Below are 251,914 nucleotides of genomic sequence, written 5' to 3'. Positions count from 1 at the left end.
TATATTTATTCATTAGATACTAATTATATTACTTGTACTTATTTATTAGAGACTACTTATTCATTAGATACTAGTACTTAAGTACTTATTTCTTATATGGAATAATATTCATTCATTATATCGGCGTGATTACTTCGACTTACAAACAGATGAAAATGGACAAATTCTCAAATGGACAAATTGTTTCGATCCAATTTGTTTTGTCACTGTTCCTTCGTTGGCCAGAGGAGAACTGGCCCCCGACTGAGCCTGGGTTCTTCCAAGCTTTTTTTCTCCATTCAATCATGGAGTTTTGGTTCCTTGCCACTGTTGCCTTGCTTTTGGCTTGCTTAGTTGGGGACATTTAATATTTAACAATATTATTGATCTGTGTTGTAGCCTGTGTTGTAAAAAGTGCTATATATGTGACTTGACTTGTCTTATATGGCCTACCTATTAGATAGGCTATCTATTCATCAGATATTATTTTGATAATTCATATTTCAAACTATTCAGAATCAGCTTTGACTAGTATGTATTCCAATTGTGACTTGTACATGTTATACATAGTTGTTCATTAGGCCTACTTATTTTTTTAGAGACTGCATGTGTATTATTAGATAAAGTACTTTATAGCCTACATTAGATACTACTTTTTATTAGATAGGCCTACTTGTACCTATTTAAAATATATTTATTTATTACATACTAGTTTTTATTCATAAGATACTAGTATTTATTCATTGGATACTAGTTCAGTTCTTATTTATTAAATATTATACTTATTCAGTGTACTCTCGCCTGTAGATACTAGTGAAAAAATACTAGTATCGATTGAATAAGTAGCTAATTAATAAGAACTAGTAGTACTTATTCAATCGATACAAGTATTTTTTCCAAATATTGCTAGTAAGAATTCTTATTTTACTAGTAAGATTTTTAATGAAACTCTACCTTGGCCGATCTAGTCCTCCTAACATAAGACGAGTAAAATAGCAGTTGTGACAATGGCAAGCCATGTTAACATTTAATCATTTAAACTGACTAGTATCTATTTTCATGCTACTATAGTACTTATTTTTTAGATACTTGTATCTATTCCATTAATGACTAATAATAATAATAATTCATTCAGTCCCTCCAGAAAAACGCGATTATGCGATCGCTGAATTCAATGCAAAATCAGCCAAAGTCCGCATATTTATGCGGGGGCCGCATTTTTTCAAATACGCCGCAGTTTCGCCACATAAATTGCCGATTTCCATGCAAAATATGCGGGGTTTGCATAATTTCATAATCCTCGCATTTTCGTTGCAAAAACGTCACATGTATCTTAGCAGAAAGTTGAAAAATGTTGCGTTTGCTTTACACAAGAGCAGCCATTTCCCCTTGTTTCCATGGGAACGTTATGAAGTGACGCAATTACGCGACGCCAGACAGACTCACGGAGGCGATTGACATCTCACAAATCGAACTCGTATTCTGTCTGTCGCACGTTCTACTGTCACATCGTTACTTAATAAACAACATAAGATAAAAGAAGTAGCTTCAAACAGAAATAACCCGCACACATGGGGTGTTCGAGGCACACATATAACACTGCAGAGAGTTCAACAGGGAGCACGCAGCTCTTAGGCCTAATTCACATATAGCGCCTAAAAACGCGTAGAAAACGCTGGGCGCGCCGCATTCTCTATTTTGCAAAGCGCCAGAGCGGTTGCGCTTCAGTTGGTTCTTGTCACATGACCTATTGTGTGCGTATGGTGCGCTAGCGGTATTCTGAAAAGTTGAGATGTTTTTATCTCGACGCGGCGCGGACGCGCATGGAAAAAACGAGCGCGTCGCACCGTGACCGAACCGCTTCCATTATGAGCGCGCATACCGCGCGCCTACATTTGAAATAACGAACTTGAGGGCGCAAAAGACGCGATATATGAACCGGCCCTTAAAGGGGCCACACCTTATTTACACTCTTACAGTCTGAAATAAAACAAGATGAGAAATTAAATATTCCCAGCGCTTTCTATGCTTGCTTATCAAAGGAAGTAATAAGAAATGACTCTTACATTAACAGGATGTTGAGGGAATCACTTTTTTTCTCTTTTTCATCAAACCGCAATTTTTGCAAGTTCCCTCAATTTTTGCAAATTCCTGCAATTTCATCGCATAAAATTGCATAAATATCCTGCATATTCCAGCGCATTTTTAAAGAAAACGGGCCGCATAATCAATCAATTAACAATCACAAAAAAAACTCCACGTTTTTCTGGAAGGACTGAATACTAGTATGGTAAATGTTAAATATAAATCGCAAATTTTTTCACAAATTTTTGGAAATTACCACCACAAAATCAGTCAATTTGATCGCAAAAATCACAAAAAAAAAATCGTGAAATCCTGGAGGGTCTGATTCATTACATCAGTGGCCATTATGACCCATACAGCCCACAGGGTGAGCACCCCCTACTGGCCTCACTAACTCTTCCAGCAGGAACCTGGTTTTCCCAGAAGGTCTCCCATCCAGGCACTACCAGGATCAGCCCTGCTTAGTTTCAGTGGGCAACCAGTCTTGGGCAACAGGGTGATATGGCCGCTGGCATAGTACTTATTAGTGCTTGTGCTTATTCTTTAGGTACTAGTACCTTTTTGAAGATTCTAGTACTTATTTATTAGATATGACTTCTTATTCATTAGATACTTATTAAAAAGACACTAGTACTTATTCATTAGAAACTAGTACTTTTTTCGATAGTGACTATAACTATTATTTTGTTACTAATAGCAAATTACATTTTTTGCAATTGACTTCTATGGGGATCTGTCATTCTGGTAACTATTCAGTTCTGGTTAATGTATATTCCAATTAGCAAGCACTATAATAGATACTAGTAGTTATCCATAGGTACTTATTTTTTATATACTAGTACCTATTATAATTTTACAACCGCAAGCTTCTAGCCATGAATTTGTCATGAGGAGTGCTTCTCCAAAACTTTAGTGTGAAGTGTGTCATCGTAGTGCGTCATCATAGCGGAACGCTGGCTTCAGCCAACCAGAAGCATTTCACATGTGTTTCAGAAATGCAGTCTTAGCATCAACCAGATTGAATATGGTCTGAGATTGACTCTGAGGATGTCTTCTCTTTTGGGACCCACATAACTGACACTTCACCTGGAATTGACAACCATCATCACCCTTTGCTTTCTCTTCCTGTCACCAGCTTCTGGCAATGAGGTACCTTAAATTGTAGATTATATGTTTACCAGTAAATACATGGAATAAGATGTGCAAAATAGTACTGTTTCAAGGGTATTAGAGAGTACAGCTGTTTATAAAATATACAATTTCAGAAATATTTTTATATGCACATAATATAATGAAAACATAATTTAAATAAACTAAGTCATTAAGACAAATATTAAGAATAAAATATGCAAAACAACCCTATTTCAAGTTTTTTCTTAATACAAATGTAAGTATGTGAGAAAGAAGGACAGAGGAATTAGTTTGTAAGTTTAGCCCTAGGAAAAGCACTGTGTATTTTCTATTTAAAACAGTTTTCTATTTTGTTTTAAGTTTGTTAAATAGCATATGTATAGTACTGTACTTTATGTGTTAATTGAAATCATATGATGTATTTGTTTATACACATCCGCCATGTTTGTAGTCTTTTAGCAGTCTCTATGTTGTGCTGCACTGGTTACACCGCCCTGATGACGGCCCTGCCTCCACCCATCAGATCTAGGTGGAGCTGGACTAGAGATTGAAATACTTTTATATAAACATATCAGAAACTCCAGAACATCAGTCAAAAGGTCTACTTTTGTGTTCCACGTATATAGTCAATACAGGGTATGTGGAGTAAATGATGACATTTTCTTTTTTGTGTTGAACTACTACTGCCCTCAAACCGTATTCACTTTATAGCCCTTAATCCTGTAATTGTGGACAAATGTGGGCACAGCGGATTTTTATTTATTATAAATGTTATATCACTGTCTTTGATAAAGTTTTGTCTATCCATTTATGGTGTTTTTTTTATTTAGTGGGTATTTTGAATTTATTTACTTCAAAAAGTACCATATTTTCTATGTAAATTATGCTTATTTTTATGTTTTATTTTTTTAACTGCATTAAAATATCATTCCAATAAGTTCTTAGAGCTAAAACCTAAAGATGAAGTGACTTTGCGGTCACCCGGTGTCTTATTTTGGCTTATTTTAGAATGGTCTAAATTACAGTTTTTCCCATTCATTTCTATGGGTGCCCATTTTTGACCCAAATACAAGATTAAGGAGGGGTTTAAGGAGGGGTTTTTTCACCCACTTAACATTGTAGAATTGAGTAAAAAAAAAATGTGTGTGTTCAGGAGGCAAACTTAGGAAAAATAGCAAAGTCTTGTACCGCTCAGATCAAGGGAAGTATTTTAAAAAAAATAAATAAATCAAAACTATTTTGCCCACATTTATCCAGAATACGGGTTTAGGGTTAAGGTATTCAAAACTCAACATTGGCCTCAGCCAAAACAACTTTCACTCAGACCACATAAGTAAAAAATTAGGCATCATTTTCAAAAAGCACTGACGATTCTGACAGATAAACGGCACTGACTTGCCACTAAACGGCAGAGCATTATTAAAAAACATGGATTGACCCTGAAATGTTTTTTTATAACGCTCTATTTTTGGTGGAGATTTAAACTTTTGTTTCCTTACTATGGCAATGTTTCTTTACTGGAAAACAATACTGCCAAGTTATGAAACATGCTGTCTGTTACTGAAACAGAAAAGTTCATACACTCATGGCTTCAAGACTAGATTACTGATATCCAATATACGTCTGACCTGTAATGCTGCCTGAATCCTAATCATACACTGTTGGTTCGTTGAGTGACAAGGTTGTTTCTCCATTCTGTCGATGGAAATTGAATTGAGTATGAACTCCTCTAGCAGAATCAGTTTCTTTTTCAAAATGATAAAAACCATTTAAAGGTTTGTCAATATGAAACTGGATGATATTACACTTCTTCTGATGAACAGAATCTGCGATATAGTATGCAAGTGATGCTTTCTATTTTTCATGGATAACTGTGATAGAATCTCCATCTGATCACACTAAAGACACAGAAATGCAATTCAGCAAAACAGTAAGCAGATGATATCTGGATATGAAAGGCATGTTTATGGCAGGTGTACGGGACCACAGTGCATGTATTATATTAGTGTACAGCTTCAAAACTAAAAACCTCAATCAAACAAAATAGACTTTTATTGTGCCAAGTATTGAAACCTACTATATGAAGCCAAAAATTCAAAATGTAGTGTGTGAAGATATCTTTAGATACAGATTTTAAAACAACTTAGTCACTTTATAAAGGGTAAATAAAGGAAAAAACAAACTCAAACATGATCAGTAATACTGATTTGTACCGCATGGAATGGACCTGTGGAATGTTGTCCAACCTTGTTATTAACATAATAAAACAAAATAAACAGGCACTGAAAAACGAGTGTAAGAAAAGTAGTAGTATATTACCATAGGAATAAAATGAAGGTATATGGGGAGCTCCTCTGTTACTTTTCTCAAGCCAACATGAGACAGAGGGACACTCTCTCAACTACATGAAATCCCTACAAGTGTTACAAACAATACAACATTTGTGATATTAAGTCCACCTGCCTTTGGAATAAATCGGGAAAGTTTTAGAAACAAACAGGAGTGTCTTCCAGCGGTCGCAGGGACAGGTCACATGGGCAGATCAACACTGTTGTGGCGCGTTTTCCTGGAGGTCCCGTCGTAACGGGGCAGTGCTTTCTGCAGGCTCGACATGGCCGCCGTGCGCTCCACGTCGATGACCGCGTACAGCTCTGTCCTGCGGGTGGGCGTCTGGGGCAGGGGGGACGTGGGCGTTTTCGGGGTCTGAGGGTTGCTCGAGTTCTCCGTCTCGGTCTCCACCTCGATGTAGTTCAGTCTGTGGGACTCTGAACAGGGGCGGCGGAAGTCGAAGCTAAAGAAGGTCGGGGTAGAGCGGTCCCGCCAGCGGGCCGACTCCAGCTTGTGAGCGCTGAGGGGGGCGGTCACGTTCTCCGTGTTAATGTAGTAGTGGGTGGGGTCAGGGCTGTACTGCCGGTGGGTGTGGAAACCGTTGACGGTTGATGAGCACACCTCTTCCCCGTCCTCATCTTCCGAGCCGCCCTTCGGGTGTTCTCGTAAAGGTGGCAAGGCTGGGAGGTTCTCGTAGTCCAGTAAAGCGGTTCTCCGCTGGGCTGAGTTGTTGACGTTGGCCTCAGGAGTGAGAGGAGGGGGCGGCCGAGTCCGGCGGCGAGAGAGAGCGATGGCAGATCCGTTAAAGTTCTCAGGAATGATCGAGACTTCAGGAGAGATTTCCTCGGCGGATCTACCGTTGTCGATCACATCTGTGCTGCTTGTGTTTTTAGGGTGTGAAATAACATTCCCATTTGAGTTCTGGCTTGAGTTCCTCGCCACTGCCTCTGCCCCAGCACACTCATGTCCTGACAAATGTGCCTCTTTCTGCCTCTGTCTCTGCACAGGAGTCGGGCCCAGCACGAAGCGAGCGCCTTCAGGCTCCAGTTGCACTCGAGGGCCAGGATCAGGAGCCTCTTGAGCGAAGGGCTCCTCTCCGTCAGGGAACGGAACATTCAGCACCGCAGGAACGTCGGACACACTTGGGCTGTGCTGCTCCAAAAGACCAGTGGTGTTCACATAGGTGTGTCCCTGAGGAGACAGAACAAAGACACATTTTAGTGACGATTGCATCTTTAACATCGATAACCAACAGCTTGTTGTGCTCGTTAACCAATCATTTTACTACTTTCATTTTAAAGGGATACTTCAGGATTTTGCATTAAGCTTTGTATCAGTAGAAAACTAATAGTTTTTTCCAATTACTGTGCTTCCTCCCCTCATATCCCCCTGATATGAGAGAAAAATGAATTTTTATTCTGGACTAGTGTTGTCACGGTACCAAAATTTCAGTATTCGGTACCAATACCAGTAAAAATTCACGGTTCTCGGTACCAATTTCGGTACCAAAGCTTAGTTTAAATTTACATATATTTAAGTGTTTATCACGGTTACAAGTATGGAAACTGTAGCCTACATTTGCATTATAAACACTTTAGAAAAAGATTAGATAAAATGACCTAAAATAAACAATAGTATACACTAACACATTTTTAAAGTTGTTTGTAAAGTTTTAATCCGTTAACATTTATTTATGCACAATGAATGAAGTGAACAAACATGAACAACCAAGTGTTTGTATTAAATAACATTTACAAACATTAATTAATGTTGTAAAAATACATTGTTCACTCAATGTGTTGATGTGAACTAAGTAATGTTGATGAATGGTATCTTATTGTAGCATTGCCAAACTATAGAGGAGATAAAACATGTTTTATTTGACTTGACTGTACTTTTATTTAATCTAAAACTGCATTCATATTTAATTTTAAAAAGGCTTTTTAAACCTGCTGACTCTGAGTTATAAAGGGAAGAATACGCCTAGAACTAGCACTGACATTAAATGACATAGGGATGCGTCGATACTAACACCAGTACTCTGGTGTCGGGTGGATACTACTGTGCTCGTGTACTCGTAAAACTCCCCCGAAAGCACTTTAGAGGCCGTTCACATATCGCGCGTGTTTTTTATTATATTTTTGCGCGCGCTTATTCTTTCCAAAGCGCTTGCTCTCACGCGGCGTCTGTCGTTGCTATGCAACGAGTTTTTATTATGAGCGCGCTTGCCTCGCGCCTATATTTGAAGTTGCGAATTTGCATGTAATCGGCCTCTTATGGCGACGTGACATTAGCCTAATCCAAAATATTTCCATGTGGCTCTTTCCTCCTTTCGAGTCAACAAGTGGATTCAGAGAGAGAGAGAGCCATATCAGCGTTATGAAGAGGACGCAACTGTGCACCTTTCAGACAGCGCGTCTAGAACTGGATTAACCTGGTACTCGGTACCTAGAAAAGCTGGTACCGTAACATTTTTTTTTTTTAGTACCGACTTGGTAAGGAGGTACCGAGTTTTTTGACAACACTATTCTGGACAAAATCGTCATTTTGCGTCATCAGAGGATTTTTGGGCCGGAGGCTAAAGACTACAGCCAGTGTTCAGCATGTTTTCACCACGCCCATATGGGGCGGCATCTCACTCACAGAATGTAAACATCGTGTCGGCCATCTTACTGTAGAAGCTAAGCTAACGGGCTCTTGCCTCTTGGTCTGTGTAGAAAGTTTCAATAGTAGGCATATCACGATGGTGGAAGGTAGTTTTGAAGTTGAAATGGCAGAAGGGTATTTCGAAGATATGTTGCGAGAATCTGATGCTCGCGGCTACCTGTACGAGTCGCAATACAGCGATAAACAGTTGCAGGAGATGGAGGAACAAGAGGCGGCCGGAGCAAAACAGACTCGAGCTGGGACGGGCGAGAATCTGATGCTCACGGGCGGCTACCTGTACGATTTGCAATACAGCGATAAACAGATGCGGGATATAGAGGAACAAGAGGCGGCCGGAGCGAGACCTGAGCCCAGCCAGACTTCAAGCTGGGGCGGACTGGCAGTGTGAGTGCTTTCGCTGTGCACCTATGGAAACAGATATAGAGGCCTATTGCTGTCACAAATCTCAGCAAAGCCATTTTCTTCTGGTGAGATCGCTGAATAGTACGGCTGATCGCCGTAGAGCTTTGAGTGTAAAAGTGTTAATGTTAATTATTTTTTTAATTAAAAGTTATAACTCAAATTGGTTGTGGTTCTTTTTATAAACCTTTAGTGTTAGCAAAGTATGGATTAGCGTAGATAATGTATTAGCTTAGAGAAATAGTGATTTCAATTGGGGAGGGGGGTTGTTTAAACCAACCCAGTGTGTAACAGACTTCTGCCAGTGACACACCACACTACAGCCTGTAAAACTAAAGAAAGTTGTAGAATGAAATATTTTTATAAAAGTATTTCTCGTCAAAGATGCGTCATACAGCCTACCGCTCTGTGCTTTGAGAGGGATGTGGGACACGAGCCGGAAAGAGACAGTCATTCTCTTTTCTAATATTTTCATATTTTCTCCTGATGTTCCAAGCAACTGACACTTGTTGTAAAAGGTCTGAAGAGCTAATTTTATCTTGCGCAGTGCCAAGACATTTAGGCTGTTTGATTTTTTGCTGTCAGAGAAAGCGTGTATGAAATGTGCTAAACATTTACCTTAGCCTACTATAAAAATACACTTGACGCACTTTATCATAATAACATTACCTGAGGTAATTTTTCAGGTAAAATTCTATTTATCCCATACGAATGCTAATGTTGTATTATCCTAACACTTCCTCTCGTGTGTGCATGCTTTCATTTAATTTAAAAATAAAAATAAATAAATAAAATGCATAAAAAAAAGAGCCAAATCACAAAATAAAATAAAAAATAAAAAAACTGCAAATACTTTCATTTTAATAACAGTGTCAGGTAAGAAAAAGATGCTTGTCTAGATTTCGGAGCTCACTTATGTGGGTTTATTGTAAACCGCCACTTCTATAAACTCATGAAATTTACTCAAATAAGGTTTATATAATACTTTTTTTTTTAATAATAATAAATGAAAAGATGCGTCATACGTAATGCAGGTAAGCACTGCACATGACCTTCAGTAACGGCCACGCCTAGAAAACACACTCCCATCTCTTTAATAAAAACAGATGTTATTCCCATCCAAATCAGTACATAAAATCAGACGCCAAGTGATATATATATATATATATATATATATATATATTTTTTTTTTTTTACTAAAACGTCATTTAATAATAATTATAATAATTTGCTACATTTATAGTGCTTTTCTGGGTACTCAAAGCACTTTACATAGAAGGGGGAACCTCCTCAACCACCACTAATGTGCAGCATCCACCTATGATAATGCGACGGTATCCATATTGCGCCAGAACGCTCACCACACACCAGCTTACTGGTGGAGAGGAGACAGCGATGAAGCCAAACTAGTTTAGGAAATCTAGTCCTGCCCGAATAGGGTTGAAGTTAGTCAGAATCCGCACGACACCGTTCTGCACACTCGCGAATCCTTTCATTATAACCAACAAAGATTAAATGTCAAAAAGAGATTCATTGTGCAAGTTAATCGATAACTTCAGAGATTATAACGGCAGAGATCTTTGCTCGCTTTCTGTATATAATATATTTTTTTTTATACTGCTAACTACACATGGCATAGTTTCTGCATTAACCGTATCTAAATGCGCGATTGAATCTGATTGACAATAATAACCTTAGCAATGGACGGAACAAAACAATCTGATACTGAATGTCAAATGATCTGAGACTTTTTTTACAAAATATGTACAGGTAATGTGCTACTTTGTTGTAGGCGTGACCACGAATAGTCAAAGATTCAATGCTTTGATAGGAGGAGCCAGATTTGACTACTATTCGCACAGTCAAATTTTCGCAGATATCTTTATAATCTCTCTGCTTTATAATCTTAGTTTAAAATAGTTTATAATCTTTCTTTTATTCGTCTATATTGTAAAATATTACTGACTCAGGCAATATTAGAAAATATCTAATATATGTTGATATCACATTAATCTGACATTTCTAGTTTATCTATATCATTATCGCTAGCACAACACACTAATATCTCGCTAGCATGTTAACCTGACACCCATGCTTGCCATATCGTGCTCGCTTACGCCTTTTACGAGTCCATCAAACAACTATGGTGAGCAGGATCAGTCACCAAACACGGTGAGTAATGTCTTCTCCTGCTATTGTCACTTGCACTTCGTGTCACATGTATAGTATGGCCTTCTCAGTCAGCGGTGAGGTCTACACAAGTGATAAATTTAGGGAGATGTGATTTCAGAACTAGAGACGCATCCGAACTTTAATCGAGGATAGTAAGAATGCAACAGCTTTAGATACTGCTTTGGATGCGACTAGAGTGAGTTTTACCAAAGAATGCCTTTTTACAACAAATATTCATTTCTGTTTATAATGTTACGCAAATCATGAAGAGACAAAGTGAAAGAGATTATAAAGAGACTCTAACACAAGACAGAGAGTATTTTCATCATGTGTACCATTATCTGGTGAACCTCCCTACATCCACCCAGTCGCCTTTTCCCTTCAAAATTCCACACGGTAATTTTAAGTGTTTTAACTGTTCAGCATGTAAAATCCAAAAGCAGGTAGAATATACAAAGTAAAAGGTAAAAATCACATGCCTATCCAATTTTATTGCATCTACTGATGTGCCCTTGTGGGCTGCTTTATGTAGGCAAAACTAAGCGACAACTAAAAACCTGAATCTCGGAGCACAAATGTGCTAGCAGAAAAAAATGATGACAAATGATCTGTCGCAAGGCTTTTCAATTCTGCGAATCATGATGCCAATATGATCAAATTCATGGGCCTAGAGGTTGTTAATCGGTCTCCAAGAGGGGAAGACGGTGAGAAGTGAGGCTTGGTATATTTTTAGTCTAAACACATGTATCCCGAATGGGATGAATGAAGACCCGTCACTAAGTTGCTTTTTGTAAATGACACACTAGCATGTACATGGTATGTTTATTCTGTATGTGTATAATAATTCTTTCATTAATATACTGATTGAATGATTGGTGACATTATTGGACTGTTTCATATTAAAATGATTGGTTGATGTTAATATGGGTGTGGGCATATAAGATTGGCTAAAACATTTTTTATCTTGTAGCACACTGAGGAAGGCACGTCTGTGCAAATAAAATCATTTATGCATAGTGCGGCCTCTTTCCTGTTTTATATACCATTATCTGGTATTGGCTAGGAGTTTTTACACATGTGAGCAATTCCGAGCCTGGAAATCACTGGAGGCGTACAATCAGATTGATGAGGGTTTGGGTTGGTGACGTTTGCTCAAATGCAATCAATGGAAAAGTAACTTCGTCATCATAGTGAAGGTATAGCATGATGCTAGACTGTAGCTGTGTCTGAAATGGCTCCCTATCCACCATAGACATATACACTAGACCTCACCTGGGGGTTCTAAGCATGCGTCAAAACCGCCGCCATCTTGGAACAGGGGTCTTGTCATAGGAAGTAGCTAGGTAACGCTGCTATCTCTGCCTTTACTTCAAATTCATTGATGGTGGCGGACTTGTGTGCAGCGTATGAAGTTCACGGATAAAATCTGAACTAGGAAGAATGTTTAAAAAAAAAAAAAAAAAAAAATTAAAATTGTTTTTTTCTTTCTGGAATCAATGATAAATACATGTCTGACCGTTGGAACAAACCAAAAAACAAGAAAAATCGCATTCATGATGATTTATGGTGATTTTATTTGCGTTAGACCTGTGTCTACTACATTGACGCTGATGCATTAAAGTGGAGGGGCTCCCCTGTTTCAAGATGGCGGCTCTATTGACGCATTCCTTCTAATGAACTGCCGTATCCAAGGTGAGGTCTAGTGTATATGTCTATGCCTATCCACTATATAGTGCACTATATCGGGTGTCGGCCATTTTGTAGTGGTGTCCGAATTCTGAGTGAACGACATCATTCCCTACATTCATTCACTATTTTTACCCACAATCCTCTCTGAATTCGAGTGTACATTCGATGTACACTTGCTGAAGCCCTATTTCCCACAATCCAATGCGGAGAGAACTGAGCGCGCATGAAAGTGCGGCGCGAGCAAGTTTAAACCAGAGATTACATTACATCCAGTGGAGGATTTGAAAAATATCCGTTAATCGTCGTATTCATTTGAATATAATAACGGTCGTCGGAGGACGCTCGACGACACGTCATCTGTGAACGTGAGAGTTACAATTTCAGTCCATGAAACTACAAAGCTGCCATGGAGGTATATAATTACAAAATAAAGTCATTATGATTGTTATTGTTGTTAATATTATTTTACAAAGTAGGTTATGTAAAATAAAAGGAGTTTTATCAGTACGCGTGACGAAGCCTTTACTGCGACAGCTCCAACTCTCCGACGCACAGTGTAAAACGTCAGCGTCCGAATTCACTCACTTCATCTCGTTCACTCCTTGCAGATATAGTGCACTCAAATGTCATACACTATATAGGGATTAGTGAATGAGTGAGCGGTTTCAGACACAGCTTATCTGTCTATTAAAAAGGCATAGCCTGCACAACTTAATTCCATTGTTCCCCTTAAAACAGTCACCAGTGCTTTCTGTAATATGCATGTACTTATTTGTACACTGATGAATAGGGGTGGAACGGTACATGTAATCGTATTGAACCGAACCGGTGCGGGCGTCATGGTGCATGAATATAAAAATAAATAACTCATGTGCAAATTAATTAATGTAATGCAGAACTACTTTATACACGGGTTCTTTAGGGACATCTGAGATTGCAATGCTGGAATGTGTGTGTGTGTGTGTGTGTGAGAGAGGCGCGGGCGCGATCACGATCGGACAGTGGAAACAATGTTGTTTTGTCTGTTTTTAAAACCTTGTCATTTGTTCATACAGGATATTATTCAAACTGCAAAGTGTTAACTTATATTTGTGTATACTCGCAATAAACAACATTGTGCTTTTGTCAAACAAATTCTTGCGTGTTTTGAGTGAGTTTCTTTCCTGTTTATCCTCGCCAGCCATAACTTCCTTCGCTGTTCTGACAAAAACGTATTCATGGAGTCCAATGACGGGTATAATGTAAAATCCTAATTTAAAGCTGCAATACCTAAGATTTAGATGCCGCTAGAGGGCGCTACATTCAAAACAACAACAATGGCTTTGCTTGATGACGACGTGGAGGAACGCGGAATGATGGGAACTGTTGTTTTCAACTCCACCGTGGATAAATCAGTCAGACGGGAATCGAAAATTAGTTGTCATGGATGAGGTGAAGTTCGATTTCTATAAACGTTGCTTTTAATGACATGCTTGTTTTTCATTAAACTGAAATAACCGCGCAAGAAAAGTCAGGTTTAAAAGTAAATAAGTTATCACAGATGTTACTGTACGAGTCACTGGACGAAGCTATGGTGGAGAGGGTTTGAAGGGGCAGGTCTCTTGCAAGGAGTTGACGTGGCTGGTCCTCCTTGGTAACTTTATAAAAATAAAAAATCAATTTAATGTACATTTGACACATCTTTTCATGTCGTGGAAGTATTCAACCACAGCTACAGTTTCACAAAATTAACGTTAAGGGCGTCGCAAACCGGACGAGAAGCTGCAGCGCCGCGTCGCACCACACAATTATTCGAACACATTATTATCTATAAGTGTAGGCCTATACATACCGGCGGCGCCATTCGGCGTCTGTCCGCGGCGCCCAGCAACGTTTCAGGACCGTGTTCAAAATCCTGCTGCGCCACAGAGCGCCATTTACATAGTTTTATATAAAATTTTAATTATTTTTGTCTCAAACCGTTGCTAATGGATCCTGACTTCGCCCTATGCTCCAATATGCATTTAGTTTTGCAGTGATTCACAGAAATTAGCTGCTTGAATGACAATTGCTGTTGTTATTATTAGATTTTTCAGGTGAGATTCTCAATTCATTCAGTGAACGGATGCTCTGAGGTAACGTTTTCAGAATGCAGACTCAGCAACGATTGTATTTAATTGTACAGTACAATCATAACATAGAACAGACATTATCTTCATTTCATGTCATTAAACATAACAATATTGCTGGCCATGCAGTGCTGAGAAAGTGCGCGTCCGGTGTTCGATAACGTTACTGTGGAGTTGTCCTAAACGTGGCGCGGCGCTTCTCGTCCGGTGTGCGACCCCCTTTACAGCCAACAGTTCACATTCCGAGAATAAATGAAAAGAATAATTGTGCTCCATTCCATAACAAATGCGCGAAACAAGCTGTCGTTTGATAGACGCTAACGCACAACTACAACCACCGTATTTGTCCAGGACTACACGTAGTACGAGCGGAAACTGAGGTAAGCGGATATGACGCGATTGACTGGCGACTCCCAGCTCACCCCTGCTCACACGTCCCGTTTCCTTGGTTAAAATCTCAATTTTCTCGCGATTTAAACATTGTTTGAAACATTTGGAATATTGTGAGTTATCATCATAACTAAATATATAACACTGGCCTTGTGATTTTGGGATATTTTAATGCAAAAATCTTAGGTATTCCACCTTTAACTGAACCTCTGGGATGATTTGAACATCCATTGACCCAGCAGAACATGACCATTTTTCACTTTTTAGCATAAAACTCATTTCACTTCGTTTAACTCGTATTGCTTCTTCTAATGTCCTGCCCATAGCAATGCAGCCAGGTCGGCAAATGCCCATATGTTGTGACGTCATGTGGGAACTATGTATTATTAGTGGAGCTCCTCAGGGCTCTATTTTGGGTCTGCATCTTTTTAACTTATATATGCATCCACTGGGGTATATTATTAAGAAGCCCAATGTTTCGTTTAATTTTTATGCTGATGATTCACAGCTGTACCTGCCATTGAAAGCTGGCATTCATTTCAACCTTTATTGGAAAGTTCTCCAATTTAATGAGGACAAAACAGAAACAATTGTTTTTGGTTCTCCAAAACTGAATAGAAATTGAGTAGTATTATTATGGAGCTGAGCAATCATTTGCTCATGCTTTTATTACCTCAGACTTATATTACTGCAACTCATTGTATCTGGGTCTTCCTCAGTAATCACTTGGACGCCTACAGTTGGTACAAAATGCAGCTGGAAGGCTGCTGACCGGGACAAAGGAATATGATCAGGGTGGATCATTTAGCATCGCTTCATTGGCTCCTGATCCATTTTAGAATTCAGTTTAAAAACGTCTTGTTTGTTTTTAAAGCTCTTAATGATCAAGCTCCATTTTATGTTAAAGATCTTCTTACTCTGTCATCCAGATTAAGATCTTCAGACAAGGCTCTATTATCTCTCTATTACCTCTCTATTAGTGTTAATTGACCTTAGTGGTGCATTTGATACCATTGACTAGTGTTGTCAAAAAACTCGGTACTTCGGTACCAAGTCGGTACTAAAAAAAAAAAAATGTTACGGTACCAGCTTTTCTAGGTACCGAATACCAGGTTAATCCAGTTCTAGACGCGCTGTCTGAAAGGTGCACAGTTGCGTCCTCTTCATAACGCTGATATGGCTCTCTCTCTCTCTGAATCCACTTGTTGACACGAAAGGAGGAAAGAGCCACATATGGAAATATTTTGGATTAGGCTAATGTCACGTTGCCATAAGAGGCCGATTACATGTTATGTTGATGACATTATGTTTTTTTTAGTGCTCCGTAAACAACTGTCTTATCACGTGCTTCCATGAGCCTCCAGTGCGCGCGAGAGACCGAGTGTGTCTGCGCGCGCACGAGCGACACGAAAGAGACGAAGAGCGCGCTCGAAAGTGCGCTAGAGATACCGAGTGTGTCTGCGCGCAAGGCGATACCGAGTGTGTCTGCTCTGCGTGCGAGAGAGACTGATTGAAAGTGCGCGCGAGAGATACCGATTGTGTCTGCGCGCGAGAGAGACCGAGTGTGAGCATTAGTAAACTGCATTAATGAATTGGTACATAATACATAGTAATATATAAGAGGCATGAAAGTTCAATTAATGGACTCCAACACTCAGTAGGCCTAGGCCTACTACAAAAGTCTTGTTTTGAAATATTGTTTAATAAATAGAAATAATTCAATCACATAAACTTTCATATAGAGGATTAAATATATTAAATTTATGCAGTAAGATTTCACAACTAATCACTGACACTGTACCACAACATTGTGACTCTGAATTTCATCCATTAATCGAACTTCCATGCATAGTTCTGCCTTGACATGTTCTCATTTGGTTTAGGGATGCACCGAATATTCGGCCACCGAAAATTTTCGGCCGAAAATGGCCCAAAAAAGTGCATTTTCGGTTTTCGGCCGAAAGACTTTTATCACCGAAACAATACGGCCGAAATGTTGTGATGACGCAAACAGAAACCGCGACCTGCACGTGCTTGTCTGAAGCAACATGTTTGCGGTGCGGACGCATTTCAGTGAATCTGAACCCGCGAGGAGACGGAAGCCTTGTTTATCCACCTATATCTGCTCTAAACAATGCGCGCCGCCATGACAACGACTCCGGATGCGAGCGGGTCAAGTATAAACTGTGGAGACTCGCGCTGCGGAGGCAGGCGAAAGTATGCGCAAGTCTCCTCAGACAGCGCGCGCACCGCTCCAAACGGTCGAGGCGTTTATACTGGACCCGCTCTCCGTTGTACTATTCCTTGAAACGACAGGGGACGACTCAAGTAACTGTCCTCTAACCATTAGGAATCGGTGAGAAGAAGAAAGATAAACACATGACAATGTTTATTTTTTAGTATTCCACCACCAATACAAAAATAATCATGTAAAACCCAGTAAACCCTGAGATTATTACTTGTGTGACATTACAAAAAAATATATATGGGAACATGTATGTATAGAACTAAATGCTCTCTTAAATATTTTCTACATTCACTAAACATGTTTCGTTAAGTTTCATGTACATTTGTATTAATCATGGACCTTTGTTCATTTAAAAAGGCTTTTTATGCTATTGTATGCTTAATTTTTAAAATGTAAGAAACTAATTTAGACGTGCAAAGGGTGCTGGTGTGATGAGAAGAAGTTTGCACTCGGCTTTGTTTTTGAGAGAACATTTAATTTTAAAACCTTTCTGCAGGCCATTAGATTATTATTTAATGTACACAATGTGTGGGGTCAAAAACATTTTAGTTTGAATTTTATTTTATACTGTGCATTGTGCTAAATAAATATTTGCATAATTTGTAATTTATTTATTTATATTAATTTATGCAATTGCAATTTGCAATGCCTTGATTTTAGTAACGTTTGTACACAGTCATAGCCATAAATGCAATGATACTGATAATTGGCATAATTTCTTTCGGTGTTTCGGTTTTCGGCCTTGGTTTCCTCTTTTTCGGTTTTCGGTTTCGGCCAAGAATTTTCATTTCGGTGCATCCCTAATTTGGTTACATTCTGTTATGGAATATTTGTTTTTTATTGATTGTAGCTATATTTTGCATGTTTTATTCACATCCATTATGCAGGTACAATGCAAGTTTATATTTTGCTTCCTAAAATATATTTACACAATATAAAATGTAAAATAGTGCCCTGTTGAAGTTTTGCTACATTTTATTTATTGTTTTCTTTATATGTATTTACTCTTTAAGGAGAAGCACTGAATTTTGGTGAATAAGAGGACCTATTTTATTTTTATGCACATAGTTGTACATTAGCAGGAATGTAGCACAATATGGATGTGAAAGCAGTTATAATTAGCCTATGTGACAATAAAACTAGTTTTGGTTAAAATCAAATATTCGTGATCTCAATATTGATCAAAATAAACGTGATTATCATTTTGGCCCAAATCGTGCAGCCCTAATACATCCCGATTATTCAAATCAGTTAAATGATTATTAGGCTTTATCAATTAGGTCAGCCGGAACCGGGAACACTTCCTATAACACCCAATATACCCGTTACATCTTAAGAAGAATGGCATCTACGCTAATGTTAGTCTTTCTGCTTATTCCAGGTTTACTGTAATCATCTGGATCTGGGCCATTTCCAGATCAGATGGTGGACCTCTCGTCGCTTTATAAAATTAAGGTTGAACCACTGTAGTCACATGGACTATTTTAACAATGTCTTTCCTAACTTTCTGGGCCTTCAAAGTGTTTAAATTAAATAGCCATCAAAAAAAAAATCTTAATTTGTGTTCTGAAGATGAACAAAAGTCTTACTGGTTTGGAACAACATGAGGGTGAGTAATTACTGACTGAGGGTGAGTAAAAACTATCCCTTTAAATCACTGTCATTGTGAATAGGGTCTGAGACAGGTTAGGTCTTAAAGGGAAAATAACACATTATTAATTGAAACACATCCACTATATTTTGATAATAATTAGTTATTAATGAAAAATAATCTGCTACTTCTAGATATTCCATTTCCACCTACCCTTACAGCCTCTTCCGCAGCTAAGAGAGGGTGTGTGGACTCCTCGCCCAGTGAGGGAAGGCATGTGCTCCCCACGGATGGATGCCGAGTAGAGGGGTGAGAAGACGCATCGCCCAGTGAGGGATACCGTAAGCTGCCATTTGGTAAGGTGGGGAGAATGATGCCAGGAGCTAAATCAAACAATAAAACATGCAAGCAAAAAATAAATAAGGCATTATCTATATATATTTATTTACATTTTTGTATATGAATTTATTACAAAAAAACACTGCATTTGACATACAAGTAACCAGATCTTACAAGTAACCAGACGGAAAAGAAAATTAAATAAAAATAACTAACTAAAATAAAGGTTTATTAGACATGATATAACTAACACTATAGATGCTTCAGATAAAAAATTAATAAAATTAAACATCACTGAACTTAATTAAACTGAACTGTGATGCTATTTTCTTCTGGAAACAAACTTTTTGGCATTATTTTTTTCTGTTATCTCTGCAAAGCTGCTTTGAAACAATCTGTATTGTAAAATCTGTTTTCTTTAGACAATTTCTTTAGAACTTGGGTGGAAAATATGCTTATTTTTCATTATCATAATGCCATAGTTTTCAGACTGTTCCTGGAGGCTTCCAGCACTATACATTTTGGATGTTTTCCTTATTGGACACACCCAGCTCAGATCACAGGCCCTGTATTTACACCTGGTACTAAGATGGGTTTTGGTCGAAAAACACAAGTAGTAGACGAGGGAGACACATTCCTGTTTACACCGGGAGTCTCTTTTGTCCATTTTCAACCAATTCTGTCCTGATTTCTTCAAGGGGAAGGTCTATGGGCGGGTAAATGGATGTTTTTTTCCCCAGGTCTTTCAATTTAATGGATTTTTTTAAATGTATATGAACGCGCACAGAGACATAAAAGATACGGCGAGCAGCAGCTTTCGTTCCGCTCTGACAGCAGCAAAATCACGCCCAACTCTGTTAGTTTGTGTCATAATTCAGGAATGCTGAGAAAACATTGTGCTTGGTGCGTCTTCAAACCAAACTTGGAACTCCAGCCGACAAGATTTAAATCCACTCTGGCTAGCCGCTTTCCATAATGTTTACATATTACGTATTTCCATAATGTTTACATATTAGGTATTACATATTACAGTTTTCGAACACTTGAAGAAATCCGCTTGAAAGTGAACAAGCTCAAAATGTTGTAAAGCCCATTTACACCTGTATTTAGTGTCGTCCATTTAATCCGATCAATCAAAATACATAAATCTTAATACTAGCTGAGAACGGCCATGGAGTACTCTGCTAATCAGCTGATCATCTCTCATTCCTGCATTACAATATTTTTGTATCTATGTAAATCAGCATACATTAAACAACAAATAAAAATAACATGATATACAGTACTTTACAATTCAAATATTTTTTGCATGTTGCTGTAATGAAATTTATTTTTACATTACAATAATGAGAACTGGAATGTCACAATACAGAAAAATACTTCTAGGTCAAATATACTTATTTTCGTTTTTTATATTTTTAGAGTGTGAGATATGACACTATGACAAAAGTTTGATGAGATTCACCCAGTAAGTTATAGAAAAGACTAGCTCCTAAAATAATAATTGCTACTCTTCAAGATCTTGACAATATTTTGAAAAGATTTTTTCTGTATTTAATAGAGCTGTAGATTAATCCTTTAAAGATTGAGATCTTGACTCAAACGCCCATGCGATCCTGATTCTATATGAGGATTCAGCTAGATATTTATTAAACCTTCTTTCTTAAACAGTCTTTTCAACCACAGAATATTACTATTTCTGTCTTACAATAATTCTAATTATTAAGTACGGGTATAAAGTTTGAATATAAACACTGATGTCTCCAGTAGATATCAAAATACTGTCAATCAACCTTTTGAAAGTAACATAACACTTCAAACAAAGATTGTCTCATCAATTACATCCTTACGCCAGAAGGTGACTTGTATTTGAAAAATGTATTTGTCATTGAATCATTATTCATTCAGTAATGAGTCTTCTTTATGAGTGAGTCGTTGAATCAAACCAATTTTTAAAAAAAATAAAAATGAATTCGAATTAAATATTTTTTAAACAGACTGCAGCAATTAACATTTTGTCAGAACCTCTAAAAATGACATGTTATTTTGTTTAATAATCTATTCAAAATCATGATCTCTATTCAGTCCCTCCAGAAAAACGCGATTATGCGATCGCTGAATTCAATGCAAAATCAGCCAAAGTCCGCATATTTATGCGGGGGCCGCATTTTTTCAAATACGCCGCACTTTCGCCGCATAAATTGCCGATTTCTGTGCAAAATATGCGGGGTTTGCATAATTTCATAATCCTCGCATTTTCGTTGCAAAAAAAGTCACATGTATCTTAGCAGAAAGTTGAAAAATGTTGCGTTTGCTTCACACAAGAGCAGCCATTTCCCCCTGTTTCCATGGGAACGTTATGAAGTGACGCAATTACGCGACGCCAGACAGACTCACGGAGGCAATTGACATCTCACAAATCGAACTCGTATAACTGTCTGTCACACGTTCTACCGTCACATCGTTACTTAATAAACAACATAAGATATAAGAAGTAGCATCAAACAGAAATTACCCGCACACATGGGGTGTTCGAGGCGCACATATAACACTGCAGAGAGTTCAACAGGGAGCGCGCAGCTCTTAAAGGGGCCACACCTTATTTACACGCGTTACAGTCTGAAATAAAACCAGATGAGAAATTAAATATTCCCAGCACTTTCTATGATGTAGTATGCTTGCTTATCAAAGGAAGTAATAAGAAATGACTCTTACATTAGCCTAGTGAGAACAGGGTGTTGGGGGAATCACTTTTTTTTCTCTTTTTCATCAAACTGCAATTTTTGCAAGTTCCCTCAATTTTTGCAAATTCCTGCAATTTCATCGCATAAAATTGCATAAATTTACGGTATGATGCTGGCAACCACAGCTGCCAGTAGTTTACCGCGTAATCCATCAATTTTTGCCCGCAACAATCACAAAAAAACTCCCCGTTTTTCTGGAAGGACTGAATACTATTATGGTAAATGTTATATATAAATCGCAAATTTTTTCACAAATTTTTGGAAATTACCACCACAAAATCAGTCATTTTGATCGCAAAAATCACAAAAAAAAATCGTGAAATCCTGGAGGGACTGTCTATTTTAAACGAAAGAATCATGACTGTTAATTTATCCAGAATTGTGCAGGTCTAGTATTTAGTTTAACATTCAAAACCAAGTCTGGAGAACCAAACATGTTTGAGTGTTTTATAGAACTTTGGTTAGATGGTGGAGCTGTACAAAGTCACATGTTTCTGTTCATATTCAGAGCTCTTATTAAATGTAGATGAATAAATGACGAGTAGACATACTGGTTGGTGTGTGTGGTGTCAGAGGCAGGTCTGGTTCAGCTGGTGTGAGGGTGGGCTCAAACACCGGCTCCTCTACCACGCTGATGCTGTTATTATGCATGATGTCCTGCAGCATGTTGAAAATCTCTTCAGCACGTGAACACTTGAAGGCAAATATCCCTGCAGATTGTGAACACAAACAGTTAAAAACGTCTGCTGTGCTGCTATAACAGAGTACCAAAAAAAGACCAAAAATGGACGCTAACTGTTTCATATATGGTGGCATATAACAATAAAACAATATTCTAATACACAGGCCTTAGAGCTGCACGATAAATCGCTAAAAGGTCGGAAAATTGATTCAAACACCCAAACAATCTCATTTATAAATAACAACAATTAACCTGTGTCTAATAAACTTTTGACAAAATCACACCGGAACATTTAAATTTGCATTGGCGCTGCTGCTGACAAGAGAGAGCAGTAACTTGTCACGTATAGGTATGACATATATATATATACTGTACACACACACACACATTTATATATATATATATATATATATATATATATATATATATATATATATATATATACAGTCGAGCCCAGAATTAATCATACCCCTGGTAAATATGATCAAAAATGGCTGTGAAATATAAATCTGCATTGTTTATCCGGTTTATCTCCAAAACACGTTGGCTACAATTATTCCTACCCTTTTACTAAATACCTTTTTGCAATCTCCTTTTGCCAAGATAACTGCTCTGCGGAGTTTTCTGCTATAATGCCTGATGAGTTTGGAAAACACCTGACAAGAGATCAGAGACCATTCCTTCATACAGAATCTCTCCAGATCCTTCAGATTCCCAGATCCATGTTTCATTTTGTGCTCCCTAACACATTTTTGTGTTGATTTTGATTTTTGTTTTGGATCGTTGTCCTGATGGAAGATCCAACCACGGCCCATTATAAGATTTCTATCAGAAGCCGTCAGGTTTTGATTTTTTATCTGTTGATATTTGATAGAATCCACAATGTCATGTATCTGAATAAGAAGTCCAGGACCTCCTGCAGAAAAATAGGCCCCCAACATTAAAGATCCAATGGTATTTTAAATTGTACACATGGGGTACTTTTTATCCTCATGTCCACAAAACCCATTTAGTGTGTTTGCTGCCAAAAAGCTCTTTTTTTTAGTTTCATCTGACCACAGAACCCTATGCCATTTGAAGATCCAGTTGTGTTGGACCACTGAATATGCTGATGTTTGTTTTTGGAGGAGCGAGGAGGATTTTTCTTGAAACCCTCTCAAACAACATGTGGGGATGTAGGGGTTGTTTGATAATTTTTTTTTAGGCTTTCTGACCCCCAAGACTCAACTAATCTCTGCAATTCTCAATCTGGGATCCTTGAAGAGTCTTTGGCCACTCAAACTTTCATCCTCACCATCCATTAAGAAAATATAAACACACATCCTCTTCCTGGCAGAATCGTAACATCTTTAGTTGATTATAACTTCTTTTGGACAGATTTTTCCAGTCCTCAACTGTTAAATTTTGGTGAGTTCTAGCAAATTTTAGTCTCTTTTTCCTATTTGTAGAGATGAGTGGTACCCGTGGGGTCTTCTGCTGTTGTAGCCTATCCGCCTCAAGGTTGTGTGTGTTGCGGCTTCACAAATGCTTTGCTGCATACCTCGGTTGTAACGAGTGGTTATTTCAGTCAAAGTTACTCTTTTATCAGCTTGAATCAGTCGGCCCATTCTCCTCTGGCCTCTAGCATCAACAAGGCATTTTCGCCCACAGGACTGCCGCACACTGGATGTTTTCCCCTTTTCACACCATTCTTTGTAAACCCTAGAAATGGTTGTGTGCAAAAATCCCAGTAACTGAGCAGATTGTAAAATACTCAGACCGGCCCGCCTGGCACCAACAACCATGCCACGCTGAAAATTGCTTAAATCACATTTCTTTCCCATTCTGACATTCAGCTTGGAGTTCAGGAGATTGTCTTGACCAGGACCACAACCATAAATGCATTTAAGCAACTGCCATGTGATTGGTTGATTAGATACATTATTTTTTTTCTCATTTTAATGCTCTTATCAATATGGAAAAGTGGAAAAATTATTATTGAAAATAACATTGGAATATTGTTCAATTTCACACTAACATATAGCCTATAAATAATCTCTCACGCAATGTAACACTGTCTATCAATAAAAGGGTGAAAGAAATACTGACGAGGCCCTAATATTGGCGAGGGGGCGGAGAATTCGCCACAATATTATTACAATTTAAAACAGTGGTTTTCTATGTGAATATGTGAAGTGTAATTTATTCCTATGATCAAAGCTGAATTTACAGCATCATTACTCCAGTCTCCAGTGTCACATGATCCTACAGAAATTATTATAATATGATGCTCAAGAAACATTTATGATTATTATCCATGTTGAAAACAGTTTTTTACATTTTTATTTCAGGATTCTTTGATGAATAGAAAGTTCAAAAGAACAGAATTGATCTGAAATGGAAAGCTTTTGTAACATTAATCACTACAATTCAAAAGTTTGGGGTCAGTAAGAATTTATTTTTTATTTTTGGGGGAAAGAAATTAGAAAATACTTTTATTCATCAAGGATGAGTTAAATTGATCAAAAGTTACAGTAAAGCCATTTATAATGTTAGAAAAGATTATATTTTAAATAAATGCTGTTCTTTTGAACTTTCCATTCATCATAGATTTTTTTTGGGGAAAAAATGGTACACGACTGTTTTCAACATTGAAAATAATAATTTATGTTTTTTTGAGCATAAAATCAGCATATTAGAATGATTTCTGAAGGATCATGTGACACTGAAAACTGATGTGTAATCAGCAACAGTAAAGATGTTGAAAATTCAGCTTTCAAATTACATTTTAAAATATATTAAAATAGAAAACCGTCATTTTAAATTGAAATAATATTTCACAATATTACTGTTTGTCATTTTTTCCATCAAATAAAGCAGCCTTGATGAGCAGAAGAGACTTCATTTAAAAACTTTTGACTGGTAGTCAGTGTACAGTACATATATATTAAATTTTTCACTCTTTGTTATTTTGCAGCCATTTGCTAAAAAGTTAATTTTTTACCCTCATTATTGTACACACAGCATCCCATATTTACAGAAAAACACATAATTGTTGACATTTTTGCACATTCATTAAAAAAGAAAAACATTTTTTTAAGACCCACCGTGATTCTACATTAGGAAGAGGCTACATAAAAATATTTGTGTTTAGGGAAACTGCACATCATATTCTGGCTACACAGATAAAACAACCTAAGAACAATTTATGAGTTATATTAATGCTTTTTACACATTAGAAAATGAAGACTACACAATCTTATCAGCATGATGAATAAAATATATTAACTGGAATAAACTGTACAGAAATGGAGCAGAGATTGTGACTGATCGAGCCCAATCTCCTGGTACTGCATATTTATAGCTCGAGTTCATGGTTTGCGTGCTTCCAATACGCACTTTTTAGCGTACATTTGATATGAAATATACACTACTAGCCAATTCTACCAACGGGTACATTTTGCATACCAGATCCATGTGAAAGATTAAAAAGCATGAACTCGTGTAATAGATACGCAGAGCCAGGAGCGATTGCGGTCCATAAATTATAAATCAAGCACGAGTTCACAAAACTCCCATAAAAAACGCAGAAACTGACAACACTGCCACATGAACCTCTTTAGATTGAACGTCTACACTTTGTTGTTTATGATTGGGAGAATTTGCAAGTTTCAGTCAGAGAGAGCACGCACTGAACAAAACTTTTCGCTTCAGCGATGACTAACTCAACGGAAAAGCGTTGATTGGTTACAAAGCAAAGAAATTTGATGGAAATGCTGAAGTCGGATGGATCGAATGAACGTTAAGTATTGCAGTTTGTTTAACCAATATTATCACTTAAAGGGAAATTAATTTTTGATATGTTTTGGCTTACCTCAAGTGCATCCAAGATGTAGGTGTCTTTGTTTCCACAGTAGTTTCAATTTTGATATTTTTAGGTCAAACCGTTTGAGTCTATCAGTCATATAATGAAGGTCTATGGGGTCCACCTCAAAGAGCATGGACAGAGAAGTCCAAATTAAACATGATTAAATGACTCGTAAATGTAAGTACACATTGATGGCCTAAGACACGAAACGAGCGGTTTGTGTGAGAAAACTAACAGTATTTATATCGTTTTACCTCTTGTAACCACAGCCATGTCCAAGTGATCTGAGGGCGCAGGCGCTTTGTGGCTGTGGTAACAAGAGGTAAAAACAATATAAATATTTTAAATACCGCTCGTTTTGTGTCATTTACGAGTCATTGAATCATGTTTAAATTGGACTTCTCTGTGCATGCTCTTTGAGCTGGACCCCATAGACCTCCATTATATGACTGATAGACACAAACGCTTTGACCTAAAAATATAGAAAATTGAAACTACAGTGGAAATAAAAACACCTACATCTTGGATGCACTTGAGGTAATCTAAAACATATTAAAAATTAATTTCAAAGTGAACTATCCCTTTAAATATATTCTATTATATACATTTAAAAAAACAAAATTTCCATGACTTTTCCAAAACCTTCTGGGTTTATTTATTTTTCCAAAACCTTTCCAGGTTTTTAATGACCGTGTAATCCCTGGACCATAATTTTACTCACCGGTCAGTCACAGTATCGATGCGTCTGATCACCAGTGCCCACTTAGCTTTCTACTGTGTTGCGGGCAGTGAACTCCGAAACACAGCAGTGAGACATTTTTTATTACTGATCTGCATGATTCACGTGGGTCATGATTTTAGCCTGATATAACCGGAATTCCGGATTAATCTGAAAGAATCACATCCCTGGTTATTTTATTTAGTTGTTTGAGAGATTAATGATCTATGTTTGAAACAAAAAATAATAATTTATCCAGAATCGTGCAGCTCTAATACACCTTATGATGGACAAACAAACACACAACACAAAACATGTAGCGTTATTCTGATACTTATCAGGAAAGCCAACATTTGCTAATCCTGCAAGAGGCTGCAGTGTTGAATCTAAATGTTGGGAGCACATCAAGTCGGACTTACCTGATCAAGCATGCAAACGCTCTCAAGCTCATCCTTTTGAAAGCATGGGTTCAAATGTTAACAGTCGTATATTAATAAACTGTGCAAAGAGCTGGTGATCAGACCTCAATTTGGATGCCTTCAAATGGCTGAAACGTCTGTACCAATTATTTCCAAGTCTCACAATATACATTTCTTAAAAGCTGGTAATTATATTTAAGTATGACGTGCCAGAGTGGGAGATTTTAGCTTTACCTTGACCTGTCTGGCAACGACGACCACTCTCAAATGAGAAGAGATTTGAATCGTAGCCATAGCGACGCAGGCACAGGTAAGGCCACTTGACAGCATCACACTTCCGTGTGCGTAGGACCAGCTCATCCTCCGTCAGCTCCATGATTCCTGCTCCCAGCTCATTCCCGTCATCATCCACATTCACCACCTGAACACATCCACCAAACCAAACCAAACTCAACACAAGCACGTGGACTCAGCAAACATAGCCAACCAACCACAAACAAGATCATTAGAATGTAATGCAAGTATGTTGAAAGACACGGACCTTAAATTTACTCTGGTGATTGTCAGGGATTGATTCTTTATCTGGACAGCTAAAACAGCTTCCCATGGCTTCTTCAGACCATTTGATACCTAAAACACAACACACAATTCAGCAGTGTACAACTGGCCTGAAGAACAAATCAAATTTTGACAATAAAAGGGAAAACAGGAAATGTGGATTGCTATTCAAGTCCTGTGAATTGGCTAGATGGGCACAATTTTCATCTATGTGTTTATGAAACATGAAGTTGGGATGGGACATATCAAAGAACTATAGTAGGAGGAGAGGAACTGTAGTACTACCAATAGTAGGAGTGTGTGCGATAAGAATGTACATCTGTTAAACATTTTTAAATGATCTCGCTCAGTTTTATGTGATATTTATGTGTTAATTTATATATATATATTGTTAGGAAGTTAAAAAAAAAAAGGTAAAAGCACACAACTCTAAATTATGGCATGGAGTAATTTTGTTGCAATAGCTTACACACAGTAGCCTGGCTGCGCCCTCCTACGCACTTCCGCTCAATTTCATTTTACTTCAGTAACTACGTCTGGGATCGCTCCATATCCTTAGGTTTCCAGAAATCAATTTTTTGTAGGACCAATCAGCGAATAGAGGGAGTGGCTGAGAACGATGACGTTGATGTAAGCGCGTCAGTTTGAGTTCAGTAATGGCAGCGGAGAAAGACGTGAGAAAAGCTATTCGGTCCGTTGTTGGAAAAGAAACTGCCGAATATACAGAATTTAAAGCCGGATTGTTATCATCTCACCTCTTGTTGCACAACTGAGGACCAAGTGAAGGAGGCAGAAAGTTTGGAAGTTTGTGATGGGCAGTTCGTGCACGATGACCGTGACATTTTGGACGGACGGTTTAGCCTGGTGTTCGCGGTGTTCGGAAGCCCCGAGTCCTGGCTGCTAAACTATGGTTGAAGATCCGCTCAGGAGTCGTGTCAGTCGCTCATATTCCCAACTGTAAATTTACTGATTCTTGTGATAAATAGAACATTTTGAGCCCCTTTGTGCACTCGTTCAGGAGGTTGGTGTGTCAGTTTTACATGTTGTAAATCATACAAATTGGTTGTGATTTTTTAAAAATAATTGTCATAAATAAAAATGTGAAAAACCATACTTTGAAGATATTTGATTTTCAGTTTTAGATGGCGATGGTTGATTTGTTTTACTAAAAAAAACTAAATGCCATTTAAAAATGTACAAACACATACTTTGAAGACCATAATTAAGGTAATTAAGAAACAATAAGACGAAATATGAAAAATTGTTGTTTATAACACATCTGCAGATAGAGACAGACTGATCATTCACTGTAGCTGCTACAGCATTTGCGGCAGATCAGAAACGACCACAGCGGCGTATTTGTAATGACACAGCTTCCACCGTTGAATGAATATATCACTGTCCTTCGTGTCAAATATACATTTCGAATTAATAATTGTTCCTAGATTAACAAAACCTGCGGCGCTCGTTGACTGAAATCCTATTGTAAACATAATCCTCTGATCATTCGGACTTGTTGTTTCCAGCCATTTCGGCGCGTGACATACGTCACTCACGACACCCCGTTAGCGATTGGCTATGGCAGATCGTGAGTGACTTTGGGCAGATCCAATAGATTTGAACTTTAATAGTGAACCCGCCTACAAGGAAGGAAACGTTTCTCAATGGAGCGGTTCCAGACTCTATGTGGAAATGAAATGAACTAGTAGAGTCTGGTTGAACCAGGCTATACACACAGTACAAGAAAGCATGATTTCAAACGTTGAATTGAATTTATGAAAAATTAAAAAGTAAACTGTGAGCAATAAAATATGAACTACAAGCAATAGCACATATACATACAAGAGTAGGGATGGGACGATTACAACGATAAAATATACTGACGTTCAAAATTGTATTATCATTAAAACCGTGTTTGATTATCGCGATTTTAAACTCACTGTAAATCCTGTCGGCCAACAACAGTCTTGACGCAGGAGCGCAGCACGCGTGATCGGGAGATTTTTCAGCCTTTTAATAGGACCAAATCTGAGGTGTGGTCATATTTTGGCTTTTACAAAAGTCCTGAGGGAAACTTGATCGAGGATAGTCACCCTGTCTGCCGAACAAAAAGTCACTGCAATAGAAACGCTTCAAATCTGCAGAGTCGTCTAGTGTGACTATCACCCACTGTTGTAACATTATAGTGAACGCAAGGCAGGTTAACTTTGACCTCAATACCAAAATTACGTCTGGGAAACAATTGTGCACGAAATGTTGTTTTGAATTGAAACATTTTGTGTCACTCACTTGAAATAGACATGAAGCTTCCACGAAGAAAAGTTTGCAGCAAATGGCTTTGAGCCAAAGACAAACAATTTCAAATGAGACTATCATTAAGAGTGACACTGTAAGAGATGGTAATGTATAGATACTGTACATCAGTGATGCACGGGTTGATCCGAAATGAGCGGGTGCCTGCGGTCACCCGCGGTTACCCGCAGTTACGGGTCATCCAAAAATGTTTTTAATGATATTCGGGACGCGGTCGGTGAGGTCGTTTGAAAAAAGATGCCAATTAAACGTTTGTTTTAATATGGTACTAGACACAATGTTTGATGAAATATACAGCCCTACACATTATTGGCTGAATAACTGGCACGAAGATAACACACAAGCTCAATCTAAACAGTTCTCGGTTCTATACTGGTGATTCGAGAACCGCTGTCCCTGTGCGTTCGGTATACACAGTATCAGCTGCTCGTGCTCATCACTTCTCTCAACAGTGGCACTAACATGTCTCGGTTCAGTGAACTGTTGGTGTTACTGGAGTAAAATATAATCCAGGATATTGATTTATTTCGATTCGGAGGGACTGTCGGGCATGTCTGAAAGTGAGTAACTTTAGTAACTTGTGGATCAGCACTGACGCAAGACGCGAACACTAAAAGGAACCGGTTCAAAAGAACGATTCGTTGATGACCAAAGTGCTGGCTTTGTTATGTGTAGGCCTACGTCTTCTTGCGATGCTGTGTTGTTACACGTCTATGGCCCAATGACGCTCCGATGAGCATTTACTACTTTTAAAAAATGCGGTCAGGAAGCGGGTCGGGTACAATATTTTTTTACTTTTTTTTTGCGGTCCGAGTTGCGGGCGGGTAGTTGAAAACGTCGGTCGGTTGCGGGTTGTTTATACATTGACCCGCGCATCACTGCTGTATAGGGCTGTGCCATATCATACCGTCCACGATAATACCGGTATAAAATTTTACATGATAAAAAATTGTCATATCGCGATATTGATGATATGATGACGTATGGCGTATTTACGTTACTTAGCGCGTGCACAACAACACAGCAGCATGTCAGCCTCCGGATCAGATCAAGATTTAGTTCCTAAAAAGGGCGCTACTTCAATAGTATGGAAGTTGTTTGAGTACAAGAGGTCAGATCTCCAACAACACAATTTTTTTATTTTATTTTTTTTGTCAAATATGCATGAAAACTCGTTTCACCACTTCCCTACTAGCGTACATTTTGCATTCGCCTAATCTTCCTTCAGAGTTTCCGCAGTTTGGGTACAACAGTCAACACGATTAAACTCTTTAAGATGATTCAAATGTTACTATTATTATATTTGTAAATAAAAGGTCTATGGTTTCGCATAACACAACTTTATCTTGCTGGACTTTATTGCTGTAACGTTAACTAAATCATCATGTATACTTTCTACCGGCCGGGTGTCTGTTAGAGCAAAACACTAGAGTCAGAGCACTATTGTTCATCACGCGCACAGTAACTGAAATGTAAAACTGTTAAAAGAAAGGACTCAATAAACGATTGCATAGCTAGATGCTGTATATTATACACGACGCTACGCATCAATATTTATTTCCTTTGTGCTTTGAACTGTTCAGTGCGGAGTATTCGACGCGCTGCGCGTGCGCGCTGTGACTCCGTGTTGCTTCAAGCGCATCATTCAGCGCTCGGGATGCGCATAAGCGCTGTGCGATATATTGGAGCCTTTCATATCATAATACTTTTGCGCAATGAAAGATTATTAATAGCCTTTCTTCTGTCCTATCGATCATATGTTGCTGCCTCATTAAACAGCTGTGCTATACATTTTAAACATGCCTCAATTTTATAGTAGACTAGGCTATATAATAATTAATCCTTTTGATTTGTTACCTTGTTTTTTTTTCATGAATGTACAATACAAAGAGCAATGTGTAAAGTTTTACCAGATTTAATGTTACAATTGTCTCTTATTTATTCCCCACTAAATGTTTTTTCCCTAAATGTTCCGATTTTATACAATTATTGTATAAATTAGGTATTGTATACCTCATTTGATGCTAATCCAAAAACTATGCAAGGCAACTTCCATTTTGAAGGTTTGTTTGGATTGCCGCTGTTTGTTTAAATTTTTTTGTACTTCAAAGTTTAGGTAAATTTTATTAGGTGACAATATTGTGCAGGCTTCTGAAGTTATTGTTAATATTGTTAATGTATTACTGTAGTTATTGTTAAAATAAAATGATAAGGAGTTATGTTATACTTTTTTTTTTTGCACTAATGCTGCTGCCAGCCAGCTGCAATCACCAATAAAACATTGTTTCATATATATTTTTTCTATATCGTGATAAATATCATTATCGCAAATATTCTTGAAATATCGTGATATAATTTTTAGGCTATATCGCCCACCCCTACTGCTGTACATCACTTATTACACCGATTTTATTTTTACCACATAATTACGGGTAGGGCTGCAGCTATCGATTCTTTTTGTAATCGATTAATCTAGCACTTAATCGATCGATTAATCAAGTAATCGGATAATTTGTTTATGTGTGTTTTTAAGCAACCAAAACAAATAATGTATTACGAAAATGATAAGGTGTTTGGCTTTTATTTCTTTAAAAAAATAGAGGTATTTATTCCAACTGCAACATTTGGCTGCACAACTAATTATTGCAATTTTTACCCATTTAGTGTTTATAAGTGCCAGTGCCAACAATTATATAACAATACAGTTAAAACAATTTACTGTAAAACCTGTTACATGTAGCCCATAACATGTAAAACTTTGAATACAAACTTAAATAGTAAAGCCCATTTGGCCTTAGTTTTGTCTTCTTAATACAACATTACAAAAAAAGGATTGCACCTTCTGCAAATTACCCACCTGGAAACAAAAATAAATTAATATAAAATATCAACCCAAACAGGCACACAAATGTGTACAATTTATAAAATAAATAAATAAATGGAAATAAAACAATTATAAATAAGAATCAGACTTTTTCAACTGTAATCTCAAGACATCAGTGTGTGTGTGTGTGTGTCTCACAATATTTGTTCCTCCATCACGTCCCAGTGAATGTATGCTGAAATTTTTGTTGGGTGGCTACATAAAAGTTTAAGCATATGATGAATTGCCGCAATTGGTCTGACTGGCGCGTGAGAGAGAGACATAGGTGCACGCGCTCGCTTACCTCTCTGCCGTCGTGCGCGAGCCGTGGTTAGGAGCTCAACATCTCGCATGCGCGCTCACACTAGATTACAGGATATTTTAACTTGTGAATTAATATGCGGCGGTAAAACTAGTCTAAATCACGGCGGTAAAACTAAATCACGAGTGGCTCAACAGGTAGATCTATAGACGAACTCATCTTTCAGGCATTTGACCGAAGGGATTGACACTTCAGCGTGAGAAATCGAATTGCGCGAGTCTCACACTGAATGCGTGAGAGTTGGCAGCCCTGCCAGGTATACTTTGCAGACACATTGCATCTTGTTCTCTCCCTTTATAAACATATAATGATCCCAAACTTTAGACATTCTCTGCCATTTATGAAGCCAAATGTATCATGCGCTATGGTGTGCTTCCTGAATAACGGTCCGTGTGAAACAATCAGATCCCTGCGTGCGCGTAAAGTGCGCGTCATAGGAATTTAACGAGGCTTCGAGGCAGATTTTTTGCCTCGAGGAATTTTTGTAATCGAGTAACTCGAGGAATCGTTTCAGCCCAAATTACGGGAACATATTGAATTGAGAATGAGATTAGCTAATGTTTTAAATCTTACCCATTAATAAATTCATTGTATAAAACAATCGTCCAGACGAGATACATCACACCAATATTATCAAACTCTGTAAACAATAAATCAACTCTGATTTCATTTTCAATACAATCAAAAACCAGAGACGCAAGACGGCAAGTTGTATTTGAATGAAACGAGAGGGCACTGTTATATGGATGTGCGCTGTCGCTGTGTAATAATGCGTTGCTATTAGGGATGGGACGGTATGAAAATTTCATATCACGATTATAGTGTCCAAAATAATCGTGATTATCAATATTATCACGGTTTTTGTTAAAAATTTATGAAAGTGCTCAAAAAGAACTGATGCTCACACTGAAAACATTTCATTTTATAATTGAAAATCAACAAACAACAAATAAAAAAAGTCTCTCTATGCAGTTTTTTAAGCAAGATTCTATTCTATAGCATTTGCTTCTTTATAATGCCCGGCGTCAATAGCAACGCATTATTACCCAGCGCACATCCATAACATTCACAACGGACGCGCGCTCTTGTTTCATTCAAATACAACTTGCCGTCTTGCGTCTCCGGTTTTTGATTGTATTGCACAAATGAAATCAGAGTTGATTTATCGCTTACAGAGTTTGATAATATTGGTGTGATATATCTTGTCTGGACGATTGTTTTACAAAATAAATTCATAAACAGGTAAGATTTAAAACATTAGCTAATCTCATTATCAATTCAATATGTCCCCATAATTATGTGGTAAAAATAAAATCGGTTTAATACGTGATGTATCTATACTTTACTATCCCTTAAAATATCACTCTTAATAATAGTCTTGTTTGAAGTTGTTCGTTCGTCTTTGGCTCAAAGCCACTTGCTACGAACTTTTCTTCGCGGAAGCTTGACGTCTATTTCAAGTGAGTGACATAAAATGTTTCAACTCAAAACAACATTTCGTGCCCAATTGTTTCCCAGATGTAGTTTTGGTATTGAGGTCAAAGTTAACTTGCCTTGCATTCGGGTGATGATCACACAAGACGACTCGGCAGATTTGAAGTGTTTCTATTGCAGTGACTTTTTGTTCGGCAGACAAGGTGACCATTCTCGATCAAGTTTCCCTCAGGACTTTTGTAAAACCCAAAATATGACCACAGCTCAGATTTGGTCCTCTTAAAAGGCTGAAAAATCTCCTGAGCACGGTCACTGCCTTCCGCCATTCCTTCTCGAATAGTAATTTAAAAAAATATTGTGTGCTGCGCGCCTGCGTCAGACTGGCCGACAGGATTCAGTGAGTTATTAAAATCGCGATAATCAAACACGGTTTTAATGATAATTACATTTTAAACGATAATACTAACCGTTAGTACATTTTATCACGGTTTATAGTGAAACCGGTTATCGTCCCATCCCTAGTTGCTATTGACGACGGGCATTATAAAGAAGGAAATGCCAAAGAAATTAGAATCTTGCTTAAAAAACTGCATAGAGCTGCTTGTTTTATTTGTTGTTTGTTGATTTTCCATTATAAAACTTGTTGAAATGTTTTCAGTGTGATCATAAGTTCTTTTTGAACACTTTCATCTCATTTGAACAAAACCGTGGTAATATTGATAATCACGATAATTTTAGACACTATAATTTTCATACCGTCCCATCCCTATACAAGAGAATAAAGAAACAAATGCAATAAACAGTGCTGTAAAATTTTCTGGTACAGAAATACTACAGAAAATAAATAAAGTAATCTAATATAAAATAACTCAGTCCAGTCCAGAGAGAGATTTTCACTGTGTTCTAAATTCACTGTAAACCATGGCTTCACTGGCTTATTGCTTTTATAAAACGGTTATTTCACATACCTGGCAAGCTTTCATAAAATAAACTATAGTCTAATGCTATTGATAAAAAATATAATTCTTCCGCCAAGCAGTAAGTTATAGTTCTTCCGAAGCGGATAGGTTGTCAACCAACACACCGATACTGCAACACACAGGTGCAGTGGCAGAGTAACACTAATGTAATGAGGTCATGTGTATGCTTGTGATTCATTTACAACTGCTTAGAATGCGGCTCAAACAATTATAATTAACCAAAACTGTATGCAGTATAGTGAATATTGTGGTATAAAACTATATAGTGGTATAAAAGCCCTTCTGTTTTCATTAATTTAAGTGTTATTGTGAATGGTAATAATACTTACTGTGTAATGCTGTGAAACTGTGATATTTTCTGAGACTGTGATTAATCACATACAGTTGCAATAATAGTATATTGGACCCAACAGTAATGTCACACCACAGAAGGATGACTACCATTATAATTCATTTGCTTGATCTATTAAAGCTAATTGAATATTTCCAATGCTGTTTCGCAAGCATAGCAGTGGGCATTTAAAGGAAACATGACCCTAAAACTAAGTGTTTAAAACAGAAGGGCAAAGACAATGACCAATTTCTTTAAATTACGGATTATAAATTATGAAACATGGCCCCTTTAAAGAGTGGAATGAAAGTTCTTACCCAGATGCAGCCACCAGGGTTCCTGGTTCATTCCCCAGCCCGCAGCAAACAGTCATTCTCTAAATGCAGAAAGGGTTTTCAGATGTGACAGCAATTGTCTGAAGCAAAAAAAAAAAATTAAATAAGAAACATTTCATGTACAGCGCTCTTTACTGTATTAGGGCCAATTAACACAGCCACAAACTCCCTCAAACAGTTTGTTTTTTGGGGTCAGTGTGCTCACTCTGCTTGTGTTTGTTGGGTCAGTGTGTGTTCACTCTACTTATTCATGTCTTATATTAAAGTGGTCATGAACTGGCTTTTTAACTTTCATTATATTGTTGTCTGAGGTCAACTTATGACGTTCGCTTGGTTTTTGCATTCAAAAACATCAAAATGAATAAGTAATAGGCTATTTTGTACTCAAGTTTTTAGCCTACCTGAAAAACGCTCTGTTTTTATGAGCGTGTCGCACTGAAGACTTGGAAGTAAACGCCCACTGCTATGAGTGGATAACAGTTTTGCATATTATAATGAGCTTCAACTCACCCGTCGATTGTACTTGGGGGAAATTGTTTTGAAAACGTCCAATGTTGTAAAATGGCAACCGGAATGATTCGACCCATAGTCTGTGTGTTGCACAATTCCTGTCAGATCCAATATAGACGGCACAACACCGTTTTTTATTCTTAAAGGTGGAATACCTGAGATTTTTGCATTCAAATATCCCAAAATCACAAGGCTAGTGTTATATATTTAGTTATGATAATAACTCACAATATTCCAAATGTTTCAAACAATGTTTAAATCGCGAGAAAATTGAGATTTTAACCAAGGAAACGGGGCGTGTGAGCAGGGGTGAGCTGGGAGTCGCCAGTCAATCGCGTCATATCCGCTTACCTCAGTTTCCACTCGTACTACGTGTAGTCCTGGACAAATTCGGTAGTTGTAGTTGTGCGTTAGCGTCTACCAAGCAACAAACGTCAGCTTGTTTCGCGCATTTACTATATAATACACTATATAAATAAAAATGTGAAATTTGTTATGGAATGGAGCACAATTATTCTTTTCATTTATTCTCGGAATGCGAACTGTTGGCTGTAGAGGGGGTAACACACCGGACGAGAAGCGTCGCGCCACGTTTAGGACAACTCCACAGTAACGTTATCGAACACCGGACGCGCACTTTCTCACCAGTGTATGGCCAGCAATATTGTTATGTTTAATGACATGAAATGAAGATAATGTCTGTTCTATGTTATGATTGTACTGTACAATTAAATACAATCGTTGCTGAGTTTGCATTCTGAAAACTTTACCTCAGAGCATCCGTTCACTGAATGAATTGAGAATCTCACCTGAAAAATCTAATAATAACATCAGCAATGGGCTTTATGCCCAGCTGCACTACTTCCTGAACTTCAGCCAGCTCCTTGTTTCCTGTCTGCCATTATTGGCCAAATTGATTAATTCAGGTGTGTCTGATGGACACACCTGAATTAATCAATTTGGCCAATTCAGGAAGTAGTGCAGCTGGGCATAAAGTCAATTGTCATTCAAGCAGCTGATTTCTGTAAATGACTGCAAAACTAAATGTATATTGCAGCATAGGGCGAAGTCAGGATCCATTAGCAACGATTTGAGACAAAAATAATTAAAATTTTATATAAAACTATGTAAATGGCGCTCTGTGGCGCAGCAGGATTTTGAACACGGTCCTGAGGCGTTGTTGCTGGGCGCCGCGGACAGACGGCGAATGGCGCTGCCGGTATGTGTTACGTTACACTTATAGATAATAATGTTTTCGAATTTTAAAGATGTGGCGCGACGCGGCGCTGCAGCTTCTCGTCCGGTGTGCGACCCCCTTAACGTTAATTTTGTGAAACTGTAGCTGTGGTTGAATACTTACACGTAGTGTTGTCACGGTACCAAAATTTCAGTATTCGGTACCGATACCAGTTAAAATTCACGGTTCTCGATACCAATTTCGGTACCAAAGCTTAGTTTAAATTTACATATATTTAAGTGTTTATCACGGTTACAAGTATGGAAACTGTACATTTGTATTATAAACACTTTAGAAAAAGATTAGATAAAATGACCTAAAATAAACAATATTATACACTAACACATTTTTAAAGTTGTTTGTAAAGTTTTAATCCATTATTTATTTAATGCACAATGAATTAAGTGAACAAACATTAACAATCAGGTGTTTGTAATAAATAACATTTTCAAACATTAATTAATGTTGTAAAAATATATTGTTCACTCAATGTGTGTTGATAACTAAGTAATGTTTATGAATGGTATCTTTGTAGCATTACCATAAAACATGTTTTATTTGACTTGACTGTCCTTTTATTAATCTAAAACTGCATTCATATTTAATTTTAAAAAGGCTTTTTAAACCTGCTGAGTTATAAAGGCAAGAATACGCCTAGAACTGGCACTGACATTAAATGACAATACTAATACCATAGTACTCTGGTGTCGGGTAGATACTACTGTGCTCATGTACTCGTAAAACTACCCCGAAAGCACTTTAGAGGCCGTTCACATGTCGCGCGTGTTTTTTAATTATATTTTTGCGCGTGCTTATTCTTTCCAAAGCGCTTGCTCTCACGCGGCGTCTGTCGTTGCTATGCAACGCCAACGAGTTTTTATTAGGAGCGCGCTTGAATCACGCCTATATTTGAAATTGCGAATTTGCATGTAATCGGCCTCTTATGGCAACGTGACATTAGCCTAATCCAAAATATTTCCATATATGGCTCTTTCCTCCTTTCGTTTCAACAAGTGGATTCAGAGAGAGAGAGCCATATCAGCGTTATGAAGAGGACGCAACTGTGCACGTTTCAGACATCGCGTCTAGAACAGAACTGGACGAACCTGGTATTCGGTACCTAGAAAAGCTGGTACCGTAACATTTTTTTTTTTAGTACCGACTTGGTACCGAAGTACCGAGTTTTTTGACAACACTACTTACACGACATGAAAAGATGTGTGAAATGTACATTAAATTTATTTTTTATTTTTATAAAGTTACCAAGGAGGACCAGCCACGTCAACTCCTTGCAAGAGACCTGCCCCTTCAAACCCTCTCCACCATAGCTTCGTCCAGTGACTCGTACAGTAACTCATTTACTTTTAAACCTGACTTTTCTTGCGCGGTTATTTCAGTTTAATGAAAAACAAGCATGTCATTAAAAGCAACGTTTATAGAAATCGAACTTTACCTCATCCATGACAACTAATTTTCGATTCCCGTCTGACTGATTTATCCACGGTGGAGTTGAAAACAACAGTTCCCATCATTCCGCGTTCCTCCACGTCGTCATCAAGCAAAGCCGTTGTTGTTGTTTTGAATGTAGCGCCCTCTAGCGGCATCTAAATCTTAGGTATTGCAGCTTTAATTGGTCTGCAAATCCAGTCTTGTTTACAAAACAATCCTCAGTGAAATGAAGCAACAGACGACGATGTTTTACCTCAACAGCTGGAGTGGAACGTCATTAAAAATAAAGTTTATCCATGCAGTCCTATTGTAATCCAGAGGAAGCTTATGCAGCAACTGTCGTCCACAACCAGGCACTGCACAATATTTTGTATTGCTCGGAATCTCAATCCGGATTGTCATCACGACTCACAACGATTCACTCAACTCACGATGCGATACACGATATTGGTTTCACGATACGATTTTCTCACGATTTTTTTAACAAATGAGATTTAAGACAAATATGAATGAAAAAGTGTCTCTTTTATTATTTCTCAGACAAAATGCTGCACATTTCTCAAATAACATAACTACATTAGCCGCGTTTCCACTGCCGGGCCAGGGCCGAGCTGTGCTAGTGCGTGCCAGGGCCGGTCGCGTTTCCACTGTCACTTCCGGGGCTTGATCGGGGCTTACTCGGGGCCAACGGCCAGGATTTCTGGCCCGTCGAATACCTTGGGCCAGAGGGGGCTAGCGGCGTGCTCAAGGTAAAAGGCGGAGTTTATTGGTGTTATTTCACTTTTTTATATCGCACAAAAAAAAAAAAAAAAAAAAAAACGCTGCTCGAAATGAAGAATCGCCTGCACTGGTCTGTCGAGGATACAGCAGCTCTTCTGAGCATTTGGGCAGAAGAAAGGGTACGACGTCAATTTGACGCCGTGTGAAGAAACGAGGATGTTACAAAATACAGTACATTGTTGCTGAACTTTCTAAGCTAAACATTCAGCAAGCAACTATTCAAGTTCAGGAAAAAATAAAAAAAAAGTTGCGGGCGCAGTATTGTACAAGGCGATTAAAATGCACAGTGGACAAAGCGGAGTTCAGAGAACGATTCCATGGTTCGACTTGATGGACGGTGTGCTGGATTACCATCCCTCTGTTAGTGGCGACTCGCGAGACAATCGGGACACTATTGCAGCCACGGCCGGTGAGTTAATATACATGCTTTCTTCCTAACTTAAAATAATAAATGAATTCATAATACCCAATTAGAATGCAACTGTCGCTGACTCAGCGCGTTTGGGCAAGACCAGTCATAAGTGCTTTCATGCCGTTCCAGTGCGAGCGCTTCAGATGATCAAATGCAATGAATCACAAAAAAGCATGTCAAAATTACTATTCCCAAACTGTAAATGGGTAGTTCATCCAAAGATTTGAATTCTGCATTTACTCACTCTCATGCTCTTTTCGTGGGTCAAGAAAGCAATTTAATGTCTGTTTAAGAGCACATTGTTGTAAATTTGTTCATCAAATAAAGCCATCATGCACGGCTCTACAATGCAATTTACATTTCCCCTAAAAATCGATATGTGAGAACGGGCAAAATTATTTACGAGCACAATGTGCGAGTAACTACAACCTACCATAATTGAAAACGAGACGATAACTGAATAAAAACTAGTTTTGAATGACAAAAGCTTTGACGAAAATCTATTGACATTTTCATCAACCAATTTGGGAATCGATCCAGTCAGAACATGTGTCCTCCATTTGTGGTAGATGCGCACATTTGTACTGTAACATGATCTACCCAGCGGCACACGAGTTGACGTGCTGTTGTATCTCATAAAAGGTTAAAAAATTTAAACGTCTGGGAGAATTAGTAGAGCAGACATATAGACATGAATAAGTGTGATAACGCAAAATAAATTCTGTGCGCACACACCCGACGCGTGCAGCCATGCACATACACACACAGCGCGCGAGGACTGAACTGAACTCTCTTTCGTGTCTGAAAGGAAAAATACTTTACAATACATATAACATTGTCAAAATGTCCCTTTTGGAGAGTATTCAGTTAAACTATGTTGGTTATATCTTAGTTTTGAGTGTATTGGATGTGCATCAGTGCAATTGGATCCGCACGTCATTGAACATAACCCGATTTCTTAAAGTGAAATTTTAGAGAAATTCTAAATTTATTACAATTTAACTAAACCCATTATATTTTAGTAATCTGAATTGTTTTAGTTTTAGTCTATTTTTAGTCGACAAAATGCAATAAGACATTAGTCTCCTAAATCTACAGTAGATACTAATACTAATAAACTCATTTATACTAGTTTCTGTTGTGTTGTGGAAAGAGCCTCTGCAGTGGAAAGATGCAGATTTCAACGTCACAGGTGTGCCAATGTGCTCCTAGCCACCTCCTGAGAGCAACACGTTCCCCTTGTTCTGTTTTATAAAGAGATTGTAAAGTGTGATTTATACTTCTGCATCAAATCGACGTGTTTCAGTTGAACACAAAGAGAAGGAGCACACACGTAGTGTATATATATAGTTTGTTAAACTGTTACTTGAAAAATTATCACTGCGCTTTTCCTTTGGGAAAACCCTTAGCGTAGAACCCTGTCATGTCTCTTCCGAAGACTTGGATTTAGATTAGACCACTAGATTGATTAGTTTTGGATCTTTAAGTTTTAGAGGACTAAACTTTAAATGGACAGAAATCTCTCAGGTATGAGGTTTCATAAAAAAAATATCTTCATTTGTCTTTGGAAGTTGAACAAAAATCGTACAGATTTGAAACAACATGAGGGCGAGTACATGATGACAGAATTTACATTTTTGGGTGAATTATATCTTATAATTACAGTAAGCTGAGCCTTGGGCAACGATTAAGTGGACATGTAATTGGCTTCCAGTATGAATGAAACAGACGTGTGTAAATCGCTCAGTAATGCTCACTCCATCCTATTTTGGGGGAAAAAGGGAAAAGTAATCCTTCTCTCCAAAGAAATTGACATGATAATCCATATGTTTTTCTCCAGTGTGCAGGTTTTTCCCCCACATTGGATGCATAAGAGGCTCATATTTCATATTTAAGATAGTCATTCTTGATTTTGCATACCTCCCAAAAAAAAAATTAAAAAAGTCTCAGATTTTTATAATTATTTAGATAATATTTTATAATAAATCCTTAGACCTTTCTAATGATTTATAGTCATAGGCTGCCTGAATGTTAACAGTAACCATGCAGTTCTTTGTCAAATACATTTCTGTGAAATATAAATATTATTCAAATAAATGTTATATTCATAGATTACCATAGATGACTAAACTCTTGTGTGTACAGAACAGGATTAAGCACTAACGGTGAACTGACAACTGAATTTAGCCGAGTGTGTGTGTACTGTATGTAGCCTTTAAGTTGTGAGAACAAGCCTCTGACAGGAGGTAGAGGTGAGCTTTCTTAATTGAAAAAAAAAATGGTTTGGAAAATGAAACATTCCTGAAATATTTTCATAAAGCAATTCACTTCTCACACTCAATCATTTGATTCCATGATATTAAAACTGACCACCTTTGATCTTTATGACCTTAAAGGGAAAACACAGCATTCTAATTTGAATGATTTTACAGATATTTGTTTAACCTTCACAATTACGAACTAAAATAATAGTTCCTCTAATAGTTAAAGGAGTAGTTCACTTTTAAAAAAAACTTTTGCTGATAATTTACTAACACCCATGTCATCCAAGATATCCATTATCATTCTTTCTTCAGTCGAAAAGAAATTAAGGTTTTTGATGAAAACATTACAGGATTCTCTATATAATGCACTTCACTGGGAACCAAACGTTTTTTTATAAGCTCAAATGGTCGCCTTGCTCTGTTCTGTGATGCGTGTGCATCACAGAACAGAGCAAGTTCTGTCATGACCCTCCTGTTCAAACTCGTTTATCAAAATGAACAAATCTTTTTCGTGTCATTTGGTTCATTCAACGAACGAGTTGACTCTGGAAAAGAATAGGAGAGTCAAGAAACTTGCATCACAGAACAGAGCAAGGCGAGCATTTGAGCTTATAAAACTTAAAACTTTGATTTTTATTTATTAAATGAGCGATCGTTTCGCTAGATAAGACCCTTATTCATCGTCTGGTGTCGTTTAAAGCCCTTTGAACAGTTTGCACTGAAACTTTCTTTTGGACCTTGAACCGTTTGGTTCCCATTGAAGTGCATTATATGGTGAAAAATGCTTGAATGTTTTCATCAAAGACCTTAATTTCTTTTTGACTGAAGAAAAAATGACATGGACATCTTGGATGACATGGGGATGAGTATTATCAGCAAAAGTTTTTTTTTAAAGTGAACTACTCCTTTAATTCATTTTAACAATGCAACACACTACACTGTACCGGGAAAATAAAATGACCAACTGTTTAATCAGTTTGGAGTTTAACTTTTTTTTTTTTTGTAAATCATGCATTTAAAACCAATGAGCCAAGATCTGAGATTGTTGTGTTTTACACGACACCATTTTCAACTGAAAGCTGAAAACTTTTTTCTACATGTTTGGCCATTTATTAACATGACAACGGTGACAAACGAGCTTTTGAAAACAGGTTTAAAGTGCAAACTTTTGAAAACAATGCCTTTACCTTCTCCATGTAAATAACAAAAACGTGAATAGGTGAAAACGGTGAAGTCATGCGCATGCGTATTGTGTGCTCGCGGGGAGTTTCTTGAAAAAGTGACATTGCCCACTACTGGCCTGGCATGCATAATGCAGCCTTTTTAATCATTTTTGCAGATCCGTGTTGGGTATCATTTTGACAAAAGTTGTCTTCTGTTTTTAGTACATCCTTGTCATGTAAACATGTCATCTCCATTTTGTCCTTCCGTCCACACTGAAATCTGCTATTTTCAAGAACGAAAACAAAGCTTTTTGAAAACGCTCTACAAAGTGGATCTTTAGTCATGAGACGCATATTGCACTGATAGAAAATCATGTTTATACCGGTATTGTGCCTGTTATGTGCAATTCACTTTCAAACAGTTGCTAAAATATGTTAATTTGTACATCTTTGTATAACAGTCCTGCAAAGATGACAGAAAATATACTCACATTTGCTGTCCTGCGGCAAAACACGAGCAGTTGTGTTTTAGACCAAACATATAATTGGTGACTGAGTGAGACCTGGACACATCAGTGAATGGTGAGAAATTTAGCTAAATAAAATGATCGTACCAGAAAAATAGTGTGGGAACTTTATGACGTTTGTTCTGCCCCAGTGAACACAGTGAGTGTATACACATGTGCAGAAAGGTTAATTTAGTGTTTTCCGAGTGTTTCGTGTGAGTGTGGACGAGAACGCTTTTAAATATGAGTGGACTGGACAGAGAGCATTTTTGAAACGAAAACGCCATTTTCAGATGTATCCGGATTATTGTAGACGTAGCCCTAATTATAACAAAGTAAAAAATAAGACATTTTCCTAAAACCTTACAGTCCATAAATGCACATATCTTGACCATTTTTTTCTGAACTAAATGTTTTTAATATTTTTTTAAGTTAAAGGGTATTTTAAAAATCTATATATATATAGTCACACCACGTGACGTTGCATCCTGAACTAACCTTGCCTGAGGTTAGTTCATTATCTGATATTTTATTGACCCTGACACATAGACATAAGCGTCCACAGAGGCTCTCTATCATGACATATTTTCCAGTTTTTTCTTTTTTCTTTTGCATGACTCGCACCACATATATTTTAATAGGCGGACTGGGGTTTGAATTTACATGAATTTTATGTAAAATATTTAATAATACACTATAAAAAACGTAAACAGTACATACACATACTCCTTATAATAATAAGCAGCACAGAGTTTACATTAGCAGAGATAGTTTCAATGCAGGGTTCAATTCAAATGTGTAACTTACATTTAAACACATTCAATTAAAATCACGAAACATCTAAAACTGAACATTCATCAACTTACAAGACTCAAAATAAAAGTAGAATAAAATCCAAATTATTGTTACTCGATCAAATCACAATAAACCAAATAAAGTTTCCATGGCTCATTTTTGTTGTGTATTTCTTTCACATATTAATTTAATGCATGAATTCCACTGGATTAACGTAGCCCAGCTAATATACATCTGATAAGATTAGCTAAATTAGATAAACATATGCTATTAAATAGATGTGGAAAATACTTACGATAAGCTTGTGATCAATCAGGATGGGTACTTTTCATCGATTAATATTCCACATATTATCACAGGTTCAAAAGTTAACTTTATGATGAGTAAGAATCATTAGCCAAACTAAGTTAGCACAAATCCGCCCGAGCGCCAAAATAATCTCCCCTCTTCACTCAATAACCACACGTTAACTATATAAAGCACGTTTAACGGCCCATCGTATCGTAGGATGATGTAAAGTTAAATTTCGCATTAAAGAGTACAATCGGAGTTAGGGTTATTTGTTGGTTAATTTTGTTGCTATCTGGGGCCGCTGCAAAATAGTGTGTGCTAGCATTAGCATTTAGCTAGGGGGCACTGCGCATGCGCGAGTGTAAGTCATTTTACGTGGGCTACGTTTGGCGAGTGTTGGAGGCTCCGCGCAGAATGGGTGGTCTGAAGTGCCCTAAAAACAACAGTTTACAGTAGCCTAATCAGGTATCATACACAGTGCTTCTTCACCTAGCATTATTTGATGTTTCTTGAACGATGGACAGTTCTTGAACATGGCCTTGTGGACTCAATAAACTCAATTAAAATGTATTAATCTCCACTTGTTTAATTTAAATAGACTAATGTCCGACAGTGGATTAACTGTAATCACAGGGAGGGACATTTTTTGTCATTTTCTTGAAACCATTAAAGTTCTATGTATCTCGATAACATCCTGTGGTAAACAACAACAACAACAACAACAAAAAAATCACGTGGCAAACTAATTTTTGTTGGCCTATCCTAAATGCACACAATTAAGGTAATCACTGATTCTTGAGACAAAACATGTCCTACACACGAAAGCCCTCTTTATGTTGAAAATAAAGAGATTAGTACAAAAAAATAAAAAATGTAATAAAATAAAATACTTAAAAAGTTACATCTAAAGGAAATCTGGATACTTAGGACATTCATTGCTTTTATTTTAAAATAATTTAATTTTTTTTTAAAAAATTTATGCTTTATTATTTTAAATACATTCTCTATACTTGTGAATGCTGCCAAACAAAGTGTTAAAAATGCAACAAATTCAAAAATATACATTTAAATTGAAAGGCAGACATCTGTAATGTGTCTGCCTTTTTTATCTTTTTATTATTGATCTGTGTTGTACTACTTTCTTGTTATCACTGTGAAGCTGCTTTGATACAATCTGTATTGTGAAAAGCGCTATATAAATAAATGTGACTTGACTTGACTTGACTTGTAATGTATCAAACAAAAGCCTACAAAAAGTAAATCTTGAATTATATTTTTTTATTAAATAAATGCCTATCAAAGTTGTGTCCACACTTTGCGTCAACTCCGTTAGGATCTTTTATAATTCTAGATAAATCAGGCAATGTCACGGTCATCTTTAACTCTGAGGACTTCATAATCTCACAGTAGGACCAAAGGTATAGGACTCATTCTGAAAGTTTTATCTTTTTTTATTTTATGCACACAATGTTGTCTCTTACAAAGTCTCTGCACTCACAGCTTTAACATGTCAACCATCAGTCTCCATCAGCGTACAACTCTGTCAGACATAAAAAAAAATTATGATTGTAAATTATTAGTAATAATTATAGTAAATTAATTAATTGTAATATTAATATTACTTTAATAGTAAATTAATTATGCATTGTAACTAAACCAAACCCCTATCCTAACCCTAACGTAACTAGTACATATAACTTAAAACTTACTAGTACATAAATATTACGTACAATGTAAGTACAATGTAATATGTTCAATATAATATGTTACCTTTAGAAACCAAATGGGGAATTGTTCTAATGTTGTTTAATGATTTTATATTTGGCCTGATTTGTCTTATGTCTCATCTTTACTAATTTATCTGTAGCATCTGTACTAATACTGTCACCATGAATTCTAAATTGATGATTCTTTTTTTATGGAATAGTTCCTATTATAATTATTACAATAATGAATAACATTTTTTACAAAATGTCACTGACATGAGATCACAGCAATATCAATATCCAATGTCATTTCGCTCTGCTTAAGTCATGCAGGTCGACACAAATAAAATGAACGTAATTGATGTGGATTAAATACAGGCTAACGATCTTTTGGATTCACATTGGGAACATTTCTGTTGCTACAGGGTTGCACATAATTATGCTTATACACTTAACCTGCAGATAAGCTTCTTGTATTCTGTGACCTGGAGAGAATGAGACGTGCTGTACAGCTAAAATGAGAAAAACAAAACACTGGAAAGATTGTTGCATTAAATTAAATATTAGCTTAAAAAAAATAGTAAGCTGTCTTTATATGTGGTATTATCAATAAGTTGTTGTAACCTCAGGTGGATCTTTGTCAACTCCGACAGTTTTTGAAAGAAATATTTTAGTCTTCTTTCCATTTATTGTCAAGTCACCTTTATTTATATAGCGCTTTTTACAAAATAGATTGTATCAAAGCAGCTTCACAGTGATAACATGAAAATAATACAACACAGATTGTTTCTAGAAGAAAATTGTGTCGACGTCCACCTTAAGTAAGGCAGATAAATAATATTGTTGAATATTAAATGTCCCCAACAAACCAAGCCAAAAGCCAAGTCAACAGTGGCAAGGAACCAAAACTCAGGTGACAGAATGGAGAAAACTCAGTCGGGGGCCAGTTCTCCTCGGGCCAACGAAGTATGGTTCGGGCAGCATTACAAGTCAGATTTGAATCAGAACATTCAGAGTGTTGAGAATTCCTATGGATCACATGACATAGCCAATCATGGGAGGAGCTAAGTCTCCTCAGGTGCACTTAATGAATGATAAGGTACTATTGTTTGGTGTGATGGTGTGTGGCACATGCAATGGAAACAGATTGTCCTTTCTTTCTCTCCTAATGAGAGCCTTTGAAGAGTTTATGTGTTCCTGACAATAAACCATACAACTCTATCTGATTCCAATTCACCCTGTGGCCTTTCAATAAATGATAATGGACTGAGTATTGGACCCCTGTGTTTTAATGGACACACCATCCTGGTAGCACATTTCCTGAACTAAAGTTTTTATCAGAAAATTACATGGTCCTTCGAGTCGGAGAGGCTGCTAGGATGGAACAAAATGATTCTACGAGACCTAAACGGATATCAAACCCCCCCAGATGGCATCGAGATTATTTGATTCAGTCAAGGAAACCATCTTGTCCACAAGGACAAACTACGTCTGATTCTGTGCTTCTAGAAGTATCACAGGGAGCTGCCATAGCTGAGACTCGGGCTGAGGTGAGGGATCTTGCTTGTGACGTACAGCAAATAAAAGGAATGTTGTCAGAACTGAGCCAGAGTATGAGAACAATGCAGATAAGAAGTCAAAATTCTTCCTTTTCGATCAGTTCCAACCAGAGTTCTAAGGCAACATCTCCTGTTGTTGAACATAATCAAGAGGATGATAATTCTAGAGTATCTCTTGTTCAGGAATTGCGTGAATGCCTAAGACAACATGAGGCAAACCGACATTATGTTGATCCATCTACATCACCTCCTCAACTCAGCAGACAAAGTACTCTCCCTCCTCCACCAAGATCTATGCTGCCTACACCATTGCCACAAGGAGGAGGTGGATCATTAGAACCCAGTTCTTTACAGCTGCCTGAGGCCCGAATGTTAACAGCACCAGTTGCTACACAGTATGCTCACTCTCAGTTTCAGCCTTCAGAGAATCTTCCTGGAATGAGTATGAATCCAACTCAGTTTGGCAATGTTCCACCTTGGTCCTTAATCCAACAGCCATTGTATCCCATCTATCCAGCCAATGATTCACGTTTCATAAGAAGCGGTGGGCCTGTCCCTAACCAAGGGCAAGGCAATGAATTTTCCTCCATGGATGTTTCCAAATTATCCTGTACCTGTTCCTCCTCCTGCATTATATCCCCCTTATGGACCTATTGTGTATCCAAGTCATGTCTTTCCGATGGCCATGCCATCATCGATTCAAGTTCCTTCGATACCTCCTGCACAGTTCGGACCATCCATGGGTCCTTTAGATGTGACTGCTACTAGTAATGTTCCTGTGTTTAGAACTCACACACCGCTGGGATCTTCAGGTGTGATCCAGTCCAGAGATTCAGTGGTGAATCAACCAGTAGTGACAGCTTGTGTTCACCCTTCCTCTGGGAATTCAAGACTGGCTGGAATTGAGAGGCCTTCATTTCCATGTTTCAAAAGAAACGATCCTCAAGAATTTGCAATGCTAAATATGGCATTAAAAAATCTATTGCCTTCAGAGGAATCAGAACAATACAAATACCATATTCTTTTGGATCATCTGAAGCTTGATGATGCGCGACATTTAGCCCTGGCATATGCTCATGATCCCCAGCCTTATACTACAGCATTACATGCCCTGCAACGGAAGTATGGCCAACCTCATCACTTAGTGTTGCGGGAGTTGGCTTCCATTCAAAACCTTCCAGCTATACGTTCTGGGGATTCCCTTGGGTTTGGTCAGTTTGCGCTACGAGTTCAGGCTCTAGTAGGCATGCTCCAATCATGGGGTCAAGATCAAGGGGCGAAGGAGTTGGCCTGTCCGTCTCATGTTCACCAGCTATTAAGTAAACTTTCAGCCCATCATGTTTCCAGTTTTGCAAGACATATTCGAACTGTTAATCAGAATGTTCCTTATAATTTGGTGGATTTTGCAAAATGGCTAGAGGAGGAAGCAGAATGCCAAAGTTTAGTTGTTCAAGTATCTGACCAATCAAAGGGGGCAACAAAGTATCAAGTGAGAGAAGAGAGACCTCCCAAATCTTGGTATACAACAGCAACCTTTTTGCAGGGTGCAAATCAAGAGGAACATTACAACCCGAAAGGTAAAATGTTTCAGCCTACTAATTCGTATAGCAAACAATTAGACCCAGGACCTTTCTGTGCCTTTTGTGGTCATCAAGCTCATCACTTGAGTCAGTGTATGAAGTTCCAACAGTTTGATGCGGAGGGTAAAGAGAAGTGGATCCTGGATAATGGTCGGTGTTGGAGATGTGGTCGGACCCATCGTTCAGCTAATTGTGACTTGAAGAAGCCTTGTCCATACTGCAAAGAGCGCCATCTGGGAGTTTTGCACGAAGTCAATGTTCGTAAACCTGACTCTGGTATATTCTATTTGAGTAGACCAAGTGGCCTTAATTCTGTGCTTTTGAAGGTGGTGAAAGTCATTCTGAGTTATGAAGGGAGGACTGTGGAGACCTACGCCATTCTTGATGACGGTTCAGAAAGAACTATGCTCCTTTCTCCAGCTGCAGAGATGTTGGCCGGCTGAGTCTCTAAGGTTGAGAACAATTCGACAGGGTTCTGAAGAGATTAAGGGCACTAACGTTACATTTTCCATCGCTCCGGCATCTTTCAGCCAAAGGAAATATGAGATCAGTGCTGCATTTACATCCAAGATGTTGGACTTACCTGAACAGACTTACCCTGTCCGTACTCTTCAAAGATGCTATCAGCATCTTAGACGTATTCCTCTTGAAGAATTCCATCAGGTTAAGCCCCTGTTGTTAGTGGGAGCAGATCATCCTCATTTGTTATGCTCTACAGAAAGAGTAACATTTGGTCCTCCTGGAAGTCCTATTGCATTACATACTCGTCTGGGATGGGTACTGCAGGGTCCCACTTCCTTGATTCCCGAGACTGATTCTATCTCTCAGTGCCACTTCTTGGCTACTTCCACCGAAGATCAGTTACAGAGGGATGTAGAAAGATTGTGGCAAGTCGATGTTCTTCCGTATCATCAGACATCTAAGGCAGTTTTTCGGTCAAAGCAAGACCAATACGCTCTTGAGTGTCTGGAGCAGAGAACCGAATGCCTGGAAATGAATGGTGTTGTAAGATATGCCACTCCTTTACTTCGAGCCAAACATGCACCCAGATTGAATGTTCTGCAGCAATCAGTAATGCCAGCATTGCGTCGTACCGAACGCCAGATTGCAAAGAATCCAGTGCGTGCAGCAATATATGAGGAGGAGATTCAAAAGCTAGTGGAATCTGGCTATGTGAAGAAACTGAACCCAAAGGCAATGACTTCCACTGATGAATCTTGGTATGTACCCCATCATCTAGTTGAACATAATGGGAAACACCGTTTAGTATTTGATTGTTCCTATCAATATAACGGTGAAAGCCTGAATTCATATTTGTTATCTGGCCCGACCTTGGGTTCTTCTCTTCTCGGAGTCCTTCTCCGTTTTAGAGAACATCAAGTGGCAATCAGTGGCGATATCCGCGCCATGTTTCATCAAGTTCGATTACTACCTTCAGATAGGCCATTGTTACGGTTTCTGTGGAGAAATATGTCCAGAAATGCCCCAGTGGATGTTTATGAATGGCAAGTTTTACCATTTGGTACTACATCAAGTCCCTGCTGTGCCATTTATGCTCTTCAAAGACATGCAAAAAGAATCTCAACTACCTATCCAGAAGTTCAAGATTCAGTCCTTCATTCATTCTATGTCCATAACTGCTTGCAAAGTTTGCCTACCATTGACGACGCAAAGGAAATGATCTTGAAACTACGTTCTGCACTGAGTGAAGGAGGCTTTGAGATCAGACAATGGAGTAGTAATTATGCCTCCGTGGTTGACCACTTACCAGATGAAGCACGTTCCCTGCAAACCGACTTATGGCTGAGTCATGATTGTAATGATCCATGTGAGGGCACACTCGGGATGAGCTGGCACTGTTTACAGGATACTTTGGGGTATAAGCACCGACCTGTGGAATACCAGACCCTGACTTTGCGGATCCTGTATCGCATCCTTGCTCGACAATATGACCCGTTGGGGTTTATTATTCCCTTCACTACACGTGCTAAGATCATGCTCCAGCAGTTGTGGATCAAACCTGGGCGTGGATGGGATGATCCAGATATTTCTGAAGGCATTAAGAGAAGTTGGATGGCTTGGGAAGAGGAGCTATCTGGCTTGAGCAAGATCCAAGTTCCTTGGTGGTATGGATCAGTAGGATCAGGTGAAGAGAGGAGAGAACTGCATGTATTTTGTGATGCATCAGAGCGGGCTTACGGAGCCGTATCTTACCTTCATCTTTCAAATGGGAATGAAGTTGTCACCTCATTTATTATGGCTCGATCTAGAGTATCCCCAAAGAAGACCATTTCCATCCCACGTCTAGAACTATGTGCGGCTCTAGTTGGATCTCAACTGGCAAATCTTTTAGTGAAGGAACTTTCTGTGCCCATCCATAAAGTGACGCTTTGGACTGATTCAACCACAGTTTTGACATGGATCTGTTCTGAATCTTGTTTGTACAAGATATTTGTAGCTAATCGGATAACTGAGATTCTAGATTATAATACACCAGACCAGTGGAGATATGTGGATACTGGAAACAATCCGGCCGATGAAATTACTAGAGGAAAGAAGTTGACAGAGCTATCTCCTACTAGTCGTTGGTTTCGAGGACCTCCTTTCCTTGCCTTACCCTCTCATCAATGGCCAAAGTATCCAATAACTACTCCTGAAGTATCACTGGAATTGAAAAAAACTGTGTTTTGTAGCCAGACACAAGTTTTACCAAGTCTTTCTAAAGTGGACCCTGTCCAATTTAACACTTGGTCAGAGTTGATTTCTGATACCATTGAGAAGTTTTCTCTTGATCAAGCACCAGAGAACAAGCTCAATCAGAATCAAGCAGAGCTGTTACTACTTCGTCAGGCACAAGAGGAGGATTTTCCTGAGGAGAGCAAGTTACTCCAACTAAATCAAGGTGTTTCAGCACACAGTAGACTTGTTGAATTGGCACCTGAGTGGGATCCTGTGACTGGTCTCATAAGAGTGAGAGGTCGCCTTCGGCAGAGCAAGAACTTGGAGTTAGAAACGATCCATCCCATAATTTTGGACCCTAAGAATCCTATAACTAAGCTTCTGATTGCAGATCTCGATTCAACTCTGTGTCACCCAGGACCGCAAAGAGTCTTTGCCCAACTTCGTAGAAAGTATTGGGTTCTACGTGGACGACAAGCTGTAAAATCAGTTCAGCGTTTGTGTCGTGAGTGTAGAAGATGGAAAGGGTCTCCTTCAGTCCCGAGGATGGCTGATCTTCCTCCCTCTCGACTCCGCCTTTACAAGCCCCCATTTTGGTCAACTGGAATGGACTGCTTTGGCCTCTTTAATATCAGTGTCGGCCGCAGACATGAGAAACGATGGGGTCTCCTTTTCAAATGTCAGACAACACGATGTGTTCATCTTGAGCTGTTATCTGGTTTAGATACAGACAGTTTCCTATTGGCCCTCCGGCGTTTCATAGCTCGCAGAGGTCGACCCTATGAACTTATCTCAGACCAAGGAACTAATTTTCGAGGAGGAGAGCGAGAGCTCAGAGAAGCGTTCCATCAACTCAGCCCTGCCCTTCAAGAATTGCTTTCTAAGCACCAGATTCTATTCAACTTTAACCCTCCATATTCTCCGCATTTTGGAGGATGCTGGGAGAGAGAGGTCTGATCCATTAAGGCCGCTTTACGGGTGACATTGGGCACCCAGGTGCTGTCTCCAGAAGTCTTGTATACAGTGCTGGTAGAAGTGGAAGAGATGTTGAACTCTAAACCTCTTGGATATGCGACATCTAATCTATCAGATCCTGATCCCATAACTCCTAACATACTGTTGATGGGGCGGCAAGATGCTTCTTTGCCTCAAGTAATGTATGCTGATTCTGAACTACTTTCACGTAGAAAGTGGAGGCATAGTCAAGTTCTATCTGATAGATTCTGGTCAAGTTTTATCAGAGATTACCTACCTTCCCTTCAAAGTCGTCAGAAGTGGATGCAGGACGGAAAGTCGATCTCATGTGATGCTGTCGTAATGGTCGTCGACCCGCAGCTTCCACGGGGACTCTGGCCTATAGGAACTGTTACAAAGGTCTCGCCAAGTCCTGATGGCAGGATAAGGGTTGTGGAGGTTCTCATTAAAGGGAAACACTACATGCGCCCAGTTAGTCGTCTGGTGGTCCTTACTAAGTTTTCAGATGACTTGAATTAAAAAATTGGACAGAATTCTCTTGGGTCAAATGTTTACACATTTGGGGGCGGCTGTTGAGAATTCCTATGGATCACATGACATAGCCAATCATGGGAGGAGCTAAGTCTCCTCAGGTGCACTTAATGAATGATAAGGTACTATTGTTTGGTGTGATGGTGTGTGGCACATGCAATGGAAACAGATTGTCCTTTCTTTCTCTCCTAATGAGAGCCTTTGAAGAGTTTATGTGTTCCTGACAATAAACCATACAACTCTATCTGATTCCAATTCACCCTGTGGCCTTTCAATAAATGATAATGGACTGAGTATTGGACCCCTGTGTTTTAATGGACACACCATCCTGGTAGCACATTTCCTGAACTAAAGTTTTTATCAGAAATTTACACAGAGTATTTATCCATTTCCATCTGTTTGGAAATCGAATGTAATGATGTTCAAGTTCAAAATAATAAGGATGGAAGAAGACAAGGGTCGGTGTGACTGGGTCCCGTACACTTTTATTAAAAATGTAGAAAACAGAAAGCAAGAGATGCGCACGATCGCCTTCACCATAGAAAACTATGGCAACACAAGCCCCCTGCTGTATAGCCGACTTTGTCCTGGGCCTGTAACAAATTTTCCAAAGAGAGCTGCCACAAAGTGTGAAGTTTTGTTCTCAGATTTATGACATATTGAATTTAATTTTTGCTACTCGAAGGTCCGTCCTCCCAAGTCTCCCTTAGTTCGTCTGAGACCCCGCGAGGCTGACGTCCATAGAGGAGCTCGAAGGGGGAAAACCCTGTGGAGGCTTGGGGGACCTCGCATACAGCAAACAAGAGGGGTTATGGCCATTTATCCCAATTTCTGGCATCAAATTTTGAATCATGGATTTTAACGTGTGATTAAAACGTTCCACCAGCCTGTCTGTTTGTTGGTGATAGACACTGGTACGGATCGATTTAATGCCCAATAATTCGTAAAGTTCGCAAATCATTTGTGACATAAACGCTGTGCCTTGATCTGTGAGAATCTCTTTCGGGATTCCCACCCGAAAGATTAATTAAAAATCTTTGCAGAAATAGTACGAAGGGGTACTGCTTCTGGATATTGCTTTGCATAATCCACTAAGACTAAAGCAAAGCGATGTCGCCATGCAGATCACTCTAATGGCCCGATGAGGTCCATATCAATTCTCTAGAAGGGGACCTCTATCAAAGGAAGAGGGCACAAAGGTGCTTTTGGGTTGGCCGGTGGCCTTAGGTCTTGGACAGGTCACAACCGCTGCCGTCTTATCAATTTGGGGACGCACCTGCCCATGCCCAAAAATGGTTCCATCCCCCGCTTCATATATGGAACTCCAAAATGGTTCTATAAAGAACCATTTTTTTTTTGGTAAAAGGTTCTATTGGCCAAGTATGGAACCCCAGGGTTCTATATAAACCCATGAACCCAGAGGAACCCTTTTTTAAGAGTGTATAGAACCTTTTAGGGGTTCCAAATACGTAGCGCTGATAGAACCTTTTAAGGTTATATAGAACCTTTTCTTCTAAGAGTGCTGCATACTCCGAACGAGCTTTCTATGGAGCTTACAACAAACCTGTGACAGAGGAGGAAACCAGCTTCAAGAAACTTCTCTTCCAAAACCAGTTAGTCACCATATTTTTGCCTGTCCCCACACAATGCCCACTCAACGATGTGTGACCTGATGCAGAAGGCCTTTAACACAGAAGGCCTCCTCATAAAGGGTTCCTAAGACCCCATTGACTCTGAACTGCAAAACCAGAAGGCACACAGCATGACCAGAATGCAAGACTCTGCTAAAAGATCCTGGGTCAGCATAGGACATAAAACTTTTAAAATATAGGAAAATGTGTGCTCAAAGAGAAGTAAGACTCTGCATTTGTAAAATTAGAATTTTACTGATTTAAAGAAAATCTTGAACGGACATGTAAGCCTCACCTGCCAACAGACTATGCGTGACTGTTTTGAAACATACATTTGCTACATGCTGGTTGAATTAGCACTGCTACACATTAGTTTCCATGACAATGAATTGTTACAGAAAACGCTAGCTCCAAATAGGGCATACGTCACCTTGACACCAGAGTGTAGGCAAACCACCTGAGCTGAGTTAGCTACCACGACCCAGCGCCCCTTCGTTTAAAGTACTGTTAACCTACAGATGTTGATCATTGTGATCCAAATGGAACACAACATGCGATACGCATTTTGATCACTAGTTGCTGGCTTGTCTAAATGCAGCTAAAACGATAGCTGGAATTGACATCTCTACTGTAAGTGAAAGAGTCTTAGATTTCCAAATGGTATCAGTAAGTTCAGCATTAAAGCGTAAGTCTGTTTGACAAAGGAATCTCATCTCAACAGCAAACTGTACCAGTATCTAAAATTTAGGTGAATGTAATTTTTTAATCTTTGACTTACAGCAAATCTATTTCATTACTCTGTAAACAAATAGAATAAATTGTGTAAAGTAAAGAGAAGAGTTCCATGAGTAAAATTTGCAAATGCCAAACCACATTTGCATTTTACTGAATGTAACATCAAGTTCTTGAAAGATTATAGATTAAACATGCATAACTCATTTAAAATGTGCAGACATTCTTCATGGACTGTTGAAATGTTCTGACATACACTGGTTCCCATGACAACGACTTGTCAACGACGACAACGACGTCACTGGAAGCTAACTTGTGATGTCATTTTGTAAACAAACCAGCCTAGGTGGCTTAGCCAGCAGACACCGAATCTGGAACAGACACTGGCACTGGCTCCGGCTCTGGAACAGACACTGGCACTGGCTCCAGCTCTGGAACAGACACTGGCACTGGCTTGGGAACAGCAGACACCAGCTCGGGAACAGCAGACACTGGCTCGGGAACAGCAGACACCGGCTCGAGAACAGCAGGCACCAGCTCAGGAACAGCAGACACTGGCTCAGGAACAGCAGACACCGGCTCAGGAACAGCAGACACCGGCTCAGGAACAGCAGACACCGGCTCAGGAACAGCAGACACCGGCTCAGGAACAGCAGACACCTCCTCGGGAACAGCAGACACCAGCTCAGGAACAGCAGACACCGGCTCAGGAACAGCAGACACCGGCTCAGGAACAGCAGACACCGGCTCAGGAACAGCAGACACCGGCTCAGGAACAGCAGACACCGGCTCAGGAACAGCAGACACCTCCTCGGGAACAGCAGACACCAGCTCAGGAACAGCAGACACCGGCTCAGGAACAGCAGACACCGGCTCAGGAACAGCAGACACCGGCTCGGGAACAGCAGACACCGGCTCGGGAACAGCAGACACCGGCTCAGGAACAGCAGACACCGGCTCGGGAACAGCAGACACCGGCTCAGGAACAGCAGACACCTCCTCGGGAACAGCAGACACCAGCTCAGGAACAGCAGACACCGGCTCAGGAACAGCAGACACCGGCTCAGGAACAGCAGACACCGGCTCGGGAACAGCAGACACCGGCTCAGGAACAGCAGACACCGGCTCAGGAACAGCAGACACCGGCTCAGGAACAGCAGACACCGGCTCGGGAACAGCAGACACCGGCTCAGGAACAGCAGACACCTCCTTGGGAACAGCAGACACCAGCTCAGGAACAGCAGACATCGGCTCAGGAACAGCAGACACCGGCTCAGGAACAGCAGACACCGGCTCAGGAACAGCAGACACCGGCTCAGGAACAGCAGACACCGGCTCGGGAACAGCAGACACCGGCTCGGGAACAGCAGACACCGGCTCAGGAACAGCAGACACCGGCTCGGGAACAGCAGACACCGGCTCGGGAACAGCAGACACCGGCTCGGGAACAGCAGACACCTCCTCGGGAACAGCAGACACCAGCTCAGGAGCAGCAGACAATGGGAGACAGTTTGTGAGTAATGAGTTTAAAGATTTTTTTGTTCACAAAACAAAGATTTCGAAGGGCTGATTAGTGAAGCCAACCAGAAACATATATATTGTGTGCGTGAACACAATGGCCAACCAGAGGAGAACGTCCAACAGCCCTCAAAATGCTGGTCTCGATGCATTTATAAAATTTCAGTACTGACTTGGTACCAAAGTCACTTTTGACAGCACTAGTCTAAACATATCTCTAAATGAAAAACTTCTGGAATGGAATTCTTCTCTGGGCACACACTCCAGGTCACAAACAGGTTAATTGACCCACACGGTGACATGATTTTATTGACGTGATGAGCAACTGAGCGATAAAACCATGATTGCGCATTTCTTTTTGTGTGTGTGCAGTCTGGACATCCTTCTTGTCTCTGGATGATAAGTCTTTGTAGTTCCAGGGTGACCCAGGGAGGCCCTACTGCAACATAGAGTGCACAGAATTACAGAAGAACAAATAGATGTCCTGGAAGGCTAAATTACCTATATTGGGTTGTCGCTGCTTAATTTTAATCATTTAAGTTCCCCAATGGCCTGGTACCATTATCCTGGATCTCAGCAGAATGGTCTCAGGATTTTTCTCTGACTCTGGTCTGGTCTGCTCTTTCCCTGTTTGGCCTTTCCTTGGACTTTGGCCCTTCCAATCAATGTCTCTACACCTTAAGAGCCAGTTTCATTTTCAGTAGTTCACACTGTCCCTATATTTCTTAATTAATTTCTGAAGGGTATTGTCTGTGTGAGAAGAGAGAAAAAATATCCTACCTTGTGGTGGACAAGTACCTGGCAGCAAGTCAAAGGCACAGTCATACGGCCTATGGGGAAGAAGAATTGTTGCTTTAGTCTTGCTGAAAACCAGAGTTAGGAAAGCATACTCTAGAAATAATTGGGTCAGCTCAGTCCTGATAGTTGTTCCTTCTACCTGTATGACTGGTAACTCGAAATAGAGGGTTTGCAGCTCCCTGACATCAAGTAGTGACTTGGGAGTGGCAGGTCGAGAGAGGTATGGGAAGACAAACAAGAATTCCAAAAATTAGGATTGGCTCAGAAGTGGCCTGTTTCTCTAATAAGCAGAGTCTGGTTCTCCACAGCTGCATAGGTTCCTCTGGGCTTACCACCAGGGGGGCTGTAAAAGGATAGGGAGGTCTGAAAACTCCCAAGTAACTAGCGCTTGAGGGAGGCAGGGTTGTAGCCATGTCCCCACCTTCAATCAATTTGGACCGTCATCAATATTGGTAACTGGCTCTGTGGTGGCCTGCTCATCCTCAGTCGACATAGCCCGATTTTCATGATAAGCAGGTCACTGCTGGTTACATAGTTTGTGTAAAGTGTTATGTTATAATGATAAGTGTAAATGATGATGATTATTATTATTATGGTAAGTGAAGCATCCTTTGCTTTGACAGAGGATGTGGATGTAAAGTTTGTTTTTTTATTGATTCCTAAATGCCAGGAAGAATAAAATCAATGGTCATCAAATAAAACAAACTAAAGTTAGTGGAGTGATAGTAATTTTTAAAATGCATAGACTTGGTTCTGATTCTTGCAGACTTGACTCATGCAGTGTAACAACAGTGTTTATAAGAACATTTATAAGAGGCATGTCTGGCTTAAGAGATCTTCATTCTACACCTGAACTGAGAGTGACAATGTTTCAATGTTTAGGAGTCAAATGTGAAAAGGCATCCTTTTTGGATTTATATATACCTATAGGTACTATCAATAGGACAGTAATACTTCACAATAAGGTTCATTAGTTAACATTGTTGTAACTTAACAATGCACTGACAATGAGCATTACACATTTACAGTATTTATTAATCTTTGTTAATGTTAATACAAAATACAGCTGTTCATTGTTTGTTCACAGTGCTTAACTAATATTAACAAATACAACCTTTGCTTTAAATATAGTATTAGTAAATATTGAAATTAGTATTAACTAAGATTAAAAAATGCTATAAAGTAGTGTTCATTCTTAGTTCATGTTAACTGAGGTAGTTAACTAGTTAACCAATGAACCTTATTGTAAAGTGTTACCAATAGGACGGAGTTTTGAGTGATGAGCATGATGGGTAATAATGTCATAGAACACCTTGACCATTTAGAGTCTAATTTGTCTCTTTATGATTTCCAGATCATGCTCACCATATCAGGGTGAAACTCTCCACTTGAATCCTGAGGGATTTAGTAGACTACAACAAGGTCAAAGGCGAGTCAAAATCCAGGAAACTGGCTTTATCCCCAGAGTTTACTAGAATCAAACAGTGATGAACTGAAGTAATGAATTTTGCAGTGCAGTTCACTGCGATCAAAAGCCGAGCTCAGACTCCAGAAGTTTTATGGCGATTTATAGCAAAAATTTCCCCCCTCTTAACAATCTGAGGAAAAATTTTGTCCAATCTCTTTTTGGTTTCTGATGTTTGACACGTAATCTGGTAATATGAGGCACCTATACAATCTTAAAACTCCCAATCTGCTCACAGACGGATAAGGGCCACACCGATAATGTCAGCCCGATCTCATGAAAGTTCGTATCTATGGCACGAATGTCATTTCTCGTGGCATTTATACGCCAAAAACAGTTTTTGCGTGTTGTGGCATGCGATTTTCGCGTACATATGATACGCACTTTTTTGCGTATAATACGCACGAACTCCCCACCCCCCTCCCCCCTAAACCTAACCCAGGGTTTTTTAGTGCGTACCATATACACGAAAAAAAAACTTTTGGCTTATAAATGCCACAAGAAATGACACTAGTGGGATAGATACGCATCTTCTTGAGACTGTGTTGGATAATATATACAGGTTTAATATTTAGGATGATTATGATATGATTACGTCGACTTTTACAATATGAGTGTCTACAAGGAGACAGAAGTGAATAAGAGAGCTTTTGAAACTCTGGCCCCGAAACAAGTTGTTGTTGTTTGATTGTGGATGTCACAAAGATGAAGATGAAGAGGAAAGTCCATTTCCAATATGAGATGTCTTTAATAATAAAGTAAACTCAGGTAAATACATAAAGGAGTGTTTTCCCTGGACAGGGATTTAAGCCTAGTCCTGGACTAAAATGGCCTTTAAAACCGTATCAACTGAAATCCTCTTTTTCTGTCATGGTTTTAAATAGTCTTAGACTTAGTTTAGTACATAGTTTAATAAGCTGATTTCCTGGAGGAAGACTAGAGATATTCCAGAACTAAATTGTGGTTTAAATTAAACCTACCAGATTAAGGTTGTTTGTTAAAGAAGACACATGGATTACTTGAACTTGTTCTTGCAGACAGAAGTGACCCATTGCAATTATAATGAAATAAGTTTTCAAGATCGTTTTCCATGCATAAAGTATATTCAATGGAGATTTCTTCACTTCTAGAACCCAGGCTTTCATCTCTGACTCAAAGAGGACAGCCTGTTCCAGTTTGTCTGTTGGTGCTTATAACTTTGGTTTATGGCATATGGCACCTTTCACCAAACTGGGGATTTATGTGGTGTCAGTGAATCAACAATATGTAAAGTCATTCACAGAGTATGCAGGGCCATTTGTGAATTAAGAACACATTACATAAACTTCCCCGAAGCTTCAACCCAGGCTAACCACAAGGTACAATTCTATGAATATGGGAACTTCACAGGAGTCAGGTTGCATAGATGAATCCCATATTCCCATAAAAGGTCCCTCAACTCCAGTTGCTAAGGAATTCGGGAACCGAATAAATTGTTTTTTCATAAATGTCCAAGGTGTGTGAACTTCCCAATTCCAGTTGTTGCACGTTGGAAAGGTCGGATTTTCCTCAACTCATCTCTGTACACTCTGTTTGAAAGAGGAGATCATCATGGAACATTGCTTGGTGACAGTGGGCATGCTCAGAAGAATCTTTAGTTTACAGCAAAATTGCACCCAACAACAGCTGAACAATGGCGCAACAACTAGGCTCATAAGCGCACAAGCGGTCTAATAGATTCACTTTCAGTTCCTTAGGTAAACACTTCGGTTCAAACCAGATGAACCGAAGTGGCACTAGCGGTGCCATTTCCACCAGACCACAGAGAAGGACGTGCAAACAGAGATGCTTACGTTGTGCCACTTTAAATAGATATATTTACATTGTTTACCTGTTCATCCTCTCAGATCTGATACGTTCTCACGTGTAATGAGCAAATAAAATATAAAAGTGAAATGGATATTTTGTCTGGTATGTTACAGAAACAGCCATAACATCCAACGTGACCTATATTAAACAATATTTATTCAACAGATTTATGTACTGATGTGACATTTGAGACTGCTGCACCTCTCTCTTCTTCATCTTCCAGTACTTCTTTATTTCTTCTTTAATCTAATCTTTATTTTCCTTTCATGCTCCTCCTTTAGATCAAAGTTCATGGAGTTTAATAGCCAGCCTTTCATGGACAGTGAGCCTTTTCTTAGGGTGTCCAGTTCTGGCTATGACTTTGTCCTAAAAACAAGACACGTTTATATATATATATATATATATATATATATATATATATATATATATATATATATTATATGGTCAAATAAATACAGATTAATGGGAAGATTTTTGCAGCAAATTCAAGTTTGAGAGAGAAAGAAAAGGGAAAGTGAAATGTATTTATATACTTAATGTAGGTGTGCGATCCATCATCTGAACTATCTAGATGGTCATCATCTGGTATGTTCTCCAAAGGTTCTCCAAAGGTACTCCTGTCTGTAACTCATCCAACTGGTGAGCTTCTTTAATTTTAGGTCCTCCGTCAGGCCTAAATCTCTCTCTTCGGGCTTAAAACAGCAACAGTTTTTTTACATTCTTCCACTGGATATATAAAATAACTACTGCAATGACAGTGATTTAAAATACTCAACAACAATGTTGTCTTCATGACACAAGTCTGTGCAAAAGTAAAATAAATTAATTTGAAAATTATGTTAAAGAGAGATTTTATTACATTTTAATGAATGTCGCAACCTCTGTTATGGGGTCAGTTGCAACATTTGACTTTGTCTATTTGTACACATGTTGCATCAGTGTGGGTGGGAAGCTGACAGATGTTGGTTTATTGTATTCAATTTTTGTTTTTCCAGTACAGTCTCTGAGAAACTCAAGGAAATGCAAAAAGTGTTGCAACCAGCCTTTTTGACTTTATTAATTTGTGTAAATCTACTTAGGGTTTAGAGACTTTTTTCCCCCACATTAATTTCCCACATGTCTAGTACAATTATGTGGTTTTGTTTTATTAATACAGTGTATACTTTTTTCTTGATTTAGCCTGAAAGAATGGAAGTGAAATGTGACAACATGCCCCATAGGTGGGATACATTGTAACATGTGAGGGGCACATTGTAACATCACCATATAACAGCTTAAAATGCTATCTGATCTAATCAATAAAACATACAAGTCATACCAAAATATTTTCTTAATAAAATACAATTATTAACTTTTTCACATAAAATAATGGCATTTTTTAATAATTAAAAATATACTAATTTTTGAGTTTGACAACAAACCGGAAAACACAGCAATACAGCATAGTTCAAAACAAAATAATAATTAATCATTTCTGAACATTGACTCTCAGTCTTTATTTACATGTTTCTCTTGTTTTTTCCAATAGAATTCATAAAAGTATAGAATATAATAACATATTTCTATTAGGGGCACATTGTAACGCAGTGTGGCAACATGCCCCAACTGCACAACTATGTGGTTTAAACGCTGCTATCTTCTGCCAGTTAGTGAAGCATTAAAGAACGATGTCAACTGTTAAACAATGATTGGAGATTAAAATAATATCAGAATTGTCTAATTTTAAATAAACACAAAAAATAGAGATGAAAAATTAACTTAAAAAATGTACTGTTCTTTTGCAATGGTTAAATAAATGTTCTAAATGTATCTTACAAAGATTTCGGAATTTTGGCGCAATTTTTTCTCTATATAGTGTTGAAATGGCAACTAGTAAATACACCAAGTTTCATCATGCTAGCATGTGTTTAAGTATTTAAAACAATCCAGGTGAAAAAGAAGTGTAATTGAGTGCACTAAAAACACTTAAATACAAGAATAAATGTATTCACAAACGTGCTATTTAAGTACTCTATATAAATATACTAAATAGTGATTTTGTAAAGTTTAAATAAATTAATTTTGTTTAAAATATATTAACAATGCAATAGTTTAAATCAACTGTAAGTGTTACAACTAGCCCTGCGTTACATTGTGCCCAGCCCGCGCTCCCCTACACTATTGTATTTAATACCAGTTTTTCCTGGAAACAAAAAATATATGTGAAAAAGTGGAAACAATAATAATCTTTGTATTTTAGTTCTTTAAAATGTACTGCATGTTTCTTGGATCAACATGTTGGTCGGTTTGGGGTTCTAAAAAAAGACCTTGCCTAGATCTGCATTTGGGTCTGGTATTAGTCTCTTGGAGAATAATGGGGCCAGTTAAACACAGTCACTATGTTAAGCCTAAGAACTAGGTCTAGGCAGACCAACTTGCAGTCAGCCAAAGGATAGGATTAGACTTACTGTTCGGATTCAAATTAGACCAACCTGTTTAAGTAGCCTAACTCAAAAGTTAATCAGACTAACTTGTGAGACTAGGAGTTTATGGGTCTTGACCACATCTGTGCCTAGTTGGTCAGGGGTTCATTCTAATCTAAAGTAAGAAAATGATCCAACACAACACATTAGCCGCGTTTCCACTGCCGGGCCAGGGCCGGGCCGTGCTAGTGCGTGCCAGGGCCAGTCGCGTTTCCACTGTCACTTCCGGGGCTTGATCGGGGCTTCCTCAGGGCCAACGGCCAGGATTTCTGGCCCGTCGAATACCTTGGGCCAGAGGGGGCCAGCTCGGGCTAGAGGCGTGCTCAAGGTAAAAGGCGGAGTTTATCGGTGTTATGGAACGTTATGATCTGAAGCAAGATGCACATGGTGTCCATGTTTAACCGATAACCGTTTAAAATTGCATAACATTTTAATTTGAACTGTAGGCCTATGCCAAATGCTGCGCAACAATATATAGGCTATATATAGCTACATATCGACGAATTTTCAGATATTTGTTTGATTTTTTTGCCCCTTAAACATTTAAAATATTTGACAAATTAATATGAAAAAAATATATATTTTACTGGTTTTCTGAGGCCAAATTAGAACCTGGAAATGATATTTTCCCCGCAGTGCTGAATGAGAAGAGCCGTACAGAAAGGGGATTTATGGGTGATTTATAGGCTATAATAAATGTGTCTGATAATAATATAAAATAACGAGGCATTAATTGTTTATTAATAAAGTATTGTTTTCTAAATGATTTTCGGCTAAAAACATATCTCCATCTCCGGATGCACATTTAGAGAGAAATTAAGCTACATAAACATAGAAGATATTGGCTTTCGATTCGAATTTGTTCTTTTTAAATTGGACATTTAAAGCTTTAATCTACAAAGGATATAACCCCTGTAGACTAAAGCTTTAAATGTCCAATTTAAAACGAACAAATTCGAATGCGGTGGCTGTTTCAGGTCTCGCGCTTCAGTTCACGGAGATCATGAAGCGCGTCTTGATTAATTGTTAAAGCACAACGTTTTCTTGTTATAAATAAATTTATTTGCGAATAATGTATTATTATTTTCTGTATGACCAGAAATTAAAGAGTATTTTAAGTTGTTTCCACTGAAAGAAATGCAATGAAACTGTTCACATGGGCGTCTCGCAGCCATCAGTGCGTGCTCCACACACACTGGATATGCGCTGATATTTGTCAAAAATATTGTGTTTATTTGTGCTCTGTTCCTTTTTTGGATAAAGGCGTCTTCTACATATGCAGCCTAATAAAATGTTACAATAATGATGATGATGGTTATTATTATTATTATTATTATTATTTGCAGACACGGAGTTTTTGTGAAATGGACGTTTTGCTTATTTTCAATTGGCAATTTCAGTTTGAAGGGTGATGGAAATGCGGCTTTAACTGCTCCGTACTTGCTGCGTTTTATTTCTATAAATTAATTTCGTTTCAAATGGGGTCCAATCAGTTAGGCCTATTAAAGGTGTTAAAAAATCTGTATCTCGAGGTTGCGGCGCGCACACTATGCACCGAGTATTAACCGATGGGCCTCGGTTAACGTACGATTAATGAATAACTTGAAAACGTGCCCGCAGCCCTACTTGTTATATCGCGCAAAAAATCGCTGCTTGAAATGGAGAATCGCCTGTACTGGTCTCGGGACACTATTGCAGCCACTACGGCAGTTGAGTTAATATACATGCTATCTTCCTAATTTAAAAAATAAATTAATTCATAATACCCGCTGAAATGGGTTGGGTTTTATGACGTTTGATCCTGAAAGGCGTGTTAGGGGTGGGGTCTGGGGCAGCGCTGTGGGGCTACTGGCCCGGCAGTGGAAACGCAAGCCCGGTGCTTGAGGCCCGAGGCCACTAGCTCGGCCCGGCTCGCTGTTAGCTCTGGCCCAGCCCTAGCCCGGCAGTGGAAACGCGGCTAGTGCCTACCTCCTAGAAAAAATGCTATGCTGTTGTGTTTTCATTCAGGTACATTAAACTGTGAACAAGTAACATTTATAGGCTATTAGGTGTTCTAAATCAAATGATCAGCAGTGTATGCCACACATGGAATTTGTGAAAATTAATAAAGCTGTTTTTTTTTTACAGAAATGTTTCACTTTCGTGAGCAGAAAACGCACCCCTACCACATTGATGGTATGGAGCATCCGGACCCACAATTCACCGCGGCGCTCCTCCGAGAGTCACATGACCATGACATTAAAGCGGAAATGACAGTTAGCGATCCACTGTCCACAGTCTCACGGCACATAAAAGGTAGGGATCAAAACATTTATTGTATGTTATTATTGACAGAAAACGTTTAAATTACACATGAACTTGCCCGCTTTTATAGTGGTTCTTGACGATTTCAAGTAACGTTATATTGTGACTTTTCTCTATAAATGATGTGCTGCTAGTCAAACATCGTCACTGTCTTACACACAGGCTAACTTACATTAAACTTAAGATTATAAATGATCATAAATCCTTATTTGCTGCAGAAATTATATTCAGTTGACTCTTTCTGATGTTTAATTCGGATGCAAAAATAAATGTGTTTATAGTCACCCGACCCTGCTGTATACCTAACCTTTTAATAACGTTAGATGATTAACGTCACTGTCTGTTTGTTTGTGTCTGATCATCACAATCGGTTTCTGACCTATGAAGCTGTCAGACTCGGATATTCACAGAATGTATCATGGCATCGGTCTATAAACCACATATTCCGGTTTTACTGTTGACCCGCCTAACATTTTGCAATGCTTTCACAGTTTATGAAAAATCGGCCCGTATTAAACTGTAATGTTTCTGTGTGTGTGACTGTGACTTTGAGGTGCTTAGATGATCACTGTGATGAAGCCCAATAAACGCACACGTCTATGGTTTATTATCATTTGATTACATTTCACAGTAGATGAGTTAATATGAGTGATGATGAAGGTTTGTGTGTGTGTTTCAGGGCTGTGATCTGTGATGTGATGTGATGTGATGATGGCAGCTGCCAGTGTGTCTCAGTCTGCCAACGTTCAGGCCACAGAGAAATCACAGTTGACCTTGAAAGGTAAGAAAATCAGCATTTTTTTATATACAGCTTGTGTTAACATCAGCACTGTGCACTGTAAAGGACTGAACTGAAACTGATCGTTTTGATGGGATTTATCAGCTCATATGACGCATCAGCTTGCAGCATCAGAGCTTCATGTGTTTTTGCACTATGGAGTGTCTCCTCTAGAGGGTGATGTGTGCTGAATAATTTACTTCATAACTGCTACTCCAACTATGAGTCTTCATGTCAGGACACGTTTACTCACATTTTCTGGTACAGAATTAAATAATCAAAATTATAAATGTTTTTACCACCTTGGAGTCATGGTTTCACTTTATTTTGATGGTCCCTTTAACACATTCTATTGACAGTAAGGAACGTTGCAGCTACATGTCTACTAGCTCTCAGGGTGTTAGTAGATTATTCGAGACTGTTAGGGTTAGAATAAGTTAAGACATGACGTTACTTGTAGTCAGCTGAATGTCTGTTGAGGCAACTTAACAATAAAGGTTAGTAGATATTTAGCAGGCAGTCTACTAGTCAGTGTTTTAGTACTCGAGGCTCGGACTCGTCTCGGACTCGGTCTCGAGACCATATTTTAATGGTCTTGGTCTTGTCATGGACTCGTGTGCATTTGGACTCGGAATTGACTCGTACTCGAACATTTTTTTTTTAGGACTCGGAATTATTCCCGAGTCCACTCAAATTCAATTAAAAATATTTTTCATGATTATTAATGTATGTTAATAAAATATTTCTTTAAATTGATTGACACGCCCAGTAATTGGTGATTTTCTAGTGCGCAACTGCGCATGACAAATTGTAATAAAATTACTTTTAACACCACCTACTATGTGGCCTTTTTACCCTAAACTGATCATATTTTTTAAACTCTAAGTAAATTCAGTAAAAAAAAAAAAAAAAGGATTTCTCTAAGTAAATAAAAGTAAATTAGGTAATCAACCCTCACTGGTCTCGGTCTCGACTCGGACTCGACCGTCTCTGGTCTCGGACTCGGTCTTGACTCGGACTCGACTCTCTCTGGTCTCGGTGTCGACTCGGACTCGAGTGAGGTGGTCTCGACTACAACACTGCTACTAGTACTCTAATGAGACATGTAGTACTTAGTTGACATGTAGTTGCAAAGTTACTTATAGTCAACAGAAAAAGGGACCATCAAAAGGGACCATCAAAAGAAAGTGTTACCGGTGTTCTGTCGATTTTTGCTGCCTTGTCGAAAAATGCTACCGTAGCGCGAATTGATCACAGAATGCCGATTAAAGTCGTATGAAATACAATTATAATACAATTCTAAGTTATGAGTAGCTACTGTATGCTGTAGACTACTGTTTTTATTTTTAAAACGGTGTAAAAATTATCATAAAATATTCATCTTTGACTTGTCAAAGTACACCTTTCCTCATAGTAACTGAAACTTTCAGTTATTATTTTCAGCTGGCTGACCGTACAAATATTCATATGGTAGTAAGCATTTTTAAAGATAAATTATACATTATAACAGGAAAATGTACCTTTTGTAAAAAAACAAACAAAAAAAACTGTGAGTCTGCACATGCGCATAACCGGTAAGTAGCAAATCTCGATGGGTAGCATGAATCGTCTGAACACCGGAGTCATAGTCATTGCCACTTAGTAATTTTTGATATAAATCTGAGGTCCATTAAACGCCTCTAAGCAGTAATATGACTTGTACGCTGAAACCTTTTTGTCTGCTCTTGAGAAGAGTCATATAATAAAGGATGCAGTTTGTTATGAATGTATTATTGTGATATTATCAGAGGGCCTACAGGGCCACAGTTTGCTTGGTATAAATAACTTTGATAGTTTGCTCGTATCACCCTGCCTGTGCATTAATGTTTGAAAATGAAGAGGCATCACTATCAATCTGGTGCAAAAATGAGGAAAAAAAACAAGCAAGATAAGGGTTGTCTAAGTATTGAATTCTGACAAGGGTGCATTTGTTGAAATGGTGGTTGCTGCTTTGTGTCTTACCGGTTCAGTTTAGCATTTCGGGAATGCTGTTACATGAAGACGCTGTACTTTTTTATCAATGTGTATTGTTTTTATTGTATTTGGTAATTCACACTACAAAAATGGTTTTATTACTGCAGTTTTTTTTTATTTTTCTAGTATGTTTAAAGATAAATATTCTCAGTACACTTTAGAGTGAGGTGTCAGTGTAGGACGTATGTTGTGTACATTGGGGCATGGGAGTGGTTTGCTGAAACCGTATGGGACCCCAAAAAACCCTGGATATGTTACCTGGTCTGTTATTTCTGGTATGTTGTAAGTTTAATAATAATGAATATGATATAAGTTAATGGCTCTAATGATTTGGATCATTTCTCATTGACATTTTGCAAACCTTCCTCTATTCAAGAATGTTTAGCTTTTTTTCTGTTGTACTCATTTGACTTGACAGTGCTGTCTGCTAAGCCTCAGTCGCCTAAGCTCCCCAGTCGTCCCTCTCGTCTGAGTTCATTTGTGGAAGTGACCGCTGACGGTCTGACCAGTGAAACGAAGAAAACAGGCAAACGCACTGGACACCTTGAGCTGCAGTGGAATGAAGACCTCACCCTGTAAGGCATCACATGACTAAGACTATATATATATATATATATATATATTTATTTATATGTCACTTTTTTCATTTCTCATTTAAAGCTGCAGTCTGTACCTTTTTTTTTTGGATTAAAAATTATCCAAAATTACGGAGGCGTATTGCATTCACTTGAAGAAAAAAAAAATCTACTCTGTTTTTCTGAATTAACGAGTTAATTTTTCATGAGAAAAAAAATTTGCTCTGTTTTTCTGAATTAATGAGTTAATTTTTCATGAGAAAAAAAAATTTCTCTGTTTTTCTGAACTAATGAGTTAATTTTTCATGAGAGATTTTTTTTTGCTCTGTTTTTCTGAATTAACGAGTTAATTTTTCATGAGAATTTTTTTGCTCTGTTTTTCTGAATTAATGAGTTAATTTTTCATGAGAAAAAAAGTTTTTCTCTGTTTTTCTGAATTAATGAGTTAATTTTTCATGGAATTTTTTTTTTGCTCTGTTTTTCTGAATTAACGAGTTAATTAAAAAAAAACAGAGCAAAAACTTTTTTTCTCACGAAAAATTAACTCATTAATTCAGAAAAACAGAGAAAAAAATATTTTCTCATGAAAAATTAACTCATTAATTCAGAAAAACAGAGAAAAAATTTTTTCTCATGAAAAATTAACTCATTAATTGAGAAAAACAGAGCAAAAAAAAAATTTCTCATGAAAAATTAACTCGTTAATTCAGAAAAACAGAGCAAAAAAAAATTTCTCATGAAAAATTAACTCATTAATTCAGAAAAACAGAGAAAAAAATGTTTTTCTCATGAAAAATTAACTCATTAATTCAGAAAAACAGAGCAATTTTTTTTCTCATGAAAAATTAACTCATTAATTCAGAAAAACAGAGTAGATTTTTTTTCTACAAGTGAATGCAATACGCCTACGTACAAAATACATATTTTAGAAAATGCATAACCAGCCAGTGTTCAAAACTATCTGCTTGCCTTACCTCGATTCAAAGAGGTAAGCTTGTAATAATGTTTTTAATTCCAGTGATACTGGTGGATTTCTGCGGGAGATTCGAGCATGTCTTTGCGTCATTACGTCACATCTGTACACATAAAGAAGAGTCTCGGGTAGGAGGCTATATTGCGTGAGGATGCCTGAGGTGGAGATTTATAGCCTTTTCTCACAGTACTTGATGTAATTAAACTTATCGATTTGACGGCGGATCCAGAAAGGTTCAAACGATAATCACCTGTGACAACTGGAGACTCACCCGTTGTAAAATGCAAAAGACTTCGTTCAGAGTTGCTACTGAAAAAAAAAAGAGACTGCAATCGGGCCATGTGAAAGCTAGGATACATATCGGAAGGACATTACATTTAGTCACGGAATGCTGATGTTGTTAACAACAATTTGAGAACAAAAGTATAGTTTGACGGTTTTGCGTGATATAATAAGCAATTTTTAGATTTAATCAGTGCGATTCACTGCAATGTCAGAACCAGAACAAAAGTGGGTATTACTTAACCCTTTCACACGTAAGTTTAAAATATTCGAACTGACCCCCCAGTGTGAGTTTTTCAAGGCGACCGTTATTTACAACTTGCCACTTTAATGTTTCCATGGTGACGCGTCATTGCTTGTCTTGGACACAGCACAACCACAACACAGCGCTGAATGAATGAGGATCTATGTAACTTTTTCTTTTTTATTAAAAATATTCACAAATGTATTAGCTATCGCATGAAACACTGATATTCCCATTGTCAAATATGTGCAAGTGGATGGGTTTTGTTGTTTAAACATCTTTATAACGATCACGTTAGTTGAGCTGTATGCACAATGGGCGGTGCCATTTTAGTTTGTTTAACAGTTCAGAGAATCGAATCTGTTGGATTTACAACATCAATACAATTCTCACAAAATACATGAAAGTGGCTGGTGAAGAAAAGAAGGGAGGAGAAAAGGGTCAAATGTAACTACTTACACAACGTGTATCTGATATGAATAAAATGTGTCGTCTCATTGTTGAAAGGATTATTATTGCCGCTTCCATGACATCAGTAGGTATTTTACAAACTCAAAATCATTGTTTTGATAGTATTTATGTGTATTTAAATGTCTGAAACTTAAAATTAACATTATGTGGTTGAAAACACTCAATAGTTTGTATAGTGATATATGACAGCACTGAGAGCGTCCGTCTCTGGCTCTGGCGCAAGAGCAAGTTTGAATTTAGCAGTTGACGACGTGATGCACTGACCGTTCTAATCACACCGGTGTGATCGTACGCTCTAGGGACCAGCCAAGACTGATCACACCGGTGTGATTGTACGCGTGAAAGGGTTAAAAGTGGATGAAAATTATTATGTTTGTCATACTTCCAAAAAGAATAATCTGTGATTCTGAAAGACAGAATCCACACTGGCGCGGTGACTGACAGCCTCACAGTCTCCTCAAACATTGTGTTCATCCACGCTGTGCCGTGTCATAGTGCAACTTGTGTAAAGTTGATAATTCCGCGAACAGAGATGGCGACAAAGAGGTAAAACCACGGACTGCAGCTTTAAGTATACAATTTGTAAAAATAACTAATAAGACCTAAGACTATTGAATTCCTCTCTGTAATCAGTAAAGTGAAGAAATCTGCTTTTTTGTGTTGGTTGTGTTCTACCTTTTTGTTTGTTTTTATTTACATCTCTTACAATCTTTTATAAAAAGCCCTTCCAGTTTTAGTAATAACCATGGTCCATTTGAGAACTTATATGTATTTATTTTACAGGAACGTGACTCCTCAGAGTCATTTGGATCTGAAGTTGTGGAGCTGTCACACTTTAAGAAAGGAACTTTTGGGTAGTGCCACCATTGACTTACTGGACACTCTCCGAACACATGATGGCAAGAGTAAGTTGTCATCATAATATAAAACCACAATAAATATTGTGATTATTTTTTACATTGATTCTCTTAATGTTTATTTTTGAAACGACAAAGACAACAAAGGTTCATTGATAAGGGAAGAAGGTGGCGGGAACCGGTGAACATTTCACAACTTTAAACTCAAAATAAACGATCACGGACGACTGCCTCACACACATAAACAAAACGTAACATAAATAGTCCAGGCCTGGTCCTCTCTCATCCTTCACTGTCGTCACTCCTCATTTTATACTTCCGATGCTCCTCTGTGAGAAACTATTTTATACTATTTTTTGAGTATTTTAAAGGGGACCTATTATGCAAAATTCACTTTTGCATGGTGTTTGGACATACAGTAAATGTGTGTTGGCAGTGTGTGTACAAAACCACCCTACAGTGATAAAAATCCACCCACTCTTTTTTTTTAAATCCTCATAAATCATAAGCATTGTTTCCCAACGACCTGTTTCAGAATTCAGTTTTAGTGACGTCACTAAAGTCACAGGTCCCGCCCACAAGTGTTGACAGACACTGCCGTTTTAACATAGAACCGCCCTGATCGAGTTCACATCGAGTTGAGAGTTGTACACATCCGCCATTGCTGCACTGACAAGGATGTCTTTCAAGCACTGTTGGTGTTGTGTAGCTGGTCGTATTAATCCACATAGCTCTATCTATTTACTCCTGAAATCTGAGCCACTGAAGATGAGGTGGATTCATTTTGTTTTTGAAGAAAATGCTCCCTCAACTCTACCAAAATTCGTTTATGTTTGCTCGAATCATTTTACACCCGACAGCTTTTTGAATGAGGCTCAGTATAAAGCAGGTTTGCAAAAAAGTTGCTCCTGAAGGATTTAGCTGTGCCAACTGTTCGGAATCCAGCTACACATCTAGAAGTAAAGTATTATGCGTTTGTTTTCCAAATTGCCTTTGAATTTGTCAAGCTAATAATAACATGCTAGACTTGTAAAGCACCGTGAGTCTAGCTATGTTGTTAGTTTTTTATTGTGCTGATAGTGGAATCTTTTTTTGTAAAGAACAGCACATCAGAACAGAGCAGCCAAACAAGAGATATTTCTTGTCAGACAGATGCAAAAAAGTCTGAAAAGTGGGGCGGGTGCAGCACCTCATTAGCATTTAAAGGGAAACACACTAAAATGGTGCGTTTTTGCTCAAGCCCAAATTTGGCAAATTTAAAGGAGAACTCCGGCGCAAAATGAACCTTTGGTCTAATAAAACATTCAACCGTTCTCTTAGATTTGTTTTCATGATAATCGAATGCAAAGAGTTTTATCTAGTTAAGCTAGTAATGGGGGCATTTACTAAGTAAAAAGAAATTGCTAGTTTATACCACTGACAAGGCTCAAAATAGCCCCACACTAACACAGCAACATTTTGAGGGTCCATATATGCAAACTGAAGCATTGAGAACTTTGTAAGTGTACAGACCGTTTAATAAGAAGATACTTAATAAAGACAGTTCACTTCGCGTATACAGACAGGAGCCATGTTTGGAAAACAGACTCGATAAGTCGAACCACGAACGCCGTTCATACAGTTCAGAAGTTCGCTGAACTTCACACAGTTCAGCTCACTTGGCACGTCGTTCGTGGTTCGACTTATCGAGACTGTTTTTCAAGATGGCTCCTGTCTGTATACACAAAGTGAACTGTCTTTATAAAATATCTTCTTATTATACGGTCTGTACACTTACAAAGTTCTCAATGCATCGTTTTGCATGTATGGACCCTTATTATGTTACTGTGCTAGTGTGGGGATATTTTGAGCCTTGTTAGTGGTATAAACTAGCGATTTCTTTTTACTTAGTAAATGATCCCATTACTAACGTTATACACTAAACAGTTTTTAGAGATAAAACTCTTTACATTCGATTGTCATGAAAACAAATCTCAGAGAACAGTTGACTAGGTAGGTACCCATGTTTTATTAGACCAAAGGTTCATTTTGCACCGGAGTTCTCCTTTAAAATGCTATAAAAATTATCTGTGGGGTATTTTGAGCTAAGACTTCACATACACACTCTGATGAAGGGGACTAGATGTAAGCTCGCTCAGGGCGGGTCTGTGTTGAAACGCTGCTGTCAATCAACAATCGTTGGAGGGGCGTCTGACCATGTGACGTCACACGGTCAGACGGCTCAATTTGAGACGGGAAAACATGTAAGGAGATTAAAACAAAAACACTGGATAGATTTTTATCATTATATGATGGTTGTGTACAGGCACTGCCAACATGCATTTCAGTACAATCAACTTGTAAAAGTGTACCATTAAATGACCCCTTTTAGGTTAAAATCACCTCAGATCTTTATAACTCCTTGTAACTGACATTAAAGCGAAACAGGTCTCATTTTTACATTTTAAATATACAGAGTTAATGTCTCTGATTTAAAAAAATCTGTCAAGTCACATTTATTTATTATTGATTTATGCAATACAGATTGTTTCAAAGCAGCTTTACAGTGATATTAAGTGTCCCCAACTAATACTTTTGAATTTTTGGTTCTTTTGACACTACTGGACACAATATTTTGAATAGGTCTGCATGAATTCCTTTCAGCTCAGTGCAGTGTTTTTCCTGAACATTTGAGGTTTGACTTTCAGCAGAGTCACTCTGCAATTTTAGTCCTGTGTTTTTTTTTTTTGTTTTTTTTTGGTAAAGTTGTTTCTGATTCAGCTTTGTGCTTCACATTGTTTGAGAAATTCTTGAACTTTTGTCTTTCTGGCAAGAAGACAACGGCGTTTGCATCAAAAAATGATTATATGTCAAATCACAGTTCCTGTCAAACAAGACACACACAAGTAATTTTTATGTTCTTTATTGTTGCACAGAAGAACTTCGTACAAGACGTGTGTAATTGATGACAGAATTTAAAGTTTTACCTTTCTCTGACTTTCTTAAAAAAAAAAGACTGTTTTTATATTTACTGTTATATAAGGTTATGACAGCAGTTATGTCAGCGCGTGTTCACAGTGTCAGAAATAAATTATTTCTATGATTTAAAGATATGTAAAGGCTAATGTAGAATTGAATGAAATCTCAATGATCAGCTGATCACTCTCCTTTTAAACCAGCTTCTCTTCTTCCCTGCTATTTTAAAACAAAATATGAACCAGTGAGTGTTTTGCCAAAACAATGAGTTTGTCAAATGAAATGTCAGTTGAATATTTAGGTTTTTAATAAAAAAAACGAAAACACAGATGAATCTACTAGCACTAGAGCCCTCTCTCTCTTTTTTTTTGACTGGCAGTGGAGAATGTTCAGCTCAGTCTGGTTCTACAGACCGAGAACAAAGGCTCGGTTGTAGCAGGAGGTGAGCTCAACGTCTGTCTGGACGGCCTGGTTGTTGATCTAGGATCTCTGCCCAATGGCAATGCTGCCTCAGACAGTAAGTCCTGTTCACAGACACACATGCACACTTCATAGAAAGCACTTGTAGAACACACAGCACACATGAACAAATGCACATTCATGAGTTTGCAAAGCCTTGGCTCTGACTCCACCTAAACTAAATGCAGGAATAGAGGAGGTTGTGGTGAGAGATGTTGGTATGGAAAGAGTTGAGTTTGACCAAGCGGATGCTCACAAGAGAGCTTTTCTCCTCCGTCTACTCAAAACTGACAAACAGAGCCCAGGAGGTCAGTGGGTCTATTGACCACTCACAAACCTAATCTGTTCAGACTCGCACACACTCATTTTTCAGTGGTTTTCACTCATGTGAGCACTCATGTGTCAGAGCACAAATTACAGAGTGAGTTAGACAGTGCACAGGTACTAAATTGAGTCTATTAGTGTAAAAAGACTGATATAGTGAGTTTATATTTACATTTATGCATTTGCCAGAACGTTTTATCCAAAGCAACTTAAGCTGCATTCAAGGTATACATTTACATTTGATCAGTTCTTTCTTTCCCTGGAATCGAACCCTTGACATTGGCGTAGCTAGCTGCTTGAGCTTCAGGAAAGCGAGTCTAGTTACTGATAACCATCTCTAGCTAGTAAAAAGATTCATGTGACTTACTCTTAACTACTCTGTGAAGAATAATGTGTGTGCTGCAATATATACAGCACAGGCACAGTCAGTCAACATACGTATAACAATTTAATGTTTATTTGAAGCCACAAGTAGAGAAGTACAGAGAATGTGCATTAAATGTTTCTAGAGTCGTCATTAAACAGTGAGATTCAAACTAGATTCATTTTCCTGGAGAGGTTGGTTGCGATTTCACCTTCAAAACATTCCCATTGCTAAACCCTCAGCCTTCCAATCATTTTTTTATGTCTAACTCTATATAACTACTGTTGGTTATTCAATAGCCTATTATTGCTTTTTAGCCAAATTTAAATAATAAAACATTTCTAAAGCAAAACATTTAGTTAAACAGCAGAATATATAAGCATTATTTTGAGCAGAAAATGTAATTAGGACATAACAGTTACAGCAAATGTGACAACCCCAACCTGAAAAGTGCTATACGGCAGCTGCTGTGAGAACTAACCCGCTCTGCCCTCTAATGCAGCCTTAACTAGTCTTACGTAGCAAGACCTTTGACTCACGACAGAAGGTCTGGACCTCTACATCATGTCTTTTCTTAGTGAGAAAATATAACAGGAACAGTATAGATCCCCAGCAGGGTGATATTACAGGTTTATCCAAATATATTATGAATAGTGTAACTGGCTGACTGAACATTATCTCTCTTATTACACAGCTAATCATCAAATAAGTAAATATGCCAGCATAAAATACTGATTTGAGTTATAAAATGATGTACTTGTGTATTATCTTTAAGCTTCCGTAAAAAGGAAACATAAAATGTGTACAACAATTGGCCTAGCAACAAACAATGTTACAGTAATATGAAAATTGGCATGAAATCAAAATGGTCCCAATTTATTTTGTCAATGTTATTGGTCGTTTATGCATTAATAATTCATGATACTTATTCAATGCTTCAATTCCAGAATTCAATAATCGATTATGATAACAAAAATGGGTAACACTTTACGGTAAGGGTACATGAATTATCATGAATTCATGTATAAGTTAATGCATGAATTATGCATTCATTCATGCATTAATATCTCATGAATCATCAGGAACTAACACAAGTTCAACGTTTTTCATTCATGACTTCATGAATGAACAACACCTTATTTAAAACATTAACTAAGACGAGCACATCATCATGAATTATGATTTATTACGCATGATCATGATGTTTTCTTTGTTCACAGTTATGCCACCTTTCAATAGCACATTGTTCATCAGTGTTTCAAAGGACCTAGTCACCACTTTAGTTAAGGGGCCACACACATGATGAAGTCATTGATGGATAATGCTTAGTTAATGATGACTTCTGTATTTGATTTACAGAATGTGTGTGCTATGAGCTGTGATTGGTCTATTACGGTGTCTGTCCAATAGTCAACATTAACTAAGCATTAATTTATTAATGACTTCATCATGTGTGTGGCCCCTTAACTAAAGTGGTGACTAGGTCACTGACCTAGACAAAGAACAAAGAAAACATCATGATCATGCGTAATAAATCATAATTCATGGTGATGTGCATATCTTAGTTAATGTTTTAATTGTTCATTCATGAAGTCATGAATGAAAAACGTTGAACTTGTGTTAGTTCCTGATGATTCATGAGAAATAATGCATGAAGGAATGCATAATTCATGCATTCATTTATACATGAATTCATGATAATTCATGTACCCTTACCGTAAAGTGTTACCCAAAAATGTCAATCTCAGATTACACTGGTATTCTTACAAAAGATATAGAGCATGCACAATTGTGGAGACTAAGTGTGCGTTCACATTTGGCAATGGTCGGTTTGAATAAAACAAACTCTGTTAGTGTGGTTCGTGTGAATAAGTGTGAACGCTACCATCTGTACCCTGGTCCATCAAATATGTTTCCTAAAAAGGAGAGATTGCACAAGCATAGCGTTTTTCTTCTGGCCATAGTCGTTCATTCGGTCCAGGCGTCAAAACTGCGTCTCCTCACAGCAGCCGTTTGTGTGTGTGACGGAGGGATTCCTGACACTGTTTTGACATTTTATAAGCTCTTCCCAAGTTCTCAGCTGGTCAAAATACCATATTTACCAATACCAATACCATATGTAGGCTACGAACATACAAGCACGTTTATCCCAGCACACAGCATTGTTCTGGATGTTCGGTAAGTTTCGTCTCAAAATAGGCATTAAAGTTATAAAAGCCGAGCAATCAGGTTGTAAGCGAATCCCTATGGCTTTAGATTTGGTATCTTTAGGTTCGTTGTTAAAAATGCCAATTTGAACACTTAGCGGACCAGGATTAAATGTTTTTTGTTTTTTTGGGCCAGACTAAATAAACAAAGCTAACAGAACTAAAAGTGTGAACACCCTAATGCACTTTAAATGACGACACTAAAAGCTGTGTTTGGTCTGACGATCCTTATCTCTCCAGTCGAGAGCCTGAGGACACAGATATCCCAGTGTTGTTCTGTCACGCAACGTTCTTTTGCAATTGTGTTTAACCCCTTAACTGTCACTGTCACCGTCCCGGTACCGGGACGCCTAACTTTACTTCACTATATTTCTATTAAATCCTAATCTAATTATGACAAATTATATATTGTTGGAAAGGTCTAAGACTTCTAAATAGATATTCTACCCCTGTTTTGTGTTAAAAATTATGTAGGAAGAGTAATTGATGAATTTATGACAAGAGTGCACCTCAAAAAAATCTGCATCATAACAGGAGTTTTGACCTTTGTCACAAAAAGTTGATGAACCCACTTTTAATCATTGAAACTTCTGTTTTTATGCTAAAAGTTCATAATAAACATATAATCTAGTATTTTTCAATAAAAAAAAAAATTATAGTACAATATTATCCTCTAAAAATGATAATATTTATATTTATTATCCTCTAAAATATAATATTATTTTTTATCGCCTTTTTTATTATATCACATATTTTAGTAGTTATCATAAATTAGGTATCATTTGAACGTTTATAAACTCAGAATTCTTCGTGTGAAAACTGTTTTATAATTGAAAGTTGCTTTACCATAGAAATGGTACTTATTTTATCAAGCTCCTCCCCTTTTGGGCATCATTATATTTCATAATTTATGATCAAAACCTTTTCTAATCTTGACAAAACTGATATTGTCAGAAAGGTCAGAGTCTCAAGGTTCCAAATTTTGTGACAGAATTGATATTTGGACAGAAATGTATCAGAATGTATACAACTAAATTCAATGGAATTTAAAGGCACCTGGTGGCTATTTTTGGTACTACGCCTAAACAAAATCTCATGGGAACTTCAATTTTTGTGATATCAACTTCAAATTTGGAACATAACTTGATAAGATGTATGGCTTTGATTTTATAGAAATTTTAGAGTAAAAAATATTTTATAAAATATATATTTTATATAAAATAAAAAATATATAGTACAGTATATTTAATTTACTGTAAATTTAAACTTCCATAACTTTTTCATACTTTCATTTTTTGAAGTGTTTTCACTTCAGCAATATTCTGCTGAGTGTTTTCTTTAAAACAAGACCAAACTTGGGTATATATTCCAAAGCATTCTTAAATTACAACCATTTAAGTTTGAATAGTGCATTTTAACCCCCATTCTCAAAAAGGGGGGTGACTAAAATAACATTTGAATAATTTTATATCTTTTATATCTTTAATTAATTTTAATTTATTTATTTAGTTAAAAGGGACAATGCATATTGATAAACATTTCAGTAATGTAAATATGCCAGAATTAGCCCCAGGGCTACTTTCCATCTGCAAAGTATTTCTATTATGTGGTAATCATTCTATAAAACCATTGCTGCACTCCTCTGCCTTAAAGCATTCTTCTGCCATGACTATATTCAGAATATAGCATAGCCTTTTGTGTCACATTGCTTAATTATACCATGGTCTGACTGTATACTCAAATTCTGATTGGCTGGAAGGCATTCATTTAAACGATTTAATGCACATGTAGTTCAAGTCAATTTATTCACCATTCTATATTAATACACTGCTTTCATACACAGAAACCTTCAGGACGTTTGTTGCATCGTTTGTTATTAAAATAGCTTTATCCCTACATTATGTTTCTCAGCAATGAGGGAGTAACATCAATTAAACTTGCAGCTCATTGTTAGAAAGAGACTCTCTGCTCTGACACTGGTAATTCGCACACACCTCTCATCTTTGTCTCACTCTCTTTCTCTCTTGTTACTTCATTAAAATAAAATCTATAATTCATACATTACTACCTTATCTCTGTTTAAAGTGGGCAGATTACTTGGCCTAAAGAAGCTTTACCTGCTAATTTTTTTACCCTTCCAGTCAAACATCAATATCAGCTTTAACTTGTCAATGCTGGAAAATGACTTGTATAAGCGTGATAATCCATGGCTAGCCGTACATAAACGATTTTAATGTCAAGTGGTTGCCTCCACGTCATTCAATTGTTACACATCTATTCGTGGATTGTCCCTTACTTAAAACATATTTTACAATGTGCGATTCTGATTGGCTTACAGATGTTTCATTTTTCAAGTAGTTCCAACCATTACAGTTCCATATCACCAAATTATGTTTGTTAAAAAACTACCACAGCAAAAGTCACAAACAATTGGATAATATTCTGTCAAAGCACGTTGTCTCTCCCACACTTGCACACACACATTCACAGAAAGATTTTTCTCAGCGCTGCCTCATGATTTCATCAGTAAAATGTTTTTGCTACTGAAAAGCAAAGGACATTTCTTAGTAGTGACTTGAGTTGGTAGTGTTGATATTTTTAAAGTAGGCATTAGTATAGGCATAGCAGTGCATGATTTTTCAGTAATTTAACAGCCTTTTGTTATATTCCATGCATAAACACACAGTGACCTCCATTAATATCAGCGCCCTTTGTAAATATGAGTCAATTCTTGGCTATTCATCCTCTTGGTTTCTCATTTAAAAATATTCACAAGAATCCAGCCTTAAATTAAGAACATTTGTTTTCTTTCGATTATTTTACTTTGTCATAAAATATTTTTTTTTTCTCAAACAAGCCCGTTTACATCATAAGTTAAATATGCACAATATACGGATTTCTGTCATGAGAATTATATGATGTGATCAAATGGTGTCCTGAACATATCAGTGAATGTGAGTCCTCCTGTGTCAGTGAAGTTGATTCAGTAACTTTGACTTTGCAACACTACAGCAGTGCTTGAGTCAAAAACATTCAGCAGATGAAAAACCAGAAGCAGGATATGAGTGGATCTGTTGTCTGCAGTCACTAACAGTAAAGTTCAGTGCATATTTATTTCACAGAGCAGCAAAGGCTGTGTAGATCCAACTTTTTTGAAAAATCCTGTAGTACTGGGGACCTAGATAACACAAAACCAGATCAATTACTATTAATACCATTTGTGTTTCATAAATACAGCAGGTTTATGGTGAAAAAAGTTCAATCATCGACTCAAACAAGAAACCATTTTGGTTAGATTAAGACTTAAAGATTTAATTCATCCAAAAAATGTAATTCTGTAATTCTGTCATTAATTATTCACCCTCATGTTTTGCTCATCTTCGGAACACTTAAAGGAATAGTTCACCCAAAAATGAAAATTGTTGAATTGAAAATTCCACCCAGGTCAGACTTTCCTTCATCTTCGGGAGACAAATGAAGATATTGTTGATTAAATCTGAGAGCTGGATCACTACTCCATAGCCTTTTAAGGGATTGAAACTTGGCGGCCAAGAAAAGTTATTAAAGACATTGTTAAAATAGTCAGAGTGACTACAGTGGCTCAACCTTAAGTTTATCAAGTGACGAGAATACTAACAAACTACATATTAACAATATTAAAATCATCAATTCATTTTCTACAATGTGGGCCTGAGCAAGTTAACAGTGTAACCGTGGAACTGATCGTGGAAATGGGAATTTTCAAAAATTGTGTCATGTTCTTATAGCCCTTGTTTCATTTCTGCACATTGTTACTGTATTCTTTGGTCTTTTCTATTGTGATTTTTATACACCAGTTAAAAAACAGGAAGTCATGGCTGACCACTAAAGTATTCCTAATCACTCAAGTAACCTCAGTGTACAAAATGAATGGCAAAGTGACCAGTTCGATTTTTTTTTATTTTTTTTTTTATTCATGACGCAAATTTTTTTTGGCATGTTAACCAATGAGTGCATTCACACCGGGAGCAGGAGCGGCACATGAGCAGCAGTGAAGCGTGGGTCTATTTTTAATGCGCTGCTCATGCTTAATTAAGGTAAAAGCACACTTTGGAAGAAAAAAATAAATAAACATGATTTCACACAAAAAGTGCCAAAATGCACAGAACAAGCATGTCTAGTGTGTTTCAAGAACCGGAGTATTTCAGAAAAGAACCTCCCCATCTTAACAAACTTTCAAGACCATCAAGTTTATAAATGAACAACTTCTAAAAACAAATTTAGAGTTTGTTAAGAAATGCTCCCTTATATGTGTCCTTGGAGCCGCTGCTGTGACGCTGCAAAAACGCTTCCAGTGTGAATACACCTGTGCACATTCAGCTGCAGTGACGGTGTAGTTACGTTGACGGTGTAGTTGCGCTGACGAAGGAGTTAAGTTGATGGTGTGGATACACTGACTGTGTAGTTACGCTGACGGCCCTTGAACAGCGGCGTCAGCATATCTACATCGACTACCACTGAAATTTCACACTGGAAGCGTTTGTACAGTGTCACAATTTTAAATAGCACTTTGGCACAGATAAGTGTATGATAGCTGTACAGGTAAAAGATGGAAAGCCTCACACTTGTGTGTGAACTGTGTATGTCCATAGTACATTTACTGTAAAAGGTTTTACTGCAGGTTTTAAGACATTTAATGGATCTCATGTTTGAAAGTGGCTATTGTTATTAATGGAGAGAAAACAATGAGCTGCAAAACTATATGACCAATATTGATTAACTTAAAGGACAACTCCGGCGCAAAATGAACCTTTGGTCTAATTACACATTGTTACCTATTCAACCGTTATCTGAGATTTGTTTTCATGATTGCGAATGTAAATAGTTTTATCTCTAAAAACAGTTTAGCCTATAACGCTAGTATAACGGTAGTATATAGGGCATAGAGTAATGACAAATAAAAATCACTTGTTATTACCACTAACAAGGCTCAAAATAGCCCCACACAAACACGGTAGCATAATAAGGGTCCCTAAATTCAAACCGAAGCATTGAGAACTTTGTCAGTGTCCAAATAGTTTAATAAGAAGATATTTTATACACACCGTCAACTTCGCGACTACAGGAAGAAGCCATCTTTGAAAAATAGTCTCTACCAGTCGATCTACGAACGCCGATCCATGTGCGCTGGTGAGATGTGAATAAGGTGATAAGGTGAGCGCGAACAGTAGGCTACATGTACATATTGAAGAGAAGAAAACAATTCGTGTTTGTGTTTCTTCCGGAAACAATGGACTATATGAGATTCTGCACAGTTCAGCGCACTTGGATCGGCGTTCGTAGGTCGACTGGTAGAGACTATTTTTCAAAGATGGCTTCTTCCTGTATTCACGAAGTTGACTGTGTGTATAAAATATCTTCTTATTAAACTGTATGGACACTGACAAAGTTCTCAATGCTTCGGTTTGAATGTAGGGACCCTTATTATCCTATCGTGTTAGTGTGGGGCTATTTTGAGCCTTGTTAGTGGTAATAACAAGTGATTTTTATTTGTCATTACTCTATGCTCTATGTTTTTAGAGATAAAACTATATACATTCAGCAATCATGAAAACAAATCTCAGATAACGGTTGAATAGGTAACAATGTGTAATTAGACCAAAGGTTCATTTTGCGCCGGAGTTGTCCTTTAAGATTTAATCAGAATAATTGATGAGCAAACAATTGTCAATCCTATCTTTTGGCAATATGACATCATGACTTTTGTGTAAACACACACGCCACTGAAGTTATCTATAATACGTATTTTGAGCTATCCGCGTGTATGTCTACGCCGTTAAATGTCCGAGTGATTCTGCGTGTATGTACAAAGCAAAATAAACATCTGGGGAGCGATATTTTTTTTTCCTAGGATGGTAGGGGAAGACTCATAAATGGTATAAACCCCAGTGACGGGTAGGTTTAGGGACGGGGTTGAGGTTAGTCATATATTTATATATACATTAATGTAACGTTAAGTCAACGGCGTTCATAAACACACTGAAAAGCGATTATGTGTGTCGATAGCACGCCAAAAATGGAAATACGAATTTGCGTGTCATACACGCGCCATTTAATGAGATCAGTCTGCTTTTGGGCAGGTTTACTAAACAGCAATCCCATAAAAACTCAGATGGGAGTGTGAAGTTCTGCAGGTAATCTACTGACAGAAAGTGGGTTGAAAAAAAAAAAAATGTGTTGAATTATGGCACAAATACCAGTTAATAGACTATCATGATTTATTTAAAGGTGCCATCTGGCATATAAAATCAAATCATATTCCATATTCCATAACAGATGGGGGCAGTATACCTCCAGAAAATGAGTTGTGCCGTGGCCGCGCGCACTCTCACGTCTTCAAACAACACAAGCGAGCGCTGTTTTGCTCTCTTTCTCGCGCATATTATTCAAATCATTTGACACGATAGTGAATGGTTGGAAGACCGCAGTTTCACGTGGAGCATTTGGAGATTTTTAGAGATCAGAGACTCAATGAACTAGCCTGGCTGCGCCCTCCTACGCACTTCCGCTCAATTTCATTTTACTTCTGTACTACGTCTGGGATCGCTCCATATCCTTAGGTTTTCAGAAATCAATTTTTTTGTAGGACCAATCAGCGAATAGAGGGAGTGGCTGAGAAAGATGACGCTGATGTAAGCGCGTCAGTTTCAATTCAGTAATGGCAGCGGAGAAAGACGTGAGAAAAGCCATTCGGTCCGTTGTTGGAAAAGAAACTGCCGAATTTACAGAATTTAAAGCCGGATTGTTATCGTCTCACCTCTTGTTGCACAACTGAGGACCAAGTGAAGGAGGCAGAAAGTTTGGAAGTTTGTGCTGGGCAGTTCGTGCACGATGACCGTGACATTTTGGACGGACGGTTTAGCCTGGTGTTCGCGGTGTTCGGAAGCCCCGAGTCCTGGCTGCTAAACTATGGTTGAAGATCCGCTCAGGAGTCGTGTCAGTCGCTCATATTCCCAACTGTAAATTTACTGAATTCTTGTGATGAATAGAACATTTTGAGCCCCTTTGTGCACTCGTTCAGGAGGTTGGTGTGTCAGTTTTACATGTTGTAAATCATACAAATTGGTTGTGATTTAAAAAAAATAATAATTGTCATAAATAAAAATGTGAAAAACCATACTTTGAAGATATTTGATTTTCAGTTTTAGATGGCGATGGTTGATTTGTTTTACTAAAAAAAATAAATGCCACATAAAAATGTACAAACACATACTTTGAAGACCATAATTAAGGTAATTAAGAAACAATAAGACGTAATATGAAAAATTGTTGTTTATTACACATCTGCAGATAGAGACAGACTGATCATTCACTGTAGCTGCTACAGCATTTGCGGCAGATCAGAAACGACCACAGCGGCGTATTTGTAATGATTAGACACAGCTTCCACCGTTGAATGAATATATCACTGTCCTTCGTGTCAAATATACATTTCGAATTAATAATTGTTCCTAGATTAACTAAGCCTGCGGCGCTCGTTGACTGAAATCCTATTGTAAACATAATCCTCTGATCATTCGGACTTGTTGTTTCCAGCCATTTCGCCGCGTGACATACGTCACTCACGACACCCCGTTAGCGATTGGCTATGGCAGATCGTGAGTGACTTTGGGCAGATCCAATAGATTTGAACTTTAATAGTGAACCCGCCTACAAGGAAGGAAACGTTTTTCAATGGAGCGGTTCCAGACTCTATGTGGAAATGAAATGAACTAGAGTCTGGTTGAACCAGGCTTTCAATGAACAACATCTCAACACTAAATGATGAAGACCGTCTCATAGACGCCTGTCTCAAAAACAAGCTGGTGCATTTCGACGATATGGGAAAATAAAAGCCTGGGGTATTATTTTAAGTTTACGGTATTCGTTTTGTTCATATTACACTTTTATTGTTAGTTTGAATTAATTTGACAGACAGCATTCGCAGATGTTGATCAACCTAGCGCCATTCAGAGCTGCCAACTCTCACGAATTCACCGTTAGACCCACGCAATTGACACTTAGCAGGCAGGTTAGTTAAGCTCTCAGATTCTGTCAATTTTATTACTCAATTCAAACAATAAACACCGTTTTGGCGCTTGTACATGTTACACCACAGATCTCTAGCGCACGTGAACCGATCATCTCTACTAGCTAATGGAAAAAGAACATGAACACTGTTGAAATATACAGTGTGCTACAACTTACCAAAATGTATTCCTCATGCATAATGTCGACCAATCATTTTTTGAACTCTTCCCTGAACTGAAATGTAGTAGTGGGCTGTATTTTCCACACGACTGACATCAGGTTCAAGTACACACAAGCCGTGCGAGTTACTCGTCTTTTGCAGTTTGGCTGGTGGTTATGTTGCCTGCCCGCATACCGCCTCCCATGGCCGAAACTGGTATTACGACACCTGCCTGGCCGGGGCTAGTAATTTAGCATGTTAAATTAGGTTTATATCTCAGCAGCACTATAACTTGTCAGTTTTTTAATGACATTATTGCACTTATTACTTCTCATTCTTTTGATGCATGTAGCTCATTTTTTGGATATTTTTACCTTAATTATTACATATGGCACCTTTAAAAAAAAATTTGCGTCTGAAAGGGTACTAAGGTCAACTGCAAAAATAACTTTGTCCTTGCCTTTTCAGCGCTAATTGTTCACTTAGTAGTCCTTGGTAAATCCTGTCAGACAAGGTGAATTTCCAAGACCCTTCTGATGGTACATCGACTTACAGTAGGTTAAATGACACTTGCCATAGCCTGACGTGGTCTGTATAGCTTTTACTCGCACTATGTAACTTCGGGTTTCAAGATAGTTACCGTAGCACAGAAAGAACTACAAAATTCGACTGCTTTACAGCATATGTCATACTCTATGTCAAGACATTCTCTTTCAGTTACTTGTTGTGCATGTACACACACACACAGACAGACACACACACTCACGCTTGGTTCACTTTATTACTGAGGACATTGCATAGACTTCCATTGATTTTTATATCAAGTCAAGTCCTCTTTATTTATATAGCGCTTTATTCAATACAGATCGTTTCAAAGCAGTGATAGCAGGAAAATGTTGCAAACAGAGTTAATGTTGGTTCTAAAAGTAGAGTGTCGTTGTTCATCAGTCAGTTCAGTGTTAATTCAGTTCTGTCATCAATTATTAAATTAGTTCATTTCATCTATAAAGCAGTTCTGCAGAGAACAATGATCTCGTCATCCAGCTCAGTTCAGTTCTCATCTAAGGGGCCTGGGGCCGTTTACACCTGGCCACTTCATGCGTTTTCTGTGATCGGATAGCTATCCGATCGCGAAAAGACCAGGTGTAAATGCCCCCCGAAACGCATTTGAGACTGATTTGAATCCGATCGCTCAAACCACATTGGGAGGTGGTCTGGGCCGCATTCCAGACAAAACTGGACATGTGCAAATGCATCTGGTTGTTGAAACCACATATTTAAATTTTACTACTCCCAAAAATGATAATCAATAAACGTGTGAGAGCGTGTTATAAATAGGCTATGTTACTTTAGTCAGATATGACAATGCTACTGCGACACGCATCACCTCAGATGAGCAGCTGAGTGCCTATTCATCAAGCCAACGCGCCGCAATCTATCGCAAATCAAAGTGAAAGTAAGTCGCAGACGCTTAACACTACAATCTTCATTCAAAGTAAAGAAATGAAATGATCTTACCAGTTGTTGCCGCTCTCTCTTATTGCTGTCTTTGCTGATTTTGAAATTAGCCGATGATCAATAAAATTCGGCTTATATCTGTTCCTTTCGGTGACGTGCACTTTACTAAATCTGCATATAGCGCGGGAATTGAAGATCGGATTTATGTCCGTTTAGCAAAAACACATTTATGTGACCAGGTGTAAATGGAATCGTTTTGATAAATCAGATAGCTATCCGATCTGAGAAAACGCATGAAGTGGCCAGGGGCCTCATGTATAAAAGTTTGCGTAGATTTCTTCCTTAAAGTGTGCGTACGCACATAAGGCAGAATTTGCGTACGCACCAAAGTTTTCAGATTTATAAAACCGTACGTACGCCAGAACCTGCGCAAAATTCACTTTATAAATCCCAGTCAGCGGAAGAATGCGTGCACGTGCGTCTTCTCACCGAAATAACCATATATGGAGATTACAACGCCTAGTTTTACTATGCATATCCTCATCCGCATATCATTTGCATATGATTATTCATCCACGTGATACCATGAAACGTGATACCATGAAACATGTGCCGTCACATTATTACAAACATATATATTTTTAGTAGCCTATCCTTGCCTTGTTTTTGAATAAATACATCAAATAGTGTTAAATACATTTCAGAGAAAGATTTTCTCAATCTTTTCCACTGGCCAAATATAGTATTTTTAATTGATTTATATTTGGAAACAGATAGATCTTGTTGTGCATTATTTGCACGAAACCTTTTTTCAGACAATCTGCTATTAGCTATCAGTTAAAACATTTAAACACAGCATGCCAGAGGAAAAATGTTCAAAAGCATTGCATCTACAACAAATAGATCTGTTTCTATTTATTTGTGACGCTGTGCGGAGAAACAGAGCTGAGGCTGGGTCCAAACGCAGTGTAGCTTTATTATCAAACTTGAAACAAGACACAAGACTAGAAGCAGGACTCGAGAATCATGAAAGCACCAACGTAACACACATAAATTCAAACAACCAACAAAGACAGGGCAGAAACACAGGGCTTAAATAATCAAGGACAAACGAGCTAGACAAGATAACAAGGGGGCGTGAGAAATGAGAAACACCTGGGATAAATAATAGACGGGCAATAACTAATAACGAAAACACACAAAACCACTTCGTGACATTATTGAATAAAGCCTACATTTTTTGCAACTTCTCAGTAATGATTTCATGTAGGCTAGTTTAAGTGTTTAACTCCATTAATGAGAATGGCATTGTCACGGTGCGGGTTCAGGCAGAAGAACGGGCAGAGTTCAGAATCACGAATAACATTGATTTATTACATAAATCCAGACAGGAAGACGGGAATACTCCGTAACATTAAACATCGACCGACAAAGACTGACTAAAACAGAGGGAACTAAATACACTGAAGAATCAAACATAATGAGGTGAAGACAGGTGAAACAGATGAACAGGATGCTGAACGGGAGGCTGATGAGGGAGTGAGTTCAGGTGTGGAGACAAGAGGATCCTGGGAAGTGTAGTGCTGGAGACGCAGACAGGATGGTGCAGACGAAGACTGTGACAGAACTCCCCCCTCCCGGGAGGCGTGACCTCACGCCGCATAACAGAGGAAGGAGGGGGGACGAACTGGGGGCTGGGCGGGGCGTGGCCAGGGCGGAGCAGGCTGAGGGCGTGGCCAGGGCGGAGCAGGCTGAGGGCGTGGCCAGGGCGGAGCAGGCTGAGGGCGTCCCCAGGGCGGAGCAGGCTGAGGGCGTCCCCAGGGCAAAGCAGGCTGAGGGCGTGGCCAGGGCGGAGCAGGCTGAGGGCGTGGCCAGGGTGGAGCAGGCTGAGGGCGAGACCAGGGCGGAGCAGGCTGAGGGTGAGACCAGGGCGGAGCAGGCTGAGGGCGAGACCAGGGCGGAGCATGATGAGGGCGAGACCAGGGCGGAGCATGATGAGGGCGAGACCAGGGCGGAGCAGCTGGAGGGAGGACCCCTGGTGGAGCCGATGGTAGTGGGGCTGGCAACACCAGGGGGCCGACTGACAGGGGCGGAGCGGATGGGAGAGGAGACCAGGGTGTAGCTGAGGGACCGACGATGATGGGTGCTGAGGAGGGACCGAGGGAGCAAGGGGACACCGCAGGCTCTGGTGACCGAAGTGCTGACAGGGGCACAGAGGGACACGGTGAGGTCAGAGTGCGTGAGGGCTGACGGGTGACTGGAGGGAGTGAGGAGTCCAACTGAACCGGGGGGGTGACATGACGGGGCGGAGCCAAGGGAAGGAAGTCCAAAGGTGAAGGGAGGATGACGAGGGAGTGCAGGGAGTTCGGAGGGACGAGGGAGCCTGGCCGAGCTGGTGGACTGTGGGACCATGGAGGAGCTGAGGGAGGTAGCAGCCACGGGGGATCCGATGGGACCGGGGGCCGAGGAAGTGTCCAGATAGAGGAGGTGTGAAGCGAAGGCCGGGGATCCAACGACCCAGCTGGGTCAGGGGAGCTGGCAGACGGAGGGGCTGACGGATGCATGACGGGAGGAGGTGGGAGAGGGAGGCTGGGTGGGATCCTGGTCTCGGGCTCTGGCTCTGGTTGGACGGTCTCGGGCTCTGGCTCTGGCTGGACGGTCTCGGGCTCTGGCTCTGGCTGGACGGTCTCGGGCTCTGGCTCTGGCTGGACGGTCTCGGGCTCGGGCTCTGGCTGGACGGTCTCGGGCTCTGGCTCTGGCTGGACGGTCTCGGGCTCTGGCTCTGGCTCTGGCTGGACGGTCTCGGGCTCTGGCTCTGGCTGGACGGTCTCGGGCTCTGGCTCTGGCTGGACGGTCTCGGGCTCTGGCTGGACGGTCTCGGGCTGGACGGTCCCTGGCGTTGGAGTGGGGCTGGTGCCGTCGTCCACGGTGAAAGAAGATCCACATGACACCAGCACCCACTCCACATAGGCCGCGAAGTTCCCTCGAGGCCCCTCTCCGGGCAGGCGTGCCTGGGTTTCAGCGTTTAGGCCTGCCCGGAAGAACACACAGAGGCTGGTATCATCATAGTGAACGTGAGGTATCAAGTCCAAATACCTTTGTGTGTGGGCCTCGAGGGATTGATCCTCCTGCTCCAGGAGGAGAAGTTGCACTGCTGCAAAATCCATTATTTGGCGGTCGGTCGATCTGTCACGGTGCGGGTTCAGGCAGAAGAACGGGCAGAGTTCAGAATCACGAATAACATTGATTTATTACATAAATCCAGACAGGAAGACGGGAATACTCCGTAACATTAAACATCGACCGACCAAGACTGACTAAAACAGAGGGAACTAAATACACTGAAGAATCAAACATAATGAGGTGAAGACAGGTGAAACAGATGAACAGGACGCTGAACGGGAGGCTGATGAGGGAGTGAGTTCAGGTGTGGAGACAAGAGGATCCTGGGAAGTGTAGTGCTGGAGACGCAGACAGGATGATGCAGACGAAGACTGTGACAGGCATATTTCATCTAAATGTTTATATCAGAAGTAAAACATAGTTTAAATCGTTCTTTTATTTATTTAAACTGTTATTGTGAACATGCACTGTATTTATGATTAGGAATCATAATGAAGATTTACGGTTTTACTTCATCTGCCGTTAGATTATAGGCTATAGCCGTGCGTCAGATTCACTAAACGGCCCAACGCGCTCATGGCGCGGGATGGATGTTTGCTTCAAGTGATGATAGGTTTGTGAAATTATATTTCTGTAGATGTATAATATTCTTTAGATTCTCTGTCTAATAGGGACCAAAAATACATTTAACTCCAGCTCACCATCGGTGTCGCCAAAACACATAGCCCACTCTTCTAAAAGAGTGCGTACGCACGGTCAAGAGCATCCTTACGGTGCGCACTTATTTACGCCAGGTTTATTTTTTATAAATCCCGACATGTGCGTGGAAAAATGCGTACGCATATTTCTATGCTCATTTTGTGCGTACGCAACGTTTATACATCAGGCCCCAGGTGTAAACAGCCCCTAAATGTCAGTGCAGTCAAATCAATAATATTGTTGAATATTTACAAACTATCACTGCGTGATTATGATTCTGGCTGCATCACTAGTCCGAAATCATATTGTGGATCAGTAGATTGTCTACCGTCCTATCCTGGACCCAGAAGCTCTATTGCAGGTGGGGCATATGTACAGTATGTGATGGTGGTGGTAACAGTGGCAGCTATAGCTGCATTTCTGCTGGTTTGGTTCTGCTGTCTTCTGGTTGTCCTCAGCGTATGAGCCCTATCTCTACACAGCTGTCTCCAGATGGTACGGTCAGCTGCATGATGTAACTGGCCATGTGGCATGTTGAAATGGGGCATCCTTATCACATGCCCCCATACCGCTGTTGTTGGTGCTGGCTAATCATGGCCTCAATACTTCTGCAGTTGGTATCCAGAACGCGCTGAAGGCAGCTTATGTTGAAGTGCTCTAAGGACTTGACGTGACGGCTGTAGTTTACCCACGCTTCACAGCTATAGAGGAGGCACAGACCGCTTGGTATACGGCGACCTTTGTGAAGGGATGAAGGTTCATATTATGAAAGACTCTACACCGAAGTCTCCAAAAGGCAGCTGATGCCTGTTTAATTCGGCTCTCGATTTCATTGTCGATGCTGCTGTCCTCAGAGAGAAAACTCCCCAGAAATTTGAAAGATGGCACTACTGACAACTGTTCATCTCCAACAGTGAAGGCAGGTAATGTGGGTGGGACATTGATACTCCATTGGCAGACCACTTCTATCTCATCCCCATCCTTCTTTATGCCCTCACTGCCACAGCAAGGACAGTTTGAAGATCCTCCGGAGTATGGGCCACAAAAGCACAGTCGCCTGCATACTGCACCTCCAGGACCTGCTCTCTACAGATTTTTGTGGTTGCGTGTAGCCTCCTAATATTACAGACGTTGCCATCTAATCTGAAGTCCACTGACACACCACTGCTGTTTTCAGTCTCATTGTGGAGAAGCTTGGTGACACACTGGAGGGAGATGTTAAAGAGCACTGATACTAGCACAGACCCCTGCCTCACCCCTGTGCGTACAAGGTAGGGCTCGGACTCTTGTCCGCCTATAATCACCCGAGCAGTTTCCCATCATGGAATTGGTGGAGGATGTTAACAAACTTATTGGGACACCCAAACCTCAGGAGGACATCCCATAAGAGTTCTCTTTGCCCAGTGTCGAATACTTTCGAGGGATCGACAAAGGCCATACACGTCCTGATGTTGCTCCCGGCATTTTTCCTGGCACAGCTGGGCTGTGAAGATCTTGTCAATCTACTGTTCTTTCTATGCCCACACTGTGATTCTGGCAGCATTAACATCACTGGTGTGATGTTGCACACAAGTGATGTTGTTAATAAGTCTCTGAAGCAGCACCTTGGCCAAGACCTTACCACCAACAGAAAGGAGTGATATGCACCTACTTTTTCTACAGACGGTCTTGTCACCCTTGTTCTTACAGATGACTAAAATGTTTGCATCTCTCCATTGCTGTGGGATGTTCTCATCAGTCCAGGCCTTGGTATTGTACTGGTATAGGGTACCCTCCCTCCTTCAGTAGCTCAGTAGGGATGTTATCAGCTCCAGGTGACTTGTTCTTAAAGGGTTAGTTCACCCAAAAATGAAAATTAAGTCATTAATTACTCACCCCCATGCTGTTCCAACCCCGTAAGACCTTCGTTCATCTTCGGGACACAAATAAAGATATTTTTGATTGAATCTGAGAGCTGGATCACTCTTCCATAGGCTTCCTAAGGGACTGGCTCTTGACGGTCCATAAAGTCATTAAAGAAAAGGTTTAAATATTCCATGTGCCTACAGCGGCTCAATTATAAGTTTATCAAGCGACGAGACTACTTTTTGTGCGAAAAAAACATAAATAACGACTTTATTCCACTATTCCATTACTTCCTTATGGGCGCATGCGCGAGAACTGAGACGAGGACGTTCTCATTCGTCTACTTCTTGTTACCGGATGCTCACCGCTTAGGAGTTTTACCGCCACCTACCGTATAAAATGATGATCCATATATAAGGCGCTCCGGATTATAAGGAACACTGTCGTTTTTTGAGAAGATTAAAGGCTTTTAAGTGCACCTTATAGTGCGGAAAATACGCTAATTGAAAAGCGTATGTACAGCGCGCATCTTCCTCTGCTTGTAAACAGAAAGTTTTGCGCTTCCAGCTATATCAGCACATCATCTTATACGGTAGGGGGCGGTAAAACTCCTAAGCGGTGAGCAGCCGGTAACAAGAAGTAGACGAATGAGGACGTCCTCGTCTCAGTTCTCGCGCATGCGCCCATAAGGAAGCAATGGAATAGTGGAATAAAGTCGTTATTTATGTTTTTTTCGCACAAAAAGTAGTCTCGTCGCTTGATAAACTTATAATTGAGCCGCTGTAGGCACATGGAATATTTAAACCTTTTCTTTAACGACTTTATGGGCCGTCAAGAGCCAGTCCCTTAGGCAGTCTATGGAAGAGTGATCCAGCCCTCAGATTCAATCAAAAATATCTTTATTTGTGTTCCGAAGATGAACGAAGGTCTTACGGGGTTGGTACAGCATGGGGGTGAGTAATTAATGACTTAATTTTCATTTTTGGGTGAACTAACCCTTTAAGGAAACGGACATGATAGAACCTCCTAGAAGGTTGATGGTAGACTTACGTGTTGATGGTAGACTCGTGTCCTAACTACACGCGACGCGGCGCCGCGACACACGATAAAAGGTATCTTTTCCATGTTAATCAGAGTTTTTGTCCTAACCAGACGCGACGGCGACACGCGAAGTTTCTAATTTAGAAACGGTTCCTATTTCTGCGACGTCGCGGCTGACAGAATGAAGAAATTACACTGGTTATGAGGGTACACATTATTTATTTTTATTTAAAAATAGCTCACTGTGCCACAAGTGATAACGGATAATTTACCTCAGATTTTGAAAGCATATAATATAGCGTTCAAAATGAATTCTATGCAAATATACAACTGTACTTCATAACAAAATTAGTCAATGAGTATATTTTATTAATGTTTTGGGTTTTATAATGTTATTTCTTGATTTGATTATGTCCTTACCCATTTCCAATGCGAGTGCGGGCCAACAGTGCGCTTTCACAGAGAGACTCTCACGCTGTTCTGAATGTGTGGCGTCTCACAGTCGCGTCGCGTCTAGTGTGGACAGACACACTTGCTGTCGCTAGAATTTTATCGCGTTGCGTGTAGTTAGGACACGGTGTTAGATCGTGGATGGGATGAAGTTCAGGCAATTCGTCCAGGATGGTGGGGTCTGCATCAGAGTCTTGATTAAGCAGGGTTGTCTAAATGGTCAGGCCACCTCAATAGGATACTATTCTGGTCCTTCAGAAGGGTTTGACCATCAGCCACACACACACTTAATAAAATGACAGTTTGACTTATATTATTATAGTATTAGTCTTTTCACAACCAAAACAACAACTGGCTTTGTGATCTGATCTCAAATCCTTGTTTAAGCCAAGCACAGTGTAACGATCTGGAGTGTGTTCTTTCAGTGTGCAAATTTCTATTTGACCTTCAACAGTGGATAAAGGTTGGAGTGTGTGTAGGTCTGTTAGGGTCCTCTGTTCACTCTGAAGTCGCTCTTGTTGGTTTAAAGTTTTCCCTCATTTCCCCGGGCTTTTTTTTCTGAAACACATGTACAACATAAACAGGCCTTTGTGTACAGGCCCAGGGAAAGCCAGAAAGTCTCTCTCTCTCTCTCTCACACACACATTCAGTAAACAGAAACTTGTGCGTAAACCTTTGATTTTTGTTGTACTAAAAGCTTTAATGTCGCTCCATTTAAGTTTTACATTTGCAACTGAAAAGCTTCATTAACAGACTTTCATGTAAAACTACTAAAAACAGAAGGATAAAACACAACAACATAAGCAGTGTCATTAATACAGATTTGTATTTATTTAATTTCAGATGCATGTCATTGTTAAATGAATAGGTATTCTCAAAATGAATTTTATTCTCTTATAGGGTTCCAAGAAAATGAGAAATTTATTGCAATGTTCACTCTGTTCTTTTCCATACAGTGATTGAAAACATTGTGTAAGGATCAGAACAATTCATTATTTACTGTTGAGATTCTCTCTTTAATCACATTCAAGTTTGTGTATATAAATGTGGCTAATCCAGATTGACAGTCAAACAGACTAAAGACAGCAGAATAGCAGAAAGGATATAGCAGAAAAGTCATATGGATTGCTTGAATCCGTTTTTGGTCTGTTTTGGGGGTAATTTTTGGAAGAAATTAAGTTTAACATTTGGAACAAATTGCACACATGAAGGTGAACTGTCTTAAATGTTTCTTGGAGATGTTAAAGGTCTCCACGAAACAGTCAATAGACTGTAATGCATGTTAAAACGATTAAAAAACAGATTTGACGATTAATAAACAGATTTGAGACAATGTCATATGACAGACTTCAGACTTTTTCACAGTCCATGGGATGCAGAACACTGGATATAAAGTAAAGTCCCCTTTATTTATATTGCACTTTATACAATACAAATTGTTTTTAAAGCAACTTTACAGTGATAACAGGAAATTAATGCAACAAAGATCGTTTTGCCTGTACAGCAGCTCTAGAAGAAAGTCATTGTCCAATTTAAGTAAGTTGGTTTATTTCCATTGTGAAAATCATTAGTTATATATAGAAAACAGTGATGTCATCATCCAGCTCCGTTCAGTTCTCATACAATGTTGTCAAAGCAGGCAGATAAAAATATTAAGAATAAGTATCCCCAACTAAGCAAGCCAGAGGCAACAGTGGCAGGAACCCAAACTCTATCAGGTGACAGAATGGAAAAAAAAATAAAAATTCAAGCTCAGTTGTGGGGCCAGTTCTCCTCTGTCCAACAAACGAACAGTGTATGATTATGATTCATGCAGCATTATAGGTCAGAAGTCAGATTAGGAATTGGAAAATTCTAAATATTTAATCTAGTTCCATCTGATTGAATATTGGATTCATCACATCGGTATGAAGATAAGGTTTATGGTACGTTTTTTTGATACAATCTCTGTTGACAGTTCAGGGCTGTATTGAGGTTGTTTCTACATGCAGATCTTCCATTTGATTTTGATACGGCCTGGATCTGGTTGACCACGGTAAACCTCGGGATAAACTTTGAGACTAATATTAGCGTAGATGCCATTCTTCTTATGATGTAACGAGTACATCAGGTGTTATAGGAAGTGTTTCCGGTTCCGGCTGACTTAATTTATACTTGCTTTGAGGTCATGAACACATGAACTAACTTTTCTGCATTTGTCAGAGCATATGTTGTAGTTTAGATATATTTTTAAGATGGAAGAATGTGGTTTTACAGATACTAGAAATGTGGCTTTCAAATGACAGATTGGTATCAAAGAGCACACCCAGGTTCCAAACCTATGAAGAAGACTTGACAGAGCAGCCATCATGTGTTAGACGGTATTCTAGGTTATTACGTGTGGAAGTTTTTTGGTCCAATGATTGGAATTTCCGTTTTTTCAGAAATAAGTAGTAGGAAATTATTAGTCATCCAATATTTTTACATCAGCCATGCATTCCGTTAATTTTGTGAGTTGATAAGTTTCATCGGGCCATGAAGAAATATAAAGCCGAGTATCATCAGCATAACAGTGAAAACTAACTCCATGCTTCCTAATGGTATCTCCCAAGGGTAGCATGTACAGGGTGAAAAGCAACGGTCCTAGTACTGAGCCTTGTGGTACACCATACTGAACTTGTGATCGAAAAGAAACCTCTTCATTTACTGCGGCAAACTGATAACGGTCAGATAAGTATGATTTGAACCATGGCTAGTGCAATTCCACTAATGCCAACAACGTGTCTATCCAAAACAATGTTGTGGTCGATAGTATCAAATGTAGCACTAAGATCTAGTAACACTAATGAAGAGATACAACCACGGTCGAATGATAAGAGCAAATCATTTGAAACTATAATGAGAGCTGTCTCAGTACTATGATACAGTCTAAATCCTGATTGGAAATCCTTGCAGATACCTTTTCTTTCTAAAAAGGAAAATAGTTGTGAGGATACTGCCTTTTCTATAGCATTTTTGACCGAAAACGTAGATTTGAGATCTGCCTGTAATTGACTAAATCTGTAGGATCAAGTTGCATTTTTTTATAGATGTTTAATAATAGCAGATGTTGTGTAATAGTAGATATCCAAAAACACAGTGTTTAACAGTAAGCACCCCAGAAGGTTAAGGTCATGAAATGTTTAAAACAAAACTGTAAGAAATAAGTAGATCTTAAACAGTAACTTTTATCATCTTAAAGGTTCTCTAAGCGATGTGGGGCCAAAACATTTTGTGTCACATACATCAAACGTCTCCTCACTATCGGCTAGCTGCCTGTCCCCTAAACACACTGTAAAAAAACGCGGTCTCTGTAGACACCACAGGCTCCACAAACGGCAACAAAAACAATCATGTCTCACCCGGACCACGAAACCTAACAAACAGTGTTCCAGCCAATCACTGGCAAGAAGTATTTGAGGGTGGGTCTGGGGGGTTAGTGCGCGTGCACATGAAGGGGGTGTGTGTGTGAAGGAGATAGAAGCATCAGAGGGAAGTTTGGAAAATGGCCGACACACGACCAACGAGACGTCGTTCTGAAGAACAAATTAAAAATAAGAAGGAGTCGGATAATGAACGTGCGAAGTTCCGAATTTACATCGGTAGCAAAGCTTTTGAACGATGGCGAGAACTCCGGCGGCAGAAGGGCTTCCAGTCCGACATTCAGGTTGCTCTGTTTTTGCTGGACAGGTGGGTAACGTTAAATTGTTTTTTTTTCTTCTAAATTGACGCTTTATGTTCGCCAAACCCACACAAGGATATAATTAGCTAGAACTATGCACGTTCACAATTATTTCAGGAAGCACGGAAGGGAGGGGGAGGAGATGAGATGCGGCGGAGGGAGGGCCTAGCTAGCCTCCGATTTGTTTGAAAATATTCCGAACGTCAACAACACCCAGGATCGCTCAGAGAACCTTTAAAAGTTTTCGGTATGTATCCTGATGACAAAAAAGTGGCTTTTGCACCAGAGGAACCTTTTCATAGTTCCTAGAACTATTGGTGGAAGTACCCAGATTTTGACCTGGAATGATTTTAGTTTGGAGGAACTAATTTATATCCTACTTCAGTGTAGGGTCTAAACCAGTACTATAGGAACTACCAGGGATGTTAGTGTATTTTGACTGGCTGAACGGACGTGAAACACCAGCACCCAACGTTTTTTAAAAAGCTGTGAAACACACAGATTATAGCCTATATATGTACATGGAAAATGGTAGATTGACCTCTTCACCTAAAGAGAAAGTCCAACATGACTTTGAGGGGACCAAGCCAAACAAACATGATTATGTATGTATTTCTGCTCAGCTAGCAACCCTGGACATCAACCACATACGCAAATACTTTTTAAAGGGATACTCCACTTTTTTTTGGAAATAGGCTCATTTTATCACTCCCCCAGAGTTAAACAGATGAGTTAAACAGAATATCAGTAACCAGACAGTTTCTGTTCTCACTGACTTCCATAGTAGGAAAAAAAATATACTATGGAAGTCAATGAGACCAGAAACTGTCGGTTACCGATATTCTTCTAAATATCAAAAAAAATCGGCTGAATACATTCGAAAACGGTAAAACCCAACTGTTTAACTCTGGGGGAGAGGTAAAATGAGCCTATTTCCAAAAAAGTGGAGTATCCCTTTAATATAGTGTCTACTTTCTATGTAAAACAATTCTATCCACAAGTTTCCTACACCCCATGAGGCCTTGCGTCAAAAGTGGGCGCGACTTCCGGTTGGAAGTAAACAAAGCGCGATTTGACATGCTTGACACTCGTTCATTCAACAGTTGACAGTCATTCAAGTTATAGCGATGCAAACTAGCTAACGATGTGGGAACACAACCTCAACGAAATTCAAAAGGGTGAAATAACAGTACCTTTACCCTCCGCAGTAGTTGATTGGGAGTATTATAATAACATTATTAATAATCAATACTCATCAAGGCATGGTGACAGACAGTTGTGCGAGCTGACAAACAATTAAAATAAAAAATACACACTTAGTCATTGTGCTTTGGAGTTTATTCAAAATTATAAATAAATGTGTAACTTGAATACATTAACTGGCACATTTGGTATTCTGTCAACTCACGCTTTGATCCTGAGTTTAGGTGTGACATCAGTAGAGAACAGCCAAACACATGCTGATAGAGTTTATAGAATATTAAGAATTTAAACAAATGTACACAGGAAGATTCGTCGTCTTTTGGGAGGTGATGGAAACTACAGTCGTTGGCAGGATCACTCTGATTTCGTTTTCAGCTTATGTTCAAAACAATCCCGTTTAAGCCACTGAATTAGTTTAGTCCGGTTATACATACAACCGCGAACAGCACATGTTGTCCCTGAGCTCCGTAACGACATCTCTCATGAAGATTTGCGTCTTTAAATAGTAAAATAATTCTCCGAAAAACAGCTAGCCTCTTCGCTAACTAACACACAAAATACCATTGGAATGCTACTTCCGCCGCCTCACCGGAAGTTTCACCCACTTTATTTTTTACAGGAGCGCCCCTCGGAAACTTGTGGATTCAATGTCAAATCTATTTCAGTTGCTTAGTCGGTATAGGGTCTAACATGTTGTTGATTTAGATGAGTTACAAGTGAAAGGAATTTAGATGAATTAGCTCATAAGGGAAAAATGAATAATTAATCTTAACTCACTATAATTAATTATAAATATTTGGATCAGTCAATCGAATTAACTTTAGGTAACTGAATTAATAGTACAATCAAGTATCGTCTATCAATTCTTCAAAAAGGATATTTTCAGTGGCCACTTTTTTAGCATGTACCTGTGATCATAACCTTTAAATCAACATTGTTTTATAAGCAGACCAGAATCAACTCGTATGAACTGATTCTTTGGAGGACTTTGGGTCCTACTCCCTTTGTGTCTGTATTCAGGACTCGGGGAGTTTGCGCTGCTGATGTGAATTTTAGCAGGGTACCTCTTTCTTGTGGCTGCACACAGATTGCCTTAGCTCTCTCTTTAATTTTTACATTGACTGTTTTTTGTGTCTTTGTGTGAAATGGTTATCCAGCTGCTCTCGGTGCCCAACGGCTTTTCAGAGCCTCCTGAACACCAGTGATTTTCTCCGGTTGCTCCATTCTCTCAGCGTTCTTGTGCATGGCCTTCTCTCGCTGAGAAGATGATGCTGGTCAGCTCTTTGTGGTCAGGCTGGATGTCGGATGTCTACATGTGTTGCAGTCTCGCTGTTTCTTTCTCTGCCATTACAGGTCGTTAGCTGCTTCAGGCTTAAGTATGTCCATCACACTGCTCTGCCTGGTCTCCAGGGGGTCCTGGTGGGGGGCAGGGCTGGATGTCTGAGGCATACTGGCATACTTGTGGGAACACAGGAAAGAGATGGGAAAGGCAAATACAAGTTCATACAGAGGTGGTAAACTATCTCTGTGAGGGAACGGCTGCTATGTGGGCTTTGTGGGTGTGAATTAGCTGATGTGGGGTAGCTAGCAAGCCAAGGTGCTTTTGTTGACAGTCAGGCTGTATGTATAGTCAAACTATTACTCAAAACTGATGGTTCTTCTCGAGTTTAGACAATTTTTTCTCTTCTATAGCAAAGAATTAATGGAATTTTCTTCAGGGACGCTACAATGGACTGTCTGCATGATAATGTAATAGATGGTTGCATGTTTATAATTTTCTCTATAATATTATCAATCTTGCAAGTAAAGAAGTTTGAAAAGTCATTACTGCTGTGATGTTAGGAAACTTCTGAAGTTTAAGCATTATTTCTTTTTAATTTAGCTGCTGTATCAAATAAATCCAGAGGGTCGTGTTTTGTTTTGTTTTCTTCTAAGAGGGTCTAAAAATGAGCAGATCTAGCAGTTGGTAAGTCCTTTCATTATGTAATAGTGCTGTCTTTCCACAAAATGCAAAAAACCTCTAGTTTTTTGTTTTCAAAACCATCAACATCAATTTCATGTGACAATATTAGATCTAAAGTATGAATATGACAATGAGTGGGTCTTGACAAGGCTCCTAACTCCAATATAGTTTAGATTGTCTATAAATGCCAATCCCAATTCATCTTTTTCATTATCTACAGTATATACATATTAAAATCACCAACATTAAAGACTTTATCTACAACCAGTACTAACTCTGATAGAAAATCAGCGAATTCTTTAACCCCCTGAGGTCGAGTAACGTGTCGCCGCGTTATTTTTTTTTCACATAGCTGCAAAATTGACTTAAAATATTCTGTCATTAATGGTCATATAAATAAAATCAATACATGATTATAAACTATAGAGGGTCTTCTGTTTTTTTTGTGTACACTCTTATTAACATCAAACCCTTGTGTTTTTGTCAAATAAATAAAATAACTCACTGTGTCTCCGCAAAAATCTTTCTGAAACGCGTCCGAATAATGTAACTCAGTAAATACTTGTCACAGAGACGCGAAAATTTTCTCTTTATGAAGCTGAAATTCACTTCTTTTAAATGAAGTCATTTATATAAAAAAGCAACTATTCTCAGTTGATGTAATCCGTATGAAAAGAGAGAGATGTCAGTCTTTTTCCTTTCACCTAATTATTGCGGATGACGTGTTAATGTGACCTTGCCCACTGAGAGCACACGCTATTCAAGCGCTAATGTTGAGGCAAGCCAGCCAGCTCGATAAAACATCCAGTTTATCACAAATCTAACCTTTACCTCATTTATGGACAAGACTGCTGCACACTTCTTATACTGTGTTTATTCAACTCTTACAGTGATTTTCTGCAGTTTAACTGATGCTTCATCTTTAGTGGGATGTACAATAAACTTCATAAAACTAATTAGTACATTTTTGGCCATCATTCGGACGTTGTCTGCTACAGCAGGCTTGTATTAATAGTGTATGAGCAAGATGAAAAATAAGTTATAAGCTTAATTGAACTAAACTATACCTGTTCTATATCCATAAAGCATATATTCTGTAGCTCTATGGGCATTATTGTCCGACTCCAGGTTGAAATGAACACCGGTACTGAGACTTTCTGTTTTGATATTAGGCCTATCATTCTGCTAGGCTCATCCCTCTGTGCCGGCAGCACCAGCTCATTTGCATTTAAATGGATACACACTAAAACGGCACGTTTTTAAACGTGACACCAAAAGTGGCAATTTTAACATGTTGTAAAAAATTATCTGTTGGGTATTTTGAGCTAAAACTTCACTCACACGCTCTGGGGACATCAGAGACTTATGGTGCGTTCTATTATACCCAACGAACCGACTCGGACCTCGGATTTGACGTCACGTCCACGTTTCTATTATGTTTTGCTTGTCCGAGTCGGAGAAAGCTCTTGTAATGGTAGCACTGGCCGAGTACCAGGCACTTACATTAAAATAAACATATTATGACTACACCTCATCAAAACGCAGCCATTTGAACTTGAAAATGTTCACTTTATTTAAAGTTTTTCATGTTAATCTTCTGTTAGCAACGCTAGTAATTGCACTCACAACAACCGATTCCCATACCTACAGGGGACGCAGTAATACGAGTGATTATAATGGTCATTTAAAATACCAAATCGGTTCAAAAACAATGAATACAATTCATTCTTACAAGTCACAGGGCGCAGCTCGGTGTCCTCACGGTTGTCCGACGTCCGAGAGGAGAAATCCGAGGAAAGGGGGCGTGTTGCTAGGCAACGTCTGTCATCCGTTTCGGATCTCCGAGACGGATGAATACTAGAACGCACCATTATTTTACATCGTGTGAAAAGGGGCATAATTGGTGCCCTTTAATGTCAGTCGCTACAGCTCCCGGAAAACATCTGATGGTGGTTGTTTACTTTATTGTCACTTTCCGTGTAATAGAATCGCCAATAACTACGGCACTTTCAACAGGATTCTCGGTAGGTGTAGTCACTGAGTGGAGAGAGCCTTTTTGATATTCTAATCGGAACAGAACAGCTGCGTTTTGTGATTTATTGCGATTTTTATTATCACAATAAGCCAAATTGGTTTAAGCAACCCTAATTCTTATCATCCTCGATTAAAGTTTGGATATGTATCTCTAGTTCTGGAAACTTCTCTGTCCGCCTTTCTATTTCACTGCATTTATGACATGTGAAACCCTCGTCGTTGACAGAGAAGGCTATATGCTAAACATACGGCATGCAGTGCAAGTGTACATATATGGAGGAAAGAGGCCGCACTTTGCATAGACAGTTTATTTTACACAAACGCATTTCGGCGCGTGCCTTCTTCAGTGTGCAAAGAATCATACTTTGCCCAATCTTATATACCCACACCAGTTGACACACCCATAATCACATCAACCAATCATTTTAAAATGATGCACATGTTACCAATGTTTCAATGAGTCCATCAATGAAAGATAAGGACACATATTTAGATACAACATATAATACAATACTAGTAATATGTTTACAGGAAACAGCTTAGAGACGGGTCCTCATTCATTTCATTGGGGATACATGTGTTTAAATTAAAAATGTACCAAGCATCCCTTTGAAGGAGGCGGTTCTCACGGTTTCCTCCTCTTGAAGACCGACCGACACACTCCAGACCCATAAATTTGAGCTTATTGGCATTATGTCCCTCAGAGTTAAAATGTCTTGCGACTGATGATTTCTCATCATTCTTTCTAATAGGACACTTACAACAACTGGATGTTTTTAGCAATACTGTGACTTGCACTTTGCAAGTTGTGTTTTTGTGTCTTTTTTACCTTTTTTAACCCTCAGGTGCTCTTTGGTCATTTCTGACCGAAAAATGTTCTGTTTTGAAATTTAAAAAATCACAGCTTCATCGGAATATTACGAAACTTGGTGACTTTTATGGCATTGGGTATGTGAACACACAAAAAAAATTGAGGTCATGATCCGAGCAGGCTAAGTGGTCGTAAAAAAAATAGTCACACTTGTGCTCTTCGGTCAAAAATGACCGACCATAGGAAATGAATGGGAAATTGACAAAAACACAAAAACTTTGAGATTTTTTGTGTGTACAATCTACAAATCGGCCACGATGCAGAAAAAAGTGCTCAGCATTGAAGGGGTGACACTGTAAAACATCAAGAGTGCAAAACAGACATACCCACCCCTACGCACACACATACACACACACTTTTATACACAAAAACACCAATAAATTGTGATTAAAGAAATCTGTTTTGAATATTTAAAAATCACAGCTTCTTCAGAAAATTACGAAACTTGGTGACTTTTATGGCATTATGGTATGTGAACACACAATAAAATTGAGGTCATGATTCGAGCAATTTAAGTGGTCATAAAAAAATGAGTCACACTTTTGCTCTTCTGTCAAAAATGACAACCCATAGGAAATGAATGGGAAATTGATAAAAAAAAAAAATTCTCTGAATTTTTGTATGTACAATCTACAAATCGGCCACAATTCTAAAAAAAAAAGTACACCGCAAGAAAGGGGTGACACTCTACAACATCTAGAGTGCAAAACAGACACACCCACCAACACACACACACACACATACAAAAACACTTTTATACACATACACACCAATAAATTTTGATTACAAAAAGTATGTTTTGAATTTTTAAAAATCACAGCTTCATCGCAATGTTACGAAACTTGGTGACTTTCATGGCATTATGTATGTGAACACAAAAAAATTGAGGTCATGATCTGAGCATGCTAAGTGGTCTTAAAAAAGATAGTCACACTTGTGGTCTTTGGTCAAAAATGACCCCATAGGAAATGAATGGGAAATTGTAAAAAAAAAGAAAAAAAAATTGTGAATATTTGTTTTTTGTCATTTTTTTTTATAAGAAATAGTTTTTTAGATTGTTTCAACTATATATACAAATCCACCACCAACAACAACAAAAATGTGTTCATAAACAGCTGGGTAATTCACATGCCTCTCAATAGAGAGCTGTACATGCCATCAAGTGGTTACACCATGATTCTACGCTTTTTCTCTATACTGTAACCAGATGGTGCTAATTTTCTTCAAAAAATATTTTTTTTTTTCTGAAGGCCTAGACTCTATATTAAACTAAAATACTGCATTAATATTTTTTTGAAGAAAATAATATATATATAGAAAATAATATATATTTTTCTATGGCAAAAATAAACCATAAATATTGCATAAATATTCATAAATTAATTTAAATTGTCTCAAAATACTAAATTAAAAAGAATAAATATTATAGAACAAAAATAAATTGCATTGGTTTTACTGGGATGGAGAAAGTTTCATTTTTAGGTGTCCGGTCACTTTTGACCGGGAAGATAACAAGTGTGACTCCGAAACGAAGAGCACCTGAGGGTTAAAGATGAATTTCCTAAGTAATGGAAAGTAGGTAGTTTTAAACACATAAAATGTATGTGTTTTTAGTGATTTTTACCGTGCAACGCCTGGCCTCTCATGGATTATTACTTTAAGGAGATAAACACTAAGTAGAAATGACAAACCTTTCCCCCTTGATGTTTGTTAATCAGTTGTCCTAATGCACGGATTTATGATGGTTGTGTGTGTTTTTCTTCTGTGCAGAGGGAGTTCACTCGAGCAGGTCTCATCTGCACAGAGCTCATAGTGAGGAGACCCCCAGTTCCAACAGCCCCCGTGGACGGTCAGCAAAATCTCTTTTTTTATTTTACCATTGTTTATGTCTGGCTTTGTTTTTTTGTGTTTTATTCTTTTGTTTCATGTCTTCTGCTGTTTTTTTCTCTCTCATGTACTAGTCAACACACCCTTGCGTTTTTATGCATACCATTCTAAATGGACTGAATATTTACAAGTGTGTGTTAGTGGTTGGTGGTATGACCAAATTTTTTATCATGGCAATGATCTGTATATAAAAATAAAGTTTTGCTGGAAATTCTTCTGTGGTTTACATGTTAAATAACTATAGTTATATGTACATATTTAAGTGATCCAGTGAATTAAACTTTATTTTCTTTATTATTTGGAATTTGAGAAATGAAATCCAAAAAGTAAGATTATTAATAACTAATTACCTTTATTCAACTTTATTCGGTTCAAAATAGTTTAACATACATTATAATAATATGGTTTGGTAACCCTTTTCATTAGTTAACATTAGCTAACTACATTGGTTGACATGAACTATTAATGAACTGCACTTCTACAGCATTTATCAATCTTTGTTAATGTTCATTTCAATTTATAATTCAACTTAAAATTTCATTTACTTATAGATTATTAAAATCAAAAGTTGTATTTGTTAACATTAGTTAATGCACTGTGAACTAACATGAACAAACAATAAACAGCTGTATTTTTATGGTAACACTTTACAATAAGGTCCTTTAGTTAACATCAGTAAACTACATTAGTTAACATGAAGTAATAATGAACTGCACTTCTACAGCATTTATTAATCTTTGTAAAAGGATTAGTTCACTTTAAAAAAAAAAAACTTTTGCTGATAATTTACTCACCCCCATGTCATCCAAGATATCCATGTCATTCTTTCTTCAGTCGAAAAAAAATTAAGGTTATTGATGAAAACATTCCAGCATTTTTCTCCATATAATGCACTTCACTGGGAACCAAATGGTTGGAGGTCCAAAAGACTCTTTCAGTACAAACTGAAAACTGTTCAAAGGGCTTTAAACGATTCCAGATGATGAATAAGGGTCTTATCAAGCGAAACGATTGCTCATTTAATAAATAAATAACAAAGTTTAAGTTTTATAAGCTCAAATGCTCGCCTTGCTCTGTTCTGTAATGCGTGTTTGTGACTCTCCTGTTTGAACTCGTTCATCAAAATGAACGAATCTTTTTCCGACTCAATTTGTTCGTTTCGTTCGTTGAATGAACCAAAAATGTGTTCATTTTGATGAACGAGTTCGAACAGGAGAGTCACGAACGCGCATCACAGAACAGAGCAAGGCGAGCATTGGAGCTTATAAAACTTAAACTTTGTAATTAATTTTTTAAATGAGCGATCGTTTCCCTTTTGCAGGAAACAGTTTGCACTGAAAGTGTCTTTTGGACCTTGAACCGTTTGGTTCCCAGTGAAGTCCATTATATGGAGAAAAATGATGGAATGTTTTCATCAAAGACCTTAATTTCTTTTCAACTGAAGAAAGAATGACATGGACATCTTGGATGACATGGGGGTGAGTAAATTATCAGCAAAAGTTTTTTAAAAGTGAACTACTCCTTTAATGTTAATTTCAGCATTTAATAATACATTTTTAACTAATATTAACAAAGATTGACAAATACAGTAACAAATGTATTTTTCATGGTTAGTTCATGTTAGTTAATACATTAATTAATTTTATTACTCAAATTATGAAAATGTTAGTTCTATCAAACCAGGAGCTTAGTTGCCTTACCCACCACCAGTATGTTCCAAACAATTTAAAGGGTTAGTTCACCCAAAAATGAAAATTCTGTCAGTATTTACTCACCCTCATGTTGTTCCAACCCCGTAAGACCTTCGTTCATCTTCGGAACACAAATTAAGATATTTAGGATATTAAAATCGCTCCTGCATACAGTCCATAGGCTTCTTGAGGGACTGGCTCTTGCTGTCCTCGAAAAGTAATTGAAGACATCGTTAAAATAGTTCAAGTGACTACAGGGGCTCAATCTTAAGTTTATCAAATGACGAGAACACTTTTGTGCGCAAAAAAACAACAAAAATAACGACTTTATTTCAACTATTCACTTCCTTCTCCATAAGCCTATAGTCCGTTAACGTAGTGTGATTGCGTAGAGCTACGTCACACGTAGGCTCACTATTGGTCGACGCTGGTCATGTGTGTGTGATGCGTGTGACGTACAATAACAGAAGCTTACGCTATTAAACTAGTAACCTGACTCGCGCAGAGGGAGAAATAAACGAATAGTTGAAATAAAGTCGTTATTTTTGTTGTTTTTTTGCGCACAAAAGTGTTCTCGTCGTTTGATAAACTTAAGATTGAGCCCCTGTAGTCAGTTGGACTATTTTAACGATGTCTTTTATGACTTTTCGGGGACGGCAAGAGCCAGTCCCTCAAGAAGCCTATGGACTGTATGCAGGAGCGATTTTAATATCTTAAATATCTTAATTCGTTTTTCCGAAGATGAACGAAGGTCTTACGGGGTTGGAACAACATGAGGGTGAGTAAATACTGACAGAATTTTCATTTTTGGGTGAACTAACCCTTTAATGCAGGGTCTAATAATCTAACCAAATCCAAATTTTGATATCCAATATATTTTTATGAACCCTTGAAATTTCTATGGGGCAATACATTATCATTCTATTGCTCATTCAGCCCATTTCACTGTGCTGTTTCTTAACCACGTGTGTTAAAATTAACATGTAGGATTTTTACCTACCAATGTTTTGTATGGACCCTTGAACTTTGCACATATTACTGTTTAATTCATTTCACATAGCTGTTTCTCGCGGCCATGTAAATGATGCTTTAAAGCTAGAATTTGGGCTTCGTACTAGAGGAAATGGTCTAACGATATTACTCATTTTAAACAGCCTTTACTTTACCAGGCTTTTTAAACGACACTTTAAATTCCCATAGATTTATAAAGATGACTTGGCTAATGAATTTCTTTAGACCATTATCTCTGGTATAAAGTCCCTTTTATAAGTGGCCAAGAAAGGGAGCATTTCAGTTGTGTTGTGGCTTGTTTCCATTGTGTTGTTTAAATTTTCTTGTGTTTTCACTACTGGGTCACCGTACTGGCAAGCAAATGTGTTCCTGGACATTTTAATGATAAACATTATCTAGTTTTAGGCCCGATTTACTAAGATCCTAAATAAAGAAATTTCCTTGGATAGTCGAAAATAATTTCATGCACTTTATGTGGGCACGCAGCTGATTTACTAAAAATACTTGACACATGTACAAAACGGTTGTACAGACCTATAATTAAAATGATTCACTTTGCATGTGGGATTGCAGAAGCATAACAACAAGAAATACACATCACTAGAATAACCAGCATATACGTGCATACAATCACTCCACTGTGTGTCATATGAATCTCTCATATATTTTCAGAAGTTTAGGTAGTTCATCTGGGGGTTCTTGTGGAGATTCTCCAGCTGACATGAGCATGAGAGGAGCTGTTCTCACTAATGGTGAACTGAATGGAGAACCCGCAGAAACCACATCCCGTCGCAACTCAAAGACGACTATCAACAGCCTGAGCAATGCTGGTTAGATACACACACACACACACACGTTCAAATTTACAAACATACAAACTCACCCAGGCTGCTATGAAATATGATCATAGCACACTGATACAATGTGATGAAGGCTCATCTCGATCTAATACTACAATCAATGAAAGGTGCTTTATTTTGACAAAGTATTATTGAATTGTTACATGTTTTATGAGAATTATTGTGCTTCTAATAATAAGCACATCCTGCTCTTTATTTTCTTTATAAGCTCTGATGTGTTAGTAGCTTTAGGAATTCCTGGCTGGATATGTTTACAAACCGTGATATAAATATATAGCAAAAACTCTTTCAATTGAGACTTAACATCGTCACCATGATAAATGTTCCCCAACCCGTCTTAGGCCCTAGTAAACACTCTTTGAGGGCTCTGATTTGGTAAGATGTTAATTCTGACTTTTTTTTTGTTGGTCTTTTTGCTTGGTGTTAAGGTAAAGGTGAGACACCTACTAATGGGATCGAGGGAGGTCACCTGTCACGTCCAGCTCTGTCTTCACCATCACTGAGCTCAGACCCCCCTGGTGGGACGGACAGTCCTGCCCCGCCGCCAGCCACAGATGCCCCACCCACCACTGACCAGACCAGTATAACCACAGAGACACAAGCCACTGATGCACTGCCCACTGGGTTCGTCAGAGACATGGGGTTTAATTTAAACATGAACAAATTCCATATCAGTTTTCTCAATGATTTTCATCTCTTGCAGTTGGGAACAGCGAATTCTTCCTCATGGACGAGTCTATTATGTGGATCATAACACAAAGACCACCACATGGGAGAGACCCCTCCCACCAGGGTGTGTATTTGTCTTTTTCACATGCTTTTACTGACAGCCTTCAATCTCTAACAATTTGCACATTAACATTTAAAATTACTTCACCACCCTAATAGACCCCTTTTCAGTTGGTAAACATGGTGACGTTTTTATGTGGGCGGAGCTTAGGTGGAGGCAGAACAATCCCTCTGGCCGCTTCACTTATGCTAGTTAGCAAGTTTTATTAGCTTGTTTTTTTTACAATGACTGGAGAAAATCAGATTTTATCTTAATGTGTAAGGTCACTCAGTGTCCAGGACCGCGATTGTTATTTCCAAAAGTTATTTTTAACGGGCAGAACCAGATTGGCCGACCCGTAGCCGCCTACACGCTCACTCAATGCATCGATCTGACAGGATTAACGTAACGTTACCTCGGTTGAGTGGCCTGACTTCTACACCTACCTTATAGAGAAACCGATCGTAAAGAGAAAATGAGGGCATATAAAGCTTTAGATGCCTATAACTATGTGCTGAACGGTCCTGTACAAGACTTGTGTGTATGATCCGCAGTTCTGCCGAGCCAGGGCAGAGAAGACGACAATGTAAAGAGTGTCATGACGGTCCGATTTTAATCATGTGAATATTTTCTAGAAATAAAAAATCCAGATACAGCATATTCATTTTTCATCAATTCTTGCACCAAACAACACAATAAGATGACATTTAAAAATAATCAAAGTAGTTTAAAGGAGAACTCCGGCAAACAATGAACCTTTGGTCTAATAAAACATCGGTACATAGTCAACCGTTCTCTGAGATTTGTTTTTAATGATAATCGAATGTAAAGAGTTTTAGCTCTAAAAACTGTTTAGCGTATAATGCTAGTAATGGGGGCATTGACTAAGTAAAAAGAAATCGCTAGTTTATACCACTAACAAGGCTCAAAATAGCCCCACACTAACGCAGTAACATAATGAGGCTCCATACATACAAAGCGAAGCATTGAGAACTTTGTAAGTGTACAGACCGTTTAATAAGAAAATACTTTATGAAGACAGTTCACTTCGCGTATACAGACAGGAGCCATCTTAAAAAATAGTCTCGATAAGTCAAACCACGAACGTCGTGCTGAGTGATCTGAACTCTATGAAGTTCAACGAACTTCTGAACTGTATGAACGGCGTTCGGGGATCGACTTATCGAGACTATTTTTTAAGATGGCTCCTGTCTGTATACGCGAAGTGAACTTTCTTCATAAAGTATCTTCTTATTAAACGGTCTGTACACTTACAAAGTTCTCAATGCTTCGTTTTGCATGCATGGAGCCTCATTATGTTACTGTGTGAGTGTGGGGCTATTTTGAGCCTTGTTAGTGGTATAAACTAGCGATTTCTTTTTACTTACTCAACGCCCCCCCCCATTACTAGCATTATACGCTAAACAGTTTTTAGAGATAAAACTCTTTACATTCGATTATCATGAAAACAAAACTCAGAGAACGGTTGACTATGTACCGATGTTTTATTAGACCAAAGGTTCATTGTTCGCCGGAGTTCTCCTTTAAGCTCCTTATTATGTATCCGAATCTGTGCTGGTTTGCATTGGCCGCCTCCAGTTTTCACTTTGTTTTGCCTCCAGCTAGCGCCGTGACGTAACTGTGATGTCGGCGCAAAAGGGGTCTATAGATGAAGTAATCGAAGATTAGGTGTGTGCGATATTGTATTGTCTATGATGACAGTGTTTTTCAACTGGTGGATCGCCAATGTGTGTAGTCAATGAAACAACCACAATGAACTTAATTCATCAGCACCCAATTATGTACAACATGGCCTTTGTCAGGGCGGGAGAAAAACCTCAGGTGCTGCCCAGGGCCTCAACTAGCCACAGCTCGGGATTGGCAGCTGAAGGTTTACCTAGGGAAGCAGCTGAAGTTTCCGGATAACATTGCAACATTCAGGCCAGATTTGGTCTTAACATCTGACTGTTCCAAGCAAGTGGTCATGTTGGAGCTTACTGTCGCTTTGAAAGACCCGATTGTGGCTGCAGGGGCTTTGCAGGACAGTCTGTACATCGGACACTCAGTCTCCTTGGTGTTAGAGGGTTTTAAGTAAGAAGAGCCACAAGAACATCATAGAAGCTGCAGAAAAGCTTCAAGGTGGCTGTGGATCAAGATGGGTGGTCCATGGCGAGGGTGTCTGATGATCTAATATCTCAAACACCCTATGACTGTGTTTATCACTGATGAAGTCTCCAAGTTGCCAAGTTGGGTGTTTCAGAAACCAATCTTGCCATAGGTTTGACATATCATGTCATTTGTATTGCTCTTCTTAGCTTTTAGTCTTTTTAGCTTTTTAGTCTTAGTCCTTCGGATGATTCGAGAAATCGAGGTCCTGACTCCCAATAAAAATGGTCAAAAAAAATCCCAGGATGTCCTTCGGAAAAAGACTAGGGGTTTTACCTCATTGTCCTCTATCCATCTAATCATTCCCATACATGCTGATTGGCTTCAATCAGCATGTATCCTTTGCGTTCTGGCACAATATGGCTGCCATCGCATCATCATCCAGGTGGTGCTGCACAATGATGGTGGTTGAGGAGATTCTCACCTTCCATATGTAAAGCACTTTGAGTACCCAGAAAAGCGCCTTATAAATGTAACAAATGAATTAGCTTGAAAGAGTATGTCTGCCTTTGACTTCAGTGTGGTGAGTCTGGATTGAGCAACAATATCATCACCACCAAACTTTTCCGGTAAATGTGGGTTAGTTCTGCACGTCAGATTGAGGAAGTTTAGCCTATTTCTCTTTACAACACTGTTTCAGCTCTGTGACGTGGGTCAGATTCATTGCATACACAGCTTTCTTTAATTCCATTGAATTATGGTCAAAACTTTTCTGCTGTTTCAAAAACATTTACATTTCTTCTGCTTTAAACATTCAGCATGTTTAGGGTTCAGTCAGACTGACACCTTGAAATGTTGATTTCTCTGATATAGCTCAGAATCTATCAATGATGGGAAGTTGGCCTAGTCCAGAGGCGGCAAAATAGCCCAACACTACTATACCACAACTGTGCTTCAGAAGATCTGATGTAGATCAAATGTGTACAGAAATGTGGAGGGTTTGCAAAATTTCTACCATAACTGTACTGTAACGTGCTGTTCACACAGGAGTATACAGTGGAAAGGAGGCTTTTGAGAAACATTTAAAGGGATACTTCACCTCTGGAAAGATGAATGTGTATTTAAAATGGGTCTTTTATGTAGAAGAAATGTAAAATTAGTTTTGAATTTGGAGCTTTCTAGACTGAGAAAAGCCAGAAAATGTATTTTTGGCTTAAGTGGATGAAAGACAACTCCCAGAATGCACTAGGGTTGTGCCGATAGACGATAGTATCGTGTATCGACGATAGTCTGACATATCGCCGATGGCAGATGCCTTTGATGATATCAATACGATAATTGTCTCGTTTTACCATAATGTATTAAATTATTAGGGCCCAAGCCCTGAAAGGGCGAAGGCCCTATTGTTTTCCTTGCGATTATTTTTCTTCTCTATTATTATTATTATTATAATAATTATTATTTTACTACCTTTTGGGCACTTTTGGGGCCCTTAACGTGCTCGAAAACTCTTGAAACTTTGCACACGGGTCAGAACCCGCGGCCATCAGAGCCGGGCTGAAGATGGTACCCGGGCGTGGCAGGGCAGCTCGTCAGCGCCCCCTGGAACGGGGTCCGAACACTTGGTCCATAACTCAAACACGCTTGTATGTAATAATATGAAACTCGGTACACACGTTGATCTCATCGTTTCATCTATACCTCGCGCTCTTACTTTTTACCCCAGCCCAACAGGAATTTGGCTATTGAGGTTTGTTTGTAAAACGCTCGCAATGGAATGTCAAATACTCCTCCTAGAGCTTTGATCCACATTCGACGAAACTCGGTCAGCGTGAAGTCAAGACATTGAGGATGAAAGTTTGCGAGGGGATTTTTTATATCTCGAACGGTTTGTCCGTGGCGAGGAAACGAAATCATGGCGAGAAACGTGAAACAGGAAGTGTGTTATAACTTCAGCATACATTAACTGATCTTGATGAAACTTCAGCAGTGTGTTCGCTGTAAGAGGACGATCACATGGATGTGACTATTGTGAGTCAAAGTTATAGCGCCACCAACTGGCAGCAGGAAGTGTGTCACTTTCAAAATGCTTAGATATCACCCTTTTATTTTTACCCGATTTGCTTCAAACTTCATATGTATAATGTAAACATACGGCAGATGTAGACCTGTGAATGGATTCTTGATATCTTTGAAACTGTTGCCGTGGCGACGCATCAAACTTTACCCTTCTTTTAGGATGCTTTTAGGATGCTTTTGAGACCCTTAGCATGCTTCAAATTGCATGAAACTCGACAGACACATCACATTTATTAGCCAGTAGACATGTGCAAAGTTGCAGAAACGGGCGTGGTGAGGGCTCAGTAGCGCCACCTTTTGACAAAAGTGGGGTGGTTAGTTTTAACTAGAGTTACAAAAATTGGTATGTATATTGTACTCCTCGAGCCGGACAACTTTTTAATTGACACTTATTAGCTAGGACCCACAGAAACTCAGATATTTTTGTTTGAATATGGCCACTCTGAGCCTTTGGCTGGCTGGCTGGCTGGCTGTCTGTGTGTGTGTGTGTGTGTGCAGGGGGAGGGGGCTTAACCATTTCACTGCTGTGTGTATGACCTGCATAAAGAAAATACATTTCTCAAGCCTGGTATTTTTTAAATAAGTTTTTATTTTTATTTTTTATAAGTAAAGGCATATAACTAGTTTAATTGTAGTGAATTGACAATAGTTTTATATAATTAGTTTATTAATCAGATTAACTTGGTCAATAAACTTGGTCTGAAAATTTGGTCCATAAATTAAACACACTTGCATGTAATAATATGAAACTTGGTACACATATAGATCTCATCGTTTCATATATACTTCACACTCTTACTTTTTACCCCAGCCCAACAGGAAGTTGGCTATTTAGGGTTGTGTTTAAAACACATGCAATGTAATTTAAATTATTGCTCCTAGAGCACTGAACCAAATTCGACGAAACTCGATCAGCGTGAAGTCAAGACATTAAGGATGAAAAAGTGCCACGGGATTTTTGATATCTCGAACGGTTTGGCCGTGGCGAGGAAACGAAATTATGGCGAGAAACATGGAACAGGATGTGTGTTATAACTTCAGCATACATTAACTGATCTTGATGAAACTTCAGCAGTGTTTTCGCTGTAAGAGACCGATCACATGGATGTGACTATTGTGAGTCAAAGTTATAGCGCCACCAACTGGCAGCAGGAAGTGTGTCACTTTCAAAATGCCGTGGCAACGAAACAAACTTTAACATTATTTTTTGATGCTTTTGGGACTCTTAGCTTGCTTGAAATTGCTTGAAACTCAACAGATACATCACATTTATTAGCCAATAGACATGTGCAACTATGGCAAAAGATTAAAGTAATGTCAAAAAAGTAAACACTAAAAGCCTCATATCTTCTAAAAATGTAATTATACATCATTTGTTTCTAAATTAAATTATACAAATATTATAACTTGGTCTTGCTCAATCTGAGCCTGCTGTCTTTGCCTGTCTGTGTATGTGTGTGTGTTTGTAGGGGGAGGGGTATTAACCATTTCACTCCTGTGTGTATGGCCTGCATAAAAAATAAATGCCTTAAGCCTGGTATTTTTTTAAATAAGTTTTTTATTTTTTTATAAGTAAAGGCATATAACCAGTTTAATTGTAGTGCATTAATAGTTTTATATAATTAGTTTATTAATTAAATTAACTTGGTCCATAAACTTGATCTGAAAATTTGGTCCATAAATCAAACACACTTGCATGTAATAATATGACTTGAGTGTTAATCACATCATGTTTTCAGTTTGAATATAAAATATATAAATTATGTAAAAAAAAATAAAGTTGATCCAGCTGGAGCGCAGGCTGAGAATAGCGCTGTCATGACTGGATCAGAGATCATCAGTCATGCCTTCTCATACCTTACGCGCACACCACGCCCACTTACATCAGATCACATCAACATGTCAGCCGGAGGGATAACGAGGGTCGTCGTCGCTTTTGGATTCAAGAATTTCTTACAACAAGATGGCAAAAGAACAGCGCTTTGCAAGACATGCAACGTTAAGATCGACAGTCAGATGACAACCTCCAATTTCGTCCGTCATTTGAAGAGCCATATTCTGCCCAGTAAGTGCTTGTCAATTTGTTAATGTTATCTGGTTAGCTCGTTCGTAGTTAGCTAGCTAATGTAAGTTAAAGGAGAACTCCGGCGCAAAATTACACATTGTTACCTAGTCAACCGTTATCTGAGATTTGTTTTCATGACTGCCGAATGTAAATAGTTTTATCTATAAAAACAGTTTAGCCTATAAGTGACGTCCGACATTCTGCATATTGTGTTATTTTGTTAAGCCCCACTAAAGGCATAAAAAACTGTAAAGCACAATCAAGTTTTCACACTATATTCCAAGACTTCTAAAGTCATTCAATAGCTTAATGTGTGGTAAAATTAATATTTTAGTCTCTAAGTTAAAGTTAACGGAAAGTCATCTCGCCTCAGTCATTCTCCATGCATCAGCATTAGCGCGTCGCGTTCGGTTGCGACAGTAACACGACGACACTCTCTTCAAGATCAATGTTCCCAATATTATACTTTCTTTGTAGATAAGGCATAAAGGTCTATGATTTGCATAAAATGACTATCTTGCTGGAGTGGAGTTTATTGCCCTTTAGAATACACTAAGCATTAGTGCTGCACGATTAATTATATCGCAGTCGTAATAGCGATCTCAAACCTATGCAATTATATAACGCAAAATGCCGCGATTTTAAATGAAATAAACAAAGTAGGGCTATTAGCGCAGCATCTCTTCTTTTTTGTCATCCTTTGACTAGTGTTACAAGATCCCCCTCTTATTGGTTCAAATGCCTTTTCGCATTTTGCACGACAAGAAGTGAAAAGCTGCCTGTGAGTGCCCTAGATTAGAATAGATGAGACTCGCATAATGCGCATGCACTGACCGTGTGCCAGCCCAGAATAAACAGTTCTCTTTCGAGCTTGAACGAACAATAGCACACACAATTATGCCAAAATGTGAGAGTTGTGAGTTGTGCTATGAGGCGCGTGTGAGATCCGCGTCTCGGCAACGGGTGCTCTTAAAGGGCCAGCAGCGAATAAAGCGTTCTTTCAGTAAAGTTAAAAGAACAAAGGGAAATTAGAAAATTACTCACTGATCTTGAGTAAAGAACTTTTGTAGCTTTAATAAGGATTATTATATATATAATTTATGATTCAGGCAGCGCAGACTGTTTGATAACTTTATTCAATTTCTGTACCTGTTAAGACAGGAAGGGCACAGGTAAATATGTTTTTTATTATGGGTTTATGTGGGGATTGTTTGAAGTTCACTTAATTTAAAAGCTGTTATATATTTTTTTTAAGCCTAATAATTTTTTAAAAAGTTGATGGCTTTCAATTGATGGAATCACTGTAATGTTGGTTTGGTTGATGGTTTATTGATCATTATAGGTGTTATCAATCATTTATTGTTGTTGTTGTTTTTAGTTTGAGTTGAGAAATAAACATTAATCTGTGTGTGCATTTTACTTTAGAACCAAGCAAGTTGGACTCATGAAACCATTTTATTATATCGGAGTCGCAAATCGCAATTGCAATATTGGCTCAATAATGGCAATATGACATTTTCCCAAATCGTGCAGCCCTACTAAGCATAGATTATAGATACCATCCCTTCGCTATGTTCTTTTCAATGTGAAGCGTTGCGTGCTGTGACTTGGTGTTGCTTCAAGTGCATCGTTCTGCACACGGGATGCGCATGATTGCTTATAATACTTTGGGGAGACAAGGGGGCGTGGCCTAAGGGAATATCACTCGTGATGTTAAGTGATGTTACCCCGCCATCGCTGATACAACCTTTAGCAGTCATGTTTTTGCTTCTTGAGAGAGAGAGAAAGTGTGTGTGTGTGAGCAGTGGCGGTTCTAGGCGGGGGCCTGGGGGGGCCAGTGCCCCTGCGACAACAAGCTTGGACCCCCTTGTGGCCCCCCTAAATGTGGAGTCAGTGTGAAATATTTTTTTTATAGTGTGTCACGCATTGAGCATGACAGTCACTCGTTTCAGTCTTTTGTCTCACACTCCCGTCACACATTGTATTTCTCATGCGGAAAAACTTAATAATATATTTAATATACGCAATTTCTCTGGCCGCGCCGCTCTCACGTGAGAATCAAGCGCGTCTCGCCTGGAGTTCAGCAGTCGACCCTGCTACGCATCAGCCAATCAAAAAAAGAGAAGTGCTACTTAATAGCCAATCAGAAAAGGGCACTATTGTATCTGGGTAAAATTTAACGCAACAACCAATGAAAAAAAGCATATCCTGGAATTGTTCATATGATTCTGTTACAACATCTTCCGAAAGTTTCTTCACCCGTCCCACAGATGAAACTAATCACTGGAGCTCCGAACATCACTTGGAGCACGGAGTAAGTCATGATCTCCTGTTTTAATGTTACAACAAATTCACAACTTGTTTGACAAAAACTATGACAACTTGACTGATGTAAGATGAATCTTTCCCGTAGCGTAAGCTAGCTTACGCAATGCTCGTTCCCTCATCTAGAGAGAACCGAGGTTACGTTAGGTAATCGATTCGTTTCCCATTTAATTAGTATCAGTCTGTAACTTAGACAACAGTTTTACAGCCTGTTCACTGACAACACCTGCTCAGAACAAGTAGTCTAGGCCTAGTCATCTTATTACACGAATCACGATGACTGACATATTGTCACATTATAAACATCTCTCTCTCCAAATAGGCTTAATAATTTTATTAGCACTAGATAAATTAAAGTGTATTGCATAGTCGATATTATAGGTCACTTTTAAAATCATGTCATATTTTATAATTATATCCTGGCCAAGGATGCATTAATTATTGCTTCTGTCTTTCAAAGATGTCAGGAAAAAAACAATTATAAAAAAGCTCATTCACCCTGAGAGGAAAGCCCCCTAAAAAGGCCAGTTTAGAGGATAATTTGCTGATCTTTTTGCAAAAAAAAAAAAAAAAAAACCCACAAAAATCGTAGATTAATTTGTAAAAATTATATATATATATATATATATATATATATATATACATACTGTATATTCAATGTAAAAAAATAAAATGGAAATTCAAATACAGACTGATATATGTAATGCAAATGTAAAAATATAATGCAAATGCAAATTGTTGGATAATTATAAACATGGTATTTTGCTTATTTATGCATTCAGTGCAGTGCAGAAAATGATAAGGTCTAAATGTAACTGGCCCCTCTAACAGTACAACTGGCCCCAGCTTGGCCCCCCCAGTTGAAATGGTCTAGAACCGCCACTGTGTGTGTGTGTGAGAGAGAGAGAGAGAGAGAGAGAGAGAGAGAGAGAGAGAGGAGAAATGTAACAAAGTTTAATATTGTTTGTAAACTGTGTTTGAGAGAGAGGAAGGTGTTCAGAGAGTCTGTAGGATGTTAAGCTGTTATTTGTTTTATGGACTCAATGTTGAAAATTTAAAACATTTCAAACACACTGTTGGCAGAAGTGAAAAATAAATAATTTTATGAAGTTACAATTTAGTTTGATTCCATGGTGTATTTTACTGAACATGAGTATTTACAATGCAAATTATTGTAATTTACTGGCAAATACTTATCTTGTCTTTTCATTTTATTAAGATCAGATTCTGCATGTAAAATTAAAATAATAAGGTGACTTGACTTGCACTTGACTTAACCTACTACAAGACTTGACTTGACTTGACATAGCCTGTGACTTGACTTGACTTGCCCCCCCCAAAAAAAATACTTGGGACTTACTTGAGACTTGACGGTTAAGACTTGAGACTTACTTGAGACTTGCGTGACCTGCGCCCATCTCTGCTCTAAGTTTTAAGACAGTTCAAATGGAAGTTGGGAATTATGTGTTGTTTGAATAAATCTCCTAGGAGAAATACATCAAATTACAACGCATGTGTTTACCAATCACCACCATACTCGGTGTGCATGAAGTCAAGACATTGAGGATGCTCAATTCCGGATGGATTTTTGATATCTCGAACGGTTTGGCCGTGGCGAGGAAAATAATTTTATGACTAAAAAAGGACACATAAAATGTGTTAACTTTGCTCGTTTTACCTACAGTTACAAAACATGCCACGTATATTGTTCTTGTCAAGCCGATCAACTTTCTAATTAACAGTAAGAAGCTCAGACCAAAAGAAAGTCAGATATTGCAGTTTGGATGTGTATCTTGTCTCTATCAGTGTCTGTATGGGGAAGAGGGAGGGGGGGGGGGGGGGGTTGCTGGTGTCTGCGTTTATGTGTGTGTGTGTGTGGCTGACTGTAGATTTTTTCTGCAAGTCCTTATCTTTTTGCATAACAATTTTGTATTTTTTTAAATGACAAAATATGCATATAACCCTAATCTTTTAAATGTATAGTTTGCTTTAAATAAAAGTAAGATAAATTGGTAAACTACAAATTGGTAATTGAAGCTGAATGAATTTAAAATTAATGTGCTATATTTCAATACATTTGCTTTCCTTAATATTGTAAAACACTAACCTCATTTATATGTGTGTGTGTGTGTGTGTTTGTATGTATATATATTTTGCAAAGCCCTCACTGATGCAAGCTCTTCTGCACACTTCTCTTCGACAGTCAATGCGGAGGTTAAGTTTTTGCACGTCGTGCAGAATAACCCTCTTTATATATATATATATATATATATATATATATACTTAAAAAAGCGGGGGTTAAGTTTTTGCACGTCGTGCAGAATAACACTAAAGGCACCATATATATACTTAAAAGTGGGGTTGTTAGTTTTATCTACAGTTACAAAAATCGGTATATACATTGTACTCCTCAAGCCGTACAACTTTCTAATACATAGTCATTAGCTCAGACCAAGAGGAAGTCAGATATTTTGGTCTGAATATGGTGAGCCTCTCTCTGAGCCTACGTCCCTGTATGGCAAGCCCTTTTAACATTTAAAAGCTAAGTTTGCCTGTCCGGAATTAACATTGTAGATATCAACAAAGTCTTTCTGTCTAGTCGTTACACTTTGGATAGTTTGTATTATCATTTAAGATATCTGTAACATAATTGTGACTAGTCGAAATGACAGAGTATGGCAAGCCGTTTTAACATTTAATCATGAAAGGGCCAAAGCCTTCGGCACCGCCACCCGGGTGCCTTTAGGTAACTAAAGGAACCGGGGTTGCGGTGCCTCCGGCTTGGGCCCGCCATCGCTGCTCGCAGCTATATTTTATTATTAGGGCCCAAGCCCTGAAAGGGCGAAGGCCCTATTGTTTTCCTTGGGATTATTTTTCTTTACTATTATTATTATTATAATAATTATTATTTTACTACCTTTTGGGCACTTTTGGGGCCCTTAACATGCTCGAAAACTCTTGAAACTTTGCACACGGGTCAGAACCCGCGGCCATCAGAGCCGGGCTGAAGCTGGTACCCGGGCGTGGTAGGGCGGCTCGTCAGCGCCCCCTGGAACGGGGTCCGAACACTTGGTCCATAACTCAAACACGCTTGTATGTAATAATATGAAACTCGGTACACATGTTGATCTCATCGTTTCATCTATACCTCACACTCTTACTTTTTACCCCAGCCCAACAGGAAGTCGGCTATTGAGGTTTGTTTGTAAAACGCTCGCAATGGAATGTCATATACTCCTCCTAGAGCTTTGATCGAAATTCGACGAAACTCGGTCAGCGTGAAGTCAAGACATTGAGGATGAAAGTTTGCGAGGGGATTTTTTATATCTCGAACGGTTTGTCCGTGGCGAGGAAACGAAATCATGGCGAGAAACGTGAAACAGGAAGTGTGTTATAACTTCAGCATACATTAACTGATCTTGATGAAACTTCAGCAGTTTGTTCGCTGTAAGAGGACGATCACATGGATGTGACTATTGTGAGTCAAAGTTATAGCGCCACCAACTGGCAGCAGGAAGTGTGTCACTTTCAAAATGCTTTGATATCACCCTTTTATTTTTACCCGATTTGCTTCAAACTTCATATGTATAATGTAAACATACGGCAGATGTAGACCTGTGAATGGATTCTTGATATCTTTGAAACTGTTGCCGTGGCGACGCATCAAACTTTACCCTTCTTTTAGGATGCTTTTTGGATGCTTTTGAGACCCTTAGCATGCTTCAAATTGCATGAAACTCGACAGACACATCACATTTATTAGCCAGTAGACATGTGCAAAGTTTCAGAAACGGGCGTGGTGAGGGCTCAGTAGCGCCACCTTTTGACAAAAGTGGGGTTGTTAGTTTTAACTAGAGTTACAAAAATTGGTATGTATATTGTACTCCTCGAGCCGGACAACTTTCTAATTGACACTTATTAGCTAGGACCCACAGAAAGTCAGATATTTTTGTTTGAATATGGCCACTCTGAGCCTACATGTGTCTGTGTCTCTGTGTCTTTGGCTGGCTGGCTGACTGACTGGCTGGCTGTCTGTGTGTGTGTGTGTGTGTGTGCAGGGGGAGGGGGCTTAACCATTTCACTGCTGTGTGTATGACCTGCATAAAGAAAATACATTTCTCAAGCCTGGTATTTTTTAAATAAGTTTTTATTTTTATTTTTTATAAGTAAAGGCATATAACTAGTTTAATTGTAGTGAATTGACAATAGTTTTATATAATTAGTTTATTAATCAGATTAACTTGGTCAATAAACTTGGTCTGAAAATTTGGTCCATAAATCAAACACACTTGCATGTAATAATATGAAACTTGGTACACATATAGATCTCATCGTTTCATATATACTTCACACTCTTACTTTTTACCCCGGCCCAACAGGAAGTCGGCTATTTAGGGTTGTGTTTAAAACACATGCAATGGAATTTAAATTATTGCTCCTAGAGCACTGAACCAAATTCGACGAAACTCGATCAGCGTGAAGTCAAGACATTAAGGATGAAAAAGTGCCACAGGATTTTTGATACCTCGAACGGTTTGGCCGTGGCGAGGAAACGAAATCATGGCGAGAAACATAAAACAGGATGTGTGTTATAACTTCAGCATACATTAACTGATCTTGATGAAACTTCAGCAGTGTTTTCGCTGTAAGAGACCGATCACATGGATGTGACTATTGTGAGTCAAAGTTATAGCGCCACCAACTGGCAGCAGGAAGTGTGTCACTTTCAAAATGCTTTGAAATCACTCTCTTATTTTTAACCGATTTGCTTCAAACTTCATCTGTATAATGTAAATACACGGCAGATGTAGACCTGTGAATGAATTTTTGATATCTTTGATACTGTTGCCGTGGCAACGAAACAAACTTTAACATTCTTTTTTGATGCTTTTGGGACTCTTAGCATGCTTGAAATTGCTTGAAACTCAACAGATACATCACATTTATTAGCCAGTAGATATGTGCAACTATGGCAAAAGATTAAAGTAATGTGAAAAAAGTAAACACTAAAAGCCTCATATCTTCTAAAAATGTAATTATACATCATTTGTTTCTAAATTAAATTATACAAATATTATAACTTCCCCAATTTTTCCCTTTTTTCATTTAAGAATTATGTTTACGTTCAAAAACAGCCAGAATTGTTGTAAAATTCAGAAAAAAATAATAATCTGAGTCATACGTAGTGCTATACTGCCCTCTTGTGTTCAATATCAGGTAGGCCTATTGTGTATATTCCCACCGGTTAATCAACGTGTGACTCTGCTGGGACTTGGGAGCTTTTAAATCGCTTACTTAAAACCGAAAGTCAAAATACGGATGTCCGCACAAGACATTAATGGTGTGGAGTAGAGCGAGCATTTTAAATAAATTCCTATTAAGTAGGATTGAACTAAACAGAAAGAATGTTCACTCTGTTCTGCTGGTTCCTCGCTGGTGGATCATATGATTACTTTGTCATAATCTATGACAAAAATGCTATTATAAACTATATTAATAATAGATAATACACATTGCTCTTATTTTTAAAAAATACATTCATGAAAAACAAGATAACAAAAATCATAAAAAGATATAGCCATGGCTGCTATAAATGTTTGAAATGCATAGGACAGATGTTTAATGACGCAGCAACATATAATTGAAAGGCAATTAATAATCTGTCATTACGTCACTGCATTATGATATTACGGCTCTAATACGGTGCAGCACAAAGCACTTATGTGCATCCCGAGCGGAGAATGATGTGCTTGAAGCCACATGAAATTACAGCGCATTGAGTCCGTATTGAAAAGTTCAAAGCACAAAGGAAATACATATTTATGAACAGTGTATTATACATTATCTATCTATGCAATAGTTTATTGAGCCTTTTCTTTTAAAGGTTTTAAATTTTAGTTACTGTGTGCGTGAAGAACAATTATAGTGCTCTGACTCTAGTGTTGTGATCTAACCGACAGCGTCTGACACCCGGTAGAAAGTAACACGATTAAGTTACAGCAATAAAGTCCAGCAAGAAAAAGTTTCTTCATTCGAAAATATAGACCTTTAGACCTTTATCTTAAAGACCCAGTATAATAGGATTAACATTGAATCATCTTGAAGATCGTTTCATCATTGACTGTAACCGAATGCGACGTGATGTTTGAATGCTGAATGGAGAATGACTGACAGGCGCAGAGAGGGAAAAGTTTACGTGTTCTTGAATTTAATGACTTAAATATTAATTTCTATATCACATAATAGCTTCAGAACACTTATAATACAGTACACAAAAACTTAATGGTACTTTAGAAAGTTTTTGTGCCTTTGTGCCTTACATAGAATAGTATATGCACAATATAGAATTTGAATCAGCCTCGTCAAAGATGGCAGTGTCAGAGCCGATACCGATCCTGAGTATCTAATCGGCGCACTTCTTTTCAACAGTCAAATTGAAATTGAAATTGCTTGAAACTCAACAGATACATCACATTTATTAGCCAGTAGACGTGCAAAGTTTCAGAAACGGGCATGGTGCAAGGACTAAATAGCGCCACCTTTTGACAAAAGTGGGGTTGTTAGTTTTATCTACAGTTACAAAAATCGGTATATACATTTTACTCCTCAAGCCGGACAACTTTCTATTACATAGTCATTAGCTCGGACCAAGAGGAAGTCAGATATTTTGGTTTGAATATGGTGAGCCTCTCTCTGAGCCTACGTCCCTGTATGGCAAGCCCTTTTAACATTTAAAAGCTAAGTTTGCCTATCCGGAATTAACATTGTAGATATCAACAACGTCTTTCTGTCTATTCGTAATTACATTTTGGATAGTTTGTATTATCATTTAAGATATCTGTAACATAATTTTGACTAGTCGAAATGACAGAGTATGGCAAGCCGTTTTAACATTTAATCATGAAAGGGCCAAAGCCTTCGGCACCGCCACCCGGGTGCCTTTAGGTAACTAAAGGAACCGGGGTTGCGGTGCCACCGGCTTGGGCCCGCCATCGCTGCTCGCAGCTATATTTATTATTTTGTAACCTTTTGGGCATTTTTGGGGCCCTTAACGTGCTCGAAAACTCTTGAAACTTTGCACATGGGTCAGAACCCGCGGCCATCAGAGCCGGGCTGAAGCTGGTACCCGGGCGTGGCAGGGCGGCTCGTCAGCGCCCCCTGGAACGGGGTCCGAACACTTGGTCCATAACTCAAACACGTTTGTATATAATAATATGAAACTCGGTGCACATGTTGATCTCATAGTTTCATCTATACCTCGCGCTTTTACTTTTTACCCCAGCCCAACAGGAAGTCGGCTATTGAGGTTTGTTTGTAAAACGCTCGCAATGGAATGTTAAATACTCCTCCTAGAGCTTTGATCCAAATTCGACAAAACTCGGTCAGCATGAAGTCAAGACATTGAGGATGAAAGTTTGCGAGGGGATTTTTGATATCTCGAACGGTTTGGCCGTGGCGAGGAAACGAAATCATGGCGAGAAACGTGAACCAGAAAGTGTGTTATAACTTCAGCATACATTAACTGATCTTGATGAAACTTCAGCAGTGTGTTCGCTGTAAGAGGCCGATCACATGGATGTGACTATTGTGAGTCAAAGTTATAGCGCCACCAACTGGCAGCAGGAAGTGTGTCACTTTCAAAATGCTTTGATATCACCCTTTTATTTTTACCCGATTTGCTTCAAACGTTATCTGTATAATGTAAACATACGGCAGATGTAGACCTGTGAATGGATTCTTGATATCTTTGAAACTGTTGCCGTGGCGACGCATCAAACGTTACCATTCTTTTAGGATGCTTTTGAGACCCTTAGCATGCTTGAAATTGCATGAAACTCGACAGACACATCACATTTATTAGCCAGTAGACACGTGCAAAGTTTCAGAAACGGGCGTGGTGAGGGCTCAGTAGCGCCACCTTTTGACAAAAGTGGGGTTGTTAGTTTTATCTACAGTTACAAAAATCGGTATGTATATTGTACTCCTCGAGCCGGACAACTTTCTAATTGACACTCATTAGCTAGGACCCACAGAAAGTCAGATATGTTTGTTTGAATGTGGTCTTGCTCAATCTGAGCCTGCTGTCTTTGCCTGTCTGTGTATGTGTGTGTGTTTGTAGGGGGAGGGGTATTAACCATTTCACTCCTGTGTGTATGGCCTGCATAAAAAATAAATGCCTTAAGCCTGGTATTTTTTTAAATAAGTTTTTTATTTTTTTATAAGTAAAGGCATATAACCAGTTTAATTGTAGTGCATTAATAGTTTTATATAATTAGTTTATTAATTAAATTAACTTGGTCCATAAACTTGATCTGAAAATTTGGTCCATAAATCAAACACACTTGCATGTAATAATATGACTTGAGTGTTAATCACATCATGTTTTCAGTTTGAATATAAAATATATAAATTATGTTAAAAAAAATAAAGTTGATCCAGCTGGAGCGCAGGCTGAGAATAGCGCTGTCATGACTGGATCAGAGATCATCAGTCATGCCTTCTCATACCTTACGCGCACACCACGCCCACTTACATCAGATCACATCAACATGTCAGCCGGAGGGATAACGAGGGTCGTCGTCGCTTTTGGATTCAAGAATTTCTTACAACAAGATGGCAAAAGAACAGCGCTTTGCAAGACATGCAACGTTAAGATCGCGGACAGTCAGATGACAACCTCCAATTTCGTCCGTCATTTGAAGAGCCATATTCTGCCCAGTAAGTGCTTGTCAATTTGTTAATGTTATCTGGTTAGCTCGTTCGTAGTTAGCTAGCTAATGTAAGTTAAAGGAGAACTCCGGCGCAAAATTACACATTGTTACCTAGTCAACCGTTATCTGAGATTTGTTTTCATGACTGCCGAATGTAAATAGTTTTATCTATAAAAACAGTTTAGCCTATAAGTGACGTCCGACATTCTGCATATTGTGTTATTTTGTTAAGCCCCACTAAAGGCATAAAAAACTGTAAAGCACAATCAAGTGTTCACACTATATTCCAAGACTTCTAAAGTCATTCAATAGCTTAATGTGTGGTAAAATTAATATTTTAGTCTCTAAGTTAAAGTTAACGGAAAGTCATCTCGCCTCAGTCATTCTCCATGCATCAGCATTAGCGCGTCGCGTTCGGTTGCGACAGTAACACGACGACACTCTCTTCAAGATCAATGTTCCCAATATTATACTTTATTTGTAGATAAGGCATAAAGGTCTATGATTTGCATAAAATGACTATCTTGCTGGAGTGGAGTTTATTGCCCTTTAGAATACACTAAGCATTAGTGCTGCATGATTAATTATATCGCAGTCGTAATAGCGATCTCAAACCTATGCAATTATATAACGCAAAATGCCGCGATTTTAAATGAAATAAACAAAGTAGGGCTATTAGCGCAGCATCTCTTCTTTTTTGTCATCCTTTGACTAGTGTTACAAGATCCCCCTCTTATTGGTTCAAATGCCTTTTCGCATTTTGCACGACAAGAAGTGAAAAGCTGCCTGTGAGTGCCCTAGATTAGAATAGATGAGACTCGCATAATGCGCATGCACTGACCGTGTGCCAGCCCAGAATAAACAGTTCTCTTTCGAGCTTGAACGAACAATAGCACACACAATTATGCCAAAATGTGGTTTTGTCTAGTATCTTCATAACATAAGAAAAGTCTATGTATGGATGAAAAGAGTTGTGCTATGAGGCGCGTGTGAGATCCGCGTCTCGGCAACGGGTGCTCTTAAAGGGCCAGCAGCGAATAAAGCGTTCTTTCAGTAAAGTTAAAAGAACAAAGGGAAATTAGAAAATTACTCACTGATCTTGAGTAAAGAACTTTTGTAGCTTTAATAAGGATTATTATATATATAATTTATGATTCAGGCAGCGCAGACTGTTTGATAACTTTATTCAATTTCTGTACCTGTTAAGACAGGAAGGGCACAGGTAAATATGTTTTTTATTATGGGTTTATGTGGGGATTGTTTGAAGTTCACTTAATTTAAAAGCTGTTATATATATTTTTTTAAGCCTAATAATTTTTTAAAAAGTTGATGGCTTTCAATTGATGGAATCACTGTAATGTTGGTTTGGTTGATGGTTTATTGATCATTATAGGTGTTATCAATCATTTATTGTTGTTGTTGTTGTTTTTAGTTTGAGTTGAGAAATAAACATTAATCTGTGTGTGCATTTTACTTTAGAACCAAGCAAGTTGGACTCATGAAACCATTTTATTATATCGGAGTCGCAAATCGCAATTGCAATATTGGCTCAATAATGGCAATATGACATTTTCCCAAATCGTGCAGCCCTACTAAGCATAGATTATAGATACCATCCCTTCGCTATGTTCTTTTCAATGTGAAGCGTTGCGTGCTGTGACTTGGTGTTGCTTCAAGTGCATCATTCTGCACACGGGATGCGCATGATTGCTTATAATACTTTGGGGAGACAAGGGGGCGTGGCCTAAGGGAATATCACTCGTGATGTTAAGTGATGTTACCCCGCCATCGCTGATACAACCTTTAGCAGTCATGTTTTTGCTTCTTGAGAGAGAGAGAAAGTGTGTGTGTGTGTGTGTGTGTGAGCAGTGGCGGTTCTAGGCGGGGGCCTGGGGGGGCCAGTGCCCCCTGCGACAACAAGCTTGGACCCCCTTGTGGCCCCCCTAAATGTGGAGTCAGTGTGAAATATTTTTTTTATAGTGTGTCACGCATTGAGCATGACAGTCACTCGTTTCAGTCTTTTGTCTCACACTCCCGTCACACATTGTATTTCTCATGCGGAAAAACTATTAATAATATATTTAATATACGCAATTTCTCTGGCCGCGCCGCTCTCACGTGAGAATCAAGCGCGTCTCGCCTGGAGTTCAGCAGTCGACCCTGCTACGCATCAGCCAATCAAAAAAAGAGAAGTGCTACTTAATAGCCAATCAGAAAAGGGCACTATTGTATCTGGGTAAAATTTAACGCAACAACCAATGAAAAAAAGCATATCCTGGAATTGTTCATATGATTCTGTTACAACATCTTCCGAAAGTTTCTTCACCCGTCCCACAGATGAAACTAATCACTGGAGCTCCGAACATCACTTGGAGCACGGAGTAAGTCATGATCTCCTGTTTTAATGTTACAACAAATTCACAACTTGTTTGACAAAAACTATGACAACTTGACTGATGTAAGATGAATCTTTCCCGTAGCGTAAGCTAGCTTACGCAATGCTCGTTCCCTCATCTAGAGAGAACCGAGGTTACGTTAGGTAATCGATTCGTTTCCCATTTAATTAGTATCAGTCTGTAACTTAGACAACAGTTTTACAGCCTGTTCACTGACAACACCTGCTCAGAACAAGTAGTCTAGGCCTAGTCATCTTATTACACGAATCACGATGACTGACATATTGTCACATTATAAACATCTCTCTCTCCAAATAGGCTTAATAATTTTATTAGCACTAGATAAATTAAAGTGTATTGCATAGTCGATATTATAGGTCACTTTTAAAATCATGTCATATTTTATAATTATATCCTGGCCAAGGATGCATTAATTATTGCTTCTGTCTTTCAAAGATGTCAGGAAAAAAAACAATTATAAAAAAGCTCATTCACCCTGAGAGGAAAGCCCCCTAAAAAGGCCAGTTTAGAGGATAATTTGCTGATCTTTTTGCAAAAAAAAAAAAAAAAAAACCCACAAAAATCGTAGATTAATTTGTAAAAATTATATATATATATATATATATATACATATATATATATATATATATATACATACTGTATATTCAATGTAAAAAAATAAAATGGAAATTCAAATACAGACTGATATGTGTAATGCAAATGTAAAAATATAATGCAAATGCAAATTGTTGGATAATTATAAACATGGTATTTTGCTTATTTATGCATTCAGTGCAGTGCAGAAAATGATAAGGTCTAAATGTAACTGGCCCCTCTAACAGTACAACTGGCCCCAGCTTGGCCCCCCCAGTTGAAATGGTCTAGAACCGCCACTGTGTGTGTGTGTGTGTGTGAGAGAGAGAGAGAGAGAGAGAGAGAGAGAGAGAGAGAGAGAGAGAGAGAGAGAGAGAGAGAGGAGAAATGTAACAAAGTTTAATATTGTTTGTAAACTGTGTTTGAGAGAGAGGAAGGTGTTCAGAGAGTCTGTAGGATGTTAAGCTGTTATTTGTTTTATGGACTCAATGTTGAAAATTTAAAACATTTCAAACACACTGTTGGCAGAAGTGAAAAATAAATAATTTTATGAAGTTACAATTTTGTTTGATTCCATGGTGTATTTTACTGAACATGAGTATTTACAATGCAAATTATTGTAATTTACTGGCAAATACTTATCTTGTCTTTTCATTTTATTAAGATCAGATTCTGCATGTAAAATTAAAATAATAAGGTGACTTGACTTGCACTTGACTTAACCTACTACAAGACTTGACTTGACTTGACATAGCCTGTGACTTGACTTGACATAGCCTGTGACTTGACTTGACTTGCCCCCCCCCAAAAAAAATACTTGGGACTTACTTGAGACTTGACGGTTAAGACTTGAGACTTACTTGAGACTTGCGTGACCTGCGCCCATCTCTGCTCTAAGTTTTAAGACAGTTCAAATGGAAGTTGGGAATTATGTGTTGTTTGAATAAATCTCCTAGGAGAAATACATCAAATTACAACGCATGTGTTTACCAATCACCACCATACTCGGTGTGCATGAAGTCAAGACATTGAGGATGCTCAATTCCGGACGGATTTTTGATATCTCGAACGGTTTGGCCGTGGCGAGGAAAATAATTTTATGACTAAAAAAGGACACATAAAATGTGTTAACTTTGCTCGTTTTACCTACAGTTACAAAACATGCCACGTATATTGTTCTTGTCAAGCCGATCAACTTTCTAATTAACAGTAAGAAGTTTAGACCAAAAGAAAGTCAGATATTGCAGTTTGGATGTGTATCTTGTCTCTATCAGTGTCTGTATGGGGAAGAGGGAGGGGGGGGGGGTTGCTGGTGTCTGCGTTTATGTGTGTGTGTGTGTGTGTGTGTGTGTGTGTGTGGCTGACTGTAGATTTTTTCTGCAAGTCCTTATCTTTTTGCATAACAATTTTGTATTTTTTTAAATGACAAAATATGCATATAACCCTAATCTTTTAAATGTATAGTTTGCTTTAAATAAAAGTAAGATAAATTGGTAAACTACAAATTGGTAATTGAAGCTGAATGAATTTAAAATTAATGTGCTATATTTCAATACATTTGCTTTCCTTAATATTGTAAAACACTAACCTCATTTATATGTGTGTGTGTGTGTGTTTGTATGTATATATATTTTGCAAAGCCCTCACTGATGCAAGCTCTTCTGCACACTTCTCTTCGACAGTCAATGCGGAGGTTAAGTTTTTGCACGTCGTGCAAAATAACCCTCTTTATATATATATATATATATATATATATATATATATACTGTATATATATACTTAAAAAAGCGGGGGTTAAGTTTTTGCACGTCGTGCAGAATAACACTAAAGGCACCATATATATACTTAAAAGTGGGGTTGTTAGTTTTATCTACAGTTACAAAAATCGGTATATACATTGTACTCCTCAAGCCGTACAACTTTCTAATACATAGTCATTAGCTCGGACCAAGAGGAAGTCAGATATTTTGGTCTGAATATGGTGAGCCTCTCTCTGAGCCTACGTCCCTGTATGGCAAGCCCTTTTAACATTTAAAAGCTAAGTTTGCCTGTCCGGAATTAACATTGTAGATATCAACAAAGTCTTTCTGTCTAGTCGTTACACTTTGGATAGTTTGTATTATCATTTAAGATATCTGTAACATAATTGTGACTAGTCGAAATGACAGAGTATGGCAAGCCGTTTTAACATTTAATCATGAAAGGGCCAAAGCCTTCGGCACCGCCACCCGGGTGCCTTTAGGTAACTAAAGGAACCGGGGTTGCGGTGCCTCCGGCTTGGGCCCGCCATCGCTGCTCGCAGCTATATTTATTATTAGGCCTATTATTATTATAAAGCTAGTATTGTTATTAAATGAATATTAGGAACTACAATTAATTTGCCTTGCCTAAATTTACAACGACATCACCTCATAACAATTGCAACAACACACGCACTAATCCTCTAAGAGAATGTTTTTAAAACAGACTAAAAAAACATCCCACATCAAAATTTAATTGCAAGGTGATCCATTCACAAATTATCAAGTGTGCTCGTTTTAACAGACGCAAAATTCAATTTCCTACAGATCCAAGATGAAAACGGCATCGTTGTTCGTCAGTATTTGTTTCCGTAACACATTAACAAAACGTTTAATGACACCAAAAACAATACAATTACTAAATAGTATTAATAATAATATCACTAAAATAGTATTATAGTTACCGTTATCATCGTCGTCTCTGAGGGAACGCGGCGTTAATGCAGATGGCGAAAGCAGTCCGTTTTTACTTTCACTTTCAGAGATTGAGCGCGTTTGCATGCGACGACGTTCTTAACCTGATTATGTTGAATAAACTTGACAATGCATGTGGTCATGTAAACGTTTCCTTTATCAGAGTCAAGTCATAAGTATAAGTATAAACCGATCGACTCAGCTAGACGTTTGGCCCTTGCTCTTGTTTCTATCGGCATTTAAAACCCATTAACCCGTACTTCGTGCTTACTGAAGTGCGCAGAGAGCGCACTGGTAGGGGGACACATATCGCAAACTCCGACTTTTTCTGTCCCAAGAAATTATTAAAACGTGTTTTCATCTCGTGCAGAAATAGGCCCTAGTCAAAATGCTGCATGTAATAGCATGAGGATAGGCTAATGTGTCCGTAAATTTCCCGTTGACAAACAAAAGGATTAGGATCTTTTTTTTTTTTTTTTACCTCACAATACCAGGAAATAACCTGATCCTATTAATAAACACTCCACCTTTGCTAGCAAAATAGAAAAAAAAGATTCTCGTATATAAAACGAAGTAGGCTAATAAAACAAGCAAATTAATGAGTAGGCTAAATAATCAAGTTAATAATCAAATAAGTTAGCCCCGCCCCCTCACGATAATATCGTGTATCGCCGATCTCACAGGCTGACGATAGGACGATATGAAAATGGAGCATATCGCCCAACACTAGAATGCACTTCCTTCAATGCCCTAGTAAGAGGCCACGCCTACCGGTAACGGAGCGCGTTAAACAACAAGTCTCGGCTACTAGTGAGTCTCCGTGATGAGTCTGCCCAGGATTTCGAGATTGCCCAAAATGTCCGTGATTCAGCTTTTGCGTTCTACAGTCGTCATTCATTATGTTTACTGTGGCGAGCAGGACGAGGACGAGGGCGTGATTACTGATGAGAGACACCTGTGAGATGCACCGGTCTCGTATCTCTCACGGAGGAGCGGGAATTTTCTTGGCAATGTTAAAACGCACATCTACCGATCACTTGTTTAGCGTTCACGTAAACACTACGTTCAGATTCACCAATCGGAATGAATTCAATTAGATTGAAACAAAAGCTGTGCATGTAAACAATGAATGGCGACTGCAGAAAGCAAAAGCTGAATCCCGGACATTTTGTACGATTTCGACGGCCGGATAATTTCTGGGAAAAAGAGGATGAATGGTAACCTCTACTATTCAGCTGCTATTCAGAGGGTGGAAAGCATGGTAATTTGAAAATACTACAGGTTCTCTCCTAATACAAAGCTTAATCCTTTAATAGTTAATCCTGAAAAAAAACATGTCTGGTACATGTTTGCATTGGAAAAGAACATCCCCTGAAAGTACAAGACAAGTAACAAAACTATAACAGTGGTATCTGGGGATCACAGCAAAGAAAACAGAAAACATAAGTTTGGCTTCAGCTTGAACTCCGTTTGCGTACATATATTTACAATTCATTTTTTTGCATGGCCACTTATACAGCTATCTGGAGCTGGTCTTAACCTTTGATCCGTGTCTGTATTGCAGTTGGGAGAAACGTGTGGACCAGCGTGGACGGTTTTACTATGTGGATCACAACACCAGAACCACAACATGGCAGCGGCCCACAGCCGAGTCCGTGCGCAACTATGAGCAGTGGCAGTCTCAGCGCAGTCAGCTCCAGGGAGCCATGCAGCAGTTTAACCAGAGATACCTATATCAGGTAAACAACATGACCTCTGACCTCATGAGCAAGTGTTTTTATTGATAACCCATTGCCTACCGTGTGCACAATCTATACAGTAGTGGGTAGTTTTACATTATAGAGTAACTTACCCAAGGCTCCAGACTGCGACCAAAATGGTCGACATATTCAACCATTTTTTGAGAATGTGCGAGTTAAAATTTGACGTGGTCACATTTGTGCTCTCACAGTTGGTCACGCTCTCACTCAATCGGTGTATTCCTGCCTGCACTTGCTTTACGGACTTATCTAATCTGTCACGTATTATCAACTAGGCCAAATCGGCTATTCTCCCGTAGTAGTTGTCGGTGACAATAGAACGTCAAGAAGTAGCAGTTTCACACCACAAGATGTATTTTTCCAGCATGTATGTTAACCATTGATTGCATTATCAGGAGTGTGACGCTCAAATCAAAGCGTTCAAATCAAGTGAAAGCACACCTTTGATCGACAAAGTAAATATGATTTCCCACAAAAAGTGCTCAAAATGCACAGAATAAGCATGTCTGGAGTCAGAAAAGAAAATGAAGAATCAAAATATTTATAGAAGATTTACCCAAACAAATTTTTAATTAGTCAGTTTGGCTGAAAGTATGGTGTATTATAATAAACAAAAAATATGATATATAAAGTGTCTTTTAACTCTCTCCAGGGACCCCAGACAATAACATTTCATTTTGTAACAGAATAATAATAATATATATATACAGTATATATATATATATATATATATATATATATATTATTTTTTCCTAGTGAAATTTTAGTCTGTTTATTAATGTTTTTACTCAACATTTGTGCAGTTTTTGGAGGATTTTTGATATCTTTTGAAATTTCTATAAATAAATAAGTATTTATTTAAATAGGCATTTTTTTATACAAAAAACAGCATTTTATGTCAAATTTACTTTATAAAAGACCCAGATTTCTAACTTTCATTTATGGGGATAACATGGATAATTTTAAATGATTTAATGTAAGATCTTAGCAATTTTCTCTAAAAAAAACTCTAGATGGCCATAGACCTCCACCATAAGCTATTTTGTTATGTGATTAACCAAACTACATATCTTTTCACAAGTTTTTTCCAGTTGGATTTATATCTAAATATTATAAAATACCAATTATAATACACAAAACAAAAACTTTTTGCCAAAGTTTAGCATTTTTTGTACTGACAAGTTTTTCAATTATGTTACTTTATGCTTGGAACCAAACCTGACCAAGACTCCAAATTTTGGAGTCTTTAGTTTTTATAATTTATTTCAATCATCTGTTATTAATATAATTCTACAATTTTAATTCTGCAATTTTACTAACTGTAACACAACAAAAAAGTTACAGAGATAAACAGTTGTATTACATATTGAGTAAAAATACATGACATGAGCAAATGCAATGAACTGAACAGCAATAACAAATGGGCAAATAAAGCAATAAAAAAATAAAAATTAGTTAAAAAACAGTGAATGGGGAAAAAAATCAAACAACTAGGAGCAACAATTGGTGGTCATCACATACAGTCTTTTTTACAGTGCACTGCAGGTGTTTATGCGTCAGTGCACTGCAGGCAGTATGTATAGTATAGTTTTACAAATGTATTATTGTGTGTGTGTGTGTGTGTGTGAGGGTGCATTGTGGATTTATTTTTTTGCATTGTTGGAAGTGTGTCTGTCTATGTGATCTGCGTTGTTTCTTCGTTGTTTCTGATTTTGATGATGAATTTTGTGTATTCACTATGCGGGGTCTCCAGGGACCCCGAAGATAACAAGTGTCAGCATTTTTTTACGCTAACATAAAAACAGATATCATTCCAATATATATATATATATATATATATATTGGTAGATCTAGACAGTGTTAAGAGGCGTAGACGTTTTCATACCATTTGGACAAAAATATATATATATTTTTTTTTAATTCACCAAAAGTCATTTATGGGTCAAATAGATCCCGAAGATAACCAGAAGGTTAATGTAATACACAGACAGGTAGCCTATAGGCTCTAGCACTGCCCAAATTAAACCTAAGTGTGCTTCTTTTTTTTTTCTTCTCATCCGCAGAGTTTGCTCTCTTGTAAACATGACTAAAACGACATGATCTGAGCTGTTTTCTTGATTGTGTTTGTTGTTCACCATTTACATGCATACACCTCTCCATGTTAACAAACTTTCAAGACTATCAAGTTTATAAAAACAAATATAGTTGTCTTTGTAAAAAAATGCTCACTCATATATAGACCATTTCACAAGATACAACTGATACAGCGTCACAGCACCGGCTCCAAAGCTATAGACCATTTCACAAGATGTAAACAACACTGGTCCAGAAACACTTCCTGTTTCAGTTTGTAACTGTTTTCTTTATTTCACATGTAAAGAAAACATCTTAATGATGTTTGTTTAACTTTTTGATTCAGTTTTAAATGTTCTGTTGGTTGTATTTTATCCCAGCTTTTATGTAGTGTTAAAAAACTGAAACAGGAAGTGCTTCTGGACCAGTGTTGTTTACATCTTGTGAAATGGTCTATAGCTTTGGAGCCGGTGCTGTGACGCTGTCCAAGCGCTTTCGGTGTGAATACGTGCGTCTGCAGCTTCAGTGGCGATGAAACGCAACAGAACGCCATTGCAGTTGTATCAGTAGCTGCTGGTTAAAGTCCCTATTATCAGTCACTTACACGCTCATGACGAACTGATTATGAAACGCGCAAATTAGGATTTTTTAAAATCTTTTTTTTTTGGTTTACATTTGATAGTTAAAGATTAAAACATTTGGCCAACATGAGGTCTTGTCACTGTTTTTTTTACATCAGTGCAAAACAAATCAGTTACCTGACCTATAGGTTACCTCGGTTCTCTCTAGATGAGGGAACGTGTATTGCAATTATGCTTAATTTTCTATTCATTGTCAACACAGTGCAGCAGCTGGCAGACCTAGAGCAGGCTGTCTAGCGTGCTCATAGGCTGCCCTCCGGGAACAGCAGCATTTTAGTTTTTGTCCGTTTTAGTCCCGTTCATACTCTTTTTAGTCTTGTCTATTTTTGTCGACGAAAACCGATGACATTTTAGTCTAGTTTTAGTCGAGGAAAGACAGTCTAGTTTTAGTCATTGAAAATTGTATTTTAGTCTCTTTTTAATGCAATTATTTAACCCAGTCAATAGAGTATAAATGTACCTTGTAGTATAACCAACATTTTCTTTTAGTCAAACCCATTTCAAACAATCTTGTCTTCTTATAGTTATCTTTATATTATTGATACCTTACAGACTTAAGAATACATCCATTCCAGACACGGAAGACGCTCTGTTTTGAATTTACAACATATTTATTTTACCAACCAAACAAACATGTTAGAAGTTGCCTACACAGATGATGAAATGAAAGTTTTTCCAAATGTTGTTTCTTCTTTTTTTCCCAAAGACGAATCCCTTTCTCTCCATGTAAATAGGTAAGCCTATGGTTGCCGGCAATGCGCTCCAGGAGCGGTGCGTGCATAACAGCCGAGCAGAGATCTACACAGTAGGCTACCTCAAAAACGCGACATAATGGATGTAGGCTCAAATTATTGATTTGAATTTAAAAATAGAGAATAAATGTTGTGATTGTGTGGTACAGCCTTAGATCAGTTGCGCACTGCAAACGCGGCACATGAAATAAATACAAAATACGAAATAACGTTAAATAACATTTCGTCTCATTTTGGTCAACGGAAATGAAGAGACTTTTTAGCATAGTTTTTATTTTGTAAACCACATTTAGTCTTGTGTTTATTTGTCAACAATATTGCAAAATGCATTTAATTATAGTCATTGTCACATGACCAGCATTTACGTTGCGTCTTGTCTCATTTTCGTCACGTGATAAAGGTTTGTTGACCACGATATTTAGTCATAATTTTTGTCGACGAAAGCAACACTAGCCTGACGTGACGTCACGTCCAATCAAGGGCGCTCGTGCCCTCACTAGGGTTGGGTCTCGTTTGAATTTGAACGATTCCGATTCCGATTGCTTGTTTCGATTCCGGTTCCTAACGATTCTCGATTCTGATTCTTTTAAGAGGCAGGGTCAAAAAAGTTTAGCTAACCTTGCTAACCAACGGTCTTTCTGAAGGAAATACTCCTGTCACAAATACTCCTTTTGTCACAAATTTTGCATTTTGCCGAGATTTCGTTATTTTTAGAAAAAGGAAGCGACACTTTGGACTGCCGACGTAAGCTACTCATTTTCGATTTGCGCGGTTATGCCATCACTTCTGGTAGACGCTTCTCCGTTGGTGTTGTTCAGCGGTTTCTTCTTCCGCTCGGCGGACTGTGAATATCGAAACTAGCAATCGAAATTTTAACTTTTGAACGATTCCGGGAAAAACGAAAAGTTAGTCCCGGTTCCAAATCGATACTCGATTTTCGATACCCAACCCTAGCCCTCACTGCGTCATGGCCCACCAGAATGGGCGTGGCTTAGCGTATATAAGCAGGGCTCGGAGGCTGTTTTCTGGTTTTCATCGACTGAATCGAAAGTAGCGCTTGTGGCGCGAGCACGGCAGGTTACGCAATACTCATTCCCTCATCTAGAGAGAGAACTGAGGTTACGTTAGGTAACCGATTCAGTCTTTTACGGGAGGTTCTCTCTTATTGTGTAAGTTTAGCTTACGCTACAGGAACCCTTTGACAACACCGTGTGCGCCAGCATCCACTTCATGAATCCCAAGAAATCCAGGGATCCCGGATAAGCGGGAATAAGCACATGTAGTAAACGCGTGTATATAAGCGCATATTTATAAGCGCTCACAGGGAATACAGAGCGGACACGGCGGTCAATGTATAAGCATATAGCACATGACCTGATACAGTGCAGCTCAACCAGAAGAGCTAAATCAAATGAGAGTGGCCTGCGCACGATAATACGCCTTATTCACGGCAGCGCCATCTTTGATTTTTAATGAGAATGACAGCGAGGCTGTGAGGGATAGGCATGCATCTGTTCAATGGGCTGTACTATTATTTAATGTATTTTCGTTTTGTTCTGCTCACGAAACACTGGAAAAATATCTTTCCAAGAAAGTTTAGTTGACAAAAAACTCCCGACAATATAAGCTGTGGAAAATTGTAAGTAATCTAGCCACTTTATTCAGCTTTTTACAGCGGATGGATGCCATTGGAAACATGGTAAGTCTATCCCTCACAGCCTCACTTTCATACCTGTCATGGCGCTGCTCTGAATAAGGTCTATACCAGGGCAGAACTGACCTCTCACTTAGACTGACAGCAGTTTCACCTGCAGGGCTGGAACTTCCTACCCTGGCTGCGCCCTCCTACGCACTTCCGCCCAATTTCATTTTACTTCAGTAACTACGTCTGGGATCGCTCCATATCCTTAGGTTTCCAGAAATCTATTTTTTGTAGGACCAATCAGCGAATAGAGGGAGTGGCTGAGAAAGATGACGTTGATGTAAGCGCGTCAGTTTGAGTTCAGTAATGGCAGCGGAGAAAGACGTGAGAAAAGCTATTCGGTCCGTTGTTGGTAAAGAAACTGCCGAATATACAGAATTTAAAGCCGGATTGTTGTCGTCTCACCTCTTGTTGCACAACGGAGGACCAAGTGAAGGAGGCAGAAAGTTTGGAAGTTTGTGCTGGGCAGTTCGTGCACGATGACCGTGACATTTTGGACGGACGGTTTAGCCTGGTGTTCGCGGTGTTCGGAAGCCCCGAGTCCTGGCTGCTAAACTATTGTTGAAGATCCGCTCAGGAGTCATGTCAGTCGCTCATATTCCCAACTGTATATTTACTGATTCTTGTGATGAATAGAACATTTTGGGCCCCTTTGTGCACTCGTTCAGGAGGTTGGTGTGTCAGTTTTACATGTTGTAAATCATACAAATTGGTTGTGATTTTTTAAAAATAATTGTCATAAATAAAAATGTGAAAAACCATACTTTGAAGATATTTGATTTTCAGTTTTAGATGGCAATGGTTGATTTGTTTAATAAAAAAAACTAAATGCCACATAAAAATGTACAAACACATACTTTGAAGACCATAATTAAGGTAATTAAGAAACAATAAGACGTAATATGAAAAATTGTTGTTTATTACACATCTGCAGATAGAGACAGACTGATCATTCACTGTAGCTGCTACAGCATTTGCGGCAGATCAGAAACGACCACAGCGGCGTATTTGTAATGATTAGACACAGCTAACACCGTTGACTGAATAATCACTGTCCTTCATGTCAAATATACATTTCGAATTAATAATTGTTCCTAGATTAACAAAACCTGCGGCGCTCGTTGACTGAAATCCTATTGTAAACATAATCCTCTGATCATTCGGACTTGTTGTTTCCAGCCATTTCGGCGCGTGACATACGTCACTCACGACACCCCGTTAGCGATTGGCTATGGCAGATCGTGAGTGACTTTGGGCAGATCCAATAGATTTGAACTTTAATAGTGAACCCGCCTACAAGGAAGGAAACGTTTTTCAATGGAGCGGTTCCAGACTCTATGTGGAAATGAAATGAACTAGAGTCTGGTTGAACCAGGCTAGGAACTTCCAGGTTATAAAGCCTGTCATTCATGTGTTCTGAATGGAGTGCCAATCACTTTGGGAACATAGCCATGTATAGGTTTGAGGATGACTTTCGAGTCATTCGGGCCAAACTCAAGACACGTAGCGCTGACAGGCAGCGCGTGTAAATCCCCCACGTATTTGACTGATGACGGGGCGATCAGAGTTTTGACTGGGGTTAGGGAGGGCGAGGCTTGAAGGGATTCTATTAATTGCATCGCAACAGCCACAGGTTCCGGCAGCATTTGAGAGCGGCGCTTCTTTCTGCACGGCCCTGCAAAGGGCGGAGCGACAGCTTCGGTGCTGACAGCTTTGTGTCAATAGCCTGGCTGCGCCCGCCTACGCACTTCCGCTCAATTTCATTTTCCTTCAGTACTGCGTCTGGGACCGCTCCATATCCTTAGGTTTCCAGAAATCAATTTTTTGTAGGACCAATCAGCGAATAGAGGGAGTGGCTGAGAACGATGACGTTGATGTAGTGCGTCAGTTTGAGTGCAGTAATGGCAGCAGAGAAAGACGTGAGAAAAGCTATTCGGTCCGTTGTTGGAAAAGAAACTGACGAATATACAGAATTTAAAGCCGGATTGTTGTCGTCTCACCTCTTGTTGCACAACGGAGGACCAAGTGAAGGAGGCAGAAAGGTTGGAAGTTTGTGCTGGGCAGCTCGTGCACAATGACCGTGACATTTTGGACTTAAGCCTGGTGTTCGCGGTGTTCGGAAGCCCCGAGTCCTGGCTGCTAAACTATTGTTGAAGATCCGCTCAGGAGTCATGTCAGTCGCTCATATTCCCAACAGTAAATTTACTGATTCTTGTGATGAACATTTGAGCCCCTTTGTGTACTCGTGCAGGAGGTTGGTGTGTCAGTTTTACATGTTGTAAATCATACAAATTGGTTGTGATTAAAAAAAATAATAATAATTGTCATAAATAAAAATTTGAAAACCCATACTTTGGAGACTATATTTGATTTTCAGTTTTAGATGTCAATGGTTAAGTTGTTTGAATAAAAAAAAACAACTAAATGCCATATAAAAATGTACAAACACATACTTTGAAGACCATAATTAAGGTAATTAAGAAACAAAAATACGTAATATGAAAAATTGTTGTTTATTACACATCTGCAGATAGAGACAGACTGATCATTCACTGTAGCTGCTACAGCATTTGAGGCAGATCAGAAACGACCACAGCGGCGTATTTGTAATGATTAGACACAGCTTCGACCATTGACTGAATAATCACTGTCCTTCATGTCAAATATACATTTCGAATTAATAATTGTTCCTAGATTAACAAAACCTGCAGCTCTCGTTGACTGAAATCCTATTGTAAACATAATCCTCTGATCATTCGGAGTTCGGACTTGTTGTTTCTTTTACTGTCTATGGTTGTTTCGGCGCATGACATACGTCACTCACGACCACACATTAGCGATTGGCTATGGCAGATCGTGAGTGACTCTGGGCAGATCCAATAGATTTGAACTTTAATAGTGAACCTGCCTACAAGGAAGGAAACGTTTCTCAATTGAGGGAGGCCAGACTCTCTGTACAAATGAAATGTATGTACGAGAGTCTGGTAGAACCAGGCTATTGTGTCAAGCCCATGATGCTGGAAATTCAGCTTTGATCACACGAATTAATTACATTTTAAAATATATTCAAATGGAAAACAGTTATTTTAAATTTTCTTAATATTTGGTAACACTTTATTTCGATAGTCCACTTTAGACATTCTACTAACTATAAGTAACTTTTCAACTACATGTCAACTAACTGTCATTAAAGTATTAGTAGGCTGTCAGCTTAATATCTTCTAACACTTTATTTTGTTGGTTATTCAACTGACTATAAGTAACTTGGCGACTACAAGTAAACTTATTCTCCTAACCCAAAGTCTAACACCTAACCATAACCTAACAGTCTACTGACAGTCTACTATAATATACTAATACTCTAATGAGAGTTAGTTGACATGTAGTTTAAAAGTTACTTATAATTAGTAGAACATCTAAAGTGACTATCGAAATGAAGTGTAACCTAATATTTAACAACGTTACTGTGTCCGTAACATTGCCACCTTTGAGCAGTATTAAAGCTGCAGTCCAGCTTTTTCCTCTTTGTCGCCATCTCTGTTCGAAATCTGCAATTGGAATTATCAACTTTACGCGAGTTGTACGTCAACACCCTCGACACGGCACAGCGTGGATGAACACAATGTTTTAGGAGAGTGTGAGGCTGTCAGTCACCACGCCGGTGTGGATACTGGCGTTCAGTAAATGTCACTAAATTTAATCAAATTATTTGATCTTGTGTGATAGGTGTTATGAGCGGCATGAAGTCGAGATGACAAATAGAGAGGTTCTGGTTCTGACATTGCAGTAAATCGCGCTGATTGAATCTAAAAATCGCTTATAAGTTATCATATCGCACAAAACCATGCAAATTATACTTTGTTCTCAAATTGTTAATGTCAACAACGTCAGCATTGCGTTACTACATGTAATGTTCCTCCGATATGTATCCTTGTTTTCGCATGGGCCGGTTGCAGTCTCTTTTTTCCTGTAGCAACTCCGAACGAAGTCTTTTGCATTTTACAGCGGGTGAATCTGTTGTCATTTGTGATTATCGTTTGAACCTTTCTGGATCTGCCATCAAATTAATACATTTAATTATAATAATTGCTGTGAGAAAAGGCTATAAATCTCCACCTCCAACATCCTCACACGCAATATAGCCTCCTAGCTGAGACTCCTTCATGTATACAGATGTGACGGAATGACGCAAAGACATGCTCGAATCTCCCGCAGAAATCCACCAGTACCGCTGGAATTAAAAACATTATTACAAGCTTACCGCTTTGAATCGAGCTAAGACAAGCAGATGGTTATGTATTTTCTCAAATATGTATTTTGGAACCCCAAAAAAGCTACGAACTGCAGCTTTAAATGCAGTCTGTGTAAAAGCACCTATATGCTACTAAAGAAGCGCTTCTGTTTCTACTTTTGCCAATGAATGATCATGTTATGAAGTTTACGTGGTAGTTCACAGCATTTATTCATGAGCCCTTTGGTTTCATTCTCACATGAGTGTCAAATGTGACAGCTGATTCCAACATTACATGCCCCGGCAGTGTGCAGTCGAGTACGAGAACACAGGACGCTGCCATTGACACAACACAGCTCACTCTATTGCCCTCGGCTCACGTCACACACAACACACTGGGCTTTTTGTGTGCTAATTGCAGCTCGTTAGGTTCTCCTGAGAGAATTGTATCATTTAAAAGGCGCTTTCGGGCCTCAGCTTGCACTGTAGTTCCTTATGCTTACACATTATATAGACCTGTGTGTGTGTGTGTGTATATACATACAGTTGTTGTGCTTATTGTTTTTAGAATCTTAAGACAGATTTTCTGAGCAACAATAGTATTGATCATGTCTCTCAATCTCCAAAAAGGAGCTTCGGAGGATCAGAAGATGAATAATGAATTAAATATGGGTCTTTTTAAAGCTACCGTAAGGTTTGGAATATTGTGTACAAGTTGCAAGGACTGTGTTTTTGAGCTTGACCGCTGTTAATATGTATTTTCATTCTGTGGAAAACAACAGAATGTATTCTGCAGGAGCTGACCCAGCTTACCTCACGCTGTTTCATTATAACATCATAGCCTGGGTTTCACATAGCCTGGGTTGTGGGTGTTTTTAAAGGGTTAGTTCACCCAAAAATGAAATGAAAATTAAGTCATTAATTACTCACCCCCATGCTGTACCAACCCCATAAGACCTTCCCAGATAGCAAACTGACATTGAATCAACGTGGAAATATGACATCGAAACAACGTTGATCTGACATTGTTTTGCTCATCGAATTAACGTTGAACCAACGTCAGACGCGTCATTCTTTCAAAACTAACGGAAAATCAACTTGAAATCAACGCGTTGTTTCAACGTTATGAAAGCAAACCAATTTTCGATTTCATTTAGCTTTGAAGAATGCCGCGTCTGACGTTGGTTCAACGTTAATTCGATGAGCAAATCAACGTTGTTTCAATGTCATGAGAGACGTCGTTTCCACGTTGATTCAATGTCAGTTTGCTGTCTGGGTTCTTTCATCTTCGGTCAAGTCAAAGTCAAGTAATTTATATAGCGCTTGTAATGATGTAGATTGTTCAGCTTTACAGTGATGATAGGAAATTAAAGTAACAGATTATGTTGGCTTTACAGCTGCTCTAGAATAAAGTTATTGTTTAAAGTTAAAGTTAGTTTTGATTGATTCACTTACATTGCAAAGATCAATGGAATTATTGCTTAAAGTCAAAATTTAAAGCCCAATATAAACTAGAAAAGTCACGCACACTATTTCAACTTGCAAGAAGTTTACTTGTAATATAAATAAAAGATGAAAAAACGGTTGCTTGTGTAAATATAGAATATATGATACAAAGCTAATTCAACAATTTTAGAGGGATAGACTTCTGTTTTTACATGGTGCATACTGTATTACGGTACTAGATCATGTCATTTTCAAAACTCTCAACTTTCAAAACTGTTTTATGAAGTAAAAAAAAAATGTCAGCATAACAAACAGTACAATCTATTGAACGCATTGTACTTATGTCCCTCAATGCCTCATTTTCATTCCTGACAAACATATGTCATATGTCTAAATATGGCGCCACCCTGACTCGTGGCGGAATTAATTTGGGGGATAAACTGTTCCTTTAAGAGAAAGGAAAGTTTTTATTCTGTTGCCAATTGCATGGACATTGAACCATTGAGAGTTATTCTGTTTTGTTCTGTCTTCTTTTTTTATGTGCAGTATTTGCTCACACTCTCTTTCTCCAAGCCATCACTTTTCTTTCTCTCTCTCTCTGTTTCTTTGAGGGTTGGTTTGGATCTAATGGTCGTGCAGAGGGAGTGAAGATGATGTCATGCTTTTCTTTCATTTTTTTCCTACCTTTTTTAGTCATAGAAAGTGCTGAGGGTGGGGCATACAGACACACACTAGTTTTTAACATCCCCCTCATTTTTGACCATCTTTAGCCCAACTAAGGCACACAGCTGGTAATGATTCATAAATGAAGATGTGGGCTTTCAGATACGCCTCAAGTGATGAAATAACTTGCTTGAAAAAGAGTCAAACAACGTTGAAATAGCTATTGTGAGAAACGTTGCTTAGTCAGAGTTTTTGGCTGCAACCATAGGAACGCCTCTGGAGTTTAAAATGAATGTAATGACACTGTAAGGCCCATAGGAAAATGGCAAAACCCTCATGATTCTTTAGTGGTCGTTGCATTTTTAGTGCTTTTCTCAAGCTAGAGTAAACTGAAGAAAGAGGATTTTCCCCTCAGAGATCCTTTATTTTTCTACCTATATAGCAACATTAACACTTTTTTTTAAAGGTGAAGCGATTAGATGTTAAAGTGCTAATATACCAGCAGAGACTGAAGTACTGAAGTACAGTACTGAAGACTTTATGGTTGATTCCCTTGAAACTGTGACTCTGTTGAGAGCATTACTCTAGGGTTTGATAGGAATGTCACGGTGAGGAAATGTTCACTATGATATTACCGATAACACGGGGCAGGCAAGGTTGGGCTTATTTTAAAATGCACGCTCACTTTTCTCTTTATCTTTTGAATTTGCAATCACACTTACTCTGTGTATAGGCCTATAATTTGCGGTAATGTGGTCAGTGAACGGACATAGACCAGGAACACCGAACGATAATCATGTTTAAAGACCCATTTGAACAGTTAAAATTGTTAGAAATGCATACAATATTATCTGGAATATATTTACATGTACTGTATCCTTTTTTTCTACTCATCATTAGGTTGCATTTAAGTTATATAAACATGAAGAGAAACATAAAATATAACTATAAAATATAAGTAACCATCATTAATCTTTAGAAAATATATGTATAATGTCAAATTATGTCAATTTAATTATATCTATATCATTATATATCATTATAGTTTATTTATTTATTTATATATATATATATATATATATGCAAAAGCCTCTAAGTGCCATTTGAAATTTTCTTCTAGAATGACCCTTTTTATCAAGCTTATATATTTAAGTTCAGTGATTTCACTTAAATGGCAATGATGATTACCTCTTAATTGTTATTTAAGTGAAATTACTGAACTTAAATATACAAGTTTGATAAAAATCATCATTCAAGAAGAAAATTTCAAATGGCATTTAGAGGCTTTTGCATCTGAACTCTTCATATATATATAAGTACTGAGTAATATTAATTAACAACATGTACTTTAGGGTTTGGTTGAGGATTAGTTGCATGCAATTATGCATAATTTATTACTTACTAACTCAGTAATAAAAAATATTGTTGGTTTAACTTAAAAAAATGAAGTGACCTGGTTGCCTTAAAATTTTAAGTTCATTGAAATAGAAAAATTGAGTTAATACAATGGAGATTGATTTAATCATCAGAAACTCAAAATATCATGTTATCTGAACCACATAAATTATTTAAGTTGATTTGACAAAAGAACAAAAGTTGAGATTACATATCATGAACATATTTGTTTTTCAGTACATGTAACGTATATGTAATAAGGACACTGTTACCATAAATATTATAATAATATGGTTTTATTTACAGACCCCCTAACACCCTGTTTTATACACTGTCCATACAGGAACACCATATGGGACCATCTGAAAGTGATAACCTGAATTTTGTGTTGAAAATTCAAAGTTGAAAATTGATTATTGAAAAGTAGAAATTCTCTCAAAAAGCACATGGGTTTCATGACGTTGGGTAGTTTCGCGTGCATTCAAATATTTGGATTTAGCCTGGAGTTTTAAAAACCTGCTATTCATTTAGCTTTATAATGTTATCTTAAAAGAAATGAACGTTTTTAAATCTGCTCTATGCGTTTTTAGACCGCGTTAAATTCACAAACATGCCCACAGAGTGTGTTTGTCTGTTTTTCATTTATAATTATGCCTAAAGCACACACACTGGCTGGATGTTTTTGGTGCCAAACACACACACATGTGCGCTCCGAGTAAACATGGCCTCGGTGGGTGAATAAAGGTGCTTTTGTCCGGTGGGGGGCTGGGCCATCTGGAGCGCTCATGAATGTTCACTTCAGTGTGCTCAGACATCGCGCCTCCCTGTGTATTTCACAGCTCCGCTAGAAGAGGACGAGGCATGGGTGGGGTCGCCATTGGGCGGATGGAGACAGGGTGGGGTTTTCCAGCAGCCAGTGAGATCACTGGAACACTGCATGCGTGTGTGTGTGTCGTCTGCTGCCAGTAGCGGGCATGTAGCATTTGGACGGCACTTGAACACCTCTGCCAGTCTCCGTTCTGAGAAGTGTAGGCAAACTCTGTGATCTGTTGGGTTCATAGCCCTCTTAGAGTCAGCACCTTGTCCCACTGGGGCTTTTGCAGTACTGCTGTAATTTGTCTATCCTGCTGTTGGTAGTTTATTTGGATTTCTGGTTTGTGAGAGGGGTTCAGAAAGTGTGCTAACTCCATTCTCTCTCTCTGTTTGTCCCTCACAGCCGTCTGGAGTCGCAGTGGAGAATGACCCGCTCGGTGCTCTTCCTCCAGGATGGGGTAAGTCATCACTCATGCTTTATCTTCAGGTGAGGTCTCTCTTATGAGTTGTTTTTTTTAATTCACGTTAACTTTAGTAGTAGAGAGAGACCTATAATCAGCTTGGCCTAAGTTGTTTTTTTCCATTATTCATACTTTTGTAGCATTGTATCTACTGATAAATTGTAGAATTTGGTGGATCACATCACAGGAAACAATAGCTATCGAGTGAAATAACTTACAGGTGTTCTATGTATTTCTTTTTACGTAACGCATAGCATATTATGATTTAACAGTTGAACATAGCCCAAAACGGGAAAAGAAATAAGCAACCATTCCCTCACAAAGCAGCTGTGTACATGCATTTAATAGTAACGATTAATGTACAGTCAGCCACTAAATGAACCCCACAAAATGAGGCTGTTATTAAATAAATGAAGTATTCTTTGGACGCGAGTGATACGATTATAGACATGAGACTTGCACACTGTAGGAAACTGGTTTTCAAGAATACAGTTTAGTGCTAATTATGCAAAACATTGTGTTTCATTAGAGACATGTGCAATAAAATTCATTATAATTATTACTCTAATGATAACGGTAACACTTTACAATAAGCTTCATTAGTTAACATTAGTTAATGTATTTACTAACATGGACTAACCATGAGCAATACATTTGTTACTGCATTTGTTTATGTTAGTTTAACTAATGTTAACAAGATTTTAATCAAGTATTAGTAAATGTTGAAAATAACATTAACAAAGATTAACAAATGCTGTATATGTGCTATTCATTATTAGTTCATATTAACTAATGTAGTTAACTAATGTTAACTAACGAACCTTATCGTAAAGTGTTACCATGATAACATTTTAATGATGTAATTCAAATCAATGGTATTTTATCTTACACTTAAAATTAAAAATATATCTTTATCCTTATCTGTGGCTGAAAAACAAAATATTTCAATTATTATTTCTGTCAAAACCGGTGGTTTCTTTTTTCAGAAGTATAGTAGAGTTCAGGAATATAACTGTGAACCGGCGCTGGGAACTCTGGGTGAGGAGGGGGTTAAAGACGCAAAGGCAGAAAGAGAGAGTGTTGTGTGTGCAGTAATGTGAGGGCTACTGTGTGCTCCACAAACCACTGTTAATGAAAACAAGATGTCAGACCAAGAGTGGATGAGGGGGTGAGGGGTACGGGACGCACACACTTCTCTCTGTGTTGAAAAGGAATTGGCCAGCGGATTTTCTCTTTTCTTTTTTGCTTTTGAAATCATGAAGGTTTCTCGTTAAACTCATTTGAGAGCTGAAGTGAGATGCGAGAAGGTATGTTGGAGCGTGCACTAGCGAGATGCCCCACGCACTCGTGAGTTTTCAGTCAGCTCTGTCAGATTTGACACCGTCTTACCCATCATCATCCCATGGGGAGATTACATTACTTTTGTGGATTTTTCAATATGATAAGGAACCCAATCCATCAAGATGGGGGAAATTAGTTGTAGAAAAACGGCTTTAATTGAGTAAATAGTAGTTATTTGTAAAAAAAGGGAAATGGTATAAGTGTTTGTAACCATTAAGGTGAGGAAATAATGACAGATTTAATTTTTAGATGAACAGTTCCTTTAATGAGCAGTTTAATATGAATGCTCAATGTATCTTCTCTAAGCAATTGCTCCCAATAACGCTATTGCATCACTGTACATTAACTTTTGTAATGCATAATTACTGCATAACCACCACATACACAGACTGACTTTTAAGCTTAAAGTAAGTTTGCAACCATTATGAATGCAAAACATCTGTGCAACGAACTTCTAAATGTACTCTCTTTTCTCTTTTAGAGAAACGCCAGGACAACGGAAGAGTGTACTATGTCAATCACAACACCCGAACCACGCAGTGGGAGGACCCTCGAACCCAAGGGTAATCACGTCCTCCTGTCACATGATACATACATAGCAAGTCATCTGTAGATTCCAGTGGAGTTCGTCAGACTCCAGTCAGTGGGTGTTAAAGGGTTAGTTCACCCAAAAATGAAAATTAAGTCATTAATTACTCACCCCCATGCTGTACCAACCCCGTAAGACCTTCGTTCGTCTTCGGAACACAAATGAAGATATTTTTAATTAAATTTGAGAGCTGTATAACTACCACATTGGCTCCTAAAGGACTGCCTCTTGACGGCCCAGAAAGTCAATGAAGAAAATGTTTAAATATCCCAAGTGACTACCGTGGCTCAACTATATGTTTATCAAGCGACGCGAATACTTTTTGTGCGAAAAAACAAACAAAAATAACGAGTTTATTCGACTATTTCTTTTCTTCCTTGTAGGCCAGAACGAGACTTCCATAGATTTCCACGACGCATGCGCGAGATTTGCGATCTGCTCACACCAGCTTACACTACTTCAGATCGCAATTCTCGCGCATGCGTCGTGGAAATCTATAAGGAAGTCTCGTTCTGGCCTTCAAGGAAGAAAAGAAATAGTCGAATAAACTCGTTATTTTTGTTTGTTTTTTCGCACAAAAAGTATTCGCGTCGCTTGATAAACATATAGTTGAGCCACGGTAGTCACTTGGGATATTTAAACATTTTCTTCATTGACTTTCTGGGCCGTCAAGAGGCAGTCCCTTAGGAGCCAATGTGGTAGTTATACAGCTCTCAAATTTAATCAAAAATATCTTCATTTGTGTTCCGAAGACGAACGAAGGTCTTACGGGGTTGGTACAGCATGGGGGTGAGTAATTAAGGACTTAATTTTCATTTTTGGGTGAACTAACCCTTTAAATAGTGTGTGTGTTTTGGTCAAGCGTCAGTTTACCAGTTTGGGGAAGTGACTTTAAAACTGCTAATAATTCAGTTAAGTTACCCTTTAGAAAATATAGTTAGCAACAGTGTTGTAGTACTCGAGACTCGGACTCGGTCTCGAGACCATATTTTAATGGTCTTGGTCTTGTCATGGACTCGTGTCCATTTGGACTCGGAATTGACTCGTACTCGAACATTTTTTTTTTTTTTAGGACTCGGACTTATTCCCGAGTCCACTCGAGTTCAATTCAAAATATTTTTCATGATTATTAATGTATGTTAATAAAATATTTCTTTAAATTGATTGACACGGCCAGTGATTGGTGATTTTTCTAGTGCGCAACTGCGCATGGCAAATTGTAATAAAATTACTTTTAACACCACCTACTATGTGGCCTTTTTACCCTAAACTGATCATATTTTTTAAACTCTAAGTAAATTCAGTAAAAAAAAAAAAAAAAAAAAAGGATTTCTCTAAGTAAATAAAAGTAAATTAGGTAATCAACCCTCACTGGTCTCGGTCTCGACTCGGACTCGACCGTCTCTGGTCTCGATCTTGACTCGGACTCGACTCTCTCTGGTCTCGGTGTCGACTCGGACTCGACCGTCTCTGGTCTCGGACTTGACTCTCTATGGACTCGGTCTTGACTCGGACTCGACTCTCTCTGGTCTCGGTGTCGACTCGGACTCGAGTGAGGTGGTCTCGACTACAACACTGGTTAGCAATACAAGTTACTAATGGTAGGTAGCTAAAAATCTGAATTCTCCATGCAACATGCTTTGATCAATGTGAGACATTGTTATTGACATATGACATCTCAAATACTGACACTAAATAATAATGTCACGACATGTGTGCCAAAGAAAAAAAAAATGGCTGTAATGCTTCTTATCAGGAAAGTGGGCAAGAGTTGGCTAAAAGGGCCAGCTCTGGTCTGACTTGGAAACAAGGTCGCGTTTGTAGTTTCCGGGCTGTTAAAATGAGCGGCATATATCCACAAGCATAAATCTGTTTTCAAAAACTTTTTCCAATTTCAGATTTGCCCACAGCTAAATATAGCGTAACATATGAACTGCTCTTAATGGCCTTACATCAGTCAAACTGACGCCGGCCATTTAGTTTACACATGCTGTGTGGATCACGCTTTTAATGCCTGGCTCTGTAAAACGACTGGGAAAAGCAGCATTACTTCGTTAGGTAGCTTTGTCTAGTTGCTTGCTCACCCACACTGGTATGTTCTTATCAGTCCTTTGATAGAGACCCAGTGAAAACCACGCATTATCAAACTCATCCACTTAAGCTGCAAAACATTGTTTATTTGTTTGCTCATTTTTTTGATTTTTGCATTTTGTTTATTTGTACATTGCGTTTTAGATTGTTCCGAAAAAACGCATGTTACTCTATAGTTGAGCCCCCCCCCCAGTCTTGTGTGTGTAGCGTCCAGCAGGGTGCGCTGCTCTCACTGCCCTCCTCCGTTTGCAGGATGATCCAGGAGCCGCCCCTGCCGCCCGGCTGGGAGATGAAGTACACTGCAGAGGGGGTGCGATACTTTGTGGACCACAATTCTCGCACCACCACCTTTAAAGACCCTCGACCGGGCTTTGAGTCAGGGTAAACATCACACACGCTATAGTTTAGAGTGCTTGCTTTGATTGCATGTGAAGGCAGGAGGAGTGCACTGCGAGAGACACACACACACCCACACACACACACACACACAGTAGATCAAGGACCTGATGGTGAAAGGGGTTCATAGAACCTTCCGTCTGCGGGGGTTTCACTTCCACATACATGAGCTTTTTTAGTGTGTCTTGAGAAAAGGAGAGCAGATCTGGCCAATACAATGTAGGTCTATGACACAGAATAAAGTTCAACATTTTTATTTAAACTAAATGTACACTACTATTTAAACGTTTCACATTTTGGTAACAATTTAAAAGGTTTCGTTTGTTAACTTAAGTTAACTACATTAGTTAACATGAACTAACAATAAACAATACTTATACAGCATTTATTCATCTTAGGTAATGTTATTTACTAATACATTATTACAATCAAAAAGTTGTATTTGTTTACAATATTGAATACACTGTGAACTAAGATGAATGGTCATTTTTTTATTAATGGAGTAGTTCACTTTTAAAAAACTTTTGCTGATAATTTACTCACCCCCATGTCATCCGAGATGTCCATGTCATTCTTTCTTCAGTCGAAAAGAAATTAAGGTTTTTGATGAAAACATTCCAGGATTTTTCTCCATATAATGGACTTCACTGGGAACCAAATGGTTCAAGGTCCAAAAAACAGTTTCAGTGCAAACTGCAAACTGTTGAAAGGAATTTAAACGATTCCAGACAATGAATCCAGGGTCTTATCAAGCGAAACGATCGCTCATTTAATAAATAAATTACAAAGTTTAAGTTTTATAAGTTCAAATGCTCGCCTTGCTCTGTTTCGTGATCCGCGTTTGTGACTCTTCTGTTCGAACTCCTTCATCAAAATAAACAAATCATTTTCGTGTCATTTGGTTCATATAACGAACGAATTGACTCAGATTTGTTAGAAACAGAGATTCGAAAAGATTCGTTAGAAACAGAGAACAGAGCAAGGTGACCATTTGAGCTTATAAAACCTAAACTTTGTTATTTTTTTTAAAACGAGCAATCATTTCGCTTGATAAGACCCTTATTCATCGTCTGGAATCGTTTAAAGCCCTTTGAACAGTTTGCAGTTTGCACTGAAGCTGTCATTTGGACCTTGAACTGTTTGGTTCCCATTGAAGTCCATTATATGGAGAAAAATCCTGGAATGTTTTTATCAAAAACCTTAATTTCTTTTCAACTGAAGAAAGAATGACATGGACATCTTGGATGACATGGGGGTGAGTAAATTACCAGCAAAAGTTTTTTAAAAAGTGAACGACTCTTTTAACTACAGTAACATCGACAAAGGTTAATGTTGAAAAAAAATATTTTTCATAGTTAGTTCATGTTAACTAATGTTAGCAAATGAGACCTAATTGTAAAGTGTTACTATTTCTGAAAGATTTTTCTTCTGCTCAACAAGTAATATTGTGAAATTTCAATTTAAAAGAACTGTTATCGAACATTTTCTTCAGTCACATGATCTCTCAATATGCTGATTTGGTGCTCAATACATAATTAAAAAAATGGTTCTTATTATTCTCAATGTTAAGAGTTTTTGCTGCTTAATAATTTTTTTGGAAACTACAGTAAAAAGTTTTTTTAGGATTCTTTGATCAATAGAAATCTTTTGTTACATTATAAATGTCTTTACTGTCACCTATGATCAATTTAATTTGATCAATCTCCTTGGCTAATATTGAAACATTTGTTTCTTTAAAAAATAGTAATTGCCCCAAAATTGTGAATAATAATAAAAAATCTTGAGCACTAAATTAGCCTATTAAAATGATTTCGGGATAATAATGTGGCACTGAAGACTGGAGTAACAATGCTGAGTATTTAGCTTTGCATCGAAGGCGTAAATAACATGTAAAATAGAAAACAAATTGTAATATTATTTCACAATGTTACTGTGTTTTTGATTGGATAAATGCAGCCTTAGTGAGCAAAAGTGACTTCTTAAAAAAAAAATAATAATAATAATTTTGTATCCAAGCTTTTGGTTTGGTAGTGTATAATTTGTTTGTATACATCCAGTTAGGTCACCTTTATTTCTATAGCGCTTTATACAATACATTATACATACATAAAAGCATCTTTACAGTGATGAACAGGAAAATGATGCATTTCGGCTGATGTCAGTTCAGTGTTGGTTCAGTTCCATTGTAAAGATGAATTATTTACTTTATTATTAATTTCATATAAAGCAGCTCCGCACAAAATGTCACCGTCCATCTCAGTTCAGTTCTCATACAACAGCGTCAGTACAGTCAGATCAATTATATTGTTGAATATTATACAGTATATATATACTCAAACAGATTGTTAGTGTTATTTTTTTCTTTCTTTGTTTCTCTCAGTATCTCCTTTGTTCCTTTCATGCATCTTTTTGTTGTCTTAAATATTTCATTCCTCAGACTTTCCCTCTCTCAGAATTGAAGTGAAATGCCTTTTGCTTGTGTTATCTTGTGTTGTGTTATCACGGCTGTGCAGCACCAGACTCCCTAAATCTACCCTGTGTAAACGCCAGTGTTTTATCTGATCTGAATCACACATTCTGTCTCGTTTGATGCGTCATTTTCACCTGTTTATGGAATTGGTGTCATGGCTGACTTTATCCTGCCGTTTGTAAACTTATAGTTTATCCTGTTTTCCTTTCTATTGCTCATGTGGGTTTAAGAGCTAGCGTTGATCTAAAGTCTGAAGCGCCACACACTCATGGAACGGATGACATCAGAATGTTCTCATAGTGCGTTGGCTTTATTTTCTGTGTTCCTGTTTAGTTCGAGACAGGGTGGGTCTCCGGGAGCATACGACCGCAGCTTCAGGTGGAAATATCACCAGTTCCGCTTCTTGTGTCATGTGAGTTCTTCAAATCACCGCAGGGCTCATGCTAGTGCAACATGTCTGTCATTTAGCATCTGCAAATTAATGTGTGGGCTCTGACCTCTTTATGCAGTCCAACGCGCTTCCCAGTCACGTGAAGATCTCCGTATCCCGACAGACTCTGTTTGAGGACTCATTTCAACAGGTGAGTGAATAAGGATGCGGTGCAGCTCAACTTTTATAATCACCAAAACTGTCTTCGCTGGCGGCAGGCAATAGTTTTGTCATCATTTGTTGCAGATTGATTGCAGTATAAACCTTGGATCACACATTTTTACTCTCATACGTAAGCCCAAGTAGATGGTAGAACCATTGCCAGCTTTTGTGGTTACCACGATGATGATGATGATGATGATGACATGCCTGCAAAACGGCTTGTTGAGTAGCGCCTGTATAGAGGTGTTCCCAATAAACTTTTTACAGCAATTTTGTCCTCCAATTCATTATCATAGATCATTATGAATTTGGCTTGTACAACCTCAAAGAACTTTTTTGTCTGAATACAATGACAAAACATTATCTGTTAAATTCATTCCATAAAAGCCTCTTAACAATTTCATTTTAAGGAAAATTGTGACCCTGGTCCAAAAAAACAAGTAACAAGTCACACGGGTATATTTGTGGCAATAGCTAACAACACATTGTATGGGTCAAAATGATTAATTTTTCTTTTATGGCAAAAATAATTAGGATATTACGTAAAGATCATGTTCCATGAAGATATTTTGTAAATTTTCTACCGTAAATATATATATAAGCAAAATCGCGAACATGAAGTTATAAGAACTTAAAAAGCAATTTTCTCAATATTTTGATTTTTTTTTTTGCACTCTCAGATTTCAGATTTTCTAATAGTTGCATCTCAGCCAAATATTGTACTATTCTAACAAACCGTACATTTTTTCTTTCATTTATGGCCAATATGAGATCCAAACCAAGTTGGTTTAGGCTAAACTGCTCGTATCATTCTAGAATAGATGGACAAGCAACATTCCCTTGATCAACACTTTCTTTTCAGTTTTTAAGACTTAATCAAGCCCTATTGTGTGTATCGAGGTTCTAATGAGATTCCCGTCTCGTCTCAGATCATGAACATGAAGCCGTATGACCTCCGTCGGAGACTCTACATCATCATGAGAGGAGAGGAGGGACTGGATTACGGAGGAATAGCCAGGCAAGTTCGCTGTGACGTCTCGCTCTTGGTCATCTTCATGTTCCCGCTCGTGCTGAATGTTTCTTGTTTCGGGTGTAACTGCTCGTTTGGTGTCTGGACCTCATAGTTGTCTTCCTGTGTCTGTGTCTGTCTCCTGTGTCCTGTCAGTGGTTTTACCCTATGGTAGGTTACGTCATGCTGTTCTACCACAGGGTAGAACCACGGACGGGATGTCTGGAGGTGTCTGCGTCGTCCTGTGGTGTGACCAAACACCCCTATCACCCCCAATCATGGTCCCCTCTTTGCCCCTTTACCTTCTTTTCAAACCCCCCCCTGGGGTCAAAGGTCAGGCCTTGGGTTCTGGTGGACTGATTATGATTTAATGTGTGTGTTTGTGCTGCTGAATCTGTCTTCATCTTCATCACTGTATGTGACACTGTGCACACTGTCCATCTCAAGAAAATGTATTGCATTTGTTTTATTGTGTTTATTTTTTTTCCATTGTTTTATTCCACAAAAAGGTTTCCTTTCTTATTTGTGCATTTTTCTGTAAATCTGTTCATTTGATTTGCTGTTATTTTGAAGTGGCTCAGAGTGATTTCAGGCTTATAGGCAAAAACAAACTGTGACAACATATCACTTTCTTCTCAAAACTACGTTTTGTTAAAACAATTTTTTTATTTTTTTTTTAATAATTGAGTTGGTGTGTTTTCAAGGAAAACCAGGATGTTTCCAGCATGAATAGACATTCTGAGCTTTTTAAACAGTATTGTATTGTCTATTCTTTCCCATTACTCTCACATGAAGTTGTTGTTTAATTTAAACAATTAAATGTTCCTTTTACTGCAGACATCTGTTTAAATCATTCCTATATGTGTATCTGTAAAATCTAAATTGTAATTTAATTTGTTAGTATCCAAAACTCCAAACTTTCTTTATTCAGTCCCTCAAGGATTTCACGATTTTTTTTTTTTGTGATTTTTGCGATCAAAATGACTGATTTTGTGGTGGTAATTTCCCAAAATTTGTGAAAAAATTTGCGATTTATATTTAACATTTACCATAATAGTATTCAGTTCTTCCAGAAAAACGCTGAGTTTTTTTTTTTTTGTGATTGTTGCGGGCAAAAATTGATTGATTATGCGGCCCGTTTTCTTTAAAAATGCGATGGAATATGTGGGATATTTATGCAATTTTATGCGATGAAATTGCAGGAATTTGCAAAAATTGCGGGAACTTGCAAAAATTGCGGTTTGATGAAAAAGAGAAAAAAAAGTGATTCCCCCAACATCCTGTTAATGTAAGAGTCATTTCTTATTATTTCCTTTGATAAGCAAGCATACTACATCATAGAAAGTGCTGGGAATATTTAATTACTCATCTTGTTTTATTTCAGACTGTAAGACTGTAAATAAGGTGTGGCCCCTTTAAGAGCTGCGCGCTTCCTGTTGAACTCTCTGCAGTGTTATATGTGCGCCTCGAACACCCCATGTGTGCGGGTAATTTCTGTTTGATGCCACTTCTTATATCTTATGTTGTTTATTAAGTAACGATGTGACGGTAGAACGTGTGACAGACAGTTATACGAGTTCGATTTGTGAGATGTCAATCGCCTCCGTGAGGCGTCGCGTAATTGCGTCACTTCATAACGTTCCCATGGAAACAGGGGGAAATGGCTGCTCTTGTGTGAAGCAAAAGCAACATTTTTTAACTTTCTGCTAAAATACATGTGACTTTTTTTTGCAACGAAAATGCGAGGATTATGAAATTATGCAAACCCCGCATATTTTGCACGGAAATCGGCAATTTATGCGGCGAAAGTGCGGCGTATTTGAAAAAATGTGGCTCCCGCATAAATATGCGGACTTTGGCTGATTTTGCATTGAATTCAGCGATCGCATAATCGCGTTTTTCTGGAGGGACTGTTTATTCTTGCATAATGTTCCAGCACAGTTTGTCTCATTGATGTGGGCATATTTAAGAGTGTGTGTCATTATAATACCAGCTAAAGGCAACATTCAGAGTGTTGTGTGACTGACTCTCTTCTTCTTTGTCTCTGTCTTGTAGGGAGTGGTTCTTCTTGCTGTCTCATGAGGTGTTGAACCCCATGTACTGTCTGTTTGAGTATGCCGGTAAAAACAACTACTGTCTGCAGATAAACCCTGCTTCTTCCATCAACCCCGACCACCTCACTTACTTCCGCTTCATCGGACGCTTCATTGCCATGGTGAGAAGGCTCTAGTAGTTTCACATTAAACTGAAGTTTTGTATTTCTGAACATCGGTGTGTGTGTGTGTGGTTGAGTGTGAACCTCATGCATGATGATAATAAACCCTTGTGTTCTGATATAGTGACTGGTGTTATATTAAGATCCAGAACTTCTCTCACACCCTTCATGAGCCCATGCTGGTCTGGGTTTGACATTCTCAAACATATATTATAGAGATTCTCTGTGCTGTGTCCTAAATTCTTTCTCAGCCCTTGTGTTTCTCTTATTTTGAGCATGTTCTGCACAGACTGTGTGACTCTGAACGTCTGTGTTGTTTTTGGAGATTATTCCCAGAGTCATGTCAAGTCACATTTATTTATATAGCGCTTTTTACAACACAGATTGTTTTCAAAGCAGCTTCCCAGTGATAACAGGAAAATAATACAACAAAGTTTATTTCCAAAAGAAAAAAAGGAGCTCTGTGCTGTTACATTAAACAATTTGCGATCTATATACACATTGTATATACAGTGGGGCCAAAAAGTATTTAGTCAGCCACTGATTGTGGAAGTTCTCCTACTTAGAATGATGAGAGAGGTCTGTAATTTTCATCATAGGTACACTTCAACTATGAGAGACAAAATGAGAAAAAAATCCAGGAAATCTAATTGTATGATTTTTGAAGAATTTATTTATAAATTATGGTGGAAAATAAGTATTTGGTCTAGGGCTGCAACTAACGACTATTTTAATAGTCGACTAGTCACCGACTATTGAAACGATTAGTCGACTAATCGGATAATTATTACATTTTTCTAAAATTTAGCATGAATTGCTTTAATTCTGTGGAAAATGATAGTAAACACAAGAAAGAAGGGGGTACTTCAATGAAAAATGCATATTTTATTGAACTTTGCTGCTGATAGGCCGATTCATACTAAGAGTAAATAAAAAATGCCCTGTCTAGAACCAATTAGGCAGAGTGCTTGGTCAGTATAGACATAAATATATAAATAGAGAAACTCTATCATTTTTATGAAGGCCAGGCACATTTGTTTTACAAGAAAAAATAAATTAATATCAAGTAAACATTTTCTTCCTGTAGCTAAACCAGGGGCAGGCACTTTGGCAGCAATAAAACAGTAAACAAAAATATTAAGTGCATTTTGTGAGATACATTCAGTGGTCTGTCTGTTGCAAAATAACTTAACTACTGGTGATCCAAAACAAAACGTATTGACTTCCATGTTATTTGCCCTATTTTCCGCACTTTAAGGCCCACCTTCAATAAATGACCTATTTTAGAACATTTTTCATATATAGGGCGCACCGGATTATGAGGCGCATAAGATACTGCAGTCACACGTTTGACTGGGTTTGCGACTTTGCGTTATGCATCAACTAGATGTGCTAAAGGGAATGTAGTGCGCGGCGCCGGAGCTGGTGAGGCGTTTATTAGCTAGTGTGAGCGCGCTGGGGCGTGCACGTAACTTTCGCAGCCTGACTCATATATTGCGGCGGCTCGTCAGCAACAGCTGGCTGTTATGAATGAGAGTGTGAAACGACCCGGTTACTATGAACGGGGAGCGCTTTATGAACTTTCTGTGACGCGCGAGTAGCGCCGGGGACAGTGTGAGTGAGCGCTCGTGAGCGGGAGACACACATAACCTGATTTATACGAGGTTGAACTGGCCGTGTGACAAAGCGGGCATAAGATGGACACGAGCGCGAGTTCGCGAGCGAATTTAATAACGCGGGGCGTTGTTAACTAATTGTTCCATATATAAGAAGATCCGGATTATAAGGCACACTGTCGTTTTTTGAGGAGATTGAAGGCTTTTAAATTCGCCTTATATTGCGGAAAATACAGTAAATCTTACCGAGGCGAGTCAAACTCCGTTTTATTGAACTGTCCGACGTGCTTTCTTTTTAAATGTTCGTGCATCACCGAGGTGCTGCCGTGATGGCAAGGACTGCTTTTCATGATACAGGCAACCTTTTTATTCACCGTATCCTGGCTAAAATGCTCTCAAACTTTAGATGTTTTGGTATGTGCAGCTGCTGCGTTGGACACTGCCATTTCTGTATGTTCTCGCTCAGCAGAGAAGCGAATGTGCTCGGTCGGAAAAAAAAAAACCACGTCTGGCGACAATTCGACAATGAAATTCAAAACCTGGTGAAAGTCTTCACCAGGTTTGCACACACTGTAGCTGGTATTTTGGCCCATTCCTCCATGCAGATCTCCTCTAGAGCAGTGATGTTTCGGGACTGTCGCTGGGCAACACAGACTTTCAACTCCCTCAAAAGATTTTCTATGGGATTGAGGTCTGGAGACTGGCTAGGCCACTCCAGGACCTTGAAATGCTTTTTACGGAGCCACTCCTTCGTTGCCCGGGCGGTGTGTTTGGGATCATTGTCATGCTGCAAGATCCAACCACATTTCATCTTCAATGCCCTTGCTGATGGAAGGAGGTTTTGGCTTAAAATAACACGATACATTGCCCTGTTCATCCTTCCCTCAACACGGATCAGTTTTCCTGTCCCCTTTGCAGAAAAACAGCCCCAAACTCCCCCATGCTTCACAGTAGGTATGGTGTTCTTGGGATGCAACTCTGCATTCTTCTTCCTCCAAACACGACGAGTTGAGTTTTTACCAAAAAGTTCTGTTTTGGTTTCATCTGACCACATGATATTCTCCCAATCCTCATCTGGATCATCCATATGCTCTCTGGCAAACTTCAGACGGGCCTGGACATGTACTGGCTTAAGCAGGGGGACATGCCTGGCACTGCAGGATTAGAGTCCCTCTCGGTGTAGTGTGTTACTTATGATAGCCTTTGTTACTTTGGTCCCAGCTCTCTGCAGGTCATTCATCAGGTCCCTCCGTGAGTTCTGGGATTTTTGCTCACCGTTCTCATGATCCTTTTGACCCCACGGGATGAGATCTTGTGTGGAGCCCCAGATCGAGGGAGATTATCAGTGGTCTTCCATTTTCTTACAATCGCTCCCACAGTTGATTTTTTCACACCAAGCTTCCTTGCCTATTGTAGATTCACTCTTCCCAGCCTGGTGTAGGTCTACAATTTTCTTCCTGGTGTGCTTCGACAGCTCTTTGGTCTTGGCCATGGTTGAGTTTGGATTGTGACTGTTTGAGGCTGTGGACAGGTGTCTTTTATACAGATGATTCAAACAGGTGCCAATAATACAGGTAACGAGTGGAGGACAGAAGAGATTTTATAGGTCTGTGAGAGCCAGAAATCTTGCTGGTTTGTGGGTGACCAAATACTTATTTTCCACCATAATTTAATACGTAAAGGGGTGGTTTACTGCTTTTTTTCTTTGCATGATTGTGTTTATGGGGTGCAATATAACATGTATTCGTGGTTTTTCTTTTTTAAAAAGTCTTATTTTTCATAAACTTCACCTTTATTGTAAGCCACGCTCTCCTCTGTCCCCTGAACGAGCGGTTGACTTCCTGATTCTATGAAACCACTCCCTCAGAAACGGTCAGTGGGCTCAGATTGGTTAGTTTGGGCCGGTGTGTTGTGATTGGCTAAACTGTCGCTCACGTTGTCCGGAAGGTTAATGCCCATTACCTTTACGGGCTAAACGTGCCTGCGCTCTGGTCTATTAATGCAAATAATGGTGTCGATACTGTTTGAGGCAGAATCAGACCGAGAAAGCGGCGAGGAAGAGAGGCAAGCAGAACCTCACCACACACGGCTCTTGCTAAACGTTTCTGAATGATAATTTGCTACATTTTTTAACTTTAAGCACATCTGACTGGTAACAATAGCAACTGACTGGCTACTAATGTTATACTCAAACAGCGTTAGTTTATGTTCTTGATCAAATCGAAAATAACGTCATGAAGCATATATACATGAAAAATACGTTTAAAACATTAGTACTTATACAAAATGGCTATTTTGTATAAGTGGCTATAAAGCCAGCGTTGGCATTTGAAAATAATAAAACACAAGGCTACGTCTGGAATTATACTTGCAAATACATTTAAAATGATTAAGTCTTAGTCTACTTACAGGTTGTGGCCCAACAACTGCTTCCTCTGGTTTTAAAGTCGGAACTGCTTCATGTTTTAGTAACAGTTTCTTGTTGAATCCGGTGTTGAATTCGTGGAGATTCTTCCGTAAAATGCGCAGCACAGAGAGCTAAATTACGATCGTCATTTTCAGGAACATAATCAAACATAAATTGTATCCATTGTTGACGAAGTACAGCGTCCGTTGGAAGCCCGAACACAGAAGACCTGACAGCTGGGTGAACATAACACACTGGATGAGCCGCATAAATATGGTCATGCCCTTTTTGGCATATTCCGTAGGGAGGGTTGATGTAAATGTATGGGTTAGTGACGTCTAAAACCCAGCTGTAGTCCCAATCGAGTCGTTTTTGTAGGCAATATACTTCCTGATTTTTAAAAGACGATATCTCTGCTTACACTGAACTTTCAGCGCTGCAACTTTGCAGATACTGTTCATGCACCAACACACTATTTAAAATGAAAAAAATGAAATCACAATCAACCCCCCTTTAATGCATTACACATGATAAAAAGTGTATAAACTGGTTTATCTGTAGTTTATAATGGTGTAGTTTATGACCAATCATGAAATTTGAGGCTCATGTTGATTATTTGGCCAATTTTGATTTCAAATGATTTTAATTCTTATACACGTTTAAATCCTTACAATATTCAATATTCATGAATATGAATATTGTAAGGTATTGTATTATACAATACATTTCATCCAGAGTTTCATTCATGAATCCAGGGACATTTGTGCATACTCTGGCAAATATTTAAGTCAATCCAAAGTTTATTTTAACATTAAGATCAGATGACACAATCACAAATATTTATTTTTGGAGTCACAGTTGTACTATATTGTGCTGTAGCAACACTCACAGTTAAAGGGTTATTTCACCCAAAAATGAAAATTATCCCATAATTTACTCAAGGAGTATACGAGTTTCCTATTTCAGTCACTCTGAGTTATATTAAAAAATACCCTAAAAAAATAAGCTTTATAATAGTAACTTAGATTTTGAAGCCCAAAAAAGGATGGCGCATCCATCCATCATAAGAGTAATCCATACGACTCCAGAGGGGTTAATGAAGGCCTTCTGAAGCAAAGCCATGCTTTTTAGTTAGAAAGATATGCATAATTATAACTTTGTTAACTGTTATCACAAGCTTCAAGTAATGTCTGTCCGACAGTGTCCGCGCATTCACTGGCGGAAAAGTGACCTCTGACCCGATGTTGGAGTAGCGTAAGCTTAGGTGAGAGTTCAAACAAGCAGCGCTGGGTAACAAACTCAAACTCCTCTGACATTTCTCTTTAATAATACCCGTTTTGACTTCTAATTCCTGACCAGTGTTTTGTTTTTCTCTTTCTTCTGCGCTCCCACATTCTTCAATACGTCATGCGTCGGGTCAGAGGTCACTCTTCCACCAGAACTAGACTTGTATACATGAGCCATTGATTCTAGTTTATAAATGTAGAAATATGGATATTGTGGAGCACTTTTATCATGGATGGATGCACTTTTATGGGCTTCAAAAAATGTACCATTCACTGCCATACAAAGCTTGGAAAAAGGGTGTTTTTTTAACTCCGATTGTGTTCGTCTGACAGAAGAATGTCATATACACCTAGGATGGCTTGAGGATGGGATAATTTTCATTTTTGGGTGAACTAACCCTTTATTTTCCTGACAATCGTAGCATCACACAATCTAGATAAATTCACAAGAAATGTGAATATGTGACGAACTGTAAGCAATATGTCCAGTACTAGTTTCAAAATTGCTGGTCACAAATTATTATTGTTTATGATTCGTTAACTTATTTTTTTTTAGTGTTGTAAGTAACACAAATTACTCGTAATAATGTCAGGCAATGTTAAGGCTCCTCATGGTTCTGTTATGGAACTGTTATTGCAGTTTTTCTCTTATCATGACAGACAGGTTTCTGGCGACCTTTTAAAATGGTTTTGTGTTAGTGTGTATGTCCGCTTAAACTGACTGACTGCTGCAATAACATTACATGAAGCTTTATCAGATATACATTTGCATAAATGTTTGATATTTAATTGGATTTACCATTTACAGCTTTCTTTTCCTCTCTTTTTCTCTTTACAATGATGCAGCAGAATTGTCCTAATGACTCCTAAAAACTGATAAGATGCAAACACATTAGACATGAATGTTTATAATGACCATCCATTCACCCTCCAGCCATGATGTCATAGTGTATGGCAACTGAGAATAAACGCATTTAGTAAAATGACAGTATATGTGTGAAATCTTGCATGCTGCAACAAACAAAAGAAAAAGTTAAGTCAAGTCACATTTATTTATATAGCTTTTTCATTTAAAATCATTAAACAATGGAATCAAGTCCCAGACGGCCTAAAGTTGTCTGAAGATCTGAATAATTTCTCTCGAAACTTAAGGAGATACATCCTCGATAACCAACTGTGTCAGCATCAGCACACCTAAAGTCTACAAATGTAATATTGAAGTAAATGGTTTTGACTATGTATATTTTAGACTGTGATGGTTTTTTTTTGTTGATGTTGTTTTTTTTAGTCTTTTCAATTAAACATCTGATTAGCTTTAAATGATCATTGTTTGACTAATATTGTTTTTTTTCTCGCATATTTCATACTGCATGACAGTTTTGGTGCGCAAGCAGCTCCGTCTACAACAAAACACATTGGTTCACTTTACGATCAAACAATAAAAAAAACAATCCGTTACCATCACGAGAAATATAATATATTAGGCTTTGAAAGCTTCAGTAATTTTTTTTTATTATTATTAATTTTCAAGTGTATTAATAATTTTTTTAATTTATTAAACTTTTACATTTATTTTTCTTTTTTTTTTTTAAAGATTTATTAATTTTTTTTTTTAAATACTAAAATAAAAAACAGCCACTTTTTAAATTTATTAAAATAAAAAACAGAAAAAGAGTTACCAGAAGCAGCACAAATCAGAACTGTACAATACCATACTGTAGAACAAGTTTCGCAAAGACAGCCTTTTCTGTTAAGAGCTCTAGGCTCTGGAATTTGTTAACATCTGACATTAAGGTTGTATCTGACATGAAAAAGTTCACTTCCAGGATTAAGTTGTGGCTAAAGCAAACCAAAAATGTAACCATTTTTAACTATTGTTATTTTTCTGTGTGTGTGTTTGAAGAAATGTGAATGTTTTCTATTTGTATATATCTATTTATAATTAACTTAGAAATGCCCAACCAGGGACACAAGTTGAAAATTAGCATTAGCCACAAACTCTATATACTGCGCATCAGTTACAGGCTTTGTATTATAACTATGTTTGACTGTACGTTCCCTGTTAATTAAATAAATTGCATGCTACTGACAGTTATTTGTAATATAAAGTTTTAATATTGTGTTCACCTGCCCGGGGACTGCAGATGGAAATTAGCATTTGTCAACTCTCGTACAAAACATATTTTCGTAAGATTAATGTATTTTGTACATTGTCCCTGACAAATGAACAAATGAAATAAAAAATAAAAATTGTTTTAATGACGTTCGACCTGTGATTGGCTCTCTGCAGGCACTGTATCATGGGAAGTTCATTGACACTGGCTTCACTCTACCCTTCTACAAGCGCATGCTTAACAAAAAACCCACCCTGAAAGACCTGGAGTCCATCGACCCAGAGTTTTACAACTCCATCATGTGGGTCAAGTGAGTATCGAGCCTGCAGCTGCATTCACTCATTCAGTCAAAACAAGTCTCTGACAGACCTGATCTCCATGCTGGTGTACATTCACAGAGAGAATGATCTGGAAGAGTGTGGCGTGGAGCTGTACTTCGCTCAAGACATGGAGATTCTGGGCAAGGTGACGACACACCAGCTGAAGAACGATGGAGAAGACGAGCTCGTCACTCACGACAACAAGGAGGAATATGTTGGGTACAGCTGCCCTATTCATTTATTTTCACTATAAAGGCCAATTCACATAAGGCTTCCCCATGATAGCCGATAGAAGAGGCTTAGTTGACCCAAATTTTATTAGTTGCAGAAAAGACCTTAAACAGTGGCTGAAATCGGGCCAAAGTTGTTCTCATGTGTAAATGATCTTTGTCTTGTTTAATAATGTGTTTTTATCTGTAGTAAAAGCCCCTATGGACAGGTGTTGAAAATTAGCACATGTGCTATTACACTTTAAACAATGCATCTGGTTCGTCCAATGTTATTGCTATGTCCATATTAAATAAATAAAAAAAATAAATAAAATAAAAACAGCTCCACTGGAAGTGGAGAAGCCATGCAGCCTGTGAGGGACGAATGGTTAAAGGAGTAGTTCACTTTTAAAAAACTTTTGCTGATAATTTTCTCACCCCCATGTCTTCCAAGATGTCCATGTCATTCTTTCTTCAGTCGAAAAGAAATTAAGGTTTTTGATGAAAATATTCCAGGATTTTTCTCCATATAATGGACTTCAGTGGGAACCAAACGGTTCAAGGTCCAAAAGACACTTTCAGTGCAAACTGCAAACTGTTCAAAGGGCTTTAAACGATTCCAGGCGATGAATAAGGGTCTTATCAAGCGAAACGATCGCTCATTTAATAAATAAATAACAAAGTTTTATAAGCTCAAATGCTCGCCTTGCTCTGTTCTGTGTGACTCTCCTGTTCGAACTCGTTCATCAAAATGAACAAATCTTTTTCCGAGTCGCTTGGTTCATTCAACGAACGAAACTAACAAATTGACTCGGGAAAAAGATTCGTTCATTTTGATGAACGATTTCGAACAGGAGAGTCACACAGAACAGAGCAAGGCGAGCATTTGAGCTTATAAAACTTAAACTTTGTTATTTATTTATTAAATGAGCGATCGTTTCGCTTGATAAGACCCTTATTCATCGTCTGGAATCGTTTAAAGCCCTTTGAACAGTTTGTACTGAAAGTGTCTTTTGGACCTTGAACCGTTTGGTTCACAGTGAAGTGCATTTTATGGAAAAAAAATGCTGGAATGTTTTCATCAAAAACCTTAATTTCTTTTCGACTGAAGAAAGAATGACATGGACATCTTGGATGACATACGCACAACCGGCACATCCGGGAACTTAACTGTCAATTTAGTCCCCGCCCCCTTTTGGGGGAAACAAATTAGATTCCCCATAGACTTCAATACAACATTACAGCAAAAACCAACGTCCGTACACAGCCGACATGCGTAAATAACTTAAGAAATCACCTATATACACCATGTCAAGTAATTACATGTCCACCCTGCCTGCCATAGTGCGTGAAAGATACATTTTTTTAAGCCTGTTGTCAAGTAGCCCAGCCCAGGCTACCTGCATCATCATCATAAATTCATAATATATACATTAAGGTTTTTTACTTTACAAAACGAAATAAAATCATTCACTGGCTTACCTGGTGACTCGATGAGGTACAAATACATGTCCGGGTAAGACACATCTGGCCACTGGGTGGGGTTGTTACCCTAATTTGACGCTGTTTAAATTGGCTAAATAAAGTTTGTGTATGTATCTTTCAGGCTCTTTGGCAGGAAGGGTGGACATATAATTACTTGACATGTTTTATATAAGTGATTTCTTAAGTTATTTACGCCTGTCGGCTGTGTACGGACGTTGGTTTTTGCCGTTATTTTGTATTGAAGTCTATGGGGAGGCTAGTTTGTTTTCCCCCAAAAGTGGGCGTGAACCTATTCAGAGACATTCTATGACGCACCGCCGGTTGTGCGTGTGGGGGTGAGTAAATTATCAGCAAAAGTTTTTTTAAAAGTGATCTCTACGGAGCCCCTCTAGTCCCACTTTGGTAAAAAAAATTAATTATAACTATCTTGTGGCCTCAAGATAGTAACTCGTGGCAACAAGATAGTAACTCGTGGCCTCAAGATCTTGTAACTAGTAACTCGTGGCCACAAGATAGTAACTCGTGGCCACAAGATATTAACTCGTGGCCTCAAGATCTTGTAACTAGTAACTCGTGGCCTCAAGATAGTAACTCGTGGCCTCAAGATAGTAACTCGTGGCCTCAAGATAGTAACTTGTGGCCACAAGATAGTAACTCGTGGCCTCAAGATAGTAACTCGTGGCCTCAAGATAGTAACTCGTGGCCACAAGATAGTAACTCGTGGCCTCAAGATAGTAACTCGTGGCCTCAAGATAGTAACTCGTGGCCACAAGATAGTAACTCGTGGCCTCAAGATCTTGTAACTAGTAACTCGTGGCCACAAGATAGTAACTTGTGGCCTCAAGATAGTAACTCGTGGCCTCAAGATAGTAACTCGTGGCCTCAAGATAGTAACTCGTGGCCACAAGATAGTAACTCGTGGCCTCAAGATAGTAACTCGTGGCCTCAAGATAGTAACTCGTGGCCTCAAGATAGTAACTCGTGGCCACAAGATAGTAACTCGTGGCCACAAGATACTAACTCGTGGCCTCAAGATAGTAACTCGTGGCCACAAGATAGTAACTCGTGGCCACAAGATAGTAACTCGTGGCCTCAAGATAGTAACTCGTGGCCACAAGATAGTAACTCGTGGCCACAAGATAGTAACTCGTGGCCACAAGATAGTAACTCGTGGCCACAAGATAGTTAGTATCTTGTTAGTATCACGAGTTAGTATCTTGAGGCCACGAGTTACTATCTTGAGGCCACGAGTTAGTATCTTGAGGCCACAAGATAGTTATAATTAATTTTTTTTACCAAAGTGGGACTAGAGGGGCTCCGTAGATCTCTTTTAACGGCGAGTAATTACGTCAGGCAGGAAATCCAAATGTTCGTCTATGATTCATCTACCTCAAAAATGGCTTATCATTTGAAATAGCAAGTTGTAGAAACTAGCCAGATCTTACATCCAAGTGTTCATGTGGAGAGAGGAAGCTGAAGTATAGCATTCCTTTACTCCAGGACATTAAGGTGCCGGCGTTACTCCTGATAACATGGAATGCATTTTTGTATATAGCCTAGCCTCACAGACATGAGAAATACATCTATGGAAACCTTGAAATGTTAAACTCATCACACGTTTGTCTTGCAGTCTGCTTACTGACTGGCGGTTCACACGTGGGGTGGAGGAGCAAACTAAAGCCTTCCTGGACGGCTTCAATGAGGTTGTGCCTCTGGAGTGGCTGCGTTATTTTGATGAGAAAGAGTTGGAGGTGGGTGGTGGTGTTGTGTTTTTAGCAAGGACTTGACATTTATAGATGCTGTCAGTCCAATAAAAAACTCTCATCTATATGAAGACACATCACTGAGCAAACAGTTTTAAATAACTGGGTGATTGTGATTGGTTCTCGCTTTAGCTGATGTTATGCGGGATGCAGGAAATCGATCTGAACGACTGGCAGAAGAACACCATCTATCGGCATTACACCAAAAACAGCAAGCAAATCCACTGGTTCTGGCAGGTAAGTCGTGTGTGTGTGTGTGTGTGTTTATGAAATCACAGCTACTCCCGCGTTTCTCTTTTTTACTATATATATGTCATTGTGTGTCACACAGGTCGTCAAGGAAATGGACAATGAGAAGAGAATTCGGCTTCTGCAGTTCGTCACAGGAACTTGTCGACTGCCGGTTGGAGGTTTCGCAGAACTGATAGGTACAGCTATAATATCTTAATGAACCTTTACACACAACAGTGCATTTTGATAACACTATTTACCATGTTAATATTAATAATTATAATAACATTAATTAGTAAATAATAACAAATTAGTTCAATTTTCCTTTTTGACTATAGTCCCTATTACTCTAAGTAGTCATCAATTCACCAGTAGTATTTGTCTGCAAGACTAAAGGCCATTGCACACCGAGTCCGAAATTCGCATCCGAAATTTTCGCACGTTAAAAAAAAAATTCGACCTCACGTTATGTCAGTCACGCTTGCACACCGCCTCCGAAACTTTCGTCCGTCATAAAATTTATCGGATCGGGTTCGATTTTCTGCGTTTTTCGCATCCAGAGCCAGCATTTTGAGAGGTCTTTTGACAATTCAGGGCCGGAGGGAGCTCGTCCTCAAATCATTGCACATATGCGTCGTGCTTTCAGTTTCGGTTTTCAATTCGATCAAGTGTTTATGTTCTCTTCTCTATATTGGATTATGAAATTAATAAACCTCCCCTTTCAATCAGATTGAAATTTAGGATCGAATAAGGTGTGATTGAGCAGCCTATTCGATAACTAATGTATTATTTTGGGCACAATATACACAATAACAGCCTAGCTGTTCTGTCTGCCCAGCGCTTCCACCGGGCCGCGCGCGGGTGTGTGTGTGTTTGTCCGTGTGTGTGTCCATACCTGGTCCATTTCAGACACACTGCCAGTCTCCGTTCAGAATCGATTGGTTTACGGAAATTGGTGGTCTTGTTTTTAATATGTGGCTCCAGAATCGCTAGCAAAGCATCGAACTGTCCCACTGACATTCTGAGGTAAATTATGAATCGCTCAGGATAAATTCGCAACTCCTTGATAACTCTCCTTCCTCGGCGCAATTTCAGGATTGGATGGACGTAATATTTTCTCTTTCTTCTCTTTTCAATAAGAGAGAGGGCAAAAATCATCCTCACTGCTTGACGAATCCATTTGGTATTTTTCCGTTTTTTCCCGCAAAGGTTTAAGAAATACGCAACGGACTCGGTCTGCAAGGTTTCTATGCGTGACGAATTTTTAGGCTGACGAACACGAAAATACGCATAAGAATATCTCGTACTCAGTGTGCAATGGCCTTAACACATTAATTGAATCATTTTGCCCTATAGACAGTTTTCATACATTATGAAATTACTGCATGCTATCAAAATATCTAATATGGAGCATTTCAAGGTTGTTTCTTTGGCCGTATTGTTTACTTAGTGGTTTAGTGGAGGAGGATTTTTTGGTTGATAAGCTTAAAGTCCCCGTAAAGGCAATTCTAAAAAAAAAAATTCTAAATGCATTATAAATATTAGAAATGTATTGCTAAAACATATTACAAAGACAGAACTGTGAAGTACTGAATTGTGGAGTTAGACCGTTAAACAGTTTTTCACCATTGCTATTTTCCGGATTTTTTGGGCGGGGCTAAAACGGGGGCTCGATGACGCACTGGAGCCCATGAGTTCGTGGACACGCACTGAACCACTGAGGCTGGCCCATCCTCTAACAATAGAGCACATTCGCATCAGTTCGCCGCTCAAATGCGTATCGGTGTGTTTTTTTTTTTTAATTTCCAAAAAACGATCACATCAAGAAGAGGTTTTTAGAGAGCCAACCTTGATGAAGAGCTGAGGATCACTGCCAACATCCGCCTCTGTAGTGATCCTTTTACACGGGATCGTTTTATAAACTTTCCTTATAGACAACTGGGATTCACTGATAATCCGCTGTTACTGGTGAACGGGGCCTCGGCCTTCATCCTCCCGTCCCGAAAGCAGTATCACCTAATATCACCGTCGGCAGTTTTCCCGCGAGTGGGCGTGGTTTCAGCGCAGCCAGCAGACACGCCCCCAGCGTTTGAGATCAGAGAATACTGCTCATTTTTTCAAGATTTTGATAGCTTATTTTATGTACTTGTCGGCTTTTTTTATCATTCAAATTTGGCTGGGTGGCTAATAACACATTTTTCTGTGGTGTGACAATCTCAGAACACACACTTAATTTTGACTTTACAGAAACTTTAAGAATGAAGTTCACTTCAGAATGAAAGTTTCCTGATAATTTACTCTCCCCCGCGTCATCCAAGATGTTCATGTCTTTCTTTCTTCAGTTGAAAAGAAATTTATGTTTTTGAGGAAAACATTTTCAACAAGGTCCAACAGGTTGAAGGTTCAAATATCAGTTTCAGTGCAGCTTCTAAGTCAGTCCCTCCAGAAAAACGCGATTATGCGATCGCTGAATCCAATGCAAAATCAGCCAAAGTCCGCATATTTATGCGGGGGCCGCATTTTTTCAAATACGCCGCACTTTCGCCGCATAAATTGCCGATTTCCATGCAAAATATGCGGGGTTTGCATAATTTCATAATCCTCGCATTTTCGTTGCAAAAAACGTCACATGTATCTTAGCAGAAAGTTGAAATGTTGCGTTTGCTTCACACAAGAGCAGCCATTTCCCCCTGTTTCCATGGGAACGTTATGAAGTGACGCAATTACGCGACGCCAGACAGACTCACGGAGGCGATTGACATCTCACAAATCGAACTCGTATAACTGTCTGTCACACGTTCTACCGTCACATCGTTACTTAATAAACAACATAAGATAAAAGAAGTAGCTTCAAACAGAAATTACCCGCACACATGGGGTGTTCGAGGCGCACATATAACACTGCAGAGAGTTCAACAGGGAGCGCGCAGCTCTTAAAGGGGCCACACCTTATTTACACTCTTACAGTCTGAAATAAAACAAGATGAGAAATTAAATATTCCCAGCACTTTCTATGATGTAGTATGCTTGCTTATCAAAGGAATTAATAAGAAATTACTCTTACATTAGCCTAGTGAGAACAGGATGTTGGGGGAATCACTTTTTTTCTCTTTTTTTTTATCAAACCACAATTTTTGCAAGTTCCCTCAATTTTTGCAAATTTCATCGCATAAAATTGCATAAATATCCCGCATATTCCATTGCATTTTTAAAGAAAACGGGGCGCGTAATAAATCAATTTTTGCCCGCAACAATCACAAAAAAACTCTGTTTTTCTGGAAGGACTGAATACTATTATGGCAAATGTTATATATAAATCGCACATTTTTTCACACATTTTTGGAAATTACCACCACAAAATCAGTCATTTTGATTGCAAAAATCACACAAAAAAATCGTGAAATCCTGGAGGGACTGCTAAGTCTTGGCACGATCCCAGCCGATAAAAAAGGGTCCTATCTAGACAAACCATTGGTCGTTCTTTTTAGAAAAGACCCCGCTAGACCCTTATTCCTCGGCTGGGATCGTGTCGAGACTTTGAAGCTGCACTGAAACTGACATTTGAACCAACCTGTTGTACTGTACCTTGTGTAAGTCACTATATGGAGAATGTTTTCCTCAAAAACCTTCATTTCTGTTCAACTGAAGAAAGAAAGACATCTTGGATGATGTAGGGGAGAGTAAATTATCAGGACATTTTCATTCTGAAGTGAATTAATTATCAGGACATTACTAATACTTTAGTAATTCAACTAATCCTTTAACAATGTCAATGAAACGAAAATAAAAGCTTGAAATGGTGGCACTGTCAGTGAATATGGTACAAACTAGGGCCTTAAACAGAGTCAGTAAAGGGAGGTGCGGAACTTTTGGAGAATGTTAGTGAAGTATCATGAGCTAATCCTACCTTCGCACGCTATCGAAAAAGTTGTGATTATGAGCTTCGTTGCATTCAAGCGCTTTGTTGTTGGAAAGAACAGGAATCATGGACACCAATCACGGTCAAGGACACCAGGTTTATTTTTGCATATTTATTGGGAAAATCTTATTAAAGCCAAAATGACATTCCATTCATTGACATCCATATAAACATTTACCATGCTTTAGATGGCATGCTGACAGTTCTGGCATTTCGGTCAAATACAGGCTTTTTTCACTGTGTATAAAATCACATTTTAATCACACTGTTTTGCTGTGTTCATGACAATTATATTAAAATATTAAGAGGCTTTTGGCTGCTGATCTGTCGTCTATTTAATTTCAGGTAACATTAGGAACTGGAGTATTTTGGAGGAACAGTCTGTAATTACTGAAAGTGCTTATGAAACTTTAATGACTTTAGTTAATAGTGTGACGGATCTGAAATATTTCAGTTAAATATTGATCTTGTGTAGAGAAAAATATGCTTGTAAATGATAAAAAAACCATGTCCAATATGAGTGGATCAGTCTTTGGAGCTTACTAAGTTTCACAGGTTTACCCTGAGAGTCATGCCCGAGAGAATATACACTACTTGAACAACAAGAACAAACGAATGAAGAATAGCAGTCACAGCAGCAGTCGCTCTCCCTCCGCCATGTTTAACACTCATGGCCCGTCCAACTCAAAATGATCCCAAAGCCTCCCAGTGGGAAATACGATTCGAGAAAGGTGTTCATGTCAAATTTTTAACTAGGAAATTTGTATTTACAATAATCCCAAAAGCACGTTACGGCAGCAGAAGTACAGCAAGTTATTCAACTAAAGGAAAAAAACAAACTTTTTTTTTTTTGATCAAGTCTTTCCACCATTCAGCTTTGACCTGAAGTCTGTCCACATTGTACATATTGAAATTGTAAATATTTCTAATAGTTTATCATTTTATCGCCCCATTGTCTAGGAAGTAACGGGCCACAAAAATTTTGCATAGACAAAGTGGGGAAGGAAACGTGGCTGCCTAGAAGTCACACTTGGTGAGACACAAACCTAAATCTGAAAAATAATAGAAAATTGTTTTTATAGAATTGTTTTGTGACTTATTTGTCCCTCCATTTTCAGCTTTAACCGTCTGGATCTGCCACCCTATAAGAACATGGAGCAGCTTCGAGAAAAACTTCTGTTTGCTATCGAGGAAACCGAGGGATTCGGACAAGAGTGACGAGCATGGAAAGGACAGGACCAGGAAAATTATTAATCAGTGTCTTGTGACTAGGCCATTAATACCACTAATGTGGACCGAATGGACAGACTGTTGAAGAGACCGGCTGCAGATTTACAGTTCAATTACTAGTTAATCTAAAAATGAAAACTCACCCTCACATCATTCTGTACTGATATACTGTTATTTTTGCGTGCAAACGAAACGAGAGAATTTGGAGGAATGGTCACCATGAACTGTTGTTTTATGGAAAAGAGGAGTGTGGGATTCTCCAAACTTCAGATAACAGCAATGCTGGTGATGACATGAGGATGAGAATAACAATGAGTTTCATTTTTGGATGTAACCATCACTTTAAACAGCAGAGCAGAAGCACTGATGGACCAGCAGCAGATACATGATTCGTCTGAATGTAATATTTCATTTGGCCTCTTCTGGGAATGATTACTTCACCTTACATTTCTACGCAGAGAAAGCAGTGCAAATTATGACATAGATCACTGCATTATTTCATTATCAAGATTTTTAAAATGAATTCCTTGAATTGCCTAAATCAAAATGTGATCAATCCTGATTTTCTGTGCGAGGTGAAATTCTCAAGCCCCTCATTATAATGCAGCATTCAACAAAGAAATATTACTACTAATAATACAATAAACCGCAGCAAATGTCATGAACCACATAGCTGGAGCTCATGTGTCAGATCAGTGTGTGTGGGCTAGACGATCATTGAGATGATTGAGAAAATAATTGTTTTAAAAAAGATTGATCAGATATGATTTCATTATTTTGTGACATGCCATGCTACACTGTACATAGTTGAAATAAAATCCAGTTATGGACTGTGAAAACATTTTGGATTGTGACAGAAAAATCCTTTTTTACTCTGTGACATATTATAGTAGGTAAAGAAACCAAACTCTTCCAGATGAACATCTTAAGGTTTGCTTTTCTGCAGGACCACCAGTAGGTCAATGAGTCTCATTTTGGAACAAAACATGTATTATAATTAAATAACTATATTTAAAAAAAGCATGCATCAAATTTGGCATTTGTGCACTTTTATAACAAAGAATGGCTGTCCCCAATACTGCCATCCATCTCAAGCATTTTAAAGGTGCAGTAAGTGATTTCTGAGAAACAAACACACCAATGCAAGAGTAAAGAGAAGCAAAGTAATGCTTCAATGACACTCAAAACTGTTCTGTGACTATAGAAAACATTACAACAATGGCATCTTCTGTGAATCAGCAAAACCAATGTCAATCGCATACGGAGAAGAAACGACCAAACCTCAGTGTTCCTAAATAGAGGTTAAGCACGTGACGTCACTGGTGGAAAGACTGAGCGGCGGAAACACTGAGAGGCAGAAACACTGAACAGCAGAAACACTACTGAGAGGCAGAAACATTGAGCAGCAGAAACACTACTGAGAGGCAGAAACACTGAGTGGCAGAAACACTGAGAGGCAGAAACACTGAGCGGCGGAAACACTGAGAGTGACTTCAAGAGAAAGTCAGAGGCTGGAGTAAAGTTCAAGGCTCTTTACTGTTGTCGTAATTCTCATGAAGGAATTTTTGTAAAACCGAAATGATACAGAAAGATAGCACCAATCACTGAATGCTATTCAAACACATTATACATTAACAGACATAAAATAATATCCCTTTAAGCTACAAAGCTGAAACATAAATATTTATATTTTACATTCAGCTGGAATGCTTTTAACTGTAAACATAGTATGTGCAGTTCAACAGTTAAACTAATAAACTATTAGCTACCTCTTAGCTGAAAGGCTAAACAATAATAGCAGTTGCACAAGTTAACAAATAAATATTCAACATCACAGAACATCTTATATGACACTTGTGTATCAATGAATAATTAACTATAAATTAAAATCCAACTTACAAGCGATGCTTTCTCAAGGCACAGAGTGAGAACAGGATAAGGAGACTGGAGCTGACCGCATGGAAAAAACTACTAATGTTTCCTGATTAAACTGCATCATGTGATAAAATCAACCAATGATACCAATGTAAGAGTTGTACACAATAATTACTCCCAGATGACCACTAGGGGGAGAAAGTAACAAACTAAATGCAAACTAAATGCAAAGGTCAGAACATAACGGAGAGGCAGACACACTGAGCGGCGGAAACACTGAGCGGCTGAAACACTGAGCGGCAGAAACACTGAGTGGCAGAAACACTGAGTGGCAGAAACACTGAGCGGCAGAAACACTGAGCGGCTGAAACACTGAGTGGCAGAAACACTGAGCGGCGGAAACACTGAGCGGCTGAAACACTGAGCGGCAGAAACACTGAGTGGCAGAAACACTGAGTGGCAGAAACACTGAGCGGCGGAAACACTGAGCGGCAGAAACACTGAGCGGCTGAAACACTGAGTGGCAGAAACACTGAGCGGCAGAAACACTGAGTGGCAGAAACACTGAGTGGCAGAAACACTACTGAGAGGCAGAAATACTGAGCGGCAGAAACACTGAGAGGCAGAAACACTGAGCGGCAGAAACACTACTGAGAGGCAGAAATACTGAGCGGCAGAAACACTGAGTGGCAGAAACACTGAGCGGCAGAAACACTGAGCGGCAGAAACACTGAGTGGCAGAAACACTGAGCGGCAGAAACACTGAGCGGCAGAAACACTGAGTGGCAGAAACACTGAGCGGCAGAAACACTGAGCGGCAGAAACACTGAGAGGCAGAAATACTGAGCGGCAGAAACACTGAGTGGCAGAAACACTGAGCGGCAGAAACACTGAGCGGCAGAAACACTGAGCGGCAGAAACACTGAGTGGCAGAAACACTGAGCGGCAGAAACACTGAGCGGCAGAAACACTGAGAGGCAGAAATACTGAGCGGCAGAAACACTGAGTGGCAGAAACACTGAGCGGCAGAAACACTGAGCGGCAGAAACACTGAGCGGCAGAAACACTGAGAGGCAGAAATACTGAGTGGCAGAAACACTGAGTGGCAGAAACACTGAGCGGCAGAAACACTGAGTGGCAGAAACACTACTGAGAGGCAGAAACACTGAGCGGCAGAAACACTGAGTGGCAGAAACACTACTGAGAGGCAGAAATACTGAGCGGCAGAAACACTGAGTGGCAGAAACACTGAGCGGCAGAAACACTGAGCGGCAGAAACACTGAGCGGCAGAAACACTGAGCGGCAGAAACACTGAGCGGCGGAAACACTGAGCGGCGGAAACACTGAGCGGCGGAAACACTGAGCGGCAGAAACACTGAGTGGCGGAAACACTGAGCGGCGGAAACACTGAGCGGCAGAAACACTGAGTGGCAGAAACACTGCGGCAGAAAATCCACTGAGAGGCAGAAACACTGAGCAGCAGAAACACTGAGAGGCAGAAATACTGAGCGGCAGAAACACTGAGTGGCAGAAACACTGAGCGGCAGAAACACTGAGTGGCAGAAACACTGAGAGGCAGAAATACTGAGCGGCAGAAACACTGAGCGGCAGAAACACTGAGTGGCAGAAAAACTGAGCGGCGGAAACACTGAGCGGCAGAAACACTGAGCGGCAGAAACACTGAGCGGCAGAAACACTGAGCGGCGGAAACACTGAGCGGCGGAAACACTGAGCGGCGGAAACACTGAGCGGCGGAAACACTGAGCGGCGGAAACACTGAGCGGCAGAAACACTGAGTGGCGGAAACACTGAGCGGCAGAAACACTGAGCAGCAGAAACACTGAGAGGCAGAAATACTGAGTGGCAGAAACACTGAGCGGTGGAAACACTGAGCAGCAGAAACACTGAGAGGCAGAAATACTGAGTGGCAGAAACACTGAGCGGTGGAAACACTGAGCGGCAGAAACACTGAGTGGCAGAAACACTGAGCAGCAGAAACACTGAGAGGCAGAAATACTGAGTGGCAGAAACACTGCGGCAAAAAAAAAAAATCCACTGAGAGGCAGAAACACTGAGTGGCAGAAGCTTTCTCTTTGGAGCATCAGTTTGAAATTTAATTTTTATACAGAAAAATTCTTCATTCTGTAAACACAAACAGCTGTCGTCATGAAAATGACTGATCAAATGTTTGAAGTATGATATAAGGACCAGTGTAGTTGAGCTGTATGAAGGCTTGAGACATCTGTTCAGTCAGTACAGCTCTCAGCAGCATCAGTCAGTGTTGCTTATTTGGCATCAAATATTAACTACCGAACTGTATTGTAAAATAAAATAAAACTAAATAAAAAAAAGGTAATTTAAGTTTTTACTTCAGTCATGTCTTTTAGGTTAGATAAAGATCTATAACGTAATATATGTTTTTGATGTAAAAGCCTATACTCATCTAAAAATTTATAATAGTTGTGAAAAAAACATTAAAATAGGCTACTTAAACTCTTTGTATATATATATATAATGTATTATATTGATAATATATGTCATAATTATACTTTCATAAATAATTGTAAAAGTTAAAATGCATTATAATTTTAGCAGATTTCTTGCACCTGAAATTGGTTGTTTGTCTGTTTTATTTCATTATACTTATACTTTCTAAAGGTGTGATGATTAATATGTGAGTATTGTAATGTGCTTATACAGTTATTCATCCAATGCATTATAAGTTAAGTTAAATGACACATAAGGCATAATTAATGCAACAAAACACGTTTATATAATTTATTTAAAAATAAAACAATGAATTAATATTTAGAAGTCTGACAGTTGTCTATCGAATAGACCCGGTCTTCTATTAAAGCGCCCTCTATCGGGCGAATGTGGAGACTCTTATTTTGAAATCGTTGCTATTCTTCTTTTGCTGTTGGTGCAAGACCTTTGCAAGACTTCTTCCAAGACACGAGCAAGCACATGAAGAACACTTTTATGACTTACTACTGAATTTATATTTGCATCCGTAACTCGCATAAGTGTTAACCAGGCATTTAAGTGTGAGTACACGAATACTGCGTTAACAGTAATGTTGTAAAATCACATGCTAAGTCTCATAATGGATTTCCACTGTTCATGTATACCATCAGATCATGTGGAGTCCTGATGAAATAGCCAGTTTGTGTTATAATCACTTTAATAAACTGCCTAAGAGAGGAAAGCCAGAGGAGGGCAGAGAGTGGACTCTACTGGCTGCTGTCATTCTTCTGACTGACAGCTCAGACCAAAAGACAGGTTAGCAAGACTGTTCAGCTAATGCTCATCTCATAAACAATGATGTGAAAACTTCAAAACGCCCTTTTAACCATTTAATCCCAGTTCACAAGCAGGTTGTGTCTTTGGGGACGGGCACCAAATGCATCGGCCAGTCTGCCATGAGTATGGAGGGTAAATATAAAATATTTAAACAATTTGTCAAATACTAACCTAACCTATTCGCAATCTCATATATTTTGTATTGTTATGATTTGCAGGTGATATTCTGAATGACAGTCATGCCGAGGTTATTGCTCGAAGGGGGTGTGTCAGGTAACTCATGATTAACATGAACTAACCATGGGCAATACATGTGTTACTGTTTTTGTTAATCTTTGTTAAGTTTAGTTAATAAAAATACAGCTGTTCATTTTTTTTTTTTTTACTTCACAGTGCATTAACTAATATTAACACGATTTTAATAAAGTATTAGTAAATGAAAAAGATTAATAAATGCTGTATAGACCATTTCTCAAGATGTAAACAACAATGGTCCAGAAGCACTTCCTGTTTCAGTTTGTAACTGTTTTCTTTATTTTACATTTAAAGAAAACATCTTAAAGATGTTTGTTTAACTTTTTTATTCAGTTTTAAATGTTCCGTTGGTTGTATTTTATCCCAGCTTTTATGTAGTGTTAGAAAACTGAAACAGGAAGTGCTTCTGGACCAGTGTTGTTGATCTTGTGAAATGGTCTATAAGTGCAGTTCATTGTTAGTTCAAGCTAACTAATGTAGTTTACTAAAGTTAATGAACCTTATTGTAAAGCGTTACCAGAACTTCTTTGCATTTTTGATGAATTCACAAACAAAAACCCAGCTGCTTCTTATATCACAGACCTTCACAGTTGCACACACACTGTAAACATAACTTATGGGCATATTTAATGGATTTATGCGTTTACCTTTCTATATTTGTACATGGTTTTGCATGCGTCAAGCGGATGCTGTGTCCTGTAACCTGTGTTCTAGATGACTGAAGTTCATGTGTGTTGTAATGGAAGCCCATTAGAACTGCTATGTCCAAATATAGATCAATTTTTTTTTTTACTTTATGCAATACTTTTGATGTTTTTTTTACAGTGCAACAAATCACTCTCAACCAATCCTTATTGTTTTCCCTGAACATCTAAACATTCCTAAAACAAGAAAACTATATATATATATATATATAAAAAATCCCTAACCTTAAAGTTTATGAGATATGAAGAGGATTCTGTGGATTTTATTTTTCTTGCTCCAAAAATCAATATGCTGATATCATGTCACGTAACTACACAATGGAAACTGAAGATCCAATAGCAGGTAGATTTAATAGGGGAATCTCTACTCATAAAACAGTTCAGGCAAGGGTGAAAATCCAAAAGGCAATCCAAGACAGAACCCAAAATCCAAAACCAAACAAAGAACAGGCAAATGACTAGGCAAAACTCACGAAGTCGTGTGACATAACAAACACTAAACAGGCACGGTGTTATGCACACAGAACATGACAATCATGATGGGGAACAACTGAGTGCAGTGATGACCACAGACAAGGATTGTGGGGAATGTAGTTCCAAAAGTTAATGATACCGCGGGGAAAGAGGACCTCTAGTAGACACCGGGAAACATACACCCGACACTGTGACATAAACAGAGAAATTGAGTACAAGAAATACAATTTTTCAAAAAGAATGCGCTTCTTGGTCACACTGTTGGGACGAGTAATAAAGTAATAACAGTAACTGAATCTGTTCACTAGTGTTTGCTCGGTCACACTGATGTTTCTGTCCTCAGGTATCTGACGGAGCAGCTGCACAGGGCTGTGAGTGGCCAGAGCTCTGATGTCTTCTGTCCAGGAGCCGGACAGGGAAAATGGACAGTCAAACCAGGAGTTTCTTTCCTTTTCTTCACCAGTCAAACACCCTGTGAGTCCAGCTTTATGTCTTACATGTAAATATCTGTTTAGTTAAAAAGGGTCTCTGCTGTGCACTACCAGTCAAATATTTGTATACTCTTTCTCTTGTATTATTATAACTATATTTTATATGTTTTAGAAAAATAGTCATTAAATTTTTCAACCAAAAATTAAAACAAGGAAAACTATCAGTCAGTACAATTGAAAGAGTTTGTTCAACCAAAAATGACAATTCTGTCAGTAATTACCCTCATGTCGTTCCAAACCCGTAAGACCTTCGGTCATCTTCAGAACACAAATTAAGATAAATTTTGATGAAATCTGAGAGCTTTCTATCCCTCCATTGACATCGTTAAAATAGTCCATGTGACTACAGTGGTTCAACCTTAAAGGAGAACTCCGGTGAACAACGAACCTTTGGTCTAATAAAACCTGGTCAACCGTTCTCTGAGATTTGTTTTCATGATAATCGAATGTAAAGAGTTTTATCTCTAAAAACTGTTTAGTGTATAATGCTAGTAATGGGGGCATTGACTAAGTAAAAAGAAATCGCTAGTTTATACCACTAACAAGGATCAAAATAGCCCCACACTAACGCAGTAACATAATGAGGCTCCATACATGCAAAACGAAGCATTGAGAACTTTGTAAGTGTACAGACCGTTTAATAAGAAGATACTTTATGAAGACAGTTCACTTCGCGTATCCACAAGTTTCCGAGGGGCGCTCCTGTAAAAAATAAAGTGGGTGAAATTTCCGGTGACGCGGCGGAAGTAGCATTCCAATGGTATTTTGTGTGTTAGTTAGCGAAGAGGCTAGCTGTTTTTCTGAGAATTATTTTACTATTTAAAGACGCAAATCTTTATGAGAGATGTCGTTACGGAGCTCAGGGACAACATGTGCTGTTCGCGGTTGTATGTATAGCCGGACTAAACTACTGTAGTTCAGTGGCTTAAACGTGATTGTTTTGAACATAAGCTGAAAACGAAATCAGAGTGATCCTGCCAACGACTGTAGTTTCCATCACCTCCCAAAAGACGACGAATCTTCCTGTGTACATTTGTTTAAATTCTTAATATTCTATAAACTCTCTCAGCATGTGTTTGGCTGTTCGCTACTGATGTTACACCTAAACTAAAGGATCAAAGCCTGTGTTGACAGAATACCAAATGTGCCAGTTAATGTATTCAAGCTGCACATTCATTTATAATTTTGAATAAACTCCAAAGCACAATGACTAAGTGTGTGTTTTTTATTTTAATTGTTTGTCAGCTCGCACAACTGTCTGTCACCATGCCTTGATGAGTATTGATTATTAATAATGTTATTATAATACTCCCAATCAACTACTGCGGAGGGTAAAGGTACTGTTATTTCACCCTTTTGAATTTCGTTGAGGTTGTGTTCCCACATCGTTAGCTAGTTTGGATCGCTATAACTTGAATGACTGTCAACTGTTGAATGAACGAGTGTCAAGCATGTCAAATCGCGCTTTGTTTACTTCCAACCGGAAGTCGCGCCCACTTTTGACGCAAGGCCTCATGGGGCGTAGGAAACTTCGCGTATACAGACAGGAGCCATCTTAAAAAATAGTCTCGATAAGTCGATCCCCGAACGCCGCTCATACTGTTCAGAAGTTCGCTGAACTTCATAGAGTTCAGATCACTCAGCACGGCGTTCGTGGTTTGACTTATCGAGACTATTTTTTAAGATGGCTCCTGTCTGTATACGCGAAGTGAACTGTCTTCATAAAGTATCTTCTTATTAAACGGTCTGTACACTTACAAAGTTCTCAATGCTTCGTTTTGTATGTATGGAGCCTCATTATGTTACTGCGTTAGTGTGGGGCTATTTTGAGCCTTGTTAGTGGTATAAACTAGCGATTTCTCTTTACTAAGTCAATGCCCCCATTACTAGCATTATACGCTAAACAGTTTTTAGAGATAAAACTCTTTACATTCGATAATAATGAAAACAAATCTCAGAGAACGGTTGACTGTGTACCGATGTTTTATTAGAGCAAAGGTTCATTGTTCGCCGGAGTTCTCCTTTAATGTTATGAAGCGACGAGAATACTTTTTGTGCGCAAAACCCCCCAAAGATAACGACTTTATTCAACACTATCTGCTCTAAAATAATGAACTAACACCCTGAAGTAAAACCTTGAAGCGCTGCACTGTTTACTACTAAAACTCTTGGATTTCATCAAAATATCTTAAAGTAACACCAGGGAACTTTTGCTCTCAGGGTACCCCTACAGTTGGGAAACAGTATTGTCCTCTACCACTGTCGTAAACTCTGTCATCCTACATGCACGTGCATTTGTTGACAACCATTTTAGCCCTGAACACTGTAAGAGGAGGTCACATGCAGGTGTTCAGCTTGCGTCGCGTGTGAAATGTCTTCATCCCAGGTACAGAGGTATATATTTCAGCATGTCATATGAATATAATTTCATGGGTTTTATTTTTTTTCTAACGAAAAATTATCGTGAGACGTTTACAAGCCAGCGTCATTATAGTAGCCTAGTCTATTGGTTACCGTTTTACTGAATCTATATGATACTTCAATGTGATGTTTGAGTGATGTTCGATTTGCATTACAGCTTGTGGCAAGAAAATAATCAAATATCACAGACATGTTATGTATCCTAAAATATGATTTTGTACATCTTATATATTTACTTGCAAGAATGTAGCCTCTACCAAACTTGTACACACCGTTTAGACGATAGCTAACCATCAAAAACTAGAAAATCGTTTACTAGCTACCAGATTGATAATTTGCTACTCTACTATCATTACTTGATTCATGAAGATAAACGGAGGATAAGATAGCTTCCGTAACATAGTCAGGCAGATAAAAAAAAAAAGAGATAGTATGTGTCACGTATGAGAAAGAGGACCCAAAAGCAAAGGACAGTCAATGAGTGATTTAATGTTCAGAAGAGTAACACAGGAGCCGTAAGGCGAGTAAATCCAACACAGGAATCTCAATGGTAATGGAACAGAAAGTCTCTTAATAACAGAACAGAAATCCGCCGTCCGGATCAGCACGGACGGTCACTCAGAAGAAGAGACAGGTTAGGTCCATAGCTGGCACGGGGGCGCCAATCCAGAACCACTCACGATGCTGGGATTGTAGCAGAGTAGAGTCGAGGAACACGGTGAACAAAACAGCTAGTACCAGACAGGACACGATACGACAGGACCAGGAGCGATATGCACAGGTACGTAACATAGAGCAATAATCTGACAAAGAACAATAAGAGAGAAGCCATGAAATAGAGAGTCTAATCAGAGATAGTGAGAAACAGTTGGGAAGGTAACGGGGAGGTAATAAGAGGATGAGCCACAGCTGGAGGTGACCGGGATAATGAATGAGTGATGCAAGTAATGTAATGTAAGATAGTGACCAGAAGGGGGCAGAGAAGGACCAGAGAAAGAAAGAAAGAGCCAGGATCATGACAGTACCCTCCCCTCAAGGAGCGCCTCCTGGCGCAACAGAGGAGGACTGGCGTGAGCGATAGAAGTCATCAATCAGCGAGCGGTCCAGGACGTCCCGGGATGGAATCCAACATCTCTCCTCCGGACCGTATCCCTCCCAATCGACCAGAAACTGATGACCACGACCCCGGGGGCGAACATCGAGAAGTCTGCGAACCCTATAGACGGGAGCGCCCTCGACGCAGACAGGAGGAGTGACAGGCCGAGGGGGGGCACGAATGACGGGTTTAATACATGACACGTGAAAGACCGGGTGGACGCGCCGAAGATTGGCAGACAACTTGAGACGAACAGAGACAGGACTGAGTATCTTAAGAATACGGAAAGGCCCGATGAATTTGGGGGCCAGCTTGCGAGACGTGGACTGGAGAGGCAGATTAAGGGTAGATAACCAAACTCTCTGACCCACAGAATAACGGGGACTCTTGACCCGACGTCTATTAGCGGCCCGCCGGGTACGAGAACGAGACTTAACTAAAGCGGACCTAACCTCTCTCCAAGTACGCTTAGCACGTTGAATGAAGGCTTGAACGGACGGCACCTTAGATTCAGTCTCCTGAGACGAAAAGAGTGGAGGCTGGTATCCGAGACAGCATTGAAACGGAGATAAACCCGTGGCAGAGGATGGAGCGGAATTGAGAGCGTATTCTGCCCAGGAAAGCTGTTCTGACCACGAAACCGGATTGCGAAAGGCGAGACTACGAAGGATGCGACCGATGGTCTGGTTGGCACGTTCCGCTTGACCGTTAGTTTGTGGGTGAAACCCGGAGGAGAGGCTGGCCGACGCACCAATAAGACGGCAAAATTCTTTCCAAAACAAGGAAGAGAATTGGGGACCCCTATCAGATACGACGTCAGAGGGAAGACCGTGGATCTTAAAAACCTGGTCGACGATAATCTGGGCCGTCTCCCTAGCAGATGGGAGCTTGGGTAACGGAATAAAGCGAGCGGTCTTAGAAAAGCGATCAACGACGGTCAGTATCACGGTGTTCCCCTGGGAGGGGGGAAGACCCGTGATAAAATCCAAAGCAATATGTGACCAAGGACGGGACGGTAACGGGAGAGGACGCAGTAGCCCGGCCGGAGGCGAATTACCCGACTTAGTCTGGGCGCATACCGTACACGAAGCGACAAAACGACGGACGTCGCGCTCACGAGAGGGCCACCAGAATCTTTGACGGATGGCGGCAATGGTGCCCCTAACGCCGGGATGGGCAAATAGCTTGGATGAGTGACCCCATTGAAGAACCGCGAGGCGAGCGGACGGAGGAACGAACAGAAGACCCCTGGGACAAAGACGAGGGGTAATAGCATGGGCTAAAGAGCGCTTGACCAAACGTTCTATTCCCCAGACAGCTGCCCCCACCACCACGCCCTTAGGAAGGATCTCCTCCTTATTGGGAACAACCTCTGGGGAAGTAAACTGTCGCGAAAGAGCATCTGGCTTGAGGTTCTTGGACCCGGGGCGATAGGAGATGGAGAAATTGAAACGCGTAAAGAATAGCGCCCAACGAGCCTGGCGCGCGCATAGTCTCTTAGCGGAGCGGATATACTCAAGATTCCTGTGATCTGTCCAGACCACGAACGGGACCACAGAACCCTCTAGCCAGTGGCGCCACTCTCCGAGAGCTAGACGAATGGCTAATAATTCGCGGTTACCAACATCATAATTTCGTTCGGCGGGAGAAAGGCGATGTGAAAAGTAAGCGCAGGGATGAACCTTCTCGTCAGAAGATGAGCGTTGGGAGAGAATAGCCCCAACGCCCACCTCTGATGCATCAACCTCAACAATGAACTGTCTAGAGACATCAGGAGTACGCAAAATAGGAGCAGAGGAAAAAAGAGACTTGAGACGATCAAAAGCGGTCTGAGCCTCCTGCGTCCAGGAAAATTGGACCCTGGCGGACGTGAGGGCTGAGAGCGGGGCGGCAATCTGACTAAAGTTGCGGATAAAGCGACGATAAAAATTCGCAAAACCTAAGAACCGTTGCAGAGCAACACGCGACTCCGGCACGGGCCACTCCGTGACCGCACGGACCTTCGAGGAATCCATGCTAACTCCCTCCGCGGAAATAATTGATCCCAGAAAAGAGATGGACTGAGCGTGGAAAGTACACTTCTCGGCCTTAACAAACAATCGGTTCTCGAGAAGACGCTGGAGGACCTGTCTTACGTGCTGAGTGTGAACTTGGAGAGAGGGGGAGAAAATCAAAATATCGTCAAGGTAGACGAAAACAAAAATATTCAACATGTCTCTGAGCACGTCATTTATTAGCGCTTGGAACACGGCTGGAGCGTTGACCAATCCGAAAGGAAGGACGCGATATTCGAAGTGCCCAAGAGGGGTATTAAACGCAGTCTTCCATTCGTCTCCCCTACTAATGCGGACAAGGTGGTAAGCGTTACGAAGATCTAGCTTTGAAAAGATCTTAGCTCCCTGCAAGACCTCGAAAGCTGAAGACATAAGTGGCAAGGGGTAACGATTCTTGACCGTTATGTCATTCAAACCTCGATAATCTATGCAGGGTCGCAACGAACCATCCTTCTTCTTAACGAAGAAAAAACCCGCACCAGCAGGGGAGGAGGAGGGAACAATGGTACCCGCTTCGAGCGAGTCAGACAAATACTTCTCTAGGGCTTCGCGTTCGGGCGCGGAGAGCGAATAGAGCCTCCCACGGGGAGGGGTGGTGCCAGGCAGGAGATCGATGGCACAATCATACGGCCGGTGAGGAGGAAGAGAGGTGGCCCTGGAACGACTAAAGACCGCTCGAAGATCATGGTACTCCCGGGGAACCCCAGTCAAATCTCCCGGCTCCTCCTGAAAAACAGAGACAGAAGAGACAGGAGGAACAGCAGACATCAAACACTTAACATGACACGACAAATTCCAAGACAAAATTGAACCTCTGGCCCAGTTAATCTGGGGATTATGTTCGACTAACCAGGGGTGTCCTAAAATTACAGGACTAGAAGGAGAATGCAAAACTAAAAAAGAAATTGTCTCTCGATGATTGCCTGAGATGGTGAGACTCACCGGGGCGGTGGCAAAGTGGGCTCTAGTGAGGATACTACCATCAAGTGCGTGGATGGAAGTGGAATCATTACGTTCAATGAGGGGGATCCCCTGTTCTCTAGCCCAACCTTCATCCAGGAAATTTCCCTCGGCTCCAGAATCGATCAAAACCTGACAAGAGGTGGAATACCCAGGCCAGCGGAGTAGTGCGGGAAAAGTAGTACGCGTGCGTGTCGGAGGGTCCAGGACTGACGCGCTCACCAGTAACCCTCTCTCTACTGGTGAGCGTTGGCTTTTACTGGACACGAGGCGACACGGTGAGAAGCAGAAGCACAGTACATGCAGAAACGCGCCATGATACGGCGTTGACGTTCGGCTGCGGAGATCCGTAAGCCTCCCGGCTGCATGGGCTCAGAGTCGGAGGCAGGAGGCGGAGCAGATGAGGGAGCCGGAGCTGTGAGTGGAACCCTCTCCAGACCGCGACTGCGACGGCGCATCTCAAAACGCTTCTCCACCCGGATGGCCAAGTCGATAAGAGGGTCCAGTCGAGTAGGTGTTTCCCGGGCCAGTATCTCGTCCTTAATGTCCGCATTGAGCCCCTCGAGAAAACGGGCTACTAGGGCAGGCTCGTTCCAGTCGCAAGAAGCAGATAAGGTGCGAAATTCAATCGAGAAATCTGCTGCTGACCTTCTTCCTTGGCGCAGCGTAGACATGAGACGAGAAGCCTCCGCCCCAAATGCAGAGCGGTCAAACACCCGCAACATCTCCTCCTTGAAAGCGGAATAGCGGCGAAGACAGTCAGCCTCCGAAGTCCACATAGCGGTTCCCCACTCCCGCGCTCGGCCAGTCAGTAAGGAGACGACAAAGGCAATGCGGGAACGATCACTAGCGTAAGTGGAGGTCTGCAGAGAAAAAACAACCTCACACTGAGTCAAGAAAGACCTGCATTCCTTGGGCTCACCGGAATAACACGGCGGGATGTTCACAATCGGCTCAGGCGATTCATGCCCTCGAGAAGAGGAAGGTTCAGCGCGGAGATGATGAAGCTGCTGGACAATGTCAGTAACACGAGTCGCCAGAGAATCCACGGCATGGTGCGTTGCAGCCAGCTCGTCCTCATGACGGCCCAGCATGGCTCCCTGGAACTCGAGTGCGGACTGAAGTGAATTCACCCTTGCTGGGTCCATTGCTGGTCAGATTATTCTGTCAAGTATGAGAAAGAGGACCCAAAAGCAAAGGACAGTCAATGAGTGATTTAATGTTTAGAAGAGTAACACAGGAGCCGTAAGGCGAGTAAATCCAACACAGGAATCTCAATGGTAATGGAACAGAAAGTCTCTTAATAACAGAACAGAAATCCGCCGTCCGGATCAGCACGGACGGTCACTCAGAAGAAGAGACAGGTTAGGTCCATAGCTGGCACGGGGGCGCCAATCCAGAACCACTCACGATGCTGGGATTGTAGCAGAGTAGAGTCGAGGAACACGGTGAACAAAACAGCTAGTACCAGACAGGACACGATACGACAGGACCAGGAGCGATATGCACAGGTACGTAACATAGAGCAATAATCTGACAAAGAACAATAAGAGAGAAGCCATGAAATAGAGAGTCTAATCAGAGATAGTGAGAAACAGTTGGGAAGGTAACGGGGAGGTAATAAGAGGATGAGCCACAGCTGGAGGTGACCGGGATAATGAATGAGTGATGCAAGTAATGTAATGTAAGATAGTGACCAGAAGGGGGCAGAGAAGGACCAGAGAAAGAAAGAAAGAGCCAGGATCATGACAGTATGCAAGCAATATACTTACTAGTCCAAAAGCATGACAGCCAAGTCCGCATCGGTCGGCCCCCCTCCTCCTCCTTCAGCTCACGTCAGCGAGAAAACGCTGGCCCTGATCCTCCTTCTGCCTTTAACGCTATCACTTTCTCTTTTTGTCTTTTTGCTTTGCTCTGATAAAACCTTTGCTTTCTTGTTTTTCTGTGCTGCTTCGGCCATGACTATAACATTTGGCTCGCACATCCGATTTTAAGAAAGTGGGGTGGTGGTGGAAGTGACGTATATGCCGTAAAGCAGTCAAATTTAGTAGTTCTCTTTGAAGCAAGCATATGCATGATTTGGCATGGCAGCCAGTTTGAATTTTAAATAGCCTAACCATTGCCTTACCCTTACCTAATGCAGCAAAACATTTGTTTTCTTCAAATTCTGAATGGATTATATATCACCTAAGCTTGCATAAAAGCGCTAATCACTAAGCTATCACTCCCCAGAACACAAAGTTCTGCTAATCGATTAAGCTGACTGTAGCTACAATGAATCTTATTTAGCCTACATAATGTCTACACTTTTTTGTTAAATTTTGAGAATTTGAGTGTGCAGATCTCAGCACTGGACAAAAACTCTGGCGTTTCAAATGTTGAGGGAACTTAAACACGTCTGATTGACCATTGTATTCAAGAAATCATCAGATATGTTTGTGATTGGCTATATTGGTCAACGCTCTCAAGAGCACAATCGCCAAATCTGTTTATCGGTTTATGATGTAAGTATACATAGTCATAATTCAGAGTTCAGCTCGCACACAGAACAAAACTCCGGTGTTTCAGCGATTGTCTTAATGCCTCTGATTGGCCATTATATCTCAACAAATCGTGTGTGATTGGTTATAGTGTGCGAAAATGCTGTAAAACGCATACAAAATATGATGCAACATAAGCAGATATACATTTAATGCTGCAAGCCCGCATTCAACACTTTATTTAATTTTCATTTTCACTGTATTTCTAGATTTAGTTTACACACAAGGGTATGACGACAGAGGTGGGCACAAATACATCAAAAACTATTTTGTTACAAAATACAAATACTGGCTCATGAAATGTATTTAAATAAAATACAAAATACTGATGTGAAAAAATGTATTTAAATAAAATACAAGTAATTAGTATTTTGAAAAAGACAAAAATACTCCCACAATAATCTTAAGCCTTTTTTTTAATTACTCTAAGGTCAATAACACAAATAGTAGCAATAACACAAATATTATAAATGTGTAAATTCAAAATGCCGAAGTAGCAAAATAAAAAAGTTTGGGCATTTCACTAAATCTCTACAGGGCCTGAAATAGCACCCTCTGACATAAATGGCATGTATAGCTAAGTTCACATCAATGGAGTGGTAGTTTTATACAAAATCGATATTTCTCATATATAATACACTTACGGTATATTGTGTGAACGCTTGCTTATCATGGAGATTTCAGTGGAGTTGCGACAGACGCGACGTTTCATAATAGGTAGGGCCTATGAAGGGTTAGGGTTAGTGTTAGCGTGCAGCCATGCACGAGAGCAAAACCACACAACACCCACCCCGTCGGACATTGGTAACTTGGAACACGGTTTATTTAAGTTTTAGTGGTTGGTGAACCCATTGTTTTTGTGCGCAGATCTCAGATCTAGGCAGCCTACAGAGACACACGGTTTTTCAACGCATTCTCATCTCATCCCAATGCCACTTTTGCCAAAGCGTAGACATTCAACGCACATGGCACCGTTTAGCGTCAATATAACATGCTTCGGTTTTAGGTAGGTTTAGGTCTGGGGTAGGGTTAGGGTTAGACCACTAGGAGGCGCCTTCTGCCCCATATATATCTGCGTCTCATATTGACGCTAAACGGTGCCATGTGCGTTGGATGTCTACGCTTTGGCAAAAGCGTTGTATATGACGCTTTGGGATGAGAACGGGCTGGGTTTTTAGACGGCATGCTTATGGGAAGGGCAGCTAGCGGATCGCTAGCAAAAATGAGATGAATGTGATAACTTATGTTTCTGCATTATTTGGGGTCTGAAATCACAGCGAATATAGAATCAGAACTCTCTCTAGATAATACTCTTGACAGGATACTCATAAGGCTTAACAAAGTAAGGTAACACGCAGGTAAGAATCACAATGAACCAACACAGGACAGCAAACACAAGGGATGATATAGACGAATCCAACGAGCGTTCTTGTGTAGGCTGCCATCTTGTAGCGACGCCATTACTGAGCTGTTACACCGGCATAGACATATGCACCGGTATGTAAACAAACCTCGGAGATAAGGTGATGATAACGCACCCTTGATGACAGCTACAGCCAGGCAGACTTGTTGGGTTGATGATGTTAGACATTGGCCTCCAGTTACAGATGAAGGTACAAACGATCTTACAGATTATTTATGAAAATAGCTTGGCAAGCAAGCTAGGCTAACGTTTGCTACCGAGGAAACTAAAAAAGATCTGTCCATTTGGCAACAATAAATAAATAAATGTAATCAAATAAACAATTTCATGTTTTTCATTTGTGTCCATTATTTATCTCATTTTTACATTGCAACAGGCAAGGTTAAGGTAACGTTACAGCTAGAAAGTATACACAATATCGACCAACTACTGTTTTTAAACCATGGAAAGAGGTCAATATAACAGCAGGAGAACAATTATGTCACATAACGTTACATTTAGCTCAGGAAAGCCATTTAATGACCATAGCATGTAAATTGAATAGAAAAAATAACAAGAGAGGAGATTTTGCTGATCACTATATCACACATTTATTATATTTTTTTACTTATGTCATGAAATAATTGTTATTATACGCGAATGTCCGCGTCTTGTACTCGCCCAGGAAATCTGTGTAAACCGTACGGCTCCAGACAGGGGCAGTCGACCCGGGGTATTCACAGTGTTTTCTCTTCAAAATTGAAATTTTACTGCCACCATTGAAACAATTTATAACGGAAACTGTTTACCCACTCGACATTATACAAGGGCTAACGTTGTAACGTTAGTGACAGTCGTAAATCGCGGGCTGTTTATTCCAGTGGACGCAAGTTGCAACTAAAACAATAGAAGGCAATGGCGCAACGCTACCCAGCAACAGCTCAGTAATGGCGCCCGCTTACTTCCGGTAGTTTCGCCGGATTCGTCTATAGGGAGACACTAATGACAAGAACAGGTGAAGCTGTCTGGACAATGACAAGACGAGGATAACAAGGGGGCGGGGTACGAAACGAGACAACACAAGCACATGGCCCAAAAAAAAGGCCATCTGTTTGCACACAAAACATGGGTCTGTCATGATCCTGCCTCAAGACTAGAGAAAATCAAGGACACGAGGGCAGAATCATGACATTACTATGGTGATTTTTCTTAAGTATTTAAGTATTTGAAATACTCAAATACACTCCGTCAAAATATTTTGTTACAAACTACATTTTATTTTTTCCACACCTGCAAAATACAAATTACAAAATACACTAAAGTAATTAAATATGTATTTAAAATACATTTAATTGAAATATGTCTGTATGACGAGAAGGCCTGGCTCACAATCTCTGTTCCAGTTCATCTGGTTCAACAGGGCTCTGTGTGGGCCAATCAGGTTTCTTCCACTCCAAACACCACACCATAATCCCTCCTCCACCAAAATTTACATTTGGCACAATGCAGTCAGGCAGGTAATCATCTCCTGGAATCTGCCAAAATCTAGACCATTCAGACTGCCAAACAGAGAAGCATGATTCGACGTTTCCACTGAGTGCAGTGGTGATGTGCTTTTCACACTCCATCCAACACTTGAACTTGTTGATGTGAGGCTTTCATGCAGCTGATCAACCATGGAAACCCATTTGACGTTCTGTGACCCATTTGAGTTGTTGCTGTTTCTAAACGTTTAAAAAAATCACTTACAGTTGACCGTGAAATATCTAGCAGGGAGAAAATTTCACAAACTGACTTCCTATCACAGCACCATTCTTAAGCCCGGACAAAAGGCTTGAGCAAAATTCAGAATTTCAGAATTGGCCTCCATTCAATTCATGAATTGGAATTTGAATTGAATTGACTCCGCCCTTTCAAGAAGTTGAATTTTAGTTTGAATTGGAATGACAGGAAGTGGAATTAAATTCATGGCAATTCAAAGAAATTCCACACAGTCACACAACAGAAAGAATGTGTTGAATCTCACATAGGGGAAAGTGGGGCACAACGTAACGCTTTTTGACTTTCTCAGTTTGTGCAAATCTATTTATAGTATTTATTTTTTTCCACATTAATTTCCCACGTCTAGTACAATTATGTGGTTTTGTTTTATTAATACAGTGTATACTTTTTTCTTGATTTACCCTGAAATAAATGTTAAATGTGACAACATGCCCCATAGGTGGGGTACATTGTAACATGAGGGGCACATTGTAACATTACCATATGACTGCTTAAAATGCTATCTCACCTAATCAAAAAATTATACAAGTCAAACCAAAATTATTAGCTTTTTCATATAAAATAATGGTATTTTTTAATAATTAAAAATAATCAAATTTTTGATTTTGACAACAAACACAACTATACAGCATAGTTCAAAACAAAATAATAATTTCTGAACATAGACTTTCAGTCTATATTTACATGTTTCTTATGTTTTCTCAATAGAATTCATAAAAGTATAGAATATAATAGCATATTTCTAATAGGGGCACAATGGAACTCAGTGTGACAACATGCCCCAACTGCACAATTGGGGTTTAAACCCTGCTAGTGTCTTCTGCTAGTTAGCGAAGCATTAAAAGACTATATCAACTGTTAAACTACAGATTAGAGATTAAAAAATATCAGATTTGTCTAATTTTAATAAATGAAAAATTAACTTAAGTAGGAAATGTACTTTTGCTTTGGTTAAATGTTCAGTGATCTCTTACAAAGATCTCTGAATTTTGGCGCAATTTTTTTCTCTGTTATATTGTTGAAATGGCAACTAGTAAATACATCAAGTTTCGCCATGCTAGCGTGTGGAAGTATTTAAAACAAGTGTGTTACAACTAGCCTACAGTCAGGGTTAGGAAGGTTACTTTGGAAGTGTAATTGCTCACTGTTATAAGTTAACCCATTATAAATGTGGTTTAGATTCATTTATTTGGATTACTTTATCAATGTAAAGCAATTTGAAATTCCCCCTAAAGATTTACTAAAGTAATTCTGGGAAATGGCCTTACAATTACAAGAGATCAAACTTATTATTTGTTCTGTGACTTGAGATTTTAACATTTATTGCTGGGGGAAAACATTTCCTGGTAGTTCAAACTAATATAATTTATATAATATGCAATCATATTATATAATGTGAAGCTACATTGTTCAATACTTCACTTAAAATATCTATATGAATTTCTTAGAATTTTTATTGAATTGTAATTCTGCTTCCTTTAATTCAAATTCGAATTGTAATTCTAGATCCTGTTTTTGACATCAATTCAAATTCAAGAATTGAATTGGAATTTAGTAGTCATTCTCAATTCAATTCTGAATTGTGCACAAGCCTGCCGGACACACCAAGCCGACGCCGACGAACTAGCGCTGATGAAAGCCGACTGTGTTGTCTCCTCTCGTCCTCTCTTGTCGGGGTAAAAAGCTGCACTTGAACACACAGAGAGAACTGCGGCCGACTGTCAGCTATAATGTGCGTTCTGCACTTGCGTGTAATGAGCCAACTGTCTATTTCTGCAGAAATATTAGTCTATATTCGTCATTCAAAAAGGAAAATCGACGCTGCCGGCTGCAGATGCACATACCGTAAACAAAGCAGCGCGTGCTTACCGTTTTGAATATGAATCCTGCTAAACACTTTTTTTTCCCCACTCCGCTCATGTTAAAGGGTTAGTTCACCCAAAAATGAAAATTCTGTCAGTATTTACTCACCCTCATGTTGTTTCAACCCCGTAAGACCTTCGTTCATCTTCGGAACACAAATCAAGATATTTAAGATATTAAGATCGCTCCTGCATACAGTCCATAGGCTTCTTGAGGGACTGGCTCTTGCTGTCCCCGAAAAGTCATTAAAGACATCGTTAAAATAGTCCAAGTGACTACAGGGGCTCAATCTTAAGTTTATCAAACGACGAGAACACTTTTGTGCGCAAAAAAACAACAAAAATAACGACTTTATTTCAACTATTCACTTCCTTCTCCATGAGCCTGTAAGTCAGTTAACGTAGTGTGATTGCGTAGAGCTACGTCACACGTAGGCTCACTATTGGCCGACGCTGGTCATGTGTGTGTGATGCGTGTGACGTACAATAACAGAAGCTTACGCTATTAAACTAGTAACCTGACTCGCGCAGAGGGAGAAATAAACGAATAGTTGAAATAAAGTCGTTATTTTTGTTGTTTTTTTGCGCACAAAAGTGTTCTCGTCGTTTGATAAACTTAAGATTGAGCCCCTGTAGTCACTTGGACTATTTTAACGATGTCTTTAATGACTTTTCGAGGACAGCAAGAGCCAGTCCCTCAAGAAGCCTATGGACTGTATGCAGGAGCGATCTTAATATCTTAAATATCTTGATTTGTGTTCCGAAGATGAACGAAGGTCTTACGGGGTTGGAACAACATGAGGGTGAGTAAATACTGACAGAATTTTCATTTTTGGGTGAACTAACCCTTTAATATTGAAATATTCGCCAAGGAACACTCAGGTAAGAAGACGTAACATAAGAACAGCCTTCTATCTTTACCATTTTGACTGAACAGCCAATCAGAGTTCTCTCTTTCCCCGACGGCCCAATGCCGATTCAACATGTCGAATCGGGCGAAACAAAGCCGACAAGGACTATGTAAAGCAGACGGCACGGAACCGTCCAGAACACACAGAGGAAACTTAGTCGGCTGACGCACAAAAACCGCCCGACGAACGACCGTCGGCTTGGTGTGTTCCGGGCTTTAAATTAACTGAGCTCTTTTGGACAAGCCATTTTTTCACAAATGTTTGTAAATGCATACAATATGTGTGTGTATCTTGTCAGTCAGTCCTTTGCTAATGTATCCTCAGGTGGTGATGCCTCCATATTCCCTATGACTGGCTGTCAAGCACAGCCCTGTGAGCCAGTAAAGGCAGCGAAGAACGAAGAATCAGAGAGACGAGGCCTAAAGCGACATGCTGAGAGTGAATTAGAGGAGACCAGACATGGCCCTGGAATGAAGACAAGTGACAACCATTCATCATTCAGAAAATCAGGGGATGCCGATGAGGAGGAAGTTATAATAGAAAACAAAGAGCATAATCAATTAAATGAAGTCTCATACGATCAACCGGATGTAAAGAAAGTCTACCTGCCGGACCTCCATCGCACTGGAGCAAAGTGTGTCCCTGATGGCCCAACGGATCTTCTCAAGCCTGGATTACTCTATCACAAAGTTGGGGTTTTGAGGGTTAAGCCAGGCCGTGGGGAACGTACACTTTCTCTCTCGTGCAGTGATAAACTTGCACGCTGGGCCATTCTAGGCTTCCAGGGTGCCCTGCTGTCTCATTACCTGCAAGGACCGATCTATTTCAGTGCTGTGGTGGTTGGAATGGGTCCATACAACCATCAGGCAATGCATAGAGCACTGAAAACACGGTAAGTGTTGCTTTGTTTAAAGGGATTCTATGCAGTTTTTTTATTGAAATTGTTATATGACTTCTTTTGTGTTTAATGGTGGCTGTTGTTTTTGAAATCAAGTGACCAAAGTGCTCGTTGCCGCTGCGATCAGTGGCACGGATACTGTGTTCTGTTGTGGCGCGCATAGTCTTCACACGGACGCACGCTTCAATACATCGCAGGACTGAGAGACTTATAATATATATATTATTTATTATATTTGTTACGGTGAAATCACAAAACTTAATGCACAAAAAAAAAAAAACGTGTCTATGCTTGATATACAACCACTAATAAACAATCAGTTTTGATGAGGAAAATAAGTACAACTAGTACAGATTAGAACCCAGAACCTCTAACACCCATGGCAAAAGTTCTGCCTTTTGACCATTAAAGGTGCCCTCTGGGATAAAAAATCGAATCATACTCCATATTCCATACCAGATGGGGGTAGTATACCTCCAGAAAAATACCTCCGCGGCCGCGCGCACTCATGTCTTCAAACAACACGGGCGAGCGGGTCTCCCACGCGCATATTAATCAGTAAAACTAATAGTAAAAGGTTGGAAGACCGCAGTTTCACGTGGATCATTTGGAGATTTTCAGAGATTAGAGACTAAATGAACAACATCTCAATACTAAATTATAAAGGCCGTCTCATAGACAAGCCGATGCATTTCGACGATATGGGAAAATTAAAGCCCAGGCATTTTTAGTTTATGGTATTCGTTTTGCTCATGTTACATTTTTTATCATTCGTTTGAATTAATTTGACAGACAGCATTCCCTGATGTGGACCAAGCTAGCGCCTTTCCGAGCTGCCAACTCTCACAAGTTCACCGTGAGACACACAACTTTTCACACACTCTCACGCCACATCCATTTTGTCATGCACAGAAAAGGACACAGAGACCGATATCAGCTCTCAGATTCTGCTCATTTTATTACGCAATTCAAACAATAAATGCACTTTTGGCGCTTGTAAATGTTAGACGACAGATCCCTAGCGCCGATCATCTCTACTAGCTAATGGTAAAAGAACACGAACACTGTTGAAAGATATGTTACAACTTACCAAAATGTATTCCTCATGCATAATATCGACCAATCATTTATTTAACTCATCCCTGAACTGAAATTTAGTAGTGGGCTGTATTTCCACACGACATCACGACATGACATCAGGTTCAAGTTTGTTCAAGTACACACAAGCCGGCGCGACTTATGGTGCGTTCTATTATACCCAACGAACCGACTCGGACCTCGGATTTGACGTCACGTCCACGTTTCAAGCGTTCTATTATGTTTTGCTTGTCCGAGTCGGAGAAAGCTGTTGTAATGGTAGCACTGGCCGAGTACCAGGCACTTACATTAAAATAAACATATTATGACTACACCTCATCAAAACGCAGCCATTTGAAATTGAAAATGTTCACTTTATTTAAAGTTTTTCATGTTAAATCTTTTGTTAGCAACGCTAGCAACGTTAGTAATTGCACTCACAACAACCGATTCCCATACCTAGGGGACGCAGTAATACGAGTGATTATAATCGTCATTTAAAATACCAAATCGGTTCAAAAACAATGAATACAATTCATTCTTACAAGTCACAGGGCGCAGCCATTTTGAATTCCGAAACGGATTTCTTGCTCGGTGTCCTCACGGTTGTCCGACGTCCGAGAGGAGAAATCCGAGGAAAGGGGGCGTGTTGCTAGGCAACGTCTGTCGTCCGTTTCGGATCTCCGAGACGGATGAATAATAGAACGCACCATTACTCTTGGTTACTGCAGTTTGGCTGGTGGTAAGGTTGCCCGCCCGCATACCGCCTCCCATGGCCGAAACTGGTATTACGACATCTGCCGGGCCGGGGCTAATAATTTAGCATGCTAATTTAGGTTAAATCTCGGCAGCACTATAACTTGTCAGTTTTTTAATGACATCATTGCACTTATTTCTTCTCATTCTTTTGATGTGTGTAGCTCATTTTTTGGATATTTTTACCTCAATCATTCCATATGGCACCTTTAAAGTTCATGGGGATAATTGTTGGATCTATGTATTTAGTCATGTGAAAATAACCACTAACAACATATATTAGATCTCATTAAAACCACAAATTAAACACAATGTGATATTGTAGACTATTACACGTAACGCTCTTCGTGAGTGGTATTTATGACAGCAACGTTAAATACAAGTACTCCACAAGTCGCTGTTTGACAAAAACGGGATTCCTTCATGGTGTCCCCTTAAAAACCATTCTAACGTACTACTCTTACCATTTCTGCAGTATAGCGAAAGTTAGTATTTTTAGTGTTGGTTCAGTCAATCTCAAGAGGTCCAGTAATGGTGTTATATTATAACCAGGGATAAGGAGAGGTGAGAATCCAAGTGCAGCAACATTTTATTAAAAAAATGGGAAACAGACAGCTTACAAAGAGAGACTTTCAAGAACAACGCCTGACAAAAGACAACAGAAACACAGGGGTACATGGGGAACCCAAGGGCTAGATGATAAATTACTATGGAAGCTAATAAGGGTAACTACGGAGACAAAGCAAACAGGAACTAAACACAGGAAGAGAACATACGGACTGGAGCATATTACAACATTGATGAACATACATTTCATTTTCAACCCACAGATGTCAAAATTACCCTGTAAAATTTCACAAGAACATATTTTGCCAGAAATGTGATGATAACTTTTATATACAACAAACAATTTTTGCCTGGAATATATTAACAGAATAGTTACCTGTTAGTTTTAAAATAATTCCATTATAAATAATTTGCTTGTATGCTTGTTACCCCTTTATTACCCAAAACTTAACATATTGTTCCCTTATACCTACACAGAGGTACACTATAATTACAGAAACGTACACCGTAATTTTGGTTAATTGAGAAGTTATTTGCCGGTTGTATATCTGCTTATTACCCCTTTATTACCCAAAACTCTTATACCTAGACAGAAGTACACTATAATTACAGAAACGTACACCGTAATTTCGGTGTACTTAAAGAGTTGTTTGCGGGTCGCAAAATAAAGTGTTACTTATTTTTTCTGTGTTCCGTAAGTGACATTCCTCTACTATTTAACGCACTATTTAGCATCAATGTTTATGGGCAGTGGCACTGCAACAGTTAGCATTAAATCACCTCAGATAAGTTAGCGTCCGAGGTAGGGACAGGTGGTGTTTTGGGGGCTAATACACTGCTAAATTCAGATTTATTTTTTAATGATCTGATCGCTATAAATTGGGACAGATACCAACTTATACCTAATGTTCAAGATGCATGGGATTTCCTTTATACTGAGTTCACTGATGTTCTGGACAAACATGCTCCATGGAAATCTGTCTTGGTCAAGGGTAAACATCTCCCCTGGATTGACCATGAACTTATTAGCCTCTTTAGGCAGAGGGATAAAGCTTGGTCAATTTTTCGTCGTACAAGGGCTAATGCAGATTGGGAAGTATACAGACAGCTGAGAAATATGAGTAAGACAAAAACCCGTAATGCCAAATCTAATTATTATAAGGATAGCCTCAGTAATGATTCTATGAATCCTAAACAATTCTGGAAAAAAATTAAAACTATTACCAATACATCAGATAAACATTGTATTAACCAAATACGAGTTTCAAATACAATTCTACATGACCCTCTATCTATTGCTGAAGCATTTAACCATCATTTCTCTTCTGTTTGTTCTACCTTAATATCCAAATCTGATTTGGGTACTGGTCTTTTAAATAATGCTTTGCCCAATCATAGTTCTTTTTATTTTAGGAAAATTCAACCAGATGAAGTGCAAAATGCCATAAATGAACTAAAAGGGAACAGTGGTGCTGGACTGGATGGTTTAGATAATAAGTTGATCAAACTAGCTTCTCATATACTTATGTATCCACTTACTGATTTATTCAATCTCTCTTTATCTTCATGTGAGTTACCAGCTATCTGGAAGTGTGCACGCATCACTCCAATACATAAAGGAGGTGATGTATTGGATCTGAATAACTATAGACCCATATCTATTATATGTTCTACTGCTAAAGTGTTTGAAAAATTAATTTATAACCAACTTTCACATTTTCTTAGTGCAAACAATATATTATCACCATTTCAATCTGGCTTTAGATCTAACCACTCTACATCTACTGCCCTTCTTAAATTCACCAATGATGTCTTCTCTGCTGCAGATAATGGTGAACTCACAGGTGCAATATTTATTGACTTGACAAAAGCCTTTGACCTTGTTGATCACTATCTTCTTTTAGATAAGCTCTATGCTATTGGCCTGTCTAAAAATGCAGTATTGTGGTTTAGTTCATACCTCCATAATAGAAAACAATGTGTCATCCTACATGGAAAAAAATCCAATCTACTAATTCAACAAAGAGGTGTGCCCCAAGGCTCAACTTTGGGACCACTCCTTTTTTCTATTTATGTTAATAACTTACCATCAATCTTTAATAACTGTTGTGCTCAACTTTATGCTGATGACACCGTCTTATATACATCTAATCATGATCTTCCACAAATTCAAGCGTGTCTTCAGTATGATTTCAAAATTTTACAAGATTGGCTTTTGTATAACAAATTGTTGCTCAACAAAACTAAAACATATCTTATGATTTTTGGTACCAGACAAAAACTTAAATCTGAAACCAATGCTTGTATAATAACTTGTTCTGACGGTACTCCTCTACCTCAAGTTGACAAATTTAAATATCTTGGTGTATGGCTGGATTCTAAGCTTTCTTTCAAATTTCATATTGGTCATATCCTACGTAAAGTCAATTACGGAATTAATGCTTTATATCGTTCTCGTAATTGCTTTACTTATAGTGTGCGCAAGAAACTCGCTTCTCAACTTATACTTCCAATTTTTGATTATTGTGATGTTGTTTATCATAACTCTGTAAAATCAGACCTTTCCCGTCTCAAAATCCATTGGCTTCAACTAATATTTAAAATTATCCACTTCAATTACCCTTCTTATTTAAAACGGTATTTTGTTCTTAATACTTCAAATTATAATTTGAGGCACTCCGTTCAGCTTTATTTTTTTGTCCCTCGAGCCAAGAAGACAGTTGGTAAAAGAGCTTTTATGTTTAAAGCCACCTTAGACTGGAATAATTTACCTTCCAATATTAGATCCATCACTTCATTTGGGATTTTTAAGAATAATTTGTCTTCTTATTTTATGACTAACTGCTCTTGTTTTGTATGATGCTGACACAGAATGCTTACATACTACTGTATATACAATGTATTTCTGCCAATTTGATCTTGTGGTTGTAAAGTTTTTCATATCTCGTTTTTTTTTTTTTTTTTTGTTTGTGGTTCTGTATGTACTTGTTTGTCAAATAAGTGTAATTGTTGTTGTTTTTGTTTGTTTATTTTGATTCGTGTTCTTTTGTAATGGCTGTGATTTACTTTAGGACCCCCTCGAAAACGAGATGTTGCATCTCAAGGGGTTTATCCTAATCAAATAAATTACTTATAAATCATAAATCAGATGCACCTATGTACAATAATATACCGATGTCCAGCAATCGATTGAATTGATCGATTGATTGATCGTTTGAAACACTGATGAATAAATGTAACATAAGAATAGACTGATATGTCCCACATTTGAGTGTTCTCCAGCAGCTTTGCTGTGAATATAGTAGCCATAGATTGTAAAAAGTAGACTAGTCTGCCAATAATATATGACTGAACCAACAGTAAAAATACTAACTTTCGCTGTACTGCAGAAATGGTAAGAGTAGTACGTTAGAATGGTTTTTAAGGGGACACCATGAAGGAATCCCGTTTTTGTCAAACAGCGACCCCTAGAGTCGCTGTGGAGTACTTGTATTTAACGTTGCTGTCATAAATACCACTCACGAAGAGCGTGACGTGTAATAGTCTACAATATCACATTGTGTTTAATTTGTGGTTTTAATGAGATCTAATATATGTTGTTAGTGGTTATTTTCACATGACTAAATACATAGATCCAACAATTATCCCCATGAACTTTAAAGGTGCCATATGGAATAATTGAGGTAAAAATATCCAAAAAATGAGCTGTTGTCTTTTGTCTTTTGCTGAAGAGGTGCATCCACCGGCCGGCTCGGTCTCACACAAAGCCAGCCTGGATTGGCCAGAAGGTGGGAGGGGTTAGGATTTCCTAAGATTTTCAAGTGATGACGGTGCCCATACCCCCCATAAGCGGCCTCAAAAACCATTAGTGGAAAGTCTATGGGTGACGCAACAGACGCTTTGTCCATTTTTTTGACTCTGGCCTGGCATAATGCGGGAGTGCCTGCCATACCTCCTCTGCAAGTCCATTTAGGATCATGGAGTGGCATGAGTGAACAGAGCACCTAAGAGAGCAATACTTGGTCGTTTTTTTTTTTTACAACATAAACTGCACACACTCACACCCCAAACGTTCTTATCGAGTTACGCATTATGTTTGTTTTAAACAAACATAAGCTTCAAAATTTGCGTTTTTGATGTGGGCTTGTGTAATTTACACTGTAATTTACCCAATTGTCATCAACTTAAATTTATCAAAGGCCTTATTGTACACATAATTGTAAAAACCTCATTATTAAAACCCCTAGGAAAATCTTGAGGGAACTACTGGGGAATTTACAGATAATATAAAGGAGCAGTATTTTAGAAGTCAAAGACAAAGTTTACTTTGCATTATGTTACACATAATATAGGCTAACATTTCAAATTTAAAATACATGTTTAAATAGAGTTTCCTCCACACTGCTCAAATAACACTTGTGCTGTAATAGCTTTAAGTGTGTGTTTAGTTAAAGTCTCAGCCTACTAGACATACAGGATATAGGCCATCTATAAAAGCTTAACCAGAGATCATATTTCATAGTGGTTTTTGGAATGCTGTTATGCTTAAGCTGGAATTCTGTCTTAGTTCAGGTGTTCATACAGCTCATTTTCCATTTTTCATTTTCTGCGGTTCAATTTCATTTTCAATTTCAACCAGTGCTCACTTTTATTAAGAGTTACACCCAAAAAAACAAAAATGATCTTATAAACCCTCTGATTCATATAGCGTAAGTTTTCCACATGTTAGAGCTCCATAAAAGAAGGGTCTTGTATTGAAACTAGGTTATTTTTGTTTTTCTCGCTGCCTGTCACAAAATTCAGAATTCTAAAGAACTAAACTGTTGTTCTTTAGAATTCAGTAAATAATATGTTGATGCTGCTAATTTAAAAAATGTATTTTTTATAATAATTTGAAAATTAATGTTTTGTTACTTTAAAAAAAATATATTTATGTAGCAACTTAAATTAGACATTTACAGTATACTGCTGTAATGTAGTACTACTTAGCATGAGATGTACTAGTAGTTTTGTAACTGTTTTAGTCAGAATGCTTAAACAAAGAGAGCAATCTTTTTAAAGCACCACAGAGTTGAACATTTTTCAAGAGAATCATCTTATGAATAGTTAAGTTGATGTCTTTGCATAAAAAGAAGTAAAAGTATTTTACATACAGAACTTTCAGAGAATTATGCAAACCACTGTATGCACATCACAAAATGAATACAAAACACAAAATGAATATTCACTAAATATAAATATTTTATTTAATAATACATATTATTTATTAATAATAATTGAATAAATAAAAGATTAAAGTATTTATACAGTTATATTTACGATAATTTAAATGATTTTTAATGCATTTTATTTTATTAAAATATCTGTAAAAAGACTACTATACATATATTAACTACACTCAGTCACACATAGATTTTCTGTTGTTGTCTTTTGAGCATAGAATCTGTGTCTTATCCGTGTCTTGACTCTTAATTAACCAATCATTAATACCATTGATCAGCTCTACCAAACGTGGATGTTTTTTCCACTAAGAAACGAACATTGTTATTATAGTTTGATTGATACTGTGAAGCTGCTTTGATGCAATCTATATTGTTAAAAGCGCTATATAAAAAATATACTTGACTTGACTCAGCTGTGTAGCATATACCTGACATGACTTCCAAGTTGCTTTATGTAGAAATTAATTTTATTCACGGCTGGGAGATCACTGGCCACAACAACCAAGTGAGTCTCCTGAATAGAAAGATACATTTATATCATACAGTTGAGTAAAAATCAATGTCACTCAAATCTTCTTCACTGTGATTTGTTCTGGTGATTGGTTTGTATTAGTTGTACTGTGACAAGCACTTTTTGGTTAAGTATATATGGCCTTTGACCTAAGCATCCTTAGTCTGCATTTCTCTGTACATTTAATGTTAAAAATACCCATTACATAAAAAAACAACAACATTTCTATCACTGTACTCATAATCTTTTAGCAAAATCCTTAAAGTTACAATATGTAAGATTTTTGTATTAAACTATCCAAAAAACACTTGCAGTGTTACTAAAAGGAAGTAAAACAAAAGGTAATAAGAGGTAACTCGCCCACAGAGGGGGGTGTGTCTTCCAGGTAAATGTCCTCCTGCTCTCTAAAGGTGTAACTTCTGAATGCAAATTCCCATTGTTGCCAAATGTTTCCATGAAAAGAGATGTTGCTCAGGGTAATGAATTGCAACAAGAGGCTCAGGGTGATTTGTAACTCACCTTAATCTGTGATGCAGAGTGGATCTTGGCACGCCTCTTCATGTATGTCAGGTTCACACCTTCTCTCTCTATTCCAGAGCATTTGATGTTTTGTATTTATTATCTTTGAAATGATTATGGAATTGGCATGATACTGTACATTTACCTGACATAATATATTGTTTTCACATTTACAGTACCTTTTTCCTTTATGGAGTCAGATGAAATAACGAGTTAATAGATGGAAAAAATTATTTCATTTAATCAAATTACTTTGCCACGTGGAAAGACAGTAACACACAGAGACCTCCACCCGTTCTATCGGGAAAGCTCCATTGGGCCGATTGAGTCGGGCTTACTCTGGGTTCACATCGGATGCTGAAGCGACTCCGTTTCCTTTCGGCGCCCATGTTAACCTATGGCGTCGTTCACACCAGCCGCGCCGTGAAGCGCCACTTTCGGCGTCTGGTTTTTCGCGAGCTGCCCGCGAGTGATCCGCGTCAATTCCAGCAGGAAGTTACACCAAGAAACACTCGACCAACTCGTCAATTGTCAAATTTTTAGCAATTTTTTAATTAAAACACCGCGAGTGACAAATGCGAACACACAAACAAACATGGAAACAACGAGAGAGGAAAATAGATTTCATAAATTTGAAGAGAGGATGCATATTTCAACGGTATATATACACTACTATAACTGTCTACCATATTCTCTCTCTGGCTGCGTGTGGGTCTCGACAACGGATTAATACAAGAAGTGTACAAACTTCTTGGTTATAGAAACATGATGTATTTAGGTTATTTACTTACCCATGATGTAAAAAAATAGCTCTGAATATAAACAACAACTGAGCAGAAGCGCTTGTCGGCCTCCGCGAAGAATACGCGTGATTTTCCATTCCGCGTCGTTTTGAACCCGGCGTAACAGTATGAAAGTGTGGACCAATTTAAACAGCGCTGCGTTCTTACAATTTTAATTAGTCAAATAAACTGACCTGTGTGAGTAGTGTGTTTCAGCACTCGCAGGTAGTTAGGTAGAATGAAATGTCCTCATTCCTTCATATCCGCGGGACCCTCGTGTGGCGCTGATATCTGTCTCTTATTAGCGACCGCGACCTGCTTCAGATCCAACGGCATGACGACAAGTTCCATGATTCCTCTCGTTCACCGCATCACCAATCTACGCCTTTATTATTGTTCTGAAGAGGTTAGCGACCCCTAGCTGCAGAAAACTACATATTGCATCTTTAACCTTCCCCTCCTTCTCGAAAAGGTGTTTTTCATGACGTGTGTGTCGAGGCGGGGCTTAATATCCTCCACAACCGCCATTCAGATCTGCCTTCGTTTAGTTAACTTCCTACGATCCAATCAAAACCCGAGGACGAAATCAAGTCCTAATCCCACCCCACATTTGGATATACATTCAATTCAATTCAAATTTATTTATAGCGCTTTTCACAAGACATATTGTTTCAAAGCAGCTTTACAGAAAGTGCATTTCAGAAATGTACATGGAAAAATACATTTAGTTAATCATGTATTAATTTAGGGCATAACATATCGCCGGCGTTGAGTCGTCTCTTCACAGGCGTTGAGTTGTCTCATCGCAGGTGTTGAGTTGTCTCATCGCAGGTGTTGGGTCATCTGAAGTCTCCGTGAGAGGCTACATCACAACAAGGAAGAAGAGACTATCGCAACATTACATTTGTGCTGATTTTAAATTGTTCCATTAAAATGTTTGCAACTCACTTATCTTCTCTTACAGATGTTCTCATGTGAGGGGTCTGCCATCAGGTTTCTCCATACAAGCTCCAGAGCTTCTGCAGGCCAGTCTGGAATTTACCCACAATCACACACACACAGAGTCCAAACACACACACGCACAGGGCAGAATATCTCCCTGTGGGGCAGGTGAGCACACAAACATAATCATTAATTCATTTTTTTTTTTATGTAACTGCACACATTTTTGCAATTAATTCAGCTGGAATTTGAGTTTCAGGGCGTTTATCCTGAGTGGCATGCTACATCAAAAGCAAATAAAGCCAATGGACACACTCTGGTCATTAGATTCAAACATTAATCTTAAATGTATTAAGTGTACATAATCCCAAAGCAGATTTGATTGATTGATTAATACTTTATTTATCCCGAGGGAAATTCAGGTATCCAGTAACGTACAAAAACAAAACATACATAAAAATGTACATACATTAAAAAATTAAAATAAAATTAAAAATACAATTACCCTATAACAACCGTAGCCACAGTAAGCAGTGCAAAGACAGTAAATAGTGCTAATGGAGTGCAGATGTAGGTAAACCATACAAATACAGATAGAAGTACAAGAAGTACAGATTGGGGTAGAAAAATTGTCCAATTATCTATTATCCTCCCTGTTATACAGTCTGATGGCCAGTGGGACAAAAGAGTTTTTAAGTCTGTTGGTTTGAGCTGGGCTGAGACAGCAGTCTACCACTGAACACACTCCTCTGCCCGATGAAGGTGTTGTACATAGGGTGGTTGGCATTGTCCAGTATGGACAGCAGTTTGTCCAGGGTCCTTTTTTCTGCCACTATTGCCAGAGAGTCCAGCTCTGAGCCTACTATCCAGCAGCCATATCACCCTGTAGCCCAAGACTGGTTGCCCACTAAAGCTAAGCAGGGCTGAGCCTGGTTAGTACCTGGATGGGAGACCTTCTGAGAAAGCCAGGTTGCTGCTGGAAGAGGTGTTAGTGTGGCCAGCAGGGGGTGCTCACCCTGTGGTCTGTGTGGGTCCTAATGCCCCAGTGTAGTGATGGGGACACTATGCTGTCAAAAGAGCACCGTCCTTCGGATGAGACGTTAAACCGAGGTCTTGACTCTCTGTGGTCATAAAAAATCCCAGGATGTCTTTCGAAAGAGTAGGGGTGTAACCCCGGCATCCTGGCCAAATTTGCCCAGTGGCCTCTATCCATCATGGCCTCCTAATCATCCCCATATATACCAATTGGCTTCATCACTGTCTCCTCTCCACCAGTAAGCTGGTGTGTGGTGAGCGTTCTGGCGCAATATGGCTGCCGTCGCATCATCCAGGTGGATGCTGCACATTGGTGGTGGTTGAGGAGATCCACCCCCCCCCCCCCCCCCTATGTGAAGCGCTTTGAGTGTCCAGGAAAGCGCTATATAAATGTAACAAACAAATTAATTACTACCGAGCCAGCTCTCCTTATCAGTCTGTCCAGTCGACTGGCGTCTCTCTTCTTGCTGTTTCCTCCCCAACAAACTACAGCATAAAAGAGGACGCTGGCCACCACAGACTGGTAGAACATCAGCAGGAGTTTATTACAGATGTTAAAAGACCTCAGCCTTCTCAAGAAGTACATACGACTCTGCCCTTTCCTGATCAGGGTGTCCATATTTGCTGTCCAGTCCAGCTTGTCATCCATTTGCAGCCCCAGATATTTGTGAGTCCTAACCACCTCCACATCAACCCCATCGATGGACACAGGCTGTAGATGTGGTTTCTTCCTTCTCCTTTGTCTTGGAGGGGCTCAGCTGTAAATAGTTGATCCTGCACCACCTCACGAAGTCCTCAACCAGGCTCCTGTACTCCCCCTCCTGTCCATCCTTTATACAGCCAACTACCGCAGTATCATCTGAGTATTTCTGTACATGGCAGAGCCCGAAGTTGTATTGAAAGTCAGCTGTGTACAAAGTGAAGAGGACAGGAGAGAGCACGGTCCCCTGGGGCACTCCCGTACTACTGACCACAGTGTCAGATTTCACAACTACAGTGACACCATGTCTACATCGGACACGTCAGTTGGTGTGTTTCCACCTGCACCCGGTCTTGATTATAATGGCTCTTTTTTGCTTTTTACGCAGCATGACTTTCGCTGTAGACAAGGTCATGACATTTCCTTCAGATCTACCAAATATCATTCTTAGGACTGTGTTGAGCAGGCTGTGTTAAAGGGATAGTTCACCCAAAAAATGAAAATTAGCCCATGATTTACTCCCTGTTTTAGCGTACAAAAAGTATTCTCGTCGCTTAATAAACTTAAGGTTGAGCCACTGTAGTCACTTGGACTATTTTAACGATGTCTTTAATAACTTTTCTGGGTCGGCAAGTTTCAATCCCTGAGTCCCTGGGTATGTAGTTACTGACAAAATTTTAATTTTGCGGTGAACTAACCCTTCAATACATTTAGACTACTTAACTTAGTGATTGCTATCAGGATGTAAATTTCAACCAGCATTGGTCTGTCATGATTTGGTTTCATTCATTTTCTTTGCAGATTTTGTATAGTAAGGCTGGGGGTTAATGATCTGGGCTTTTCTCCTGCTTCCCTGACTTTAAGGAGTAGTTCACTTTAAAAAAAAAACTTTTGCTGATAATTTACTCACCCCCATGTCATCCAAGATGTCCATGTCTTTCTTTCTTCAGTCGAAAAGAAATTAAGGTTTTTGATTAAAACATTCCAGGATTTTTCTCCATATAATGCACTTTATGGTAACCAAACGGTTCAAGGTCCAAAAGACAGTTTCAGTGCAAACTGTTCAAAGGGCTTTAAACAATTCCAGATGATGAATAAGGGTCTTATCAAGCGAAACGATCGCTCATTAAAAAAATAAAATAACAAAGTTTAAGTTTTATAAGCTCAAATGCTCGCCTTGCTCTGTTCTGTGATGCACGTTCGTGACTCTCCTGTTCGAACACGTTTATCAAAATGAGTCAATTTGTTCGTTGAATGAACCAAATGGCACGAAAAAAGATGTTCTTAAACTTTGTTATTTCTTTATTAAATGAGTGATCGTTTCACTTGATAAGACCCTTATTCATCGCCTGGAATCATTTAAAGCCCTCTGAACAGTTTGCAGTTTGCACTGAAAGTGTCTTTTGGACCTTAAACCATTTGGTTCCCACTGAAGTCCATTATATGGAGAAAATCCTGGAATGTTTTCATCAAAAACCTTCATTTCTTTTCGACTGAAGAAAGAAAGACATGGACATCTTGGATGACATGGAGGTGAGTGAATTATCAGCAAAAGTTTTTTTTTAAAGTGAACTACTCCTTTAACAGAATTATGAATATTATTGCAGCCATCAGCTGGTGTGCAGTGTCCCAGCATCCTCTAGATGTCACTGCTAATGGATACAAACAGGGAGTGACGAAGAAAGCTTTGGGAACGTTGCAAGCAAGGTGATCTTTGGACAACCAATAATTTACATTCCAAGAATAATGTATTGATGTGCTGTATGCATTCAGAATGTTGACAGTTGACAGTTGAAAGTTGACAGTGTCATCACATCAGGCGTATTTTGTTTCATATTTCTCCATGTGTAGATCTTTAATCAGTAAAGTGGAGCTCTTTCATTCGTTTCTGAAACTGAAGGCGGCAACTGAAGACTCTCAGCTTCCAGAGACCCTCCGGTGAGTGTTTTATTATAGGGGACACCTGGAATAGTTTTACTCTAAAGAAGGGATGTATCAATACTCTCAAGTCACGATTTACGGTACTAAACTCATAATACAATATTATTGTGATACTCCAACACATATGGTAAGAGATTAACAAAAAATGTACTGTTGATTAAAATGCAAAATTTGGTATTACATTATGGGTGTAAATGAATAGGCTTGGACTTGGTGCTGGAAACCCAAAGCACAGGACAATGGAGACACCAGAATAACAACATTCATGATTCTGAAGCTGAAAATACAGAATAATTTCAGACGAATATGATTGTTCTATGTCACTGACTAGATAGATATATTTAAAATAATGTAGCCACTTTTTACTGGTAACATCAGACATTTGGCATTATCAGAACCCACAGATATTCCCCCATTGCATTATTATACATTAAATTCAACATTATTTATAGTAGTTTAAAGGGGGGGGGGGGGGTTGACTGCTTTTTTTCTTTGCATGATTGTGTTTATGGGCTGCAATGTAACATGTACTGTATTCGTGGTTTTTCGTTTTTAAAAAGTCTTATTTTTCATAAACTTCACGTTTATTGTAAGCCGCGCTCTCCTCTGTCCTCGAACGAGCGGTTGACTTCCTGAGTCTATGAAAACACTCCCTCAGAAACACGTCGTGGGCTCAGATTGGTTAGCTTGCCCCGGTGTGTTGTGATTGGCTAAACTGTCGCTTACGTTGTCCGGAAAGTTAACGCCCATTACCTTTACGGGCGAAACGCGCACGTCATGAGCTCCGGTCCAGATGTAAATATGTGTCGAACTGCAGTATCAGTTTGAGGCAGAATCAGACCGAGAAATCCGCGATGAAGAGAGTCAAACAGAACCTCACCACACACGGCTCTTACTAAACGTTTCTGAATGATAATTTGCCACATTTTGTTTAACTTAACAGCAACATTACACACTATTTAAAATGAAAAAAGTGAAATCGCAGTCAACCCCCCCTTTAATGTAATACTGACACGAAAACATTCCTTTTTTTCTCACACAGTAATTTTTATCTTGGTTGAACTATCCACAATAGATATTGTTGCAGTTTTGTATTACGATATATATTGTGACACGATATATATTGTTACATCCCTACTCTACATCTTAAAGGGCACCTATTATGCAAAATTCACTTTTACATGGTGTTTGAACATAAATGTGTGTTGGCAGTGTGTGAGCAAAACCACCCTAGAATGATAAAAATCCACCCAGTGTTTTTTTTACAATCTCAATAAATAATCTGCACTGTCTCAGAACGAGCTGTTCTAAGATTCAGCTCTTTGTGACGTAGAATTGAGCAAGGGGTTTGATTGACAGTGTGGTTGTGGCATAGACCCCACCCTCGGTGATCTGTACACCATCCTCCATTGTTTCAACGAGACGGTAATGTCTTCTAGAATCATAAGTGTTCTGTTGTGGGATGGGAGGTAATAATGACATACATGGTAGTTTTCACTTATTTCCGACATCAGAGCCACTGAAAACACAGTGGATGTATTGTATTTTAGAAGTTTAAGTGGCACCTTTCCTTTGTAAGTAAGTTTATGTTTAAGCGAATCATTTTCTGACTGACTGTTTTGTGAACGAGGGTCAATTGAAAGCAGGTCTTGCTTCAAAATTAATTCTCAACTGTGGATCGTCGTCTACTGTTTGCGATCCAACGTCACCTCTAGTAAGTGTATTTTATGATTTTTGAGCAAATAGTATTTCAGTCAATGTCAGTCAATTCAACAACAAATGCGTCTAAAGTTGTTGTCGTCATCGATGTAGGATGTCTGTGTATATAATTTAAACCTTGTTTGTATAGTGTGTAACCACACGTTTATAAATATATATATTTTTAAAGATATTGTATTAAAAACTGCATATATTTTCTTGACATCTTCTCACATTTGCCACAGAAGCACCTGTATGACAAGTAAACATGACGCAACAGGTCCCTCGCATAAATGTAATTTCGCTTGTACGTACAGTACCAAAATTTATCACAGTATGTGTATGTAGTTTCAAAAAATTGCGCCAACGTTAGTGTTTGTGTGTGTCTGTGTGTGTGTTTTGCACATCCATAATTGCAAAGGGGACGCGATTACAACTTTATATGTTATAATGTTTATTACAATGTTTATTCTGTCGGAGTCTCTTCGCCATCTGGGTCTGATCAGAGACTATTTATATATTCCGATTCAAACATGTACGGCTGAATGACAGCGGGTCTCGCACTCTCATCCATTCTGCTTAGACCGACTGCCATAGGTATGCAAGTGACGCCCTTATCATACAAAGGCGGGGATATGGAGCTCATTTACATTTAAGGTGGTACACACCAAAACAGGTCTTTGTAAAACAGGCCCCAAAAATGACATTTTCAAATGGTTATAAACAAATACATTCTGGGGACACCCGAGACCAATATTGCATCTTGTAAAAAGAGGCATAATAGGTGCCCTTTAAATAATACTTAAAGGGTTAGTTCACCCAAAAATGAAAATTAAGTTATTAATTACTCACCCCCATGCTGTTCCAACCCCGTAAGACCTTTGTTCATCTTCGGAACACAAATAAAGATATTTTTGATTGAATCTGAGAGCTAGATCAGTCCTATATAGACTGCCTAAGGGACTGGCTCTTGACGGCCCATAAAGTCATTAAAGAAAAGGTTTAAATATTCCATGTGGCTACAGCGGCTCAATTATAAGTTTATCAAGCGACGAGAATACTTTTTGTGCGAAAAAAACATAAAAAACGACTTTATTCCACTATTCCATTACTTCCTTATGAGCGCATGCGCGAGAACTGAGACGAGGACGTTCTCATTCGTCTACTTCTTGTTACCGGCTGCTCACCGCTTAGGAGTTTTACCGCCCCCTACCGTATAAGATGATGTGCTGATATAGCTGGAAGCGCAAAACTTTCTGTTTACAAGCAGAGGAAGATGCGCGCTGTACATACGCTTTTCAATTTGCGTATTTTCCGCACTATAAGGTGCACTTAAAAGCCTTTAATCTTCTCAAAAAACGACAGTGTTCCTTATAATCCGGAGCGCCTTATATATGGATCATCATCTTATACGGTAGGGGGCGGTAAAACTCCTAAGCGGTGAGCAGCCGGTAGACGAGAAGTAGACGAATGAGAACGTCCTCGTCTCAGTTTTCGCGCATGCGCCCATAAGGAAGTAATGGAATAGTGGAATAAAGTCGTTATTTATGTTTTTTTCGCACAAAAAGTAGTCTCGTCGCTTGATAAACTTATAAATGAGCCGCTGTAGGCACATGGAATATTTAAACCTTTTCTTTAATGACTTTATGGGCCGTCAAGAGCCAGTCCCTTAGGTAGTCTATGTAGGACTGATCCAGCTCTCAGATTCAATCAAAAATATCTTTATTTGTGTTCCGAAGACGAACGAAGGTCTTACGGGGTTGGAACAGCATGGGGGTGAGTAATTAATGACTTAATTTTCATTTTTGGGTGAACTAACCCTTTAAAGTGTGGTTTTATGTCCCAATGCTTAGCCTACAGTTATTACTAAAATATAATAACATAACAGATTTTAGATTGGAAAAAATCATTCACAAAAGGAAACCAACACACAAACCCTTACTGAGAAATTAAGTATGTGTGTATATGTATGTTGCCTCATAGGCATATATATTCAGTCCTTTCCCACACAACTAGACAGAGCCTCTCAATAAATCCATATTGACATAAATCTTGGTAATTAGACTCATTACTCTGTATGCATCAGGTGTCAAATTACATATCATTACATGTACAACACAAATATACAACAAATATGTGTGTTTCATTCCTGTAAAGCAACATGATTATTGAACAGTAGACTTTTGTCTGGTGTTGACCTCAGGGAACAGTGTTCTTCTGTTCAGAGTTCTTGATCCTGCCCAGTGTCCAGCTCTTGTTACAGTGCTGACAGACTCACACAAGAGCAAAGAACAATCCATCCACAAAGATCCCAGGACACACATTATACAGTATATATATATACACTCCATGTGCAAGTGGGTCCATCACCTTAAAGTCTCATTAGCAAAGCATTTCTTTATATTCCAATAGTAAGATTTTACTGCGGCATTGCAGCATTAATAGGCCTCAAACACAAATGCTTCTACCTCAATTTTTGTGTGATATTTTGTGTTTCTGCGCTGGGGCTTTTTCAGGTTTTAGCCTGTTGTGGACAGCTGATGCCCAAAGCTTTTCATATTTTCCATATTCAGTGTGGCGGTTAGTTAACAGCAGTGACATTTTTTTTTTTTTTTATGTGGGTTTGTTTGGTATTATTTCTTGGTAAAATAGACAAAAAACAGATATTGTTTTATGTAAATATTGAGTCTTAAATGTAACACAATATGAACATCTTGTTTATTGAAATGTTGAATATAATCAATCCCATCTGTCATCATGCTGATATTTAAAAAAACAAAAACCCAGCTCCCCCGCTTATGAGTCATGATATTTCTTAACTCTATCATATGAAGTAACTATAATATAGCCAAAAACCCATACAGTGGCCTTTTCTCTGCCCATATCTTTACATTTGGTCACTGCCTTTTAAATACATGAAATCTCGAGGCTTGTTATTGTTGCGAAGGTTTGTGTGGCATCAAGAATTTATTTTTTTATAGACACATTTTTTATTGTATTTCATGTAAAAGCTTAATGATGTCGAGATTCATTCATTCATTTAACCAGGTTTTAAACCAGAGTCAGGATACATGTCATGCTTTTCAATCATTCATTTTTACATATAAATCATACATTTGTGGTCCATATAAAGCATAACTGCAATGCTTGGGTCTGAGTTCCTCATTATTATAGCTCCACAGGCCCCTTTTCTACCCCTTTTCTGATGTGCGTCTGTGAGCGACTCGTTTTAAAGTGGCCCCTTTAAATAAAAAGGAGATGTGTCATACCCCGCCCGCTCTCCAGGTCGCTGAGTTCACGGTCGGTTCAACTGCACCCCGTTCGTCCATTTTTGTAGTTTGATTAGAGATATATGATTATATACTAAAGCTTCTAAGAACATTTTTATTCACACGTTAACAAAATGTCAACAACGGAAGCCTTACATATTCGAGCCAGAGCGAGCGATTTGAAAAAGACGACGACGAACCTGCAGAACAACCTTTTCATATGGATCTATTGCAATGCTATGTAACTGTATTGTGTTAAAAGTGAAAGTCGACTACTTCTCTTGTTAAAACAAGCACACTGACAAGATAAATGACTACAGTTTAATCTTACCACTAAAAATCTGTATTGATAATATGATAAGTTTAGAAAAAGCATCAGAAAACAACGCAGCTAAATGACCATTGATGAAACGTGTAACGTTACTTCAAAACCAAAACAAAGAAAGACAAAGGTACTGCTAAACCATGACCACCATGTGTTTTAAGAAAGTAAACTACTTTATTTTTATTAACGATATTTACAGCTTATCGAAATGCTCTGTTCGTCGTCTCCAAAGATAGAAGACCCCTCATTCAGACAAAGTCGACCGGCAAACCGTTCTTTACACTGGCGGTGGTTGTTGAAGTTTGAATCCTTGAAGTGCTTCAGGTCACTGACGTACATCCAACAACCGAACATTTTGACTTGCCTTCTCGTAACTTCTGCATCATTGAGCTCGGACTACAAAATCGGAGCGAGAAATAATAATGGCGGATTGCTCGAAGTGTTGGACCGGTAGTCAATATCCTTATTTGTCAGTTCCGCTGCAAATACGGTGACAACAGAATATAAAGAATATAAAGATATAAACGAAGCACCTGAAGAGAATAATTTCATCTTTTCTGTGCTTATAAACACTCCAAATATACAACAAAATGCATTTAAGGGCTAAAAAAGTGGATTTTGCATGATATATCCCCTTTAAACTTGTGTAAAGTTTGTTTCTAGCTTCAGATTGTGTGTTTGAAACAGAAATGTGATGGCATGCATGCATGCTGACCTCTGACATGTCATGTGGTGCGCAGGTGTTGTTTGTGTATCTGTTGTGTCTGATGGACGTATTTGTTTCTTCTCTTTGCTTGCTGAAGTGGGAAAGAATTGACGACCTACTGGGACTATAAGCAGGCAGCAGGAGTGTACCAGCAGGCCTGGACACAGCTGCGCCTGCAGGCCTTCCCACTGTGGCCCCGGGGCCCACGAGAACTGCTGCGCTTTCATTAGCGGACCGCACATTAACCATACAAGAGTCCTGAACCAGTCACATGAAAAGAAGCTTGTCCTTTCAGCATTAATAAATGTAATAAAAGTGACTCTCGCTGCTTTTTTCCATCAAAAGCATGCAGTGACCAGAGACTATAAACCCAAGATGTGCTGCATCCCAAGTCATACGGTAGCTTTGTGTGAGGAACATTTGAGCTGAAATTTAAAGGGATAGCTCACTTTGAAATACATTTTTGGTATGTTTTAGCTTACCTCAAGGGCATCCAAGATGTAGGTGTCTTTGTTTCTGCAGTATTTTCAATTTTGACATTTTTAGGTCAAACCGTTCTTGTCTATCAGTCATATAATGGAGGTCTATGGGGTCCACCTCAAAGAGCGTACAAAGAGAAGTCCAGATTAAACATGATTCAATGACTCGTAAATGTAAGTACACATTGATGGCCTAAGACACGAAACGAGCGGTTTGTGTGAGAAAACGAGCGGTATTTATATAGATTTTACCTCATGTAACGACCGCCACGTACAAGTGATCTGAGGGCGCGGGCGCTTTGTGGCTGTGGTTACAAGAGGTAAAAATGATATAAATACTGTTCGTTTTCTCACACAAACCGCTCGTTTCGTGTCTTAGGCCATCAATGTGTACTTACATTTACGAGTCATTAAATCATGTTTAATTTGGACTTCTCTGTGCATGCTCTTTGAGGTGGTGACCATAGACCTCCATTATATGACTGATAGATATGAACGGTTTGACCTAAAAATATAAAAATGGAAAATACTGTGGAAACAAAGACACCTACATCTTGGATGTACTTGAGGCAAGCTAAAACATATCAAAAATTAATTTCAAAGTGAACTATCCCTTTAAATCATTATTCACTGACATAACTCTTCATTGAGGCCAATCACCATTGGCTTTCACATGTCTCGCGTCCAACCAAGTTTGAATGTGCTCTGACAGAGGGGACGATTTTAAGGGAATCTTTTTTTTTTACACTAAAGCTATCATTTTACACTTTCACAGCATTTGTTTGTAGATTGAAAGCCCCTGGTCATGATGGGCATTAGCATGAGAAAGAGTAGATTGTACATTTTGCAAATATGGGTTTAGAACAACAGGTTTTCATTATCGGGAGAACTGTGTTCAAATGTATTTATTTTAGTTTTGTCCATGTTTGTATTTTTACAAATAAAAGGAAGGTTCAAACAAAAAGTAAACTTCTGTCATCATCAGTTATTCAACTGCTTCATGTCATTACAAACCTGTATGGCTAAACCAAAAAGTAGACATTTTCTTCATTTTAATACAATATCTATAAATGTCTATGCTATTGAAGTTACTTGGACCCCATTGCCTTCCAAAATTCCAGGGAAGAAAGTCATACAGGTTTAAAACGACAGTAAATAATTGAATTTTTGAAAATGATCTATTTAAGAGTGGCAGGTTTGTCTCAATAAATCATCTTGACAATCTTTTTGGTTTTGGTTTTTATTGGTTAGGTCATCCAGCTACCTTACCTTTCAATTATCTTAAATATATCATTTACAGGGGGGGTAAAACAGATAAATTAATACATTAAAAGTTGCTATATATTCTCCGTGTGAAGATTAAGCGTCTGTAATAATACTGCAACACCATTCACCAAAAGAAGAAAATCACTAATGGAGTCAATCTCATTCAGAGCACAATATGACAGGTGACGATAGAAATACAAACACATCTGCTATGTGATTATTTCACAGATGAGTCTATCCTGTTCCCAACCACAGAACAATCAAGCTAGTCCAACAGAAGTGGGAGTGATGTGTTGCACAGCCGGGGGTGATGCGGGGATCTTAATATCCAAATGTGTTCTCTCCACTGTAGGCCACGTACAAAAAGCCGTCCTCGTCTTTTTCTTTCTCGTAAAGCTGCCCCATAGTCAGACTGCAACAAGAATGAAGATTGTGTTCTGACATGCTATTTTTCCAAATAGATGAATGCAATACATTTAAGAAAACAAAACTCTGAATTTGAGAATTGTTACCTCTATACCGGTAGTCTGAAAATCTGTCATTCAAACTTTAAGGTCCTATTCCATGTGACCCAGGGCCACATTTTCTAAAATTGAGAGTTATATATCAAAATAAAGCTGAATCTCCATTGATGTTAGGACAATATAACTATTTGAAAATCTGGAATCTGGTGCAAAAAAATCGAAATATTGAGAAAATCGCCTGTAGCCCTCAATGGGGTCATGGGGTCTATACGACCCCAATTGACTTTTACTTAATAAAAAAAAGGTTCCCTTCATCTCAATGGAATAAGATTTTGTGACTTTTCATACATTATCTATCTATACACACACAAAAAACTGGGCTTGATTCGGTTGTTCTAAAGGTATGTAAAAAAAAAATGTTTACACTTCTGGTCTTCAGGGTCACACATTGAAATGAATGGGAAATGTGAAAAAACAAAAACAAAATATATTTTCTTCATGTGTCAAAAAAAAAAAAAATCTGGCATAAATCTGAAATTTTTATACAGAAATGAAGGCCTAGTACTAGAGCATAAATGCAATGCATCATAAAAAAATAATATTCCATATGAGATAATGGTGTAGTTGAGGAATTGTGTGGTATATGGATACAAAAGTACTTTATATGTCCAAAAACACAGCATTAATGAATAGATGAGAAGTAAAATAAAATATGATATATTATTTGTATGATTAAAAATGTATATTTTTTGTACAATTACTCAATCAATTGTTGGAGACGTATAGACCCGGAAGCTCAGAAGTGTAAACAGGAAACAAAGACCATTTGAAGGTTAAAGTTGTCCAAATGAAGTCCTCGATGTTGGAGCATCCACTCCCAAAAACAATTTTTGAAATATATACGGTAGCAAATATACAAAATATCTTCATGGAACATGATCTTTACTTAATATCCTAATGATTTTTGTCACAAAATAAAAATCAATAATTTTGACCCATACAATATATTGTTGGCTATTGCCACAAATATCCCCGTGCGACCTGTGACTGCTTTTGTGGACCAGGGTCACATAGTTAAAGTACATTACACAGTTGGAAGTTGACTTCCAATGTTCAGGGTTCAATTTAGAATATAAAAAAACTTCCTTTAAGTGTGATCGCTTGGCAAGAGTGTAACTGTCATCTTCACTTCCTTGAGGGTGGAAAGGGAAACTAGTGCCTATAAAAAGTTTTGAATCAATTACAATTGGAAGTTGACTTCCAATGTTCAGGGCTCAATTTAGAATATAAGCATGGCAAATGAAATATGTTTACATTTTCTGATGCATGTAGTGACAGAAATGTAATGTATGTGCAGTTGATGAGTGATATGTAGTTGTGAAACAAAAAATAAATTCAACACAGGTATAGACAAGGAAATTTACAAAAGGAGGAGGAACAATGTCTATGAATCCCTCCGAACAGATAAATCCCATGTTAAATAAATTCTCACTTCTCCTTCTGTACATGTTTTGTTCTCAACTCACAGTGAGCCGTAAGCTAGTGTATTTGAGAAGGCAGGCGTGGAAGGTATACAGAGGTTATTGAGGATTTCAGTGGAGGATGTTGGGTGTGACCTGGGAACACTGGAGCTTATTTCACTCAGCCTCCTTCCCTTTAATACGCAACCTGATACATATATCTTTATTGTACAACAATCAAAGCCCTATTCAATTTCATCAGTTTGAATGTTGCTTGTTCAGAACGATGTGAAGTTTTAGCTGTGAATGTTAAATTGTGTACAAGGAAACGGATTCCTGAGGATGATTAGGAAAACTTCCTTTAGGTGTGATTGCTTGGCAAGAGCGTAACTGTCATCTTCACTTCCTTGAGTGTCATGAGGGTGGAAACTAGTGCCTATAAAAAAGTTTTCACCCCATTCTTAAATTGTTAAATCAATTACTATTAAGATAAACTACAGATGTTCCTGTGGGCACAGTTTGCTTCATGTGAACAGGGCTTTCACACAGTTACAGTATGTCAGGCCAGTTACAGCAAACCCATTATTTTATCACACATATCATTTAATTCTATCACGCCTCATTTTTGTCACGTGGAAATATTTTTAAAACACTCACAACAAATCTTGTAAAAAAAAAAAAAAAAAAGAAGAGCCAAATATATGCAGGGACTCTTGTATCAGGTTTTCTCTGTATTTTACACTCAAGCCTTCAAGGAACTGTTGCAGTGCGATGTCACAACAAGCCTGATTGCTAAACATGTGTTATTTTGGTCTCGTCAAATCATAGTCTTCAAGTTGGCTTCAGGCTAGTCAAGTCAAGTCAGGTCACCTTTATTTATATAGTGCTTTTTACAATACAGATTGTTTCAAAGCAGATTTACAGAGATAATAATGTTGTAAATGTAATAATATTGTCAAATATAAAATTAAATGTCCCCAATTTTCCCACATATTTTCTGGGAAACTATAACTGAGATGCCATTTGATTTTTGGCATCAGTGGCTGAGCTCTGACTAGTTAAGCACCAGTACGGTACAGGACACCTGTTCCCTCGCAAGCTGGTCACAGATGTCAGTGGTCTCTTGCTGGCCTCTCTCAGGTTTCACTCTTGAAAAGTCACTCAAAAAAGGTTTTGAGGACAACCACCTGCTTTTAGTGCTTTTCCATTTCTTAATTATTGATTGACTGTATTTTAAAGGATACTCAATCGTTTGGAAATCTTGTGGCATTGCTTAGACTAGAGAGACGACAATGTGACAATTTTGTTTTCTTTTGTTTATTCGAGTTCTGCCATTATCAACCTCGTTTTTAGCATATGAGCGACCGAGGCCATTTGTGTCTTAAACAAATGCGAGTTCCTGTGTCATCTGCTTCCTGTTCATTCAACCTTTAAAAGCAACGGCCTGCCCCAGTGATGATTTAGCGGTGTGTTATATTAATATACACTAAAGGAATAAGCCCCGCGAAGGGTGCTCCGTTCCACGTCGTGCCTAACAATGCCCCTTAGCTGTTCTAAATTCACTGTAAAACATGGCTTCAAGGGGCTTATTGCCTTTATAAAACGGTTACTCCATAAAAATATATATTTTACTATTTATTTTATTAATAAAATAAGCACTAGCAACAAAAAATATAATGTTATAACACATTTATTCCGCCGTATATTTCAAGCAATGTAGTACCAAAGAGGTTGCCAAGCAACACATGCAGCAACAAAGAATCACAAACGGCAGTTGCGCAGTAACACTGTCACACAGGTGTGTGTATGTGGAGTAATTTACAACGGCTTCGAACACGGCTCAACCAATCAGAATCAAGGACGGGAACTATCCGTTTTATAAATTGATTTTTATTATTTTAGATCACTAACAGTAGACACATTTGTTTTCATTTTCAATCGTTTACTTATGATTGGTCGTTAAAAACCCACAAAAGTCCAATAAAACGACTAACCGTGTCCTAGAGACTGTAATTAGTAGAATCACTGTAATGAATAAAGCATGATTTTACCTGGACTGAGGGACAGTTTTGTCGACAAAAAGAAAAATGGCTTTTTCAGAAGGCAGTTGGATCCGCTTTCTGATGATCCACATGAACTGGGCCACTGTGATGTCAGACGGGACCAGATACTTCCGCTTGTCAATGTCCACAATCTGTGAACCAGATACTTTCTCTACAATAACCTGATAAAACACAAGAAAGAGCAAATACAGCCAATTATACTTTAAATCTTAAGCCCTGAGGTTATGACAATATAAAGTTGTTTTACTGGTATGGATCGATTCGTACACGGAATAAACAATGAACAGACACACCAAGAGTAAACGAAACGAAAAGCAAATTCCAACACAATAGATGGCGCCATCAACAAGTTCAACACAAAATTTAGCAATAAATATACAGAGGAAACACAAACAGTCATTTTTTATTATTATTATTATGTTGCATGGTGGAATTAAGTAAAAGTCACTACCGAAGTATCCAGTGTTCATTCAAACTTGATAGTTTTCCAAAACTGTATTTTGAGAAAAACAGAATGTTTTCTTTGTGAGAGAAGAGCGAGAGACTGTCCAGTGTCTTTTATAATCATAATTACTTTACAACAAGCATCACTAGATGAATTATTGAACCCAACTTTTAAAATGGAACTTCATTAAGTACAATAAAAAAAAATACTGTTAATTGTAAAAAATAATAATAAAAGAAATCTTTCAATTGTAAGATACAAAAGACTACAAGCAGCAGGTAAAGTGATACCTGCTGATCCCTAGTCTCGTAAACTGTAGGTCAAAGGCTCGCAAACTGCAAAAACATTCATTGTTTTGGTCTTGTTCCAATTTAAGATTATTTGGCGTTTAATGCTGTTTGGGAAAACTGCTGAAATGCTCTGATATGTGTATCTTTCATTGCAGGACAAAGAACACAAAAATCTAAATCTAGTTTGCGCTGAATGTTCACATTAGGTGTGGAAATACTGTCGTTGTCTAGATTTGTTGTCAAATCAGTGATGAGCTTTGTTACTATGACTTATCGTTATAAATGATAAAATAAAGAAGGTTATACCCTTGTTTAAATAGTTGAACTTTTCACATTTATACTCACAGGAACTCTGTCTGGGTACTTGTTACGGATTTTGGCTGACTCCACACACCTGTGCTCTACATGACAGAAAAAGAAAAAGACATCGATCAGTCAACATGCAAGCTCAGCATGCAATGCTCTTTACATCATTAATATTCATGAGCCAGTGACATAAACAGCACTCACTTGAATTCCCATTAATCACCACACACATCTGCATTCGTTTTAATAACTCTATCAATATATATATATATATATATATATATATATATATAAATATATATAAATACAATTTACATACATTACACACACAGTTTGACAACTACCAAAGCATAGACATGTGACTGAGATATTCTCATCAAATAGTACATTTTTATAGCATATATGGTTTATTATCAAGTGACATGCTAAATAAAGAAAACCAATGAACACTGTTATCAAATACACTTAAAACAACACCAGAGAGAGACAGACTGTCAGGCTAGGGCGTAATCTCGGTTTACTTTCATTATTAAAACAAATTATGAGCAAAACAACAGGCCTGACATAAGCAAATAAACAGAGTGGTTGTTCTTACATGGTGAATGCTGTTAAATTAGATCAAATTAGCAGGTTGACAGAATAAAAAAAACGGTTTGACAAACAGATCAATAATTACAAGTACGTTATCTGTATCTGGCAGGCCGTTGTTGATCATAACATGGCATTTTCGATGAATTACCCAGAGAATGGTCCTCTTTAAACATCCATTTCATTTTTGCAGAGGTACAGCTCGAAGAGCGATCTGATGGTAAAAATATCTGATGATTTAAAGTCAATTAAATGGTAAAACTAAAAACGTCAACAATGTAACAGCAGCAGACGTTCGTCTTCAGACGAGCCGTAATGACGTCACCCCGTTGGAGGGAGATTACGTCAGAGCGGGGCCGTACCATTCAGTCGATTCGGGGGTTTCATACACGAATTCGCTTATGTCTACAGTAAAAAACGCCTCTACGATTGCAGAAATCACACGATGAAACTCATAGTTTCTAAAAAAAAAACATAAATCTGATAAATAATGATGGAATAATCACTATGCACATCGTTCGCGCACTTCCGTTGCTATGGTGAACAGACGACGCCTTGCCACCGGAACCACCAGTGCGCGTGTTGTTTGTTTGCTGGATTGATTAATCTGTTCTAAATTTTTGTTTTCATAGTGTAATACTATTAAGCCAAAATGCTTTTGTTGGTCGTTGTTAGTACATATATTTGACAGCGCATGCACAGCTCAAATGATATACATGTGTTTAAAAGGTGTTGTGAATTGTTGGATGGAACTTCATAATTAACCGCAATATTAACAACAATGGCCTTTTATGACGTTTACGCTCATCCTGCTTTAATAAGATACAGAACATGTGTTTGCACCAGAGCAACCCTGTTTGTCTGTGTGGTTTTATGCCTCACTTATATTTCACCTCTTCTGGTGGCTTATAGAAGTCAAGGTAAGCTGAATTTTATTCCAAGCTAATTATTTCTAAAAAAATATGGGATCAAATGAAGTGACTTAGTTTGTTGTTATGAACAGGGTTCTGGATGAAGAGGAGCACATATGAAGAGCAGCCGGTCATACAGTTCCAGTATGACATGATCCTGATGGGAGCAACAGACACAGCAGGGAATTATGTGGCATGGAGCACATTTCCCAATTTTAATCGACTGATCGGAGATAATTTACGAATCCCATATATCACTGTGAGTACGAAACTTTAAAGTCAAATAATAAACAGCAATTCCAATCACACCATCTGTGCTCGGGCCCTAATTGATTTAGCTACCATAGCTATTGCAATAGTGAACTCTGGAAGCAAAGCTGTACTGGGTTTGTTCATTATTCAGGCCCAGGAGGAGGACAGGAACCAGGATGGGAAAGCGGACCTTCTCAGGCTTCAAATCAGCATGCCACTCAAGCCAGAAGAGCAGATGTTGAGCATTCAACTCCTCCTTACCTTCTCATACCAGCTGTTTGTGTGTATTCAGTGCATTCATATAACACCACCACAAACAAAATGGCTCTCTATAAATTGGTCTATCTCTGTCTGTCTGTATCTGATTCATTTGTCTGTCCATCTGTCTAGCGAATGTCTACTGTTGTGATGCAGACGCTTGCCTTCGTGCAGCACTCCTCCTCTGTCCCAGGTTCTCAGCTCTCCATCTGTGGAGACCTGAAGCTAAACCAGCGAACTCCTCTTCCTCACCGAGGCTTACATAGTACCTACAATGTGAGTATATCTGAACAACAGTTCATTGACGCATGACCTATTCTGACATACAAATGAATGTGTTGAATCACCCACTGCTGGAACTGATGCTTTGATACTGAACCAGTTTGACTTGCAATGCCACTATTTTGTGATATGTCTGTCATCAGGAAGATCATAAATTAAAACATGAGGAATGGAAATAAATGCATTGATTTATAGTCCTAAATTCTAATCAACAGAATGATGGCTTCCATAGAAGCAAGCCTATGTTGTCAGAATATGATTTATTTGAACAAGCATAAGGTTTATTTTGAATTGCGCCTCCAGGTATCAGTGATTGATGGATCCAGTCCGTTTGCGAGTACTTATGACCTGGCCAACATCATTACACTCTATCAGCAGAGAAACTGTAAGGTTATGAACTTGTGCTGAGAAAAGCAAAACATATTCATTATTATTCATAATAATCATTTCATTATTATTGTTGTGAGTATGTGTTAAACCTCTCTCTTCCTTATTTTCACATCATTGCTTTCAAAAATCACAGATATGTAGTCACTATATTTCTCACCGCCAAGTTTTAATATTTACTCCAGAATGTTTTGAATTACATGATCATTTCCGTGTTTATCACCTAATTTGATATAATTGGCTAATAAATACAGAAATGATCAGGAAGCTTATATATATATGTTCTTGAAAACTTATTTGTCAACTCTTTCTGTCAAAATAATAAATTTTCTTTCTGTCAAAATAAATAGTTTAAAACATCCACCCATCATAAGCATGCATTATGTATTTCTTGGTAATGTAGGCATTCCTGTGGTGCCATGCTGCTTTTGTTTTAGCTGAAATCTTTTTCTCACACACACAGTGACAACTCATCTCTCCGGCGTCATTCCCGTGTGGACCGTGGGTCGAGCTGCGAACGCTCCATTCCAGATCAGTGCTCAGATCAACTATCCAGTAGAGACTATTGCATATCCTTTATATGCTCAGTGTGTGTGTGTATATAATATATAATATGACAGGAATGAGATTCTGAATATTACTCTTTCCCATTGCCATAAACTCTCTCAGCTTGAATGTTTAAACTGATAAGACTTAAAAAGAAGTGAAAATGATCAACTTTAGTTGATGATGCAAGGCTGGCCCAAAGTGACGCACGCCCGCGCGTGTGTGTATGTCTTTGTTATAGCGGTTTAACACTTTTTAGTGCAACTGTCATTATACGTTAATTAGGTACAATTAATGATTTGTGTATGAAATATAAACCATTTTGTCGTAGTAACCAAGTATGAAACAATTAAAATATGCAATACATATCCTCAAATAGAGTATGTAATCTATCCAAACAACATTTGGGTAGATTACCCATAAACTGAAAATCCTGTCCTAATATCTTTCTTTTGTGGATTACAAATGAAGTTGTTGTGAAGAATTTTGGGTTAATTTCAGGGTTGTGTTGTGACTGTTTTTCCGTATTCCTATATAGAAGATAATTATTTGTCGGTGAATTAACCCTTTGTTGTAAAACATACTCTATTCAAGGATATATACAAGTGTAGGAGTGCAACGAAGGCAGGCGTAGATGTGGTTAGGAAGACAAAAGACAAGGAAACAAAGAATACAAGAAACAGGAAACTCAAAGTCCAAACAGGATATTGGATACTAATACATATTTATATTGTTTCATGCTTGGTTACTAACACCAACCATCTGGTCTACAACAAAATGCTAATACCAAAAAATAAAATAAACTATGTTTGAAGTTTCTTTCAGATAACGTTATTTTGATTTTAAACACATGATAGGAAATGATCCCATTTTGCTTTTTAGTTTACGGCTACAACCCTGTCTCTCGTGACACGAGCACACATTGGACACATAAAGTCACTTCCTGACGTCTGTGCATTCCTAGACTTGCCTTTTATGCTTCAATTGATACACTCAAGTTTAATTTCCTTGACTGTTTTTTCTACCTATCGACCAGGCTTTTGGGAAATGATTAAGTTTGCCTGGATTCAGTATGTCAGCATCCTGCTCATCTTTCTCTGGGTTTTCCAGCACATTCAAACGTTCATCTTTCAAAACCAGGTTTTGCCGACCACCACAGTACCAGCGTTTAAACAGCACAGCTCCTGATATGAGCTTATTTTTCTTCCTTTTTTAAATGTTATTTTTAATCTTCATTCATTGACTTGTTTGCTAGTGAGTTTTTCTATATTTAGTTCTCTTTGTTCAGTTCAAGCACATTCATACAGAATTTCCAGGATGCCTGTGGAGTCTCTGGTTTTTCTGGTTTTCTTCAAGTTCAGCCGCACACTGTACAGGATTTTTTTTTTTGCGGTTTGGTTGCAAAGTGAAAGAATGGTAGAATAAATATGTCAAAACCTTACATAAAGTGTGTTTTTTAAGCACTGATAAGATTCCGATCCAATCCAACTTTATTTGTGAAGCACTTTTAAACAACCAAAGTTGACCAAAGGACTGTACAGAAAAAATAATCACACAAGGCACACAATTACATACTACAAAAATAAAATTAAACGCCATAAACTTACACATAAACATGAATACAAATAATAGCCACGCAATAAAGTCCATCAAAATCAGAAAAAACAAGTAAATACAATCGACATCTTGCTAGGTGTCAAAGGCCACAGAGAAAAGATGGGTTTTAAGTCTGTAGATTGTTTAAAATGGCCACAAAATCCACAAATTTTGATTCCTCTTTTTAAACATGAGTGCATACTGTTTAATAATTAGTACTTGTGCTTAGGAGGAAATTGTTTGAGAAAAAAATGTGGGGTTGGATATTTAATGTCATTTGACAGGCTATGTTACGCTAAATTATATGACAAAAATCCTCTGGAAAATATTGGCAGTGGTTAATCTAAGTAAACAAGAGGATATAACTGTCAATAATATGTTTTCAAACTACTGTTGAATCAAACCAAACAACACCACATACTGTGTTTGCTTTAGGCTCTTGTCTTTGTATCAGTTTGTTCCATGGATACACATTCATGAAAACTGTATTTATTTCCAATATTCTTTATCCTTCCTAGCTGTTTTATTATCCTCTACATCACCCAATAAGGTCAAGCACAGGAAGTTTGGCACAATGGACAGGACGCAGATGTAATGTTTTCCTGCTTCGCTCATCCTTGTTGTGAAAATGTGCCACAAGCAGCTCTTCTCAAATATGAGGGTTTATATCTTACATAGATTTAGTTGGTGTATATTCATTTTGAGAAAAAAAAAAAATTCTCAGATACTAGCTAGTAAGTTAGCAATGTGTGTCTTATGTAAAACTACCATTTTGTAGACTACTTAAGTACACACACACCCACACACATCTATACATGGTTTACATGAGCTTTGTATTATTCCTTCCTAGGGTGACCAACAGTCCTGTTTTCCCAGGACATGTCCTGTTTTCACGTCCTGTTCTGGCTGTTTTTATAAAGTGATGAAAATGTCCTGGTTTTCAAAAACTGCAGGGAATGATCAGCCCTACAGCAAAATATAGATGGACAAACAAGAAGGGTGGGGAAGAAAACTAAATATTTTGTAAGTTTGATAGCTATTTGTGTTCATTTCGAGGTATTTCTTTTAGTTATTTATTATTTATTTTTCTAATACAGAAGAGACATTATTTCTATCAATTCATTCATTATTTTTTAAACCTGTCATTATCATGTCAACATGTTGAGTAACCTCTGAGAAGCCTATCTGATTTTGTGTCTTGTAATACGATTCCATACAGAGGAGGTATAGCCTACTTTAAATGGTGGCCTATTGAAATCATCTTTGAGTATCATTTGACTAACTTTTTGCCGGGCCGAGTGTCCTGGTTTTCGGTAATCAAAATATGGTCACCCTTAATTATTCCTAACATAAATATATCCAGATAACCATTACCAGGAGTAAAGGTATGAAGTGCATTAACATATAATCTTCCAGAATCCAGAAGGCATAGTTCCGCCCACCTCTTGAGTCCCTCTTAAAGGCCACGTCTCAAATTTTCCAGAGAGAGAGCGTGTTCTCGGCAGAAACTTTATAACACCGAATAAGGATACATTATTCAGCAGGAGGTAAGTAAGGCATAAGTTAATGCTTTAGGCTATGCTTTAATAACGATATCCGTCTAGACATGTACTATTATAATTAGGCTAAATTTTAGCTAAAGTATTTGTAGGATAATTCTTTAAATGATCTGTTTGGCGGAGCGTTATTTTTTGTGAACATGGCAGATTCATCGAGGTCAGTGAAAGTTGCATGTGTCGAATATATCATGAATATAACATCTCATGCAGGCGATATTAACCACTTGTTAGCAATGAAGACTTAGCAATGAAGTTATCCAAATAAGAATCCCTTGGTAGCCCGACAAATAAATCGTTATAAAGTATGTTTTGGTTTGTTTTGTGTCTAATGTCCCAAACTCTAGTTCCCTCTATGCGCATTTTGGAGAAATTAGTCTCCAGCATGTTTGGGCACCATGACTCCGAAACGCGTTTCTGCACTCATGATGGTGTTCAGTAATGCTGTCAGCTTGTTTGGATTCACACAAACCGTGTGTCAGAAATGTCACTTTTCAACTACAAAAAAGGATGATTTATTAAATAAGTAAATGTAAAGGAAACAAACGGAATACTATTATTAATTTATCACACTTATTTCCCGTCTGTTTCCTTGTCAGGTGTATGACGCTCTTAAAGCGACAGTTCACCCAATAATTAAAATTAATAGTAGGCTGCCTTGGGGCTCCAAAACCAGTTAATTGTCTTTTGTGTCTTGAGTGTTGACTTAAAGTCTTCTGAAGCCATTTCATCAGATGTAAAATAACCCACGGATTGAACGGATCGCTTTCAAGTTTGGTTTTGTTTGGCAATTACAGGGTTTGAATAAGGGTGAGTAAATTACTATTTTAGGCGAACTATCAGTTTAAAACAAATATAAGTAACGTTTTGTTTGTGCTCACGAACACATTCCAGACTGTTTAACACGTTTGTTATCACGTTTGGTATCACCATTTCCATTTTACTATGCCTTCAGTGTCATCTGTATTGGTTTCATGGTTTTTACACAACATATTTCTTAGTTTTATCTTCTTTTGATTCACATGATTGAAAGTAATATCATATAATCAAATATCAAAAGAAGATAAAACTAAGAAATATGTTGTGTGACTGTTATTTTTGTCTTTAAAACAGCATACCGCAGATTCAGTAGTTTATCTTTGACCTTGATAGATTGTATGTGTTCTGATAGCAGTGAATCTCATTGAATCGACCAGTGTTCACTTTATCTCCTCATTTGTAGATCAATGCCTCCTGCTGGTCAGCGTTAGAACTCCTTTTAATAAGTGTTGTTACGTTTTAGAGAGAGATCGCGATAGAAACTCATCCTAGCTGAATGATGACAAATCTTTTCACTTAGGCAGATTTTAGGTGTGTGTCAGAGAAGCTTACTACATGGTGACTTGTGTGGTTTTTATCGCTTAGATTTGATTCTGTAAACGAGGGGCATCTTATTTATCTTGGTTTGTGATTGTAAGTGTATAAAGCTGGATATAATTCAATTTACTCTCTAAAGTCAATTTTACTCTCATTTGGCCCAGTTTTTAGTTATCTGATGAGATAGATCTACCTGATCCTTGATGGCAAAACATAGGATTTTGAAATCCAGATCATACTAATTCAGATTAAACACTTTGAACAAATGAGCCTTGGTAAGTGTGATCCTGGGTCCAGTTGTTAAGTAATCTGGTCGAAGTGGATCCCATCTTGAAAATGGGTTCTGTAATCAGATTACATCCCATAATAAGCTATCACAATTTTGGTTTTGATCTGTTCAAACCTTCATTATATGTTCAAAACTTTAGATTGGGATTGTTTGAGCCAAAAATGACTATTATCTTTGGATTTCTGCAACATTTGTATCATGTAATATGTATTTATTGTTACTTTTTAAAAAAATGTATACTTACTTTGTATAATCGTTACAGTGATGCACATTAGGTTTTTAAGCTTTTCAGGAGAGTAAAGTAAAAACCATCCCCCAAACAGCTGTCAATATCAAACAAAAACATTGTAACAATACAATATGAATTAATATTATATTAATATAATATTTGAAACTGTTTTTTAATCACTGTATATAGGGGTGTGACTGTTATTATATAACCGTGAGAACCATGGTTGAACACCATCATTAGAACTTTAAAAACCGTCAAAACCGTGTAAAATATGTTGCAGATAAGGTTATATAGGCCAGTGTTTCCCAACCCTGTTCCTGGCGGCACACCAACACTGCGTGTTTTCTTTGTCTCCCTAATCAAACACACTCGATTCAACCCATCAGCTCATTAACCCACCTGATTATGAGCTGATGGGTTGAGTCAGGTGTGTTTGATAAGGGAGACAAAGAAAACACGCAGTGTTGGTGTGCCGCCAGGAACAGGGTTGGGAAACACTGATATAGGCTACTAATATCAGTGTTGGGGAGTAACGGAATACATGTAGCCTACCGTTGTTACCTATTCAGAATACAAATTATGAGTAGCCTAACTGTAGTCTCCACAGAACATAACATATTAACTTTATTTTATTTTTCATGTTCGCATGAAGTCTTTTTACAGAGACATCAAACAGAAAAAACACAACCTTTCTTTAAAGTGAATTTCATTTTGTATTAATTGTATCTTAATTTCAATCAGTGTTTCATTAACCAATTGCCTGTATTTAATAAATAAGAAGTAAATATAGCAGACAATAGATAATCACGAAACGGAGACGCCGGTGCATGAACTGGAGCTTACAGTAACTGTCTCATTAATTTAACCGAAACTCAGCGTATAAGTTAGCCTACTTGCCTCACAGTCACAGGCATGTGTACTTAAACAGAACAATTCAAAACGAAAGAAAACACTCTTCCACATGAGGAGAAACTATAAAAACGCCACTGCTAGCTTAGGCATGACTACACCACCCTGGGTACCAGGGAAATTTTTGACACAAGGCACAGAGGAACGTGATTATCAAAGGAGGGCCAGAGACGTGGATACTCGCAACAATTTTAAAAGACAATAAAAATCAGGGTCATCATCATCCGCAACAAGAAACCGAGAAATAAAGGAGGCCGACACTGCAATTTAAGTCCACAATCACCTCAAAGCACTCTGTGACGAGCCCCCCACCACCGCACGTAAGGGCCTACTAGTGGCCTGCCCTGAAGCCTCGGCTCCTGGAACGAGAGCACAAATTATTGCAAGTCTCAATGCACAGTACTCCAAACATACGTGTACGCATAATAAACATAGACTAGTAAAAAAAAAAAAACACTAAGGATGAAAGTTAGGGTATCTATTAACATCACTGGCCTTCTACCAGCACATTTAAAGTAAATCAGACATCATACAAATACAATCAGTGTTGGGGAAGCTACTCTGAAACTGTAGTTTGACAAGCTACAACAAGCTACTCATAAGTTAAAGTAGTTAAACTACAGTCAAGCTACCCTTTTGGAAAAGTAGTTGAACTACTTTTGCTTTTTTTTAACAACGCATATTATAAATATAATTAACTGAATAAGTGTCTGAGGAATGTTTTAAGTAAAATATTTAGTGTTTAAAACAATGCAATATACAATTATGATTTCAAAAAGAGTATTGTTTTATTACACACAACACTCAAATACCTCAGACTGTTTGTCAAAAGTGCAAAACTGGTGGACAGATCATGACGGGTCATTGTAATTAAATCAGAAATAGAAATTTGATGTAACAGAGAGCATGGCCATTACAAAATGGCCATTACTGACCTGTATGTGCGCCCTTAAAATTGTGCTTGAGGTCTTCAACGTTGACAGGGTTTGAAACTTTGGTTTGCATACAAAAGTGTAACCTTTACTTGTCGATTCTTTGAGAGACATGAACTTGGACAATTAAGGCCATGGGTAATTAAATTAACGTTGTTTCTCCATCCTCCAAATCTGCCGGCACGTCTTGCTCCATCATGGGGTGCATAGAGGTGTCAACTCACTTCTGTACGTCAGTGAACCGTTAGAAGATGCGTGATTAAACAACAGGTGGCGATAATGGCAAAAAATTAGTTTGTAAACTAACAAGAAGAAGAATATCCTTGCATTGCGCTGATTCGCGCTACACCCATAGACAGTAAAAGAAATGGACAGCGATCTCATTGGAACTCCATTGAGACGATTGAAGCCCGTTTTTGGCGATTTTTATTTATTTATTTTTTTTAACACTTCCGTCCCTGACTCAGACTCAAGCACTTCCGTTCCGCAGACTCAAACAGAGCTTGACTACGTAGATGTGACGTGAGTGACCCGTCTGTCTTCTAGTGCTGTGGCATGAGAAATCTGAATCATTCCCTTCCGAAACATGCAGAGGCGGAGAGTGTGAATAGGAGCTGTCCATGAGCTAGGAGAAGGAGACAATTTTGCTAGGTACTCTGATTAATTATTTTGTCATTTTGCCTCCATGTTTCCCCGAATGCGCGCAAGCTTCTTCTCATGTCCATACGGTAATCTCTCTACTGTGCGACAGAGAGTCGCATGGGTATGACGCAATCGTTAGCCTACTTTCACTAAAACTGCTTCTGCGGGGCCATAACATTAACAACAAGGTAATGGAGCTATTTATACATTGTCGTGTTTCTTTAGAAATAAATAAAGGACAAATGGGGTCTTCAAACGCCTCAGATGTAAAGTTATTCGCTGTCAAAGTGACGCCAAAATGAATGGGAGTCAATTGGAATGCTAACTCAAGTGAAGTTCTGCTACAAGATGTCAGCTCCCGCGAGTCTTCAACTTCCGGTCGATGGATTACCCCCTTGGCTACACCGTTACTTACTGCAAAAAGTAGTTAGCTACTGGAAAAGCTACACTGTTTAAAAAGCAACTGAGCTACTGCCAAACTACTGAAAAATGTAGTTAAGTTCGTAGCGTCGCTACTTGTAGTTAACTACTCCCCAACACTGAATACAATACTGCAAAATACTGACAAAAATCCTATTTGCGCGGGATAAGTATTATCTGGGGACCTCGTGTGAATTTGAAATTACCCAACCACATCTGAATTTCGTGTGGCGCATTCACACGGGATATGCGAAGCCAGTGATTTTGGAATTTACTCGAATTTACTGACTTATCTCCCGGATATGATGTCACCAGGCTATAGCTTGGAAATATGTTGATGTTATTATGTCTGCTGATATATAATAAACAGAAGAATATTGTCCTTACCGTATGCTGCTGTTCATCTCCATCTAATCATTCTTTTAGTTTTGCTCTTCTGATGGTTTTCAGCTTTCTCTTTCTGCAAATTGTATAGTTGTATGTTGCGATATGACCCAGCACCCAATACTATCAAAACACTCCAACACAGCCTCTATTCTTAGTGAAAAACAGATAAAATAACGCACAGGAAACAAAAACTTAAAAATATATAAACAACCCTGCCAAATCACAGAGATGTCGATTCGTATGGGACTAATATTATCACAGGACCTACGTTTTCGGCGAAATATTGGTAGGTCATTTGCGGGGGAATTATTACTTTACAAATTACAGACATGGCCGATTCACACGGGATTAAGATAGACAACCTCCGCAATTATTACAAATGACTAGACATCACCAGGCAATACTTATCCCGTGAGAATAGGGCTAAAGAAAACCGATCAAAACATTCAGTAAAGAAACCAATGAAAAATAAATATCCTAATAAAACTAGAAAAATAAATATACCAAAGCAAAACAAACAAATAAAAAAAAAAGCTTTCTAAAGGCCAATTTATACTTCTGCGTAGGGTGCGCGCGGTAGGTACGCCGTAGCATACGCACAGACGCGTCCCATATTGCGTACCCTTCGCCGTAGCCTGACGCGCACCTCTTCAAAAATGTAACTACACGTCGCAACGACGCGGACCGCAAGATCGGTGATTGGACGGCTTGGTAGCATCGCATTTCCTCTTACGCATTTCCGCACGTACCATCTCTTCCGACGTCTTCTCTCATTTCTGCCTTTCAGTTTTTGTAATTTCACTAAAATTAACTGTAATATAACTGCCGATACCGATATTTAAGAAAATGCCTAATATCATTACCTTTCCTGTTTTATTAACAAATACAAAGATTAAAGTATCTTTAATTTGTAAGTTTGCAGCTAAGGTCTAGGCATTTAAGTGACTTGAAATATGAGCAAAAGAGGCAGTAAACAATCAAATGAATATAATGAATTTAATAATGGCAGAACTACTTGTACATTAAAAATAACACAAACGACAACAAACACGGGGAGTTTGGAAATGGAAGTACGAATGAGAGCGAGGGAGAGAGAGAAGAGAAACAGATTGATTTGGTAAAATTCACCTAGACAATTACCCTTCTGTCAACAACACGAACAACACAATTTTAATGCTTCTTAAAGCTCGATTAAGAGATATACTTGCAAGTGAAACGGTTCTCTCATGTGTTGGTGCATTCCTTGAATGGCCTTTCCCGGCCCCATGTGTGAGCGGATGTTCTTTGTGTTCAGTGTCACATCACATGGCGTTCGGCGCGCGTGTTGAACAAGGTTAAAGTCTTCGAGGTAACTACCAAATTCGGCTAAATTCATCTCCTTTCTGTGAGATGAATTTGCTAGAAACTTAACACAAAACAGAACTTTAAAACAAACAAAAGAAGAGATTTCCCGAGGGGAAAAATTAGTTAGGTTACATGACGAAGGACGGAGGTAGAGAGCATGACATAATAGTAAGAGGGAAAAGAGGGAGGAGCGGAGCGCACCGGCATTTATCTCCAAGGCCTCTTCCTGTCGGCTTGGCCAATCGAAGAGTTGGAAGTCGTACGCGGGAGATTGGGTTTATTGCCCTTTGTTCTAAAGTGTTCTTGTGTGCATGTGGGGCGGGGATGAAAGAAACTATGAAGAAACGATGAAGAAACTATGAAAAGATTCTGGTAATACTCATGTGTTGTTATCGACATATAATTTACCCAGTCTTTTTAATCTTCCCAGTACCAGGTTATAGATACCAAATATGTCACGCATTGTAAAGTTTGAAGCATTATCCCATTAGAGTTTGAGAAACACAGATCAAATCACACAAAAAGGCAAATCATGAGATTAGATACATTGTTCATCCAATTGTCAAGGGGATGTATATATATATAATAGAATGCATATATGATTACAGGATTTATTTATTTTCCTTGGTTAGAATTCAGAGAGAGACAATGCCTCTGCACATTCCCTTGGGGTGTCCAATGTGGCTTGTAACCGGATCCTCTCCCTTTGTCCAGCGACCCTCCCTCGTGTGTGGGAGGGGAGAGCTTGTGTGTGTGTAAACAATGTTTAAGTCTTGGGGTTGTAGGAAGAAATCCATTTAATTATTCAGATGATCCGTCATTCCACCCAGTCCAAGAAGCTTAGGCTGTGCACACACGTGTTGGGAAAAGCCTATGTTTTAGGAGATGAGATAGTCTGAATGCAAAAGCAGCAGCGTTGCCCACCAGGTGCCCCAGAAAGTCTATTACTCCTAAAATACAAATATAAGCATATACATACGTATACTTATAACACATTGAGCGCTGCACAAAATGGACGTCTCGCGTACCTTTAATTTCATTACCTATCGCCCATCTACGCAACACATGCGGCGAACACTAACATCCCCAAAAGCACGGGAGTGCGAGAGGGGCATGCAAACACAGCGAGTTGACCCTTCAAGAACATGAAAATCCACGGGGAGGAACATGAAATCCTAATCCTACCCATCTCCACCACTTGGACCAGAAGGGGCGGTACCCGGGCAATGATGTAACACTCAGATGACAAAACACGCAAGAAGTGTCTACAATCCCTTCTTATACCGTCCCTCCTGTTTGTGATTGGACACTCACTACCTCTGGCCCATCAGTTTAATTACAGCCACAATACCTCCCACTACATTATGCAAGCCGTATGAAACGTGCATTTCTCTTTGGCACGTTCCCTACTGCGAAGATCACGAGTCAACATCATCAACATTATCTTAATTGGCACTGACAAATTAAACACTTGTTTATTAATAAACAATTAAAATATTGCCTTGCTACATTTTACCTATTCATAATCATTACGTTTGCTGGTTCTTTGTGACAGCTTTAGGTGCTTTATGCAGGACTCTATGCAGGAATTCTGTTTTTGTCAAACAGTGACCCCTAGAGTCGCTGTGGAGTCTTTGTATTTAACGTTACTGTCGTAAATACCACTCACACAGAGCGTGACATGGTGTGACGTGTTACATAGTATACTAGGGATAAAAAACGATTAGTCGACAATAAGAAATTGTCGACAAATGTCTTTGTTGTCGAGTAGTTGTTTGATCTCACGTGACCTAATGTAAGGGCGTGCAATATCACGATTTGACCGCTACGCCGCTGTAGCACTAGAGTGTAATGCAGCCCTTTACAAATGCTTTTGCGGTAAAAAAACCAGTGCGAATTATGATTCCAAACCTTTGGGAAAGTTTCACAAAACTTCAAACCAAGAATGCTGTCGTGTCGTGTTTAATACATACAAGGCGAAACTTGTTTTTCACAGGAGCACAACATGCATGTTGGAGTACTTAGAGGAAACATCCTGGCAAAAGAGGACCTGGTGAGAATTGAGTGTTCTCAAGCTGGAGCTAACCAGCGGTAAATCTCTTTATTAGAGAATGCAATACTACTAATAAGAGTGATAATATTATCAAAAATGATATAATTACAGTAATGTGATGATTTATTTTGCATAGAATAAAGCTTGGTCGAGCTTAGGAGTCAGGGCTGTTTTTATTATTGTAACACTATTAGGTTTTATAGTCTTATCACTAGGGTTGGGTATCGAGAATCGAGTATCGATTGGAACCGAGACTAACTTTTCGTTTTTCCCGGAATCGTTCAAAAGTTAAAATTTTGATTCCTAGTTTCGATATTCACAGTCCGCCGAGCGGAAGAAGAAACCGCTGAACAACACCAACGAAGAAGCGTCTACCGGAAGTGTTGGCATAACCGTGCGAGTCGAACATGAGTACCTTATGTCGGTGGTCCAAAGTGTGGCTTCACTTTTCTAAAAATAACGAAATCTCGGCAAAATGCAAAATTTGTGACAAAAGGAGTATTTGTGACAGGAGGAGTATTTCCTTCAGAAAGGATTATTTCCTTCAGAAAGACCGTTGGTTAGCAAGGTTAGCTAAACTTTTTTTGACCCTGCCTCTTAAAAGAATCGGAATCGAGAATCGTCAGGAACCAGAATCGAAATCGGAATCAGAATCGTTCAAATTCAAACGATACCCAACCCTACTTATCACTTGTATTTTGTTTCAAAACTATGAAGACTTACGAATTATGATCCGACTATTATCCCCATGTACTTTAATGGTCCAGTGGCAGAACTTTTGCCAAGTGTCTCAGAGGTTCTGGGTTCTAATACACACTAGTAGTATAGTTTATTTTCCTCATCAAAACTGATTGTTTATTAGTGGTTGTATCAAGCAGGGAAATATTTTTCTGTGCATTGGGTTTTGTGATTTCACCGTAACAAGTATAGAAAGTCTCTCCGCAACGGATTGAAGCGTGCGTTCGTGTGAAGACTGTGCGCGTCACAACAGAACACTGTATCCGCGCCTCTGATCACAGCGGCAATGAGCACTTTGTTCACTTGATTTCAAAAACAACACATTTTAGATCACCTCTTAAGGGAATCCGACCCGGAGACCTCACATATAAATATGAATGTTGGCCTTCAGAGGTAATAGCAAAACCCGAAAAGTGGATCATTGCAATGTGTGATTACAACCCCTTCAAGTAGTAGGCAATAAAAAAAGGATTCATTTTTATAAAAAAAAGTTCCATATAGAACCTTTAACAAACGGACGAAATGAATGGTCTACTAGAGTCAACGGGAGATGTGTTATTTATTTGTATTGGTACACCGCGAGATGTTTCAATGGGGACATATCACACCCGCAAATTACGACTATGTTCATTCCTGACTCCTCACTCAGTCAGCCTGCCGTTTCCTCGTTGTTTTTGCCTTAATTTAATGCATTGTTTATCAATGAAACTGAATGAAATTCAATTGAAATGCATTACACAGTCACTCACCTCTGATAACAGGTCTCTCTAAATTGTAATTTAGATGCAGACATTTTCTGTAAAGCTGCTTTGAAACAATATGTATTGTGAAAAATGCTATAGCCTACAAATAAATGTGAATTAAATTAAATATAGGCTAATGGGGTGCGTGCGGGATATATGCCTCACGCCCAGCACACATGAAGCTTGCCGCAAAACACTGGCAAAAGTAGCCTAATGATTATGGATGTGTCGGGAAACAGCAAGGAGATATTTTAATTGTTTATTAATAAACAAGTGTTTACTAAGTGTGTTGGCTGCATAGTTGTTTGTGCCGATCGTCATTCCTGCAGTAGTGAATGCGCACGCCTATATATTAAATTAGGCAATCAAACTATTTATTTCTAATTTTTTAATTTAAAAGTAGACATATTTTAACCGTCTAGGCCTGTTTCTCATGTCTTTGAGGCTAGTGATCGTATATGCTGAGTTTTGGTTCATTTGTGACGTGCTTCAGTTCTTGCAGTCGAAGACGGATTAACTTTGTCCTCTCAAGTGTATTCTGTCTGCTTCAAGTGCCTTATCAGATTTACGTGTTACCGGTCTTGGCTGCATATACAGTATTGTCGAAATATTGCGTCGCGTGCTTCTGGCATCGAGTCTTTCAACATATTTTCTATCTTAATGGGTTACACAACACACAACACAAAAAACACGGTTTCATCTCTTACTTTGATCATGTATTTTCAGAAGTATTAAATGTTATTTCACTTGATAGTTGGTACTGAAGTTAATTTTTAGAGGACAATAGTTATTCATTGGTGTTATATACTGGTCAAAATACAGCCTGAATTAACCGTTAGTGCTATTCAACAATGTTTCTGTACTGATGCTGTTGTATGAGAACTGAACTGAGCTGGATGATGACATCATTTTTTGCAGAACTGTGTTAAAGATTATATGAACTAGTTTAATAATAAATTATATTTTACAACGGAACTGAAGCAACACTGAACTGATTTCAGCTGAACAACTGCCAAATCTTATCTCTTTAAAGATGCATTGAAACAATCTGTACTATATAAAGCACTAGAACAAAGGTGACTTGTCTCTTGTCTGCGGCTCTGCGCTATTTATATTTATAAAAAAAATTAAAGGAGCTGTATGCAAGAAATTTATTTCAATTAATAATACATTTTCCCTGATATGTCACTAGACTTTAAGAAATCATTTTCATTTCAAATACTTCACTGACACCAGTAGTCCGGCCAGGTTTTTGTCATTTAAAAAGTGAAGTAGCAGCCCTCAACTGATGTTAATGTTGTCAAGTTGTGTTTTGCTCTGATGCGTCAACCTCCACCGATCTACCAATCACGGACTCGGTAGCGGCATTCGGGTTGCCAGCTCTGCTCTAGTTACCACAGCTGCAGATACAAACGTGTCGGAATCGGATAAAAAATTCTAACGTTGCGAAACTCGATATGAATCCAAAATACTTTGTTACAAAGTCCAAAATAAATAATTAACAGAAAAAAACTCACTGTTTAGGACTCATCACTTGCAATTTCAAGCTTCTTATAGCAGCCTACATTCCTGCTGGAACCTGCAGCATATCTGGCAACCTCAAGCCATGGGGGAAGGTGGGGGATACATCCTAATTCGAAAGGGATTGCAATACTAGTATTGGCCACAATCTTACATACAGCTCCTTTATTTAAACATCTGAACCAGTTAAGTCTTGTCAATCAATAGGGAGAAGATGATTACAAACTCATGCATGGATAGGAGGTCTATTAGCTTAATTAAAAAATGACAGCAGAGTTGTGATTTTGCATCATATAAATCAGTCCCACCAGGATTTCACGATTTTTTTTTGTGATTTTTGCGATCAAAATGACTGATTTTGTGGTGGTAATTTCCAAAAATTTGTGAAAAAATTTGCGATTTATATATAACATTTACCATAATAGTATTTAGTCCTTCCAGAAAAACGCTGAGTTTTTTTTGTGTGATTGTTGCTGGCAAAAATTGATTGATTACGTGGCCCGTTTTCTTTAAAAATGCGATGGAATATGCGGGATATTTATGCAATTTTATGCGATGAAATTGCAGGAATTTGCAAAAATAGAGGGAAATTGCAAAAATTGCGGTTTGATGAAAAAGAGAAAAAAAAGTGATTCCCCCAACATCCTGTTCTCACTAGGCTAATGTAAGAGTCATTTCTTATTACTTCCTTTGATAAGCAAGCATACTACATCATAGAAAGTGCTGGGAATGTTTAATTTCTCATCTTGTTTTATTTCAGACTGTAACGAGTGTAAATAAGGTGTGGCCCCTTTAAGAGCTGCGCGCTCCCTGTTGAACTCTCTGCCGTGTTATATGTGCGCCTCGAACACCCCATGTGTGCGGCTAATTTCTGTTTGATGCTACTTCTTTTATATTATGTTGTTTATTAAGTAACGATGTGACGGTAGAACGTGTGTTATACGTCAGACAGTTATACGAGTTCGATTTGTGATGTCAATCGCCTCCGCGAGTCTGTCTGGCGTCGCGTAATTGGGTCACTTCATAACGTTCCCATGGAAACAGGTGGAAATGGCTGCTCTTGTGTGAAGCAAACGCAACATTTTTCAACTTTCTGCTAAGATACATGTGACTTTTTTTGCAACGAAAATGCGAGGATTATGAAATTATGCAAACCCCGCATATTTTGCACGGAAATCGGCAATTTATGCGGCGAAAGTGCGGCGTATTTGAAAAAATGCGGCCCCCGCATAAATATGCGGACCTTGGCTGATTTTGCATTGAATTCAGCGATCGCATAATCACGTTTTTCTGGAGGGACTGACTGATAAATAAAAAGTATAAATGTATCACTTTAAAAAAAAATATATAGAGGGAAGTGAAGTGTGGCTTAAAAAGTTGAAAGCTATTATTATTAATCCTTTAAACTAGAATAATAGTTTGTTTTAAACCTTGTTTTTACCCGTCATGACTGATCCATTGAAGTGTGTCTGCTTGCGTTGGTAGGTCTGTAAAGTTGGCGTGATGCTGCGGTGGAGAGCACCGAAACCCCCTGTGTTGAGTCTCCTGCTGATTCCAGCGGTCGCATGCGTGCTTCTGTACGGCTGGTACAGTCGCCCGCCTCTTCCAAACAGCTCTCTGTCTGGGGGCAAAGTGCACGTGCTGCTGCTCTCATCCTGGAGGTCCGGCTCATCCTTCCTTGGACAGGTGTTCAACCAGCATCCAGATGTGTTTTATCTGATGGAGCCAGGCTGGCACGTGTGGATGTCCATACAGCAAGCCGGCGCTCGTAGCCTGCGAATGGCAGTGCGCGATACGATCCGAAGCGTCTTCCAGTGCGACATGTCCGTGATGGATGCGTACATCCCCCAACCACAAAACGTCTCCAAACTCTTCATGTGGAGCCACAGCCGTGCGCTCTGCTCTCCGCCCGCGTGTTTCCTCACGCCTCGCAACGAGATTAGCAAAGAGCCAGAATGCAAGCAGCAATGCGACGTGCAAGGTTTGAAGCTCGCGGAGGCGGCGTGCAGGACTTACAGCCATGTAGTGTTAAAAGAAGTTCGCTTCTTCGAGCTGGAGTCCCTTTACCCGTTACTGCGGGACCCCTCTCTGGATCTGCGCATCATCCATCTAGTTCGGGACCCGCGAGCGGTGCATCGCTCCAGAGAGCAGTCGGCCAAAGCCCTGATGAAAGATAGCAATATAGTACTGGAACAGGCTGATATTCCTGAGAGCGAGAGATCGTACCAAATCTTACAGGAGATCTGCCGCAGTCATACGCGCATTTATGAGACCGCCATGTTGAAGGCACCCGATTTCCTACGGGGGCGCTACAAAATGGTACGCTATGAGGATCTGGTGCGTAACACGCTGGCGGAGATCGAAGCCATGTACCAGTTTGTGGGTCTGGAGATGACGGAAACTCTGCAGGAGTGGATTTACCGCATCACTCACGGTAAGGGCAAGGGATCGAAGAAGGAGGCCTTCAAAATCACTTCCCGAAATGCAGAGGACGTCTCCTTGGCTTGGCGAACCACCTTACCGTTTGAAAAAGTCCAGCGCATCCAGGATGTGTGCAAAGGAGCCATGTCTCTGCTGGGATATCAGTTGGTGGAGAGTGAGAAAGAGCAAAAGCTGCTGGATTTAAACATTCTGTCGCCGCGGAAACGCTATCAGTTCAGCTGGATTCCTTCCAAAAGCACCACCGCTAAAGTATAGAGTCAACCCAGTGATCAAACGCCGGAAGACTGAAGGAAAGTGGGGAAACAGTTCTGTTCTCCTTTGCTTCATTCTAAAGTAAGAAACGTAGGAGCAATGAAACGTTAGTGGATGCCTCAGTGTTCTAGTGACCAGCGGAGAACAGGAAGTTTCTCTGTTGAGCTAGAGACTAGAAGGTCTGTCCTCAACTTACCACTGGATGCTGTTTTAGAAGAAATTATGCTCCAATAATTGACTTCAAGATGTATTTATTGACGAGGAAACTATTGTTTGTTTTTGTTTTGTTTTTCTTTATAAAGAAAAAAAATGCATTCCAGATTTTCTTGAGATGCGGGTCGAAGGGGTCTATGAAGGGATGGAGCGTTTCTCTTTTTTTCATGGATAAGTCACAAAGATGCCATCAGCCATCTACAGGTTCACACAGACTATTGCCGCATTGAGCTGAATATCAATGTCTTTGTGAATAAAGCAGTTCATATTTGATTGTATGTTTAGATGTTATGCTATTATAAGAATTGATCATTGTAGACTAGTTCTTGTGTGTGTTATCGCTGGATTTACAGTTTCCTCAGACTTGAACCTAAAAACAAACAAAAAAAATCCACTCTTAAATATGTGATTGGATCTACCATTTTTCGAGTCGGATCCTTACTGCAAAACTTAATATCTGTAAACTAAACAAATAGAAAACACACACATCCAACAATAAATATATATGGGTGAAAGAGCCAAAAATAGATTTATAGCATAAATGTTGTCATTTAAAAATTCTTGATAATTTATCTATCAAAATCTGAAAAGTGACGTAAAACATCACATGCTTGAAAAGGATAGCCTTGAAATACTGGAAAATCTTCTTGTGGGGAGTGAACATTTATAATTGTTCAGAGTAAGAGTTTATTTTTCTTGAACCCCCAATTAATATTTTTACAAAACTACTGTGCCATATGTGCCATCAGCCTTCACAAGCCATTGTGAAAGAATTGTTGTTGAAAGTGTTAACACGACACAGTGGGTTTTTGTGTGATTTTGACATGTTTGTTTGTGATAAAAACGTATGTGATAAAGTTTTGCTAAAAGGACTTTGAACCCAGACGTCAGACACATTTACAGTTTACAGAACTACAGTACTGCTTTGTCATTTTCACAAAGGGCTTTTATTATTTGCAATATTGAATTTCTCTATACACTTGTGTTCAAATGTGATCAAATGTAAACTAAATGATTGAGGTGTTGCAGTTTCATGAGATTGTTTGATTTCGATGGGAGCTGGTATTTTATTGAAGTTTGAATCACATTGATTTATATTCAACATGTCAGATAATGACCATTATTTGAAGTATAAATAAAGATAACAAGTTCAAGAGTCTTTTCAGATAACGGAATACATTTTTTTACCTGTTGTGCTCAGCAGGGAAGTCTGATAATGTATCCATCACAATCCCTTTTGTTATGAATATATCTAGCTATCTATATATATATATGCATGTATGTATAGACAAAGATTTTAGAAAAAAAATCATGGTACACATTTATAATGTCAGTATTTATGCTTGGTGTTAGTAAGTCGTCTCTATGTTTATGATTATTGTTGGTGTTTTGGTTGTTTGCATATGTTCAATGTAAAAATTAATGAATCTAATTGATCAATATTGCCTGTTTGGTGAAATGGAGTAAAACTGTGATTTTTTTTTTTTTTTTTTACTGATTAAAAATCCTGCTGTAATAATGTGCATATGTTGGAACATAATTAACCTACAGTAGAATCACTCACTCACACACAAAAAAACTTGAAAGGGGTGTCAGAAAGTGGGGACCTGAAACACACATTCTAATCCCCTAACAGAAAACTTAAATTTTTACAATTTATAAAAATAAATAAAAATATTTACTAAATGAATATTAAATTAATAATTTATTTTTAATTTATAATTAATATAATTATAATTAATACATATTAATTTATAATTAATATACTTAATAATTAATATAATTAATAATTTATTACTAATTTATTAGTTGCATGCATG

General features: G+C 38.7%; 6 protein-coding genes across 8 annotated transcripts; 4 read left to right on the top strand and 2 right to left on the bottom strand.

The window, feature by feature from the left end:
* Nucleotides 1-5,229: 5,229 nt before the first annotated feature.
* frs2b (fibroblast growth factor receptor substrate 2b) lies at nucleotides 5,230-46,371 on the bottom strand. Of its 2 annotated transcripts, none has more exons than XM_039656717.2 (7): nucleotides 46,084-46,371; nucleotides 36,655-36,713; nucleotides 28,078-28,166; nucleotides 27,771-27,957; nucleotides 22,422-22,580; nucleotides 19,001-19,170; nucleotides 5,230-6,714 (listed from the first exon to the last, which is right to left on the bottom strand). In XM_039656717.2, the coding sequence occupies exons 2-7, from the start codon at nucleotides 36,683-36,685 to the stop codon at nucleotides 5,725-5,727; spliced, it is 1,626 nt and encodes a 541-aa protein (XP_039512651.2). In that variant the 5' UTR covers nucleotides 36,686-36,713; nucleotides 46,084-46,371; the 3' UTR covers nucleotides 5,230-5,724. The 2 variants fall into 2 exon arrangements, with proteins under 2 accessions (XP_039512651.2, XP_039512650.2); XM_039656716.2 differs by having other exon boundaries at nucleotides 36,655-36,752; nucleotides 46,084-46,225.
* A 21,363-nt stretch (nucleotides 46,372-67,734) lies between these two features.
* wwp2 (WW domain containing E3 ubiquitin protein ligase 2) lies at nucleotides 67,735-180,131 on the top strand. Of its 2 annotated transcripts, XM_039656674.2 has the most exons (24): nucleotides 67,735-67,858; nucleotides 68,547-68,648; nucleotides 71,077-71,233; nucleotides 73,987-74,108; nucleotides 77,395-77,532; nucleotides 108,736-108,814; nucleotides 112,227-112,384; nucleotides 112,843-113,038; nucleotides 113,118-113,207; nucleotides 137,738-137,912; nucleotides 152,053-152,107; nucleotides 153,933-154,014; nucleotides 156,384-156,512; nucleotides 159,331-159,409; nucleotides 159,507-159,578; nucleotides 160,519-160,607; nucleotides 162,654-162,813; nucleotides 170,413-170,546; nucleotides 170,635-170,775; nucleotides 173,881-174,001; nucleotides 174,146-174,250; nucleotides 174,345-174,441; nucleotides 179,124-179,196; nucleotides 179,282-180,131. In XM_039656674.2, the coding sequence occupies exons 2-24, from the start codon at nucleotides 68,576-68,578 to the stop codon at nucleotides 179,379-179,381; spliced, it is 2,625 nt and encodes an 874-aa protein (XP_039512608.2). In that variant the 5' UTR covers nucleotides 67,735-67,858; nucleotides 68,547-68,575; the 3' UTR covers nucleotides 179,382-180,131. The 2 variants fall into 2 exon arrangements, with proteins under 2 accessions (XP_039512608.2, XP_039512609.2); XM_039656675.2 differs by lacking the exon at nucleotides 156,384-156,512.
* Nucleotides 180,132-184,301: 4,170 nt separating this feature from the next.
* On the top strand, nucleotides 184,302-223,069 carry adat1 (adenosine deaminase tRNA specific 1). The gene is made up of 10 exons (XM_039656841.2): nucleotides 184,302-184,316; nucleotides 184,407-184,551; nucleotides 184,636-184,704; nucleotides 184,791-184,845; nucleotides 186,349-186,479; nucleotides 201,849-202,416; nucleotides 212,821-212,966; nucleotides 216,141-216,240; nucleotides 216,385-216,471; nucleotides 222,570-223,069. Exons 2-10 carry the CDS (start codon nucleotides 184,410-184,412, stop codon nucleotides 222,700-222,702), a joined length of 1,431 nt encoding a protein of 476 aa, XP_039512775.2. The 5' UTR covers nucleotides 184,302-184,316; nucleotides 184,407-184,409; the 3' UTR covers nucleotides 222,703-223,069.
* A 772-nt stretch (nucleotides 223,070-223,841) lies between these two features.
* On the bottom strand, nucleotides 223,842-230,173 carry gabarapl2 (GABA type A receptor-associated protein like 2). The gene is made up of 4 exons (XM_039656720.2): nucleotides 229,985-230,173; nucleotides 229,285-229,340; nucleotides 228,193-228,365; nucleotides 223,842-224,629 (listed from the first exon to the last, which is right to left on the bottom strand). The coding sequence occupies exons 1-4, from the start codon at nucleotides 230,016-230,018 to the stop codon at nucleotides 224,539-224,541; spliced, it is 354 nt and encodes a 117-aa protein (XP_039512654.1). The 5' UTR covers nucleotides 230,019-230,173; the 3' UTR covers nucleotides 223,842-224,538.
* A 17-nt stretch (nucleotides 230,174-230,190) lies between these two features.
* On the top strand, nucleotides 230,191-233,916 carry tmem231 (transmembrane protein 231). Its single transcript, XM_039656719.2, has 7 exons — nucleotides 230,191-230,753; nucleotides 230,837-231,003; nucleotides 231,148-231,276; nucleotides 231,387-231,530; nucleotides 231,840-231,921; nucleotides 232,387-232,492; nucleotides 233,495-233,916. The coding sequence occupies exons 1-7, from the start codon at nucleotides 230,615-230,617 to the stop codon at nucleotides 233,655-233,657; spliced, it is 930 nt and encodes a 309-aa protein (XP_039512653.2). The 5' UTR covers nucleotides 230,191-230,614; the 3' UTR covers nucleotides 233,658-233,916.
* Nucleotides 233,917-235,476: 1,560 nt separating this feature from the next.
* chst6 (carbohydrate sulfotransferase 6) lies at nucleotides 235,477-250,027 on the top strand. The gene is made up of 2 exons (XM_039656833.2): nucleotides 235,477-235,612; nucleotides 248,673-250,027. Exon 2 carries the CDS (start codon nucleotides 248,691-248,693, stop codon nucleotides 249,882-249,884), a length of 1,194 nt encoding a protein of 397 aa, XP_039512767.2. The 5' UTR covers nucleotides 235,477-235,612; nucleotides 248,673-248,690; the 3' UTR covers nucleotides 249,885-250,027.
* The last annotated feature ends 1,887 nt before the right edge of the window (nucleotides 250,028-251,914 follow it).

The sequence above is a fragment of the Pimephales promelas genome, chromosome 25 (assembly GCF_988280905.1).
Source record: "Pimephales promelas chromosome 25, fPimPro1.hap1.1, whole genome shotgun sequence".
NCBI classification, from domain to species: Eukaryota; Metazoa; Chordata; class Actinopteri; order Cypriniformes; family Leuciscidae; genus Pimephales; species Pimephales promelas.
The sequence above is the reverse complement of the archived record's forward strand: the minus strand, read 5'-3'. Positions and strand labels throughout refer to the sequence as shown.

What these genes read in the sequence shown, in the direction of transcription:
- adat1 (XM_039656841.2), top strand. Translation starts at nt 184,410, where the DNA reads ATGTGGAGTCCTGATGAAATAGCCAGTTTGTGTTATAATCACTTTAAT. An exon ending in GTCTGCCATGAGTATGGAGG is followed by an intron (nt 184,705 to 184,790) that starts GTAAATATAAAA and finishes TATGATTTGCAG; the next exon opens with GTGATATTCTGAATGACAGT. An exon ending in TTGGGAACGTTGCAAGCAAG is followed by an intron (nt 216,241 to 216,384) that starts GTGATCTTTGGA and finishes CTCCATGTGTAG; the next exon opens with ATCTTTAATCAGTAAAGTGG.
- wwp2 (XM_039656674.2), top strand. Translation starts at nt 68,576, where the DNA reads ATGATGGCAGCTGCCAGTGTGTCTCAGTCTGCCAACGTTCAGGCCACA. An exon ending in TCCAACAGCCCCCGTGGACG is followed by an intron (nt 108,815 to 112,226) that starts GTCAGCAAAATC and finishes ATATATTTTCAG; the next exon opens with AAGTTTAGGTAGTTCATCTG. An exon ending in CAACAGCCTGAGCAATGCTG is followed by an intron (nt 112,385 to 112,842) that starts GTTAGATACACA and finishes CTTGGTGTTAAG; the next exon opens with GTAAAGGTGAGACACCTACT.
- gabarapl2 (XM_039656720.2), bottom strand. Translation starts at nt 230,018, where the DNA reads ATGAAATGGATGTTTAAAGAGGACCATTCTCTGG. An exon ending in AGTACCCAGACAGAGTTCCT is followed by an intron (nt 228,366 to 229,284) that starts GTGAGTATAAAT and finishes GTGTTTTATCAG; the next exon opens with GTTATTGTAGAGAAAGTATC. An exon ending in AAAACTGTCCCTCAGTCCAG is followed by an intron (nt 224,630 to 228,192) that starts GTAAAATCATGC and finishes TTCTTGTTGCAG; the next exon opens with TCTGACTATGGGGCAGCTTT.
- tmem231 (XM_039656719.2), top strand. Translation starts at nt 230,615, where the DNA reads ATGGCCTTTTATGACGTTTACGCTCATCCTGCTTTAATAAGATACAGA. An exon ending in GCTTACATAGTACCTACAAT is followed by an intron (nt 231,531 to 231,839) that starts GTGAGTATATCT and finishes TTGCGCCTCCAG; the next exon opens with GTATCAGTGATTGATGGATC. An exon ending in ACTCTATCAGCAGAGAAACT is followed by an intron (nt 231,922 to 232,386) that starts GTAAGGTTATGA and finishes TCACACACACAG; the next exon opens with TGACAACTCATCTCTCCGGC.
- frs2b (XM_039656717.2), bottom strand. Translation starts at nt 36,685, where the DNA reads ATGAACCAGGAACCCTGGTGGCTGCATCTGG. An exon ending in ACCCTGGTGGCTGCATCTGG is followed by an intron (nt 28,167 to 36,654) that starts GTAAGAACTTTC and finishes GTTGTGTTTTAG; the next exon opens with GTATCAAATGGTCTGAAGAA. An exon ending in GACACCACACACACCAACCA is followed by an intron (nt 19,171 to 22,421) that starts GTATGTCTACTC and finishes TGTTTGATTTAG; the next exon opens with CTCCTGGCATCATTCTCCCC.
- chst6 (XM_039656833.2), top strand. Translation starts at nt 248,691, where the DNA reads ATGCTGCGGTGGAGAGCACCGAAACCCCCTGTGTTGAGTCTCCTGCTG.